Here is a 258,269-nt window from a genome sequence, read left to right on the forward strand (position 1 = left end):
AATAGTAGAGTATATTTCAGCTTTTATTTCTTTCATCACATTCCCAGTGGGTCAGAAGTTCACATACACTCAATTAGTATTCGGTAGCATTGCCTTTAAATTGTTTAACTTGAGTCAAACGTTTCGGGTAGCCTTCCACAAGCTTCCCACACACGCCTTTTCAGTTCTGCCCACAAATGTTCTATAGGATTGAGGTCAGGGCTTTGTGATGGCCACTCAAATACCTTGACTTTGTTGTCCTTAAGCCATTTTGCCACAACTTAGGAAGTATGCTTGGGGTCATTGTCCATTTGGAAGACCCATTTGCGACCAAGCTTTAACTTCCTGACTGATGTCTTGAGATGTTGCTTCAATATATCCACATCATTTTCCATCCCTCATGATGCCATCCATTTTGTGAAGTGCACCAGTCACTCCTGCAGCAAAGCACCCCCACAACATGATGCTGCCAGCCCCGTGCTTCACGGTTGGGATGGTGTTCTTCGGCTAGCAAGCTTCCCCCTTTTTCCTCCAAACATAACTATGGTCATTATGGCCAAACAGTTCTATTTTCGTTACATCAGACCAGAGGACATTTCTCCAAAAAGTACATTCTTTGTCCCCATGTGCAGTTGCAAACCGTAGTCTGGCTTTTTTATGGCGGTTTTGGAGCAGTGGCTTCTTCCTTGCTGAGCAGCCTTTCAGGTTATGTCGATATAGGACTCGTTTTACTGTGGATATAGATACTTTTGTACCCGTTTCCTCCAGCATCGTCACAAGGTCCTTTGCTGTTGTTCTGGGATTGATTTGCACTTTTCGCACCAAAGTACGTTCATCTCTAGGAGACAGAACACGTCTCCTGCCTGAGCGGTTTGACGGCTGCGTGGTCCCATGGTGTTTATACTTGCGTACTATTGTTTGTACAGATGAACGTGGTACCTTCAGGCGTTTGGAAATTGCTCCCAAGGATGAACCAGAAATGTGGAGGTCTACAATTTTTTTCTGAGGTCTTGGCTGATATCTTTTGATTTTCCCATGATGTCAAGCAAAGAGGCGCTGAGTTTGAAGTTAGGCCTTGAAATACATCCACAGGTACACCTCCAATTGACTCAAATGATGTCAATTAGCCTATCAGAAGCTTCTCAAGCCATGACATTATTTTCTGGAATTTTCCAAGCTGTTTAAAAAGGCACAGTCAACTTGGTGTATGTAAACTTCTGACCCACTGGAATTGTGATACAGTGAATTATAAGTGAAATAATCTGTCTGTAAACAATTGTTGGAAAAATGACTTGTGTCAAAGTAGATGTCCTAACCGACTTGCCAAAACTATAGTTGTTAACAATAAATTTGTGGAGTGGTTGAAAAACAAGTTTTAATGACTCCAACCTAAGTGTATGTAAACTTCCGACTTCAACAGTATTATTGTTGCATCATGGTTTCATGAGAAGTTATCAGGCTCCAACCTGTTCAAACGCCTACACAGTTCCTACCCTATTGAAGTTTTATTGCTCTTTTGTAAAAGAAAATATTTAACTAGGCAATCTAGTCAAGAACAAATTCTTATTTACAATGACGGCATAGGAACTGCCTTGTTCAGGGGCAGTAATATCTAACAAGTAATATCTAACAATTTCACATATACCCAATACACACAAATCAAGTAAAGGAATGGAATTAATCATATAGAGCGGCACAGACTAAGATATAGTAGAATAGTATAGAATACAGTATATACATATGAGATGAGTGCAAGATATGCAAGATATGTAACAGGAGGAACACTCTTACTGACAGTTGTGGCTGCTTTGTGTGATGTATTGTTGTTTCTACCTTCTTGCCCTTTGTGCTGTTGTCTGTGCCCAATAATGTTTGTACCCTGTTTTGTGCTACTACCATGTTGTGCTGCTGCCATGTTGTGTTGCTACCATGTTGTTGTCATGTTGTATTGCTACCATGCTGTGTTGTCATGTGTTGCTGCCATGATATGTTGTTGTCTTAGGTCTCTCTTTACGTGGTGTTGTCTCTCTTGTTGTGATGTGTGTTTTGTCCTATATGTTTATTTAATCCTGGCCTTTTGCCTTTTGGTAGGCCGTCATTGTAAATAAGAATATGTTCTTAACTGACTTGCCTAGTTAAATAAAGGTTAAATAAAATATAAATAGAACATTCCTGAGGGAAACTATGTGTCCTTAAGCAGACAAAGTGGCTAACACTCCCTAGTCCCTTGCCTATGACAAGCATACCCATAACATGATGCAGCCAACACCATGCTTGAAAATATGAGTGATGTGTTGTGTTGGATTTGCCCCAAACATAATGCTTTGTATTCAAGACAAAAAGTAAATTTCTTTGCAACATTTGTTGTAGTATTGCAAACTTATTGCAAACAGGATGCATGTTTTGGAATATTTTTATTCTGTACAGGCTTCCTTCATTTCACTCTGTCATTTAGGTTAGTATTGAAGAGTAACTACAATGTTGTTGATCCATTCTCAGTTTTCTCCTATCACAACCATTTAACTCTGTAACTGGTTTAAAAATCACCATTGGCCTCATGGTGAAATTCCCTTAGCGGTTTCCTTCCTCTCCGTCTACTGAGTTAGGAAGGACACCTGTATTTTGTAGTGACTGGGTGTATTGATACACCATCCAAAGTGTAATTAATAACTTCACCATGCTCAAAGGGATATTCAATGTCTGCTGTATTTTCTTTTACCCATCTACCAATAGGTGCCCTTCTTTGCAAGGCACTGGAAAACCTCCCTTGTCTTTGTCATTGAATCTGTGCTTGAAATTCAGTGCTCAACTGAGGGACCTTTTTAAATCATGTTAAACACCATTATTGCACACAGAGCTAGTGCATGCAACTCATTATATGACGTTTTAAGCAGATTTGTACTACTGAAGTTATTTAGGCTTAATAAAGGGGTTGAATACAAGTAAAAATATGACGTGGGGTATTGTGTGTAGATCAGTGACTCAAAATCTCAATTGAATCCATTTTAAATTCAGGCTGTAATAACAAAATGTGGAAAAGGTCAAGGGGTGCGAATACTTTTTGAAGGCAGACAATGTGGCTAACCTTCAGCCCTGAGGAAACTATGTCCTCAAGCAGATAAATTGGCTAACCTTCAGCCCAAATGCTAACGTTTTTGCAACTGACTGTTAGAAGTATGAGATTAACCTTCCCACAAGAAAAATAAAATAATCTCAGGAAAGGTCTACTAATGTTTACCACTTAGCCACTTCCTTTGAAATGCATTCAGGGTGAAATAAATGACCAGTGGGTTTTTGAAGGGGGATGAAACGCCATTCTCCGATAATTTTTCATGGAAAACATTAAAACATGTTCGCTGTAAGGCCTAAAGCATTTAAACAGTACATTTCATAAACTACTGTAAACTGTAAAAACACCAGCTGACTTGTTTTCATGAGTTTCTCTTAGGGTGAAAGGTCATAAAACATCAATACATTGATATTAATTTGGTGTCAAGAAACTAGGCTTAGATCCAAGGTTGGCAGAAGGTCTTGTTACACTACAGTATGTCATGTGTAACTAGCTTCAAAACATGAGACGAGAAGCATAGACAGGTGACAGAGTTTGAGACAGAACTTTATTGTGATAGCTCTACAAAGATTTCCTCTGTGATCTAGGAACAGATCATTTCTCTAACATTCAAACATTAGAAAACACAGCGAACTTGGGAAGTGCAAGGCTTTTATCATGTGATTTGCTGTTAGCCTGCCTGATATCATGAAATGTAATTAGAAAATGGATTGGATGCGCTGACGACCACACGCTCGTCAAATAAATAGGGAATTTCGGGGACGATTATTTTCTGCGTAATACTAAGGATCTAACCTCATCTCATCACAGTAGCAAATTCTTCATTATTCTGATCTTCTGAATCACTGAGAAACAAACACTCGATAATGTTAACATACAACAGACAGACCACGTGTTGGACACGACAACAAGGAAAGGCAACTCATGACATTAGAAACTGAAAAAAATAAAGTCATCATGCAGATTAGCGGTTCTGGTTATTAATCAGCTGTAAAGTTGTTCTCTCCCTAACTTCTATCTCTGTCCGGATACAGTACTTTTATGTGACCTCTCACGTCTCGGTTAGGACACCCCACTCCAGTTATAGTGCGGAGGGTACTGCCTATATTGCCGTCTTATGGGAATCTGACAGAAGCAGTGAAAGGAGGAGAACTGAAGGTAGCCATTTGCGATTGCTCTTGATTGGCCCAGGGTGAACGTTTACTCTCCCTTGAAGCGAGGAGGCCTCTTCTCCTTGAACGCAGCTAGTCCCTCCAGCCTGTCTTTTGTCGGAATCACCTTGGAAACCACAAAAGATGTGTCAACGAAAGACAACAACGTATATGTTCTATTTTCAGTGATCCTGCGAGCGATGATGGTGGTGGTTGTTTATGCGTCATACTGTGTGAGTTGTTTTATGGACAACTGAAGACTGTTCAAAGTGGTGTCCAAAGTGAGCGTAGCTATGCAGCAGGTGGAAGAGGTACACTATGTCAATAGACACTATCTAACCTTGACAAAATCGTGGCGTTATTGTATGTGAACTGCGTATAAAAAGAAGTGTACATTTTAAATAGTTCTAGCAAAAAAATAAGCGTCAGAAATCTACAGCATATGGGCTATTTAACAGAATATGGGCTATTTAACAGAAGGGTTGTGGAATTTAAGTTCTTGTTCATGACTAGACGTACCTGGGCATAGCATGCTTCTTCAATTGCTAATCCCGTATTTAAATCCACCTGAAAAATATCAAGATATTAGAGAAGAAAAAAAAACATATGCAGCAATATAAACCGTATAAAAGCTATTTTCTACCATCTTTATTCTTGATCAGCTATGTGGTTTCATTGTTCCCTGTCATTCCTACAGGATCGAAACTACAGATGTAGCATCTTAATTTGATCACCCTGTTGCAGAAGAACTTTCCTGCAATGGAAATGGAAAACTTGTAGTGTAGTATTTCAGGTTTAAAAAGGCTTCTCACGTTTGTAATTTCCACTGAAATTTCAGACTTGATTTTCCCTTATGAAAAATGTATCAACACCTACAATTTTTTTTATTAATTACACCGAACAAAAACATAAACGCAAATGGTAAAGCCTTGGTCATATGTTTCATGAGCTGAAATAAAAGATCCCTGAAATTTTCCATACGCATAAAAAGCTTATTTCTCTCAAATTTCTTTACATCCCTGTTAGTGAGCATTTCCCCTTTGCCAAAATAATCCATCCACCTGAGAGGTGTGGCATATCAAGAAGATGATTAAAAAGCATGATCACTACACAGGTGCACCTTGTGCTGGGGGACAATAAAAGGCCACTAAAATGTGCGGTTTTGTCAAACAACACAATGCCACAGACGTTTTGAGGGAGTGTGCAATTGGCATGCTGACTGCAGGAATATCCACCAGAGTTGTTGCCAGAGAATTTAATGTTAATTTCTCTACCATAAGCCACCTCCAACGTCGTATTAGATCATTTGGCAGTATGTCCAACCAGCCTCGCAAACGCAGACCACGTGTAACCATGCCAACCCAGGACCACATCTGGCTTCTTCACCTGCGGAATCGTCTCAGACCAGTCACCCGGACAGCTGATGAAACTGTGGGTTTGCACAACTGAATAATTACTGCACAAATTGTCAAGGAAACGTCGTCATCACCAAATGCTCATCTTTGATGGCCACTGGAACACTGGAGAAGTGTTCTCTACACGGATGAATGGAGGTTTCAATTGTACCGCACAGATGGTAGACCGCGTGTATGGTGTCGTGTCTGTGAGCGGTTTGCTGATGTCAATGTTGTGAAGAGAGTGCCCCATGGTGGCGGTGGGGTTATGGTATGGGCAGCATAAGCTATGGAAAACGAACACAATTGCATTTTATCGCTGGCAATTTGAACGCACAGAGATACCATGACGAGATCCTGAGTCCTATTGTTGTGCCATTCATCAGCCGCCATCACTTCATGTTTCAGCATGTTAATGCATGGCCCCATGTCGCAAGAATCTGTACACAATTCCTGGAAGCTGAAAATGTACCAGTTCTTCCATGGCCTGCATACTCACCAGACATGTCACCCATTGAGCATGTTTGGGATGCTCTGGATCGACATGTACGACAGCATGTACCAGTTCCCGCCAATATCCAGTAACTTTGCACAGCCATTGAAGAGCAGTGGGACAACATTCCACAGGCCACAATCAACAGCCTGATCAACTGTATGCGAAGGAGACATGTCGCGCTGCAGGAGGCAAATGGTGGTCACACCAGATGCTGACTGGTTTTCTGATCCACTCCCCTACTTTTTTTTTAAAGGTATCTGTGACCAACAGATGCATATCTGTATTCCCATTTATGTGAAATCCATAGATTAGGGCCTAATGAATTTAAATTGACTGATTTCCTTCCATGAACTGTAACTCAGTAAAATCTTTGAAGTTGTTGTGTTTATATTTTTGTTCAGTGTATAAGCCACATAATAATTAACATTTCCTGTTACTGTAGGATTCTTTTCCAGCTGTAGCAAACTGGCTCAAATTACGATCCTATATCTGTATTGAGCATATGTCTGTGCATTGGTGAAATGTTCACCAACTTTAACAAACCTACCTAGATCCAAGACCCATTCCAAATTCACACTTTAAAGGTTGAATTATACAGAATTAGGGGCCAGCATTTATTTTCCCTGACAGCACAGAGGGAGGAGAAACCTACTTTCATAGGTTACCTTGGCATTAAAACTGAACCAGAAATATCTCCTGTTCCATACTCTCCTTAAGAAAATAACCTACATTTAAAGAGATCGTTGTTGAGCAATTTTATAAAAAATGTCTCTCTGTTTAAAAATGTGCATCTTTCAAGTGGGCCAGCTGCTGTTCAAAGTAGGTAGGAACACGTTAAGCTTTAATGACCCGTATTCATATAGCCTGAGAAAACTACATGAAACCAGGCTGGTCTTGTTTGTGATTTGACCATGTCGTCAAATTTGGCCCCAATATGGATATTGGCAGTTAGTGTAGCCTATGATACATTAACTTGGTAGAACAGGCTGTCTACAAATGACACAACACCTGTCAGAAAGTGCGGTTTGGAGATATCTTCACTTGATTTGTCAGTTGTGACCGTTGGCCTCTGGGATAACGAAGTCACTCAACAGATTCTCTCAGGTTTCTCTGACGGCCTTCAGATGTGACATGGGTCCCTTTGGCAAGTGAGCTGACTCACTGACTACTGAATCAGATGCTTACTTCAATCCTCCACCATGCTTTGTGGCACCGATTCCTAAATGCAGCAAGACCCAAGAGGCCATACCCAAAAACTATTACTAGACCTGAGGTCATTCTCAAATACTATTACTAGACCTGAGGTCATTCCCAAATACTATTACTAGACCTGAGGTCATTCCCAAATACTATTACTAGACCTAGGAGATCATTCCCAAATACTATTACTAGACCTAGGAGATCATTCCCAAATACTATTACTAGACCTAGGAGATCATTCCCAAATACTATTGCTAGACCTAGGAGATCATTCCTAAATACTATTACTAGACCTAGGAGATCATTCCCAAATACTATTGCTAGACCTAGGAGATCATTCCCAAATATTTATTTTATTTATTTATTTAACCTTTATTTAACCAGGTAGGCAAATTGAGAACACGTTCTCATTTACAATTGCGACCTGGCCAAGATAAAGCAAAGCAGTTCGACACATACAACAACACATAGTTACACATGGAGTAAAACAAACATATAGTCAATAATACAGTGAAAAAAATAAAATAAAATAAAATAAAAATAAGTCTATATACAATGTGAGCAAGTGAGGTGAGATAAGGGAGGTGAAGGCAAACAAATATATGTATAAATAAATAAAAATATAAAAGGCCATGGAGGCGAAGTGAGTACAACACAGCAAGTAAAATAAAAACTAAAAAAATAAATAAATAAAAAAAAATAAAAAATAAAAATAAAACAATGGAATGGTTGGTTTGCAGTGGAAGAAAGTGCAAAGTAGAGACAGAAATAATGGGGTGCAAAGGAGCAAAATAAATTAATAAATAAATACAGTAGGTAAAGAGGTAATAAAAATACTATTACTAGACCTAGGAGATCATTCACAAATACTATTAGTAGACCTGAGGTCATTCCCAAATACTATTACTAGACCTAGGAGATCATTCCCAAATACTAATGCTAGACACAAGAGGTCATTCCCAAATACTATTACTAGACCTAGGAGATCATTCCCAAATACTATTACTAGACCTGAGGTCATTCCCAAATACTATTACTAGACCTAGGAGATGATTCCCAAATACTATTACTAGACCTAGGAGATCCTTCCCAAATACTATTACTAGACCTGAGGTCATTCCTAAATACTATTACTAGACCTAGGAGATCATTCCTAAATACTATTACTAGACCTAGGATATCATTCCCAAATACTATTGCTAGACCTAGGATATCATTCCCAAATACTATTACTAGACCGGGGGTCATTCCCAAATACTATTACTAGACCTAGGAGATCATTCCCAAATACTAATGCTAGACACAAGAGGTCATCCTTAAAAGGTCATCCCTAAGGGGCCAATCTCAAATATGATTTGAACCCAGGTCTGCTTAGAACATCAAAATGACGTAACCGGTGCCCTAACCATTCAATCATAAACATATGACCAGATTTGGTCAAATTATAAAATACTGTACTTGAGGCCAGTATGTCGACTGAAAACTGAATTTGGGGACATTTGATCACTTATTACAGAGATGGAAAAAGTACCGTTATGTATGAGTCTTACCTCTATGCCCTGGTTGATGGCCAACTTTGCCATCCTAATTGCAATGGGACCCTGAGGACATCAAAGCAAAACAATAGTTTGTTTAGGGTCAAAAGTACATTTAAATAACAATGGTTGTTGTGTCTACCCTGAGTCTATATAACAGACGGTTCTCCGGTATAATGTTGCAGGTCACTAGAAATCTAATCCGTACACAAAAGGCACAACACCTGCATTCGCTCAGGTGTTATTTCTAAGAAGTCGATACAACACGACTGTATGCTAAACTCCAAATCATTCAGTGTAGCAGGTTATTCTGAGGATCTGAGAATAGGTTTGATTTCAGGGCCGGGTCAACGGCCATGTCAGAACACCCGTACTTGCATCTAAAGAGTACGCTGATTGGGTATGCAAAAATAAAACGTTTTATATTATGTGAAATTTATAAACATGTAGTACATTTTATATGCCAGGATGTAAATGTAATTTCAGTTTTTTCATCTAGTATGAATTCGCTGCACGAATTGAGGAAGAAAATGACATCTATAGACCCAGCTGATAATCAAGTAAGGGGACATGATTTCGGACACAGCCAATGTGTAATTTCGTCCCTGCTTAAAGGTGGTATTACTCCGGTTTTGATACAATGTACAGTGCATTCGTCAACTATTCAGACCCCTTGACTTTTCCCATTTTGTTACGTTACAGCCTTATTCTAAAATGGATCAAATACTTTCCCCTCCTCATCAATCTACATACAGTACCCCATAATGACATAGTGAAAACAGGTTTACATTTTTTTTGTGTGCAAATTTATACAAAATAAAAAAACTCATGCCTTATTTACATAAGTATTCAGACCCTTTGCTATGAGACTCAAAATTGAGCTCAGGTGCATCCTATTTCCATTGATCATCCTTGAGATGTTTCTACAACTTGATTGGAGTCCACCTGTGTAAATTCAATTGATTGGACATGATTTGGAAAGCCACACACCTGTCTATATAAGGTCCCACAGTTGACAGTGCATGTCAGAGCAAAAACCAAGCCATTAGGTTTAAGGAATTGTCCGTAGAGCTCCGAGACAGGATTGTGTCGAGCCACAGATCTAGGGAAGGGTACCAAACATTTCTGCAGCATTGAAGGTCCCCAAGAGCACAGTTGCCTTCATCATTCTTATTAAATGGAAGAAGTTTGGAACCACCAAGACTCTTCCTAGAGCTGGCCACCCAGCCAAACTGAGCAAATGGGGGAGAAGGGCCTTGGTTAGGGAGGTGACCAAGAACCCGATGGTCACTCTGACAGAGCTCCAGAGTTCCTCTGTGGAGATGGGAGAACCTTCCAGACTGACAACCATCTCTGCAGCACTCCACCAATCAGGCCTTTATGGTAGAGTGGTCAGACGGAAGCCAGTCCTCAGTAAAAGGCACATGACAGCCCACTTCGAGTTTTCCAAAAGGCACCTAAAGGACTCTTAGAACATGAGAAACAAGATTCTCTGGTCTGATGAAACCAAGATTGAACTCTATGGCCTGAATGCAGAGCGTCACGTCTGGAGGAAACCCTACAGTGAAGCATGGTGGTGGCAGCATCATGCTGTGGGGATGTTTTCAGCGGCAGGGACTGGGAGACTAGTCAGGATCGACGGAAAGATGAACGGAGCAAAGTACAGAGAGATCCTTGATGAAAACCTAATCCGGAGCACTCAGGACCTTAGACTGGTGCGAAGGTTCACCTTCCAACAGGACAACAACCCTAAGTACACAGCCAAGACAACGCAGTAGTGGCTTCGGGACAAGTCTCTGAATGTCCTTGAGTGGCCCAGCCAGAGGCTGGACTTGAACCCGATCGAACATCTCTGGAGAGACCTGAAAATATCTGTGCAGCGACGCTCCCCATCCAACCTGACAGAGCTTGAGAGGATCTGCAGAAAAGAATGGGAGAAACTGCCCAAATACAGGTCTGCCAAGCTTGTAGCGTCATACCCAAGAAGACTTGAGGCTGTAATCACTGTCAAAGGTGCTTCAATAAAGTACTGAGTAAAGGGTCTGAATACTTATGTAAATGTGATATTTAAATGTATTTTTAATACATTTGCAAACATTTCTAAAAACCTGTTTTTGCTTTGTCATTATGGTGTATTGTGTGTAGATTGATGAGGACGAAAAAAGCGATTTAATCAATTTTAGAATAAGGCTGTAAGTTAACAAAATGTGGAAAATGTCAAGGGGTTTGAATACTTTCTGAATGCACTGTACGTACATGCTTTATCATATACTCACATTTGGGTTGAACTCGCGGGCCAGGTCCAGCGCTCTGAGGTAGGCAGCATCTCCGCTCTTGTTCTGCTCCACAGCATGGCTGACCAGGCCCAGTCTCTTCGCCTCTGTTCCGTCAATCGCCCGCGCCGCAAAGATCAGCTCCTTAGCCAGGGCTACCCCGATGGCCCTGGGTAGTCGCTGGGTACCACCTGGATGGAGGAGGAGGAGAAGGAAGAGGAGGGGTGGAGGAGAAGGAAGTGGAGGAGGAGGAAGAGGGGGTGGAGGAGAAGGAAGAGGAGGAGGTGGAGAAGGAAGTGGAGGAGAAGGAAGTGGAGGAGGAAGAGGGGGTGGAGGAGGAGGAGAAGGAAGAGGAGGGGGTGGAGGAGAAGAAAGTGGAGGAGAAAGAGGGGGTGGAGGAGGAGGAGAAGGAAGAGGAGGAGGAGAAGGAAGTGGAGGAGAAGGAAGTGGAGGAGGAAGAGGGGTGGAGGAGGAGAAAGTGGAGGAGGAAGAGGGGGTGGAGGAGGAGGAGAAGGAAGAGGAGGAGGTGGAGGAGAAGGAAGTGGAAGAGGAAGAGGGGGTGGAGGAGGAGGAGAAGGAAGAGGAGGAGGAAGAGGGGGTGGAGGAGGAGGAGAAGGAAGAGGAGGGGGTGGAGGAGAAGGAAGTGGAGGAGGAAGAGGGGGTGGAGGAGGAGGAAGTGGAGGAGGAGGAGAAGGAAGAGGAGGGGGTGGAGGAGAAGGAAGTGGAGGAGGAAGGGGGGTGGAGGAGAAGGAAGTGGAGGAGGAAGAGGGGGTGAGGGAGGAAGAGGGGGTGGAGGAGGAGAAGGAAGAGGAGGAGGTGGAGGAGAAGGAAGTGGAGGAGGAAGAGGGGGTGGAGGAGGAGAAAGTGGAGGAGGAAGAGGGGGTGGAGGAGGAGAAGGAAGAGGAGGTGGAGGAAGAAGGAAGTGGAGGAGGAAGAGAAGGAAGAGGAGGTGAAAGAAGAGAAGAGATTGGGCGCTACAGTGAGTAACGTTATGTTAATGAATAAATATGGCTAGCCTGCTGAAACAGAACAAAATATGAGCTATAATTCTATTTGTGAGAGCTGGCTGTTTTTATTCATACATGTTGGATTATTCATGGTTTATAACAACCAAAGACAGTCTACAACACTAACACACCTGATTTAAAACATTAAGCAATCATGGAATGAAAGCCTGCACACTCTGTGAAGCTGTCCAGGACCTTTGGTGCTGGAGAGGAGACCCCTGGTCTACAGTGCATCTTTGTTGAAGTTTTCAGTTGAGTTTATTGTGATGATTTGACAAGGAATATTCCCCACAAATGAGATAAGGATGAAAAGCCATGTTTGAACAAGGCTGTGGGTCATAGCACATATTCCTCCTGGGCTGTGACCTCCTGGGCTGTGGGTCATAGCACATATTCCTCCTGGGCTGTGACCTCCTGGGCTGTGGGTCATAGCACATATTCCTCCTGGGCTGTGGGTCATAGCACATTCCTCCTGGGCTGTGAACTCCTGGGCTGTGGGTCATAGCACACATTCCTCCTGGGCTGTGACCTCCTGGGCTGTGGGTCATAGCACATTCCTCCTGGGCTGTGACCTCCTGGGCTGTGGGTCATGGCACATTCTTCCTGGGCTGTGACCTCCTGGGCTGTGACCTCCTGGGCTGTGGGTCATGGCACATTCTTCCTGGGCTGTGACCTCCTGGGCTGTGATGTACTGGACTGTGGATCGTGGTTAAACATTCTATAATACTCCACTTCTCTGTATCTTTTGGGGTGGAAAACATGTACAGTAGTGAATCAATTTCTTCCTTGTTGAAAGGACACTGTAAATCCTGACCTTTCTCACCCAGTGCAAGCAATTGCCTCACTCTGTCTGTGGAAGTCACATAACTGGGAGGTGAAATACAAAGACAAACAAGGCCTTGGCTTCTCACCACCTGAATATACAGTAACCTCATCTTGCAGGAGCTGTGATGCACTTGGCAGCAGTTATGTCAAGCCTAGACAACTAAACGAGGGGTACAAAAAAAAGGGAGAAAAATGCTAAAGTAGATAGCTTTCCTGAAACCACGAGGAGAATGCTGAAGTTATTTATTTTATTTTTATTTATTTTATTTAACCTTTATTTAACCAGGTAGGCCAGTAGAGAACAAGTTATCATTTACAACTGCGACCTGGCCAAGATAAAGCAAAGCAGTGCAACAAAAACAACACAGAGTTACACAAACAAACGTACAGTCAATAACACAATAGAAAAATATATGTACAGTGTGTGCAAATGTAGAAGAGTAGGGAGGTAAGACAATAAATAGGCCATAGAGGCTAAATAATTACAATTTAGCATTAACACTGGAGTGATGGATGTGCAAGTAGAGATACTGGGGTGCAAAAGAGCAAGAAGATAAGTAACAATATGGGGATGAGGTAGTTGGGTGTACTATTTAAAGATTGGCTGTGTACGGCTGTGTACAGGTACAGTGATCGGTAAGTTTATCTGACAGCTGATGCTTAAAGTTAGTGAGGGAGATATAAGACTCCAACTTCAGTGATTTTTGCAATTCGTTTGAGTCATTGGCAGCAGAGAACTGGAAGGAAAGGCGGCCAAATTAAGTGTTGGCTTTGGGGTGACCAGTGAAATATACCTGCTGGAGCGCGTGCTACGGGTGGGAGTTGCTATGGTGACCAGTGAGCTGAGATAAGGCGGGGCTTTACCTAGCAAAGACTTATAGATGACCTGGAGCCAGTGGGTTTGGCGACGAATATGAAGCGAGGGCCAGCCAACGAGAGCATACAGGTCGCAGTGGTGGGTAGTATATGGGGCTTTGGTGACAAAACGGATGGCACTGTGATAGACTACATCCAGTTTTCTGAGTAGAGTGTTGGAGGCTATTTTGTAAATGACATCGCCAAAGTCAAGGATCGGTAGGATGGTCAGTTTTACAAGGGTATGTTTGGCAGCATGAGTGAAGGAGGTTTTGTTGCGAAATAGGAAGCCGATTCTAGATTTGACTTTGGATTGGAGATGCTTTTTTTATTTTATTTTATTTTATTTTTTTTAAATTTTATCCCCTTTTCTCCCCAATTTTTCGTGGTATCCAATCGCTAGTAATTACTATCTTGTCTCATCGCTACAACTCCCGTACGGGCTCGGGAGAGACGAAGGTCGAAAGTCATGCGTCCTCCGAAGCACAACCCAACCTAGCCGCACTGCTTCTTAACACAGCGCGCCTCCAACCCGGAAGCCAGCCGCACCAATGTGTCGGAGGAAACACCGTGCACCCGCCCCCTCGGTTAGCGCGCACTGCGCCCGGCCCGCCACAGGAGTCGCTGGAGCGCGACGAGACAAGGATATCCCTACCGGCCAAACCCTCCCTAACCCGGACGACGCTAAGCCAATTGTGCGTCGCCCCACGGACCTCCCGGTCGCGGCCGGCTGCGACAGAGCCTGGGCGCGAACCCAGACTCTGGTGGCGCAGCATAGCACTGCGATGCAGTGCTCTAGACCACTGCGCCACCCGGGAGGCCGGATTGGAGATGCTTAATGTGAGTCTGGAACGAGAGTTTACAGTCTAACCAGACACCTAGGTATTTGTAGTTGTCCACATATACTAAGTCAGAACCATCCAGAGTAGTGATGCTAGTCGGGCGGGCAGGTGCGGGCAACAATCGGTTGAAGAGCATGCATTTAGTTTTACTAGCATTTAAAAGCAGTTGGAGGCCATGGATGGAAGGAGTGTTGTATGGCGTTGAAGCTCGTCTGGAGGTTTGTTAACACGTATACTATGACTAACTTCCTTATCAGACTAGAATGGCGGTTATATTGCTCATGGCACTGCTCCCCAAGGTAATAACCTCAGTCCGGATGCATTTCTAAAGGAAATAAAACATTTACATACAAACAATGCAATGCACATAGTCCGGAGGAAAATAAAACAAGACATTTTAAACAAATGGCAGTGTAATTCCTTGGTAATAGGGCTTAGAGTGAAAATGGGTCAGTCACTTAATTATCAGTGTGTATTATCAGTATGTTTGCAGTGATCACAGACACATTCTCACCTCCCAGACAGGATGCTCACACATATTCAGTCATTCTGAGTTGATCAGATAGCACAGGACAGAGGAGTGGTGGTGACGACATTATTCTCTGTGAGTTGTGTTTTCATTCTGACAGCTGCTACAGCCCATGTTGTGTCGACTAAGACAAAATGATAACACGGGAAAAATAAGGGACATCACTAAAAAGTTACATATTATTATTATATATTTGTATAAAATTACAGGTAAACTATACACAAGGTGGAATGTAGCTGTTCGAAACTTTTGCATATAAATAAATGCCATCTGTTTTTGTTGTCATGAAAGTAGTTGGTTTGAAGTGGTCCTTGTTGCTCAACTCTTACACAAGAACTTGGATGGGAAAGTGTTTACCCGTGGAGGAGCCTGCATGAGTTATCACAGAACCCTGATGGCGCAATGACAAACACTCATTTGTTGCCAATTGCTGTTTTCTCTGTTTCTCTGTCTACCTCCCTTTGCTTTTGACTGTTTTCACTGTTTCTCTGCCTACCTCCCTTTGCTTTGGACTGTTTTCTCTGTGTCTCTGTCTACCTCCCTTTGCTTTGGACTGTTTTCTCTGTGTCTCTGTCAACCTCCCTTTGCTTTGGACTGTTTTCTCTGTGTCTCTGTCAACCTCCCTTTGCTTTGGACTGTTTTCACTGTGTCTCTGTCTACCTCCCTTTGCTTTGGACTGTTTTCTCTGTGTCTCTGTCTACCTCCCTTTGCTTTGGACTGTTTTCTCTGTGTCTCTGTCTACCTCCCTTTGCTTTGGACTGTTTTCTCTGTGTCTCTGTCTACCTCCCTTTGCTTTGGACTGTTTTCTCTGTGTCTCTGTCAACCTCCCTTTGCTTTGGACTGTTTTCTCTGTGTCTCTGTCTACCTCCCTTTGCTTTGGACTGTTTTCTCTGTGTCTCTGTCTACCTCCCTTTGCTTTGGACTGTTTTCTCTGTGTCTCTGTCTACCTCCCTTTGCTTTGGACTGTTTTCTCTGTGTCTCTGTCAACCTCCCTTTGCTTTGGACTGTTTTCACTGTGTGTCTGTCTACCTCCCTTTGCTTTGGATTGCCTCCTTTCTTACTTGCTTCATCAACTCATAACAGTTAGCTTAAAATAACGCAACATAACATAATAACAGAACTCTGAAGGCTAAAAACCTTTGATTAGCCAAAAAAAATTGGCTATTGTTTACCCATTCTACAGAGCGCAAGATAGTGCACTGCAAATCCTCAGACAACATATTCAAGACTTCCTCGACAAACACATAAGTGAAGAAAAAGGCAGATGAGAGATAAAATGTTACATAGAATCGTTGTGTCACTCGTCACTTACATTATTAACCACACAATTCTGGTAACTTCTGTGGCTCGACCTCATAGCCTTGCATAACATTGTGTAACTAAGTTTTAATACACCAGGGGGGGGGAAAAAATGGTGCAACGACTTCTGAGAAATCATTGTCACAATGCCATTTTCCTCATGGCGGTTGGTCAATTTTCTCATTGCTTAACCATTGCCTGAACCGTAAACATTGCACAATGGGGAAAAGCTACAGTTAGTGTCTTGACATGCCTTGACAAAGTATGATGTAGTGCAAATAGTGTTGCACAGTGCTATCATGTCAAGGAGCTGCCTTTGGGGGCGTGTGTTTGAAATCAGTGAGCCGGACAGCAAATGAAGTGAAGTGAAAATGCATTTTGGCTTCAAAGAAAAGTTCAAGGTCGGTCCTGAAGAGGACTCGTGACACATGGCAGCTTTGTGAGGAGTCAGACACTTTCTGCAGAAATGAGGCTCCTAGAATCGCAACATTAACCCTTCCCAATAGCCAGCACTATAGACTTATGTCTAGCACAATGTTGCTGTTTACCACAGACAGTTGGGGTCAATTCAGGATTGAAATGACCAGACAATTCGTCAAGTGTAACATGGTGAAATACCTGAATAACTGAAATCTTGCTGGAGCTCTGCTGAGTACCGCATTACAAAAAGTTTGTTGAATTCCCAACGTGTTTTCACTATGCTTTCAACCATCTAAAAGCAGAACCAAATTCCAAGAGGAAAACAATGTGACTTTTGGTTTAGTTGTCATCTTAATGTGTTATCACTGCACTTTCAGCCATTTAAAGCACAACAAAGTTAAAATGGTAAATACAATGTCTGACATTTTGTTTTTAAAAATACAACATAATGTGTTACCACTGTGCTTCAACTAACAGCAGAACCAAATTACCTGGATTATAGTTCAGATTACTTTAAATGTACATTGTGCAATTGAGATTCTGCACAGATCAACATTGTGAAGACTTTGTATGATTACATAATAAAACACTTGTAGTTACAGTAACCTCAAAATGTGGCCATGGATGAGTTACACATTTTGGAGTTGAACAAAAAAAAACTGCTAGGAAAGTTTCATCAGAGCTACTGGCTTAATCCTATTCCTTAAATTTCATTTTTGGTTTAGTTGGAGATATAATTTGTTAACTTTTTGCAAATCCAATGTATTTTCCACATAGATTCCACGTCACAATACGTGACAAATTACGTTGGAGCAACATTGACTTAACTAGTTTGTGCCCAGTGGGCATGAACTGATTTATCACATACTATTTTAACAGAAGACATTTTTCAATATCTATATCAAAAGTACTTTTTTAATTTTTTTTATGAAAATGATAAAAACAATCTCAACATATGGCTGCTTAATCTTGATAGGACAGGCCTGATTTTGTTAAATGCAAAATTAAATTTAGATGTATTATTTTATTTATTTAACCTTTATTTAACTAGGAAAGTCAGTTAAGAACAAATTCTTATATACAATGACGGCCTACCCCGGCCAAACCCAGACGCCCTATGGGACTCCCAATCACGACCGGTTGTGATAAAGCCTGGATTTGAACCAGGGTCTGTACTGACACCTCTAGCACTGAGATGCAGTGGCTTAGACCACTGTGCCACTCGAGGGTCTTATCTAAAAATACTGTATCTGTGATACAGCACGTTGTACTTCACAGATATAGTATGTTGCACTTCACAGACACAGTATGTTGTACTTCACAGATACAGTATGTTGTACTTCACAGATACAGTATGTAGTACTTCACAGATACAGTATGTACTACTTCACAGATACAGTATGTGGTACTTCACAGACACAGTATGTTGTACTTCACAGATACAGTATGTTGTACTTCACAGATACAGTATGTTGTACTTCACAGATACAGTATGTTGTACTTCACAGATACAGTATGTACTACTTCACAGATACAGTATGTACTACTTCACAGATACAGTATGTTGTACTTCACAGATACAGCATGTTGTACTTCACAGATACAGTATGTTGTACTTCACAGATACAGTATGTTGTATTTCACAGATACAGTATGTTGTATTTCACAGATACAGTATGTTGTACTTCACAGAAACATAATTTTGTATTTCACAGATACAGTATGTTGTACTTCACAGAAACAGAATTTTGTATTTCACAGATACAGTATGTTGCACTTCACAGATATAGCATGTTGTATTTCACAGATACAGCATGTTGTACTTCACAGATACAGTATGTTGTACTTCACAGATACAGTATGTTGCACTTCACAGATACAGCATGTTGCATTTCACAGATACAGTATGTTGCACTTCACAGATACAGTATGTTGCATTTCACAGATACAGTATGTTGTACTTCACAGATACAGTATGTTGTACTTCACAGATAGAGTATGTTGTACTTCACAGATACAGTATGTTGCACTTCACAGCATGTGGTACCTGTTGGCACACTTTATGATGGGGAGCGAAACATGTCATAACACCATGTTCTCAGTATTGGTGTCTGGTACTTATATATTAAACACGCGCCCCAAATGGCATTCTATTCCCGGGTCAAAAGCAGTGCACTTTATAGGGACCCATTTGGGATTCAGCCACAGTCTTCATAGAGGTACCAGATGACAAGGAATGAAAAAGGGGAAAAGTATTCTCAGGTTTGAACAATACTTCCAAGTGCACTTTTTAAAAATCTCTACAGAAAACTTTGAACCAGGTTACTAAGTATGCTTTCAAAAAGCGAAATTGGAACTGTGGGAAAGGCAAATTGAATAGACAACACTTTGAACAACTAGCTGTATTAAAATATTTAACTGCAGCAATTTCTCGCTGCTCGCTCTAACCTTTTGGTCACCCTTACTAAAATAAACTATATGGGGATGAGGTTGTCATTAGATCAGAGAAAATTCTGATTTCTCAGAAATGGCGAATGGCCTTTTTTTTTGAAAGAAAATAAAAGCTTCTTTGGCAATGTCAAGAAATTAATAACAAGGTAGAATGTTTTCTGTCCAATTTGCATCATGGCAACCATTACATCCTGAGAGGAGTAAGCACATCCTGCGTTCTTAGAATCAGAGCTGATGCAAGCACCATCATCACAGGAAATCACTGTTGATATAAAATTAAGAATGTAACATTCACAGTTGGATAATACTTCAAAATAAACATAAGGAATACGTAAGATTCATTACACCTTCATAACGCATCAAAGTCTTTCAGAATTAGGCCTAATTATTGTATGACACAACATACTTACCAAACAATAAGAATGTATTAATACTTTATATTATTATTTGTTATTAGATTTGTCAGGATCCCCATTAGTTGACGCCAATGGCGACAGGGGCCCGACACATAACGAAAATGTCAATTAGTTTACTATGCAGTAAACTAATTGAAATCATAAAATGATGGCATTGCAGTCCAGACTTTAGTCAAAGCACGGTATGCATTGATCCAAAAACAGCTCACTTGGAAAACAGCAGACGAGGCAAACAAATTTGGAAAATCCCTAGTCATGGCCGTGCCAAACAAATGAGCTTTCGTTTCTTTTCCGGTAAAACTTAACTGGTTTTCTCATTAAAGAACATGCCAAGATTCTGTGTAAGGATACTGTATTCTTTGAATTTAGGTGTGTCATAGTTGGTAAACGTTTGCCTGGGACTACGGCTGCATCCCAAAAGGCACCACAATTACAACATAATGCACTACTGTTGACCAGGGCTTTTACTCTACTAGGGCTCTGGTCAAAAGTAGTGCACTATATAGGGAAAAGGGTGCCAAATAGGGCACAGACTATATCTGGGAACACCACTTCCCTAAGTGTTTCGGAAATCCCCTCAGATGACAAGAGCACTTATTATCTTAATATCAATGTCTTTATTAATTCATTATAAATATTAACAACGTCTATATTAACAACGTCTATATTAACATTGTCTTATTATCAAAGTCTTTATTATCTCATTATCAATGTCTATATTATCAACATCTATATTATCAAGGTCTATATTATCAATGTCTTATTATCAATGTCTTTATTATCAACGTCTTATTAACAACATCTATATTATCAAGGTCTATATTATCAATGTCTTATTATCAATGTCTTATTATCAATGTCTTTATTATCAACGTCGGCAGGTGGCCTACTGGTTATGGCTTTGGGCCAATAACAGAAAGGTTGCCCAATTGAATCCTCAACCTAACAAGGTGAAAAATCGGTCATTCTGCCCTTGAGCAAGGCAGTTAACCCCCAACAACAACAGCTCCCAGTGTGGTAACAAGGCAGTTAACCCCCCACAACAACAGCTCCCAGTGTGGTAGCAAGGCAGTTAACCCCCACAACAACAGCTCCCAGTGCGGTAGCAAGGCAGTTAACCCCCCACAACAACAGCTCCCAGTGTGGTAGCAAGGCAGTTAACCCCCCACAACAACAGCTCCCAGGCTTATCGACATCATTAAAAATAAAGTACAAACCATTTCCAACAAAGAAAACAAGCAATATCTGAAATTCTTTCATTATACAGACAGACCCACAGAGTGCTCAGTTGCGCTTAATGTGTTAATTCCCCTTCCTTCCTTATAAATTCCCTCAAATACAAAAAAAATAAAAATGGGGAATATACTTTAGATAGGGGCATTATAACCTACAACAATACAAATGAAAGAATACAACTTCTATATTGTTCCCGGAGCGTTATTCAATCCAAACAGCTTGGACAGCCCCTCGACCTTTTAACCCCAGTGTAATCCACCTGAGCTCGGATAACACATCCCCTTTAACATCCCCCTGGGATGTCTGGAGCTCCCTGACCCCTTCCTGCCTGCATCTCACATGTCAAGGCATCCGTCAACCATCAACCTCTAAGACACGCTGTCACCTGATAGGTCAGGTCTGGGTGTGAAAACACGGTCTCTGTACAGACCGCTCTCTGGCCTTGGCGTTGAATGCTGAATCACTGAAAACGGCTCAGTCGGCTGCCAAAGGGTTTGCCAGGGAGCTAAGAGTTTCAACGTAGGGAACTTTGGAAGTGCAAAGGGAGAATGGCATGCACATGACCTTTTAAGGTTTTGTTTCGTGTTTATAGTTGGAGGGAAACATTATTTTGATTATATCCCATTCATAACAACTGAGTGAGCGGATTACCAAATGACTGAAAGTGACGTGCATTTAAGGCTTGGAATACTCTCTACAATAGCAATGGCCTACATAGTGAGGTTTGACATTCTAGCTGTTATTTCATTGTATACAACAGTAATTCAGTTCACGGGTTAACCACTTACTTTCCAAATACCAAACATCACAGGTTAGCGGGTGAAACAACCACTCTTTGTTCTATGTTCTGACAATACAGGCATTAGAACGCTTATATACAGGTACTGCCAAGATAAAGGAAACACTTGAGTAAATGCAGGATATAAAGTATATTGAAAGCAGGTGCTTCTACACAGGTGTTGTTCCTGATTTAATTAAGAAATTAACATCCCATCATGCTTAGGGTCATGTATAAAAAACGCTCACTTGCCCATTATTTTGGCTACCATGGCTAGAAGAGATCTGAGACTTTGAAAGAAGGGGTCTCAAAGGACCACAGGGGGGTTTAAAGGGTGTGTATGTGTCTGTGTGCACGTATGTCTCAGACACCAGCTCGCAATCCAATTGAACACTTATGTCAGATTCTGGAGCGGCGCCTGAGACAGTTGTCCACCAACATCACCAAAACACCAAATTATGGAATTTCTCGTGGAAGAATGATGTCACATCCCTCCGATAGAGTTCCAGACACTTGTAGAATCTATGTAAAGACACATAGAAGCAGTTCTGGCTCGTGGTGTAATAAGACACTTTATGTTGGTAGTTACCGGTAGCTGTTAGTAGTAAAATATCACATTTGTTATACTACAATGGGTGTCTCATCATATAGCGAACCACAGTCAGGCACTAAGTGAAACACTATTCCCATTAGGATCACATCGAGAGATAATGACAAGCCTTGGTTACTGTAAGCAACAACAGTTCAGAGGACTGGGGTTGTGTTCAGTAGGAACTAAATGGAAAGCAACAGGCCAAAACGTGGAGGGACCAGTGGTGTAGTGCCATTTCTTCAGGTGCCAAGCGATTAAAAAAAAAATACATCATCATTCTCAAAGTTGCAATGCAATGTCTGCCTATACATACACATATTGGCTCACAGAAATGTTTATATTTTTAATATCCTTTAAATTAGATAAAATTTCAAAATAGTCCATCATCACTGTCAATCGTGATTTATATTTCTTCATGTTTTACGTGAGCTGCATCTGCGTATACCAAACATCTGATCACAATCAGTTTTGTGGGAATACGCAGATCTACTGATGTGAAACTACTGTTTCATGAGCACATTTTTTGAGAAGATGGGGTTATAGCCTACCTGTATTTTCTTTCAATAGAAGCACATAGCCCAGTCACCAACCAATCGATCGCGATCAAACATTTCAGTAGAAAAGCCAACGGTTTCCACTGCTTTTTTTGTGTTCATGTTGGCGGTAGGTGCACTTGATTCAGACGTACTCCTCCTACCCGGTGGACCGGGAGATCTGTGGTGCGCCTACTGCTCTGGCCAATCAGATAGCTCAAGTCACTGTGTATACAGTTTCCACAACCACAGTCACAGCAAAGTTTGATACTAGGCTACGTGGGCGGCAGGTAGCCTAGTGGTTAGAGCGTTGGATTAGTAACCGAAAGGTTGCAAGATCGAATCCCCGAGCTAACAAGGTAAAAATCTGTCGTACTGCCCCTGAACAAAGCAGTTAACCCACTGTTCCTAGGCTATCATTGAAAATAAGAATTTGTTCTTAACTGACTTGCCTAGTTTAAAAAAAGATACAATTTAAAAAAACGTGAGATTCATAACTTAAAACCTTGACCAGAGAGAGAGACTGTCAAAGAATACAGCAAAGAGCTGCTGTTCTTACAAGTGAATTCATGTCTAAGTTTTGTATTCAGCACTGTCAAGACTGTTTTATTCAACACTTTTACAAAACTTCTCCGTACTTCCACTGGCGCTGCAACAAATGAGTAGCCAAGTGTATTGATAGCCCTGCTTTTTATTGTTATTAGCAGCTCATCGTGTCTATTTTAATATCGAGGAATAATTCACTTTCTCTGATCATAGGAACAGCATGAATTTGTGCACGAGGCAGATGCGGTACGATTCAAGTTTCGCCATCACGTGGAAGACGGTGTCCCCTCTCTCTGGTCAGTCTCACCGGAGGAGAGGAAGGAGAAAGCAGGGACCGTGCGATGCAGACCCTCTGCTGCTTTGCTTCCTCCCTCCGCTGAGACGAATGCCGTGTTAAAAACAACTGGGAAGTCGGAAATCTCTGACTTCCGACTTCAGTGCGTTCGAGACAACTGGGAACTCTGGAAGAAAAGAAAAATAGAGATCTGACTGGGAAAAATAGTTTTGAATGGTCATCCAAACTCTGAAACTTTTTTTCGATATTTCTAGAGCTCTGACTTTCTGACCAGAAGATCACTGACGTCATGATTTGATCTTGTTTTGTCCGAATTCCTAGTTGTCTTGAAAGCACCATAAATATCAGATGCAGGTACCATCAGTCCAGTAAAATAGAAAAGCTAATTATTTGCAAATTATTTGAACTTATGCTCAGCTGTACCTCACAAGCGTTACACCAACTGATGTATTTTGTTATCAAAGCTAGCGTTTTAAAATATAATATCGCCTGAGAAGGAAAAGAATGGCAGGCCAGGCATGTAGCCAATCTGCTGTGATAATGTACTAGGCCCACTGCATAAACCTCATTTTTATTAGGTTAATGTTACATGTTTAAAAAAAAATATGAGCTGTAGATCTCAGCTTGCTTTTTGACTGAGAAAGTGATCTTGGGTTAGTGACCACTGGCCTAGCCTGTTGATGTTTGGCTTCTGTCATTCGCTGAGGAGAGAGAGCTGCATCAGTCAAAGGTCCCTTTGTTTTTAAGACATACAAAGCCCTCAGAAGACGGCAGTGAATGTGCTTGCTGGGTGCCAACGGAGTCAAAAGTCTAATGGATTCAAAATCTAACCGGTGATTCTAACCGGTGGTTCTAACCAGTGATTCTAACCGGTGGTTCTAACCGGTAATTCTAACCGGTGGTTCTAACCGGTGATTCTAACCGGTGGTTCTAACCGGTGGTTCTAACTGGGGATTCTAACCGGTGATTCTAACCGGTGGTTCTAACCGGGGATTCTAACCGGTGGTTCTAACCGGTGGTTCTAACCGGTAATTCTAACCGGTGGTTCTAACCGGTGGTTCTAACCGGTAATTCTAACCGGTGGTTCTAACCGGTGGTTCTAACCGGTAATTCTAACCGGTGGTTCTAACCGGTGATTCTAACCGGTAATTCTAACCGGTGGTTCTAACCGGTGGTTCTAACCGGTGATTCTAACCGGTGGTTCTAACTGGGGATTCTAACCGGTGATTCTAACCGGTGGTTCTAACCGGGGATTCTAACCGGTGGTTCTAACCGGTGGTTCTAACCGGTAATTCTAACCGGTGGTTCTAACCGGTGGTTCTAACCGGTAATTCTAACCGGTGGTTCTAACCGGTGGTTCTAACCGGTAATTCTAACCGGTGGTTCTAACCGGTGATTCTAACCGGTAATTCTAACCGGTGGTTCTAACCGGTGGTTCTAACCGGTGGTTCTAACTGGTGGTGGCCTCTGGGCCGGTGTTTTCTCATGTCCTAAATCTAGATCTGTGTGTCAGTGTATATCTTATTCCGGAATTAAGCTTTACAGTCCGCTTGACTTGAGATCCGTCAGCTGATTATAAATAGAGACTACAACTCGTTATTTTTTATAATAAAACACAGAAAACTGACAGAGCAATGAAAATAGCTCTAACTCATCTCCCATTCAAGTGTGCTCCATTTCCTTAGTGAGGAAGTTACTGGGCTACACTCTGACTGGGGCTACACTCAGACTGGGGCTACACTCAGACTGGGGCTACACTCTGACTGGGGCTACACTCTGGCTGGGGCTACACTCTGGCTGGGGCTACACTCTGGCTGGGGCTACACTCTGGCTGGGGCTACACTCTGGCTGGGGCTACACTCTGGCTGGGGCTACACTCTGGCTGGGGCTACACTCTGGCTGGGGCTACACTCTGACTGGGGCTACACTCTGACTGGGGCTACACTCTGACTGGGGCTACACTCTGACTGGGGCTACACTCTGACTGGGGCTACACTCTGACTGGGGCTACACTCTGACTGGGGCTACACTCTGACTGGGGCTACACTCTGACTGGGGCTACACTCTGACTGGGGCTACACTCTGACTGGGGCTACACTCTGACTGGGGCTACACTCTGACTGGGGCTACACTCTGACTGGGGCTACACTCTGGCTGGGGCTACACTCTGGCTGGGGCTACACTCTGGCTGGGGCTACACTCTGACTGGGGCTACACTCTGACTGGGGCTACACTCTAACTGGGCTAAAAAGGAAGACACAAAATATGGTTACATCCTTAATGACTATTTACAGACAGCGCACCCACCCACCCACACCAGGGTTTCCGTTAGCCAGTAATCGCCGGCTTTTATCAACAACAAAAAATCTGACAAACTGACACATGCGCCGAATACAACCTTACAGTGAAATGCTTACTTACGAGCCCCTAACCAACAATGCAGTTTAAAAAATATGGATAAGAATATGAAATAAAAGTAACATGTAATTAAGAGCAGCAGTAAAATAACAATAGCAAGACTATATACAGGGGGGTACCAGTACAGAGTCAATGTGCGGGGGCACCGGTTAGTTGAGATAATATGTACATGTAGGTAGAGTTATTAAAGTGACTATGCATAGATGATAACAACAGAGAGTAGCAGCAGTGAAAAGGGGTGGGGGGGGCCATGCAAATAGTCTGGGTTGCCATTAGATGTTTAGGAGTCTTATGGCATGGGGATAGAAGCTGTTTAGAAGCCTCTTGGACCTAGACTTGGCAGTCCGGTACCACTTGCCGTGCGGTAGCAGAGAGAACAGTCTATGACTAGAGTGGCTGGAGTCTTTTACAATTTTTTGGGCCTTCCTCTAATACCGCCTGGTATAGAGGTCCTAGTACTGGGCCATTCGCACTACCCTCTGTAGTGCCTTGCGTTTGGAGGCCGAGCAGTTGCCATACCAGGCAGTGATGCAACCATTCAGGATGCTCTCGATGGTGCAGCTGTAGAACCTTTTGAAGATCTGAGGACCCATGCCAAATCTTTTCAGTCTCCTGAAGGGGAATAGGTTTTGCCGTGCCCTCTTCACGACTGGCTTGGTGTGCTCGGACCATGTTAGTTTGTTGGTAATGTGGACACCAAGGAACTTGAAGCTCTCAACCTGCTCCACTGCAGCCCCGTCGATGAGAATGGGGGCGTGCTTGGTCCTCTTTTTCCCGTAGTCCACAATCATCTTCTTTGTCTTGATCACGTTGAGGAAGAGGTTGTTGTCGTCTCTGACCTCCTCCCTATAGGCTGTCTCGTCGTTGTCGGTGGTTAGGCGGTGGTTAGGCCTACCACTATTGTGTCATCGGCAAATTTAATGATGGTGTTGGAGTCATGCCAAGCCGTGTAGTCATGAGGGAACAGGGAGTACACGAGGGGACTGAGCACGCACCCCTGAGGGGCCCCCGTGTTGAGGATCAGTGTGGCGAACGTGTTGTTACCTACCCTTACCACCTGGGGGCGGCCCGTCAGGAAGTCCAGGATCCAGTTGCAGAGGGAGGTGTTTAGTCCCAGGGTCCTTAGCTTATTGATGAGCTTTGAGGGCACTATGGTGTTGAACGCTGAGCTGTAGTTAATGAATAGCATTCTCACATAGGTGTTCCTTTTGTACAGGTGGGAAAGGGCAGTGTGGAGTGCAACAGAGATTGCATCATGTGTGGATCTGTTGGGGTGGTAAGCAAATTGGAGTGGGTCTAGGGTTTCTGGGATAATAGTGTTGATGTGAGCCATGACCAGCCTTTCAAAGCAATGCATGGCTACAGACGTGAGTGCTACGGGTCGGTAGTCATTTAGGCAGGTTACCTTAGTGTTCTTGGGTAGAGGGACTATGGTGGTCTGCTTAAAACATGTTGTTATTACAGACTCGGACAGGGAGAGGTTGAAAATGTCAGTGAAGACACTTGCCAGTTGGTTATGTTGGAGTCATTAAAACTCATTTTTCAACCACTCCACAAATTTCTTGTTAACAAACTATAGTTTTGGCAAGTCGGTTAGGACATCTACTTTGTGCATGACACAAGTAATTTTTCCAACAATTGTTTACAGACAGATTATTTCACTTATTATTCACCGTATCACAATTCCAGTGGGTCAGAAGTTTACATACACTAATGCCTTTAAACAGCTTGGAAAATCCAGAAAATTATGTCATGGCTTTAGAAGCTTCTGATAGGCTAATTGACATAATTTGAGTCAATTGGAGGTGTACCTGTGGATGAATTTAAAGGCCTACCTTCAAACTCAGTGCCTCTTTGCTTGACATCTTGGGAAAATCAAAAGAAATCAGCCAAGACATCAGAAACAAAATTGTAGACCTCCACATTTCTAGTTCATCCTTGGGAGCAATTTCCAACCGCCTGAAGGTATCACGTTCATCTGTACAAACAATAGTACGCAAGTATAGACACCTTGGGACCACGCATCCGTCATACCGCTCAGGAAGGAGACGCGTTCTGTCTCCTAGAGATGAACGTACTTTGGTGCGAAAAGTGCAAATCAATCTCAGAACAACAGCAAAGGACCTTGTGAAGATGCTGGAGGAAACAGATACAAAAGTATCTATATCCACAGTAAAATGAGTCCTATATCGACATAACCTGAAAGGCCGCTCAGCAAGGAAGAAGCCACTGCTCCAAAACCGCCATAAAAAAAACAAGACTACGGTTTGTAACTGCACATGGGGACAAAGAATGTACTTTTTGGAGAAATGCCCTCTGGTCTGACGAAACACAAATAGAACTGTTTGGCCATAAAGACCATCGTTATGTTTGGAGGAAAAAGTGGGAGACTTGCAAGCCAGAGAACACCATCCCAACCGTGAAGCACGGGGGTGGCAGCATCATGTTGTGGGGGTGCTTTGCTGCAGGAGGGACTGGTGCACTTCACAAAATAGATGGCATCATGAGGATGGAAAATTATGTGGATATATTGAAGCAACATCTTAAGACATCAGTCAGGAAGTTAAAGCTTGGTCGCAAATGGGTCTCCAAAAATGGACAATGACCCCAAACATACTTCCAAAGTTGTGGCAAAATGGCTTAAGGACAACAGTGTCAAGGTATTGGAGTGGCCATCACAAAGCCCTGACCTCAATCATATAGAAAATTGGTGGGCAGAACTGAAAAAGCGTGTGCGAGCAAGGAGGCCTACAAACCTGACTCAGTTACACCAGTTCTGTCAGGAGGAATGGGCCAAAATTCACGCAACTTATTGTGGGAAGCTTGTGGAAGGCTACCCAAAACGTTTGACCCATGTTAAACAATTTATAGGCAATTCTACCAAATACACTCAATTAGTATGTAAACTTCTGACACATTGGGAAAATTATGAAAGAAATAAAAGCTGAAATAAATAATTCTCTCTACTTTTATTCTGACATTTCACAATCTTAAAATAAGTGGTGATCCTAACTGACCAAAGACAGGGAATTTTTACTAGGATTAAATGTCAGGAATTGTGAAAAACTGAGTTTAAATGTATTTGGCTAAGGTGTATGTAAACTTATTGATGAAGCCAATGACTGATGTGGTGTACTCCTCAATGCCATCGGAGGAATCCTGGAACATATTCCAGTCTGTGCTAGCAAAACAGTCTTGTAGCTTAGCATCTGCTTCATCTGACCACTTTTTATTGATCTAGTCACTGGTGCTTCCTGCTTTAGTTTTTACTTGAAAGCAGGATTCAGGAGAATAGAATTATGGTCAGATTTGCCAAATGGAGGGTGAGGGAGAGCTTTGTATGCTTCTCTGTGTGTGGAGTAAATGTGGCCCAGAGTTTTTTTCCCTCTGGATACACATTTAACATGCAGATAGAAATTTGGTAAAACAGATTTAAGTTTCCCTGCATTAAAGTCCCCGGCTACTAGGAGCGATGCCTCTGGGTGGACATACCTGGACATACCTCTCCACATCTTGAATCTATATTTTTTAAAGATTTAATAGTTTATTTTTAATTTTACCTCCTTTTTCTCCCCAATTTCGTGATATACAATTGCAATCCAATAACAATCTTGTCTCATCGCAGCAACTCCCCAACGGGCTTGGGACAGGCGAAGGTCGAGTCATGCGTCATCCGAAACATGACCCGCCAAACCGCGTTACTTACCACCTGCCTTAACCCGGAAGCCAGCTGCACCAATGTGTCGGAGGAAACACGGTTCAACTGAAGACCCAAGTCAGCCTGCAGGCGCCCGGCCCGCCACAACGAGTCGCTAGAGTGTGATGAGCCACACCATTCATTACCAGATTCAGCTGAGGTCTGGAACTTCGGGAATGATTTGTACCAAATACAGTGCTCTTATTGCTAACATATGTAATGGGGAATTGATTTAAACTATCAAAGGGCAAATAATTCACACAATAAAACAACATGCTTTTCACTGACAGCTGCAACTCAATAATTAGCTAGGCCTTTTGCCAGGCAAGCGGCGTATGAAAGACTTCCTCATATGCCATTTCTCTCCTTTTCTACTGGTTTTCACTGTCCAGAAGCCAAATGTACAATCCTAGTCATATTAGCAACCCGTCCTAGTTGTTACATCTTTAGATTCACCCTCTTCCTACGTTTGTGAGGGAGACGTTCATCTCTGTTACACACCGTTCACATCAGGTGCAGTGTTTAGAATGTTGTTTTCTCGCAAAACTGCATTTTGGCAAACGTTTGAAAATGACGTTTTATTTGATGTTTCATTACAGGAGTTGCATGGTATGTTAAGATGAATGCTAACGGGTTACGCACCGGTAAATTTCTCAAACGGCCAGTTAAATTAAAATCTTCCCCCACATTTTTCTCATGGAAACCCTCACACAACACACAGACAGAAAGATGGACAGACAGCTCACACACAAAGAGAGAGACAGAAAGACAGACAGCGCACACACAGACGGACAGGTTGGAGTGGTCAGACATAGTGGGTAACTGCAACAGCCCTTCAGATAGATGTGGTCAGACATAGTGGTCAGACATAGTGGTCAGACATAGTGGTCAGACATAGTGGTCAGACATAGTGGCCAGACATTTCCGTGGGTAACTGCAACAGCCCTTCAGATAGATGCCGCTTAATAACAGTAAATGTGTTCCAGGGCACAGGACGGCACGCCAGCCAGACAAAACATGTATCCTGCTGACGTCTCCCCTGCCACCCCACCCCCAACCCACACATTACCAGGGAGTGCGGCGGCAGCGGTGAATAAATCTCCAAAGACTTGGACGGGTGCCAAGGATTTGGTGACCTATTTTCAACCAGGTGGAGAGCAATAGGCAGAGCAAAGACACTCTCTTTTGTGGATCTGTCTTTTTCCTCTCTCTCTCTCTCTCTCTCTGCAGAAAGCCACAGCTTCAAATTATAGAGTCCTAGATAAGAATGCTTTATCTCGCTCTCAAATTTCAATAGAGACCGAACAGATTTTTGAAAAGGCATTTGGGTGCATTAGTGAGACCTCATTAGAAGACAGGCAGTCTTCTCTGATCCGCTGCTTGGTCACAGGTTTATTCAGCTGTTGTAGTGAAGCTTTGGGCCCGTATAAAATCTATGTTGCGGAAAACGCGGAAGGAATCACAGAATCCAGACATTAAAACAGAATTCAACAATTTTCAAAAATGTGTTGAATTTATTAGTATGATATCAACTAAAGATATTGAACTGAGTAGGAACTAAACTAAATGTACTGAACTTCATAGACAATTATTTAATTTGCCCAAGTTAATCATAAGACATTAACAAAATTGCATCAGTGATTGGTATTTTCCTGCAACTTTCTTAAAGGGCACAGGAATTCCCGTCTGTGTGTGTTGTGTGGCGCAGGTATGTCTAGTCTACACTTTGTGTAGCCATTAGCGATAATGCTAACGATAACTGTCTGCTGGTAGATGGAAAGGCTTTCCCAAAAACCTTTTCAATTAAATGTCAACTACAAAGTAGCCTATGCAGAATTAAATTATGATTATTGGCATCATTCCAGTGGCCATTTGTTTTGCAAACTCTGCAATCCTATGAGCACTAAAGAAACACCACCAAAACAATGCTCTCTGGATGGTATGCCCTTGCATTAAAAAGGTAACTACACCCAAAATTCAGAGAAAATGTACTTGATACGATTGTGATGTGTTGTCTCACCTAGCAATCTTAAAATTAATGCACTAATTGTAAATCACTCTGGATGTATGCATAAGAGCCCCTGCTAAATTACTAAAATGTTTTAAAAAATCTACATTTCTTAGATTTTTTCCCAGAGATAAAAAGTGGTCCACTGATGTGGGTTAATCAATGCTGTGGACTTAAAACATAAATTTTTGTTGTTTTTCTGTTTCAAAAAGTGTGATTTTGAAAGCAAAAACCTGGACAAAAATTGAAAATTGAAACCTGGAAAAACAAAATGGAAAAAAATACATTTGTGAGAATTTTTGGAGTGAATAATAAAATGACTGTCGTCCTTTTACGGGGCTCTAGAAGCTCCTTCAGCCTGATGGAGTGGGAGGGGAGGATAGTGTTGAATAATGTCCCAGTTATCTCTCCTTCCTCCATAAGTGTGCACTTGTTCCGTTCCCTTCACTGAATTGAAAGGAAATGACAGGTGTAAGAAATATGGTGTAAACTCCCACTAGCCTATGGCTACACCAATCCAAATGCAAGTGCACACTTCAGGAGAAAGGACATATTATTGGGACACACCCTTGAACTGACTTCCTTCAGTTTCTCAGCTGTGGTCAGGGATCTGTGGATACTGGAGAACCTCAAGAGCTCTTTGTTGCTCTTAATTTAGAGGACCTTTTATACCCCCCCCCCCCCCCCCCTCCAAGAAATCCCCCAAAAACCATTAGAACATTATTTTTAAGGGGAAGTGATATGTAAAATTTTAAACGATGCCCAGCGAGAAGGCAGAGATAATTTACACGAGATTTAAGTAAATAGTGCAACAATGAGTTGCATGCAGTGCAATCACCAGCTGTCGTCCTAAAGTTAATTTGGGTTTGAATCCATCTACATCAAATCTGTTATTTTGGGAAACTTTTGGTGCTGCAAGAGCTTTTCCGTGGACACGATTGATACTGTAACGAACACAAATCACTACTAAAACTTCAATGATACATTTTAGGCCATTGACAGATCATTAGGTCAATCCTCAATAGTCAAATTTGACTTAAAAACTGTGTGACAACTGTGGCTGTCAAATATCCCACAAAAATAAAGTGTGAGGAGAGATCAGCAGAGAGAGAAATTGATTTCAGAGAGGCAGCCAGCGAAATGTCAAGAGCTAAATCCCTTAGGCCTTGCGAGAGACGAAGACAAAGGGCACCTGAATCCCTGGATGAGACTGAACAGAGACGGACAAAGCTCTGACATCAACCCTGATGAATCGTACAGCAACGGGCTGGTGGTGCCTCAGAAATGACTGGCATGCTCTATGTAATGTAGAACACCTGTCAAATCCAAACAGAATTCACACTGACATGCAGTCTACCACAGCGAACTACGTTTCATTATGGTCGACAGGTTTAGCAGTCTACACATCTTCAAAATTCTCTCCATTCCCTCTTTGGGTGGCTGTGCAGCTAATAGCTATAAACAGACACAAGACCTCTGTTGATGCCTCTCTACTCTTAGACTGGAGAGAAGTAAGCTGGTTTTCTTAAACAGTCCTTGAAGGGGGTTCAACACCAGTGTAGCTCAGTCAGACATGGATTGACCTAGTTCCCTACTGTGACCTCCCTTATAACTACTCATCAATTCATGTTGCACCTATAGCACAATTATATTGGTTAAGTGATGTCCAAAGAGTTTGGGTAGCATACTGTATGTGCAATAAAAACTGTTGAGGAATATGCGCTAGAATGAGTCAGTGTAAGTTTCTCCTAATAAAAGGCTGACCCACAGCAGTTCAGGGTTGTGTACATTTTGTAGGCGAACAAATGTGAAGTGTGTACCTTCCTGGTTACAATTGATGATAAAAGGCAGGAAACAAACAGGCATTTACCACATACATAGCTAGGACACAATGATACATATCTCTTCCTTGCTTACATATCGGAGCGGCTTTTCTTTTAGGTTAGACAGAGACACAGACACAGTCTTGAGAATTGTTTAATGTGGCATACATTAAACAATTCTGCAACCAAAATATATCTCTGTGTACATTTTCATGCGGTGCACCATTTTATCCAAATTGACCCAGTCAACCTCATATCTGGTCAACATTTGAAAGTTGGTACACCAGGGATACTAAATAAAGAACTCTCAGGGATTCCGAGAAAGAAAAAGCCATGTGGCCCATCGACGTAGGACGTGTTATAACAGCCAAGAGAGAGAACGTCGCCCATACGTCACACCTGGACAAATGCCGCAATTTATTTCAAACAACAACATTTACTTGAGATTGACATTTCTTAGAAATACAAAACTGTGTAATTTAGAAAGAGGTTGTATATTCACCATATCGCTTGTGGTCAAATTTGAAAGGCAAGCATTTTTTTGGTTTGATTGTCAATTTCACGAATTGTAGTCTTAGCACACAAAGGCACAACAGCACACTAGGAAATGAAACCTTACCTGCTCCTGGAATGATGGCGAGTTTGGTTTCAGTCAGGCCGAGCTTTGCATTGTTAGCTACAGAAAAAGGGAAATGTGACAGAGTCAGAATATCTGGAATCAATCAGTTCTAGACAAACATCTTTGATCTACAGTGGGGCAAAAAAGTATTTAGTCAGCCACCAATTGTGCAAGATTTTACCAAAAAAATACTTATTTTCCACCATAATTTGCAAATAAATTCATTAAAAATCCTACAATGTGATTTTCTGGATATTTTTTTTCTCATTTTGTCTGTCATAGTTGAAGTGTACCTATGATGAAAATTACAGGCCTCTCTCATCTTTTTAAGTGGGAGAACTTGCACAATTGGTGGCTGACTAAATACTTTTTTGCCCCACTGTATTTCGTTACAGTAGAAAGGGAATTCCGGCATCGGCTCAGAGCAAACTAACAAATCACACATGCCTTGGCTTGAATATGTATATTTAGAGTGACTAATACTTAAGCAATAAGGCCTGGGGGGGTGTGGTATATGGCCAATATACCACGGCTAAGGGCTGTTCTTCGGCGCTACGCAACGCGGAGTGCCTGGATACAGCCCGTGGTATATTGGACATATATCACAAACCCCCGAGGTGCCTTATTGCTATTATAAACTGGTTACCAACATAATTAGAGCAGTAAAAATAAATGTTTTGTCATACTCGTGGTATATGGTGATATACCATAGCTGTCGGCCAATCAGCCAATCAGCATTCAGGGCTCGAACCACCCAGTTTTGAAAAGTCAGTAACTTATACAGTGAATCCACTGCAGGAAGGTAAGCCTGTTCATGTCCTGCCAATAAATATTGGATGAATAATGCAGTGCTCTTTTTTCTTTATTTCACCAGTTGAAGTGTCCTGGGGTAAAGAATATTTTGGGGAGTCCCTGAGTCGAGCACCCGATTCCCCTTTTTGTTTCAAGCTGGGCTGAAGCGTGTTACGGTATGCTTTCTTACCATTGCAGGTGTCGTTTAAAAACAAGGGAAATATGGAAGACTAAGTCTAGTTATTTGTTGCCGAAAACAAGGGAAACAAGTAAGACGGTGTAAGTTGCTCTCCATCCCTACATAGGGTGTGAAATGTGGCATGAGTGACTTTTTCTGTAGAGATGCACAATATATTCATATCGGTAACAGATGGCAATGGCTAAAAACATATCTACCATACCGTTGTTGCACCCTTATTTTTGTGTTTACCTTTTGGCTTACAGGCCACAGAACTGCTGCAGGTATCTTTAATGTAAATAAAGGAGGGACTTATACATTCTAGGTTGTAAATGTCTTCTGCACCCACCCAGGCACCAAGAACCACATACCTACTGAGTCAGCCCTCACAAAATAGTTTAGTTTCATCCCTCACTAAAAACAATGACAACCACTATGGCTGTCGACAGTTGATTCATTCAGAGAGGACTCTTCAGTCACTCAAGTCTGGCATGCATGCTCACATCCATCTGTGGTGCTATGATGCCCTGAAACTTTAAAGCCACTTTCATCTGTGAACACCCCTCCCCACCCCCCCCATCCAATCCGATGCTTAAAATAGATGCTAATAAACTCATCAGAGAACATGTGTGAAAGCATATGGAATATCGCAGCTCTCTCGTACGGGGAAGGGGAGCTAGGAACGAGGAACAGATTTAATTCTGAGGCTGAGGAAAAACATTGCACACGCTGACATCTGTTCCTTGGTAATTTTAAAGATGGAGTGTTGATTCGCTCCAGCAAATGGAAGCCGTGTGGATCTCAATAGAAGGGACTTGTCATGCTTGACGAGGACAACATGTACATTCAACAACAATTTGATCAAATACAGTGATGTTTTTAGATAGGCATTCATCTTACAAATATCATAACGAATGAATCAAATTATACTAATTTCATCAGTAAATGAATCAACCAACTGCCATAGTCTAATCTCTCAATGTGGGTGAAACAAAATATAGGCTATGTAAATTCTACTAAATCTGTTCTGTACAGTCTATTCATTCATCAGGGCATGTGGGGGCATGTACACTCTTATATTTGCTCGTGATCATTTGTCAACTAGAGAAGTACAGTATTTGAAAAAACATGTACATTAACTCTGTTGAACAGGAATTTTATCATGTCTCATAATCGACCAAGCACAAAGACACTGTGTCAACACTTTGTTTTACTAGTATGAATCTTTGGAGGCTCTAGAGAAATTCTAGCTGTGTGTACTGTAATGTCTATGCTACACCGCTATATATTAGTCATTTAGCAGACTCTCTTATCCAGAGCGACTTGCAGGAACAATTAGGGGTTTAAGTGCCTTGCTCAAGGGCACATCGACAGATTTTTCACCTAGTCTGCTCTGGGATTCGACCCAGTGACCTTTCGGTTACTGGCCCAAAACTCTTAACCACTAGGCTACCTGCTACCTATATGTACCTGTTTTACATACAAGCACCGGCACACCCATTTTAGCACAATGGGTTACTTACAGGCAATTCTGATGTCACAGGACAGAGCCATCTCCAGACCACCACCAAGGGCAGCTCCATCGATAGCTGCGATCGTTGGCATGGGCAGATTACCTACACAGAAACGGGGGTATTTGTCAAAATGGAGTATGATGTAAAATGTTTTTCCTCCAGTAGACACAAAGAAAATAAGAAGACATGTCATCGATCATCTCTCTGAAGACAGTCATGTCTCACACACATCCACAACATAAAACAATAACAAAATGAAATATGTAAAAATGACTCTACGAATTAGCAATGAGTCCTTAGCCCTCAATCACAACAGTGTAAAATGTGCACAGGCAATATGAACACATCTCCCTGAAACACTGAACCTTGTGTAAACCAATGTGTAAATACATACAGCGCATTCGGGAAAGTATTCAGACCCTTTAACTTTTTCCACATATTGTTACGTTACAGCCTTATTCTAAAATTTATTAAAATTGTTTTTTCCCCCTCATCAAATGTACACACAATACCCCATAATGACATCACAATACCCCATAATGACAAAGAAAAAACTGGTATAAGAAATAAAAAAACAGAAATACCTTATTTACATAAGTATTCAGACCCTTTTGCTATGAGACTCGAAATTGAGTTCAGGTGCATCCTGTTTCCATTGATCACCCTTGAGATGTTTCTACAACTTGTCCACCCGTGGTAAGTCCACCCGTGGTAAATTCAATTTATTGGACATGATTTAGAAAGGCACACACCAGTCTATATAAAGTCCCACAGTTGGAAGAGCATGTCAGAGCAAAAACCAAGCCATGAGGTCGAAGGAATTGTCTGTAGAGCTCCGAGACAGGATTGTGTCACAACAAATTTCTGCACAATTGAAGGTCCCCAAGAACACAGTGTCCTCCATCATTCTTCAATGGAAGAAGTTTGGAAGCACCAAGACTCTTCCTAGAGCTGGCTGCCTGGCCAAACTGAGCAATTGGGGGTGAAGGGCCTTGGTCAGGGAGGTGACCATCGGGTTCTACAGAGAAGAATGGGAGAATCTCCCCAAATACAGGTGTGCCAAGCTTGTAGCATCATACCCAAGAAGACTCAAGGCTATAATTTCTTCCAAAGGTGCTTCAACAAAGTACTGAGTAAAGGCCCTGAATACTTATGTAAATGTAATATTTCTGTTTTGTTATTTAAAAGCCTGTTTCTGCTTTGTCATTAAAGGGTATAGTGTGTAGGTCGATGAGGGGGAAAAACGATTTAATCAATTTTAGAAGGGGAAAATGAGGGAAAAGTCAAGGGGTCTGAGTACTTTCCGAATGCACTGTAGATGCAGTGTGGCAGCTTAGTGTTTATCCCATATAGCCTAGGTGCCCTCAAACTAAACTCTAGACCTCCAAGCCAGTTCCACTGGGGGGGTTTTCTCCATTGTTCCCTTCTAATCAGGGACTGATTTAGACCTGGGACACCAGGTGGGTGCAATTAATTATCAGGTAGAGGAGAAAACCAGCAGGTTCCGGACCTCGTGGGGTAAGAGTTGAATACCCCTGACCTAGTGAATAACAAGACTCTAAAAATGGAATGGAATGAGTCATCTCATTCCAGTCCACCTGGCATGAATTTATAACCACAGGAAATGAGCAAGAAAAAATGATTATCAATGACTCGAATGGATTTGAAGATGATGAAATGATTCATGTGCTGCTTTGTGAACATGAAACAATTAGGGACATAATGTCCAGACTAATTTGTGTGAAATACTAGGGCCGTGACAATACCAGTATCGTGATGATAGTATCGTGGAAAGGAAACAAAACACGAAGCGGATGTAACTCCTTTAGGAAAACGTCCCTTGGAAGGAAAAAAACATCATTATATTGTCATCCAAAGTCACATGTATTTATTTAACAAGCTATAACACACAAGGTTTTACATACAGCAGGTTTTTAACCCCTTAGAGTCGATGTCCACGCCCCTGCGGAAATCTAATTTCTATGATACAAAAAATATGTCTGTTTAAAGTAGCAAAGAGTTTGGTCTGCTTCGTGTTTTAATTTGTTTGTAATTGGGGAAAAAATATTGCGATACTGGTACCGTCCCGGCCCTATGAAATAAGTCGTCAAACAATTCCCTCACCAAGTTCTGAGATTAGTGCCCTTGCCTTGGACACAAAGGGTCCAACTTCACTTTGGTGCATTTTGGCCCTCTCTTTAAGGTCCGCACCTGTACAGAAAAAACAACATGTCATTGTCATCCAATAAATCATGTAATAGAATGAAAATGTGTTCCCCCCAGCTTTTCCACCAGCATCTACGCTACAAAATAGGTTAAATAAATTGGTGAGGAGTTACAGACAGCATAAAAGCAACAAAAACGTACACAGATTATGGCTAGAGGTAACTGATTCCACACCCCCGCGAGTTATAAAAATACATGCAGGAAATATTAAATTGTACACTAATAAATATCAGCCTTCAAATTAACGACATACCCCATAGATTTAAAAAAAATAACAATAATTAAGACTATCACTTACACAGTAAATGCATCGTGGGCATAGTTCAAACTGTCTGACCCCATTGTCACCCAAAATATAAAGTTGTTGTGTACCTGCACAGAAAATCCCAGGCACCATGCTACAAATGATGACAGTCCGCACTTTGCTGTTCTTTTTTACACTCTCCACAGCCTCAGTCATCTAACAGAGAACACAATCAAAATGGGTGCTAATAACAGCCATAATTGATGTAGGCTAACTAACGGATGTCCATACATACCTGAATGACAAGGTTTTTGCTGATGGCATTTTTTTGCTTTGGTCGATTGATCCCAAAGACGACAATCCCTAAAAGATAGATAACATGTTAGAACTACGGAGAGGGGGCCATGAATAGCAGACGGAGTGGGGGCCATGAATAGCAGACAGAGTGGGGGCCAGGAATAGCAGACAGAGTGGGGGCCATGAATAGCAGACACAGTGGGGGCCATGAATAGCAGACACAGTGGGGACCATGAATAGCAGACACAGTGGGGACCATGAATAGCAGACACAGTGGGGACCATGAATAGCAGACACAGTGGGGACCATGAATAGCAGACAGAGCGGGGGCCATGAATAGCAGACGGAGTGGGGACCATGAATAGCAGACGGGGAGGGGGCCATGAATAGCAGACAGAGTGGGGGCCATGAATAGCAGACATGATATATTATATAGTACCATAGTACTATGATATAATATAGTACAGTACCATAGTACTATGATAAAATATAGTACAGTACCATAGTACTATGATAAAATATAGTACAGTAACATAGTACTATAATATAATATAGTACACCCATAGCACTATATAATATAGTACAGTAACATAGTACTGATATAATATAGTACAGTAACACAGTACGATGATAAAATATAGTACAGTACCATAATACTATATAGTACAGTACTATACTATAGTACAGTACCATAGTACTACGATATAATGTAGACACCCATAGTACTATATAATATAGTACAGCACCATAGTACTATGATATAGTATAGTACCATAGCACTATGATATAATATAGTACAGTACCATAGCACTATGATTTAATATAGTACACCCATAGTACTATGATATAACATGGAAATTATATAGATCAATATGATCCCTTATTGTGTAAATGTGTCCTATGGAATAACGAGACATCACCATTACTTACTACGTCTGTGATCATACTGAATAACATCAATAACACTATGGCACTGTGCCCAACAGAGGCTTGTGGGAATGTATTCTTGGTTCCATGTCTCTGACAGAGGCCAATGGCCATGGGTGAATCTCAAAAGTGTTTATCTAGATTCCTCCAGGATTTTCCTTGCCTCCTCAATCAAAACAAATCAAATGTTGTGTCACATGCGCAGAATACAACAGGTGAAATACATACTTACAAGCCCTTAACAATGTAGTTTTAAGAAAAATAAACAAAATAAACTCAAGTTTTTATTTTTAAAGTAACACAAAATAACAATAACGAGGCTATAGCCTAGTGGTTAGAGTGTTGGGCCAGTAACCGAAAGGTTGCTGGAATGAATCAACCCCGAGCTGACAAGGTAAAAATCTGTCGTTCTGCCCCTGAACAAGGCAGTTAATCCACTGTTCCCGGTAGGCCGTCATTGTTGATGAGAATTTGTTCTAAACTGACTTGCCTAGTTAAAGGTTAAATAAATAATGAAAATATATATACACAGGGGGTACCGGAACCGAGTCAATGTGCAGGGAACAGGATAGTTTAAGTAATTGAGGTAATATTTACATGTAGGTAGGGGGTAAAGTGACTATGCATAGATAATTAACAGAGACTAGAAGCAGCGGGAAAAAAGGCAAGGGGGGTTCATGAAAAACGTCAGAGGGAAGCAGTACTCTCTCTGACATTTTGAGAAGCAGGCGAGGAATTGAGCAAAATACTTCTGACATGAACTGGTAAGTCCTGGACTGGGGATTGAAGGGATAATACCAAACTCATCATCCTTTATATTGACATGGGACACCCTTAGGACAAGATCACAAGGTTGGGAAGTGGTGAGATTTTGCAAAGAGTCAAGTAATTGACACTGACAAATACCTTGCAGTCAGTTTGAACATGGATGTTGTACGCAGTTTCCATTGAAAAAGTTAAAGGTTTTTCTACATACTTGACTTCTGGATAGTGATCTCTGACATAGCTAGAGAAAATATGACAAATATTTTTGGAGATGATTTATCTAGTTTTACAATTGGATCAGTTGGGAACCGTTTTACCAACATAGTCCCCCCAAAAAATAAAGAAAATATTGGCAATTTAAGCTTTCTTTAGTGTTATGTGTCAGTCATTCAAATTCGCTATGTAGGCAACAGGTCATGTACAACAGGTGTAGGTAGACCTTACCGTGAAATGCTTACTTACAAGCCCTTAACCAACAATGCAGTTCAAGAAATAAACTAAAGTAAAATAATTAAATTAAATAAAAAAGTACCAATAAATTACATAACAAGGCTATATACAGGGGGTACCGTTACCGAGTCAATGTGCGGGGTACAAGTTAGTCGGGGTAATTTGTAAAGTGACTTTGCATAGATAACAAACAGCTTGTAACAGCAGTGTAAAAACAAAGGCGGGTGGCCATTAGATTAATTGTTCTGCAGTCTTATGGCTTGGGGGTAGAAGCTATTAAGGAGCCTTTTGGTACTAGACTTGGCTCTCCGGTACCGCTTGCCGTGCGTTAGCAGAGAGAACAGTCTAGGACTTGGGTAACTGGTCTTTGACAATTTTTTGGGGCCTTCATCTGACACCGCTTAGTATATAGATCCTAGATGTCAGGAAGCTTGGACCAAGTGATGTGATTAGTGGTTTCACCACAGCATTCATTTTACAGTCTACACTAGTGAAATAGGATTCGTTCTATACGTTTTCTTTCAACGTTTGGTAATTAGCATAGGACATTGTAACATATTTTTTTTAGAAACTATGTTTCTCTTTCAAGGATTAGTCACTGCAACATTGTTTTTGACAAGTTATGACGTTGAGCGACAGATAGCGTAGCAGCTAACAGAGCAGCTTTATCTGCAGGAGACTCAAGCGTGTCGCGTTGAGTTGTTAATAGTTTTTTGATTTGGCAACACTTCCTGAAACAAAGTCGTCTTACACCAACAACACGATTTGGGATTGTTTTATACACTAATGGCAATGGCTAGCTACCTGAATCTTCTCCGTCCAGATATCTAATGCTCAAGTCATCCTTAATATCGGAGCTGTAATGACGGGTCGCTCCATTGCTTGTCGGACGAATGTACTGTAGTTTGTTGTTGAGGACATTGTGCAAAGACTTCGTATGCTCCTGCAATCTGCGCACTCCCTCGATGGTACCCGTTTGGGGTCGAATAGCTTGCAGAAGAACTCGGCAACCCACAAGAACCGCCATACTGTAGTGCTGCAGTGTTGTTTTGACTTTCAACTTTGAACCGAGTGTGACGTGGGGTTGACCACGTGACCAGCCACACACGCGGCAGAATAGGATTCCCTCTGCTAGCTACAGCCGTACGATAATGCTCTCTCCATTATAGTTTAATAAACAAAACAAAAAAACTCGCCATCGAAATCCATCAATTTGACCTGTGTATCTTCGTCGAGACCGTAATAACACTACAGTGAAATTCTGAGCTATGGCACGAACGCATTTTCGCCCAAACATGCATTAGATGGGACAAAAATAAAGCAACTTGAATTGTTGCCTGCACTCAAGATGCATTGGTCTCAGGTTGTCCATCAAAGAGTGAAACCACCAACAAAATGTAAACACTGCAGTGTGCTGTATCTCTTTACATGGTAACTGCCCTTGATCCTGTATGCAGTGCTCAAGGAATGACATTCCATGAAATTAAGCAGTTTGGCTATTAGAAAACATGACTGCATGACACCATTGTTCTCCTATGGCTTAGTTTTATGGTTATAATGGATTAAGACAGACAGTTGTATTATTAATCTCATTAAGGTAGGCTATTCATGAAAATGATGTGGTATTTCAATAATTGAAATGACTGAGACTGGAGTCTTTAACCAAGTATTTCAGTAGTACCCCAGTCAGCCTGTGAAGGAATGTAGACATGCCGACTGTATAGTAGTTTTTGCTGTGAGGAGGCTGGATTACTTTCCCAGATTTAATGAGATAGTAATATTGTTATTATTAGGTGTCTGTAGATTTACATCCCAGGCATTATCTTATAATTGGCAATTGAGGAGACTGAAAAGATTTGGCATGGGTCCTCAGATGGGTCCTCAGATCCTCAAAAGGTTCTACAGCTGCACCATTGAGAGCATCTTGACTGGTTGCATCACTGCCTGGTATGGCAACTGCTCGGCCTCCGACCATAAGGCACTACAGGGAGTAGTGCGTACGGCCCAGTACATCACTGGGGCAAAGCTTCCTGCGATCCAGGACCTCTATACCAGGCGGTGTCAGTGGAAGGCCCAAAACATTTTCAAAGACTCCAGCCACCCTAGTCATAGACTGTTCTCTCTGCTACCGCACGGCAAGCGGTACCGGAGCACCAAGTCTAGGTCCAAGAGGCTTCTAAACAGCTTCTACCCCCAAGCCATAAGACTCCTGAACATCTAATCAAATGGCTACCCAGACTATTTGCATTGCCCCTCTCCCACTCTTTTACACCGCTGCTACTCTCTGTTGTTATCATCTATGCATAGTCACTTTAATAACTATACCTACATGTACATATTACCTCAATTACCTCGACTAACCGGTGCCCCCTGTATATAGTCTCACTAATGTTATTTTACGGCTGCTCTTTAATTACGTGTTACTTTTATTTCTTATTCTTATTTGTACTGCGTTGTTGGTTAGGGGCTCGTAAGTAAGCATTTCACTGTAAGGTTGTATTCGGCGCATGTGACTAATAAAATGTGATGATTTGATTTGACCAAGATACTGGGGACAGAGCCAACATGGTCTTCAATGCTTTACTTTGTTATAGTTGTGGCCATATGACCGAAATCTATCAACTCTTTCTGGCTAAATGCAAGTTAGGCTGGTTGCTGTGAGAAAACAAGTTCTCAACGGGATATATTTGTTGGCTTCAGATAGCAATAATTTATTAATAATGATTCATTTACTGTATATGTAATATTCTAATTTCAAGGTAAGGTTGTATAGTTAGTTGTATGTCAGGCAGCTGATTTTCAGGGTTAAAACGAGTATTGTTTTGCCTAGGGGTGCTCATGGGCCAAAAGGGGTCCCTTTAAATGGACAGAAATATTGTCCAGAAATGACCTCATTGGACAGAAAGAGGTGTAACGGATGTGAAATGGCTAGCTAGCTAGCGCTGCTAGCGTTTCAATCAGTTACGTCACTTGCTCTGAAACCTAGAAGTAGTGTTGCGCGGCTTTTGTGGAGCGATTAGCAATTAAACAATTAGCAATTTAACTCACATAGTGTTTCTTTAACTTGTCTGGGTTGGGGCAGGAACACAAAAGTGGGCATCCCTTCATGTACATGCCTCACCTGTAGTTTTTCCCCTGCTAAACTCTTCAGAGATTGTAACGGATATGAACAGTTTCTGATGAGTGTATTGCATTAATCCTACCAGTGTCAGAGACAATGATTTATTTGCATCCTTGTCGTGAACTGTTTGTTGAAATACTTAACAGATCAACTGAAAATAATACTGCTAAAAGACACAAATACGCACAAGGTTCAGTGCTTACACATATTTATTGTCAACAAAAAGTCACCATTTACAACAAAACTTTTCAAAAGTTGACGTAAAATGTGCATGTACAGTAGTAGCCTCAGCCTGACATTTGGCTTTGGGTTACAGGTGGAGTTATGAAGAAGATACGCCGAACTACAACAGCAAGTGCACAACACACCATTCATTTTAAATGTACTGCATTTATACACCATATCAACCGCACAGTGCAATAGTAAATACAGTGGAAAACAAGGCATTGTGCAAACAGAACTCATTTTGAGTAACATCCTTTCGATAATGACTCATGATCAGCAGTGCTTTTGGTTGATTCTATCACGGACCCTTGCCTCGATGTTATCAGTCTTTTCAGAGACAAAACTTCTGCAGACAGGTCAGCTATGCCTCGTTTTAAGTACAAGTTCTCAGAGTCTGAGTGGGCGTAGGAGCCGTCTTCAAGGTCCAGAGTGAGTTTTTTGCAGACAGGGACCGGGGTGAGCCTGTTCTGGTAGCCATTTTGTGGCTTCTCTGAGCTGTCTTTGTGCCAGTGCTCTGGCTGGTGGGTCCAATCCCGGATGTTGGTCACTTGGAGTGACAAGGGGCTGAGGGACGACTGCACGTAGTCTGCCACGGCACCCTGGCCCCTTTGGTAGCCTTCTCTGGCCGACATGTCGATGGGAGAGGAGGACTTTCCAGAAGAGTCGTAGTCAGGGTCGATGGCCTCCACTTTGATTGGAATGGCCCTGTTCTTGAGCCGCAGTTTGTGGGGCAGAGCCGACGAACAAGCATCTGGCACTTTGAGGCGGGATACGATGACGCTCTTCGGGTCGGCGGCATGTGGCATGGGGCCTTTGGGGACCTGCTGCTCATCCTCGCCGTCCGAGGACTTACTCACGGCCCCGTCGTCCGAGGTCCTCGGGGAGTTGCTGATCGACCTGGTGAGCGGCAGGAACGGGGAGGGTTGGGAGTAAACCCCGGGGAAAGGGCTGGCAATGTAGTTCCTGTACAGTTCGTATGGACTGCTCCTCTCACGCACGTAGCTTCCGTGCTCGGCTGGCTCTTGCTTGATGATCTCGGGGGTCCTGCACATGCTACCCTTGGTCGCTGCAGAGATTTCGGCCATGTCAGACTGCGTGCTGTGAGGGGAGTGCTTGATGACCGATATGCAGCTGCTGCCCAGGCGAGGGGACTCCAGGTCCCTGATGCAAGAGCCTCGGGCTTCGCCCGGCGAGACAAAGTCGTGGTAGAGGGCGGCCGTTGACACAGAGATCTTCTGCACCTCCTGCGTGTAGGCCGCAGAGCTGACCAGGCCGAATTTGAGTTTCAGGGCCAGCAGCTCTCCTTTGAGGGAAGCGTTCTCCTCGCCCAGGGCCAGCAGCTTGTTCTCCAGCACCATGTCGTTCAGGCGCCGCTTCTCCCGCGAACGCTTGGCCGCCTCGTTGTTCTTGCGCCGCCTCTCCCAGTAGAGATTGTCTTTCTTCTCGTCCGGAATGAACTCCCGTTTCCTGCGGCAGGAGGTGCCTTTGGCCTTGAAGGGCATGGCGGAGAGCTTGTGGTCCATCAGATCCCTGTCGGCCTCTTGAAGGGGCACAGCCAGAAACAGGGCATCCTCTCCGCTGTAGGAGCCATTTAACAGTGGCTCGCTTTTGATGGTCTGCATATTTCAACGATTGGGATATTTGTGTTCAAGAAACTCATAGGTCCTTAGTCCTTTTGACTGGACATCTCGTTATCTTAAACCAAAAGGTACCAATGACATTTGTGTCCAACAATGGTAGTTCCAACAGGGGAATAGTCCTTTAGAATTCACCAAAGCTGTTGAGAAAAGAAAAAAGGGGAAGTTTTAGATATCAAAGTTTAAGATCAGATGGTTTTTCACATTTGTCTTTGGCTTCCATTTCATGTGCTTAGTCACAGTGTACATCACTATCACATTAATCTTTCGGCTGAGTAAACATAGATGTTGCTTAGTACTCATAGAGTACTGTAAGAAACAAATTCTTGAAGATTATATTCACGCTCACCTTTTCTACATACTGCTTAATAAAGGGAAAGTATTGTGTTTGAAGTTTTTGATGGGTATTTTTTGTACAGAACATACCATATATACCCGAAAAGGAGTAGCCAGGCTAGTTAAGCAAGCCAGGCACCATAATATGGTTTTGTCTTCAAACGTATCAGTGGATGAACTTCAAAAACTGTATCTGGAGTTAGTGATGCCATAATAATCTCATAACGTTTAGTATAACTAACTCTCAAAGTAGCTGAAATTCTCAGCGGTTTTGAGATGTGAAATATCCTCCACATCATTATTAAAACTCTTTTTGTAATCTAGACTTTGGACATCTTGTATTATTACACCATAAAGTAAAGCCACTTTTACAGCAGAGGAAAAATGAATGTATTGAGCTCAGTTGAGCTTCGTAACAAATGACGGAATGTCTGCATAGTAAGCTTACGTAATGGCTTTAACATTCCCCTCCTGCTTAACAGTAGATTTACACCAGTTCATGTCCAATTAAATACACTGTTTACGTATAGGTATGTATTATTCTTTATTATAAACTGGGTGGTTCGAACCCTGAATGCTGATTGGCTGACAACTGTTGTATATCAGGTACCGTATACCATGGGTATGACAAAAACATGTATTTTTACTGCTCTAATTATGTTGGCAACCAGTTTATAATAGCAATAAGGCACCTCAGGGGCTTGTGGTATATGGCCAATATTGCTGTATCCAGGCACATGTGTAAGAAAAGCTTTTAGCTATGATATATTGGCCATATACCACACCCCCTCTGGCCTTATTGCTTAATTCTGTATTGTTTACTGACAGGGTGCCTGTGAGCAGATTACACCACTGAGGGTGGCCCTTGGCCACACATCTTACAACTCTGAGCCTGCTGGCCATCTATGAACGTTTGAACATCTTGAAGAACAATCTTGCCTTAATGGCCATCTACTCTTTTAATCTCCACCCGGCACAGCCAGAAGAGGACTGGCCATCCCTCAGAGCCTGATTCCTCTCTAGGTTTCTTCCTAGGTTCTTGCCTTTCTAGAGAGTTTTTCTTTAGCCACTGTACTTCTACATCTGCATTTCTTTGTGTTTGGGGTTTTAGGCTGGGTTTCTGTACAGCACTTTATGACATCTGCTGATGTAAAAAGGGCTTTATAAATACATTTGATTGATTGATGTTACTCATCCTGAGAGGGGACATAAACTGTTAAACTTTGCAACCTCTTCAGATCACAATATCAAGAGGGAGATGCTTGCTGAACCAGGTCTCCATTTCCCTATTATAATAGACCAATCAGATGCCCTATCTTCATTCTTCAGTAGAGAAAATGTATTACAGTCGATTCAAGGTTTTATTAACTACTACTCTCTCTCCCTCTCAAATTCTAATTCAAATTGGCCTATTGGCATGGGAAACATGTTTACATTGCCAAAGCAAGTCTTTCTTGATCTCTTTCTGTCCCTCTCTCTTTCTCCCTCTAAAAGTACAGTGTAGGAATTAGGTAAAAACATTGTCATAAATACATTAGACTGTCCATCTGTATCTACAGACAAAGTAGATGCTTGTAACAAGTACAACCTTTCCAGGACGAATGGAGGACAAGACTACTCTGACATTTTAGGGTGACACAACTGCGAAATCCATTGGTCGGAGAGTGGCGAAAATTATGCGATTTTTGAGCGCGCACGAACCCCATTCAGGCTCTACAAATGATGTCATCGCCAGAGGTCTTTAAGCACTAAGTCATGCACACTGAAACTATCCCCGTTTCAAAACAGTCTAGGAGGAAAAGCTATTTTGCTATTTTCTTGCGGCAAGTCAGTTGAACAGCAAGATCTATTAGTGCCGTAAACCCACCACCCTAAACATAGATGTTTAGCTCCAGTCGTAAAAGAGCTGCGAGACCGCCTGACAATGACCTTCAATGGTCAAGCTCGGTGGTGCGTTCAAATCGAATGAGATAAACAGCTCGGAGCCAAATGCGTGGGCTTTACAAAAGGCGTGGTCCTTTAGTAACCACCGCCTAGGTTTATAGTCAGATTAAGCAGCAATGGAAGAAGAAAAAAAAAACTACGCAGCTATACTGTAGTTACATTGTGTTCCTATATTAGAGCCTACACCGTGCTCCCATAACTCCCCAAAACAAGGAACAAAGGAATGCTTCCAGTCATAATCATCACACGTGGTCGGACAGAAACAACAAAATAAAAACAAAATCAGTGAACAATGACGTCAGACTCACACAATTGACACTATGCTAACTAAAGGGCCGAAACACGTGCGAATGAGTCTGCGATGTTTTTCTACACATTTATAATGGAGTTGTTTTTTTGGAATGAACTTGAGTCAATATCGCGGCAATAATGTAGGCAACAACGGTTTAATAACGTGTTATACTACGGTAGCATACAATGTCGCCAAACGCGCACCAAATGGAACAATACACTCTGCAAATATTGATTCCCCGCTCTTTTTTTGATACCATGCTCAGATTTGTGAGTCATTTTAGCATATGGGCAACAACTCCAGACAGTCTATAGGTGTAGCGTGCAGAGTTCCTCAATCGTTAAACAGCGACGGAATGTTCTGATTGTCAGTTGAACGGACCCGAAAGAATGAGGTGCTCGTTCACCGTCATGTCCCATTGCCCCTGATTACTTCATTGTGTCAGGATTATAAAATAAGCGCGATCAACTCCATCCCTCCCCAGCAAATTCTGTGGCTGAGGAGGTTATGCAATGTTAGCCTATACAGGACTGGTAATTGGTTTAAAGAAAAATGATCTAACACTAAGAACAAATACATGTCTACTTGAAATAGATTATCCAAGCCTATTTCCTCAGTGGAAAGCATATACACATATGTAGTACCATGCATGTTTTGCTTGCTGTATTGGTATGTAGGCTAATGCCCATTTTAAACTGCAACGGTGTGAGGTAAAGCAGTGCTTGGATAAGCCACCAACACAGGCATATTAGGCTATTATATATATAAATATATATTGTTTTACTTATTTCCATCCGCAGAGAGACAGCAGCAAATCCACCCACATCGAATTCCAGGTCACTGTGCCATGTTCCGTCTGCGCGTAATGTTTACTGGTAGTTATCGAGCCTATAATGATACTAAATATCAAACTAAACCGCACGCTCGCTACTGTAGCAACATGTGAAGTCTCCAGCCGTTACAGCTAACAAAGCAGGCGAACCTCATACGTAACATCATACGTGATACCACAGCTATCCAACTAGCTAATTGCACAGTAATACACTTGTTATGAGTTAATGTAATACGTTTAAAAAAAATAACAGGTAAACTTTTTAAATTAATGAATATGGTGCAATACAATAGCTAGAGATTTTGTCTATAGAGACAAAATAGTTAGGGCGGCCAACTAGACTGCGTAAACATAATTTCTACCAGTATGGCTGGCTTTACAACGCTTAACTAAAATAAAAATTACCTTTTCAAGCATCAGGTTGATAAAAAAAAGTATTGTTTTCCGGTGTATACCGTGTAAAAGAGTATAGACTGAGTTTCTGATATACAAAAACAAATAGTTTTGCCGGAGGTAAAATCCAGTATATTTGGAGTAGCGTTCCTTGTCTGCTTCGCTTTTCCTTTCGGAGTGACACTAGTATTCTGCCAGCAGCACAAACGGTGACGTATGCTAATGAAGAATTCTTCAAAATAAAAGCCCGCATTTCAAAACATTGCAATGTGGTTAACTAATTCATTTAAGATATTAGATTTTAATCAATGGACATTTTTTATTGTGATTAGAAGCGAATGAAATAAGGACTTTATGCAAACAATTACACATATGCTTCTAAAAACACGTTTTAAGACAACTATATCGAAAAAAAAAAATACAATGTTCAGATAATGTTCACAATATTGGGCTTTCCACTCCACCCATTCCGTTGGTCCCAATGCAATACACTGTAGGGCCTATACATTACATATTGGCTTATAGAGAAAAAACGATTCTATGTGCCTCTGGTTAAAGTGTGGTTGGGTATACTCAATAGGCTCTGTAGAATCTATAGATGGTGTTTTGGGAGTACTGAGGTCTATATACCCAGCAGCAGTTTATACTCCAACCATTCCATTCACTGTAATGCCTATAAATGACATATTGGCTTATAAAGAAAAAAGTGAGGTACTAAAAAAATATATATAACACTTTAGCCAAAGGCACATAACTATTTTATTTCTCTATAAGCCAATATGTAATTTATAGGCTCTACAGTGTATTGCATTGGGACCAATGGAATGGGTGAAGTAGAAAGTGAGGCTGGGTGTTTAGACCACAGTCCCCCAAGAAACAAAACCCATATATAGATTCTACAGACCCTACTGAGTATTCCCAACCCTACTTAGAAATACAAAAAAAAATCTGCAATCGTGCTTCCAGCATAATATCCTGTTGCCAGGAGAACAGTAATCGAAGTGACCGCTGCCTCGTGAATTTGTGTTAGTAGGTCAGTGGAGAAGTGTATTGGCGGCGTGCTGTGAGTGACAGCCCACGCAGCCAATTGAAACTCAGCATTTTCTGTTTTGAGCCAATGATTCTTTATTCCAGTAGACATATCAAGTCTGATGCTCGTGAAGTCGCAAATCTTTTTCGGGGAACACAGTAACATGAGATATTCATATCAATGGAAGAATCTAAAACATTGTGAATTTTGATTGATGGCAATTTTTTATATTTTAATTAGATGGAAACATTTCAAGTACAAATATGATTCTAGAAAAAAAAAACATTAATGTTAAAGATTTTTGCATTAAAGTAACCAAAGTCAACTCTTTAGTGAGCTAACATACACCACCGCATATAGTACATTTATAACAATGAAGTGACCCTGCAAAACAAGAGTGTCCTCTATTGACTAAAATAGATAAAAACTAGATATGATGCCATATTTGATGCCATATTTAGAATCCGTTTAAATAATTTTGGTTATAATATATATAAATATATTTTTTAATGACCATAACTTAGGCCAAGTTAATATGAATCGAATTGTGCAGTTTAGTTTCTAGGCTACTCAAGAAAAATGACTTGGAGTAATGGAACATGAGCATATAACCGTGCCTATTTATTTTACACCTGCCCTCAACAATGACTAGACTAACTGATTGACACAAGTAAGATAATTTATCCAAATTGCTAAATTATGGAATGAAGGATGAAAAACTAATTAGTATGAGCAGTACTAATGTGTAGGTAGGGCTTACAGACTCATGCTCTTTATAAACAAAGTGCGACATCAACTGGCGGTAAAGTCCATATTCATGATTTTGCAACCTTAACAATTTTGTTACTGTAATTTACTGTTCAACGTATGTTTGAATAATAAACGAACTAGGCATGCAATAGGACCATTGTCGTTTAGGGGATTTTAATCATAACATACCGTTAATTTACATTTTATAATAGGCTTCAATCGTTTTAAGCCAAAACCGATTTTGGAAGGGCAACACAACAGCATAATATCAACAACAACAACATTTTAAAAAGGTTCTAACAGTCAATGGGGATTCAATCCAAAAATCTGTGTGATTTTGACAAAATGATTTGCTTTAGGTTTTTCACCTCGGCACATAGTGACGCCAACTGATGCCTTAAATGTCCGTTCTCAATCATTTCACCTGAGACGATTGTAGCAGGTGAACTTGTCATTATTTCTGGCGTCGTTGCTTCTTTTGACACTAACTGTTTACTGCAAGAGCTGGCAAAATATTGCGGCAACTTATCTTTTTCAGGTTGAACGTTAGACCTACTTGAATTAGGCTTACTTTCTTTTGCGCAATCCCATTGTATCAATTCTTGCTCATCCATATGGCGCATAGGCCTAGTCCCATTGTAGATGCACAGTTGACCACTGTTCTTTATTTCATTGTCGTTATCTGTAGAAGCTCTGTTAAACAAATTCGTTTGTTGCTTTAGAGGTTTGTTAGCTTTGAACCTTAATTTGTGCGGTAAAAGGTACATTGTCCCACCGTCAGATGTTTCGGTGGTTGTTCTGTCATGGGCTTGTGCGCCCCTTTCATTTCTTTCCGAAGAGCACGGCTCTATACCGTGACTCTGACCGTCAGTTGAGATTCCTTTATTTGCGCGGTCGAGATCCACAGGTGTGATTCCATTTGCAAAATCTTCAATGTTGGCATCTCGCGCATGGTGCGCACGTGCATTGGAGTATTGAGCGCTTGTCCGAATCACTGAGTATGATACGTCGACATTTGGAGAGGTGCTATATCTGGATGGTGATTCAAATATATGAGAAGGATAAGGTCCAACATTGCATGCAACACCAACATTTCTGTAGCACTGATAGTCATTCAAAATTGGCACAGGTGGATAAGAATCGGGTACTCCAGCTCCGGAGAAACATTCCTTGTCCGGAGAATGGAATTGGTGAGAAACATCTGAACAGTTAAGATGGCTTCTTCGACAGGTGCCAACATTGGGGAAATCTGGGTTATGGATAAATCCAGGAACATCAGTAAATATATTGTCCGACACATCTTTTGCAACGTTAAACTTTGTGCCAAATGACACATCGGGTGGCAGCATCCAAGGAGCCGCACGAGGGACGCTAGTTGAGGACGGATGAAAACAATGTGTTGAGAAGTGTTGTTCATCAACGGGTTTATCGCGACCACCGTCCACTCCAATGGCGCGATATTGGACGGCTGAAAGGGTCGCTCTTAGTTTTTCGTTCTCTCTGAGAAGTTCATTTGCTCGCCCCTCTAACAGAATCCCTTCCATTCTCCGACGCTGCCTTGACATTTTCGCTGCCTCGTTGTTTCTTTTCCTTTTGAACCAATAATTGCCATCTTTTTGCTCCTCAGGTATGAACTCTCTCTTTCTGCGCACTCGTAGTCTCCCTTTCGGACTAAAGGTCGAATTTAATCCCAAAACAGAGTTTGCGTAAAGACGCACAGGGCTGCTGGTGTTGTCACCAGACTCCTGAGAAGGAGAGGACAACATGGTGGTCGTGGACATGACTTTTGGATAAAGCGATGTATCTTGGCTAGTCTGCATCCCACCTACACTTATCCATTGTTTTGCCATAAATGATGTGCGTAAATCCAACCTTTTTTCTGTGCACGGGCAACGTCCATTCTGTAGGCCACAACTTCGAGGTCCATCTATGTGCATGCCTTTTACGTGAATTCAGAGGGAAATTCGAGGATGCTGTCATTGTCAGTTGGATCAGTGAGGCACGCCTACACTTTGCAAAACCACAAGGATAAATCGAGTGAAGCTGTGTCTGTTGTGTTTTTACGCGCCAGCCCAGCATCGGGCAGCTCGTGCACTTTTGTTAATCACAATGCAGCATTTTACAGCGCTTTACGTTTTGATCTGAACCGAGGTCACCCCCCCCCCCCATTTCAAAAACTTAGAAATGGGATGCCTTACGGGAGAGATATCAAAAACACTCAACTTGTATGTTCACTGCAAAGATTAGGATTATTTCAAATATTCTTACTTTAATACTATTTTATGTTCATTGTAATGCATTTATATATTTTGGCTTTTGATGGTAAAGGTTATGTAAAAAGAACCTTCTCCCCTTTTTGCTGTTTTCTCTGAAAAAAGTATCAGCAGAGGATATTTTATCAACAAAATAATTTACATTACATCGCTCTTCTTCAGGGAATGAAGTGGATATATATAACAAATACAATATATATATAGATATACAGTACACTCCGTAATTATTAGCACAGTGTAGCATTTTTTCTTCTTTTGGCTCTATACTCTAGAAATTTGGATTTGAAATCAAACAATGACAACGAGGTTAAAGAGCAGAATGTCAACTTTAATTTGAGGGTATTTTCGTCCATATCGAGTGAACCGTTTGATGTAGTCATTTCGTACTATGCATATGGGACCAAATACTTAATATTTTACTACTTTAATACACATAAGTGAATTTGTCCCAATACTTTTGGTCCCCTAAAATGGGTGTACTGTGTACACAAAAGTGCTGTAATTTCTAAACGGTTCACCCGATATTGTAGTGAATACTCAGGGAGAAAAAGGTGTAGATTCTCGCGCAGAGCGCGGCAGGTGTTTATTTCGCCTCCGCAGAAGGCAGAAATCAAGGTCACAGGTAGGCAAACAAGCAGGTGAATCAAAAAACTAGGACTGAAGGCTATAACTGGTTCTCACAAACGAGCCAGCAACATGCTTAGTAGAGTCAAAACGAACAATACCTCACAAAGACACAAACAGAACGAACTGAACTAAATAAGGAGCTGATGAGACCAGGTGAGTAACTAACACAGGTGAAATCTATGAACAAAAATGAAAGACAGGGGCTACGTTCAAGAACACAAAGAAACAGAACACACGGTTGACTAAGAATATAAATACAGAACTTTACAGATATGGATGAAAATACCCTCAAATTAAAGTTGACAGTCTGCAATTTAACCTCGTAGTCATTGTTTGGTTTCAAATCCAAACTGTTGACGTATAAAGCCAATGGAAGAAACAATGCTTCTCTGTCCCAATAATTATGGAGGGGACTGTATTGATTGAATTATACATCTTCAGTTACACTCCCGTGGAATGATGAAAAATAAGAAATAGTTTTGTTTGACTTTTATTGTCAGGTTTACTCTGATCAGTTTAAACTTAAAGTGAACATATACAGTGCATTCGGGAACTATTCAGACCCCTTTACATTTTATGACATTACAGCGTTTTTCCCAAAAATTATTAAATTGTTTCTTTCCCCTGTCTACAAACAATACCCCATAATGACAAAGCAAAAACAGTTTTTTATACAGTATCAGTCAAAAGTTTGGACACACCTACTCATTCAATGGGTTTTCTTTATTTTTAATATTTTCTACATTGTAGAATAAAAAATTGTAGACATCAAAACTATGAAATAACACATGAAATCATATAGTAACCAAAAAATGTGTTAAACAAAATGATTCTTCAAAGTAGCCAGCCTTTGCCTTGATGACAGCTTTGCACACTTTTGTCATTCTCTCAACCAGCTTTATGAGGTAGTCACCTGGAATGCATTTCAATTAACAGGTGTGCCTTGTTAAAAGTTCATTTGTGGAATTTATTTCCTTCTTAATGCATTTGAGCCAATCAGTTGTGTTGTGACAAGGTAGGGTTTGGTATACAGAAGATAGCCCTATTTGGTAAAAGAACAAGTCCATATTATGGCAAGAACTGTGATGTGATGAGGTTGCACCCAGGAGCAGAGAAGAGACCAGAGGAGGAATCAGTGGTTTAGGATAAACGTAAATACTTTACTGAGAAACGGTAACAGGAGGATCACAGTAACACTGTGAAAACACTAGGTTTTGAAAACTCACTCAGGAGACAAACACACACAGCAAACTAATCAAGCTTCTGCAAAAGGAAACAGAAAACACACCTCTCTTAACAGGGAAATCATAATGAGTTATAGAACACACCTGAGTGTCATTAATGTCTCTAGGACGGTTTCTGCCGCCTCCTGGTGACAGGTGGAACCATGACAAGAACAGCTAAAATAAGCATAGAGAAACGACAGTCCATCATTACTTTAAGACATGAAGGTCAGTCAATCTGGAAAATTTCAAGAACCATCAAGCACTATGAAGAAACTGCCTCTCATGAGGACGCCACAGGAAAGGAAGACCCAGAGTTACGCTATGCGCTTCAGCACTTCACGGCCCCGTTCTGTGAGCTTGTGTGGCCTACCACTTAGCGGCCGAGCCGCTGTTGCTCCTAGACGTTTCCACTTCAAAACAACAGCACTTACAGTTGACCGGGGCAGCTCTAGCAGGGCAGAAATTTGTCAACTGACTTGTTGGAAAGGTGGCATCCTATGACGGTGCCAGGTTGAGCTCTTCAGTAAGGCCATTCTACTGCCAATGTGTCTCTACGGAGATTGCATGGCTGTGTGCTCGATTTTATACACCTGTCAGCAATGTGTGTGGCTGAAATAGCCGAATCCACTAATTTGAAGGGGTGTCCACATACTTTTGTATATATAGTGTACCTGCCTCCATGGTTATAATGCCATTTGTGCAAATATTGCAATGTATGCCACTGGTTTTCAGGACTCCAAACAATATGATTCTGAAGTCGTATAACTGGTGCTGTGAAGAAACATTGAAAACTTTGAAAAGACAGAACACACGAGTCCCCCCCCCCCCCCTCAAAATATAAAACTGCAGTGAAGGATACATTACAATTCACCATTTGTTGGGTTGTAGTGCTTGCCGATAATAGTGAGGATGTTTTTGTAGACCAGGGTATTATATTTGTTGAAGGATCCATAGTAACCACTAGTCCCCAAAGTAATCCATAGTAACCACTAGCCCCTAAAGTAATCCATAGTAACCACTAGCCCCCAAAGTAATCCATAGTAACCACTAGCCCCAAAGTAATTCATAGTAACCACTAGCCCCCAAAGTAATCCATAGTAACCACTAGCCCCCAAAGTAATCCATAGTAACCACTAGCCCTCAAAGTAATCCATAGTAACCACTAGCCCCCAAAGTAATCCATAGTAACCACTAGCCCTCAAAATAACAGAGAATGCCACCTTCCATTCTGTAAGAGGAAACACATACACACACACACACAAACAAACAAAATCAGACTCGAAATCAAACGATACCTACCAGAGGCCTGATCCACCCAAAAAAGTGATTTTGTTGTTGATTAATGTGGCAGTTCCAGTTATGTATGTGTATCTCAAGATAGTATTGTAAACTAAGACCAGTCTACCTGTGTCTCACCTGTGTTCTCTATCTTCAGCTCCTCCACCTCAGTCTCCTGGAGTTCCACCTGGTTCTCAGTGTGGTTGGAGCAGACATCAAGAGGTTCTCAGTGTGGTTGGAGCAGACATCAAGAGGTTCTCAGTGTGGTTGGAGCAGACATCAAGAGGTCCTCAGTGTGGTTAGAGCAGACATCAAGAGGTTCTCAGTGTGGTTGGAGCAGACATCAAGAGGTTCTCAGTGTGGTTGGAGCAGACATCAAGAGGTCCTCAGTGTGGTTAGAGCAGACATCAAGATGTTCTCAGTGTGGTTGGAGCAGACATCAAGAGGTTCTCAGTGTGTTTGGAGCAGACATCAAGAGGTTCTCAGTGTGGTTGGAGCAGACATCAAGAGGTTCTCAGTGTGGTTGGAGCAGACATCAAGAGTCCTCAGTGTGGTTGGAGCAGACATTAAGAGGTTCTCAGTGTGGTTGGAGCAGACATCAAGAGGTTCTCAGTGTGGTTGGAGCAGACATCAAGAGGTTCTCAGTGTGGTTGGAGCAGACATCAAGAGGTTCTCAGTGTGGTTGGAGCAGACATCAAGAGGTTCTCAGTGTGGTTGGAGCAGACATCAAGAGGTTCTCAGTGTGGTTGGAGCAGACATCAAGAGGTTCTCAGTGTGGTTGGAGCAGACATCAAGAGGTTCTCAGTGTGGTTGGAGCAGACATCAAGAGTCCTCAGTGTGGTTGGAGCAGACATCAAGAGGTTCTCAGTGTGGTTGGAGCAGACATCAAGAGGTTCTCAGTGTGGTTGGAGCAGACATCAAGAGGTTCTCAGTGTGTTTGGAGCAGACATCAAGAGGTTCTCAGTGTGGTTGGAGCAGACATCAAGAGGTTCTCAGTGTGGTTGGAGCAGACATCAAGAGGTTCTCAGTGTGTTTGGAGCAGACATCAAGAGTCCTCAGCTCCAGTGCTTGGGCTGGAACCAGTGAGTTTAACCATTGATTGATTGGAGTAACAAATTACAAAATATTGGTAGGTTATCCAATTCACCAAAAAATTGCCAAAATATCTTGTTTTCTTTGTCATCTCCCGCATTCTCTTCAGCTTTTCCACCTGCATTCTCTTCAGCTCTTCCACCTGCATTCCCTTCAGCTCTTCCACCTGCATTCCATTCAGCTCTTCCACCTGCATTCCATTCAGCTCTTCCACCTGCATTCCCTTCAGCTCTTCCACCTGCATTCCATTCAGCTCTTCCACCTGCATTCCATTCAGCTCTTCCACCTGCATTCCCTTCAGCTCTTCCACCTGCATTCCATTCAGCTCTTCCACCTGCATTCCCTTCAGCTCTTCCACCTGCATTCCCTTCAGCTCTTCCACCTGCATTCCATTCAGCTCTTCCACCTGCATTCCATTCAGCTCTTCCACCTGCATTCCATTCAGCTCTTCCACCTGCATTCCCTTCAGCACTTCCACCTGCATTCCATTCAGCTCTTCCACCTGCATTCCCTTCAGCTCTTCCACCTGCATTCCCTTCAGCTCTTCCACCTGCATTCCATTCAGCTCTTCCACCTGCATTCCATTCAGCTCTTCCACCTGCATTCCATTCAGCTCTTCCACCTGCATTCCCTTCAGCTCTTCCACCTGCATTCCCTTCAGCTCTTCCACCTGCATTCCATTCAGCTCTTCCACCTGCATTCCATTCAGCTCTTCCACCTGCATTCCCTTCAGCTCTTCCACCTGCATTCCCTTCAGCTCTTCCACCTGCATTCCCTTCAGCTCTTCCACCTGCATTCCCTTCAGCTCTTCCACCTGCATTCCATTCAGCTCTTCCACCTGCATTCCATTCAGCTCTTCCACCTGCATTCTCTTCAGCTCTTCCACCTGCATTCCCTTCAGCTCTTCCACCTGCATTATCTTCAGCTCTTCCACCTGCATTCCATTCAGCTCTTCCACCTGCATTCCATTCAGCTCTTCCACCTGCATTCCATTCAGCTCTTCCACCTGCATTCCATTCAGCTCTTCCACCTGCATTATCTTCAGCTCTTCCACCTGCATTCTCTTCAGCTCTTCCACCTGCATTCCATTCAGCTCTTCCACCTGCATTCCATTCAGCTCTTCCACCTGCATTATCTTCAGCTCTTCCACCTGCATTCCATTCAGCTCTTCCACCTGCATTCCATTCAGCTCTTCCACCTGGCTCACATTGGTTGTAAGTCTGGCCTGTGTTTCTGAAATGTAATGACAGTAAAGGGCTCTATTCAATCTGCACCCTTAAAGCGTTACAGATTGCCAGATATAAATGTAAAAATAATTTCAGATTGCGACATTTGCAGCGTTTACTGTGAATGCAGTCTCTGCTAAGGCGGGAACATCGCCTTTACATTTCAATATACTGTAACGCTGAACTTCAGCTTCACGTCGGGATGGGGGGAATGGAATGGGATGTTGGGGGTGATGTTTGGCTGGGGGTGAATGGGATGGGATGTTGGGGGTGATATTGGGCAAGTTGATGATGGGATGGGGAATTGGGAGTGTTATTGGGCTGGGGGGAATGGGATGTGGAGTTGGGGGTGATGTTCTGCTGGGGGGAATGGGATGGGGAGCTGGGGGTAATGGGATGGGGAGCTGGGGGTACCATGTCCCCAGCTCCACCACCATGGTCCCCAGTGCTCTCAGCCCAGATGTTCGGCTCGGCAGATGTCTGTCTGTTGACGATTTGACCTCATTTCTTGTCTCGAACTCTACACCTTTACCTTTAGTGAACTGTACACTTTGACCTCTCGTGACCTCTACCCCAGACAGAGTGAGCAGTAGCAGATGAACAACAAAGACCTGCATCTTCGTATCACAAACACACCTTTCTAATGGAACAGGAGGTGGTCTCTGAATATCTCTCACCCCTTTATATGCACACATACATATTCAGGCGCAAGTAACCCACACACACACCTAGCCTGTGCAGGTGTGTGATAGTCAATCATTACCCGTGTTTGTCAACAGCTCTGCAGTGTTACAGCTAGTTTGGTCTGGTTTAGTTAAGTGTCCTCAACTGCCCTGGGACCAGTTTAAAGGGCTCTGGTCCAAAAAAGTGCACTATACATAGAATAGGGTACCATCTTGGATGCACTCTAGGAGTTTGGAGGATCAAGTGTACATCTATATTGTAATACCACAAACTTGCTCCTAGTTTTATACAGATTTTCTTCATTTTAGGCTCAAAAGAAGATGCCACAGGCCGCTCAGTGTTTGGTATGTGTTTTCTTTGGGGTGTTTTTGGCACGTCTGTAACCCTAATGTCACAATGCATACTACCTAATTAGGCCAGTTAGGAAACGTAAGAATGACTACATTACCCACAATGCTCTGTATATCGGCTTCCATAGAACTATGTGACATCATGAAAATCCTCAAACCTCACAATGACCAAGGGAACTATGGCTCTGCAAAACAGGTGTTGGAGGTAATGACCAAGGAAGGGAACTATAATGAATCAAATAAGCACTAGGCCTAAAACCTAGGCAACAAACATGAGTGGGTAGGTTTGTCAGCCTACACTGGATAAATAACCTATATCATCACTCTGTCTGAATTCTGTCTCTCTTTGATTCTTTGTCTGTGTTTCTCTGAGAGCATGTCTCTCACTCTCTTTCTTAGATGTCCCTGTCTACAGAGCAGAAGAAGCCCATATGTAACGATGTTTACCTAATTCACTGTACCTACTACCTATGTAACTAATCATTCTCTGGGTGGACAGCATCTGACCAAATTACACAATGTTTTAGTTCTGGGTTAATTAACCAAGATTACTATGTAACTAAACATGTATTGGGTACTTATTGTAAAGTGTGGGCTTTAATAAAGAGAGGAACAAGGCTGATGTCTTTATAATGTATCACTTTATTGGGTACTCCATGTGGCTGGATGTATACAATATATGGTTAAAATTTGTTATTACACCTTTTCGAGAGAAAAAAAAGAAAGCAAATATCTGGTTGCAATGACATTTAAGTATTAACCTCAGACTAAACACTTTTTGCCAACAACGCATGATAAAAAAAGAAAATTGTGTTTAAAAAAAAAAAATATATAATTACATTAATTACAAATCTGTAAAACAGGGTATCAAAGTTGAAGTTGAGCAACGTGTAACATACAAGCCCATACGAAGGAGAATATGAGCATAAGGCTCATACGTAATAAGGCTAAACATCAACAATTCCCACGCTAATATACTTATCATGTACAGTTCTTTCTTGTCTTATCACATGAAGATGTATGTTGAGTAGTGACACATCCATGTTCAGTGACAGTGAGCAATATCAACCTACTGAGTATAACAATTATTTGCAAAAAAATTATTCCAAAATACTGTATCTAAGGAAGGTTTAATAAGGCAATTCTGCCACTTTTCAACCTCATATTCATTATATCCAGCACCATACCAGTATCTACATACTGTATGCATTTCTATGATCTGTGGTCCTAACAAATGCTTCTCTGGTATGGATTAAATGGTATGGTATGGATTAAAAGTACGATTGTTTGATTAAAAGTAAGACGGCGATTTTCAAAATCGGCAACGAGTTTCTAAAAACATTTGAACTTTTGATGATGTCATGTGCCATTTTCACATAGATAGACATATGAAGACATATGAAAAGGGAGGTTGAAAAGTGGTGGAATTGCCCTGTAAACTCCCAATAATTTTTTTCGTCCATTCATCATACATTCTGCCAAATTGACACACTCCTATCTCACGTAAAACCACAGTAAAATCGTCTCTGGAGTAGGCCTACTACTATACAATTGAACATTTTGAAAACATTAACACAAGGCAACTTCAGGAATCCTTTGTCGAAAAGAAAATACTTCATGTTGCACAGAAACAGTAAGAACCTAAATTCTTCTGAATGGCTTTGCCTCAAAGTGAGAACACTGTCCATGCCGGTCGCACCCGCAGCCCAAATGGTGAAAATGGTTCTCTTCATTGACGTTTTCTGTCGAGCGGCATTCAGGGTTCAGGGTTCAGGGTTCGTTTTATGACACTTCGCTCATGGGGTCCTGCAGGGAAGAACCTGAGACACTGATATCATTCGGATGCACCAGTGACAACTAAACAACCCATAAATAACATTCAGTCACTGTTTTTCCAATGCGTTCCCTTCACTTATTCATGGCGCTCAATCGAAACTCAAACAAACTAAGTTCACAGAGCGTTTCAGCTCTAGTTTGTTCCCCAGTCCTCCAGACTTTCGGTTCCCCTATGCCTCAGAGTGCATCTCCATGTCGTCAGTCTGTGGCAGGTCATTATCACCCAGTAATTCAGTTTCGGGGACTGTTGTGTCCTCCCCATGCCCCAGCCCATTCTGGGACGCACCGTCCGCCATGTCCTCCATGTTTGCCTTGGGGCTATCGCTGAGCAAGGTCGCCCGCTCCGTACCTGAGGCGTTGGAGGGCGCTGTGGTGACGTAACCCGTGGAGGTGGAGCCGCTGCCGCTGTGGTGCGATCCTGCCTTGGCCACCATCTGCGGCGGGTGGTGCGCCATCTGCTGGTGCGCCATTTGGTGCATGGACATCTGCATGGGGTAGAAGTTCTGCAGGTATGGGTACGCTGGCATGGGCTGGTAGCCGTTGACCGGGATGTAGAGCTGCTGCGGGTGCTGCTGCAGCATGGGCCGGTGCATCTGGCCCTTCATGGGCATGAACTGGGGCTGGGGGAAGGGTGAGTTCTTCTTGGGGTTGGCGTAGCGAGCGGCATTGGTTGCACTCATGCTGATGTTACTGATGGGGCTGGTGCTCAGGGAGCTGGTCTGGGTGGTGTTGCTGGTGCCCGAGGTCTGAGCCGAGCTGTTGTAGTTGGACAGGCTCTCCCAGGTGCGCAGGCGTGTGTGGATGTCCTTAAAGCGTGGGCGGCGTGCCGGGAACTCGCTCCAGCACTCTAGCATGAGTGTGTAGATCCAGGCGGGGCAGTCGTCGGGACAGGCCAGCACCTGTCGGTTGCGCACCATCTCGATCACGTCCTGGTTGGAGTAGCCGCAGTAGGGCTGCAGGCCGTAGCTGAAGATCTCCCACAGCACCACACCGTAGGACCAGATGTCCGAGTCGGTAGAAAACTTGCCGTACATGATTGCCTCCGGAGACATCCAGCGGATGGGGAAGGGGCTGGTGCCCATCAGCTTGTAGTAGTCGGCTGAGTAGACCTCCCGGAAGAGGCCCAGGTCCAGGATCTTGACGTTGAGCTTGTCGCAGACCAAGATGTTGCGGGCAGCCAGATCCTTGTGTACCACGTGGTGGCTGGACAGATACTCCATGCCGGCGGCCACCTGTGTCACCACGTGCAGGAAGTCGGCCTGCTCCAGCGTGGACTTCACCGTCTTGTCGTCGTCCGAGCTGCCCACGTCGGAGTGTGGCGAGCGCATGACCAGAAACTCGTGTAGATCGCCCAGGCCCGAGTAGCTGAAGATCATGCTGATGGGTTGCTCTTTGGTCACCACGCCCAGCAGGCACACGATGTTGGGGTGCTGGAGGCGCGAGCGCAACATGGCCTCGTGGCGGAACTCCTCGCGGAGAGTGCCCTCGTCCTTGTCCTTGACCGTCTTGATGGCCACCACCTGGGTCTGCTCGCCGGGCGCCGTGCCGTATAGGTGGCCCTTGTAGACCTTGCCGAAGCGGTCCTCGCCCAGCTCCTCCATGAAGCGCACTGCTGAGAGGTTGATCTCCCGCAGCTTCGCCTGGGTCACAAGCGGAAAACAGAGAGAGAATCAGAGTTAAAAATAAAAAAACTGACACTGATTCATGCTGATGTTAAAATAACACATGCAATAACAGTTAAAAGTTTGGACACATCTACTCATTCAAGGGTTTTTCTTTGTTTTTAGTATTTTCTACATTGTAGAATAATAGTGAAGACATCAAAAATTTGAAAAAAGACATGTTATCATGTAGTAACCAAAAGTGTTAAACAAATCAAAATATATTTAACATTTTTGATTCTTCAAAGTAACCACCATTTGCCTTGATGACAGCTTTTCACACTCTTGGCATTCTCTCAACCAGCTTCACGAGGTAGTCACCTGGAATGCATTTCAATTAATAGGTGTCACTTGTTAAAAGTTAATTTGTGGCATTTCTTTCCTTCTTAATGCGTTTGAGCCAATCAATTGTGTTGTTACAAGGAAGGGGTGGTATACAGAAGATAGCCCTATTTGGTAAAAGACCAAGTCCATATTATGGCAAGAACAGCTCAAATAAGCAAAGAGAAATGACAGTCTATCACTACTTTAAGACATGACAGTCAGTCAATCCGGAACAAGTGCAGTCGCAAAAACTGATATGATGATATGAGGACCGCCACAGGAAAGGAAGACCCAGAGTTAATTCTGCTGCAAAGGATAAGGTCATTAGAGTTCACTAGCTAACCCATATGAGAGTAGCTAGCCCATATGACGGCAGGTAGCCCATATGACACTAGTTACCTCCATATGACTGTAGTTACCCCCATATGACTGTAGTTAACCCCATATGACTGTAGTTAACCCCATATGACTGTAGTTAACCCCATATGACTGTAGTTAACCCCATATGACTGTAGTTAACCGCATATGACTGTAGTTAACCCCATATGACAGTAGTTAACCCCATATGACAGTAGCTAGCCCATATGACAGTAGCTAGCCCATATGACAGTAGCTAGCCCATATGACAGTAGCTAGCCCATATGACAGTAGCTAGCCCATATGACAGTAGTTAGCATACATTACAGTATTTAGCCCTTATGACTGTAGCTAGCCCACCTGGTGCTTGTGCTGGTTGAGCAGCGGCAGCTCCATGTCCTGGCTGGGCGAGGCAGTGAGCTGACGGCGAGGGGGCGTGTCAGTGGGCTCCTTCTGCTTGTTGCGGCACATGCAGACCAGGAAGAAAAGGCATGCGATGACCAGTGGGATGGCGATGCTGGGGATCAAGATGTACAGGATCTCCTTCTTCAGGTTCTCTGGCGGTGCTGGAGGTCAAAGGTCAAACAGGGTTTGACTGACACTGACAACTGACACTTGTTTGACTGACAACTGACACTCAGCAGTATAATGTCGCCACGAGCAGTACCACACACATTTAGGTGGTGAAAACGTTGAAAGACTTTGCTCTCACACAGTCAGTCACACAGTGTATCTGCACATGTACACAGGTACACTTCACGCTGCAATGTGGTAGCTATGGGACCAAAACAGAGGAGTTTAGTTGTTCGGAAATTGACCCGATATTGCGGTTTACTTTGTTTAACGCTGACTCTACCTTGAACTGGGCTGAGTTAACTACTTTTGTGTTTTTATTGATTAAATGCAGATTTTCCAGATTCAGATTCTTGGACTGAAAAGCACTTTCAATGGAGATTCTTCACTGAGCCTACATTTGAGTCCATTAAAGGTCTGGAAAAATCGGCCTATTATGTGTGTACATATAATGCAATGTAGAAAAGTCCAAGTGTACTCATGTAAGAGGAATGGAATGGTATGTAGTAAAAGTAACACTATCATTATGCACTGGCATCACAAACAAACACATGACTTTTTTTACTACTCATTCTAACATTTTCCACCAGACTGGGACTCTTAGATCTCACACCTTTTATGTGAAGTGGGGGAGGGGGGGGGGGGGGATGCCAAATCGGTGACAAAATGCTAAAAAGACATGCTCAGCTCTTACTAAGTTCAGTAAATAAGTATTTGGGTGCTATAGCCCAGGAGTATTTTCCATGGAAATCAACGGCTAGCCATAAAATAACTCTGGGGTTCAGTACTCACTGCAGGGGCGGACGTCGCACAGGTCCACTCTGACCTGCTGGTCAAGGGTGAAGCACCAGGGACCCTCCATCTGGCCCCCGGGGTTACGGCAGAAGTTGTGGCCCCCTCGCAGCTCAGGATACTCCACGGGGGACAGGTGGTGGCTGTGGGGGTACTGGGCACTCCACGGCTGGCAGGGGTAGCCCGACTTGGAGACGCTCACCGTGCCCTTGTAGTTGGCTCCGCTGCCATTGTAGCAGCTGTGATCTGTTGGCGAATCTTTCACGAAGATTAAAAGTTAGTTTTGGATGACTTCATCTATGTTTTTACAATGTTTGAATTATAACTGCCAGGAAATCAAATAAGGAAGAAGAAGCAAGTTTGAAGTTGTGTTAAGTTTCTTCAAATGTAGTTCCCTCTACCTAAATGTGCCAAAGTAACAATTTCCAGAAATGCCACAAGAGGGCTCCCTAGATACACAATACAAACAACCATAGTTCCTTAACCTGATGATGTAATGAAATGTTATTCAAAAATGTGTATATTACAAAATATAGGCGACAGCCTGTGTCTATATCTATCCGTCTGTCCACCTCTGCCTGCATGTTTGTGTTCAGGTGTCCACCTACATGTCCCTGTCTTGTGTGTTCATGTCTATGTGTCTATGTCTATTGTCCACTTACATGTGCCTAGCTTGTCCAGGGGCACCCCGATCCTCATGCAGTTGGCAGCGTCGGGCGAGCCCGGGTGGGGCAGCAGGTGGCAGCTGGGCAGCTCCAGTTGCATCAGGATGAGAGGGTTGGAGCGAGCGATGGTGTACTCGGTGTGACACAACTCGTTCTCTAATGCCTCGCACTCGTCACGGCACAGCTGGCGGCGCCGCGGGCCCCGAGCCCCCTCGTCGCACAGCGGGAACACGTAGTGACAGAAGGAGGGGATGGCGAACTTGGAACACTGGTCCGAGAGCTGCGTGGACGTGCCGATCATGGTGAACGCGGCTGTGGGGGGGGAAGAGCAGGAGTAGTGAGTCATTATATTATAGAGACTTGAGTTCAACAGACTTGAGTTCAATCAGGTGCCCACTGTCCATGTAAATCTTATTCATTATGACCTAAAAAGGCAGAACTGACTAGATCAGCACTGCTACTCTGAATGAATATGGGCCCTGGTCAAACTACCCCTTGAATTCACAAGAATATATGATGGGGATGAGTTTGGTCAAATTTAGAGATGCCATTCTAAGAGTATATTCTGATTCTAGTATTTAGCCTTTCATTAGGATCTCCACTGGCTGCAGCACATGCAGCAGCTACTCTTCCTGGGGTCCACTAGCTGCAGCACATGAAGCAGCTACTCTTCCTGGGGTCCACTAGCTACAGCACATGCAGCAGCTGCTCTTCCTGGGGTCCACTGGCTGCAGCACATGCAGCAGCTACTCTTCCTGGGGTCCACTAGCTGCAGCACATGCAGCAGCTGCTCTTCCTGGGGTCCACTAGCTGCAGCACATGAAGCAGCTACTCTTCCTGGGGTCCACTAGCTGCAGCACATGCAGCAGCTACTCTTCCTGGGGTCCACTGGCTGCAGCACATGCAGCAGCTACTCTTCCTGGGGTCCATTAGCTACTGCACATGCAGCAGCTACTCTTCCTGGGGTCCATTAACTACTGCACATGCAGCAGCTACTCTTCCTGGGGTCCACTGGCTGCAGCACATGCAGAAGCTACTCTTCCTGGGGTCCACTGGCTGCAGCACATGCAGCAGCTACTCTTCCTGGGGGCCATTAGCAACTGTACATGCAGCAGCTACTCTTCCTGGGGTCCATTAGCTACTGTACATGCAGCAGCTACTCTTCCTGGGGGCCATTAGCTACTGTACATGCAGCAGCTACTCTTCCTGGGGGCCATTAGCTACTACATGCAGCAGCTACTCTTCCTGGGGTCCACTAGCTACTGCACATGCAGCAGCTACTCTTCCTGGGGTCCACTAGCTACTGCACATGCAGCAGCTACTCTTCCTGGGGTCCATTAACTACTGCACATGCAGCAGCTACTCTTCCTGGGGTCCACTAGCTGCAGCACATGCAGCAGCTACTCTTCCTGGGGTCCATTAACTACTGCACATGCAGCAGCTACTCTTCCTGGGGTCCACTAGCTACTGCACATGCAGCAGCTACTCTTCCTGGGGTCCACTAGCTACTGCACATGCAGCAGCTACTCTTCCTGGGGTCCATTAACTACTGCACATGCAGCAGCTACTCTTCCTGGGGTCCACTAGCTGCAGCACATGCAGCAGCTACTCTTCCTGGGGTCCATTAACTACTGCACATGCAGCAGCTACTCTTCCTGGGGTCCACTAGCTACTGCACATGCAGCAGCTACTCTTCCTGGGGTCCATTAACTACTGCACATGCAGCAGCTACTCTTCCTGGGGTCCACTAGCTGCAGCACATGCAGCAGCTACTCTTCCTGGGGTCCATTAACTACTGCACATGCAGCAGCTACTCTTCCTGGGGTCCACTAGCTGCAGCACATGCAGCAGCTACTCTTCCTGGGGGCCATTAGCTACTGTACATGCAGCAGCTACTCTTCCTGGGGTCCACTAGCTACTGCACATGCAGCAGCTACTCTTCCTGGGGTCCATTCTGAAGCACATGCAGCAGCTACTCTTCCTGGGGTCCATTCTGAAGCACATGCAGCAGCTACTCTTCCTGGGGTCCACTAGCTACTGCACATGCAGCAGCTACTCTTCCTGGGGTCCATTCTGAAGCACATGCAGCAGCTACTCTTCCTGGGGTCCATTCTGAAGCACATGCAGCAGCTACTCTTCCTGGGGTCCACTAGCTACTGCACATGCAGCAGCTACTCTTCCTGGGGTCCATTCTGAAGCACATGCAGCAGCTACTCTTCCTGGGGTCCATTCTGAAGCACTACTGTCTTTATATCAACTTTTGTATGCCATCAATACAAAGTAAGCAAAGTGAACGGGAAACTCTTCCTATAAGCCTTTTCTGTTTTTGGGGGTTAGTCTTCTACTTGAGGTAGACGGACAACAAGATATTATTACATAGAGGAGTGAAAGTAATGAAAGAAAATACCCTCATTTCCTGAGAGAACCCATGCCAAACAGAACAGGGCTACGTCCCAAAACGGCACCCCCTATTCCTCATGTAGTGCACTACTTTTGACCAGAGCCCTATGGTCAAAAGTTGTGCACTATATAGGGAATAGGGTGCCATTTGTGATGCAGCCCGAGTTTGGGACAGAGGAATCATGGGGCAATATCTTCTCTGACGGAGTTATTGCTTCAAATGTATTTCATTTGAGGGGCTTAACGATAAGATTATACTTCTTAGTTATATTTTCTATGTCCTTATGGTATCTTAAACTCGAGTTAGGTAACTGTACTTGGCATCTGTTTTGTGTAAAGACCCGTGCATTCCGAAGGTTTAAACCCCCCCCCCCAGAACCCACAATTTTACAGATCTGATATGTACCACGATCTGCCAGGGCAATTTTCACTAGTCAGATTTGCTTGCCATACATACTTTAATAGCCTCCAGATCTATACACTACTCAAGTAAAAACAATCCTTTCCTTATGCATCCTACAAAACGACCCTTCATCTACACCACTTGGAAAACATGGAAACGTTCAAAACACACATCATGCCTGTGCGAAGGTGATTATGTGCTTGCATTTTTGTGTGCGGGTGTGAATAAGCAAGAGAGCGAGAGAAACAGACAGTGTTTTACTCCAGCAGAGCTTGTGACTGTATTTTGGCATACCTCCCCACGGGCAGCCCCGGGACGTGCCTCCCCACGGGCAGCCCCGGGACGTGTCTCCTCACGGGCAGCCCCGGGACGTGCCTCCCCACGGGCAGCCCCGGGACGTGCCTCCCCACGGGCAGCCACGGCACATAACTTCTTATGGGCAGCCCCGGGTCTAGGGTTGCAAAATTCCAGGAACTTTCAACAAATTTCCTGGTTTAAATCGAAATCTTGGTTGGAGGAATCCAGATTACCTTCTTATTCCCTCCTGATTCCGGGAATCCTCCAACTGGAATTTAGGAAAAACCAGGGAATTTATTGAAATTTCCTGGAATTTTGCAACCATACCCAGGACATATGAGTCACAGTGAAAATAAAGAAGTGCTGTACGGTGGGTCAGAACATTATAATATAAATGGGCAGCAAATTGGCGAACAATAAATGATTGAGAGATAAATCCAAGGCACATCACTACTAAACCGACCATGTAGACAAAGTCAAATCTTAATGAGTTGGGATAATTTTTATTCCAGTGTCCAATTTTCCAGTTCTAGGTGTTGAACTAAATATGGAACATTTACATTATGGCTAATAAATGCATGCATTATTGTCTAATAATGGACCAGCCTTGGAATGGAACTGAGCAACATTATGGATGTCGTCAGGTTATTCTTGATCAATGCAATGATTTAAATCAAAATAACACAACATTGTATCTCTCTTGTAGTAATGGAGACAAAACACAGTGTACTGAATTTGCCCCTAGATGGAACTGATCTTGGTTCAGTTTTGAAGTTTCCCCCGCCAATAGTGAAGGTTAGCATTTGGGGAGGGGAAGCTGATCCTAGATCTGTACCTAGTGGGAACTTCCCCCCCAGAGCGTAACGGTGGTCGAGGGGGTGTGATCTCACCTGTGATCCGGTTCTCACTCTCTCCCTGCATCTGCAGAGATTCCACGTAGATGCTGCGGTTGCCGATGAAGCGGGCACAAGCGATGCCCCGGTAGGGCTGGCAGAAGCCCTTCTCATGCGTCCTGTAGGAACACAGACAGACAATGAACCACAGGTTCACTCAATGTTTCCCCTACCGTTGTATAGGCGGGGTGGAGCGAGAGAGAGACACACACACAGGATACAGAGAGCCTGTTCAGCCAGATATCTCGGCTAGGCTACATGCTAACACTAGTATGCTACCGTATTACATGACAGCCTCTCCTGTGTACGCTGATGTACAGGTAGCCTGTGAGCTAACATAACAGCCTCTCCTGTTTACGCTGATGTACAGGTAGCCTGTGAGCTAATATAAGAGCCTCTCCTGTTTACGCTGATGTACAGGTAGCCTGTGAGCTAACATAACAGCCTCTCCTGTTTACGTTGATGTACAGGTAGCCTGTGAGCTAACATAACAGCCTCTCCTGTTTACGCTGATGTACAGGTAGCCTGTGAGCTAACATAACAGCCTCTCCTGTTTACGCTGATGTACAGGTAACCTGTGAGCTAACATACTAACTGTGAGCTAACATAACAGCCTCTTACACGGGCGGCTTTATATAATTAACATTTCATTATTTATTTATTTTTCCATATTTTTGTTTCTGTGATCAAAAAATACAATTAACATTGAAATGAAATTCTTTAAGAGTCCTGTTTAAGTTGTATTTTAGTATTTTGATACTTTATGGAACGCAATTGATAAGCATTAAAAACTTTGTGGATGGAGCCTCCCGAGTGACGCAGTGATCTAAGACACTGCATCGCAGTGCAAACTGTGTTGCTACAAGATGCTGGTTCGAGACCCGTTCCGGCCGCAACTGGGAGACCCATGAGGTGACACACAATTGGCCCAGCATCGTCCAAGTTAGAGGAGGGTTTGGCTGGCTGGGATGTCCTTGTCCCATCGCGTTGTGGCGACTCCTGTGGCTGGCCAGGCGCATGCATGCGGACATGGTCAGCAGGGGTACAGTCGTGGCCAAAAGTTTTGAGAATTATACAAAAAGGGCTTCACAGGCAAGGATATTGCTGCCAGTAAGATTGCACCTCAATCAACCATTTATCGGATCATCAAGAACTTCAAGGAGAGCGGTCCAATTGTTGTGAAGAAGGCTTCAGGGTGCCCAAGAAAGTCCAGCAAGCGCCAGGACCGTCTCCTAAAGTTGATTCAGCTGCGGGATCGGGGCACCACCACTACAGAGCTTGCTCAGGAATGGCAGCAGGCAGGTGTGAGTGCATCTGCACGCACATTGAAGCGAAGACTTTTGGAGGATGGCCTGGTGTCAAGAAGGGCAACAAAGAAGCCACTTCTCTCCAGGAAAAACATCAGGGACAGACTGATATTGTGCAAAAGGTACAGGGATTGGACTGCTGAGGACTGGGGTAAAGTCATTTTCTCTGATGAATCTCCTTTCCGATTGTTTGGGACATCCGGGAAAAAGCTTGTCCAGAGAAGACAAGGTGAGTGCTACCATCAGTCCTGTGTCATGCCAACAGTAAAGCATCCTGAGACCATTCATGTGTGGGGTTGCTTCTCAGCCAAGGTAGTGGGCTCACTCACAATTTTGCCTAAGAACACAGCCATGAATAAAGAATGGTACCAACACATCCTCCGAGAGCAACTTCTCCCAACCATCCTGAATGGGCTGCCATCAGTCAGGATGTGGCCCAGAAGTTAATTGACAGCATGCCAGGGTGGATTGCAGAGGTCTTGAAAAAGATGGGTCAACACTGCAAATATTGACTCTTTGCATGTAATTGTCAAGAAAAGCCTTTGACACTTATGAAATGCTTGTAATTATACTTCAGTATTCCATAGTAACATCTGACAAAAATATCTAAAGACACTGAAGCAGCAAACTTTGTGGAAATGAATACTTTGTCATTCTCAAAACTTTTGGCCACGACTGTATGGTGTTTCCTCGACACAAAACTATTTTTTGTGGATGGGTATAACTACTATTACTACTATTTATAATAGTAATATTTAAAATTACTAAAATTTGACAATTTGTATACGTTTATTTAAATTTGCATTGGGCCGCTTCTGGGGGGGGGGTTCTAGTAAGATGCCGGCAAAGTCGGCTGAATTCCGGTAGACGGAAACGGCCCGATGTACTTAGGCCGATTCTGGGCAGTCATTCATTTTGATTCCAGGCTGAGTCCGACACCCGATTCAATCAGTTCCAGGGGGCCGCTTCTGGGCCGATTTCTCATGGCTGTGTACGCTAATGTACAGGTAGCCTGTGAGCTAAACCAAAGGGGAAATGTCTAATGTAATCTTGCCTTGTTTTGAAACTTTTCTCTGAGAACATTAGCATTTTGTGTTTGCACTGGGCTTAAATCTGGTTCCAGATCAGTTAGCTAGCTGCTACAGACTTTAATCCCCAACACAAACAGGCAGTGGGTTCAGTGACAAAACCTGTATGTTACTGAAATGTGAGACTTACCTTAGGTTTGCACATGATCTAGAATGGGTAGGAAGGGTTGCATCCTTTTTCTGTATCCCTGAGAAGTTGTGTGTGTCTTTCTGTGCAAATGTCTCTTTTCAGTCACCGGTATATGAAAACACATTGAACTGAGTGTGTAAACTCATTATACAGACTGAAGGTAGGCATATGAGCACTTTGTATAATCGGGTAGGCTGTTTGATTCAGTATCCTCTGTCTCTGTACAACCCTGTGTGGAGGAACCAGTGAGAGCTGGTCAAACGTTTAGCTTTTTGCCATTCTCAGTGCAGGAGGTACATAAAGCCCTGAAATCCTTAGATCAGAGAAAGCCTGCAGGTCCTGATCTTCTGGATCCCTGCTTTTTAAAACTGGCAGCTGATTTTATAGCTGAACCACTTACACATCTGTTAAATCTAACCCTGGAATGTAATGAAATTCCAAGGATCTGGAAATCAGCATTTGTCCTACCACTTTTAAAAGAGGGAGATCCAACTCTTTAAAAAAATTACAGGTCAATCTCAAAGCTGTCACCCTTGGCGAAAATACTTGAAACCCTTGTTAGTGAACAGCTAAAATAGTTTTTTTTTTATATACTCACTCTATTTTATCAATGTACCAATCGGGCTTCAGGAAGAAGCATAGCACGATTCTAGCAGCCATGATGTAACTGAAGGCTTGACAAAAAACAGCACTGTGTCTCACTTTTATTGATCTCTCTAAGGCTTTTGATACAGTTGATCATGCTATACTGAGGCAGAGATTGTCGAGCGTAGGTCGCATGCAGTTGCATGGTTTGCTAACTATCTGTCTGATAGAACTCAGTGCACTCAATTTGATGGGCTCATGTCTGTTAAATTGTCTGTCTGTAATGGTGTACCCCAGGGCTCTGTACTTGGTCCCATCTTATTCACTATTTATATAAATAATTCAGATTTTTTTTTCTTCACTTTTATGCTGATGATACTTATTTATTGTTGTGCCTCGTCTCTCACAAAAGCTTTCCAGAACTTGCAAACTGCTTTTTATACTGTTCAACATACCTTGTGTCAATTGAAGCTTATCCTCAATACTGACAAAACTAAATGAATGGTGTTTTCTAAAGGAAGAAATAGACCTCTGAACCTTTCACCTATTACTACCTGTCAGGGCAAGGAGATTGATGCTGTTACCTCATATAGACATCTTGGAATTTTAATTGATGAAGGCCTCTCTTCTAAATTGCATGTTCCACAACTTACAAAAAAATGTAAGCTGAAGTTGGGATTTTATTTTAGGAATAAGGCCTGTTTTTCTATTGAAGCCAGGAGGCTAGTATCAGCTACATTTATGCCTTTACTAGACTATGGGGATATTTTATATATGAATGCTTCCGCTCAGTGTTTGAGATGAATTGACACCCTTTACCATGGGGCACTGAGATTTATTTTAAACTGCAAAACCCTTACGCACCACTGCACTTTATATACCAGGGTTGACTGGCCTTCTCTAGTCATGCGTAGGCTCAGTCACTGGTATACTTTTATTTATAAAGCCATTTTGGGTTTACTACCATTTTTTGGGGGCATTTTGATTCTTCAGAAATGTGGTGGGTACTCTCTTCGTTCGCAGGACTTCATCCTGCAATCTGTTCCAAATGTCCGAACTGAATTTGGTAAAAGGGCTTTTATGTACTCTGCGCCATCGACTTGGAATGCCTTAAAAAATTGTTTTAAAATGGAATAACAAATACATAATTTGAAGAACTAACATCAGTGTTAAACTGTAAATAAGACTTTAATCAAGAGAATACAGGTTAAATGTAAAAATAAAAATAAAGTTGAATGTTCTCTTACTTAGAAAATAGTCCTGATCATATAGGCCTAGACCTAGATCATTCCCAAAACAACTAACACATTGAACTCATACATTTTCAGTCATTTAAATTTTAAAGTCATGCCTTTCTACACAATACCACAACAACAACAAAAAACTATCTGGGAGGTAAACACGAATAAATATTCAATAATTTTGCTGTTAATTTCAAATGTAATCAAGGCATTAGAGCATAACCAGAGGCCACCAAAAGAGAGCTCCTTCGGCCCGGGTGTGCCTGGTTGGCTACTTTTTCTATTTGGCTGGCTACTCTATGTACTTGTAGAAAACACTGCTTTGGATGTGCTTGAATCATACTTCCTCACAACAGAGAGTGGGAGAGAGACGGGAAGAACATCGAATATTGCAAAGCTCCCAATCCTAAAACTCGGCTGCCGCTCACATACCTCTCAGCTGACAGGCAGCCCCCATATGTATAGGGCGACGTTGCCCTTAGACACTGATCTTGGGTCAGCTTTGCATCTTTCCCACTAATGGTTAAGGTTAGGATTGGGGAGGGGAAACTGATCCTAGATCTGTACCAGGGAAAACTTCACCCAGAGCCAGCCCATATGGAAGCAGCAGGAGGAGGGAAGGGAAAAGAAAGCCGCAGCACTGGGAAGCAAAGCCACAATGACGTACGTCGACTCTCCAAGGGAGACTTCAGCATTCTAGAGTGTCCCGTGATCTGCCCTTTCCCCAGATTAAAGAAAAGTGGGATCCAAGCAAAGGAAAAGACGTGGGCCAGTGGGGAGGTTTAAGGATTTCAACAACAGTACTGTGGGTTGGGAATCTTTGGATAAAATTCCCCTTATGTAAGACTCTTGTAGGTTACAAAGTATGCCTATCTTCCTTTAGTAAGAGTATTGTTGATACACAGTAGGCTTACCTTCCCTTTTGAGTGCAATGCGTTTGCTTTCCCTAAAGGATCTTGGTGCACTAGTCAAATAAGAAGTGAGGACATCCTCTTTTCCAAACCCAAGCAAGCAATCCAGAGAACCTGATACTGATCTCTTAACCCGTACCAACACAAACTGTCTGGAGAGCTAGCTCAATGCTGCGGTTACTGCCCTTAACAACTGAATTCGGATCAGTTCTCTCTAACCCCAGTTGTGAGCTTAAGCAAGATTAACTAGAACAACAACACTGGTCCAAAGCCAGTTGTTAAAAATGTACAATAACCACACACGGCTCTTGAATACCAGATTCATATTAGGGGAACATGCACACTTTCCAGCTAAGAGGCACATCTTTCCCTAGGCACAGATATAGGACCAGTTCAATCCTAAAGATGAATCATAACCACAATCCATAAAGGACATAAACTGATCTCAGATCAGTGTCAAGGGGGCAACTTCCTCCAACTCCGAATTAAAGGGATTTTGGCACTTAAAACCTTCTTTTACACAACCAGAGTCAGATGTCTCTGCGTGCAGTTTGAAGGAAGTTGAATGTAGCTTCTGGAACAATTGCTAACTAGCATTAGCCCAATGACTGGAAGTCTACAGGAACAGCTAGCATGCTACTGACACCTAGATATAGATTAGAGAGACTGGTGAGATCTAGTCTAAGGAGATCTGGGGTCTAAGGCTGTGTTTGGGCTTGCCCTGTAATCAGTAGCAGACAACCTGCCATCGTAAATCAATCTAGGTTATCTCAGGGAACACAAATCAGAGAGTGCTCATGCCTTGTGTGCATCGTGTACCTCAGTGTGTTTAGTCTTCCTCAGATTATCTATAATCCTTTTCACGACGGTTATCGTTGACACCTCTGACTGAATCCTTTCCCCTATGACCAAAAGTATTGTGGTGTCGTCATCCGTGGTTGGCTTCAATTGCTCACAAAAAAAGCATTGGATACACGTGAAGTTGTCGTGGATTTGAGAGGTTGAGAGCCAGATTTCAAAACGTCAAAACATAGAGCAAAAAGCAGCCACCAGTCAATTGCCGTTACGCCTCAGAGAAAGGAAACTTGCTTGATTCATAAATAAAAGGAGCACCTTTGTAGTTGTCCCTCAACAGAAGAGGGGAAATGCAGAAGTAGATGTGGTAGGTAATCTGGGGACATAATTGCATGTGGCGGGCCAACAAAGGCTACTTTGAAAACAGCCATGCCCCTGGGGACTTCGTCCAGACTTTGTTCAGCCGTATTGTAAACAAAAAAAAAGTTAGAGTTAGAACCAGACTACTTGAGAGCACAATGCTGCTGTAAAAGTTTAAAGGTCACGAGCAACAGTGTTATGACATATTTTCTCCAATTCATGGGTTAAGTTTACAACAGCTTAGATAAATGGATCCTATTTTTCAGGGCGTTTGTGCGATTTGTGCTTTCTCTCTGTTCAAACAAATGAGATGTGTGCATGGATACGGCGCAGAGGGTGGCACCTCTAGAAAAGGAATGTCTGCACCGTTCACTTCTCGTTTGCTTCAACGTCCTCTAGAGAGGCACGTTGCCAGGAGAGCTGTCAATGCTTTAAGCCCTGCAGTCCTTCCAGCTTCAATATCCCATATGGTTACAATTTAACTCCAGTTTGGATCAACTGCGGGGGATTTTTGCCCAAAACGCACGTTTGAAGACTGAAGTTTAACAAGAATTACTGTAGGTTCGACTTCCTACTTTCTTACTTCCTTTTGGCCGACGAATGCGTGGTGAAGGTGAAAAATAAATACTTGCGTGAATAAAAGGGAGGACGGAAAACGTTTCCAACTGGACACAGTCGAAACGCAGCTACGGGAGCTAGAGTGTGTTAAAATGCTTGTGGGCACTGAGGGTCAGATGAGTTCCAGAACGAGAGAGAGGTCACTATAGTTTATAGCTACAGACTCATAGACAAAGGCGTCAAAATCGACAGAAAGAACTCCCTAAGGCCACTCTGGCATTGACATTGTTTATAGACTTATGGCATTGATTTACCTCCATGTTTTTACAAATGCAGCTCAAGCATTATTAGCACACATGCCACAAAAAAAGTATTAAAACTACATGCGTGTAGTGTACAATTGTGTGGTGTGTGGAAACTGAATTGGATATTTATGCACCAAAAAAATAAAATAATCATTAACTTCACTTAGCCCTCATTCACATCAGCTGGACTGAAAAACACAGGAATTGTATTTATAGAAAATTTTAAAAACAGCCTTCATGTGGTGCGAGCAATTTCCAACAGCTTTTGATCTATGAGAGCATCTACTTCTGTAAAGCTGTGCCTTCCTTCTCGGCCTCACCTATTATCGCCCTCCAGGCGAGCTTCAATGCCATACAACTCTCCTTCCGTGGCCTCCAACTGCTCTTAAATACAAGTAAAACCAAATGCATGCTCTTCAACCGATCGCTGCCTGCTCCTGCCCGCCTGTCCAACATCACTACTTTGGACGGCTCTGACTTAGAATATGTGGACAACTACAAATACCTAGGTGTCTGGTTAGACTGTAAACTCTCCTTCCAGACCCACATCAAACATCTCCAATCCAAAGTCAAATCTAGAATTGGCTTCCTATTCCGCAACAAAGCATCCTTTACTCATGCTGCCAAACATACCCTTGTAAAACTGACCATCCTACCAATCCTCGACTTCGGTGATGTCATTTACAAAATAGCCTCCAAAACCCTACTCAATAAATTGGATGCAGTCTATCACAGTGCCATCCGTTTTGTCACCAAAGCCCCATATACTACCCACCACTGCGACCTGTACACTCTCGTTGGCTGGCCCTCGCTTCATACTCGTCGCCAAACCCACTGGTTCCAGGTCATCTACAAGACCCTGCTAGGTAAAGTCCCCCCTTATCTCAGCTCGCTGGTCACCATAGCAGCACCTACCTGTAGCACGCGCTCCAGCAGGTATATCTCTCTAGTCACCCCCAAAACCAATTCTTCCTTTGGACGCCTCTCCTTCCAGTTCTCTGCTGCCAATGACTGGAACGAACTACAAAAATCTCTGAAACTGGAAACACCTATCTCCCTCACTAGCTTTAAGCACCAGCTGTCAGAGCAGCTCATAGATTACTGCACCTGTACATAACCCATCTACAATTTAGCCCAAACAACTACCTCTTTACCTACTGTATTTATTTATTAATTTATTTTGCTCCTTTGCACCCCATTATTTCTGTCTCTACTTTGCACTTTCTTCCACTGCAAACCAACCATTCCAGTGTTTTTTAGTTTTTATTTTACTTGCTGTGTTGTACTCACTTCGCCTCCATGGCCTTTTTATATTTTTATTTATTTATACATATATTTGTTTGCCTTCACCTCCCTTATCTCACCTCACTTGCTCACATTGTATATAGACTTATTTTTTTCATCTGTATTATTGACTATAAGTTTGTTTTACTCCATGTGTAACTATGTGTTGTTGTATGTGTCGAACTGCTTTGCTTTATCTTGGCCAGGTCGCAATTGTAAATGAGAACGTGTTCTCAATTTGCCTACCTGGTTAAATAAAGGTTAAATAAAAAAAAAAATCCTTGTGACTGCACAAAATATATAGAGAGTCTGGAACCTTCCCTATATTTATTCAAGAAGGTTGTGGACAGTAAAATAACTCCATAGCAGCAAAGACGAGTTGCCGGATGGTTTTCGATGTGATTTCACAAAAAAGGGGGAGAGACTCAAGAAACAAATTTAAAATCGGCACGATCCGTTGTTTTGCTACGAAGGGAAACTTTTCCAACCCCCCCCCCAAAAAAACAATGTTGATTATCTGCAAAGACTGGCTTGATTATTTGGCTTTGTAGTTTGTCCTGCAAAGAAAACGAGACAATACCAAAAGCTGTATAATCTTTTCTCCAAGCCTGTAGAACTCTCCTAACACACAGAGAAAGAGTGAGAGAGGGGTATTGGTATCATAACATTCAAGCTCCAAATAAACTCTTTGTACTGATTATCACAGGAAAAACAACATCATCTCCACACCACAAAACACCATTCCAAACCTGCTCCGCTCCACACTGAGAGAAGTAGGTAACATAACAAGCACATAACATGCAAGCTCCAAATATGAAATTCCCTTTGCTGAAACCCAACGTTCAGAAATGCCGTTTGTTTGGGCATTTCACAGGGGGGAGCCAGCCTGAAGGTGTGTGGACAGGGGCGAAGGGGCGAGGGAGAGACAGAGGAGGGTTTGTGTGAGTCCAAGAGAGTGGAGAGAGGGGAAAGCAACCAGGTCAGGCCAGAGGGCCACAGAACACAGAGAACCTGTATAAGGGAAACATTCTACCTGATCAGCATTAAGCTCTGTACACACACACACACGTGTAGAAACACAAACTGCACACACACACACACACACAACCATTTTGCAAATTGCAACCTAACTAACACAAACCAGACCCCTTCACCAGAAATCGCAAACCTGGCTAAGAACGTTTTCAGAAACAGACAAGTTCTTTAGAAAGTACTTTTGGTTAGGTGAGACATTTGGTTTCTGTTTCAAGGTAAAATACATATTTTCCACTGTAAGTGAACTGTTCATTTATACATCCTATTCTAATTCACATCTATTGTAATAATCGACTCAATTCTATAATCGCTAGGTTAAAGGTCACGTTTTACGTTGGCAGCCAGATATTCTAAAAATAAATCAGTAGTAATTGTAAATCTGTGTATTGGACCAGAGACAGGCTCCTATTGGCCAGGCTGTCCAGCTCTGTAGCCAAATTAGTCTGACACTCTTCAGATGGTTCAACAACAATGCTGTTAGTTGTGAACACACCGAATGAGGGGGAGAAATGCCTCCAGAGTTCCATTCACTCTATAGGTGGGTGAGATTCTCTGAGTCAAACAACCTGTCAACAGAGCTAGTATGTGGAGTTGGACTGGGAGTAACAATAACTAAACATAATATGAAGCAAACGGTTGCTGCTAAAAATAATTGTAGGTTTGTTGTCTGTCTTTTGAGAGTGCCCCATACACCGGTCGACTCTTTGTCATAAAGAGCAAAGACTTAGCTATAGCTTAACTTGACTTAATTTTACTTAAAAACAACACAAGCTTTAGAGTGTGCACACCTGACAAACAACAGCCCCATATCTCCACACGAAGCCCGCTGAGCCAAGTAAGACAAGCCACACATGAATTACACTCACAGAGGGAGGCTGGCACCTCTTTTGAAGCCTGATGAGACGTTTCCTCAGTTCCTCAGCATTGATTGGGCGATGCCAAGTAGCAAGTGACCTATTACAACTCTCCACAAACAAGCATGCTAATTGCTAGGAAGCTCTATAAAGATCTGAGGCCCTCAGCAAGGTAGAGCACCATTGCGTCCTTGCAGGCTACGAAGAGAAAACTTCGCCTTTGGTGGCAGAGAAACATCAAATTTACCTCAGCGGATATGTGATTATTACTTTCTGAGGTAATATGTGATAGTTTACGACCGTTTCATTTACTTTGGCTGGATTCACCAAGCCATGTAAATGAGTTTTGTAAGCAGATTTCCTCCAGGGAGAAAATTGGGTTTAATGGCGTTACTAGAGGCCATTAGGTATTTACGCACAGGCAGTGTGGTTTGTTTTTCTAATAGGGGGGAAAGCTACAGAAATGTCACTTGTTTGGCCTCTGGATTAAATAAAAAATGGTTCATGCAGTGGCCTTTGTGTCAGTAAAGGACAGTGCAAGTAATAAATCAACTTTACCACTAGGTGGCGATAATGAATTAAATAATGGGAGAGATTGGTTTACATAGAAGCGCGGCCAGGCCGTTAATAACTGCTGTTCACCAAGTTGGAAAAACAAAATCTCACCAGTGACAAAACGGACAGGACCATCTTCTGTGCCACATGTGAGACTCGGTCTTGGTAATTACATATGAAACTATGAGTGGAAAACCCTGGGCCTTCTTCACTGCTCCACTGGGGTGTATTTTAACCCACACAACACTCCGTCTCTCATGACGACAAAAGGGTGAGAGTGGTTCTCTTCTTTCTCGTTTAACATCTCTGAACACACAGCATCTCTCCCTCGCTCTGTAAATAAGTATGTGTGGGTGCGGTAACAATCAGCATTACAGAGTCTTGACTGGGGGGAGGAGACAGAGGGGAGGAGAGTGAGAGAGTACACAGTGGCAGAATACCTGACCACTGTGACTGACCCAGAATTAAAGGAAATCTTTGACTATGTACAGACTCTGTGAGCATAGCCTTGCTATTGAGAAAGGCTGCTGAAGGCAGACCTGGCTCTCAAGAGAAGACAGGCTATGCGCACACTGCCCACAAAATGAAGTGGAAACTAACCTAACCTCCTGCCAAATGTATGACCATATTAAAGACACATATTTCCCTGAGATTACAAAGACCCACAAAGAATTAGAAAACAAATCCAATTCTGATAAACTCCCATATATATTGGGTTAAATACCACAGTGTGCCATCACAGCAGCAAGACTTGTGACCTGTTGCCACAAGAAAAGGGCAACCAGTGAAGAACAAACACCACTGTAAATACAACCTATATTTATGTTTATTTATTTCCCCTTTTGTACTTTAACTATTTACACATCATTACAACAATGGAATATTGACATAATATGACATTTGAAATGTCTTTATTCTTTTGGAACTTTTGTGAGTAAAGTTTACTGTAAATGTTTTATTGTTTATTTCACTTTTGTTTATTATCTATTCACTTGCTTTGGCAATGTAAAGTGTAGACATTGTTAATGTTGTAAATGACTATTGTAGCTGGAAATGGCAGATTTTTTATGGAATATCTACATAGGCGTACAGAGGCCCATTATCAGCAACCATCAGTCCTGTGTTCCAATGGCACGTTGTGTTACCTAATCCAAGTTTATCATTTTAAAAGGCTAATTGATCATTAGAAAACCCTTTTGCAATTGTAACAGTTTAACTTTCGTCCGTCCCCTCTGCACACAGACAACAGTCACCCTCGAAGCATCGTTACCCATCGCGCCACAAAAGCCACGGCCCTTGCAGGGCAAGGGGAACAACTACTTCAGGTCTCAGAGCGAGTGACGTCACCGATTGAAACACTATTAGCGCGCACCACCGCTAACTAGCTAGCCATTTCACATCGGTTACACAATTATGTTAGCACACCTGAAAACTGTTGTTCTGATTAAAGAAGGAATAAAACTGGCCTACGCTGTGTACTACTCCCTTCACAGAACAGTGCAAACTGGCTCTAACCAGAATAGAGAGAGGAGTGGGAGGCTCCGGTGCACAATTGAGCAAGAGGACAAGTACATTACAGTGTCCAGTTTGAGAAACAGATGCCTCACAAGTCCTCAACTGGCAGCTTCATTAAATAGTACCCGCAAAACACCCGTCTCAACATCAACAGTGAAGAGGCGACTCCGGGATGCTGGCCTTCTAGGCAGAATTGCAAAGAAATAGCCATAGCTCAGACTGGCCAATAAAAATAAAAGATTAAGATGTGCAAAAGAACACAGACACTGGACCCACAAATGCTGATGCTCCAGATACTCATCTAGTCTAAAGAAGGACAGTTTTATTGCATCTTTAAACAGAACAACAGTTTTCAGCTGTGCTAACATAATTGCAAAAGGATTTTCTAATGAATTAGCCTTTTAAAATGATACAACTTGGATTAGGTAACACAACGTGCCATTGGAACACAGGAGTGATGGTTGCTGATAATGGGCCTCTGTAGATATTCCATTAAAAATCTATAATTTCCAGCTACAATAGTCATTTACAACATTAACAATGTCTACACTGTATTTCTGATCAATTTGATGTTATTTTAATGGACAAAAATTTTGCTTTTCTTTCAAAAACAAGGAAATGTCTAAGTGACCCCAAACTTTTGAACGGCAGTGTATGTTCCCCATGCCAGTAAAGCCCCCTAAATTGAATTGAAATTGAGAGGAGAGTGAGGAGAAAGGGGTACTCAGAGATACAAAAGCATTGCTCCAGTCTGGTATTTACGACAGAGCACTAATCTACCACCAGTTCTCTGTTTGATTGGGCTAGGGAACCATCGTCACGGAAACAGCCCCCACTATCAGTACTAGCCTGATAGCCTCTTCTTCTCCCATGAGCCTCCAGAAAGGGACAATGCTCTGGGGGGGGGGGGGAGTTTCTCCTAGGTCCAGATCTAGGATATGCTTCCCCTCCCCCAATCGTAACCATTAGTGGAAAAAATACAAAACTCACCCAAGATCAGCATCTAGGTGCAACTTCAATCCTACTCCCTTTATTGTGAGACCCCTTTGTGATAATAATGACTGTCTGAATTTGCAGTTGATCAAAACATTCTTAGCACATAGCTTATTGTCTGCATTCCAAATCACATCCTAATTCCCTATATATAGTGCACTACTTTTGACCAGTATGGGCTCTGGTCAAAAGTAGTGCACTAGGATATAGGGTGCCACATTTGGGATGCAGACAAGACCACAGAAGAATGATTCACTACTCTTGCCTCTTCTTCCAAGTTCTACTTCAAAGGGAATTGTCTTGGTTGGTTATTGCTAAGTAAGGTGTTGTTAAAAAGATCTCTCTGAATCATTGCTTAGTCAGAATTCAAGTTTAGGTGAGGAGGGTTACAGTTGGAAGTTCTACTAAGGTAACCACACACAATGGAAGGGTGGTAGCTCACTTGGGGGTACATTAGAGGTGTGTGTGTGTGTGTGTGTGTGTGTGTGTGTGTGTGTATATATAAAATGGACCACATCCCATCAACAGTTCGCACTTCTGAAACAACCAATCCACAACAAGTCACTTGTTGTGACTTCGTCTGAGGAGGAGTAGCAAGGATCGGACCAATGTGCAGCGTGGTAAGTTTCCATAATGAGAATATTTAATAAATCCACAGAACAAAATAACAAAAGTACAAACAAACAACCGAAACAGTCCCGTATGGTGCAAACACTAACACAGGAAACAACCACCCACAAAACACAATAGAAAACAGGCTACCTAAATATGTCTCCCAATCAGAGACAACGACTGACACCTGCCTCTGATTGAGAACCATACTAGGCCAAACACATAGAAATATAACAGAACAAAACAAAACATAGAAAAACAACATAGAATGCCCACCCCAACTCACGCCCTGACCAACTAAAATAAAGACATAAAAAAGGAACTAAGGTCAGAACGTGACATCACTACCTAGTCTTGTATCATATTATTTTGAGTGTACCCCCCCCCCCCCCCCCCATCTCAATCCATCCTGTTCTCTTCAGTAGCCTACTTTGGTTAACATGCTCCATTCAGTGTGCGTGGCTTTCAGAATGGCCCCTCTGACGTAGCGCTATTTATTTGACCTTGGCTAGGAACAATTACGACCCCAAACCGAGGGTGACTGCCAGCTTTCTTAGGGCTCCCTGGGACATTAAACAGGGCCTGTCCGACATTAGAATGAGTCTTTTGTTTCTCAGCCGACGTAAAGGAGTGCCAAGCAGGGGTCCCACACTGTTGCACCTACGGAGGTCCACCACTCCTTTCAGACACCCCTCCCCCCTTGCTTATCGGCCTCAACTTCCAATCATCACCCGCTTTGTTAGGCTTTATTAGGACGCCACAGCAGCCAAAAGCAACAAGTGCTTTTTTTGTGTAACTGGGTGTGTTGGTGTGTGTGTGTGTTTTGGGGGGGGCTACTAGCAGTCATTTGTGGGGGGGGGGGGGGGGGGGGGGGGCACACTGCCATGGTCATTGAGCTGGTCTGGTTTTGAGGAAACAGAGTGAGGGGGAGTGTGATTTATATTGGCCAAGCGCTCTGTTGAGTTAGACACGGTCTGCGTAGAGAGTGTGTGTCTGAGTGGATAGGGGTGGGCGGTGTGAACAGAGCAGAATATAGAGTGCTATACCAGGTCTGACACATTGGTCCAGTGCTAAGCTACGCTAATGCTAACGGCTAGCGCGTGTCCAAAAAACACTGACTGGATTCTAGAACAAGTCTGCCCTTAATAATAGCAATAATAACACACGGGTTTTATATACAGTTGAAGTCGGAAGTTTACATACACCTTAGCCAAATACTTTTAAACTCAGATTTTCACAATTCCTGACATTTAATCCTAGTAAAAATGCCCTGTTTTAGGTCAGTTATGATCACCACTTTATTTTAAGAATGTGAAATGTCAGAATAATAGTAGAGAGAATTATTTATTTCAGATTTTATTTCTTTCATCACATTCCCAGTGGGTCAGAAGTTTACATACACTCAATTAGTATTTGGTAGCATTGCCTTTAGCATTGCCTTTAGCATTGCCTTTAGCATTGCCTTTAAATTGTTTAACTTGGGTCATACATTTTGGGTAGCCTTCCACAAGCTTCCCACAATAAGTTGGGTGAATTTTGGCCCATTTCTCCTGACAGAGCTGGTGTAGCAGTCAGGTTTGTAGGCCTCCTTGCTCGCACATGCTTTTTCAGTTCAACCCACACATTTTCTATTGAGGTCAGCGCTTTGTGATGGCCACTCCAATACCTTGACATTGTTTTCCTTAAGCCATTTTGCCACAACTTTGGAAGTATACTTGGGGTCAATGTCCATTTGGAAGACCTATTTGCGACCAAGCTTTAACTTCCTGACATGTCTTGAGATGTTGCTTCAATATATCCACATAATTTTCCTCCCTCATGATGCCATCTATTTTGTTAAGTGCACCAGTCCCTCCTGCAGCAAAACACCCCCACAACATGATGCTGCCACCCCCGTGCTTCATGGTTGGGATGGTGTTCTTCTGTTTGCAAGTCTCCCATTTTTCCTCCAAACATAACAATGGTCATTATTGCCAAACAGTTTTATTTTTGTTTCATCATTTCTCCAAAAAGTACGATCTTTGTCCCCATGTCCAGTTGCAAACCGTAGTCTGGCTTTTTTATGGAGGTTTTGGAGCAGTGGCTTCTTCCTTGCAGAGCGGCCTTTCAAGTTATGTTGATATAGGACTTGTTTTACTGTGGATATAGATACTTTTGTACAGATTTCCTCCAGCATCTTCACAAGGTCCTTTGCTGTTGTTCTGGGATTGATTTGCACTTTTCGCACCAAAGTACGTTCATCTCTAGGAGACAGAATGCATCTCCTTCCTGAGCGGTATGACGGCTGCGTGGTCCCATGGTGTTTATACTTGCGTACTATTGTTTGTACAGATGAACGTGGTACCTTCAGGTGTTTGAAAATTGCTCCCAAGGATGAACCAGAAATGTGGAGGTCTACTATAATTTTTCAGAGGTCTTGGCTGATTTCTTTTGATTTTCCCATGATGTTAAGCAAAGAGGCAGTGAGTTTCAAAGTAGGCCTTGAAATACATCCACAGGTAAACCTCCAATTGACTGAAATTATGTCAATTAGCCTATCAGAAGCTTCTAAAGCCATGACATCATTTTCTGGAATTTTCCAAGCTGTTTAAAAAGGCACAGTCAACTTAGTGTATGTAAACTTCTGACCCACTGGAATTGTGATACAGTGAATTATAAGTGAAATAATCTGTCTGTAAAAAATTGTTGGAAAAATGACTTGTGTCATGCACAAAGTAGATGTCCTAACCGACTTGCCAAAACTATTAGTTTGTTAACAAGAAATTTGGAGTGGTTGAAAAATTAGTTTTAATGACTCCAGCCTAAGTGCATGTAAACTTCCGACTTCAACTGTAAGCCTCGTGCTTTTCAATGACCCAAAGTCACTTAAAGCTAGGCTAGCAATGAAGCTAGGCTAGCAATAGACACAACGACTGGTTAGCATCCTGCATTTGACAAAACTGCTAATTACATTGTTAGCCTACTGATGATATAAGCAACTTGTTCTGACTGAGATTCCAAAAACAACTGGTCACAATATAGAGACTATGAATCAGCCGGTGTTGTTTTCGAGACCACCAAAAGCAAGACCGAGTCAACACTAAGACCGTAGCTAATCAAGTCAGAGTCAAGAATATGGAGACTATGAATCAGCATTCTTTCCAGTTTTGCACCAACCTCGATGAAAACCGCTAGTGTCTGACTCAGTGAAGGAATCTATTCCCTGCTCTGTCTTTAACTCATTCACGTCAGGAGAGCTTCAAAGGAAAGGAGAAGGGAAGCTGCAGGAGCCTCTGTTCTCAAATGAGTTAATATTCTGCTTCAATGCATCTTCTGTTCAATGACATGCTGTTAGACTATGTATTGATAATTGCGTAAACCAACACTGATGTGAAAATCATGAGATAGATAGTGAACATGTGCATGCCTGCATTTGAGTGTGTTTTTGGGTGCAAGTGAGGTCACATGTGCTCATATATATACACAGCGCCAGTCAAACGTTTGGGCACGCCTCCTCATTCAAGGGTTTTACTTTATTTTTTACTATTTTCTACATTGTAGAATAATAGTGAACAAAACAAAACTATGAAATAACACTTATGGAATCATGTAGCAACAAAAAAAGTGTTAAACAACCCCAAAAATATGTTATATTTGAGATTCTTCAAAATAACCACCGTTTGCCTCTTTGTATGACAGCTTTGCACTCTTGGGTTAGGGTTACCTGGAATGCATTTCAATGAACAGGTGTGCCTTGTTAAAAGTTAATTTGTGGAATTTCTTTCCTTCTTAATGCGTTCGAGCCAATCAGTTGTGTTGTGACAAGGTAGGGGTGGGTATACAGAAGATAGCCCTATTTGGTAAAAGACCAAGTCCATATTATGGCAAGAACAGCTCAAATAAGCAAAGAGAATTGACAGTCCATCATTACTTTAAGACATGAAGGTCAGTCAATACGGAACATTTCAAGAACTTTTAAAGCTTCTTCAAGTGCAGTCCCAAAAACCATCAAGCGCTATGATGAAACTGGCTCTTATGAGGACCGCCACAGGAAAGGAAGACCCAGAGTTACCTCTGCTGCAGAGGATAAGTTCATTAGAGTTAACTGCACCTCAGATTGCAGCCCAAATAAATGCTTCACAGAGTTCAAGTAACAGACATATCTCAACATCAACTGTTCAGAGGAGACTGCGTGAAATCAGACCTTCATGGTCAAATTGCTGCAAAGAAACCACTACTAAAGGACACCAATAATAAGAAGAGACTTGCTTGGGCCAAGAAACACAAGCAATGGACATTAGACCGGTGAAAATCTGTCTTTTGGTCTGATGAGTCCAAATTTGAGATTTTTGGTTACAACCGCCGTGTCTTTGTGAGACGCAGAGTATGTGAACGGATGATCTCCGCATGTGTGGTTCCCACTATGAAGCATGGAGGAGGAGGTGTGTTGGTGTGGGGGTGCTTTGCTTGTGACACTGTCTGTGATTTATTATTAATTCAAGGCACACTTAACCAGCATGGCTACCACAGCATTCTGCAGCGATACGCCATCTCATCTGGTTTGCGCTTAGTGGGACTATCATTTGTTTTTCATGGAGTGCTGCCTCAGATGACCCGACCTCCACAATCACCCAACCTCCACCCAATTGAGATGGTTTGGGATGAGTTGAACAGCAGAGTGAAGGGAAAGCAGCCAACAAGTGCTCAGCATATGTGGGAACTCCTTCAAGACTATTGGAAAAACATTCCAGGTGTAGCTGGTTGAGAGAATGCCAAGATTCTGTAATGCTGTCATCAAGGCAAAGGGTGGCTACTTTGAAGAATCTAAAATATATTTTGATTTGTTTAACACTTTTTTTGGTTACTACATGATTCCATGTGTTATTTCATAGTTTTAAATGTCTTCAGTAATGTTTTACAATGTAGAAAATAGTACAAATTAAGAAACACCCTTGACTGAGTAGTTGTGTCCAAACTTTTGACTGGTAGTGTACACACACACACACACACACACACACACACACACACACACACACACACACACACACACACACACACACACACACACACACACACACACACACACACACACACACACACACACACACACACACACACACACACACACACGTAGTAGAATTACTTACGCTTCATTGGGCTCGTGTGTTGGTGACTGCCCTGTGGAGAACAAGAAAACAGGAGAGTGTGAAAATGTAGCAATATGCGATTGCCTTTTATCAAGCCACATCAGACGCTATCCCATTTTACTTTTGGTATTACAATCATAGGTCAAGGCCAAAGGCTGAGGATTCAGAAAGGGCCTTGGTTTACCTCCATACATCATCCTTTTGTGTTTTTGGCCTTGGTTTACCTCCATAAATCATCCGTTTGTGTTTTTGGCCTTGGTTTACCTCCATACATCATCCGTTTGTGTTTTTGGCCTTGGTTTACCTCCATAAATCATCAGTTTGTGTTTTTGGCCTTGGTTTACCTCCATAAATCATCAGTTTGTGTTTTTGGCCTTGGTTTACCTCCATAAATCATCAGTTTGTGTTTTTGGCCTTGGTTTACCTCCATAAATCATCAGTTTGTGTTTTTGGCCTTGGTTTACCTCCATATATCATCAGTTTGTGTTTTTGGCCTTGGTTTAGCTCCATATATCATATCATCAGTTTGTGTTTTTGGCCTTGGTTTACCTCCATATATCATCAGTTTTTGTTTTTGGCCTTGGTTTACCTCCATATATCATCAGTTTGTGTTTTTGGCCTTGATATATGGAGGTAAACCATCAGTTTTTGTTTTTGGCCTTGGTTTACCTCCATACATCATCAGTTTGTGTTTTTGGCCTTGGTTTAGCTCCATATATCATATCATCAGTTTGTGTTTTTGGCCTTGGTTTACCTCCATATATCATCAGTTTTTGTTTTTGGCCTTGGTTTACCTCCATATATCATCAGTTTGTGTTTTTGGCCTTGATATATGGAGGTAAACCATCAGTTTTTGTTTTTGGCCTTGGTTTACCTCCATACATCATCAGTTTGTGTTTTTGGCCTTGGTTTAGCTCCATATATCATATCATCAGTTTGTGTTTTTGGCCTTGGTTTACCTCCATATATCATCAGTTTTTGTTTTTGGCCTTGGTTTACCTCCATATATCATCAGTTTGTGTTTTTGGCCTTGATATATGGAGGTAAACCATCAGTTTTTGTTTTTGGCCTTGGTTTACCTCCATATATCATCAGTTTGTGTTTTTGGCCTTGGTTTAGCTCCATATATCATATCATCAGTTTGTGTTTTTGGCCTTGGTTTACCTCCATATATCATCAGTTTTTGTTTTTGGCCTTGGTTTACCTCCATATATCATCAGTTTGTGTTTTTGGCCTTGATATATGGAGGTAAACCATCAGTTTTTGTTTTTGGCCTTGGTTTACCTCCATATATCATCAGTTTGTGACAGGGAGTGTAGCTAGTAGTGGATGTTCAACAATGCCGAGCATCTAAAAATCTGTGATTTCAATTATGACTCTTGTAATTACAAGTCTACAACATGACCCAGAGCATCCTGATATAGCATAATACAGACATATAGTGGTATATGTCCTGGGAGAAACGTGAATGATAAATTGCTAGTGGCATGAGTTTAGAAATAAAAATCCCACTGGTGACATAACAGACCTTCTCCCTCTGAGGAAATACCTACTTCTGTTTTCAATAGCAGCCTTGGTAAAACGTTCACTTACTAAAAGCACTAACATTATTGTACTGAGATGACTATGCGTGGGGGAAGCTAGCACTACAATTTTAGCCGGCTATTGCACTAAAACTGTCAGCGGCGTGGGTCTTTAAAAAACGAGTTTATCTAGTATCACATAAAAGCAGTTGAAAACATTTGGAGAGCAAAAACACTGGGGAAACCGTTTCTGTGCTCGGCTAGATTTAGGAATGGTCGTTTTTACGTTAGGGAGGTGGGAGAGTTATACTGGTGCTCTTCAATAAATCTTAGCGCGGTGTCAGGAGTATGAGGTTGTACATATGGCCCCTTGACTAGTGTCGCTCCAGTTCATTTAGATCAATGGCATTGCCACATAATAACCCTCAAAAATAACTGGCCAGAACGGGAATAGGGCTATAATCGCTACTTGGGTGAATTAATCGATTGTGACTTATGAGTAGTGAACAGAAAGTCCAATTACCAAAAATGTGCAGTTTGCCTTGTCCAGGAGTAGCTATGAATGCTGGGTTTATTTATTGAGTGAGTGGTTTCTGAAACCATGTATCCCACGGTAGGTTTAACAACCATCTCTCTATCGCTCTCCTTTTTCGCCCTGCCCTCTCGCTCTTTCTGTTAAAGTGTGAGAGGGAAAGAAAGACAGACACAGGGGCAAAATAAAAAGTAAAAGAGCAAGAGAAAGAAGGTGACACAAAGCCCACAAGCCCAACCACCAACCTCTCCTTACCCAGCTTCACGTAGAGCACGCCAGTGCCAGAGATCACCTTGACCGGGTTGGAGGCCACGCACTGGTAGTAGCCTGTGTCCGTGGTGTCCAGGTCCGTGATGCGCAGCTTGGAGCCCGCATCGGTTTTGCGGATGGAGATGCGCCCTTGCTCCTGGACCACGGGCGCGTCATTCTTCAGCCAGCGGATGGTGGGCCGCGGATTTCCCGTCACCTTGCAGTGCAGCGTGGCCGCCTGGCCCTGCACGATGGTGATGTTGTTCACCGGCTCCTGGAACTCCAGGAAGTAACCTAGGAGAGAGGTCACAGGTTAGGTTGAAGGTTAGGGGTTAGAGGGCTAGGATAAATATCAATGAAGGATGGAATGTTGGGGTGAAGACCTCTACGTTCTCTTGTCCTGGTTGGTCTTTGGTCAAAGTTTATCTGCATCTATCTTCTCACACTGTCGCAGTGCACTCTGCTGGCTCGGATGTTTTGTATTCACTTTGCCGTTTCTAATATAGTTCCAGTAACTATGGGGGATGTGTAACTAACCAGGCCAGTACAGTACAGCTCGGCATGGCTCGGCTCACTAGTGTGAAAAAGGTACAGAGGCCTATTATAGAGATGAGGCAACATACAGCACTATGTTGAATCAATGGGAAAGAAATCCAACATCATATTCTGAAGCTTCGAGGCTTGTCCTGTTCTTTACTGCAGTGTTGCAGAGAGAAACACCCATTCCCCTCTACTGATATCACTTATTAGGAGGACACATGATCTCAACGGCTACAATAAGGAACACGCTAGTGGAAGCCTTAATGAGTGAGGGGCTGCTCCTTTTCTTTTCATCCAAGTTTCTGTCCCAAATGGCAACCTATTTCCCTACATAGTGCACTACTTTTGATCAGAGATCTATGGGCCCGGGTCAAAAGTAGTGCACTATGTAGGGAATAGGGTGCCATTTGGGACACAACACCCGTTTCCTGTCTGGAAGAGAGGAGAGTTAGAGCCAAAAAATCGTGTTCCCCCACCTCCTCCCACTTCCTGTTCAATGGAGGTTGAGTACTTCCTGCATCCCTCTTTCTTTCTCTGTCATTCTCTCTTCATCCCCCCCAGATGCCTATTTTTAGAACACAATGCCTGCACTGAGAAAAATATATCTATATGCCAACAGTGCCTAATTTATCATAACCATTACAGATAACAAATCCTAATTGATAAATTGCCGCATATATATATATAGAGTCAATAAAAAAGCAAGCGTAATTTAAGATTGATTTATTGAAACCGTAATATGAACTGGTTATATCTTGGAACACAATCTTCAAAAAGGTAGTAACCTCAACACTAACCTCAGCAGTGGCGGCTTGTAGAAGCCTATGGTTGTGCAATGGTATAGCCTTGTTTGTTAATTTAGCAGACAAGACGCTTGTCACGCCCTGACCTTAGAGAGCCTTTTTATTTCTCTATTTGGTTAGGTCGGGGTGTGATTTGGGTGGGCATTCTAGTTTTTCTATTTCTTTGTTGGCCGGGTATGGTTCCCAATCAGAGGCAGCTGTCTATCGTTTTCTCTGATTGGGGATCATACTTAGCCAGCCTTTTTTCCACCTTTAGTTTGTGGGATCTTGTTTGTGTGTAGTTACTTTCTGCACTGCATATAGCTTTACGTTCGTTTTTGTATTTTGTTGTTTTTCGGTGTCATTTAAATAAAATAAAAATGTACGCCGACCACGCTGCACCTTGGTCCAATCCATCTTTCAACGGACGTGACAGAAGATCCCACCACAAACGGACCAAGCAGCGTGGCCAGGAGGAGCAGACATCCTGGACATGGGAGTAGATCCTGGACGGTAAGGGATCCTGGACGTGGGAGGAGATCCTGGCCGGAAGGGATCGCCTTCCATGGGAGCAGACGGAGGCAGCGAGGGAGGAACAACGACGAAACACCGGGGTTCGAGACCACAAAGGAAGCACGAGAGGCATGCCCAAATTTTTTTTGGGGGGGGGGGCAGACGGGGTGGTTGGCGGAGACAGGTTTCAGACCAGAGCCAACTCCCCGCACTCGCTTTAAGGAGCGTGTGACCGTTCAGGCACCATGTTTTGCGGAGATACGCAATGTGTCTCCAGTGCGTATCCACAGCCCGGTGCGTTCTGTGCCAGCTCCTCGCACTTACCGTGCGAAAGTGAACATACAGCCAGGACGGGTTGTGCCGGCTCAGCACGCCTGGTCTCCAGTACGCCTACTCGGTCCAGGATATCCTGCGCCGGCTCTACGCACTGTGTCGCCAGTGCGCATCCACAGCCCAGTGCGTCCTGTGCCAGCGCCCCGCACTTGCCGGGCTAAAGTGAGCATCCAGCCAGGACACGCTCCAGACCTCCAGTGCCCCTCCACGGTCCAGACCTCCAGTGCGTCTCCACGGTCCAGTATATCCTGTGCCAGCTCCATGCACCCGGCCTCCAGTGCGTGTCTCCAGCCTGGTACGTCCAGTGACTGCTCCACGCACGAAGCCTCCAGTGACGATCCATGGCCCGACGCCTTCGGCGACGGTCTGCGGTCCAGAGCCTTCAGCGTCAGTCTGCAAAGCATATTCTACCACAAAGTGGTACAGTATAAAATGGATCTCTGATTAAAGATTACATTTTATTTTAACCTTTATTTAACTAGGCAAGACAGTTGAGAACAAATTCTTATTTACAATGACGACCTACTCCGGACAACGCTGGGCCAATTGTGCGCCGCCCTATGGGACTCCCAATCACAGCCAGATGTGATTCAACCTGGATTCAAACCAGGGACCGTAGTGACTCCTCTTGCACTGAGATGCAGTGCCTTAGACCGCTACGCCAGTCAGGAGTTGACGTCCATTAGAGTACTCCATTACTTATACCCATCCCTACACGCAACCTTGTGGCGGTCGCCACATCTGGTTTACGCAACACTGACTCTTCAACAAAACAAACATGTCACTTCCTCGCGACAGAGATTGAAGGAGTAGGGTGAGAGAGAGAAGGAGGGAGGGAGACCTCTTCTCCCCTCTGCTGCTCACAAGGAGGTGAGAGGAGATGAGGTGAGGAATACCGCAGGCAATGAACTCTCTCTTGAAATAGAGGGCCCGGGAGGAAGGAATGGACAGAGTGAGCATGAGAGAAAGCAGGAGAAAGAGTGAGAGAAAGAGGGAGAAAGTGGGAGAATGACAGATAATAAAGAGAATAAAGAGAAAAAAGAGAAAAGAGAAAGAGAGAAAAAAGAGAAAGGGAGAGAGAGAAGAGAGAATAAAGAGAAAGGGAGAGAGAGAATAAAGAGAAAGGGAGAGAGAATAAAGAGAAAGGGAGAGAGAGAATAAAGAGAAAGGGAGAGAGAGAATAAAGAGAAAGGGAGAGAGAGAATAAAGAGAAAGGAGAGAGAGAAGAGAGAATAAAGAGAAAGAGAATAAAGAGAAGAGGAGAGAGAGAAAGAATAGAGAAAGGGAGAGAATAAAGAGAAAGGGAGAGAATAAAGAGAAAAAGAGAGAGAAAGGGAGAGAATAAAGAGAAAGAGAGAGAATAAAGAGAGAAAGAGAGATAAGAGAAAGGGAGAGAGAGAGAATAAAGAGAGAATAAAGAGAAAGGGAGAAAATAAAAAGAAAGAGAGAGAGAAAGAGAGAGAGAGGGAGAGAGAGAATAAAGAGAAAGGGAGATAATAAAGAGAGAATAAAGAGAAAGACCATTCAGCTTCTCTGCATTCCGACCAGCGCGACTCACTACAAATAACCGATGCCATTGGATAAGAGACCCAGACCGAGCCTACACTGCACAGTCATGTGATCCTGCCCTGTCGCCAGGTAACCAATGTTAACAAACATTGTCCAGGGTCAACACTCTGGTCAAGACCGGTAGACCACTGAACCATAGAAATAGCCAATAGAAACTCTAAGTACTGAACTCTGTGTACCAAGGTTACAGACGCCTAGCCCCAGACCTGCATGTGATTTAGCCAACTGCTTTCGCAGATTTGGGGTCCATTCCATTTCAACTCTGCAAGGTATATAACATCAATCATCACATTGGACATTTGAGTCAAAATAATTTCTGTTCACATACTGTATCCTATTCCCTATATAATTTATTCCTTGCCCATAGGCTTCTGGTCAAAGGCAATGCATTATGTAGGACAGTGTTTCCCAACTCCAGTCCTCCAGTAACCCCTACAGTACACATTATGTAGGGCAGTGTTTCCCAACTCCAGTCCTCCAGTAACCCCTACAGCACACATTATGTAGGGCAGTGTTTCCCAACTCCAGTCCTCCAGTAACCCCTACAGCACACATTATGTAGGGCAGTGTTTCCCAACTCCAGTCCTCCAGTAACCCCTACAGCACACATTATGTAGGGCAGTGTTTCCCAACTCCAGTCCTCCAGTAACCCCTACAGCACACATTATGTAGGGATGGAGAAAGGGGGGATTGGAGGGGGGGTGAGAGAAGAGGGGGAGAAGGCAGATGGAGAGGGAGAGATGAGAGAGGGAGAGACGGAGGGGAGATGAGAGAGAATGTTGGCCAGGTTCTGACAGGCAATCATGTCTCAATCTCTCATCACACTGTCTATCTCTATGGTCTGGTCATTCTCTGTTAACACCCTGCATTGGGAGACTTACAACACACACACACACGGCCCATAACTCTAAAGGTAATGACTTATTCTCTGATAATTACTGAACCATCTCTGATTTAACAGTTGATGACTTCCTGCTTTCTTATCCTTTAATCTGAGGATTTGCCTGTGTGCCATCTGTCCTATGATAAATCCTGTTGTCTTGGCCCAAACCTTGGTGAGGTGGCATGCCTGCTCATGTAGGTTTGGTAAATGCCTATGACCACATAAGCAATCAAGTACTTTGGTGGTTAACACAGTAGATCAGTTGTTACATACATGCTGTCACTGAATCCTACAGGACCTACCGTGAGTATGCACACTGTAACCACTAACCTAATCTACAGTAGTGAAATCCATGTACACACACACACACACTTAGAGAAAATAACATATGACCTTCATAGAGCCCACCACTTGGGTATGCCTTCAAGTTGTATATTTTGTAATGCCATAACATCAGGTTGCCAAGCCACAACTAGCCCCGCTAGCCTCCAACAGCCTTGATGGAAAGTAATGGACAATGTTAGCAGGCCAAGGAGAGTGCAAGGCAAAGCTCCACTCCAGCTATATTCCAATTGAAAAATAACCTCAAACAGCCTCAAATAACCTCAATCACTTTGGTGTTTTTCCTTTCCTCCAGGCCAAAAGGCTGTTGGCGCCTGTACAACTGTTGATTCGAACAAATACACTTAAACAGTTTTGGAGTCGGTAGATATCTTGGATACTTGTCCTCAAGGCATCGGTTCAAAAGGCCGGTGATAGGATTTATCCATTTAAACGGCAACAAAGGGTCAAGGGTGAAACCAATGGTGTGGGATGAGTCTCAAGTAGTTACAATATTCAGTGAAATTATGCCTATATGCCTATAGGCATTTGATGTGTAATGTCTTCACGCATGGCAAATAATGGGATTTAAATCAGGAAGTGATGACCATCATCATCTTCACTATCAACTTATATCATTAACCAATAAAATTGTACAAGCAATAACCCAAGTTCAAAAGTGGCCTGGAAAGTTTTCCAACCTATAAATTCGACTATTCTCTAGAAAACATTTTACGTTATATTTTCCCCAAATTGATCTCAATATGTTGTGTTTTGGACAATTATTCCCCCATAATGCCATTAGATAATATAGTAATACCATTACTTCTTTTTTATTTATTTATTTATTTATATATTTTTTAGATGTATTATTTTTTATTATGAATAATAATACCATTACTGTTAGACCCCCTTTTCCCATATGTCACCCATAACACAAAATGTTAGTCTATTATCAAAAATATCAGGATGACAACATAATGTCCTCTTCCCTCAACTCACCCCTTTAATATAGGGAGCACCCCCCTATCCACATCGACAAGACAGCAGTGGAGAAGGTGGAAAGTTTTAAGTTCCTCGGCGTACACATCACAGACCAACTGAAATGGTCCACCTACAGAGACAGTGTGCTGAAGAAGGGGCAACAGCGCCTCTTCAACCTCAGGATTCTAAAGAAATTTGGCTTGTCACCTAAAACCCTCACAAACTTTTACAGATGCACAATTGAGAGCATCCTGTTGGGCTGTATCACCGGCTGGTAAGGCAACTGCACCGCACACAACCGCAAGGCTCTCCAGAGCAACGCGTCACCGGGGGAAAACTACCTGCCCTCCAGGACACTTACAGCACCTGATGTCACAGGAAGGCCAAAAAGATCAAGGACAACAACCATCAGACTGTTAAACAGCCATCACTAAACACAGAGAGGCTGCTGCCAATATACTGAATTGAAATCATTGGCCACTTTAATAACTGGATCACTAGTCACTTGAATAATGCCACTATGATTATGTTCACATATCTTGCATTACTCGTCTCATATGTATATACTGTATTTTATACCATCTATTGCATCTTGCCTATGCTGCTCTGTCATTGCTCATCCATATATTTATATGTATATATTCTTATTCCATTTCATTAATTTACTTAGATTTGTTTGTATTAGGTAGTTGTTGTGGAATTGTTAGATTACATGTTAGATATTGCTGCACTGTCAGAACTAGAAGCACAAGCATTTCGCTACACTCGCAATAACATCTGCTAACCATGTGTATGTGACCAATACATTTTGATTTGATTTGCTAATTGTAGTTCATTAGAGGAGCAACATAATGTCCTCTTCCCTCAACTTACCCCTTTACTGATTACAGTTCACTAGGAAGAGCCAGAGAATGCATGGTTGAATAGTGACACACATACACCATTTCAATACAACTTGTACATCCCATCCCCTGGCTCCACTCACTACAACATCTGCCTGGAGTACTTGTGGTCCGCCTCAGAGAGAGAGCTTATGCAATGGAAAAATGGCGCTGAGGCGTGTGCCTATCCCCACCGCATGCAGCAGAGTACTCAGCATAGCGCAGAGCAATGATGTCACCATTTAGGGTTTAATTAAAGCTTCCTAGTCCAAATGGCATCCTATTCTCTACGTAGTGCACTTATTTTCACTATGTAAGGAATAGGGTGTCATTTGGAACACATCCCTCCATTTGGGACACACCCCTCCATTTGGAATGCAACCCTCCATTTGGGACACACCCCTCCATTTGGAATGCAACCCTCCATTTGGGACACATCCCTCCATTTGGAATGCAACCCTCCATTTGGAACACGGCCCCCCTGTTTTCTTCTGACAGCCCAGAGGAAGTGGAGGCTGCAGCTCTGCAGCTGGCAGACAGAGCCAAATGGGTTTGACTGTTTGTGTGCAGTGGTGATTGGAGGACAGTAAACAACGTGTTGAGTGCTGACAGGGCGTTGCACACTTCAACGACGCAGCGCCACTGGACGAGCCAAAGTACGCCGGAAACCAACGGAGGAGCTCATTAAGAGGTGAAAATGACAGGAGGGTTTTAGTTTGGGATAAACACGTAACATGCTGTCTTTAGGCAAGAACAGGCGAATACGTTTATTTTCAGGAAACACGGCCAAAGAACTGTTAAAGTACATTTGTATCGATAACTCGATGCTTTCTTTCCAATCCTCGGGGTAATGAAATACATCTCCAGCTGCAACAGCCCCCATGCGCTTGTAACTGGGCCTGGTCCACTAAAATCCTCTGAGTATTCCATCATCAGTCCTGGTCAAAAGCCAAACTACTTTGTGTCCAGTGCCGGGGTTCTTGTGGCAAACACGGTTGTGTATCAAATATCAAGGCTTGAGTGATTTACTTCTCCCCGAGAGATAGACGTAATGAGAAGCAGCTTCCTCCTAAAGCCCAGTGCTGCCACCCTGTCGCACCAGGCCAACGAAACCTCAGTCTTAGAAATGGCTGGGTATGTGTGTTGGATCATGCCACAGCGGTGGTGTTGATGCTTCCAAAACACACAAAACACACAAATTCAAACAACCACTGTTTGAGGACTTAACCTGGTCATAACAACCCATGTACCTTACTAATACAAACCAAAACGTTCCTTTGCATCTGTCAAAGGAGAGGGAAACACTGAGATTAGGGAGCTTTGATTTCTCTCCAAAGTTCAATTTGTTTTTAATTGAATGAATTGTTCCGAATGTGAAGAGTAGACCCGCTCCTCTGAAAACTACTACCGTGTCCCAAGACCCTGGACCGATGGCCAACACAAAGCCTCCATGGTGCAGCATTCCATTTCCCCTCCGCTGGTATTAAACAGAACCCCCCCCCCCCCCAGAACCAAGTGGTAGCTTTTCTTGAAATGACATCCTGAGTTATGCACGCAGTTGACTCGGGGGCGCCCTCAACGCACGTCAAACCCCCACCGCTCTCCACGACATAATTAGGCTGCACATGGAAGATGGAGATCTCTGCGTTTGGGAGGGCTATTTAGTGTTTGATGTTCGTGCCAATATGGCTGTCGGTGGCTTCAAAGCCTCACATTTGCCAATACATAGCATCAGCAATCCAGGGTTTACACACATCATGGCTATGTTGCGTTTGACGTTTGTACAGCCATTCGGGGGGGGGGGGGGGGCGCTATTACAAAGTTCGTCTGGTCGTCATTAATTATCCTAATAACATAGGGCTGTGGGCTGATTTTCATTATGAATTCTGGAGTATGGTTTTGGGTGGAGGGCTGTAGAATGGCTGTGCTCCAGTTACTTCCCGTCCTTCATAACAGATCTAGGATCAGTTCTTGCAGCCCTAGTCTAACACATTCTGAACATCTCAGCCAATCTGGCCAGGAATCAGTTCTTATGTGGAACAAATGTACTGTATCAACATGACAGAATAGAGGGGGCCTCCGCTACACGCCTCCACTCCAGGATCCAGATAAGAATGGGGATGGGGGGGGGGGGGGGACAAAGGGCTAAAGGAACTATCAGAACAAATGCTTTATTCCGACATAACATCTTCCCTCGTCTGCAATCACCCAGAGTCATTGAGGCAGAGGAGGCTGGTTGGAGGAGCTATAGTAGGATGTCTTCATGGAATGGAAGAAATGGAATGGAGTCCAACATGTGGTTGCCATGTGCTTGATGTGCTTGACTCCATTCCAGCCATTACAATGAGCCCGTCCTCCTGTAGCTCCTCCCCAGCAGCCTCTTCTGAACTTAAGCATGGGATGAGATGAGCTGTGAGGGCCCTGCTGCAAAGGGATGGGAGCTCTGATCAACTCCAAAAGGCTTTCATTTTGCAGGTTGCCGTGCCGCCACGCTGACCTTCAACACGGGGGTCCCCCAGGGGTGTGTGTTTAGTTCTCTCCTGTAGTCCCTGTTCGCCCATGACTGCGTGGCCGCGCACGACTCCAACACCATCATCAGGTTTGCTGACGACACGACGGTGGTAGGCCTGATCACCTGCAACGATGAGACAGCCTACAGGGAGGAGGCCAGTGACCTGGCAGTGTGGTGTCGGGTAATGTCAGTAAGACCAAGGACCTGACCGTGGTCTACAGGACACGGGGAGGCGAGCACGCCTCCATCCACATTGACGGGGGTGCAGTGGAACGGGTCGAGAGCTTCAAGTTCCTCGATGTCCAAATCACTGAGGACTTAAAATGGTCCACTAACACGTGCACAGTCGGGAAGAAGGCGCGACAGCACCTCTTCCCCCTCAGGAGGTTGAAAAGATTTGGCATGAGCCCTCAAATCTTCAAAAAGTTATACAGCTGCACCATTGAGAGCATCTTTACTGGCTGCGTCACAGCTTGGTATAGAAATAACACTGTTCTCGATTGCATGGTGCTACAGAGGGTGGTGCGGACAGCCCAGTAGATCACTTGAGCCGAGCTCCCTACCATCCTGGACCACTATAACAGGCAGTGTGAAAGGAAGGCCCGGAAAATCATTAAGGACTCCAACCCCCCAAGCCATAGACTGCTCTCTCTGCTTCCACACGGCATGTGGTACACCAACAGGCTCCTGAACAGCTTCTATCACCAAGCCATAAGACTGCTAAATAGCTAACACACACACACACACACACACACACACACACACACACACACACACACACACACACACACACACACACACACACACACACACACACACACACACACACACACACACACACACACACACACACACACACACACACACACACACACACACACAAAATCATAATTTACTCTGCTGCTAATCTGTTTATCATATATCCTGATGCCTAGTCACCTTACCCCTATACATATCTACCTCTATCACCGCAGTATCCCTGCACATTGTTACATTTACATTTGTTAATCATTGTTAATACATTGTCATTGTTAATACAGTACTGGAACTGACCCTGTATATAGTCACCTTACCCCTATACATATCTACCTCTATCACTGCAGTATCCCTGCACATTGTTAATACTGTACAGTACTGGAACTGACCCTGTATATAGTCACCTTACCCCTATACATATCTACCTCCATCACTCCAGTATCCCAGCACATTGTTAATACGGAACTGACCCTGTATATAGTATGGTACTGACCCTGTATATAGTATGGAACTGACCCTGTATATAGTCACCTTACCCCTATACATATCTACCTCTATCACTCCAGTATCCCAGCACATTGTTAATACGGAATTGACCCTGTATATCGCTTCTTAGGTTCTCCTGTTCTTCTTATTTCTATTTCTCTGGTGTTTTTGTTCTACCTTGTTATTTTTAGTACTACATTTATTTTGAATACTGCATTGTTGGGTTTATAGCTCGCAAGAAATACATTTCACTGTACTGTGCACGTGACATTAAAACTTTAAAAACTTAATCTCGACCCGGGACCTTCCATTGAACTGAGTAGTTTATCAAACGAGAGCTTTTCTTACAGCTGCAATATGTAACTTTTTGGGAGACCCAACCAAATTCACATAGAAATGTGTGTCATAGATCTGTCATTGAAAGCAAGTCTAAGAAGCGGTAGATATGTTCTATATGCGTATTTATGTATGCTTCCCGTTTTTTTTTTTTTTTTACGTATTTGACTTTTGGTTATGTACACAAGTTTCAAAGAGCAGAAAATACAATAGTATTGGTTATGGAAAAGATATTTCACAGCGGTTTAGATGGTACAATGACTCTCTCTACACTACGACTCTCTCTACACAACGACTCTCTCTACACAACGACTCTCTCTACACAACGACTCTCTCTACACTTGTTTGTTTTGTCACAAACTGACATTTGATTTGATTTTAGGAACCAGGAAATAGCGGAGCGATTTCTGCATAGTGCATCTTTAACCGAGAACCCGAGGCTGTGTCCCAAAAGGCACCCTATTCCCTATATAGTGCATTAAATGAGGAAGTCATTTGGGACGCATACAGAGACACTCAAGAAACAGGAGAGTCGAGGACATCGTTGCGCTTGAGAAGAAGCAGGTCTCTGCAGAGCCTTTTGGGGAGAGGTTTTAGGCCAGGGCGGGTCTGGAAGCCTGGAATGTTCTTTCCAGAGATCCTGTGCTCTGTCACACCACACCGGGTTCAGAGTAACGTGAACAACTACTCTTCAGATCGAGATAAGGGGAGTCCGTCTGTCAGTCAATTTGTCCGTCTGACAGTAAACAGCTGTACGAACTGATAACAAGTAAATATGTGTGTGTGTGTGTGTTTACAGCTCATGTACACTCCTATAGTAAATCATGATTAGGGAAAGGAGAAAAAGAGGGGGTGGAGCCATAAACAGAGAGAGAAGGAGAAGGAGAGAGGGGGGGGTTACCTTCAGCTGTGGGTGCTGCTCCACTTTAATAAAGAGAGAGTGAGAGAGAGAAGGAGAAGGAGAGGGGGGGGGTTACCTTCAGCTGTGGGTGCTGCTCCACTTTAATAAAGAGAGAGAGAGAGAGAAGGAGAAGGAGAGAGGGGGGGTTACCTTCAGCTGTGGGTGCTGCTCCACTTTAATAAAGAGAGAGAGAGAGAGAAGGAGAAGGAGAGGGGGGGGGGTTACCTTCAGCTGTGGGTGCTGCTCCACTTTAATAAAGAGAGAGAGAGAGAGAAGGAGAAGGAGAGGGGGGGGGGGGGTTACCTTCAGCTGTGGGTGCTGCTCCACTTTAATACAGAGAGCGAGAGAGAGAAGGAGAAGGAGAGAGGGGGGGGTTACCTTCAGCTGTGGGTGCTGCTCCACTTTAATGAAGAGAGTGAGAGAGAGAAGGAGAAGGAGAGGGGGGGGGGGGTTACCTTCAGCTGTGGGTGCTGCTCCACTTTAATACAGAGAGCGAGAGAGAGAAGGAGAAGGAGAGAGGGGGGGGTTACCTTCAGCTGTGGGTGCTGCTCCACATTAATGAAGAGAGTGAGAGAGAGGGAGAAGGAGAGAGGGGGGTTACCTTCAGCTGTGGGTGCTGCTCCACTTTAATAAAGAGAGAGAGAGAGAGGGAGAAGGAGAGAGGGGGGGTTACCTTCAGCTGTGGGTGCTGCTCCACTTTAATAAAGAGAGAGAGAGAGAAGGAGAAGGAGAGAGGGGGGTTACCTTCAGCTGTGGGTGCTGCTCCACTTTAATAAAGAGAGAGTGAGAGAGAGAAGGGAAGGAGAAGGAGAGAGGGGGGGGTTACCTTCAGCTGTGGGTGCTGCTCCACTTTAATGAAGAGAGCGAGAGAGTGAGGGAGAAGGAGAGAGGGGGGGGTTACCTTCAGCTGTGGGTGCTGCTCCACTTTAATACAGAGAGCGAGAGAGTGAGGGAGAAGGAGAGAGGGGGGGTTACCTTCAGCTGTGGGTGCTGCTCCACTTTAATACAGAGAGCGAGAGAGTGAGGGAGAAGGAGAGAGGGGGGGTTACCTTCAGCTGTGGGTGCTGCTCCACTTTAATAAAGAGAGAGTGAGAGAGAGAAGGAGAAGGAGAGAGGGGGGGTTACCTTCAGCTGTGGGTGCTGCTCCACTTTAATGAAGAGAGTGAGAGAGAGAAGGAGAAGGAGAGAGGGGGGGGGGTTACCTTCAGCTGTGGGTGCTGCTCCACTTTGAGCTTCTGCCAGCCCCTCAGACTCCACTGGCTGGGATAAGCTAGGATCTGCTTCTGCTGCAGAGACAGGAAGGAGACCAGAGTTAGGAGGGAACAGAACTCACATAACCCCTGCCTTGGTTTGCCTTAGATCCAGGTGTCTGAACAGAAACCTGGTGATACTGACTACAGTGCTGCTGACACATCAAACAATATACCACCTGAAATATTAAACACATGAATATGTTTCTGTTAGTAAATTATCCTATCATCTTGCTAAATGTGCAGCAAAGAATGATCCAACAACTGTCATGTCTCAATGCTTGAAGTCACATACATTTTTAGATTCATGTAACTACACAAGTCAGTTAAGAACAAATGTTTATTTACAATGAAGGCCTACACCAGCCAAACCCTAACAACGCTGTGCCAACTGTGCACCACCATATGGGACTCCCAATCACGGCCGGTTGTGATTTGCAGCCTGGATTTGAACCAGGGTGTCTGTAGTGATGCTTCAAGCACTGAGATGCAGTGCCTTAGACCACTGCGCCACTCGGGATCCCAGAACAGAATGAGAAAGGAGTCTTCATAAACTCTGCCAAACACAACAAGTGGATCCAAAACCTCAATTTAATACAGCCGTTTTGGGAACAAGGCTTTAGAGTGACTAGAAGGATATACCATCTGATGAAAATTGCCATGGCCAAAGCAAAAAAAACAACAGAGTTTTGATGAAACTATGATATTGTTGTATTCCACCCAACATCTGCCACCAAGAGTGCTGGTCTTGCTACAAGATGAACAAAGATCGATTTACAGTGAGCCTGGCTAGAAATGACTCCATCACAACAAAGGATAAACGTTGCCTATTGATTTGTCATTAGACCAATGTGCTACAGATGTTAGTTACGTGCTCTACTGATGTTTACGATCACACAATGGATAATTACTGCCGAATTGGTCTCAGGGCACTATTGAAAATTAGATGTATTTATTTATCCCAGAGGAATTAGAAAAAAAATACAAATACATATGTGCACAGAAAAATCATGATTTATATTCATGGTCAAAATTCACAACAGGTTATTTCTCAAAACAATCTGGACATTATTTTGGGACAAACACTCATTCATATGTTCAGTTTTTGATCCAAGAAAAATCTAAAAGATCAACAGATTTATGGTAGTGATTTTCCCCCCCAAAAAAACTTTACGATCGTTAAGAATTGCTTTCCAAAAGTACCGGAAAGAGAGAGAGAGTTCATCTTATAGGAAACCACACTTTGGCACATAGAAGCCCAAACATAGCTGCTGGACAAGTTGAGGTCACTCACATGGTCGGTGTCTCAAAACGCCACCCTATTCCCTATATAGTGCACTAGTTTTGACCAGGGCTCATAGGTCTCTGGTCAAAAGTAGTGCACTATATAGGGGATAAGCTGCCATATGGTATGCTACTATGATTACTCTGCAGTAGCGTTTCCCCACAACTGGGTTAGGAATGTGCTGCGGGGCTGGCAATTAGCGATTAGCACATTAATGAGCGAGTGGCAATGGAGGAGCGTTTTAGCCCTGTCCAGTCCAATCCCCAGCTCCCATGGCCTGACATACACAGGGCTACGTTCAGTAGCCAAACGTTGTCGAACATTGCAGATTGAAATGGCTTGAATAGAGCTGAAGCGATTCTCCTTATTCTACAGGTCAGAGGCATGTTTGTTTTTACATAGCATATTTCTATCTGAACGTTCCACAAGTGTGTCCTACTGAAGGCCCCAGTCACCAGACAGCACATCAGCTGTGTCCTACTGAAGGCCTCGGTCACCAGACAGCACATCAGCTGTGTCCTACTGAAGGCCCCAGTCACCAGACAGCACATCAGCTGTGTCCTACTGAAGGCCTCGGTCACCAGACAGCACATCAGCTGTGTCCTACTGAAGGCCCCAGTCACCAGACAACACATCAGCTGTGTCCTACTGAAGGCCTCGGTCACCAGACAACACATCAGCTGTGTCCTACTGAAGGCCCCGGTCACCAGACAGCACATCAGCTGTGTCCTACTGAAGGACCCAGTCACCAGACAACACATCAGCTGTGTCCTACTGAAGGCCCCGGTCACCAGACAGCACATCAGCTGTGTCCTACTGAAGGCTTGTGTTCAGTAGGGCACACCATAGCAAATGTATTTAGGAAAATTTGCATTTCTTATTGCACAAATTGTGGTAGTACCTCCCCCGTTTCTTTCACTTTTAAAACATTTTCTCCCTACTGGGCATGACCCTGGAAGCCTCAAGAACATGTCCATCTGGTAGACATATCTCACTAGTCTTCACTTCAAATCGATCCAACTCCTAGGATTTATCACCTTTAGTAGTGTTCAGTGTAATGAAAATATGTCAAGCACACAAACTATTATTACAACTTCCTGCAAGTCTTCACTTGGAAAAACATCACACTAACATTTTTCTAGTTATATTGCATGACGATGAGAGGAGTTTAACCGTTGATATGTACATGAGCTCCTTCAAAGATACATCGTAAATGACACCCTGTTCCCTATGTAGTGCACTACTTTGACCAGGGCATATAGGGTTCTGGTGTAGTCCACTACGAAGTAGTGCACTTGTAAGGTGAATAGGGTGCCACTTGGGACGCAAACCAAAGGTTTAGCTCAGTTCCCACGGTCTGGTTAAGTCATGCTGAAAAGCACAGCTAGGATCTGAGAGCGCAACACCTCATGCAAATTCCATACATTGCAAGACCCATTAATTTGACTGAAGTTTTACCACGGCAATGGGCCTTTAATCAAATCAATTCTCAACCCAATTATGTCAAATCTAAATATTTTTTTTGCAATTCCATTTTTTTTTAAATTCTATCCAGAGAAGACTCAATTGAGGTGTTCATAAAAAACAGCTTTATCCTTGACTGGGCAACATTCTTAAAATAATATTTAAAAATGGGATGATGGACTTTCAATTGCATTGAAATGCAAACTATTTCCTTCCTCTACAATGACTGCAAAACTACTCAAAAACCAGTCCGTCAGCTAATATAATTCATTGAACTGCTTGCATTTTGACTGGTACTGTATAATATATATATATATATATATATACACACACACTACCATTCAAAAGTCTGGGGTCACTTAGACAATTCCTTGTTTTTGAAAGAAAAGCAATTTTTTTGTCCATTAAAATAACATCAAATTGATCAGAAATATAGTGTAGACATTGTTAAATGTTGTAAATTAGTATTGTAGCTGGAAACAGCTGATTTTTTATAGAATAGAATATCTACATAGGTGTACAGAGGCCAATTATCAGCAACCATCACTCCTGTGTTCCAATGGCACGTTGTGTTAGCTAATCCAAGTTAATCATTTTAAAAGGCTAATTGGTCATGAGAAAATCATTTTGCAATTATGTTAGCACAGCTGAAAACTGTTGTTCTGATTAAAGAAGTAATAAAACTGGCCTTCTTTAGACTAGTTGAGTATCTGGAGCATCAGCATTTGTGGGTTTGATTACAGGCTCAAAATGGCTAGAAACAAAGAACTTTCTTCTGAAACTCGCCAGTCTATTCTTGTTCTGAGAAATGATGGCTATTACATGCGAGACATTGCCAATAAACTGAAGATCTCGTGTCCCGTGTGGCTCAGTTGGTAGAGCATGGCGCTTGCAACGCCAGGGTTGTGGGTTCATTCCCCACGGGGGGACCAGGATGAATATGTATGAACTTTCCAATTTGTAAGTCGCTCTGGATAAGAGCGTCTGCTAAATGACTTAAATGTTAATGTAAATCTCGTACCTCTGTACACCTATGTAGATATTCCATTATAAATCAGCCGTTTCCAGCTACAATACTCATTTACAACATTAACAATGTCTACACTGTATTTCTGATCAATTTGATGTTATCTTAATGGACAAAACAAAAATCTTTCAAAAACAAGGACATTCCAAGTGACCCCAAAAGTTTGGTTCACCTACTCATTCAAGGGTTTTTATAAATGTTTACTCATTTATACATTGTAGAATAATAGTGAAGACATCAAAACTATGAAATAACAAATATGGAATCATGTAGTAACCAAAAAAAAGTGTTAAACAAATGAAAATATATTTTATATTTGAGATTCTTCAAATAGCCACCCTTTGCCTTGATGACAGCTTTGCACACTCTTGGCATTCTCTCAACCAGCTTCATGAGGTAGTCACCTGGAATGCATTTCAATTAACATGTGTGCCTTGTTAAAAGTTAATTTGTGGCATTTCTTTCCTTCTTAATGCGTTTGAGCCAATCAGTTGTGTTGTGACAAGTTAGGGGTGGTATACAGAAGATAGCCCTATTTGGTAAAATACCAAGTCCATATTATGGCAAGAACAGCTCAAATAAGCAAAGAGAATTGACAGTCCATCATTACTTTAAGACATGAAGGTCAGTCAATGCGGAAAATTTCAAGAACTTTGAAAGTTTCTTCAAGTACAGTTGCAAAAACCATCAAGCTACATGATGAAACTGGCTCTCATGAGGACCGCCACAGGAAAGGAAGACCCAGAGTTGCCTCTGCTGCAGAGGATAAGTTCATTAGAGTTACCAGCCTCAGAAATTGCAGCTTAAATAAATGCTTCAGAGTTCAAGTAACAGACACATCTCAACATCAACTGTTCAGAGGAGACTGCGTGAATCAGGCCTTCATGGTCGAATTGCTGCAAAGAAACCACTACTAAAGGACACCAATAAGAAGAGACTTACTTGGGCCAAGAAACACGAGAAATGGACATTAGACTGGTGGAAATCTGTCCTTTGGTCTGATGAGTACAAATTTAAGATGTTTGATTTCAACCGCCGTGAACGGATGATCATCTCAGCATGATGGTGTGCTTTGCTTAAGGTCACATCGACAGATTTTTCCCCTTGTTGGCACGGGCATTCGAACCAACAGCCTTTTGGTTACTGGCCCAACACTCTAACCAAAACTGACTCAGTGAGGAATGTTATGTCTGTAAGGAAGAGACTGCTTGGCTGCCTGTGTGTGTGTGTGTTACCAGTATCAAAGCATTACTCCACAGGGATCTCCGCAGCTAGGACGTTCCTTGTCCTAGTCCCAAATGGCACCCTATTCCCTATATAGTGCGCTACATTTGACTATAGCCATACGTTCTGAAGAGGGAGGATGAGTTATGGCTAGTAATGGAGCCAAAACCAACACGGATGGAGAGTTCCCATGTCAAATGATCGCCCCATTGTTGTGGAAATACGCCTGGGATTACTTTTACAATGTACATAATACACATACTCTTTCATGGAGAAGCTTACCTCAGAAAAGGCACAAAACCATTTCCTAAAATAAAAACAGGTAAGAGAAGAAAAAAAGTTTGCTTGTTTAAATCAGCCATCTTTAAACTACGCTTAATATTCAATGGCCAGAAGCATGAGAGAGAGAGAGAGAATCTGACAGCTGACCTTGGTGAGAAAAAAAAAAGGGGGGGGGGGGGGGGGGGAGATGAATGAATGCCTGTCGTAGCGCAGGAAGTCATAGTAATTTATGGTCGCCGAGTAACAAATGAATAGAAAGAGTAGATAATTGTTTCAGTGTTAACAACGGCTCCGCGAGATACTTCAATTTCACCGGCAGTAAGTAATGAGTCTAGAGGCTCACAACTTACAACAAAGCCAATGCTGCTCAGTGCTCAGTGATCTTTATTTTACTTCAAGTACTATCTGTAATATTCAGTTTGAAGGCCCAATTTATTTATTATTATTGTTTTATTTAACTAGGCAGGTCAGTTAAGAACAAATTATAATTTTACAATGACGGCCTACACGGGCCAAACTCTAACCCGGACGATGCTGGGCCAATTGTGCGCCGCCCTATGGTACTCCCAATCACGGCCGGTTGTGATACAGCCTGGAATCGAACCAGGGTCTGGCGTGACACATCTTAGACCGCTGCGCCACTCGGGAGCCCCAATGCAGATGTTTTATATCAATATCAAATAATTTATGTGTAACAATTAAGTACCTTACTATAATAGTTCTCCATAAAAAAATTAAAAAATAAATAAAAATAGCTTTTTAACAAAAAAAATATTTCTCAAGCAAGAATTTTTCTTGGACTGTTTGGAACTGGTCTGTGGGGAGGGGGAAAACTGAAAACTAGCTGCTATTGGCAGAGAGGTTTGGAACTCTTTGTTATTGGTCTATTATTGGTATATTAACTAATTGAACACCTGGTGATGTTACCAGGCAGTCTGAAACTCCCCTCATGCAAATCCTGCTGACTAGAACGTCCTGTGTAGACTGTATTTTCAACCAGCAACTATCAGGAAATAACACTGATCAAATTGTTCACAATTTTACAGTGTTAGTTTCATCAGCTGTTGTACGATATGATACAAAATGCAGGGGAAAAATGAATTTTGACTGCACTGGGCCTTTAAATTTAGACTAGTGTATATTCCTGGTCAATATCCAGGAAGAAGAACTCTTAACAGAAACAGAAACACAGAGAGCGAGAGAGAGGGAGAGAGAAGAGAAGGGCAGTAAGAAACCAAAAGAAAGAGAAAAAGAAACAGAGGTAGAGAGAATGACAGAAAGAGAAAGAAAGGAGTAAGAGAGAGAGGGGAGAGAGAGGGGAGAGTGGAGAGAGAGAGAGAGTGGAGAGAGAGAGAGGGGAGAGAGAGGGGAGAGAGAGGGGAGAGAGACAGCGCGACATTGGACTGAGGAGCTAGCTGATTATTTTGTCTCTGCGACAGTGGAGCCCTCGAGGAGCCCACAGTGCCCCCCGAATCACAGCCACCTTTCACAGAGGATTCTCCTTTTTCAACATCCGCTTCTCCTGGCAACGGCCAGCCCAGCCACTCCAAACGCTCATAAAGACGAGAGAGGAGGCAGTGGAGGGAGGAGAGGGGGGGGGCAAATGGCCTCCAGCCTTCACTGGGGCTTAGTTGGGCTCCAACGAGGGGAGCAGCAGACCCCATTGGCCCAGCCCAAAATGTAGGAGCTTGTTAACACTCCTCGTGCCCCTCAGGAGAGCCATTTTGACCAGGCCTGTTTTGCCAAAGTAATAAAATAAAAAAGCTGAATAAAATAATGAAATTGAGCAGCTGGAAGCCTTGTTGGGACCAACACAGTATTAAAACGCAACTTCAAAATTCATAAGTCTTCAGCGTCTACAAATGTCATTTCTCAGTGTGGATGGCTGATGTAAGTATGTTCGCATCATTACCCCTCTTCATACCACTTGTTGACAGCGAGTTAACAGATGCTTGAGCTTTCAGGATTTCTCCAGTAAGACTCCAACTGGAGCACATCTCTGTCTGCAAAAGCCCTTAGAGCAGAAGAGGCTGCTCGGAGACAAACAGCTCCTGGAGGTGCCTGACATCCGTTAACTTGCAAATGCAGTGACCTGGAGTTCCACGAGTGTGTAGAAATGTTGGCAACGTTGTGCACACGGAGTCCATATCTCTCCATTTAAGATGAAGAATGAATTGAATGGATGGATGAATGACAAAACATGTTGGGTTCTCTCCTTCCTGTGGATCGTTTATTTGCTGAAAAGTTAACTTCTTTTGACCAGAGCAATATGGGTCCTGGTCAAAAGTAGTGCACTAACTAGGGAATAGGGTGCCATTGGACCCTGGTAAAAAGTAGTGCACTAAATAGGGAATAAGGTGCCATTGGACCATGGTAAAAAGTAGTGCACTAAATAAGGAATAGGGTGCAATTTGGGACACATCCGGGGAGACATCCAGGGTCTCTCATGCTAAATGTTCAGGACTAAACACAGAGTCACTCTGGACTCTCTCTGTGACCCGGTGAGAGCCTGCTAGCTAAGTGCATTGTACACCACATTCTAATTTGGGAACTAACGCCTTCAGTGCAAAACAATGTTAGAAATGAGGTGATCTATGGCTCTGGACCAAGTGGTGCGTAAGTTAGGCCTTGCTCTGTAGTTTAACCTCTGGTTCAAGTTTGAATCCCACATACTGTTTCCAAACCAAGGCCTTTTCAAGAAATTACATCATGGCCTAGCAGTTAAGAGCGTTGGGCCAGTAACCGAAAGGTCTCTGGTTTGACTAGGTGAAACATCTGTTGATGTGCCCTTGAGCAAGGCCCTTAAACCTAATTGCTCTGCATAAGTGTTTGCTAAATTACTAAAATGTAAAAAATGTCAACCTTGAGAATTTCAGTGGGATGCTGCTATCATATTACAATAGCCATTACACACATCCTATCCTTTCATGAAAACTAGACTGAGGAGGCCAAACCTTGCATGCATGCATATGTTTTGCTAGCCTGAAATGTACCTTGCAGGTGGATTGTGGTTGGACAAGGTTTGGCCTCTCTCCAGTGGACTGCCAATAGCTCTTGTTATCACGCTACACAGGTGCACATGCCCAAATCTGTGTCGTCCCAGGGAGGTAAAGGTGGGGCCTTATAAGGACTGTGAGGATTATAGAATTTTGGGTAATGATGAATTGACAAATGTTTTGATCTTGTAATTCATCTTTAAAAATGAGCTATGACATACCTAACGAATATAACACAGTTTTAGAGACATCCCTGTCTCAAGAACTAATGGTTGGAACTTTTGGAAATCAAGCTTCTCCTCCTGACCATGCCGTTCTGTTCGTAAAATGGTTACCAACTTTACTCATTTTATTTCTAATTGAAAAACTGCTATTGGATAAACTCTAACTACTTGAATATGAAGTTGAACCCCCCTCCCCCCCCCTTCTCCTAAAATAAATGTATTAAGATGATTGACGATTACATTTTTGGGGGTTCACAGATATTGTCCATTATTGTCAGTCACCCTGGGGTCTATTGCAGCTTTCATTATGTCATTGAATCTACCGCCCTCTGCCTTCAGTATTACCCAATCTGAGATACAGTAGATTTATATGAATTATTCACCCCATAAGTACATTCCTCAGTATTACCCAATCTGAGATATCTTTATATTAATTTACAGCTATATTCACCCCATAAGTACATTTCTCAGTATTACCCAATCTGAGATATCTTTATATTAATTTACAGCTATATTCACCCCATAAGTACATTTCTCAGTATTACCCAATCTGAGATATATTTATATTAATTTACAGCTATATTCACCCCATAAGTACATTTCTCAGTATTACACAATCGGAGATATCTTTATATTAATTTACAGCTATATTCACCCAATAAGTACATTTCTCAGTATTACCCAATCGGAGATATCTTTATATTAATTTACAGCTATATTCACCCCATAAGTACATTTCTCAGTATTACCCAATCTGAGATATCTTTATATTAATTTACAGCTATATTCACCCCATAAGTACATTTCTCAATAAGTAACAAAAACATCACAGTGGACGGCACCTCGAGTATTCTGGCAAGAGGCAGAACATTAGAAACAATTGTGTTTATTAGCTAATAACAAAATCACCAAATGTAACAGCGCATGAGACAAAGTTGGAATCAAACTCGTCATATGGCAATTACCGTAAATTGTTCTTTACATAGAACGGCAATTTACAACAGCTTGAGTAAATCCCCTTACAGTGTGGGAAAATCATTGGTATAAAAGTAAGCAACTTCAGGTTCCCGGGAAAGAAATAAAAATAATGGATGGTCTGATCCTAATAAGACCCTTATGAAAATATCAAACTAATGATATTTTTCTAAAAAAAAAACGACTCAAATACTCCGGCAGCGTGCAAACACAACAGTACAGTGTTGTAGTGTTGGAAATAATTCAAGGTGTTTCCACCCATGCATAGCTGTAGAAGCCAGGGTTGTGGAAAAGTGCTAACAGCAATCAATCAATAGGGTGTTTTAAGAACAGAACCCTCAGACCGCCCTTACACAAAGCAGGCACATTCAGGTCTCCGTGTGCCCGAGGCCATCCGCCTGGTTAACAGCAACATTAAGGAAGACCTAGGGACCATTCTAGAGATAGTTTAGCCCTGACATTAATTAAGAACTGTGGCTAGCATTGGACTTTTAGTTTCTTAAAATTGCACCATGCACTTTTACCTGATGCCTTCATGTTTTTTTATTTTATTATACTGTGTGTTTGTCCTGTCTGAAGCCCTCTGTCAGCACTGAACGAATTGCCCCTAGAGGATTAATAAAGTTGTATTGTATTCAACCTTGGCCTGAGCTACGTCCCAAATTACACCCTATTCCCTATTTAGTGCACTACTTTTGACCAAGGCCCATCTGGCTCTGATCAGAAGTAGTGCACTACAGAGCCTGGGAACAGATGTGTGTGTGTGTGTGTGTGGACGTGTTTGTTTCAATTCAGGACGGTATTTTCCTACCCTACCAATATTTCTGCAAGTCTCTAGCTGTTGATGCTTGTCATTCCAAATGTCTAATGAACATGGTAGCCGGTAGCCTAGTGGTTAGAGTGTTAGACTTGTAACCGAAAGGTTGCAAGATCGAATCCCCGAGCTGACAAGGTAAACATTTGTTGTTCTGCCTCTGAACAAGGCAGTTAACCCACTGTTCCTAGTCCGTCATTGAAAATAAGAATTTGTTCTTAACTGACTTGCCTAGTTAAATGAAGGTAAAATAAATAAAAAATCTTTAACCCACTGTTCCTAGTCCGTCATTGAAAATAAGAATTTGTTCTTAACTGACTTGCCTAGTTAAATGAAGGTAAAATAAATAAAAAATCTTTCTAGCAGCTTCTGAGGCTTTTCTTTACCAGCCATCCTCTGAACACAACAAACAGAATACTTTATTATTCACTGTGTGCATTCGATATGTGAAGTCATTCAATCTATTTTGATCTGAGCAGTACACTGAGGGTAGTTATGAACACCAAAACACTACAACCCTCTGTTCATTGATGCTTAAAATGAGAAATAGCCTCAGATATGACACTGTCAGGTTAGGGGTGGCATACTGTATTAGCTTTAGTCACTACGATCACCAATTAACTGATTGAACAAAGCCCTTAAAGTGCTCAGCATGTAACATGTTATGCCCGCTGCGCTAAAAATACAACACAAAGCCTTTGATTCCAGTGGAGCGGTGCATTTTTATGCCAAACGCAATTACATAGCGGAACAGCCGACTCCTCAGATCTTCCACAATTACGGGATAACGACAGCTCTCTCCGCAGACATAAACTACACTCCACGGAACTCGCAAGGTTCTGTGTTTATTGTCAGGAATTCTGGTCGTCATAACAACACCTCTAAATATAAAATTGCAACAGGTCATTAGACAAATAGAGTACATGGAACAGAAATGTTCAACACCCAACCCCCCCCCCCCCTCCTCCTCCTCCAGTTGGTATGTGCCATGCCACCATGTGTCCCAATAGTTGTAATTAGGGTGGCAACATGTTGTGACATTCTGAAAGGTTGGTTCGGGTTGGGGAGGAGAGGTTGATGCGAAATGTAAGGTCATGCCTTGAACTTCGAGCTGAAACAGATGTAATGAATCATATCGAGGATCAGCCGTGGTGACAAGAAAAACATGGGGAAATAATGTCGTCTCCAACATTTTGGGGTTTCGAGGGTCTGAACATTGCACTTGAACAGTTACACAGTTCAGTGAATCTGATGTGACTGCCGTTCATGCAGGTACAGTAAATCATGGTACAGAAGCTCAGCTGAACAGGACCACCCCATATCGTGTGCCTGACTGAAAGTGCAGTAATGCAAAGATATATGGACCCTCTCGGCCAATGGGGTAATTAAATAAATCAACTGGTTGCACAGTGAGCAATAACATCGTACAATGTTCGACTGTGGAGGTCCGTAAGTGAGATTACTTGGCCTTTGCCCAAGATATAACACAGCTTACTGTCCCATAACAGTATTTTGCAGGAGCGACAATCAAATGTAAGAAATGTGATTATGTTAGTTGTTTGAACTTCAGGGAGCCCAAGTTCCTGGGGTCTGAACAGGCATGTTTGGTCCACTGCCTCATCAAACCTCTGGTCCAATGCAGATGCTGGGGGAGACGAAGGAGATGGTGGCCTGGTGGGAGACGTCTCCCCCAGCATCTCTGCACGAAGGAGATGGTGGCCTGGTGGGAGACGTCTCCCCCAGCATCTCTGCACGAAGGAGATGGTGGCCTGGGGGAGACGAAGGAGGGAGTGGCCGAGTGGGAGACTTGCAGAGATGCTGGGGGAGACGAAGGAGGGAGTGGCCGAGTGGGAGACTTGCAGAGATGCTGGGGGAGACGAAGGAGGGAGTGGCCGAGTGGGAGACTTGCAGAGATGCTGGGGGAGACGAAGGAGGGAGTGGCCGAGTGGGAGACTTGCAGAGATGCTGGGGGAGACAAAGGAGGGAGTGGCCGAGTGGGAGACTTGCAGAGATGCTGGGGGAGACGAAGGAGGGAGTGGCCTGGTGGGAGACTTGCAGAGATGCTGGGGGAGACGAAGGAGGGAGTGTCCGAGTGGGAGACTTGCAGAGATGCTGGGGGAGACGAAGGAGGGAGTGGCCTGGTGGGAGACTTGCAGAGATGCTGGGGGAGACGAAGGAGGGAGTGGCCGGCTGGGAGACTTGCAGAGATGCTGGGGGAGACGAAGGAGGGAGTGGCCGAGTGGGAGACTTGCAGAGATGCTGGGGGAGACGAAGGAGGGAGTGGCCGGCTGGGAGACTTGGCACGACTAAAGGCTCTTGAGCGTGCTTCTTAACCAGACTAATTTATTTTCTGCATGCTCATCAGTGTGAGGGAGTAGCAGTGGTGAGGGGTTGGAAATGGTTCCCTGAAGCCTGGAAGACTTCCCAACCATTTCCTCCCTCCCTTCCCCTCGCCAGAGCAGAGCAGGGAGCTGCTGCTGGAACCCGGCTCAGGTTCACAGAGTTAAGATCAGAGTCTTTCATCAGCCAAACAACACGACAGCTGGAACCGTTGGAATATATTGAAATTATCCACGAAAAAAAAAGCTACATCAGCAATAAACTTTCACAGACAAATTCAAAATGTCTTTGTCACTTATGGTAAAATAGGATTGTCAATAAATAAAAGGGGTAAATGTTAAATGTGGAGCACTAAACCAGTACTGCACTTCTGAGTAAGTCTGTAATGATGTAGTGGTTACAAGGTTTGTTGCAGAAACACTCAAATGTAGGCTATCGAACTCCATGCCATTTATGAATGACAGTGAAACTGTTCTCTGAATGACTGCAAGCAGGTCCACAGGAAGGCCTCTGTGCATTACGGACGTCAATAAAGCTCTACAGCGATAAGCTGTAATGAAAGTCGCTATCGCTAGCCATAGATTCATTATTTCTGCATCCCATAGCCTGTCAGGGTTCAAGGTCAACAAACATGATTAATACGGTGGGTAAACAGTTTAAGTCCCGATTTCAGTCAAATTACAGACTGTGTTCTTTTATGGACTGGCAGCTCAGACATTTTTCTTCACAAACAATTTAGTCAAACGCAATTCATAAGTCAACATAATTTAATCTCTTTAAGTTTCCTATGGGCTGGGGGATACCCAGCCAGCTCTTGCCAGTGAAAACATTAAGAACATGAGTTATCTCTCTGGGTACGCTCAGATCAAAGCCATAGCGCTGCCTTGAGAATTTCTAAAGGAACTCTCCTCCCTGTGGGTAACAAGGGCCTCCCTGTGGGTAACAAGGGCCCTTATAGATGCCTCCAGTCCAGTACCACTTCAAATGATTAATCACCACCTAACTACCCTGGGTCATGACACAGTACACAACATGATGTCTGCATGCATGTACAGTGGGCCTCTACTGTCAATGGAATTAATGGATATGTGGCTTCCATTTAAGTAAGTGGAGAAACGTATTAGTTTGACTCGACAATCTCTGGTTCTGCATGAGAAAGCTTTTTTTTTTTTTAATAACTAAGCATTTAATATCTATTCATGTCTAAATATGAATAATAGTGTCCCACAAGGTGGCTAAGCCCAGTATTACTTCCAGGGCAACAATTAGTCCTTTGATATCCATGTACGGGTCACAACCAGAACCATGAAATAAGACCATAAACAACTTTATAGTTTTGTCCAAGATGCCAAAGCGTGGAGTTACCGGAGGTCTTCCAGGCTGGTAGGACCTACATCCGTTAATGTTGTTCTGCCATGCCTCTTTATTTGCAGTTACCTAAGCAACAAAGCTTCTGGTTCGAGGTGTTAAACCTTATTTAATGTAAACAAGCTTTATGACTTTTCCTGAAAGACTACAACCACTCACAGCCAACAGAAGTCTGATTGGCTATGTGAGGCATTCACCTTGTTTGTTCTACCCCCAGTGAATGGAAAATGTAAGTTCATGAGAGGAAACAGGTTTAGTATTTTAGGGGCAGTTGGAGAGATGGCTGCTAAGCTAGTCTTCCTAGTGTGAACGTAACGTCATCAGGAGAGCAGAGGGGGGGAAAGTGCTTCGTTCCAAGCTCACATTTTTCCTTCCATATGAAATGTAAGAAAAATAAACAGTGAGGGAAGACGACCCTTAACAAAACCCGGGTCAATACCCTCAGGTCTGCCCTTTTATATCTACACAACAATAAGACAAAGGCCAATTCCTTTTCCTGACTTACTGAGGATTCTTGAGGAAAAGTGTTGTTTAAATGTGTTGGCAACGGGGCGCTATTCAAAACAATGGCACATGAAGATGCAATGAGCACTTATGGGGTAATCAGGTTACCAGACAGACTGCTGCATAGATTGCCAAGGCAACTAGTGTCAGCCCCCGACAGTTTGTGGCTTTATGGGACTAAATTATTTTACGTCCCCTTGCTTCCTTCGATTTGACCGTACTGCCCATTTGGTAACCTCAGTGAGGGTTAGGGTTAGGAGGAATGAGTGAGGAATTTGTCTTTCAGAGACTGTCCCCTCCCATCAGTGGCACGTTAAATGATTAATAATGGACTTCAACCATAGTGAAAACGAACAAACTATGTTCGGCACCATCACAACTTGCAACTGGGAGTTTGGGTTGAAATTTCTCCCTTCCCGTTTCAGCGCTTATACGCCGCGAAGACTGTTACAAATAGGCATCTCTTTTGTCTCACTTACGACCCCCTTCTTACTGACAGCAGAGTGAAACAGCAATGGCGCTAGACAAACTAGAAAGCAGTATGTGGAAAACTGAATGTCTGAGCTAGACCAAAAAACAGAGAACATGAGAAGACTCCAAGTCAACTGTGACAAAGGGCCACGTTTACCTTCTTAAAATTACCCACAGTCACCTTCAATTAAAGGCCAAAGTGAGCTGGGCAATGTGGCCCATCAGAGGCTTTTGCGGTCAGTTCATTATCCCTAAAAATGTCTGAAGGTTAGCCTATTTTCACTGATTCACAGTATGGCTCTTCATGAATCTTCATTGTTACGCAGTAGGAATAACAAATACATGTATGCACAATGTCGTACACATCTCATGCCACAGTCAGCCCGACTACGCGAGAGTAGTCTCCCCACGCACACTGTAAATTATGGGTTGGTGTTTTATCACGATCCGGCTCCATTTCATTTTCCATGGGGTTTGAAGCCTTGGCAGCATCCTTAAAACCAACAGCCATTTCCTTCCTCTGACTGGTTAGAGAGTGAAAGACATTGCGTGGCATTCACACCAGTTATGACATGAGCGTTTCTTCCAAAAGTTGAGATCCTTCCCCAGACCCTCAACACCACAATGAATGACTACAATATTAGGCTCATCAACACTAGTTTATAAGGGAAGGAAATGTGAGAACGTGATGAGAAACATTGAAGAGGGAAGGTGAGAACGTGATGAGAAACATTGAAGAGGGAAGGTGAGAACGTGATGAGAAACATTGAAGAGGGAAGGTGAGAACGTGATGAGAAACATTGAAGAGGGAAGGTGAAAACGTGATGAGAAACATTGAAGAGGGAAGGTGAGAACGTGATGAGAAACATTGAAGAGGGAAGGTGAGAACGTGATGAGAAACATTGAAGAGGGAAGGTGAGAACGTGATGAGAAACATTGGAGAGGGGAGGTGAGAACGTGATGAGAAACATTGAAGAGGGAAGGTGAGAACGTGATGAGAAACATTGAAGAGGGAAGGTGAAAACGTGATGAGAAACATTGGAGAGGGAAGGTGAGAACGTGATGAGAAACATTGGAGAGGCTAGGGAAGGTGAGAACGTGTTTTAACCAACAGCAGCTTATGGTGTGAAAACTGGGCCAAGGTGTCAGAGAGCCAGCCATAACACCCCGGTTTGTTTGTGTTTTCAGCCACCTAAGGGACTCTTTGTTTGGTAACGTGTTGTCTACACAGACAGACACTGACCCTTTGCTCCAGTTGTGGTTCAATTAGACCCTCAACAACCCGACAACTCGAAATCGACGCCTCAGATGATCTGACCTTGTACGACCCAAAGCAAAGTCCTCCCACCACATTAAAACAACAGAGTGGCTGCGGTTCTGGATTTTCTGGAAAGCCGTGGCTAAACATAGGGAGATTTCTGCACAGGTGCTGGATTTTCTTTTACCTAGCTGCTGCTGAGTGCTCCGCTGCCTCTTACCCCATCCTTGATCAGCGATGAACACCTTTATCTGGTGTAGCATAGAAACGTAATGTTGTACACAAAGGACATGGTCGACATATTCCAACTATTGCACTATTAAGCATAAGCGCGATTTCATGTTCTTTTCTTTGAGGAAGTTAAAAGGCTACATGTAGCTATTAACATGTTGTACACAAAAAGACATGATCAAAATGTTCGTACAAACTCGCAGATAGTTTTTTTTGCCCCAATGCAAAACTCAAGTAGGGAGTTACATGCAGCACATCAAAACACAAGCAAGACACAGACACGCAGTATAATTAGCGGTTTAATGATCTTTTTTTTTATCATCATTGCAAAAAAATGGCTAAGCAGGAGGCAGGCATAGAGTCAAAGTAGTAGTGTTATTCTTTGAGCAACTCTAGCAGCAAATACAAAAATATAAGCTTGCATCGTGACACAAAACGCTGTTTTTTTATGCCCAATGCAATGTGTACTGCAATATCCGTTACAGACAGAGAAGGTTGTAGCAAAGATGGTTTAGTTTGGTTTGGAAACGGCACTGAATGTTCCTTCAAATCACTACAGGGTTTTTATTTCAGCTGTTCAGAGACATAGATTAGGATTAGGCTACATTATCATGGTTCAGAAGAGGGTGAGTAAAGAGAGAAACGTGAAGGGAGGTGGAGTATGAGTAGCAACTATGTAGAAACTAATGTGTGCATAAAATAAATCCTGTATTTGAAGCCACGGCCTTAAAAAAAAAAAGAAATTAAAAAGGGAAAAAAAGGCCCCTGGTTTCAGCGGTTTGAGGACACTGACGTGTGGTGAGCCGGACTGAAATGAATCGGCCACTTGTCTTCTGAGGAGGCAGCATGTTTCACAGCTGGGGGAAGAAGAGGACCCTCACTAAGGTACATTCAACCACCTCACATGACTGCTAGGGAGGGTGCCTGAAAATGTGAGTCTCTCATCATTAGCAAGCAGTAAAACCAATGTATTTTTTGTCAGGGGATTTCAATCATTCCTTCAAAACCAGGGAAGGAACAACAAGCCCAAGGGGGACTTAGTCCCCTTCCCCTCACCCTCTCAATTTTTTTTATAATGGCTGAAATGTCAAACTAGTACTGTATTTGTAATTTTCCCAGTTATTTAGTCCCAGTCCCAGTTATTTAAAAAGTACTCATCATCCTAGGTGATTAGGAGCAATTTATGTTAAACTAAATGTTTAACACAGTTCGAAACTGAAAACTCATGTTCTTGCTTCACCATTTTTTCCATTGAGGACATCGCTTGAGTGCTAGGATTCTAACATTGCCACGATGAAGGGGTTGAAAAGTGAAATTACAGACTTCAGACTCTTATTCCTAGACAAATATGGGAACATTTAATGTGATATTCTTAAAACGCCACTAACTGTCCTTTTGAACTCTCTCCTTAACACAAAGTACCGATTCACTGTGTGTCTGACATTGACGGCAAAAAGAAAGTCTTAGATGCTCAGCCAAGGGACGAAGGTCCAAATAAACCGTTATCCTCTTCTCTCTTCCATAGATGGAGGGAAACCAAACAACACATGTGATCAATGGTGTAGCAGAGCTGTAGAAATGTTCCCTTGTTGAAGCTCAACATCACCAGCTGGGCACACACAGACTTTTTGGACCCGAGGAACAATCTCCGGCGTATAATTCTCAAGATGGAAGGTTGACAGAGCACAGATTTATCAAATTGCACCTTGATGCAGCACATCTCGCCAGCGCACGTCGAGCTGCGTTGGGCTACAAATTACAACCGTTGACACTTGCATAACCTAAACTTTCCACCCAGGAGTTGCTCCAGTCTACAGGTACAGTACACTGAGCTTATATGTGTAATAGTGCCCGGAGCAGGGACCACTATTCCAAGTCCCAGACCACTACTCCAAGTCCCAGACCACTACTCCAAGTCCCAGACCACTACTCCAAGTCCCAGACCACTACTCCAAGTCCCAGACCACTACTCCAAGTCCCAGACCACTACTCCAAGCGTCTGACAGACCACTACTCCAAGTCCCAGACCACTACTCCAAGTCCCAGACCACTACTCCAAGCATCTGACAGACCACTACTCCAAGTCCCAGACCACTACTCCAAGCATCTGACAGACCACTACTCCAAGTCCCAGACCACTACTCCAAGCGTCTGACAGACCACTACTCCAAGTCCCAGACCACTACTCCAAGCGTCTGACAGACCACTACTCCAAGTCCCAGACAGACCACTACTCCAAGTCCCAGACCACTACTCCAAGCGTCTGACAGACATTTGTCAACTGTGGATTTCCCTCCTACCCCCCCACCCCCCCCATGACTGTTTACCTTGAGAAATATGTCCGTCGATTACGTCGTCCACTAGAGTTGGGTGGTATCCAGATGTTCATACCGTCATACCGTTTCTGTACCATACCAGGGTATACGGTATTACCGAATGTGCACACAAGGGGCGGTATTAAACAAATATTATTTTTGACGCACAAAACAATTTTGGCACCAGGGATCTTGATCAAGGAGGGGAGAGGAGGGTTCTGCAGTAACCAAGTAGTTTGAGCTGGACAACTAGCATATTAGCTAGAAAGTTAGCAAACCAAATGCATAGCCGGAGCCCTGAGCTGAATCTAATTTATTTCACACATCTTAAGATTTCTTATAGTTATGCTTAAAAAGGTCATGAACAGTCAAAATCATGTTTTTCACGAAATTGGATGATATTTGAAGGAAACCTGATCAAAGTATGATGACCAAAGTTTGAAAAAAAAGACTTGTTTCTACATTGATAAAGGTAAATCATACTGGAACCTTCCCCATGTCAAACACTTGGATTTGTTATTAAAGGGGACATCACTTGAACTCTCATTTTAATACAGATTTACATTTACATTTAAGTCATTTAGCAGACGCTCTTATCCAGAGCGACTTACAAGTTGGGTAACACCAATGGTAACGTGATATTCTGTTATCTAATTTAAATAAGTACCTAGCCTTGTAATCAACTTTGGAAAAGGCATGTTTGCAGAGGGGCGTGGATTATATAGCTAGATAGCTACTCTACTGGTGACAAAATTTTACTGTAGGGTGTCAGTCAACATAAATAAAAGTTTATCTACTCATCTACGGCAAAGACACTTATTTTTATTCATATTTTTAATTTCACCTTTATTTAACCAGGTAGGCAAGTTGAGAACAAGTTCTCATTTACAACTGCGACCTGGCCAAGATAAAGCAAAGCAGTGCGACACAAACAACAACACAGAGTTACACATGGAATAAACAAACATAAGGTCAATAACACAATAGAAATAGTCTATATACAATGTGTGCAAATGAGGTAAGATAAGGGAGGTAAGGCAATAAATAGGCCATTGTGGCTAAATAATTACAATTTAGCAATTAAACACTGGAGTGATAGATGTGCAGAAGATGAATGTGCAAGTAGAGATACTGGGGTGCAAAGGAGCAAAAAATAAATAACAGTATGGGGATGAGGTAGTTGGATGGGCAATTTACAGATGGGCTATGTACAGGTGCAGTGATCTGTGAGTTGCTTCTGACAGCTGGGGCTTAAAGTTAGTGAGGGAGATATGAGTCTCCAGCTTCAGTGATTTTTGCAATTCGTTCCAGTCATTTGTAGCAAAGAACTGGAAAAAAAGGCGTCCAAACGAGGAATTGGCTTTGGGGGTGACCAGTGAAATATACCTGCTGGAGCGCGTGCTACGGGTGGGTGCTGCTATGGTGACCAGTGAGCTGAGTAGGTGGGGCTTTACCTAGCAAAGACTTATAGATGACCTGGAGCCAGTGGGTTTGGCGACGAATATGTAGTGAGGGCCAGCCAACGAGAGCATACAGGTCGCAGTGGTGGGTAGTATATGGGGCTTTGGTGACAAAACGGATGGCACTGTGATAGACTGCATCCGACTGCATCCAATCTGCTGAGTGTTGGATTCTATTTTGTAAATGACCTCGACGAAGTCAAGGATCGGTAGGATAGTTCATTTTGGATTGGAGATGCTTAACGTGCTTAACGAGTCTGGAGCGTTTCAATCGGTGACGTCACTCGCTCTGAGACCTTGAAGTAGTTGTTCCCCTTGCTCTGCAAGGGCCGCGGCTTTTGAGGAGCGATGGGTAACGATGCTTCGAGGGTGGCTGTTGTCGATGTGTGCAGAGGGTCCCTGGTTCGGGGCGAGGGGGGGGACGGAAACTATACTGGGACATTGATGCTGTTGACCCGGATCATTGGTTGCTACGGAAAAAGGAGGAGATCAAAAGGGAGGTGAGTGTAACTGATGTGAAATGGCTAGCTAGTTAGCGGGGTGTGCGCTAATAGCGTTTCAATCGGTGACCTCACTCGCTCTGAGACCTTGAAGTAGTTGTTCCCCTTGCTCTGCAAGGGCCGCGGCTTTTGTGGAGTGATGGGTAACGATGCTTCGTGGGAGGCAGTTGTAGGTGTGTGCAGAGGGTCCCTGGTTCGAGCCCAGGTAGGGGCGAGGAGAGGGACGGAAGCTAAACTGTTACACAGACACCTAGGTATTTGTAGTTGTCCACATATTCTGAGTCAGAACCATCCAGAGTAGTGATGCTGGACGGGCCGGCAGGTGTGGGCAGTGATCGGTTGAAGAGCATGCATTTCGTTTTACTTACATTTAAGAGCAGTTGGAGGCCATGGAAGGAGAGTTGTATGGCATTGAAGCTCGTCTGGAGGTTTGTTAACACAGTGTCCAAAGAAGGGCCAGAAGTATACAGAATGGTGTCGTCTGCGTAGAGGTGGATCAGAGAATGACCAGCAGCAAGAGCGACATCATTGATGTATACAGAGAAAAGAGTCGGCCAGAGAAATGAACTCTGTGGCACCCCCATAGAAACTGCCAAAGGTCCGGACAACAGGCTCTCCGATTTGATACACTGAACTCTGTCTGAGAAGTAGTTGGTGAACCAGGCAAGGCAGTCATTTGAGAAACCAAAGCTGTTGAGTCTGCCGATAAGAATGTGGTGATTGACAGTCGAAAGCCTTGGCCAGGTCGATGAATACAGCTGCACAGTATTGTCTCTTATCGATGGCGGTTATGATAACGTTTAGGACCTTGAGCGTGGCTGAGGTGCACCCATGACCAGCTTGGAAACCAGATTGCATAGCGGAGAAGGTACGGTGGGATTCAAAACTTGGCTTTCGAAGACCTTAGAAAGGTAGGGTAGGATAGATATAGGTCTGTAGCAGTTTGGGTCTACAGTGTCTCCGTGGCAGCTTTCCAATCTTTGGGGATCTCAGACGATATACGATAGAGAGGTTGAACAGGCTAGTAATAGGGGTTGCAACAATTTCGGAGGATAATTTTAGAAAGAGAGGGTCCAGATTTTCTAGCCCGGCTGATTTGTAGGGGTCCTGATTTTGCAGCTCTTTCAGAACATCAGCTATCTGGATTTGGGTGAAGGAGAAATGGGGGAGGCTTGGGCAAATTGCTGTGGGGGGTGCAGGGCTGTTGACCGGGGTAGGGGTAGCCAGGTGGAAACCATGGTCAGACGTAGAAAAATGCTTATTGAAATTCTCAATTATCATAAATTTATCGGTGGTGACAGTGTTTCCTAACCTCAGTGCAGTGGGCAGCTGGGAGGAGGTGCTCTTATTCTCCATGGACTTTACAGTGTCCCAGAACTTTGGGCTGTTTGTGCTACAGGATGCAAATTTCTGTTTGAAAAAGCTAGCCTTTGCTTTCCTAACTGTCTGTGTATATTGGTTCCTAACTTCCCTGAAAAGTTGCATATCGCGGGGGCTGTTCGATGTTAATGCAGTACGCCACAGGATGTTTTTGTGCTGGTCAAGGGCAGTCAGGTCTGGAGTGAACCAAGGGCTATATCTGTTCCTGGTTCTACATTTTTTGAATGGGGCATGCTTATTTAAGAAGGTAAGGAAAGCACTTTTAAAGAATAACCAGGCATCCTCTACTGATGGGATGAGGTCAGTATCCTTCCAGGATACCCGGGCCAGGTCGATTAGAAAGGCATGCTCGCTGAAGTGTTTAAGGGAGCGTTTGACAGTGATGAAGGGTGGTCGTTTGACCGCAGACCCATTACGGACGCAGACAATGAGGCAGTGATCGCTGAGATCCTGGTTGAAGAGAGCAAAGGTGTATTTGGAGGGCAGGTTGGTTAGGATGATATCTATGAGTGTGCCCGTGTTTACAGAATTGGGGTTGTACCTGGTAGGTTCATTGATCATTTGTGTGAGATTGAGGGCATCAAGCTTAGATTGTAGGATGGCCGGGATATTAAGCATGTCCCAGTTTAGGTCACCTAACAACACGAGCTCTGAAGATAGATGGGGGGCAATCAATTCACATATGGTGTCCAGGGCACATTTTATACGTTTCCCTTTTCATCTGTGCCTGGTGTTAGCTAGTTGCTGGTTAGCTAGGTCTTCATCTGTGCCTGGTGTAAGCTAGTTGCTGGTTAGCTAGGTCTTCATCTGTGCTTGGTGTTAGCTAGTTACTGGTTAGCTAGGACTTCATCTGTACCTGGTGTAAGCTAGTTGCTGGTTAGCTAGGTCTTCAGCCAGCATGGAACAAACAAGGGGGGGGTTCGTTCAAAACAGTTGTCAAGTCAACACATCAGTCAGTGCTGCTGTGAACCACTTCACAAGAGATATGCCAAATGGGAGACGTATATAAAAAAAAAATATATAAAAAAAAAAATATATATATATATATATTATCATTGATGAAATTTAAAGGTCGTTTGCTTTGTGTATAGCCAAATTTTCTTGAGATGACATAGGCATTTCAACGAGCTGTCAGTCAAGGCGAGCACATGAACATAAGCTCCCCACCCCCACAGCCTGTAGGTAGCCAAATATATATTTTTTGGAATTGAAAATCATACCGTTGGTACTTCGAAATATCCCTGTATACTGTATAAACGGTATATCGCCCAAGGCTATCTTCCACCTCTGAGCTCCTTACTCACGAAGTACTTTGTTGTTACTCAAAGAACAAACTGAGTCAACAGATGAACACTGTCAAAAGATGTAGACCGACGTAGACTCATGTAGACATTCAGATGTAGACATTCAGATGTAGACATTCAGATGCAGACATTCAGATGTAGACAGTCAGACGTAGACAGTCAGACGTAGACAGTCAGACGTAGACAGTCAACAGATGTAGACAGTCAGACGTAGACAGTCAACAGATGTAGACAGTCAACAGATGTAGACAATCAATTGTTGACAGTCAACAGACGTAAACAGACATATACAGTCAACAGATGTAGACAGTCAGACGTAGACAGTCAGACGTAGACAGTCAGACGTAGACAGTCAGACGTAGACAGTCAGACGTAGACAGTCAGACGTAGACAGTCAACAGATGTAGACAATCAATTGTTGACAGTCAACAGACGTAAACAGACATATACAGTCAACAGATGTAGACAGTCAACAGACATAGACAGAAGTAGACAGTTAACGGATGAAGATAGATGTAGACAGTCAGCAGATGTAGACAGATGTAGACAGTCAGATGTAGACAGTCAACAGATGTAGACAATCAATTGTAGACAGATGTAGACATTCAACAAATGCAGACAGATGTAGACTGTGAACAGATGTAGACAGTCAACAAATGCAGACAGATATAGACAGTCAGATGTAGACAGTCAACAGATGTCGACAGTCAGTCAGATGTCGACAGTAAGATGTCGACAGTCAACAAATGTAGTCAGATGTAGTCAGTCAACAGATGTCGACAGTCAGATGTCGACAGTCAGATGTCGACAGTCAGATGTCGACAGTCAGATGTCAACAGGAATTTGTAGACAGTCAACAAATGTAGTCAGATGTCGACAGTCATTTGTAGACAGTCAACAAATGTAGACAGATGTAGACAGTCAACAGATGTAGACAATCAATTGTAGACAGTCAACAAATGTAGTCAGATGTAGACAGCCCTTTGTAGACAGTCAACAAATGTAGACAGGTGTAGTCAACAGATGAAGACAGTCAACAAATGTAGACAGTCAACAGATGTAGACAATCAATTGTAGACAGTCAACAAATGTAGACAGATGTAGACAGTCAACAGATGTAGACAGTCAACTGATGTAGACAATCAATTGTAGACAGTCAACAAATGTAGACAGATGTAGACAGCCAGACGTCGACAGTCATTTGTAGACAGACGTAGACAGTCAGATGTAGCCAGTCAACAGATGTAGACAGATGTAGACAGCCCTTTGTAGACAGTCAACAAATGTAGACAGATGTAGTCAACAGATGAAGACAGTCAACAAATGTAGACAGATGTAGACAGTTAATTGTAGACAGTCAACAGATGTAGCCAGATGTAGACACTCAACAGATGTAGACAGATGTAGAGTCAACAGATGTAGACAGTCAGATGTAGACAGTCAACAGATGTAGACAGTCAGATGTACAGTCAACAGATGTAGACAGATATAGACAGTCAGATGTAGACAGTCAACAGATGTAGACAGATAGACAGTCAGATGTACAGTCAACAGATGTAGACAATCAATTGTAGACAGTCAGATGTCGACAGTCAGATGTCGACAGTCATTTGTAGACAGTCATTTGTAGACAGTCATTTGTAGACAGTCAACAGATGTAGCCAAATGTAGACAGTCAACAGATGTAGTGAGATGTAGACGGTCAACAGGTGTACAGTCAACAACTGTCGACAGATGTAGCCAGTCAACAGATGTAGACATATGTAGCCAGATGTAGACAGTCAACAGATGTAGACAGGTGTAGACAGTCAACAGATTCAGCCAGTCAACAGATGTAAACATATGTAGCCAGATGTAGACAGTCAACAGATGTAGACAGGTGTAGACAGGTGTAGCCAGTCAACAGGTGTAGACAGGTGTAGACAGGTGTAGCCAGTCAACAGGTGTAGACAGGTGTAGACAGGTGTAGCCAGTCAACAGGTGTAGACAGGTGTAGCCAGTCAACAGGTGTAGACAGGTGTAGCCAGTCAACAGGTGTAGACAGGTGTAGCCAGTCAACAGGTGTAGACAGGTGTAGCCAGTCAACAGGTGTAGACAGGTGTAGCCAGTCAACAGGTGTAGACAGGTGTAGCCAGATGTAGACAGTCAACAGATGTAGACAGTCAGATGTAGACAGTCAACAGATGTAGACAGTCAGATGTAGACAGTCAACAGATGTAGACAGTCATTTGTAGACAGTCATTTGTAGACAGTCAGATGTAGCCAAATGTAGACAGTCAGATGTAGTGAGATGTAGACGGTCAACAGATGTAGCCAGTCAACAGATGTAGACATATGTAGCCAGATGTAGACATATGTAGCCAGATGTAGACAGTCAACAGGTGTAGACAGGTGTAGACAGTCAACAGGTGTAGACAGTCAACAGGTGTAGACAGTCAACAGATGTAGACAGATGTAGAGAGTCAACAGATGTACAGTCATATGTCGACAGTCATTTGTAGACAGTCAACAGATGTAGCCAAATGTACAGTCAACAGATGTAGTGAGATGTAGACGGTCAACAGATGTAGCCAGTCAACAGGTGTAGACAGGTGTAGCCAGATGTAGACAGTCAACAGATGTAGACAGTCAGATGTAGACAGTCAACAGATGTAGACAGTCAGATGTAGACAGTCAGATGTAGACAGTCAACAGATGTAGACAATCAGATGTCGACAGTCATTTGTAGACAGTCATTTGTAGACAGTCAGATGTAGCCAAATGTAGACAGTCAGATGTAGTGAGATGTAGACGGTCAACAGATGTAGCCAGTCAACAGATGTAGACAGGTGTAGACAGGTGTAGCCAGTCAACAGGTGTAGACAGGTGTAGACAGGTGTAGCCAGTCAACAGGTGTAGACAGGTGTAGACAGGTGTAGCCAGTCAACAGGTGTAGACAGGTGTAGCCAGTCAACAGGTGTAGACAGGTGTAGCCAGTCAACAGGTGTAGACAGGTGTAGCCAGTCAACAGGTGTAGACAGGTGTAGCCAGTCAACAGGTGTAGACAGGTGTAGCCAGTCAACAGGTGTAGACAGGTGTAGCCAGTCAACAGGTGTAGACAGGTGTAGCCAGATGTAGACAGTCAACAGATGTAGACAGTCAGATGTAGACAGTCAACAGATGTAGACAGTCAGATGTAGACAGTCAACAGATGTAGACAGTCATTTGTAGACAGTCATTTGTAGACAGTCAGATGTAGCCAAATGTAGACAGTCAGATGTAGTGAGATGTAGACGGTCAACAGATGTAGCCAGTCAACAGATGTAGACATATGTAGCCAGATGTAGACATATGTAGCCAGATGTAGACATATGTAGCCAGATGTAGACAGTCAACAGGTGTAGACAGGTGTAGACAGTCAACAGGTGTAGACAGTCAACAGGTGTAGACAGTCAACAGATGTAGACAGATGTAGAGAGTCAACAGATGTACAGTCATATGTCGACAGTCATTTGTAGACAGTCAACAGATGTAGCCAAATGTACAGTCAACAGATGTAGTGAAATGTAGACGGTCAACAGATGTAGCCAGTCAACAGGTGTAGACAGGTGTAGCCAGATGTAGACAGTCAACAGATGTAGACAGTCAGATGTAGACAGTCAACAGATGTAGACAGTCAGATGTAGACAGTCAGATGTAGACAGTCAACAGATGTAGACAATCAGATGTCGACAGTCATTTGTAGACAGTCATTTGTAGACAGTCAGATGTAGCCAAATGTAGACAGTCAGATGTAGTGAGATGTAGACGGTCAACAGATGTAGCCAGTCAACAGATGTAGACAGGTGTAGACAGGTGTAGCCAGTCAACAGGTGTAGACAGGTGTAGACAGGTGTAGCCAGTCAACAGGTGTAGACAGGTGTAGACAGGTGTAGCCAGTCAACAGGTGTAGACAGGTGTAGCCAGTCAACAGGTGTAGACAGGTGTAGCCAGTCAACAGGTGTAGACAGGTGTAGCCAGTCAACAGGTGTAGACAGGTGTAGCCAGTCAACAGGTGTAGACAGGTGTAGCCAGTCAACAGGTGTAGACAGGTGTAGCCAGTCAACAGGTGTAGACAGGTGTAGCCAGATGTAGACAGTCAACAGATGTAGACAGTCAGATGTAGACAGTCAACAGATGTAGACAGTCAGATGTAGACAGTCAACAGATGTAGACAGTCATTTGTAGACAGTCATTTGTAGACAGTCAGATGTAGCCAAATGTAGACAGTCAGATGTAGTGAGATGTAGACGGTCAACAGATGTAGCCAGTCAACAGATGTAGACATATGTAGCCAGATGTAGACATATGTAGCCAGATGTAGACATATGTAGCCAGATGTAGACAGTCAACAGGTGTAGACAGGTGTAGACAGTCAACAGGTGTAGACAGTCAACAGGTGTAGACAGTCAACAGATGTAGACAGATGTAGAGAGTCAACAGATGTACAGTCATATGTCGACAGTCATTTGTAGACAGTCAACAGATGTAGCCAAATGTACAGTCAACAGATGTAGTGAGATGTAGACGGTCAACAGATGTAGCCAGTCAACAGGTGTAGACAGGTGTAGCCAGATGTAGACAGTCAACAGATGTAGACAGTCAGATGTAGACAGTCAACAGATGTAGACAGTCAGATGTAGACAGTCAGATGTAGACAGTCAACAGATGTAGACAATCAGATGTCGACAGTCATTTGTAGACAGTCATTTGTAGACAGTCAGATGTAGCCAAATGTAGACAGTCAGATGTAGTGAGATGTAGACGGTCAACAGATGTAGCCAGTCAACAGATGTAGACATATGTAGCCAGATGTAGACATATGTAGCCAGATGTAGACAGTCAACAGGTGTAGACAGGTGTAGACAGTCAACAGGTGTAGACAGTCAACAGGTGTAGACAGTCAACAGATGTAGACAGATGTAGAGAGTCAACAGATGTACAGTCATATGTCGACAGTCATTTGTAGACAGTCAACAGATGTAGCCAAATGTAGACAGTCAACAGATGTAGTGAGATGTAGACGGTCAACAGATGTAGCCAGTCAACAGGTGTAGACAGTCAACAACTGTCGAACAGATGTAGCCAGTCAACAGATGTAGCCAGTCAACAGATGTAGACATATGTAGCCAGATATAGACAGTCAACAGATGTAGTGAGATGTAGACGGTCGACAGATGTAGCCAGTCAACAGATGTAGACATATGTAGCCAGATGTAGACAGTCAACAGATGTAGACAGGTGTAGACAGTCAACAGATGTAGTGAGATGTAGACGGTCGACAGATGTAGCCAGTCAACAGATGTAGACATATGTAGCCAGTCAACAGATGTAGACATATGTAGCCAGTCAACAGATGTAGACATATGTAGCCAGTCAACAGATGTAGACAGATGTAGCCAGTCAACAGATGTAGACAGTCAACAGATGTAGACAGATGTAGACAGTCAACAGTTGTAGACAGATGTAGACAGTCAACAGTTGTAGACAGATGTAGCCAGTCAACAGATGTACTATTCACAGATGTAGACAGATGTAGACAGTCAACAGATGTAGACAGAACCCATGACTGGGTTTTTTACTCTAATGGTAAATAAAACACCAACTGTAAAGTGATTACCCCGTGTACCTGTTGACAAGGAAGCCAGCTTGAGACAAACGTGCAGCAGTTTCTCCAGTCGGGACATAACTTGCTGTGGCAGGTTTTCACTCCCAGGTGAGCGCTACAGAGCAGCCTCCCCAGTCTTTATCACTTCCAGAGTGTTGATGGGAAACTATTGCCCTGTAGGGATGGGCCAAGTGAACTAGCACGCTTCCTCCCGAGCACAACTTACACAACACAGGAAGTAAGGCTGGCGTGTTGTGGGGCAACTTCCACAACACAGCTGGAAGTAAGATGTTGGGCGGCATGCGTGCACGCACACACACACACACACGGCAAAGCGGGTTGTGTGTATGTGTGTGTGTGACTGTTATGGTTGCACAGACAGCTGCCACCTAGCCTGGCGCCATCCCACCACAACTAACCTTCTAAAATCTTCCACTACAGAAAAAACACAAGAGGAACTTGAAATGAAATTCACTCTTCTTTCTCACAGTGTAATATAAGCCTTGAACAACCAGTTCTACTTTTAAAATAGTACTTCTCTCCCTAGCGTCTAGTCAACTAAAATAAACTGATAGTGAGTCATGTGGGTCGGGCTGGGTCCTACATTAGTGGCCCAGGCAAAGGAACGATGAGGGCCTCCAGGTCTTGTGTATGTCATGTACATGGTCTGAAATCTTTGGGGAATAAAACACTAGTACATCTAATCTCAGGGGAAGCGGGCTGCCAAACACGCCTGTGGCTGCAAGATCACAGCAGTCCCTTGCTGTAAACAGAAGAGGATGGCCACATGGCCCTACTAATGCCAAACAGATCCCCCTGTATTAAGCCCGATGGAAAATATATCTGCTAGCTAGAGGGACCCACATTAAGCCATTTTGATGTATCTTATTCCAAAACAGTTTGAGTCGTGCGTGCCCTCCCTCTACCAAAATATAGTGTAGGTATGTAGGTAGAATAAGTCCTGCTGCTGGCTCCAAAGTTGCATTGCCAGTAATAATTATTTCATGTTTCCTTTATGGACTGTGCTTAGGCCCCTGAGGGAATCTCTCCCCATCTGTTCTGGGCCAAATGGGCCAAGCCGTAAATCACATGCAGTCAGTCCCGAGCCTGTCAGAGTTGAGAAACGGAGACCAGAGACGAATGCATGACTATGAACTGCAGGTTCCCCAATAGGTTGATCACTTGCGTCAATACCAATACAAGGTAAAGTCATTTCATCGTAAACTCACTTTTCTAATTTAAGGAGATAATTGAGCCCTGTGAGGCCAAGCTTAGCCTCGACCAACACAAAAATAGCATCTAGTTCTTCCTACATGTACATATTACCTCAATTACCTCAACTAACCGGTGCCCCCGCACATTAACTCTGTACCGGTACCCCCTGTATATAGCCTCGCTATTGTTATTTTACTGCTGCTGTTAGATTATTTGTTATTTTACATTTTTCTACTTATCTATTTTTTACTTAAGATAAAATAAAAATGCGTTAAAGCATTGTTGGTCTTAAGTAAGCATTTCCCTGTAAGGTCTACACCTGTTGTTTTCGGGCGCATGTGACAAATACAATTTGATTTGATTAGTTAGTGACACAAGACTGCTCATGGATATCCTTGTCCACTAGTGGATTTCTTGAAACTAAACAGATAAAAAGTATTCACAAGAAAATAAGGCTAGACTATGTGGCCAAAATATCACATTACGATATTAGTCATATTTTTTTGACTGTATTTTATGTTTCTGAATAGTAAAAGTTCTAAATAATGTTTAATGAGTAGTGCATAACCCTAAGATGGCAACACATGATGTCTAAGTGGTTTTAATTGCTTTCTCCATTCTGATGGTTTTATACTCAACCAAACTAGGACAAAACCGACAGTGAAGTAGTCCAATTTGTAGAACTAAATTTGTTTTGTTGCACTGTATCAACATAGACTGTATTCTAAAAATCCATACCGGTATGTGGTTGGTTGCCGTGTTAAAATTGCTTTTTTTTCTGAGCTGTGAGAGACAACTAGTGTCGAACAACATAGTTTTTCCCTTTTTTCTTTTTTAGGGCACTTTCTTCTTTTAACATTCTTGGAAGGGGCAGCAGGGGGTTTGCACAAGCACTAAACGCTAATAGGAGTGTTGTGTCATAGGCAGGAAGCTGAGGAGTAATTTGCCTCAGACAGTGTCGACGAAGCCCTGAGGGGGGCTCTTACTTTTTAGGGCCCTGGAATGACAACAGCTTCACTGTACAGCTGTGGTAGCTAGCTGCTATTGGAGGGGGCTTGAAACAAGAGTTTAGACCAAGCGCTCAGATGCACAACACTGCTTTTCTTTTACCATTTCCTCCAGTCCTTTTCACAACATACTCAGCCCCAACCCCCTGTTCTTCGTGAAAGACAATGACAAGACAGCTTTTCTTGTTATTAGCCTTTAGGGTATAATGAAAAGTCCTATTCTCTGTGTATTGGGTAACCAAAACAAATGGTATTTATAGCCTATATAGAAGGATAATTGAGGTGAAACAGGAATTGTTTGAGTCATTCTAAAAATGCTTAATCCTGTCATCAATGCTTTCTTATCAAGTGTACAATTGAGAGATCTGAGATAGGAAAATCAGGCACATTTAGTAGTCTTTTTAAGAACATACGGTATCAGTCATGCCCATTGTCTGCATAGCACAAAGAATGAGTTGGTATAGCTTGAAGAGAAGCAGTCTCTGAGCAGTGCTGTTGACTTTAGGACTTCACACTGTCATAAATAACATGGGAACCCCCCTAACACCACGCAGGTTGACGTTTATTATCATGAGTCTTGTCCTGGAGGCAGAACTGAGCAATTTCCCCTTTGATAGGCCAGCTGCAAAGTCAACATTGTCTATAATAATTCATGATTTTTTGTTGTTGTTGATTTTTGGTCTTAATATAAGGTTAGGGTTATGCATTAGGATAAGCAAAGTGGTTAAGGTTAAAATCAAATTTTATGACCTTGTGGCTGTGCCAGCTAGTGACCACACTGCAGTGCTGCTTCCAGAACAAGATTCATGACTAAAACCTCTAACCTGCTAACACCGCAGGACACTGGGAAAGTAAATGAGTCTAAACAAACGTGCTCCCAACAGACTCACCCCTGCACTTCATAGATGTCAAGGGGAAACGTCTCAACTGGCACCCTATACCCTATATAGTGCACTACTTTTGACTAGGGGACATAGGGCTCAAGATTTATAAAAGAAAAAAAAAGAGTGCCCTATGTAGGGACTAGGGCGCCATTTGGGACACAAACAAGGATACCGGGGGAGAATGGAGGGGGGGGGGGGGGGGGGGGCTTGACTCCCTCTAGTGCATAGGGAATGAAGGGTAGATCCGATTATATACATTTCCATAAAGGCATAGCTTCCATAAACCACCAACCGGGTGAAACTGCAAGGCTTCCAGAAACTAAAAGTGTGCGTCGTCAAGTTTCTCCCGAAAGGGGAGGGACGGAGCCAGGGGACTTGACCATGAACAGCCACGGGTCACAGTCCCATTCTGCTGCTAATGTTCCCCGTCTGGGGAGATTTTTTTTATGGCTTACTTTACACACTCAGGCCCTTGGCAGATCCATATGGAAATTACTAAATTACCTTCCAGTTTTTTATAAGTGTGGTCGCTTTTGATTTTGTTCGACTTGCATTTCCTTCCAAAGTTCCACAAAACCCCATCAAAAAGGGAGGGGCCAGGCAAGGCTTGTACTTGGAATATGCTTCATTGTGGAGTGGGTGCTGGGGGTTCAAAACAACAGCTTTTTTATGTCTAAACAAAGTCATCCATGTCAAAACTCTGCTTCTCGTGCACCGCCGGTACCATCATTCTTATACTGTAACTAAAAGGGTAGAGCGCATGAGACACATTTACAAAGAAGTAGGGCTGGGCGATATGGCCAAAAAATCATAGCACAGTTTTTTTTGTTTTTTTATTTGACGGTATGTAACGTATTTTATGTTTTTTAATAATAAAAGTTATACATTTGCTTTATGAGTAGTGCGTGACCCTAAGTGATTTCAAATGGGTCTTCCTCCATTCTGATTGTTTTTATACTTTTCAATTCAACCCAAAATATATTTTTTGGCATTTTCATCAATTTCTGCACTCACTTGGTATTATTTTCACACTGCCACGTAGGGCTGCAGAATATGGGCAAACAATCTAGGCTTTATTTTTAACCAAATGTTGCAACTGCGATTTCACTTGCGATTTACAGCAAAACACTTGGGTGAACTGTTGAAATCATGGCAATATAATTAAATTATAGTTAGAATATATTAGTGGGCACTAATAATATGGTGTTGTTTGAGATGACAATGAATGAAAATGCCAGGGAGGAGTTATTGTGACAGGGTAGGAAACAAAGTGTTGACAAGTGTTTCCTAGGGGACCCTATAATTTTTGACTACATTGAATGTTTTCCCTTTGTTACTTCATAGCTAACATATTCTTGCTTCACGTATTCCTCTTTGATTTAGAAGATACTGTGGCACAAAAAACATGCTGATTTAGGTCTACACCATCACTTATATTATCAGGATGTATTGCTAATTACGTTTGCTCTTTACTCAGTACATTTATTAGCTAGCGATTAGCATTAGTGGCTAACAATACAGCAGCCAACAAGATTTAGGCCCAACTTGCTAAGAAAAGACAAGCTAGCTGTTTGCAGATGTAAGAAACACAAGCTGATAGTGTAATTATAGAACGCTAGTTGATTTATATTAAGAAGCAAAGTGAAAACAGCATCGTTGTTATCAACATTGTTGCATGTGCTGCATTGACCGTGCAGACTGAACGCAAGTGTCTCGTAGTCGAGGAACAACTAATGCGCTCCTTGAGTGTCAGGGGGCGGGGCTAGTTCTGTGTTGAAGGCAGCATAGAGAGAGCTGAGAGAGATGACTCAAGTAGGGAAGTAAACTATAAAAATGGTCATTACACACGGCGTAACACATTTAATAAACCAAAACATTCAAATAGCATTAAAGGGTGAAGTAAAAGCCCAAACTGGTCTGTGCATCAATACCGGTATATCGGAATATACGGTATACCGCCCAGACCTACAAAGAAGCTTGTAATAAACAATTCTGCAACTCATCCAAAAAACGTAAATGCTCTGGAATCATCATGTGTCTTGGGCTGTGATGTCTAGAGGAGTAAATAGCTATGGGGGTTATAGGAATCCAGTTTATCACATCATGTAATTCTTTTACAATGAAGTTAAGGACAAAAGGTTCAGTGCTAGCTGTCAGTAACCCAAATTAAATGATATGAAATGAAATTCTGAAAACCCTCAATTTCTACACATCTGAAAGTCATACATGGCAAAATGAAATTACTCTGCAAACAGCCAGTTGCAACACATTGTGCAATTTATGACTCGACTGAAACGCTAAAATATTAGTGTGCGGATGGTGTAAACCATAATCAACATGGCTAAACCATCTGCAAACAGACCTCAAGTACCACAACATCCGGGGAAACTTGGAAAACAGCAAAACACAATGCCGCTGACCGCCAGAACAGCCAGAAAAACACAATAACCCCATAAATGCAAGTTGACAGTAACTAGAGACCGGTGGTGTTTCTTAGGCCTACTTACAGTATGCCTTTTCCTGTAATAGATAGATCTAACATTTGCATTGTGGGATTATTTTGCCCTTAGAAACTGGTCCAAGGCCAGTTTTGTTGTAAAGCTCAAAAGACTGGCATTAGAGGAGCTGACCCCAGATCTGTTTGTCAGGACAGAGGGTTATTGGAACTGGGATAGCACTGTCTGAACTACTCTGTGGAGGTTGCCTAGGGGCTTATGGGGCTGCTGGTAGACAGAATGAAACACACACACACACTTCTGGTATGCCCTCTGGCTGAGACCCACATCTCTGCCACTTCAAACCCTTGAGCCCGCTCCAAATGTGGGTCTGATTAGGACTCAGCGCCCCTATGCTAAAAGACAAGCAGCTTCATTTCTCACACCAGTGACTACACGTTTACAGATTCTGTTTCACAACCATTGTGCTACCAAAGTGTCATATGGGTACAGAGCTTTTAGATTTCCATCAGACCTATTTGACCATGTTTCCAGTTAATCACTGCATAAAAACCTCAGATCGTACTTTGACAGATAGCGAAAACCGAAAGTCGGTCTCATAAGGGAGGTGAAAAGGTGAAACCGAGACTGTCAGACTTCCTGTTTTGAATCCAAGTCCTAAAATACAGGTCTATGGATCGGAATTTGGTGAAGACTTGGCAGAAGCGAAAAACAGATGCTAAGCTGCCAACCAGGCTGATAATGTAGATTCCACACATGAAACCAGTAAGACCTGAGGACTGACTACACTTGGCTAGTCTCTCTCACCTCTGGCCAGGTATGATGCTCTGTCTGTACATTGTGTCTGTCCACTGGTACCATATTTGGTTATGGATGGATGACCACCAAATGAAAGGTGATCCACAAGTGAAAGAGTTCCACTCTTGTGCTGCGTGTTTGGATTCATGTGATACCTATGTAAATTAATTCAGTGTAAATTCAGTGTAATTCTTTATGTAAAACACAAAGGAGCCAGTCTTGTTATTAATTCAGACACACTCTCTCAAAGCACAGGGAACAAGTTGTTTGGCCTCCCTCTGTAAATGTCCACACACAGGTTGTGATTGAATGGGGCACTTAGATGTTAAGAGTTTGAAGGAAGGCACAGTTAGGAAATTAGCTGGACAGCTTCGCACCATTCCAGATCCATGCAGAATGATGATGAAATGATGAAAAAAAAACATGCAGAATGATGATCTGCCGTTCTTTCGGCACTGTGTTTTAGGGACCACCTTGCCTACATTTTCACCCGTTGTTACAAGTACAATCGGTTTGCAGATTACGGCCTGCACTCTGTTCAGAGGTGCTAAGTACTCTCGGCCAGCGTGTACATGCCTTTACACTTATCAAATCCTACTGCCCTTTCAATACCCTCATATTAACAACGTATTGAGTAAATCCCAACCAGATATTGCCATACAATGGGATTAATGTGAGCTGTTAAGAAAACACAATCATTACGGGGGACTGTGAGTAGCCAAAACGGGATTAGTAGTAGTAGTAGTAGTAGTGATATTAGTAGCAGTAGTAATAGTAGTAGTAGTAGTAGTAGTAGTAGTAGTAGTAGTAGTAGTAGTAGTAGTAATAGTAGCAGTGATAATAGTAGTAGCAGCAGTAATAGTTGCAGTAGTGATAACAGTAGTAGTAGTAGTGATAGTAGCAGTGATAGTAGTAGCAGTAGCAGTGGTGATAGTGGCAGTAGTAGTAGTGATAGTAGTAGTAGTAGTAATAGTAGTGATAGTAGTAGTAATAGTAGCAGCAGCGGTGATAGTCGCAGTAGTAGCAGTGGTGATAGTAGCAGTAGTAGTAGTAGAGTAGTAGTAGTGGTAGTAGTAGTGATAGTAGTAGTGAAAGAAGCAGTGATAGTAGTGATAGCAGTAGTAGCAGCAGTAATAGTAGTGATAGTAGCTGTAGTAGTAGTAGTGATAGTAGCTGTAGTAGTAGTGATAGTAGTAGTAGTTCTAGTAATAGTGGCAGTAGTAATAGTAGTGGTAATAATAGTAGTATCGCAGTAGTAATAATGTTAGTAATAATAGTGGTAGTAGTAATAGGCATAATAGAGGTCGGAGTGGTAGTACTAATAGTAGTAGTAATAGTGGTAGTAGTAATAGCAGTAGCAGTAGTAATAGTAGTAGTAGCAGTAACAGTAGTAGTAGTGGTGGTAGTAGTAATATCAGTAGTAGTAGCAATATTCGTAGTAATAGTAGTAGTAGTAATAATAGCAGTAGTGGTAATATTAGTAGTAGTAGTGGTGTAGTAGTTCCTATCCTAGGAATACCTAGGATAGGATAAAGTAATCCTTCTAACCCCCCCCCCCCCCCCCTTAAATGAGTTAGATGCACTATTGTAAAGTGGTTGTTCCACTGGATATCATAAGGTGAATGCACCAATTTGTAAGTCGCTCTGGATAAGAGCGTCTGCTAAATGACTTAAATGTAAAATGTAAATGTGATAGTAGCAGTAGTAGTAGTGATAGTACTAGTAGTAGTAGTGATAGTAGTAGTAGTAGTTTTAGTAATAGTGGTAGTTAAAATAGTAGTAATAGTGGTAATAGTAGTAATAATAGTAGTAGTAGTAACAGTAGTCGTAGTGGTGGTAGTAGTAGTAGCAGTAACAGTAGCAGTAGTGGTGGTAGTAGTAATATCAGTAGTAGTAGCAATATTCGTAGTAATAGTAGTAGTAATAGGGGTAGTAGTAATAGTAGCGGTAGTAGTAATAGTGGTAATAGTGGTAGGAGTAATAGTAGTAGTAGCGGTGGTAGTGGTAATAGCAGTATTAACAGTAGTATTAATAGTAATACTGGTAGTAGTAATAGTAAATAGTAGTAGTAAGTAGCAGTAGTATCAGTAGCAGTAGTAGTAGTAATAGTAGTAGTATTGGTAGTAGTGGAAGTAGTAATAGTTGTAGCAATAGTGGTAGTAGTAATGGTAATAATAGTAGTAGTAGTAGTATTGGTAGTAGTGGAAGTAGTAATAGTAATAGTAGTATTAGTAGTAGTAGTAGTGGTAGTAGTAATAGTGGTAGTAGTAGTATTGGTGGTAGTAATAGTAATAGTAGTAGTAATAGTAGTAGTAGTAGTAATAATAGTCGTGGTAGGAGTAGTAGTAGTAGTCGTAGTAATAGTAGTAGTAATAGGGATAGTAGTAATAGTAGTGGTAGCAGTAATAGTGGTAGTAGTAATAGTTGTATTAATAGTGGCAGTAAAAAATTGTATTAGCAGTAATAGTAGTAGTAGTGGTGGTAGTAGTAACAGTAGTGGTAATAGTAATATCAGTAGTAATAGCAATATTCGTAGTAATAGTAGTAGTAATAGGGGTAGTAGTAATAGTAGCGGTAGTAGTAATAGTGGTAATAGTGGTAGGAGTAATAGTAGTAGTAGCGGTGGTAGTGGTAATAGCAATATTAACAGTAGTATTAATAGTAATACTGGTAGTAGTAATAGTAAATAGTAGTAGTAAGTAGCAGTAGTATCAGTAGCAGTAGTAGTAGTAGTAGAGTAGAGGTGATAGTAGTAGTAATAGTAATAGTTGTAGCAATAGTGGTAGTAGTAATGGTAATAATAGTAGTAATAGTAATAGTAGTATTAGTAGTATTGGTAGTAGTAGTGGTAGTAGTAATAGTAATAGTGGTAGTAGTAGTATTGGTGGTAGTAATAGTAGTAGTAGTAATAATAGTCGTGGTAGTAGTAGCAGTAGTCGTAGTAATAGTAGTAGCAATAGGGATAGTAGTAATAGTAGTGGTAGCAGTAATAGTGGTAGTAGTAATAGTTGTATTAATAGTGGCAGTAAAAAAATAGTATTAGCAGTAATAGTAGTAGTAGTGGTGGTAGTAGTAATAGCAGTAGTAACAGTAGTAGTAATAGTGGTAAGTAGCATTAATAATAGTAGCAGTGGTAGTAGTAATGGTAATAGTAGTAGTAGTAGTAATAGTATTGGTAGTAGTGGAAGTAGTAATAGTAGTAATAGTAGTAGTAGTAGTAGTAATAGCAGTAGTAGTTGTGGTAGTTGTAATAGCAGTAGTAGTAGTAGTAGTGGTGGTAGTAGTAATAGCAGTAGTAGTTGCAGTAATAGTAATATTGGTGGTAGTAATAGTGGTAGTAGTAATAGCAGTAGTACTAGCAGTGGTGGTTGTGGTTGTAGTAATAGTGGCAGTAGTAATATTGGTAATAGCAATAGTGGTAGTCGTGGTAGTGGTAGTAGTAATAGTGGTAGTAGTGGTAGTAGTAGTAGTGGTAGTAATAGCAGTAGTAGTGGTAGTAGTAATAGTAGCGGTAGTAGTAATAGTAGTGGCAGTAGTAATAGTAGTGGTAGTAGTAGTGGTAGTAGTACCAGTGGTAGTAATAATAGTGGTGGTAGTAATAGTAGTAGTAATAGTGGTGATAGTAATAGTAGTAGTAATAGTGGTGGTAGTAATATTAGTAGTAATAGTGGTGATAGTAATAGTAGTAGTCATAGTGGTGGTAGTAATAGCGGTATAGTGGTAGTAATAGTCATATCGTTATAGTGGTAGTAGTAGTATTAGTAATAGTGGTAATAGTAATTGCGGTATAGTGGTGGTAGTAATAATAGTGGTAGTAGTAGTATTAGTAATAGTGGTAGTAGTAATAGTGGTAGTAGTAGTATTAGTAATAGTGGTAGTAGTAGTAGTGCTAGTAGTGGAAGTAGTAGTAGTGCTGTCTTCTCTGGTTTAGATAAAGCCGTCGTTGTGGAGTAGCACTGAAGTGAGACAGACAAGGCTTTGTGGGTAATCAAAGCCAGAGATGTGCATAGGCCCTCTGGAGACACAGGGTCAATGGAAGAGATAGGAGAGGTAAGCGTGAGCGCCATGACGTCATCAACCATGGTGGCATTTCACAACTGCTAGTACGAGTAGAGACTTCTTGGAAGTACCTGAGGTCATTGAAGAGAATGGAACATATACTAGGATGCCTTATGGTGATGGAACCCTCTAATTGAAGTAGGCTTGGATAAGTGTACGCAAGGATACCATCCAATGACTTTAACCAATTCAACCAATTCAGGTGTGTGATTTCTTCAAGGAAGGTAGGAAAGTAAGGAAGGATTTCTACCAGGGATGGTTATTTGTCTTTTTCCCGCTGAAACTGAGAGGTTACCATCTTTCAAGACCAACGTAGCCAACAAAAAGGAGGCCAAATCTGATCGTTTAGACATTCATCTAGGCCCACAGTTGGCGATGTGTAATGGTTATGCCATCCGTATAACTGATTTCATCTAGGTCTCCCTGGGAGCTAATCAGTACAAGAGACACACAGCGGGCGGCTAAGTCCCAAAATGAAACCCTTTCCCCTATATAGTGCACTACTTTTATCCAGAGCCCTATGCTATATAGGGTATAATTTGGGACACAGGTGGCGACTGTGGTAGCTTGAGGTGTGAGACTCCCATCACCCCCCTCACTCTCATTTTAGTCATTTAGCAGACGCTCTTATCCAGAGCGACTTAGGGAGTGAACGTTATTTATAATAACATGGAAAAATATATAAAAAAATTTAAAGTGACCCTCCCATATACCCAAAATAATAATTAAAACAAAGTGGATAGCAGAGAAAAAAATGTACCATTTACCCTCACTTCTTAGACCGACCAGAGCCTTAGACATGCAGTCTTAGAAAGGGTTCTTCGTCCTGCCAGCATTACATGGCAACACAGGAATGTTGATAGCACACAGGGCTGCGGGCCAGAAGGTTGTGGGTGCGCAGAAACACCGTGGACAAGAGTAGGGGTGGAATGATCTCCTTCATAGTAAAAGCATTGTATGAATTTATCATCGTATTTGCAGTCCTGAGTTTAAAAAAAAAAGCATTTTATAAAAAAGTACATTTTTTTTATTAAACCTTTATTTAACAAAAAAAGCCTTTTATAAAAAAAGTACATATTTTTTTTATTAAACCTTTATTTAGCAAAAAAAGCCTTTTATAAAAAAAGTACATATTTTTTTTATTAAACCTTTATTTAACTCGGTAAGTCAGTTAAGACCAAATTCTTATTTACAATGACGGCCTACCCCGGCCAAACCTGGACCAATTGTGCGCTGCCCTATGGGACTCCCAATCACGTCCGGATGTGATACAGCCTGGATTCAAACCAGGGTGTCTGTAGTGACGCCTCTAGCACTGAGATGCAGTGCCTTATACCGCTGCGCCACTCGGGAGACCAAGCCCAATTTTAGCATAATCTTTTTTTGAATACCACACAAATTACCGAAATTAGAGGATAAGAACAGAGAGAGATATAGGTCTATGTGTTCATCTTATATTTAGCAGCCTATAGCCTAATTTATTCTCTCAAATTGCTAGGCCGACCTCTTATTTCTTAAACAGGCTACAACACAAAGCTTTCTTGTTGTTAGTAAAGTCTAATTATAACGAAGACTGTTTGAATGAATTATGTCTACTCAAATTTGCCTACTTTCAGCACCATGAGCTATGCATTTCTGATTGATTGTGCTGCTGCTTCAAGTTTCAGCACCACAATGTTAATGACTTGAATCTGGCTTATTGTGAGGTCAATAACTCTGATAAATACATCGTGGGCAAGAAACAATGTTTTTAAATCAAATCAATTATAGTAGCAGCAAGTCATCAAAGTTGACCTCCGTTCCTCCTCGTCTTCGCGCTCTCCTTCTCAAACTGAAACAGAACATAGGCTAGTCTGTGCGCAAGATAGTGCATTTTTGTTGGACTATAGAGGCCTAATCAAAAATGATTTTCAGAAGAAACCTTTGACTCTCCTCCTGAACAGCCACCGTAGGCCTACGCAGCACAGCCATTGGTTAGACAGCATACAAAAATGTTTTGGATCAGCAAGAGCAGAGCAGGCCGGGGCTCAGTGTTGGAGTATCCATTGCAGCTTAGTTTAATTTACACCATTCCAGCAGCTATCTTAGAAATATAATTTTGCTCTTTGCTTTTCCAAGCATGCACTTTATAGCCTATAGGCTATGAATCATTTGATTGAGCCCACACTAAAATAGCCTATATGCTATGAATCATTTAAATGAGGCCACACTAAATAGCCTATAGGCTATGAATCATTTGATTCCCACAGTAAGTAGGCTATGAATCATTTGACTGAGCCCACACTAAATAGCCTATTAGGCGCAATTGATATTATGCACACAGTGGAGAATCAGATATGAGTGGCATTGGGCACACATCAATATATAGCCTAAGTCAACTAATTCTAAAATATAGAAATTTCATCAATTACAATTTAAATGACCCTCCCCTGGACTAGATTTCAAAAAGACTGAACCCTCCCCTTGACTGATATTGAAAAAGCATGACCCTCTCCCATTTTCCTCCAGGTAACCATTTTGTAAATTCTGATCCATCTCTTACAGTAGTGAGTGCATACATTTTTGAAGTTTTTCATTATAGTCCCCTGTGGGAATCGAACCCACAACCCTGGCATTGCAAGTGCCATGCTCCACCAATTGAGCCACACAGGACCTCCCCCATGTGCTCGGCAGATGTGGAGGGAGGAGGACAAAAGCCTGAGCATTTCCCTCTGTACCCATGCACCCTTGATTCTGTTTTGTGGTTTAGCCCGACAATCCAGACTGTGGCCTCAAAAAAGCTCATTAATACGAAAACACTGATTTCTCTCTGCTGAGCTACAAAGTTATTTTCAGGGCCAAAAATATCTGACTTCCAATAATCAAAAAGCCCTTGAAGGGAAGAAAATCATTGTTTGAATCAAGGAATTAAAGTTTAAGAAAGTAAATATGTGGTATTTCACACCACGGATGCCCTGGCAGAACTTTAAAACGAGACTGTCACATTTAACGAACGTGTCCAAAGCGATGTTGACTTAATGTAAACATTCGACCGAGTGGTTTTGGAGGAGTAGCTCAACGCTAAACAAACATGTTCTCACAAACACAGCTAACGTTCATACAACGAGACAAACACACACATAGCTACCGGATACGAGACAAACACAGACAGACACAAAAGGGCTTTTTCTCCATCTTTCTTACAGAGTCTGTACCCTTTCACTTCTCCTTCTCACAGTGAACAGTGACTAGCTCATTGTGGGCAATGGGATCATTCATGTTCCTTCGAGATGCCATTGGGGACTCCTCCAGGGTCTAGGCTTGCTCTCGCAAACACCATTGAGCCAATTCGTCAAATCTGGTGATCGAGGGCTTCCTCAACACAACAGATTGGTTGTACATTCATCCTGGTGTTTTCTTTCCATACACAGTTGACTTTTCACCGGACTAAAAATCTACTCCGATATGTAACATAAACCTAATGAAAATACAAACCGCCTGTATTAAGCCTTCTTATACCACCATACATCATTTGTGATTATTGTGATTATTTCATGAACAGCCAAGGCTTTGTACCATTGGATGTCTAGGCTCAGGTCAACTCCATTGGACTATTACAGAGCATTCGGAAAGTGTTTCACACCCCTTTACTTTTTACACATTTTGTTGTGTTACAGTCTGAATTTAAAATGGATTAAATGGAACGTTTGTGTCACTGGCCTACACACAATACCCCATAATGTCAAAGTGGAATTATGTTTTTAGACATTTGTACAAATGTATAAAGAAATGTCAAACTGAAATGTCTTGAGTCAATAAGTATTCAACCCCTTTGTTATGGCAAGCCTAAATATGTTTAAGGAGTAAACATTTGCTTAACAAATCACATAATAAGTTGCATGGACTCACTCTGTGCAATAAGTGTTTACCATGATTTTTGAATGACAACCTCATCTCTGTATCCCACACACAGATAATTGTAAGGTCCCACAGTTGAGCAGTGAATTCCAAGCACAGATTCAACCACAAAGACCAGGGAGGTTTTCCAATGCCTCGCAAAGAAGGGCACCTATTGGTAAATGAAAAAAACAAACAGACATTGAATATCCCTTTGAGCATGGTGAAGTTACGAATTACCCTTTGGATGGTGTATCAATACATCCAGTCACTACAAAGATACAGGTGTCCTTCCTAAATCAGTTGACTGAGAGGAAGGAAACCACTCAGGGATTTCACCGTGAGGCCAATTGTGACTTTAAAACGGTTACGGAGTTTAATGGCTGTGATATGAGAAAACTGAGTATGGATCAACAACATTGTAGTTACTCCACAATAGTAAATGACAGAGTGAAAAGAAGGAAGCCTGTACAGAATAACAGAATTTTCAAACCATGCATCCTGTTTGCAATAAGGCACTAAAGTATAACTGCAAAGAAATGTGACAAAGGAATTAACTTTATGTCTTGAATACAAAGTGTTATGTTTGGGGCAAATCCTACACAACGAGTACCACTCTGCATATGTTCAAGCATGGTGGTGGCTGCATCATGTTATGGGTATGCTTGTCATCGGTATGCTTGTCATCGGCAAGGACTAGAGAGTTTAAAAAAATAACGCAATACAGCTATAAGCACAGGCAAAATCCTAGGTGAAAACCTTGTTCAGTCTGCTTTCCCACAGTCACTGGGAGACAAATTGACCTTTCAGCAGGACAATAACCTAAAACAGAAGGCCAAATATACACTGGAGTTTCTTACCAAGACAACATTGAATGTTCCTGAGTGGCCTAGTTACAGTTTTGACTTCAATCGGCTTGGAAATCTATGGAAAGACCTGAAAATGTCTGTCTAGCAGTGATCAACAACCAGCTTGACAGAGCTTGAAGATTTTTAAAGAATAATGAGCAAATATTGTACAATCCAGGTGTGCAAAGCTCTTAGACTTACCCAGAAACTCACAGCTGTATTGAGTCAGGGGTTTGAATTCTTATGTAAATTAGATATTTCTGTATTTAATTTTCAATAAATTTGCAAAAGCTTCAAAATACATGTTTTCACTTTGTCATTATGGGGTATTTGGTATTTTATTAGGATCCCCATTAGCTGTTGCAAAAGCAGCAGCTATTCTTCCTGGGGTCCACACAAAACATGAACCATGACACAACACAGAACATTAAATAGACAAGAACAGCTCAAGGACAGAACTACATATAGAAAAAAATATATGTAAAAAAGGCACACTACATATCAATACCAATACATACACACAAACTATCTAGGTCTCCCGCTTTCCCCTCCTCCCGCGTCCCCCATCCTACGGTCTCCCGCGTCCCCCATCCTACGGTCTCCCGCGTTCCCCTCCTCCCTCGTTTCCCCTCCTACGGTCTCCCTCGTTTCCCCTCCTACGGTCTCCCTCGTTTCCCCTCCTACGGTCTCCCTCGTTTCCCCTCCTACGGTCTCCCTCGTTTCCCCTCCTACGGTCTCCCTCGTTTCCCCTCCTACGGTCTCCCTCGTTTCCCCTCCTACGGTCTCCCTCGTTCCCCTCCTCCCTTTTACGGTGTGGTCTCTCTCTTTCCCCTCCTACGGTCTCCCTCGTTCCCATCCTCCCTCATTCCCATCCTCCCTCGTTCCCCTCGTTCCCATCCTCCCTCGTTCCCCTCGTTCCCCTCCTCCCTTTTACGGTGTGGTCTCTCTCTTTCCCATCCTACGGTCTCCCGCGTTCCCCTCCTCCCTCGTTTCCCCTCCTACGGTCTCCCTCGTTTCCCCTCCTACGGTCTCCCTCGTTTCCCCTCCTACGGTCTCCCTCGTTTCCCCTCCTACGGTCTCCCTCGTTTCCCCTCCTACGGTCTCCCTCGTTCCCCTCCTCCCTTTTACGGTGTGGTCTCTCTCTTTCCCCTCCTACGGTCTCCCTCTTCCCCTTCCTCTCTGTAAGGCCATTTCATAGAGCTGGATTTCAGATGAGATAGGCCCTGATTTGATCCAGACTAAAATGGAACCCATTTGACTTGGGGATTTCATCCTAGTAAGTAGGGAAAAAAACAAAATGAATGACAAATCATGGAGCGAGAGAGAAAGGCAGACAGAGAAAGAGAGAAGGAGCAACCGAGAGAGAGAGGGAGAGATTAGGAGGGTTTAGAAGTGACCAGAGGAAGTATTTACTGTCGGAACCACAGCACTGCATTAAAAACTTAAGGGCCAAGATCGCTTAAAAAAAAGAATTGTCTGTTCTTCCAACAACTGACCAAATAAGGTCTTTAAACGTATCTGTTGTTAGTACAGACAAGAACAAAACAAAATAAAAATATTTTTTACCACATTTTCTTTTAAATTAAAAGTATTGTGGTTCCACTCTTGCAATGCACTGTAATGAAATTACTATTTATTGTCCATTCTGAAAGAATTCACAGCTCCGGTGCACAAAATTGATAGCTAGGGCATGCTTCCATCCACAGCTGAATATCAGTGCTGGCTGCATTGCATTCCTGTAGCCTGCTTCCCTGGCCATGAAAGGGCCCTTTGAGAGTGGGGAGAGGAGGGCCAGACTGCTGGGGTATCAGCACAGCCTGGCGAACCTCAAGCCCCTCCTGCCAGGCTGTTCAAACTGCCTTTTGGAGAGAGGTAGGTGTGTGAGCTCTCTCTCCCTCCCTCCCTCTCTGTCTTCCTCCCTCCCTCCCCCTCCTTTGTAGTTTCTCATCCGTCAGCCCCAGGTTTCTACCCATAAGGAGGCTCCTATTAACTTCTAGATTTCTGCCCACCATTTCACTTTCAGCCCTGTGGTAAATACCTTTTGGCCTCTTATGGAAAGGACAGCAGTCCACCGGGGCTGAGGCCTGTGGAACTGCTCAGGGTGTCAAAGTGTGGATCATGAATCCTGAACCAGATGTCTCAGGAATGGTTCAAAATAGCAGTATATATTATATTACATATATATATTTTTTTTTAAGTTGTAAAATGTATTGAAATAAAAAATATTTGACCATTACATTCTAATCTACATGACAGACGAAAATTGTCAAGCAAACAGAATATTGGCCCTGAATGCTGAGATGGCAATGAGATGGCAATCTTCTCAACATATACTGCATAGCTGATGTCGGAGCCTTCAGTTAAATCATCAACTGCCCTCTAGTAGTCCAGACAGGCTAGTCACAGCGTAAGTCACAATCTACAGACCACACACACCATGGCAGTGAATTAATCGCCACTACAGCTGGTCATATCCTGCCTGCTTGACCCCTTCGTGACAATACCCAGTCCTATAAACAGTCCAGGGACTGTGGTGCTTTTTATGGAGAATATCATCATCATTTTCAGTTTCCATATACACAGAGCCCTGTGGTCGGCTCAGTTTGGATTTACGCCGCTTGGTTGTTTTCATAGCGCATGCCTCTCCCAGCTTAGAGGGGGCTTCACGTGTGTATCTTTCAGCACCTCACACAAAGTTTACAGTCTCCACCAATCTAAACCTCCCAGAGAGCCAGCTTTGCGGTAAACACGGCCAGGATCGCGACAGCATGGAGGGGGATTAGGCTGGCAATCCCCACCGCCTGCGACCCAAATGCAAGGTTGACCTGCCACTATCGCATGCTAACAACACCTCTGTGAAAGCCTTGAATGTCAGCACAGTATCCACAATAAAGCTAATCAAAGAGTGTGGCAAATTGAGGGCTTTGAAACCGACACAGAGTGTGGTGTGCGAAGGGGGTAAGGTTTCTCGCGTCAACTGTACAAGGGAAGGGGGGGGGGGGGGGGGGTGAGGGAAGGTAATATTGGCTTTGATCATGCCCATGCTTAACCCGCAGAGTCAAACCGCACCGTAAGAGATACACAATAAAACGTGACCCAACCCGCAGAGTCAATCTAATTGGAGCCCTCTGAGGAACTGCTTTACAATGGAGGTCTGGTACACATTGTGTTTCCCCCTCCAAAATGTACTTATTCTTAACTGGGGCTTGTAAAACATAACATGCTTTCAGTGCCCAGAATCAGTGGGGACAACATATCATAGCAGTAAAATGTTGGAAAAATATTATTTCAGAGAAAAACCTCCTATAGGTACTAGGTAGCGAGGACTGATGAGTAGAGGGGACTTGGAAGCATCTGGGCCAAGCTTGGGGGTTCATATGGAATTTAAAAACTTCTGACAAGTCAGTAAGAAGTTACAAATGTAATAACGGCTTCACAATAATCATCTGAACATAATTCAACAAAGTTTTACAACAGCCCCAATAACTTTTTAAATTCAAAATTTATAGAGGAATTTGCAGTCAATTTGTACCAGATGATTAAACTACACAAAATGATTGAAAAAGACAAGAGAATGAATGAAACTGCAACCCATTCCTCATACCGAGCGGAGAGAGACATATTTCAGAGTCACTTTTCAGTCCCACCTTCAAAAACCACAATCCATTCCTGCTTCTCCTCAGATGACCATCTGGTTGCCATTTCTACCTCCGCAAACTGCTTTTTAATTGCAACATTAATCAGACGTCCAATCCGACCATCGCTAAGGTCGTCCCGTAAACTGAGTGTTTATTTGATGAACACTTGTCATAACAGCACCGATGGAGAGGACCCAGTTGAACAAACCCACTAATTCTGCATCAGTGCTTATTAAGCCATTAGAAGTGCTCAAGAGGGGAGCAAGGTTAAAACAGCCTTAGTGTTACCACCTCATATTAGATACCAAACTACGTGCTAATTGCACTCTGTGCTTAGAGGGTTTATTTTCTCCCAAATGCTAATCCCAAACTCTGGGATTTGAACTTCGCAGGGTCAATTGTCTGCATTTCCCCCCCCCCGCCCCTAAAGACAAGACATTCTGAAATATAATATGGCTTCTTTGTAGACACACCACCCATTAGTCTCTGAAGTACTGGGATATCAGCAGCAGAGTAAGTCATCTGGAGAAGTGATATCTCAGCTTGAGGTCAAAGCCTCAACCCCCTGAGGGGCCTTAAGTCACCTAACGCCGTCCTCTACTCGTTATCTCTCCGAACAGAGGACTCTGAGACACTCCAGAGATCTCCAGTGGGAGAAACCCGGCGTTTCCCTCAGACCTGCCTTCGGGATGGGGGGGGGGGGGGGGGTACGATGAGTGGCTCCGGGAGGATACCAAGAAACTTCACAGGAAGAAACGGGGCTTGGTTCCACAAAGAGGCTGAATCCTGGGTGTAAATCACCGTGGTGACCTGAAAGCAGGTGTGCCTTGAGCGGCAGGCAGTCAGCTGGATCCTGATTTAGTATGGTTGAGTTTAATGGCCGCGTGGTGCGGAGGAGTTCCGTCAGGGCCTTTACAGCTGGGAGGTTTCCCCCCCACTTGGCCCATTGGCCGATCAGTTTTAAATACCTGTCAATTAAATAGACCGAGGTAGAAATTACCCAGAGTGCTTTAGCAGATACTGTAAAGAGAAGAACATGCCAGGATATTGATCCCCTCTAGGCACAATGACTTTAGGGGCTGGGAGGTGTGATCTGTATGTGTATGTATTATGGATCCTCATTAGCTGTTGCCAAGGCAGCAGCTACTCTTCCTGGGGTCCAGCAAAATTAAGGCAGTTTATACAAAAAAAAAATATATAACATTACAGTCACAACAGATTTCAAAACATATTAAGTGTGTGCCCTCAGGCCCTTACTCTACTACCACATATCCACAACACATAATCCATGTGTACGTGTGTGTATAATGCCTACGTTATCATGTGTGTGTATGCATGTGTCTGTGACTTCGTTTCTGCTGCTTCACAGTCCCCGCTGTTCCATAAGGAGTATGTTTTACCTGCTTTTTAAATCTGATTCTACTGCTTGCATCAGTTACCTGATGTGGAATAGAGTTCCATGTAGTCATGGCTCTATGTAGCACTGTGCACCTCCCATAGTCTGTTCTGGACTTGGGGACAGTGAAGACACCTCTGGTGGCATGTCTTGTGGGGTATGCAAGCTGTGTACTAGTTGTTTAAAAACAGACAGCTCAGTGATTTCAACATGTGTGATGTTCGAGGTACTGACAGGTGTGGCCCATCTCTAACCTTTGGACATCTCACGTCCAGCCTTGGTTTAAGTGACAGAAAAATGTATGAAATTGAAACACTTGGCCTGTTTTCACACTGACCACAGCAGTGTGAGTGTGCCCAGGCCTGGCCTGGTTCTCATAGATCCCAGGGTGCGTGCGTTCTCCCTCTCGGAAGCATCGCTCTTTAATTACGATGAAAGGCGGTAACCCTGGTAACCCTAGAGCGTGCAAATCCGGGTGTATCACGGCAGTAATGAAAAGGCAAGTGGTCTTCATTGAGAAAGCGGCGCCGCACATGGACTCTCTCGCGCCCCTGTCCTGAGCCCTCACTTCCTGTCTGGGGTTTAACCTAAAGCTTTAAGGGGAGACTGTGGTTGTGTTTGTAGAGCCTTGCAGTGATTTAGCCCCTACACGCTCTGACCTCGGTAAACCTCACGGTCCTGTTTGCCTAGCCGTCTACACAGAGCAGGGGGTGGGGTCGAACCTCTTATCACAGCTGCTTTGTGTTACCTCACCAGCGAGGCAGCCAATTGGGGGTCCCCGACACAAAGAGGGGCGAGATCTCGTGCTGGCGTTATCCAAACAGATTAGCACAGAGAATTTGGGAGTGGAGCATAAATTGGCACCGATTCTGAAATACCTTTAAACTGAGCTTACATGGCCTGGAGGCTTTCTGAGGCCTGATTTACCGTCCATGGCCTGGAGGCTTTCTGAGGCCTGACTTATAGTCCATGGCCTGGAGGCTTTCTGAGGCCTGATTTATTGTCCATGGCCTGGAGGCTTCCTGAGGCCTGATTTATTGTCCATGGCCTGGAGGCTTCCTGAGGCCTGATTTATTGTCCATGGCCTGGAGGCTTCCTGAGGCCTGGTTTATTGTCCATGGCCTGGAGGCTTCCTGAGGCCTGGTTTATTGTCCATGGCCTGGAGGCTTTCTGAGGCCTGATTTATTGCCCATGGCCTGGAGGCTTTCTGAGGCATGATTTATTGCCCATGGCCTGGAGGCTTCCTGAGGCCTGATTTATCATCCATGGCCTGGAGGCTTCCTGAGGCCTGATTTATCATCCATGGCCTGGAGGCTTCCTGAGGCCTGGTTTATCATCGCTTTCTTATCTGTCCATCTGTTTGCAGGATGATTTGGAGAGCAGTAGGGCCTCCAGGGGTATTTGCATGTGAAACGTCTGCTACACTGGACAAATCCTCTTTCACTACCCTTCTCAGCTGCAGCACAACGCTTCACTTCAACCGAGACGGGAAATCACCAAAAACTTGACTAATTAATTCATGCCCAAAGCGTCATATGAAAGTGACTTGTATCAAAAGGAATTTGTAATGACTTTCTACCAAAGAAGATCACAGAACTCAAAGGTTTGGCCAGAAAATATATCACATAGCCCAGAAGATCAGACGGACATCGAAGAAAAAAAATATCCCCTAAACTTCAAACACTGATATTATCCAGACTTCCTCCAATCCAAGTCTTAATGACTGTCACAGCCGACTGCATCACTGAAAACCATTTTGATGATTTAACTATGATCTTAACAATCAATCATATTGTAAATGATAAATAGGATTAGTCTTCTAATCACATAGAGGAATGTCTTTGTTGTAGTGGACGCCTGACTGGACATGGAGGAACTCATTACTTGACTGTGATGACTTGTCGTCAAATGCACTTTGTAGAGCGATCCATGCATCGTGCAGCGTCTATCCGCTATCTTAGAAGTAAATTGGCAGCTCGCCACTGCTGCTGTTCATGTAAAGCCTAAACACATCGGGTTAGGAGTCATACATACTGGGTTTAGATGCCACAAGGCAACCACAGCTGCCTGAGCATCTTTTCTCCAGTTCCTCTGCTATTTGCCAGCAGAGCGAGTCCCTAAGTCTAAGATTTGAGGAGTACCTGTAGCTACAGTATGTCTTGGAGGGGTGGGTTTTGGACAGAGCTGTGGGAGTCCAGAATAGTTCCAATCGTTGCCTTGGACAGAATTGTACAGGTTTTCTGGACTACCCTTCGAACTGTCCAATTTCCCTGGGTTTATCCTTCCCCAGTTTCCTGCGGGTCCGTGAACGGGCAGCAAAACCACAGGCGCACTAATACTGTACACTACTACAACACTAATACTGTACACTACTACAACACTAATACTGTACACTACTACACTAATACACCACTCTGCGGTGGTTACAACAAAAGGGTAAATTTACAAAATCGTACAAAAAATAAAACATGATCCCCGATTCTCGCTTCAACATGTGGGAAGCCAAGGGAGAGGAAACAAGAGGGACTTGGACGGCCATGCAAAGGAATGGATGGATTTGTAATCATAGCCTATTTCTCAAGTCCCCATCGTGTCCATAAATCACTGGAGTGGGCCCCAGACAGGATTGCGGGCACAGCACAGCCTCGTGTTGAGCTATTTGTTAATTGCTGGGTTTGATGGGCTGAGGCCTGTGATTGAACATGTCTAAAAGGCAACTTCTTGTCAAAGAAGGAGAGAGAGAGGGAAAAAAAGCACTTCCCACTCTCAGGTAATAAAGAATAGAAGTCTAGAAAACAACACTTGCTTGTAGGTCTAGAATACTCATGAATACATCACTTGCCTGGTAAGTATAGACCAATCAGAAAATGATGAACATTGGTCTGATGTCAAGGACATACTTTTAAATATTGAACAATTAGAGACTTCAACTATTAAGAACAATGATTAGTTCTGGCTGTAAACAGAGTATTAGGTCTGGCTGTAAACAGAGTATTAGGTCTGGCTATAACAGAGTATTAGGTCTGGCTATAACAGAGTATTAGGTCTGGCTATAACAGAGTATTGGGTCTGGCTGTAAAGGCTGTAAACGGAATATTGGTTCTGGCTGTAAAGGCTGTAAACTGAGTATTAGTTCTGGCTGTAAACAGAGTATTAGGTCTGGCTGTAACAGAGTATTAGGTCTGGCTGTAACAGAGTATTAGTTCTGGCTGTAAAGGCTGTAAACAGAGTATTAGTTCTGGCTGTAAAGGCTGTAAACAGAGTATTAGGTCTGGCTGTAAACAGAGTATTAGGTCTGGCTGTAAACAGAGTATTAGGTCTGGCTGTAAACAGAGTATTAGGTCTGGCTGTAAACAGAGTATTAGGTCTGGCTGTAAACAGAGTATTAGGTCTGGCTGTAAACAGAGTATTAGGTCTGGCTGTAAACATAGTATTAGTTCTGGCTGTAACAGAGTATTAGGTCTGGCTGTAACAGAGTATTAGGTCTGGCTGTAAACAGAGTATTAGGTCTGGCTGTAAACAGAGTATTAGGTCTGGCTGTAAACAGAGTATTAGGTCTGGCTGTAAACAGAGTATTATGTCTGGCTGTAAACAGAGTATTAGGTCTGGCTGTAAACAGAGTATTAGGTCTGGCTGTAAACAGAGTATTAGGTCTGGCTGTAAACAGAGTATTAGGTCTGGCTGTAAACAGAGTAATAGTTCTGGCTGTAAAGGCTGTAAACAGAGTATTAGGTCTGGCTGTAACAGAGTATTAGGTCTGGCTGTAAAGGCTGTAAACAGCGTATTAGTTCTGGCTGTAAAGGCTGTAAACAGAGTATTAGGTCTGGCTGTAAACAGAGTATTAGGTCTGGCTGTAAACAGAGTATTAGGTCTGGCTGTAAACAGAGTACTAGGTCTGGCTGTAAACAGAGTATTAGTTCTGGCTGTAAAGGCTGTAAACAGAGTATTAGGTCTGGCTGTAAACAGAGTATTAGGTCTGGCTGTAAACAGAGTATTAGGTCTGGCTGTAAACAGAGTATTAGGTCTGGCTGTAAACAGAGTATTAGGTCTGGCTGTAAACAGAGTATTAGGTCTGGCTGTAAACAGAGTATTAGGTCTGGCTGTAAACAGAGTATTAGGTCTGGCTGTAAACAGAGTATTAGGTCTGGCTGTAAACAGAGTATTAGGTCTGGCTGTAAACAGAGTATTAGGTCTGGCTGTAAACAGAGTATTAGGTCTGGCTGTAAACAGAGTATTAGGTCTGGCTGTAAACAGAGTATTAGGTCTGGCTGTAACAGAGTATTAGGTCTGGCTGTAAACAGAGTATTAGTTCTGGCTGTAAAGGCTGTAAACAGAGTATTAGTTCTGGCTGTAAAGGCTGTAAACAGAGTATTAGTTCTGGCTGTAAACAGAGTATTAGGTCTGGCTATAACAGAGATGTAATTTAATACACCAAGATGTGGCTAACATGTTGAAATATGTAGCCTACTGTAATATTGGCTGAAAATTGCATCTAGGCTGGGGATTCATACATTTCTATGTCTGGACTTCTTCTGTAGAAAGAAAACCATTCAAATACAGCATGGAGCGTTGAGTGTCAAACTAAACATTGGGAATCCATCCGCAGTGTTTCTTCTCCCCAAGAATGTGATGGGTTTTTGGAGTGTTTTAATCATTTCTTTCAATTTATGAGAAGTTATGATGTAGATTCAGTGTGCTGATACCCCTCCAACATTACCACCTCAGAGAATATTAAACTTGGACGAACAACAGAAATGACCGACAGGGTCCGCTCTGGTATTGTTCAAGAGTTTAAAAACGGGGAAACCATGTTGGCTCAAAAGGTAGAACATAAAATGTTACATTCGCCACTAAGGTTTGATTGTATACCTATAGACTTTAATAAAGGGCTTAAACATATTCATCAATATATTTATGTGGCTCAGATACACATGTACAGTGGGGAGAACAAGTATTTGATACACTGCCGATTTTGCAGGTTTTCCTACTTACAAAGCATGTAGAGGTCTGTAATTTTTATCATAGGTACACTTCAACTGTGAGAGACGGAATCTAAAACAAAAATCCAGAAAATCACATTGTATGATTTTTAAGTAATTCATTTGCATTTTATTGCATGACATAAGTATTTGATCACCTACCAACCAGTAAGAATTCCGGCTCTCACAGACCTGTTAGTTTTTCTTTAAGAAGCCCTCCTGTTCTCCACTCATTACCTGTATTAACTGCACCTGTTTGAACTCGTTACCTGTATAAAAGACACCTGTCCACACACTCAATCAAACAGACTCCAACCTCTCCACAATGGCCAAGACCAGAGAGCTGTGTAAGGACATCAGGGATAAAATTGTAGACCTGCACAAGGCTGGGATGGGCTACAGGACAATAGGCAAGCAGCTTGGTGAGAAGGCAACAACTGTTGGCGCAATTATTAGAAAATAGAAGAAAATAGAAGAAGTTCAAGATGATGGTCAATCACCCTCGGTCTGGGGCTCCATGCAAGATCTCACCTCGTGGGGCATCAATGATCATGAGGAAGGTGAGGGATCAGCCCAGAACTACACGGCAGGACCTGGTCAATGACCTGAAGAGAGCTGGGACCACAGTCTCAAAGAAAACCATTAGTAACACACTACGCCGTCATGGATTAAAATCCTGCAGCGCACACAAGGTCCCCCTGCTCAAGCAGGCGCATGTCCAGGCCCGTCTGAAGTTTGCCAATGACCATCTGGATGATCCAGAGGAGGAATGGGAGAAGGTCATGTGGTCTGATGATTCAAAAATAGAGCTTTTTGGTCTAAACTCCACTCGCCTTGTTTGGAGGAAGAAGAAGGATGAGTACAACCCCAAGAACACCATCCCAACCGTGAAGCATGGAGGTGGAAACATCATTCTTTGGGGATGCTTTTCTGCAAAGGGGACAGGACGACTGCACCGTATTGAGGGGAGGGTGGATGGGGCCATGTATTGCGAGATCTTAGCCAACAACCTCCTTCCCTCAGTAAGAGCATTGATGATGGGTCGTGGCTGGGTCTTCCAGCATGACAACGACCCGAAACACACAGCCAGGGCAACTAAGGAGTGGCTCCGTAAGAAGTATCTCAAGGTCCTGGAGTGGCCTAGCCAGTCTCCAGACCTGAACCCAATAGAAAATCTTTGGAGGGAGCTGAAAGTCCGTATTGCCCAGCGACAGCCCCGAAACCTGAAGGATCTGGAGAGGGTCTGTATGGAGGAGTGGGCCAAAATCCCTGCTGCAGTGTGTGCAAACCTGGTCAAGAACTACAGGAAACGTATGATCTCTGTAATTGCAAACAAAGGATTCTGTACCAAATATTAAGTTCTGCTTTTCTGATGTATCAAATACTTATGTCATGCAATAAAATGCAAATTAATTACTTAAAAATCATACAATGTGATTTTCGGGATTTTTGTTTTAGATTCCTTCTCTCACAGTTGAAGTGTACCTATGATAAAAATTACAGACCTCTACATGCTTTGTAAGTAGGAAAACCTTCAAAATCGGCAGTGTATCAAATACTTGTTCTCCCCACTGTATGCAATGATATGTCAAATCAAATGTGTTTATAAAGCACTTTTTACATCAGCAGATGTCACAAAGTGCTTGTACAAAAACCCAGCCTAAAATCCCAAACAGCAAGCAATGCAGGTGTAGAAGCACGGTGGCTAGGAAAAACTCCCTAGAAAGGCAAGAACCTAGGAAGAAACCTAGAGAGGAACCAGGCTCTGAGGGATGGCCCAGTCTTCTTCTGGCTGTGCCGGGTGGAGATTAAAAGAGTAGATGACCATTAAGGCCAGATCATTCTTCAAGACGTTCAAACGTTCATAGATGACCAGCAGGGTCAAATAATAATCACAGTGATTATAGAGGGAGCAACAGGTCAGCACCTCAGGACTAAATGTAATTTTGCATTTCATAGCCAGGCATTCAGAGGTCAAGACAGCAGGTGCGGTAGAGAGGGAGAAAGAGAGGGAGAGCATTGAAAACAGCAGGTCCAGGACAAGGTAGCACGTCCAGTGAACAGTTCAGGATTCCCTAGCCGCAGGCAGAACAGTTTAAACTGGAGCAGCAGCACAACAAGGTAAGACATATGTGTCATGTAGAAATTGAAATTAAATGTATTAAGATGGCAGAGTCTGATATTAGGTCTGTAACTTCAGGACATTTCACATTCTCTATGACAAACATAGGTCTACTTACGCAACATGCAACTTGTTTTTGAACCAAGTTCATTTTGAGAGGAGTTCTGTCCACAGTTCACCTGACATGAGTTCAGATCATTTAAATTGTGTTCCGCTAGGTTTTATGTAGTGCATCTGGGCAGGCTAACCATCACCTCTCACCTGAGGAACTCTCCCAGAGGGCCTTGCAATGGGGCACTGCACACTATCCGCCCCACCAAATCAATGTCAGCACCAGAGCCAAAAATAGCCCAAGCAAAACACAGAACCTTCAACATGAATTAGCCTAGAGCTATTTTCCTGAATAAAAGTCAGTCAGTTTATGGCAACCCAATACACACCCGCCTTACTTCCAGGAGAGCCGACTGGGCCGAGACAGGGGCCTCGCTTTGGTAAGACGTTCTAGAGAGAAGACAGTGAGTCAGTGTTAGTAGTAGTTATTGGGGATTAATGACGTATGGTGACGGTGGCAGCCATTTCTGGGTGGTGGTCATCCATTACCCTGGCAGCAGATGGAGCCACATTGGCATCCACCCACCCAGCCAGACAGGCTCTCAAGAGTCTGGCCTAGAGTGCCAACAGCAACAACCCAGGGTGGGGTTTCATTTCTCCATTTCCACTTTAATTAATCACCCCTTTTTACCTCGGTCCTCAGAAACCAAAGCATAATACACTAGATTTAAATGGCTTCGTCACCCAAGGTGTTGCTTATAGAGTTCCTATTGTGAAGAACTACTCTGGACATTCTGACTAATCCTTTATTTTGGACAGCCTGAGTTCACCGAAGAACATGAGGTGTGTAGACAGGGAGAACTGTTTTTGGGTAAATACTCTGGGTGTCCGGCTAAAATAGAGGTCAAGTTCACTTTTGCTGAAACGGAAATGTAAAATGGGTCAGGCACATGAGAAACAAATGTATACTTGGAGGACACCATAATGAGTAAATTTACCAGACGCTGCACTGGCATCTTTCTGTTAACAGAAGTAAATTCTCCTGCAGTCTCCATTTCAGCTCATTTATCACCTGATTTACTTAACAAAAGGCACATCTCAATAGGTGGTCCAGGTGTCCTCTGACATGGCACAAGTGGGAGGGGGGGGCTTTCCTCTTTTGTTGTCTGTTGCTCCTCTATTGTTCCTCAAGCAGGGGGAGGGGGCTGATGACATCAGAAGGCACCATTAAACCAACTCCTTGAAGGGCCTACTCTGTGAAGTTTGCACTTGCGTCAACAACAAACAACTAAATTTTTGCTAAAAACTTTTTTTTTTTTTTTACCCTTAAGTGTTTGTAAATTACTGCATACGTGGGATATTGTTTTTCAACAGGAAACGTAAAATTATTTTTGCTGGAGTGTGTATTTCAAGTTTCAGTTTTAAACATTGTAGAACTACTTCCTCTTTCTTATCAATACAAAAGTTAAGACAAAGCACCGAGAGAATTTCTACACGCAGGGCATTGAACAACACTTCAATTTGGTCAATATTATCTCTACACGCAGGGCATTAAACGACACTTTAATCTGACCACCATTATCTTTAAAAAGGCAAACACAAAAGCAGCCATTTTATAAAAGCTTAAAAGAGGTAGCCGCCACGCACACTTAGCAAACCTATGACAAGAGCCCATTTATCAGAGTAACAGAAGAAGTCCAACCCGAATCCCATGGTAGCGAACCGTGAGCTAACCAAGGCACACCACACAGAGCAGGCCACTTTGGGTAGGCACAATGGAGCTGTATTGGGTAACAACGGGAGAAGAGAGAGGGTTTGACGAGGGGACTTATTTAGACGTTAAAAAAAAGGGGCCCTCGGTCACATGGCCCATCACACAGATTGCAGTACAAAGGGATGACCCTGGCAATGGCTATGTACTCTGATCCAGAAAAGGTCAAGTGTCCGCTTAGCGGTGTGAATGTGGTCACTTGCGCTAATGCTTTTAGAGAGCGGGCACTTGCAGGCTGATAATATTCCACAGTAAACAGAATGACGGTGAGACTCTGAGATATATCCCTATACAGTGTGTGTGTGTGTGTATATATATATATATATATATATCTATACAGTATATATATATCCCTATACAGTGTGTGTAAATATCTATAGACATCTATCTCTATACAGTATATATATATACTGTATAGAGATATATATATATTGTATAGAGATATTTATATAAATATCTCTATACAGTGTATATATATATATAAAAATCTCTATACAGTATATATATATATATATATACAGTGGGGAGAACAAGTATTTGATACACTGCCGATTTTGAAGGTTTTCCTACTTACAAAGCATGTAGAGGTCTGTAATTTTTATCATAGGTACACTTCAACTGTGAGAGACGGAATCTAAAACAAAAATCCAGAAAATCACATTGTATGATTTTTAAGTAATTAAATTGCATTTTATTGCGTGACATAAGTATTTGATCACCTACCAACCAGTAAGAATTCCGGCTCTCACAGACCTGTTAGTTTTTCTTTTAGAAGCCCTCCTGTTCTCCACTCATTACCTGTATTAACTGCACCTGTTTGAACTTGTTACCTGTATAAAAGACACCTGTACACACACTCAATCAAACAGACTCCAATCTCTCCACAATGGCCAAGACCAGAGAGCTGTGTAAGGACATCAGGGATAAAATTGTAGACCTGCACAAGGCTGGGATGGGCTACAGGACAATAGGCAAGCAGCTTGGTGAGAAGGCAACAACTGTTGGCGCAATTATTAGAAAATGGAAGATGTTCAAGATGACGGTCAATCACCCTCGGTCTGGGGCTCCATGCAAGATCTCACCTCGTGGGGCATCAATGATCATGAGGAATGTGAGGGATCAGCCCAGAACTACACGGCAGGACCTGGTCAATGACCTGAAGAGAGCTGGGACCACAGTCTCAAAGAAAACCATTAGTAACACACTACGCCGTCATGGATTAAAATCCTGCAGCGCACGCAAGGTCCCCCTGCTCAAGCCAGCGCATGTCCAGGCCCGTCTGAAGTTTGCCAATGACCATCTGGATGATCCAGAGGAGGAATGGGAGAAGGTCATGTGGTCTGATGAGACAAAAATAGAGCTTTTTGCTCTAAACTCCACTCGCCGTGTTTGGAGGAATAGAAGGATGAGTACAACCCCAAGAACACCATCCCAACCGTGAAGCATGGAGGTGGAAACATCATTCTTTGGGGATGCTTTTCTGCAAAGGGGACAGGACGACTGCACCGTATTGAGGGGAGGATGGATGGGGCCATGTATCGCGAGATCTTGACCAACAACCTCCTTCCCTCAGTAAGAGCATTGAAGATGGGTCGTGGCTGGGTCTTCCAGCATGACAACGACCCGAAACACACAGCCAGGGCAACTAAGGAGTGGCTCCGTAAGAAGCATCTCAAGGTCCTGGAGTGGCCTAGCCAGTCTCCAGACCTGAACCCAATAGAAAATCTTTGGAGGGAGCCGAAAGTCCGTATTGCCCAGCGACAGCCCCGAAACCTGAAGGATCTGGAGAAGGTCTGTATGGAGGAGTGGGCCAAAATCCCTGCTGCAGTGTGTGCAAACCTGGTCAAGAACTACAGGAAACGTATGATCTCTGTAATTGCAAACTAAGGTTTCTGTACCAAATATTCAGTTCTGCTTTTCTGATGTATCAAATACTTATGTCAGGCAATAAAATGCAAATTAATTACTTAAAAATCATACAATGTGATTTTCTGGATTTTTGTTTTAGATTCCTTCTCTCACAGTTGAAGTGTACCTATGATAAAAATTACAGACCTCTACATGCTTTGTAAGTAGGAAAACCTTCAAAATCGGCAGTGTATCAAATACTTGTTCTCCCCACTGTATATCTCTATACAGATATATATATTTACTGTATAGAGATATTTATATATACACACACACACACACACACACAGTGAGGCAAAAAAGTATTTAGTCAGCCACCAATTGTGCAAGTTCTCCCACTTAAAAATGAGAGAGGCCTGTAATTTTCATCATAGGTATACTTCAACTATGACAGACAAAATGAGAAGAAAAAAAATCCAGAAAATCACATTGTAGGATTTTTTATGAATTTATTTGCAAATTATGGTGGAAAATAAGTATTTGGTCACCTACAAACAAGCAAGATTTCTGGCTCTCACAGACCTGTAACTTCATAAATAATTATGAATGTCATGACAGTAGAAGACACTATGAGCTGAACATAACAGTATGTCAGTGGAAGAGAGGACAGTAACAGGAGACACTATGAGCTGAACATAACAGTCAGTGGAAGAGAGGACAGTAACAGGAGACACTATGAGCTGAACATAACAGTCAGTGGAAGGGAGGACAGTAACAGGAGACACTAGGAGCTGAACATAACAGTCAGTGGAAGGGAGGACAGTAACAGGAGACACTATGAGCTGAACATAACAGTCAGTGGAAGGGAGGACAGTAACAGGAGACACTATGAGCTGAACATAACAGTATGTCAGTGGAAGGGAGGACAGTAACAGGAGACACTATGAGCTGAACATAAAAGTCAGTGGAAGGGAGGACAGTAACAGGAGACACTATGAGCTGAACATAACAGTACGTCAGTGGAAGAGAGGACAGTAACAGGAGACACTATGAGCTGAACATAACAGTCAGTGGAAGAGAGGACAGTAGCAGGAGACACTATGAGCTGAACATAACAGTCAGTGGAAGAGAGGACAGTAGCAGGAGACACTATGAGCTGAACATAACAGTCAGTGGAAGGGAGGACAGTAACAGGAGACACTATGAGCTGAACATAACAGTCAGTGGAATGGAGGACAGTAACAGGAGACACTATGAGCTGAACATAACAGTCAGTGGAAGAGAGGACAGTAACAGGAGACACTATGAGCTGAACATAACAGTCAGTGGAAGAGAGGACAGTAACAGGAGACACTATGAGCTGAACATAACAGTCAGTGGAAGAGAGGACAGTAACAGGAGACACTATGAGCTGAACATAAAAGTCAGTGGAAGGGAGGACAGTAACAGGAGACACTATGAGCTGAACATAACAGTCAGTGGAAGGGAGGACAGTAACAGGAGACACTATGAGCTGAACATAACAGTACGTCAGTGGAAGAGAGGACAGTAACAGGAGACACTATGAGCTGAACATAACAGTCAGTGGAAGAGAGGACAGTAACAGGAGACACTATGAGCTGAACATAACAGTCAGTGGAAGGGAGGACAGTAACAGGAGACACTATGAGCTGAACATAAGTCAGTGGAAGAGAGGACAGTAACAGGAGACACTATGAGCTGAACATAACAGTACGTCAGTGGAAGAGAGGACAGTAACAGGAGACACTATGAGCTGAACATAACAGTCAGTGGAAGAGAGGACAGTAACAGGAGACACTATGAGCTGAACATAACAGTCAGTGGAAGAGAGGACAGTAACAGGAGACACTATGAGCTGAACATAAAAGTCAGTGGAAGGGAGGACAGAAACAGGAGACACTATGAGCTGAACATAACAGTCAGTGGAAGGGAGGACAGTAACAGGAGACACTATGAGCTGAACATAACAGTACGTCAGTGGAAGAGAGGACAGTAACAGGAGACACTATGAGCTGAACATAACAGTCAGTGGAAGAGAGGACAGTAACAGGAGACACTATGAGCTGAACATAACAGTCAGTGGAAGGGAGGACAGTAACAGGAGACACTATGAGCTGAACATAACAGTCAGTGGAAGAGAGGACAGTAACAGGAGACACTATGAGCTGAACATAACAGTCAGTGGAAGGGAGAACAGTAGCAGGAGACACTATGAGCTGAACATAAGTCAGTGGAAGAGAGGACAGTAACAGGAGACACTATGAGCTGAACATAACAGTACGTCAGTGGAAGAGAGGACAGTAACAGGAGACACTATGAGCTGAACATAACAGTCAGTGGAAGAGAGGACAGTAACAGGAGACACTATGAGCTGAACATAACAGTCAGTGGAAGAGAGGACAGTAACAGGAGACACTATGAGCTGAACATAACAGTCAGTGGAAGAGAGGACAGTAGCAGGAGACACTATGAGCTGAACATAAGTCAGTGGAAGAGAGGACAGTAACAGGAGACACTATGAGCTGAACATAACAGTACGTCAGTGGAAGAGAGGACAGTAACAGGAGACACTATGAGCTGAACATAACAGTCAGTGGAAGAGAGGACAGTAACAGGAGACACTATGAGCTGAACATAACAGTCAGTGGAAGGGAGGACAGTAACAGGAGACACTATGAGCTGAACATAACAGTACGTCAGTGGAAGAGAGGACAGTAACAGGAGACACTATGAGCTGAACATAACAGTCAGTGGAAGAGAGGACAGTAACAGGAGACACTATGAGCTGAACATAACAGTCAGTAGAAGAGAGGACAGTAACAGGAGACACTATGAGCTGAACATAACAGTCAGTAGAAGAGAGGACAGTAACAGGAGACACTATGAGCTGAACATAACAGAATGTCAGTGGAAGAGAGGACAGTAACAGGAGACACTATGAGCTGAAAATAACAGTATGTCAGTGGAAGAGAGGACAGTAACAGGAGACACTATGAGCTGAACATAACAGTATGTCAGTGGAAGAGAGGACAGTAACAGGAGACACTATGAGCTGAACATAACAGTGAGTGGAAGAGAGGACAGTAACAGGAGACACTATGAGCAGTCAGTGGAAGAGAGGACAGTAACAGGAGACACTATGAGCTGAACATAACAGTCAGTGGAAGGGAGGACAGTAACAGGAGACACTATGAGCTGAACATAACAGTCAGTGGAAGGGAGGACAGTAACAGGAGACACTATGAGCTGAACATAACAGTACGTCAGTGGAAGAGAGGACAGTAACAGGAGACACTATGAGCAGTCAGTGGAAGAGAGGACAGTAACAGGAGACACTATGAGCTGAACATAACAGTCAGTGGAAGGGAGGACAGTAACAGGAGACACTATGAGCTGAACATAACAGTCAGTGGAAGGGAGGACAGTAACAGGAGACACTATGAGCTGAACATAACAGAATGTCAGTGGAAGAGAGGACAGTAACAGGAGACACTATGAGCTGAACATAACAGTCAGTGGAAGAGAAGACAGTAGCAGGAGACACTATGAGCTGAACATAACAGTCAGTGGAAGAGAGGACAGTAGCAGGAGACACTATGAGCTGAACATAACAGTCAGTGGAAGGGAGGACAGTAACAGGAGACACTATGAGCTGAACATAACAGTCAGTGGAATGGAGGACAGTAACAGGAGACACTATGAGCTGAACATAACAGTCAGTGGAAGAGAGGACAGTAACAGGAGACACTATGAGCTGAACATAACAGTCAGTGGAAGAGAGGACAGTAACAGGAGACACTATGAGCTGAACATAACAGTCAGTGGAAGAGAGGACAGTAACAGGAGACACTATGAGCTGAACATAAAAGTCAGTGGAAGGGAGGACAGTAACAGGAGACACTATGAGCTGAACATAACAGTCAGTGGAAGGGAGGACAGTAACAGGAGACACTATGAGCTGAACATAACAGTACGTCAGTGGAAGAGAGGACAGTAACAGGAGACACTATGAGCTGAACATAACAGTCAGTGGAAGAGAGGACAGTAACAGGAGACACTATGAGCTGAACATAACAGTCAGTGGAAGAGAGGACAGTAACAGGAGACACTATGAGCTGAACATAACAGTACGTCAGTGGAAGAGAGGACAGTAACAGGAGACACTATGAGCTGAACATAACAGTCAGTGGAAGAGAGGACAGTAACAGGAGACACTATGAGCTGAACATAACAGTCAGTGGAAGAGAGGACAGTAACAGGAGACACTATGAGCTGAACATAAAAGTCAGTGGAAGGGAGGACAGTAACAGGAGACACTATGAGCTGAACATAACAGTCAGTGGAAGGGAGGACAGTAACAGGAGACACTATGAGCTGAACATAACAGTACGTCAGTGGAAGAGAGGACAGTAACAGGAGACACTATGAGCTGAACATAACAGTCAGTGGAAGAGAGGACAGTAACAGGAGACACTATGAGCTGAACATAACAGTCAGTGGAAGGGAGGACAGTAACAGGAGACACTATGAGCTGAACATAACAGTCAGTGGAAGAGAGGACAGTAACAGGAGACACTATGAGCTGAACATAACAGTCAGTGGAAGGGAGAACAGTAGCAGGAGACACTATGAGCTGAACATAAGTCAGTGGAAGAGAGGACAGTAACAGGAGACACTATGAGCTGAACATAACAGTACGTCAGTGGAAGAGAGGACAGTAACAGGAGACACTATGAGCTGAACATAACAGTCAGTGGAAGAGAGGACAGTAACAGGAGACACTATGAGCTGAACATAACAGTCAGTGGAAGAGAGGACAGTAGCAGGAGACACTATGAGCTGAACATAAGTCAGTGGAAGAGAGGACAGTAACAGGAGACACTATGAGCTGAACATAACAGTACGTCAGTGGAAGAGAGGACAGTAACAGGAGACACTATGAGCTGAACATAACAGTCAGTGGAAGAGAGGACAGTAACAGGAGACACTATGAGCTGAACATAACAGTCAGTGGAAGGGAGGACAGTAACAGGAGACACTATGAGCTGAACATAACAGTACGTCAGTGGAAGAGAGGACAGTAACAGGAGACACTATGAGCTGAACATAACAGTCAGTGGAAGAGAGGACAGTAACAGGAGACACTATGAGCTGAACATAACAGTCAGTAGAAGAGAGGACAGTAACAGGAGACACTATGAGCTGAACATAACAGAATGTCAGTGGAAGAGAGGACAGTAACAGGAGACACTATGAGCTGAAAATAACAGTATGTCAGTGGAAGAGAGGACAGTAACAGGAGACACTATGAGCTGAACATAACAGTATGTCAGTGGAAGAGAGGACAGTAACAGGAGACACTATGAGCTGAACATAACAGTGAGTGGAAGAGAGGACAGTAACAGGAGACACTATGAGCTGAACATAACAGTACGTCAGTGGAAGAGAGGACAGTAACAGGAGACACTATGAGCAGTCAGTGGAAGAGAGGACAGTAACAGGAGACACTATGAGCTGAACATAACAGTCAGTGGAAGGGAGGACAGTAACAGGAGACACTATGAGCTGAACATAACAGTCAGTGGAAGGGAGGACAGTAACAGGAGACACTATGAGCTGAACATAACAGAATGTCAGTGGAAGAGAGGACAGTAACAGGAGACACTATGAGCTGAACATAACAGTCAGTGGAAGAGAGGACAGTAACAGGAGACACTATGAGCTGAACATAACAGAATGTCAGTGGAAGAGAGGACAGTAACAGGAGACACTATGAGCTGAACATAACAGTCAGTGGAAGAGAGGACAGTAACAGGAGACACTATGAGCTGAACATAACAGTATGTCAGTGGAAGAGAGGACAGTAACAGGAGACACTATGAGCTGAACATAACAGTGAGTGGAAGAGAGGACAGTAACAGGAGACACTATGAGCAGTCAGTGGAAGAGAGGACAGTAACAGGAGACACTATGAGCTGAACATAACAGTCAGTGGAAGGGAGGACAGTAACAGGAGACACTATGAGCTGAACATAAGTCAGTCGAAGGGAGGACAGTAACAGGAGACACTATGAGCTGAACATAACAGTCAGTGGAAGAGAGGACAGTAACAGGAGACACTATGAGCTGAACATAACAGAATGTCAGTGGAAGGGAGGACAGTAACAGGAGACACTATGAGCTGAACATAACAGTCAGTGGAAGGGAGGACAGTAACAGGAGACACTATGAGCTGAACATAACAGTCAGTGGAAGGGAGGACAGTAACAGGAGACACTAGGAGCTGAACATAACAGTCAGTGGAAGGGAGGACAGTAATAGGAGACACTATGAGCTGAACATAACAGTCAGTGGAAGAGAGGACAGTAACAGGAGACACTATGAGCTGAACATAACAGAATGTCAGTGGAAGGGAGGACAGTAACAGGAGACACTATGAGCTGAAAATAACAGTATGTCAGTGGAAGAGAGGACAGTAACAGGAGACACTATGAGCTGAACATAACAGTATGTCAGTGGAAGAGAGGACAGTAACAGGAGACACTATGAGCTGAACATAACAGTACGTCAGTGGAAGAGAGGACAGTAACAGGAGACACTATGAGCAGCCAGTGGAAGAGAGGACAGTAACAGGAGACACTATGAGCTGAACATAACAGTACGTCAGTGGAAGAGAGGACAGTAACAGGAGACATTATGAGCTGAACATAACAGTACATCAGTGGAAGGGAGGACAGTAACAGGAGACACTATGAGCTGAACATAACAGTCAGTGGAAGGGAGGACAGTAACAGGAGACACTATGAGCTGAACATAACAGTGAGTGGAAGAGAGGACAGTAACAGGAGACACTATGAGCTGAACATAACAGTACGTCAGTGGAAGAGAGGACAGTAACAGGAGACACTATGAGCAGTCAGTGGAAGAGAGGACAGTAACAGGAGACACTAGGAGCTGAACATAACAGTCAGTGGAAGAGAGGACAGTAACAGGAGACACTATGAGCTGAACATAACAGTCAGTGGAAGGGAGGACAGTAACAGGAGACACTATGAGCTGAACATAACAGTCAGTGGAAGGGAGGACAGTAACAGGAGACACTATGAGCTGAACATAACAGTCAGTGGAAGGGAGGACAGTAACAGGAGACACTATGAGCTGAACATAACAGTCAGTGGAAGGGAGGACAGTAACAGGAGACACTATGAGCTGAACATAACAGTCAGTGGAAGGGAGGACAGTAACAGGAGACACTATGAGCTGAACATAACAGTCAGTGGAAGAGAGGACAGTAACAGGAGACACTATGAGCTGAACATAACAGTCAGTGGAAGGGAGGACAGTAACAGGAGACACTATGAGCTGAACATAACAGTACGTCAGTGGAAGAGAGGACAGTAACAGGAGACACTATGAGCTGAACATAACAGTCAGTGGAAGAGAGGACAGTAACAGGAGACACTATGAGCTGAACATAACAGTCAGTGGAAGGGAGGACAGTAACAGGAGACACTATGAGCTGAACATAACAGTCAGTGGAAGAGAGGACAGTAACAGGAGACACTATGAGCTGAACATAACAGTCAGTGGAAGGGAGAACAGTAGCAGGAGACACTATGAGCTGAACATAAGTCAGTGGAAGAGAGGACAGTAACAGGAGACACTATGAGCTGAACATAACAGTACGTCAGTGGAAGAGAGGACAGTAACAGGAGACACTATGAGCTGAACATAACAGTCAGTGGAAGAGAGGACAGTAACAGGAGACACTATGAGCTGAACATAACAGTCAGTGGAAGAGAGGACAGTAGCAGGAGACACTATGAGCTGAACATAAGTCAGTGGAAGAGAGGACAGTAACAGGAGACACTATGAGCTGAACATAACAGTACGTCAGTGGAAGAGAGGACAGTAACAGGAGACACTATGAGCTGAACATAACAGTCAGTGGAAGAGAGGACAGTAACAGGAGACACTATGAGCTGAACATAACAGTCAGTGGAAGGGAGGACAGTAACAGGAGACACTATGAGCTGAACATAACAGTACGTCAGTGGAAGAGAGGACAGTAACAGGAGACACTATGAGCTGAACATAACAGTCAGTGGAAGAGAGGACAGTAACAGGAGACACTATGAGCTGAACATAACAGTCAGTAGAAGAGAGGACAGTAACAGGAGACACTATGAGCTGAACATAACAGAATGTCAGTGGAAGAGAGGACAGTAACAGGAGACACTATGAGCTGAAAATAACAGTATGTCAGTGGAAGAGAGGACAGTAACAGGAGACACTATGAGCTGAACATAACAGTATGTCAGTGGAAGAGAGGACAGTAACAGGAGACACTATGAGCTGAACATAACAGTGAGTGGAAGAGAGGACAGTAACAGGAGACACTATGAGCTGAACATAACAGTACGTCAGTGGAAGAGAGGACAGTAACAGGAGACACTATGAGCAGTCAGTGGAAGAGAGGACAGTAACAGGAGACACTATGAGCTGAACATAACAGTCAGTGGAAGGGAGGACAGTAACAGGAGACACTATGAGCTGAACATAACAGTCAGTGGAAGGGAGGACAGTAACAGGAGACACTATGAGCTGAACATAACAGAATGTCAGTGGAAGAGAGGACAGTAACAGGAGACACTATGAGCTGAACATAACAGTCAGTGGAAGAGAGGACAGTAACAGGAGACACTATGAGCTGAACATAACAGAATGTCAGTGGAAGAGAGGACAGTAACAGGAGACACTATGAGCTGAACATAACAGTCAGTGGAAGAGAGGACAGTAACAGGAGACACTATGAGCTGAACATAACAGTATGTCAGTGGAAGAGAGGACAGTAACAGGAGACACTATGAGCTGAACATAACAGTGAGTGGAAGAGAGGACAGTAACAGGAGACACTATGAGCAGTCAGTGGAAGAGAGGACAGTAACAGGAGACACTATGAGCTGAACATAACAGTCAGTGGAAGGGAGGACAGTAACAGGAGACACTATGAGCTGAACATAAGTCAGTCGAAGGGAGGACAGTAACAGGAGACACTATGAGCTGAACATAACAGTCAGTGGAAGAGAGGACAGTAACAGGAGACACTATGAGCTGAACATAACAGAATGTCAGTGGAAGGGAGGACAGTAACAGGAGACACTATGAGCTGAACATAACAGTCAGTGGAAGGGAGGACAGTAACAGGAGACACTATGAGCTGAACATAACAGTCAGTGGAAGGGAGGACAGTAACAGGAGACACTAGGAGCTGAACATAACAGTCAGTGGAAGGGAGGACAGTAATAGGAGACACTATGAGCTGAACATAACAGTCAGTGGAAGAGAGGACAGTAACAGGAGACACTATGAGCTGAACATAACAGAATGTCAGTGGAAGGGAGGACAGTAACAGGAGACACTATGAGCTGAAAATAACAGTATGTCAGTGGAAGAGAGGACAGTAACAGGAGACACTATGAGCTGAACATAACAGTATGTCAGTGGAAGAGAGGACAGTAACAGGAGACACTATGAGCTGAACATAACAGTACGTCAGTGGAAGAGAGGACAGTAACAGGAGACACTATGAGCAGCCAGTGGAAGAGAGGACAGTAACAGGAGACACTATGAGCTGAACATAACAGTACGTCAGTGGAAGAGAGGACAGTAACAGGAGACATTATGAGCTGAACATAACAGTACATCAGTGGAAGGGAGGACAGTAACAGGAGACACTATGAGCTGAACATAACAGTCAGTGGAAGGGAGGACAGTAACAGGAGACACTATGAGCTGAACATAACAGTGAGTGGAAGAGAGGACAGTAACAGGAGACACTATGAGCTGAACATAACAGTACGTCAGTGGAAGAGAGGACAGTAACAGGAGACACTATGAGCAGTCAGTGGAAGAGAGGACAGTAACAGGAGACACTAGGAGCTGAACATAACAGTCAGTGGAAGAGAGGACAGTAACAGGAGACACTATGAGCTGAACATAACAGTCAGTGGAAGGGAGGACAGTAACAGGAGAAACTATGAGCTGAACATAACAGTCAGTGGAAGGGAGGACAGTAACAGGAGACACTATGAGCTGAACATAACAGTCAGTGGAAGGGAGGACAGTAACAGGAGACACTATGAGCTGAACATAACAGTCAGTGGAAGGGAGGACAGTAACAGGAGACACTATGAGCTGAACATAACAGTCAGTGGAAGAGAGGACAGTAACAGGAGACACTATGAGCTGAACATAACAGTATGTCAGTGGAAGGGAGGACAGTAACAGGAGACACTATGAGCTGAACATAAGTCAGTGGAAGGGAGGACAGTAACAGGAGACACTATGAGCTGAACATAACAGTATGTCAGTGGAAGGGAGGACAGTAACAGGAGACACTATGAGCTGAACATAAGTCAGTGGAAGGGAGGACAGTAACAGGAGACACTATGAGCTGAACATAACAGTATGTCAGTGGAAGGGAGGACAGTAACAGGAGACACTATGAGCTGAACATAAGTCAGTGGAAGGGAGGACAGTAACAGGAGACACTATGAGCTGAACATAAGTCAGTGGAAGGGAGGACAGTAACAGGAGACACTATGAGCTGAACATAAGTCAGTGGAAGGGAGGACAGTAACAGGAGACACTATGAGCTGAACATAACAGTATGTCAGTGGAAGAGAGGACAGTAACAGGAGACACTATGAGCTGAACATAACAGTCAGTCGAAGGGAGGACAGTAACAGGAGACACTATGAGCTGAACATAACAGTCAGTGGAAGAGAGGACAGTAACAGGAGACACTATGAGCTGAACATAACAGTCAGTGGAAGAGAGGACAGTAACAGGAGACACTATGAGCTGAACATAACAGTCAGTGGAAGAGAGGACAGTAACAGGAGACACTATGAGCTGAACATAACAGTCAGTGGAAGGGAGGACAGTAACAGGAGACACTATGAGCTGAACATAACAGTCAGTGGAAGGGAGGACAGTAACAGGAGACACTAGGAGCTGAACATAACAGTCAGTGGAAGGGAGGACAGTAACAGGAGACACTAGGAGCTGAACATAACAGTCAGTGGAAGGGAGGACAGTAATAGGAGACACTATGAGCTGAACATAACAGTCAGTGGAAGGGAGGACAGTAACAGGAGACACTATGAGCTGAACATAACAGTCAGTGGAAGAGAGGACAGTAACAGGAGACACTATGAGCTGAACATAACAGTCAGTGGAAGAGAGGACAGTAACAGGAGACACTATGAGCTGAACATAACAGTCAGTGGAAGAGAGGACAGTAACAGGAGACACTATGAGCTGAACATAACAGTCAGTGGAAGGGAGGACAGTAACAGGAGACACTATGAGCTGAACATAACAGAATGTCAGTGGAAGGGAGGACAGTAACAGGAGACACTATGAGCTGAACATAACAGTCAGTGGAAGAGAGGACAGTAACAGGAGACACTAGGAGCTGAACATAACAGTCAGTGGAAGAGAGGACAGTAACAGGAGACACTATGAGCTGAACATAACAGTCAGTGGAAGAGAGGACAGTAACAGGAGACACTATGAGCTGAACATAACAGAATGTCAGTGGAAGAGAGGACAGTAACAGGAGACACTATGAGCTGAACATAACAGAATGTCAGTGGAAGGGAGGACAGTAACAGGAGACACTATGAGCTGAACATAACAGTCAGTGGAAGGGAGGACAGTAACAGGAGACACTATGAGCTGAACATAACAGTCAGTGGAAGGGAGGACAGTAACAGGAGACATTATGAGCTGAACATAACAGTCAGTGGAAGAGAGGACAGTAACAGGAGACACTATGAGCTGAACATAACAGTCAGTGGAAGGGAGGACAGTAACAGGAGACACTATGAGCAGTCAGTGGAAGAGAGGACAGTAACAGGAGACACTATGAGCTGAACATAACAGTCAGTGGAAGGGAGGACAGTAACAGGAGACACTATGAGCTGAACATAACAGTCAGTGGAAGGGAGGACAGTAACAGGAGACACTATGAGCTGAACATAAGTCAGTGGAAGGGAGGACAGTAACAGGAGACACTATGAGCTGAACATAACAGTCAGTGGAAGGGAGGACAGTAACAGGAGACACTATGAGCTGAACATAACAGTCAGTGGAAGGGAGGACAGTAACAGGAGACACTACGAGCTGAACATAACAGTATGTCCGTGGAAGGGAGGACAGTAACAGGAGACACTATGAGCTGAACATAACAGTCAGTGGAAGAGAGGACAGTAACAGGAGACACTATGAGCTGAACATAACAGTCAGTGGAAGAGAGGACAGTAACAGGAGACACTATGAGCTGAACATAACAGTATGTCAGTGGAAGAGAGGACAGTAACAGGAGACACTATGAGCTGAACATAACAGTCAGTGGAAGAGAGGACAGTAACAGGAGACACTATGAGCTGAACATAACAGTCAGTGGAAGAGAGGACAGTAACAGGAGACACTATGAGCTGAACATAACAGAATGTCAGTGGAAGAGAGGACAGTAACAGGAGACACTATGAGCTGAACATAACAGTCAGTGGAAGGGAGGACAGTAACAGGAGACACTATGAGCTGAACATAACAGAATGTCAGTGGAAGGGAGGACAGTAACAGGAGACACTATGAGCTGAACATAACAGTCAGTGGAAGAGAGGACAGTAACAGGAGACACTAGGAGCTGAACATAACAGTCAGTGGAAGAGAGGACAGTAACAGGAGACACTATGAGCTGAACATAACAGTATGTCAGTGGAAGAGAGGACAGTAACAGGAGACACTATGAGCTGAACATAACAGTCAGTGGAAGAGAGGACAGTAACAGGAGACACTATGAGCTGAACATAACAGTCAGTGGAAGAGAGGACAGTAACAGGAGACACTATGAGCTGAACATAACAGAATGTCAGTGGAAGGGAGGACAGTAACAGGAGACACTATGAGCTGAACATAACAGTCAGTGGAAGGGAGGACAGTAACAGGAGACACTATGAGCTGAACATAACAGTCAGTGGAAGGGAGGACAGTAACAGGAGACATTATGAGCTGAACATAACAGTCAGTGGAAGAGAGGACAGTAACAGGAGACACTATGAGCTGAACATAACAGTCAGTGGAAGGGAGGACAGTAACAGGAGACACTATGAGCTGAACATAACAGTCAGTGGAAGGGAGGACAGTAACAGGAGACACTATGAGCTGAACATAACAGTCAGTGGAATGGAGGACAGTAACAGGAGACACTATGAGCAGTCAGTGGAAGAGAGGACAGTAACAGGAGACACTATGAGCTGAACATAACAGTCAGTGGAAGGGAGGACAGTAACAGGAGACACTATGAGCTGAACATAACAGTCAGTGGAAGGGAGGACAGTAACAGGAGACACTATGAGCTGAACATAACAGTCAGTGGAAGAGAGGACAGTAACAGGAGACACTATGAGCTGAACATAACAGTCAGTGGAAGGGAGGACAGTAACAGGAGACACTATGAGCAGTCAGTGGAAGAGAGGACAGTAACAGGAGACACTATGAGCTGAACATAACAGTCAGTGGAAGGGAGGACAGTAACAGGAGACACTATGAGCTGAACATAACAGTCAGTGGAAGGGAGGACAGTAACAGGAGACACTATGAGCTGAACATAAGTCAGTGGAAGGGAGGACAGTAACAGGAGACACTATGAGCTGAACATAACAGTCAGTGGAAGGGAGGACAGTAACAGGAGACACTATGAGCTGAACATAACAGTCAGTGGAAGGGAGGACAGTAACAGGAGACACTACGAGCTGAACATAACAGTATGTCCGTGGAAGGGAGGACAGTAACAGGAGACACTATGAGCTGAACATAACAGTCAGTGGAAGAGAGGACAGTAACAGGAGACACTATGAGCTGAACATAACAGTATGTCAGTGGAAGGGAGGACAGTAACAGGAGACACTATGAGCTGAACATAACAGTCAGTGGAAGGGAGGACAGTAACAGGAGACACTATGAGCTGAACATAACAGTCAGTGGAAGAGAGGACAGTAGCAGGAGACACTATGAGCTGAACATAACAGTATGTCAGTGGAAGGGAGGACAGTAACAGGGGATCCAACTGTGGTTTGTGACTACTATGAATACCCACTGTGAACTTTCATTATCCTCCCTCATCAGGAGGGAGAGAAATGAGAAAATATCTTGAAGATATATTTCTGTCATTAAGATAATACATAATCAACTTTATTTTTCAATCATATGTTTTCCTGAGATTCCTCTTGGTTTTCAGGGATGATAACATGTATACTTTCTCATTTTCCATTAAGACTCCACACACACACACACACACACACACACACACACACACACACACACACACACACACACACACACACACACACACACACACACACACACACACACACACAGTGTCCTGACAGCCTAGCCAAAATACCAGAGAGAAAGAGTGACATAAAGAGATTGAGTGTATGTTAAGGAGAAAATTAGAAACTTCTAAGAAAACGAAAATCCTGTGTTATGCCTCAAAAACAGCCAGACGGGAGTGGCTTTCAACAGTCTATGGAGGATGAATACGAAAGAACCTCATCCAAGTTTAGAGCTCCTTTTGGGGGTTCCTCCTAAAAGAGAAGCTAGATTTACCATGTGTGAAGTGTAGCTCCTAGTTAACACCCAACAGTATGAAAAGAGGGATTTATGAAAACGTACTGTCTGGAAAAACAGTCAGTCATCTCAGCCTGTGGTTCCCATCCCCTTTCAAAATGCGACCCTGCCAGGGGTGTCTTACCCACTGACGTTGTTCCAGGAGATGGAGACACATTACTGTTCACAATTAGTTCATTGTTACGTTTATGGCTCGTCACCACCAAGGTGAGTCGAGGTATTCCTTTTCATTTAATATGCGTTGCTTTTCATTCTAACAGGTAGGCTTAGAGACCATCTGCTCAAAACTCAGGCTTCAACCTTCTCTCGATGCATCAGAGACAACTTACAATTCAAATACGAAAATAACACTGACTGGGCTGTTGAAATAGTTTGATCAAATTGCTTTTGGAGGGTTTATATTTTTCCTTCATGAGAAACGGAATATCGTCTGACACATTGGAGGTATTTGGCGTATAAGCGATTTGGACAGGTGGATAAAGAATACAAGCGCTTGTGGCTTTCAGTGCCAAAATCAAGCTGGAATGTAGCCTATATGTTGTGGAAAGAGGAATTAATGAAGTGACATTTTTAAAATCTTAGTCATGTTTAAAATCCTACAATATAAGTGTACATGGGAAGGTCTAAAAAGGAGGGAAGTGTTCCTGCACATGGTGGATATTTATGCAGCTAGTTCAACATGTGGCATCTTGAAATATAGTAACATTACCATATTTAACCATTTCATATGAAGCAGATTATACCAAGTATGGTTTCATCTAGTTTCTGCCATCATGAAACTGATAGGAGAAGCACAATGAAGAGGCTCTTCAACTGGATCAGACAGCTCAATGACCAGGCTCTTTAACAGCACATAAATATAACTACATTATCTATGTTAATCACAGACACACTACTCACATCCCCATCTTGGGTTTTACAGTCTGTTGAGTGTTCGCCTACATCTGTGTGTGTATGTCACATACCATTAGCATGACCACTCAAACTCAAATCTTCCACTGCTCTGTCATTCGCTACATACTTTAGTCTGAGACCATCATTGAAGTCAATTGTGGTGACGAGGAGCGCGTTTTACAAAACAAAGTAAATCAGCAATTGGACCGTCTCTAACCAATCAAAAGTCAATGATGAATTTTCTAACCACTGCTTTACCCACGTGTGTTCTGGCTCCGCCCCAACCAATTGTTTTTTGCACCAATCAGACGGCCCCGAATGTGTTCGGTGAAGGGTCGGGGAGGTAATCAGATCCAGACTCATTGAGGAGAAGAAACTAACGTCCGTGGACGTGGTGTAGTGTTTGGCCGGAGCAAGGAGTCTGGATAACCAGGCAAACATGCCATTGTTCTGTCATTTGTAGTGTGTCTCTGTTGACTGGTCATATGGCTTATGGGCCCTGGGCTGAGGACAGAAGTGTACTGGTCCATTAAACTCCAGCCTCAATGCTGGGATACAGACGTGTAGTACTGCATAACTATGTCCCACTGCTTTTGCCTCCTTAATAGTTCAACCCTCTCATCTCTCTCCGCTCCACCTCTTAGTTCAAGCCTCTCATCGGTCTCCGCTACACCTCTTCTTCTGTGGACAATAATACAAGACATTGTGATCTTAATCTAATCTGTAAACAAATGTGTCCTATAATGATACAACTTCCTATAAAATAGTTTACAATGTCAGGATAAGGAGCTGTCTGGTTCAGGGGGGACTCGGGGCTATAGGACTAGTTATAGCTATGCTCTAGTTTCACAAGCGTGGTTGTTAATGGAAAGGAGAACTCTCATCCTACAAAACGTGTTTATCCTACCAAGAGATAACCATAATTAGGGGTGCTTGCTGAAGGCAAAGCATGACTAGGTTTCCATCATCTTGCTAGGTTTCCATCATCTTGCTAGGTTTCCATCATCTAGCTAGGTTTCCATCATCTAGCTAGGTTTCCATCATCTTGCTAGGTTTCCATCATCTTGCTAGGTTTCCATCATCTTGCTAGGTTTAAGCGGTCTAAGGCACTGCATCACTACAAGCGTGACTACAGACCCAGGTTCGATCCTGGGCTGTATCACAACCGGCTGTGATCGGGGGTCCCATAGGGCAGCGCACAATTGGCCCAGCATCGTCCGGGTTAGGGGAGGGTTTGGCCGGGGGAGCTTTACTGGGGAGCTTGGCTCATCGCAATCTAGAGACTCCAGGTGGCGTGGCGAGTCGGACACCTGCTGGCTGTCCTCGGTCGTCAGTTGAACGGTGTTTCCTCCGACACATTGATGCGCTGGCTTCTGGGTTAAGCGGGCTGGTGTTAAGAAGCGCGGTTTGGCGGGTCAAGTTTCGGAGGATGCATTACTGAACCTTCGCCTCCCGAGCCCGTTGGAGAGTTGCAGCGATGAGACAAGATCGTAATTGGGGAGAAAAAGGGTGTAAAATAAGAACAAATTTTATATGCTACCGCTCTTTATCAATTTCAGCTACAAACATGAACGTTTTCAAAACTTAAAACCATAAATGCTTTAAAAACAAGCACACCACATTTTCTTCAGGAAATATATTCTTCTAGTTCTTTTTTTAGGCTGTGCACTATGGGCCAAAAATTTATTTTTTACCAACGTGATGAAACTGTTGCTCTCCTTGCTGAAACAAGCAAAAGAGTCTTCGGTTTCCTAGGCAACACCACCCACAATGCAGCAGCAGCACACTCGGAATGAGCAGAACAGGCTTGGAACCTCTAACCCTGGCATTTTGACTGGCGAACTCTCAATGGCTGCCTGATATTGTGATGCAATAATTTCCATGGTAATGTAGAATGTTTGTTCACATTATGTTAACTGGCTCATGCAACAGAATGTATTTTTTTGTAATGTCAGTAGAGTTGAATCAACAAATCACAGCACAGATTTTACATCTTGCTTCGCTACGATGGGTACACTCGCAATGGCCACCAGTCCACCCATTATGCCATCATTGACTTGGAACGGGGATGCCTGTTCTATTCGTTCTATTTCTCTGGCAGCACATGCAGTCAGGAGCGTAGCGAACAGTTATTACGGTGACCGTGTTCATTTGGCTGGCCAATTACCGTCATCTAAAATCCCCAAGACCGTCACAGCCCTACAAATCATTGACATTGATGCATGATTTATGAACAAGTTTGAATTCCTTTCTAACTTTTTATTAAATGTTAAGTAAATCTGAGCCTTTCAAGGACCAAAATGCCATCCCATACAGGCTTTTACTGTCTACTGTCTACTAACCTAATGTAGCAGGTGGAAAAACACACCAGAGTGGAGTTCCCTTGATAGGTTGAAAATACTGTATCCCTGGAAACCGGATGTTATTGTTTTCTGGCGACTCTGCGTAGGCTGACTTGCTACTGGATGCTTTAAATCCTTTGAAAACCTCTTAACAACCAGACGATGTGATTAAAATAAAACACAAAGTCAGAAAAGTAAAATCAACAGTTGAGACGCTGCTTCTCGCCCAGAGCGGCCGTTGTGTTTGTATCACAAAGACGTTAATACTGAAACAAACACTTTTGTTTCAGCTCCTGCCGGGCTAAGAGTAACTTAAACAGAGCAAGAGGAAAGCGAGCCGCACTCCAAACATCAAAATGATATAAAAACATGTCGTTTTTTAATGATGTCACAAACATCTGCAACCCCATTGGATGGCAACCAAGCTCTCAGAAAACATGATCCTTGTCATCTGTATCTGATTAATTAGGGACGGGAGAGAGGAACTCTGGGTAATTGTACGCTGGTAAGTTTTCTAATGTAATCTAAAATCGGAGACCACCAGTGGAAACTTAGCTTTCAGGCAGCAGGGGCAATACAAACACCCAATGACGATCGATTTATCAAACCACTTACTGGTGAGCACAGGTTGAAAGTTGAAATGTCACTGTGGGAATTTGGCAGGAATTTGTGGAGAAAAAAACAACAACGTTTTCCTGGCTGGTGACTTCTCTCGAAGCGTTGGCAGAAACGCTGATTCTAATCAGCAAATGGGTGAGGGAGGGGGGGGGGGGGGGACTGTGAACATGACATCAGAACCCCACAGGCCCCTCCTCCCAGCTCATAACGTCAGGAACGAGTGATGGTGGAGGTCTGTAATTAGAAGCATATGCACCAAACATAAAAGCATCAACAGGCATTATTGGTTGTTGCAGAAAAAGCATTATAAAAGTCCAAGATGGTTTCTTGAACATGGCTTTGTTATACAGTATGGGCTCCTCTAATTGGCTCCTGTTCTGGTGTATGAAGCCATGCTGGGTTTTAATTACATCTCCTTCCTGTATTTCCCCATCATCATTTCTGAGTAAGGAAAACCAAATCAATCATCAGTCAAGCTAGTTAAATCCTTCACTGTGCTGACCTTGGCTAGTAGCTCTATTTCACTTCAGTTCAGACAGACATAAGAGAAAGCTCGTCCACATTGTGATAAACATCCCGTCAATGGGAATAGAGCAGCACTTTTACAGTGTTGCTAACACACTGGCTGTGTGTCTCTGTACTTTTTCCATATGCAGCGAGATTGTATCGCTTGTCTGCGTACAAATGGAATTCTCCCCCCATATTACCGATTCAGATGCTATCTCCCCCACCAGCGACAGAGCTCGCCCTCATCGTCAAGGTAACTTACGCACGGTAACTTCATCCCAGTGGCTGGGTTAAAACAACAATGGCCGTCTCGTAAAATGGAGGCACTGCCCTTTGAAGCCTTGGCCATTTGGAGGCCTAAAAAGACAAAGATAATAAACGAGGTGAGGAATGAAAGCTGTGAAGGGGGACCATCTCCTCGTGGCATGTTGCATTTACATTTTACTGGCTCTGAGATAAAGTTAGCGCAGTGCTAAACAGATTATTGTCACCTGTGTTCTGTTACCGATGAAGGACATTGGATTTGGACACAAACCCTTAATATTAGTGAACATGGCATGCAGAGTGTCATCTACTGTCATCTGTCTGTCTCGTTTTCTTTGACAGCTAGAGTATGCAGACATTACCTCGAGTACATCTTTCCGGTTGTGAATAACGCTCTCACATTGCAAAAGGGCATATATCATTAAGCACAAAGCTTTGTAAGTGAAGGCATTTGGGCTAGCGGGGAAAATGTCTCCCCCATTCCTTCCCAGGCTCCCTCCTTTGGCCTCCATCACCAAGCTATGATTAACAAAGCATCTGTGTGAGGAGGGACAGACTTTATCTAAGGGGCTTGTTAAACCCCCCACTACGCACATGTCATTTCCTCACGTTCGCGGGAGACTGTTTTTAACTCTTCTGTAAAAGGAAAACAAAAACACTTGGAACAAAATTGGACAGGGTCGATCCACTTGGAAGGAGAATGATGTGTTCTCATTTGGGGTTGTTTAAAACATTCGAGCTATCATGCTTTTTCACTGGTTGTGTGTATGCTAGTGCTTAGGCTACACATGGTTTGAAACATCGCTGCCAATTGTTGACAAATGTTGAAGGTTCATCCTGGTTGGGATGTTGTGCCGTTCAATCATTATATTTGCATTTTTTGGTCACTAGACTTTATTCACTTCACTGCGGAGAATGTCAGGATCAAAAGGAGGCAGTGGAGAAGTACACGTGTTTGGAACCAGGCCCATTTGTTTTAATTAAGTTAGGGGAGGAAGCCAAGACAAGAGCCCCGGGCTGGAGAGAGAAATATACAGAAACACACACACACAAAAAAAAAAAACTGGCGGTCGACTTTAAACAAGGTTACACAGTTGGGGAAGTATGTGCTATCAAACATGAGACAACGTCCTGTGACTGTTTACGAGGTAGATTAGGAACAGATCGGAGAAAACGGTCTAATGGTTTATTACGGGCCCAAACAGCTTGTAATCTAAACAGACATTTGCCAGGCAGGCACATGTGAAAATTATTTAGAAAAAATAAATAGGCTGTAACACTCATTCATATCACATGAGAAGTGAAAATACTTGTGCCATATGGAAACTGATTAGGACATATTAAAGAAACTTACTATAAAATATTCAGGGTTCACTGAAATCAGTGTCAGAGCAAATGCAATTACCCGAAGAGTTTTATCAAATACATTTTTTATGTTCTATATGATATCATTTGGAGAAGAAACTAATGCAAAAATTACTATGACATTTGAGCTAATGTCCTAAATAAAAATAGTAATTTGTATCTGTGGCAAATCAAATCAACACTAAACAACAAAAGCCATGTGTAATAAAATGCTCCTTTACCTCTTGAACTTAACTTAGGTATTTAGGCTGATTCACAATCTCCCTTTGTCTCACTGACGGTCACAACCACTAATATGGCATGACACCACAGTTCAGGGAAATACTCAACACACTCCATGCAGGAATGTGGTCAAATAAATAGTTTTAAAAAAGTCAACAGGAGAGAGCGGATCCATTTTTCAAACACTGTCAAAAAACATTAGGGCAGGACAACGAGGGTCTACTTGCCAAAATTAACCACAAGCTCAAAACTCCTTCCTTGCCCCGTGTTAACTCTCAAAATATCTCAGATGCAACACCCCAGAAAGCCAGCCTGTCTAAATTCAAAGAAAAACATTACTGAAAACTACGAGTGGGGGGGCGACATCTTCCAAACTTCTCAACCGGATTCTGAACCAAACACTGCTGGTTGAGTCAGGGAAATTCCTCACGCCAAGTGAGGACCTCAAATAATCCATCCCCATCTCTCACGCCACCGTTATCACCTCACATTCTTTTATTACATTCCTGCATTTTAAGTGTCCTTCCCCTTGTCCCGGCTTTCATGTTTATTACAGAGCTGGAGTATCAGTGGATGAAATACTGGGCTCTTGGGAACACCTGGTGCTGGGGTGGGTGGATAGTAAAACCCCTTTGGATTCAGCTGGTCAGGTATGTGACGGACAATAATGGAAGCCACACCTCACCACACCTCCATTACCCAACTAGCTACAGCACATGTCAAAGTCATTCCACGGAGGGCCGAGTGGCTGCGGGTTTTCGTTCCTCCCTTGTACTTGATTGATGAATTAAGGTCACTAATTAGTAAGGAACTCTCCTCACCTGGTTGTCTAGGTCTTAATAGAAAGGAATAACCCAAAACCTGCAGACACTAGGCCCTCCATGGTAAGAGTTCAACGCCCCTGAACTACAGGGTCGTTCCACCTCAAAATGCACCAGAAAGAGGTTTGACACCCACCATCTCAGATTGTTTCTGTAGTAGTTACTAACAGGTACGATTATCATTCCGGAAAACATTATTTTGTTGACATATAATTTTATCTGAGAAATTAAGCTAATTGATTGCACTCAAATTGGCCATTTAAATGTATAGGATTCAGATAATATTCAATAAATATAGTACCCAACAAACGATTTGGACCAAACTTCCTCCTACCAATGAGTAAGACATGAGGAACCCCCTCCTCCTCCCCTTTTTTTGTCAAGAGCCACCCATGGACCCCCACGCCAATCTCACCCCAACAAACAGTATACAGAATTAGTTCTCTCTGTTTGACAAGTAGTATGAGGCAGTGGCTTGGAGAATTGCTTCTCCATAATATGTCATGTATTCCCTGTGAATCTGGTTGTTTTTCACCTGCTCTGTGAAATTAGTAATTGAAGTTGGTTGAATTATTTCCCATAAAGTAGTCTGATAATATGATGTAACTAGGTTTTGGCCGTTGTTCCTACTATACCGCCACACTTTTATCCATTTTGCTGGTCTCTTGTGTTTATTAAATAGATCACAACATTTCCTCTGCAACTTTGGGTAGAAACTCAATAGATTTGGCTCATGATGAAAATAAATTGCGTAATCATCCTCACAATTCAAGCCAGTCCTCCATGAAAGCCATTCAGTTTGAATTGTTTCACTTCTCTTATAAACCTAAAGCTTCAACCAAACTCTCCTTGAACAGTCCAACAAGTGGCCTCTCTCTGAGAGGGTTATCCCGATGCAATTCTCATATGAAGACTTTTCCTACAAGCCCAAAACTGATGGAGAAATGGGCTAGGGACTAAAAAATTGGGAAAACCCTAATAAAATAATGAATTGATGGCAGTCTTCTGTTTTTCAATAAAGTTGTCAGGAAACAGCTCTATATGTAGTGTGATTAGTGACATTTTCCATTAAACCCAACGCAACCCAATTACAAAACAATGTGTGTTTGGGACTTTTACCATTGAAGACCATAATATTGAAACCATTACAACTGCTGTAGCCTAATGGTTTGCTTGTACACCAGGAATGGTCGAACAGTAACTGGAAGGGAATAAACCACACACACACAAAGGGTCCGTTTCCTGGGCACAGATTAAGCCTAAGAGAAGGACAAACTGAATCACTTTCATGGACGACTGTCGTGAATTGTGAGGATGATCACACTGTATTTTCATCATGAGCAAAATCTATTGAGTTTCTACCCAAAGTTGCAGAGACAATGTTGTGATCTATTTAATACAGGGAAAGAATAGATTTCCAAATTCACAGGGAATACGTTACATAGTATGGAGAGGCAATAATCCAAGCGGCAGGTTCATACTACTTGTTAAACATAGAGAACTGATACTGTGTACAGGTTGTTGGGGTGGGATTGGCGTGGTTGTTGGGGTGGGATTGGCGTGGTTGTTGGGGTGGGATTGGCGTGGTTGTTGGGGTGGGATTGGCGTGGGTGGGATTGGCGTGGGATTGGGGTGGGTGGGATTGGCGTGGGTGGGATTGGCGTGGGATTGGGGTGGGTGGGATTGGCGTGGGATTGGCGTGGGATTGGCGTGGTTGTTGGGGTGGGATTGGCGTGGTTGTTGGGGTGGGATTGGCGTGGTTGTTGGGGTGGGAGGGATTGGGGTGGGTGGGATTGGCGTGGGATTGGGGTGGGTGGGATTGGCGTGGTTGTTGGGGTGGGATTGGCGTGGTTGTTGGGGTGGGATTGGCGTGGTTGTTGGGGTGGGATTGGCGTGGTTGTTGGGGTGGGATTGGCGTGGTTGTTGGGGTGGGATTGGCGTGGTTGTTGGGGTGGGATTGGCGTGGTTGTTGGGGTGGGATTGGGGTGGGTGGGATTGGCGTGGTTGTTGGGGTGGGATTGGCGTGGTTGTTGGGGTGGGATTGGCGTGGTTGTTGGGGTGGGATTGGCGTGGTTGTTGGGGTGGGATTGGGGTGGGATTGGCGTGGTTGTTGGGGTGGTTGTGGTATGGTTGGCTTTTGACCATTTGGTCCAGATGGGATGGTGGGTACTACAGTTATTGATATTAACTGAATCCTATACATTACAATGGCTAATTTGTGTGAAAATCTAATTATCTGAGATATCCATTATTTTGTTGAAAATAAAATGTTTCAGGAATGCCAAGATTACCTGTTCCTAACTAAAGAAACAATTTCAGACAATTCCAACGGCACATTTTCTAAATCGCTAGGATTTCATCCAGGAGAATATTTCCCTCCCTTGTTAAATATCATTTGAAGTCATTTTCCTTGCCGACATCCGTTCTTATCTTTATTTTCAAGTTACGCCTATCCTCTTATGTACACATCCCTGGCTTTGACCATCTTTCACTCCCTGTAACTATCATCTGACAGAGTCCTATGATCCCTTTTACAATCAAAACGGACAGAGAGACAGAGAGGCAGAGAGGCAGAGAGGCAGAGGAGAAAGAACCAAACCTAGAGGTTATGACAATCTTCTAGACTTTCTGATTAGCCATCTTGAATACAGTGTATTGTAGTAAATACAGTCACTTCTAACATCATTAAAAGTATACTAGCTATGGAATGAGCAATTTCCTCCACAAAACACCCTGAGCTGTACTAAAGGGGAGGTACTGCTGGTTTTCTTATGGTCCTTCTCAGCAGGAGTGGTTCTCCTTCACTGTAGCACCGAAGGCAATTAGTTGGATGTGTTCACATTATGGGTAAATAGGCACGGCTCTGTGTTACATGCAATCAGGATAATTTTGCCCAATCAACGACGTCAAATGAATGTTCCAGCCAAAAAAATAAAGACCACTGCAGGTCACGGACAAAAGTCATTATCTTTAAGAGTGCAAGCTTTTTCAATCATTGGCTAGCCTGGCTTTCTGTTGAATAGGAGCTAGGTCCAAGAAGGTATAGTTTCATTTGGAGGAGTAACTCAAGGTAATTTTCACTGACTACAATGTACTAAAGTAGTCATAATAAATTAGTTGCGATTTAGGTTTCAGTGCTGTTTTTTTGCAATCATAAATCTGACTGAAAGATACAAGAAAAACACGGCACTTAAAACGGTAGGAGAGAAATTCCACAAAAATACTCATATTGATGTTGAAATTACGACCAAGAGTTCTAGACCCCTGCGGAGACACACATAGAGGCAGCAAGGCTGAGCTGTTGGTGCTAAAGCAACCGCATTAATGACACGTCCTTGGTTTATGGTTTTCTACCGATGAAATATGATCCATTCTTGGAGGAGACTGGTACAGCAAAGCAGATTTTTAGCGATTTAAGAACATTCAATTTGCCTGTGTTTACCTTTCTATGCCTCATGCACAATTCCAGATTGAGGATGGGGGGGGGGGGGGGGAATTATAAATCGCTCTCAAAACATTTTGAATTACCTTCACATTAGTGTTGCACCAGGGACAGAGGAGAGATCCAATTTTCCAACAGAAGGCAACCGCATTAATATTCCTTTCCACTGAAAAGTCAATGTTCATCTTTGAGTTTGGTTAGACTCTGACCTTTTCCCTCACCATAAATCACTGGATCTCCCAGTGTGGTGTTCAACCATCTTGAACCAAGTTACTCCTAAGAGCTGATCTGAGGTCAGATTTTTATTTTAATATATGAATTCCTTTTAAGATATGAAGAGTAAACTGACCCTAGAACAGTACGGTTTACATTACCGCCGCCTCATCTCACCGAAACCAGTGCAACAGAATCTGTAACAATTTAGATGTTCCTTTACAGATGATTGAGGCCTGGTGTTCACTATTCAACTAACTAAACACATGCCGTCCGTTTCATGTATTGAGAGCCATCTGTAGCACGCAACAACTAGGCCAACTTTTACAGCTAGGGCGGACGACGATAATAAACAGTTACGGATGTCAGCGGAGTAGCAGTTGACTTTCAATAAATCTATGCATATAGTTTGTTGAACGTCTGTGAAGCTGTGAGGGACTATCCAAATAGAGCTGTCCAGATTACATGAAAGTACACAGATTCTGGTGTTCTTTTATGCCCTACTATTTTACTTCTCTGGTATACTGATGCCCTAACCTAACTTAGAAATTGATTCAGCTTAAATCAGAGTGTAAGCCTGAAGGTTCCAAACAAAATGGGGACCAAATCAAATCAAATTTATTTATATAGCTCTCCTTACATCAGCTGATATCTCAAAGTGCTGTACAGAAACCCAGCCTAAAACCCCAAACAGCAAGCAATGCAGGTGTAGAAGCATGACTAGGAAAAACTCCCTAGAAAGGCCAAAACCTAGGAAGAAACCTAGAGAGGAACCAGGCTGAGGGGTGGCCAGTCCTCTTCTGGCTGTGCCGGGTGGAGATTATAACAGAACATGGCCAAGATGTTCAAATGTTCATAAATGACCAGCATGGTCAAATAATAATACCAAGAGATCCAAGTTCATAGAACTACAACCAAGCTGAGAATAAAAACATGGAATGGTCTTGTTACACGTTTCAGTTTGTTCACGTTACTCTATGAAATAAGGGGGAAATTAATGATACAATAGGACTGCTGTTGGTTTGTGTCAAGCCTTTCTTAGGCTTACTCTCTACTCCGTGACCGCAGCTCTGAGCGACTATTCCGGAGCTGTGCTTTGGGTGGCCCAAAGAAAATGTTACTATGTGGCTTTAATGCGGTGTGTGGATGAATTAGGGCCCTCCAACTGCCAGAAGAAAATCATAAGTTACAGAGTCAGCACAAATTCCACGGACGTTAGTCATCCAACAGAATGGCTTGGAAAACTCTCAAATGTCAAGAACAAGCTTGGCACAGAGGGTAATGGCTGTCAATCACACCAAGTAAAATGAGCGCCTTGTGTAAAATTTTAGGTGTGAGAAGACAAATGACTGACACAAATAAATACATATTTTAGAGAGAGAGAGAGAGTTCTATTTTTTTTTTATTGATTAGAATGCAAGAATTACACAGAGGGCATGGAATATTTTGTCTGATAAAAAAAAATGTCAGTTACACCAGGGGAAAACTTGACAAAAAAATATGACAGACTAGTGGGGATGTGACAATACCAGTAACACAATATTTTTCCCACTGTAAAATCAAAACACAACTCAGAATAAACTATTTGATCCTTTAAAAACCTGCTGTATGTAAAACCTTGTGTGTTATAGCTTGTTAAATAAATACATGTGACTCTGGATGACAACACAATGATGTTTGTTTCCAACATTAGGGATGTTTTCCTAAAGAAGTTACATCCGCTTCGTGTTTTGTTCCTTGGCACGATACTAAACGGTATCGCGATACTGGTATCATCCTGGACCTACTAGACTAGTATGCCTTTAAATCCATTTGATATCAAACTTATTAAAATTAAAATATCATGGACAACACGTAACTGTGTTTCAGGGGTTAGACAACAGACAGGGTTAGACTTCCTATATTTTCCTAGTCACTAGCATGACTAGAAGCCTAGCAAGAAAGGCTGGTTGGGACCCTACAGATGTGCCTTCTAATAGCAGAACTTAAAGCTCCACCTGCTCTTGCAGGAGGCAGATCCGATCAGCCCTCTTGTTTTCCGTGTCTCTCTTCTCCCTCCATCCTGGCATCTTTCAGCACTCCCCACATGTGTCTGATTATCTAATGACGTGATGCTGAGATCTCATTTCCAGCCAAGGCCCCCTTGATTACAAATGGAGCTCTTCTCCCACAACTTCAGGTATGCCCAAGAAGAGTCGCGTTTCCACAACCCAGCATGGCTTTCTCGGGGTAATTAATCCACCTGGGATGCTTCGTCTGGGCCCGTATTCATAAGGAGTCTCAGACTAGGAGTGCTGATCTAGGATCAGGTCTTCCTGTCCATGTAAATGTTATTCATTATGATATAAAAAGACAAAAAAATAAGCACTCAATTCTCTAAGACTCTTTAAGAATATGGACCATGGTCAGTTAAAGCTCCGTGCTTAATCAGCATTAAGGTTTCTGTGTTTGGATTTTTATTCTTTGGGATAAGCTTATAGGGAACCACTGGGAGAGGGTTGAGTTGATAGCGGAGGAGGAGAGGGTTGGGGGGTGGGAGAGTGTTGATAGCGGAGGAGGAAAGGGTTGGGGGGGTGGGAGTGTTGATAGCGGAGGAGGAAAGGGAGAGGGTCGGGGGAGAGTTGATAGCGGAGGAGGAAAGGGAGAGGGTCGGGGGAGAGTGTTGATAGCGGAGGAGGAAAGGGAGACGGTCGGGGGAAGAGTTGATAGCGGAGGAGGACGGGAGAGGATTGGGGGACGAGCATATAGGGAACCACTGACCACAACCTGAGAACGCACAATGAGGCCTTTATGCTGACACTGTGTTCTCTATGCTGACATTGCATGTCATCGTTGGTGCACATCTGCATGGGTTTCGTGTGATAGCTGCTCAGTCGTATTGACACACCATATCTTAGCCTCTCCTCCTCGCTCCTGTTCTGCTGGAGGGGAGTGCTGTGTACATCAACACGTCAACTACCATGTCAGTTTCTCTCCTCACAGTTGTCACCAGCTGGTAATTACAGGACAAAGGAGACAATTACTGTTCTCTGACCACTGGCAACGAACTACTCCTTATAGGCATGAGGGCACATTGATATGAACCCCCTTCATGTGTTGAGTTAGTGAGTGAGATGAACATTTATATAAATATCCAAATCTAGACTATGCCAATTAGGAAAGCTGCCAAGCCTACAAAAGGTACGCCTCACTATGCCAAATTGTAATGCATTAGAGGACACACAAATGTAAGCTTGCCAAAATTGCATTTGCAAGCTATGCTATTGGCATGGCTCAAATATTATGAAAAATTAAGAGGGGGGGATCAAAACTGTTGTTGAGATGCGGGAGAACCCGGAGCAGGGAGCAGCTTTGAAGATTTCCATCCGCGGCCTGAGTTAACACTAGATTAGCTGGCTGAACTCTGGCTAACTTCTCTACCACGTCCAGTCCCATTACCTCTCGCCTTACTTCACAGCTCAACTGTGGGAGAGGAATGGGAGAGGGTTGGGGGTGGGAGAGTTGATAGCGGAGGAGGGAAAGGAGAGGGTTGGGGGTTGGGAGAGTTGATAGCGAAGGGGGGAAAGGAGAGGGTTGGGGGGTGGGAGAGTTGATAGCGAAGGAGGAAAGGGAGAGGGTTGGGAGAGTTGATAGCGGAGGAGGAAAGGGAGAGGGTTGGGGGGTGGGAGAGTTGATAGCGGAGGAGGAAAGGGAGAGTTGATAGCGAAGGAGGAAAGGGAGAGGGTTGGGGGAGAGTTGATAGCGAAGGAGGAAAGGGAGAGGGTTGGGAGAGTTGATAGCGGAGGAGGAAAGGGAGAGGGTTGGGGGGTGGGAGAGTTGATAGCGAAGGGGGAAAGGGAGAGGGTTGGGAGAGTTGATAGCGGAGGAGGAAAGGGAGAGGGTTGGGGGGTGGGAGAGTTGATAGCGAAGGGGGAAAAGGAGAGGGTTGGGGGTGTGAGAGTTGATAGCGAAGCAGGAAAGGGAGTGGGTTGGGAGAGTTGATAGCGGAGGAGGAAAGGGAGAGGAGAGTTGATAGCGAAGGAGGAAAGGGAGAGTATTGGGGGGTGGGAGAGTTGATAGCGGAGGAGGAAAGGGGGAGGGTTGGGGGAGAGTTGATAGCGAAGGAGCAAAGGGAGAGGGTTGGGGTGGGAGAGTTGATAGCGAAGGAGGAAAGGGAGAGGGTTGGGGGGTGGGAGAGTTGATAGCGAAGGAGGAAAAGGAGAGGGTTGGGGGGTGGGAGAGTTGATAGCGAAGGAGGAAAGGGAGAGGGTTGGGGTGGGAGAGTTGATAGCGAAGGAGGAAAGGGAGAGGGTTGGGGGTGGGAGAGTTGATAGCGAAGGAGGAAAGGGAGAGGGTTGGGGCGTGGGAGAGTTGATAGCGGAGGAGGAAAGGGAGAGGAGAGTTGATAGCAAAGGAGGAAAGGGAGAGGGTTGGGGGAGAGTTGATAGCGAAGGAGCAAAGGGAGAGGGTTGGGGTGGGAGAGTTGATAGCGAAGGAGGAAAGGGAGAGGGTTGGGGGGTGGGAGAGTTGATAGCGAAGGAGGAAAAGGAGAGGGTTGGGGGGTGGGAGAGTTGATAGCGAAGGAGGAAAGGGAGAGGGTTGGGGGTGGGAGAGTTGATAGCGAAGGAGGAAAGGGAGAGGGTTGGGGGTGGGAGAGTTGATAGCGAAGGAGGAAAGGGAGAGGGTTGGGGCGTGGGAGAGTTGATAGCGGAGGAGGAAAGGGAGAGGAGAGTTGATAGCAAAGGAGGAAAGGGAGAGGGTTGGGGGGTGGGAGAGTTGATAGCAAAGGAGGAAAGGGAGAGGGTTGGGGGTGGGAGAGTTGATGGCGAAGGAGGAAAGGGAGGGTTGGGGCGAGTTGATAGTGGAGGCAGTAAAAAAAAAGCAAAAAGAGAAACCTGCCCTGTTTGTAACTCTTCTTCTGCAAGTCCCCTGCCCTGCGACTATTATCAATAGTTCCCCTCAATAAAATTGTGTGAGGCAGTTCTGTTAATAGCATCACCGGTTGTGTGTTGTGATTGTAGCAAAGCTATTGGTTAGTATTACAAACCACATATAAGTGATCCACTACCATGAGATATGTGTTTATTATGCTCTTAAACTAATTCAAATCACTAAATTAGAGGGCACCTTGTTGCAACACCAAGCATGGTCTGTTTACTCTACACCGAAAAAGGGGCCAGACATCAATCGTTTTGACCTGCTGTTACTATTGCAAGTTTCAAACTGCATTAGGGTTGGGCACTGCAGGGAGAAACACTGGAAAAGGTATGTTATGGTTTTGCTTGTGATGAAGAAAAAAAATGAGTTGTATGAACACAAAGTTGTTTTAGAAGTAAATGAAGAGGACCAGTTATCACCACGTTGACATACCTGGATATTGCCATGGCTTGAACATACAAGGAGGACCAGCGGTCTAAGGCACTGCATCTCAGTGCTAGAGGCGTCACTACAGACACCCTGGTTCGAATCCAGGCTGTATCACAACAGGCCGTGATTGGGAGTCCCATAGGACGGCGCACAATTGGCCCAGCATCGCCCAGGTTTGGCTGGTGTAGGCCGTCATTGTAAATATGAATTTGTTCTTTAACTGACTTGCCTAGTTAAATAAATGTTAAATACATAAATAAAACCCATATAGCCTTTAATGTAAATAATGTTTTCTCAAGAAAAGTCATTCAAAAGGTGCATTTAAAACACCATGTATGCATAATAATTACAGTTAAAGAGGATAGACATCAACTCAAGACTAAAAGACAGCCTCAACACTTTCACATTCTAAAAATCAACTACTCTTTAGAGGAGAAACGCTCCTTTGTTCGATGGTAAAGACTATAGGCCTGTAAGTTCAAGGGCCGGTTATTAGCAAGTGAAACTATTAGCATGTCAATGGCCAGTTTGAATATCCCCCAACACCTTTTGATGGGATGTGAGTAAGGAGCAGAAGAGGTGAGCCTTCTGTGGATACCCCCTGCCCCCTCTCACCCCCTTCACATACCTCCCCAGGCCAAGCTGTGCCTGGCCCCATCAACAGACACTTCTATTCTATTTATACCCAAACCCCTGGATGAGAGACTGTTGCGCCAGCCAGTAAAAAAAAAAAAGAAGCCTGCATGACCAGTAGCCAATAAGTTACAGAATTTGTAAAAACAAACTAACCACCCCAGGTGAAAAGAGCAAACCCTTTAGCTTGATTTGTTGTTTAAAAAAAATCCACTGCAATTGAAAGCAATTCCATAGGAGTTCCATAACTTATACCATTTTTTCCTTTCAATCAAATGGGCCTATAGTCTTTCCCCCCAATCATGAACCAATTTAATTCTACTAAGGTAGTCAATTACGTTATTTTATATGTTATTGGAAGGTCCTTTGAGGGGACCTGGAGATACAAGTTAGGCCTACATGGTCCTAAATCTCTGTCCTACCCCCCTTTGACCTGATACCAAATGGCAGGACCTGGGGACCCAAGCTGAAAACAGGAAATCCCAACATCTGTCACCCCCCACCAGGGTCTAAATGAATTAGCAAGACTGACAAAGACAAGAGATCACTTTCAAATAGGCAACTGATTAACACCTTCACCAACCGTGGCCTCTGCCTAGTATTCCTTGGTTTTATAGGAGATGGATACTGAATATCATACGATGGACACATTTAGTGTCATGGCACCAAAACAGCCTCTTCAGTTCAGTCTGTAGGCCGACAACATTTCAGATCATACACATCAAAAACAGGACAAAGATAGCTACATTTTGAACTTGTCCAATACAGTGCACCACTCTATTCTATTCCTTGAATAAGCGGGCCTAATAGGATGAGGAAAACACACTCTCCTGCTCCACTAGCACCTTGATTTAAAATGACCGAGGTCTGATCATCACAACCTGAATGTATCCCGCCCCAACAACAATGGACGTGCTTGTTGAACCAAATCCAAACGTCCCACAGACAAGAAAAGAACTGGAAAAGGTCCGACAGGAATCATAGGAAAAGAAACCACTTCAAGTTTTCCAATCAACTCTTTCAGAACCTATCCCTGCGATGCAACACAGAATAAGATTTACATATTTATGCGTGTGAAAATGATTGCTCAAACTTCAGAAACGGATGGCATTTCTTATTTAAGGTTTATTTAACTACGCAAGTTAAAAGTACTTGAGAGTACTCACTGACATTAAATGTGACAGAGTAGCGTATAACACGAAGTTATAAATAACTGCGAATTCCAAAGGAGCACTTACCTGCGGATCTCAAACTTGGAGCCAATAAAACCGCAATAAGGAAGCTTTTGAAGAGCTTGATCAAAACACCACTCTTTATCCATGCCATGGTTCCACAAAGTGCTCATGCAGTTTTATGAAACTTGACCTAGGAAAGTCTCATCCGATATGCACTACAGGTATTTCAATTATTATCTTGGGAGATTGAATTCGTCTGGGGAAAAATTGAAGTAGTAAGTAGCACTCAATGGGATAAAAACTACGGTGTGCAATAAACGAAACTCCTGTTTATAGTAGCTAGTTTTTTCTGAAAAATAACGGCGAATTTCATCCAGTGCATTCAGAGGGAGACCGTCGAGAGTCGCTATTCCTTCCTTAACTGTTGCCCGAAGTATCCTAGTTAAAAACGTCAGCTTTCTTCACACATGACGTAGCATGGAGCTCTCCCCCAAGGAGTGAAGCAACTTTGGGGCGCTTTGTGTTGTGGGAGAAGCGCCATCTACGGGCGAAATATGTGATACGTTAAAAACCTTGAAGCGCAACATTGTTTCTGAGAGGTCTACTTTGTGGATCATTTGCGCGTCACGTGCGCATTGGTCGATACCTACAATAAGGAACTTTTTTTTTTTTTTTTACAATAATTTTACTAACCATTAAAGCCGAAATATGCGATTTCTACATACATTTTGGGACTTTTAAATTAATTATATACCCATTGATTCTTGAAGAATATAGAGTATAAATCCTCATGAACTTATTAGTTCAACAGTTGTCTTCCATCAGAACCCAAAGTATTAACTTGTTTTACTCCAATGTTTGTAAACGTAAACAAACACTGTATAGCCTCAACATGGTTAAAACTATCATTTAGATATCATGGATGTCCTGTCCTTGGATGATCCATAAATATGAGTGGTTACATTGCTCCAGCCCCATCCCGGTTTGATGACGACCCCCCCCCCCAAAAAATGATACTAAGTTACCATTTACCCATTTATTTGATTAATAGTCAATCAAATTGATAGCACAGTTAGCAACACAAAGGCACATAATATACTGCATATTGGATGTTGTATAAATGAACCAGTGAGTATGTCTTTGTGTTACAAAATAAGTGACACTAGTGTGTCTTGCAGTAGTGTCATTATGTCACTCAACAATAGGCTTCAACATGAAAACGAGATTGATGTGCATCACAGTGCAAATACAGTGCAAATATATTTATATTCAAGTTGGCATGTGTTAAAACTCTCAAATTACATTCGGTGAAATTTGTATGCAATTCATTCTGTGTAACAATCATTTATGTGATCTAATGAAGAAAATTAACTGTTCAAATCAAACAATTTAAAACACGTAAAAACACTGAGGCAAGTTACTTAATGATCAGTAACAGAACAAAATTGTAATACGTTCACAAAGAGCCTAACATAAAAAGAAATCCCCAATGATAAATACCGTCAGGGTGTAAATGCAGGCTGAACTAACCATGATGCCAAGTGGGGCGATTGGTAAGATGTGAAAGAGAAACAATCTCACAAGGCTTAAAATCAGTGACCGCTTGGAATCAAATATGAATTAGTATACAAGACAAAAAAAACGAAATAGGTGCATTTCATACAACGCAGTGCGATAATATTAAACTCTTTTTGGAATACAATCTAACATTTAGTCAAAAGAAGGAAAATCATAGTATACACAACTTGGTTTTTGTCAGTATATCAAATCAAATTTATTTATATAGCCCTTCGTACATCAGCTGATATCTCAAAGTGCTGTACAGAAACCCAGCCTAAAACCCCAAACACAAAGAAATGCAGGTGTAGAAGTATATAAAAAACAAAAACGGTTTCACAATAAAGTATGTATAAAAAAAAAAAAAGTTTTTTAAAGTAATTTGACTTACAAAATGAACCAGCTCTTGGTTACAAATATTTATTGTTTATTAGTTAAGACTTTCAACCTTCATTCAAACAGATAGTGAACTGAATGACGGTTGGGGGACGAGGCCCAGATTTTACATTCATTTATACGTGAGAAGGTGAATGAGGACCGTCAGCAAATGGGAGGTCAAACATAAATAAGTAGCTGTGAGAAGGATAATCTGATTTAAAAATCGACAACGCTCCTCACAGAAAGTGTTGTCCACCCTTGAGTCTTCTCCTCCTCGAGTTTGTGGATGAACGCACCTGGCTATGCCTTGATGGACCTTTCCAACTTCCCTGTCAATTGATGCTCTGCGAAGCCTGGAGGTGAATCCTGGGAATGTCGGCAAACTGAGAACGGAGAACTCCAGGTCTGGTTGTTCAGGAGCCAGGAATCATTTGAGGATAGCCAGAGCTGCCTCTTTGATGCAGGACGCAGCTTTCTCAATCTCCTCTTCTGTCTGCTCGATGGTGACCACTACCCGGATCCTGCAGACAGTGGGGCCGTCATGGCAAATGTCATCTTTCAATGCTATGATAACTTCCAATAGATATTCTACTAATTTACAACAAAAAAACTGCATACATAACCTTTATGTTAATATATATATTTGATAAACTTACGAAGGCGGAGGGAGAAACCGCTCCTCTTTATCCAAGTACCGAGCTAGGGTGAGTGCGATCTCTCTCTCCAAACACTGGTCAATGAAGAACAGTAGAACCATCAAACAAAACCTAACCTAAAGAAACTCATGGTATCCATATCTCTACAGTACTTCCTTCATATGTAACGTAAGGTAAAAACACTCACCTATGAGCAACACTCAAGAATCAAGGCAAACCATTTTTAAATTGAAAAACTCAACATAGTAAAGCCAATGTTTATCATTAAGACACTAGTGTTCTAAATATGTCATACAAATGTAGATGTCTTACGTAATCTACGATGCTGCGAAGCATCCTCACGTCCGTGTCTCTGGATCCAGAGCTTCTCTCTAGCTGTAGGTGAAGCGCAGGGGCATAAGCTTCCCCTACTACCTTCATCCCAGGACTTCTGCAATACAGAGACGACATCCACATGAGAATAGTGTAAAATACAGATTTCACAGCAGATTAAAAGAGTCTATTTGAAAATATTTATTCACCAAATCATACATTAAAATAAAAATCTAAACCAGATAAATATTACAACTTTGAAAGGACTATTTCTTCTTCAAACCCTTGAGAAACCAACACCGAATTTCCCAATGTCTAACGCATATTGAATATGAAGCGCTCTCTCCCTACAGACTTCTGGGAACAGAAGAATTCTTAGCAACCCTGTGGTCATAACTCTGAACATGCTTCCCTTTTAGCGTCGCTGCAGTTTTCAGCTTTGGGAAGCTATTTACAAGGAAAGGAGGTTCTCTAGCACTGCTTTTCCACAGTAACACCAGTGTTCCACCCTGATGCTATACTAGGGACATGGGGTTTCCATATCTAGGGCTGACAAAGAGGACTTGTGAAGAGCAGAATCAACAACCTCTGCATAATCAAAACAGTTGCTTTGTGAGAAGGTGTTAAAGTCCACAGTTAACCCTTGTTATGTAAATGACAGCTGAAATATACCAGTGGCCTGGCTTTGTCTCTAAGTGAGAGCAGGTCCGCCGGAGCCATGGCCCAGTGAGACATGCGTGCCAGCCCAAGTAGATGGAAACCGAGGAGTCTGACCCTTTTGGGTAAAACACTGGGGTAAATCGTGAGCCCTTTTGGGTAAAACACTGGGGTAAAACACTGGGGTAAATCCTGAGCCTTTTTGGGGTAAAACACTGGGGTAAATCGTGAGCCCTTTTGGGGTAAAACACTGGGGTAATTCGTGAGCCCTTTTGGGGTAAAACACTGGGGTAAATCGTGAGCCTTTTTGGGGTAAAACACTGGGGTAAATCGTGAGCTTTTTTGGGTAAAACACTGGGGTAAATCGTGAGCCCTTTTGGGTAAAACACTGGGGTAAATCCTGAGCCCTTTTGGGTAAATCACTGGGGTAAATCCTGAGCCTTTTTGGGTAAAACACTGGGGTAAATCCTGAGCCTTTTTGGGTAAAACACTGGGGTAGATCCTGAATGGAAATGTTTCGATGTTCCAATCATATGACCCCTTTGTTAACTTCCCAGTACATTGTGTCAGATATGAAATACTTACTACATCCCTATGGAACAAGACTGATTTTATGCTCTGATGTATAGCCTAGCTATAGTATAGAGACAGCCAATATAAGCAGTGGGGGGGGGGGGGGGGATCTGGATAAAGAGAGACATGTGAGCCTCAAAACTAGGAGGAGGTCTCCTAAGAGATATCCTATTGCCAGACGAGAGGAAGAGACACTAAGCAGACACCAGGGAGAATCCATGGGAAACAGAGAGCCTTGTGAGAGACTGCTGTTATAGTTTGGTGTATAGGATTTCAAAATGTGTAAAAAACACATATGGATAACCCCAGGATCCCGCACAGAGGTTGAGCGAAGAAGGTAAAAGGGGAAGGTTTCGTGAGAGCAGCGCGATTGCGTGTGGGGAGATCTCATTGTTAAAAGGTGTAATAAATAACTGAAAATGTCTGCGTCTCGCTTTAACTACTCCCACGCCCTGCCTATATTCACTGTTTTCTTGAGTTTGGTTTCATTTCAATCAAATGTATTTATATTGCCTTTTTATTTTTTTCACATCACCCGATGTCACAAAGTGCTATACAGAAACCCAGCCTAAAACCCCAAACAGCAAGCAATTCAGAAGCATGGTGCCTAGGAAAAACTCCCTAGACAGGCAGGAACCTAGAAAGAAACCTAGAGAGGAACCAGGCTCTGAAGGGTGGCCAGTCCTCTTCTGGCTGTGCCGGGTGGAGCTTATAACAGAACATGATTGGTTTTCACTCTTTTTTCCCCCGCAAGGACCAGTGTTAATATAATGGGAACAACCTGACTGCTAGGACATACAGTTGAAGTCGGAAGCTTACATACACTTAGGTTGGAGTCATTAAAACTCGTTTTTCAACCACTCCACAAATTTCTTGTTAACAAACTATAGTTTTGGCAAGTCGGTTAGGACATCTATACTTTGTGCATGACAAGTAATTTTTCCAACAATTGTTTACAGACAGATTATTTCACTGTATCACAATTCCAGTGGGTCAGAAGTTTACATACACTAAGTTGACTGTGCCTTTAAACAGCTTGGAAAATTCCAGAAAATTGTCATGGCTTTAGAAGCTTCTGATAGGCTAATTGACATAATTTCAGTCAATTGGAGGTGTACCTGTGGATGTATTTCAAGGCCTACTTTCAAACTCAGTGCCTCTTTGCTTGACATCTTGGGAAAATCAAAAGAAATCAGCCAAGACCTCAGAAAAACAATAGTAGTCCTCCACAAGTCTGGTTCATCCTTGGGAGCAATTTTCAAACACCTGAAGGTACCACGTTCATCTGTACAAACAATAGTACGCAAGTATAAACACCATGGGACCACGCAGCCTTCATACCGCTCAGAAAAGAGACGCGTTCCGTCTCCTAGAGATGAACGTACTTTGGTGCGAAAAGTGCAAATCAATCCCAGAACAACAGCAAAGGACCTTGTGAAGATGCTGGAGGAAACAGGCACAAAAGTATCTATATTCACAGTAAAATGAGTCCTATATCGACATAACCTGAAAGGCCGCTCAGCAAGGAAGAAGCCGCTGCCTGAAAACTGACATAAAAAATCCAGACTACGGTTTGCAACCGCACATGGGGACAAAGATCGTACTTTTTGGAAAAATGTCCTCTGGTCTGATGAAATCAAAAATAGAACACTTTGGCCATAATGACCATCGTTATGTTTAGAGGGAATAGGGGGATGCTTGCAAGCCGAAGAACACCATCCCAACCATGAAGCACGGGGGTGGCAGCATCATGTTGTGGGGGTGCTTTGATGCAGGAGGGACTGGTGCACTTCACAAAATAGATGGTATCATGGGGCAAAATGATGTGGATATATTGAAGCAACATCTCAAGACATCAGTCAGGAAGTTAAAGCTTGGTCGCAAATGGGTCTTCCAAATGGACAATGACCCCAAGCATAATTCCAAAGTTGTGGCAAAATGGCTTAAGGAAAACAAAGTCAAGGTATTGGAGTGGCCATCACAAAGCCCGACCTCAATCCTATAGAAAATTTGTGGGCAGAACTGAAAAAGCACATGTGCGAGCAAGGAGGTCTACGTACCTGACTCAGTTACACCAGCTCTGTCAGGAGGAATGGGCCAAAATTCAACCAACTTATTGTGGGAAGCTTGTGGAAGGCTACCCAAAATGTTTGACAATTTAAAGGCAATGCTACCAAATACTAATTGAGTATGTACACTTCTGACTCACTGGGAATGTGATGAAAGAAATTTCACATTCTTAAAATAAAGTGGTGATCCTAACTGACCTAAGACAGGGCATTTTTACTAGGATTAAATGTCAGGAATTGTGACAAACTGAGTTTAAATGTATTTGGCTACGGTGTATGTAAACTTCTGACTTTGAGGTCTTGGCTGATTTCTTTTGATTTTTCCCATGATGTCAAGCAAAGAGGCACTGAGTTTGAAGGTAGGCCTTGAAATACATCCACAGATACACCTCCTATTTAGTCAAATTATTTCATTTTGCCTATCAGAAGCTTCTAAAGCCATGACATAATTTTCTGGAATTTTCCAAGCTGTTTAAAGGCACAGTCAACTTATTGTATGTAAACTTCTGACCCACTGGAATTGTGATACAGTGAAATAATCTGTCAGTAAACAATTGTTGGAAAAATTACTTGTCATACACAACGTAGATGTCACTGACTTGCCAAAACTATAGTTTGTTAACAAGAAATGTGTTGAGTGGTTGAAAAACAAGTTTTAATGACTCCAACCTAAGTGTATGTAAACTTCTTACTCCAATTGTGCGTCGCCCTATGGGACTCCCAATCATGGCCGGTTGTGCTACAGCCTAGAAATGAACCAGGGTCTGTAGTGACGCCTCTAGCACTGAGATGAAGTGCCTTAAACCGCTGCGCCACTCGGGAGCCCCAATGATATCAATCACAAAATACGCATTAAGAAGGCCTGGATCTTATCGTTCAATGGAAAGTTCACAAGACCATGCAAAATCACAATTCCTTTCCCAGGACAAAATCAACTTAACTTACTCTTGCAACGCTTTGTGAACGTGTTTGCACTTCTCCCTCAGGATGGTAAAAATTTCTACAACACAAGAGAAGGGAAAGGTTCAGTATTTTTCATTCTCAGATTGAAGCACCAGGCGAGCCAAGTTCCAGCTGGCGTACAGTAATTAGTTTACCTTGGCCAGTGTGTGGCTGGCGCCTTTTCAACAGGGAGTGAGACTGGGGTCTGCTCGGCAGTGCTAAGTGCACTCGACCTCAGCTCATCTCACGCTGTGAGACACGCGTGAGTGCACCCATGCACGTAGGCATACTTAGCATTCACAAGTGTACTGTTCAAGCACCAATCACACCTAATAACACAAACACTGAAAATAACTTGCACTGGACATATGCACATACACACTTAGACATTGGACTGCCATTCCTAGAAACGTCCTTATTGGAAGAGAGGAAAAGCTGTCCAGGTTGTGAACAGTGCATGTGGTTTGGATCAGAAACTCAAATTGATCACATGGTGTGGTGTTTCACTGAAGCGCTGCCAATTAAGAAGGCCTGGATTCAAATCAGGAATAGTCAAAGAAAGTCTGGAGTCATTTGATAGGAATTTAATAAACTAATTAGTTGATAGACATGAATATCAGGGGGCAATTAAAAGTGTAAGATATGGTGTGTGTGTTTGGAAGAATCATTGTTGCGAGTGAATGGGTGTGTGTGTGTGGTGTGTGGTGTGTGGTGTGTGTGGTGTGTAGTGTGTGTAGTGTGTGGTGTGTGTGTGTGTCTCGCTCATCTACCTGGGTCTTCCTCCATGATGTTAAGGGCCTCTATGGCTGCAGCAGCCAGCATGGGGGGCAGGGAGGCAGAGAAACAGTACCCCTGGCCGGAGAGACGCTGAGAAACACAACACATCAGACCTGAGAAACAGTACCCCTGGCCTGAGAGACGCTGAGAAACAGTACCCCTGGCTTGACAGACGGAGACAAACACAGAGAAACAGTACCCCTGGCTTGACAGACGGAGACAAACACAGAGAAACAGTACCCCTGGCTTGACAGACGGAGACAAACACAGAGAAACAGTACCCCTGGCTTGACAGACGGAGACAAACACAGAGAAACAGTACCCCTGGCTTGACAGACGGAGACAAACACAGAGAAACAGTACCCCTGGCTTGACAGACGGAGACAAACACAGAGAAACAGTACCCCTGGCTTGACAGACGGAGACAAACACAGAGAAACAGTACCCCTGGCTTGACAGACGGAGACAAACACAGAGAAACAGTACCCCTGGCTTGACAGACGGAGACAAACACAGAGAAACAGTACCCCTGGCTTGACAGACGGAGACAAACACAGAGAAACAGTACCCCTGGCTTGACAGACGGAGACAAACACAGAGAAACAGTACCCCTGGCTTGACAGACGGAGACAAACACAGAGAAACAGTACCCCTGGCTTGACAGACGGAGACAAACACAGAGAAACAGTACCCCTGGCTTGACAGACGGAGACAAACACAGAGAAACAGTACCCCTGGCTTGACAGACGGAGACAAACACAGAGAAACAGTACCCCTGGCTTGACAGACGGAGACAAACACAGAGAAACAGTACCCCTGGCTTGAGAGACGGAGACAAACAGAGAAACAGTACCCCTGGCTTGACAGACGGAGACAAACAGAGAAACAGTACCCCTGGCCTGACAGACACAAATGATCTTGTTTGCTCAGAACCAATAGTTACAAAAGTGCAAACTCTAAATGGAATCAAGTGGCTGAAATACCTATCCTATACTATGACTTGTCAGTTACATAAACAACCATATCAAAGCAGTCAGCATTCAAAAGTCAGTATTCACACTTGGATAGCCAAAGCCACCATGAGGACACGAACAGGCAGACCTGTACAGCTGACACCAGACCTGTACAGCTGACACCAGACCTGTACAGCTGACACCAGACCTGTACAGCTGACACCAGACCTGTACAGCTGACACCAGACCTGTACAGCTGACACCAGACCTGTACAGCTGACACCAGACCTGTACAGCTGACACCAGACCTGTACAGCTGACACCAGACCTGTACAGTTGAAGTATTGTATACAAACATAGACATGTTTTCCTCTTTCAAAGCAGAGCTTTACATGTTACAGCTGTTTTTAGAAAAACAACTGATCATTGAAAGCATGTCCGGTTTGCGTGTGTGTATGTTTGCGTGTGTGTGTGTGTGTGTATATGTTTGCGTGTGTGTGTAAACTGCTTATGGGAATTGCTCCAAGTGTGTGTCCTTTGTAAATAACAAGAGACAGTTTAGGGACCAAAACCAGTTTACACAGTGGGCCTCCAAGACTATGACTGGGAAATACTGCACTCCAATCTGTAAAAAGCCCATTATTAATACCTGATGGTCTATGACGAACGACCTTCCACAGCAGAAGCCGCCTATGGAAGCCACAGCGTTCTCCATGTTGGCACTAATGAGATCAATATCGTCAATCTGAAAATGACAAATAGGAGCCAATGAGAGGGTAGTGAGATCCACAACACAGAACCCAGGGTCATGTTCACTAGGGCACACAATCAAAGATGTTTTAAAACGTTTTTGCAACAGAAAATGGACGCAAGCGTTTCTAATTGTCCAGGTAGTCCCTCCCTGTTTCAGTCAGTTGTCTTCCGTTTGGTGTCTAAATGAACATGACCCAGATTAATCCATCATATAGGGTTGGCTGTGTGGCGTACTACTCACGTTGACCCCAAAGTGTTCCGTAACCCCTCTGCCATGTTCTCCCAGCACCCCGAACGACATACTCTCCTCCAGGAAGATGCGGACCTTGTACTTGTACTTCAGCTTCACCTGGTGGCCAATAGAAAAATGAGATGGAAGGTGGAACATACCAAACACTATATTCTGTTGTAACGCGCTAGAAACTTGTCCCATAGACTGAAAGTGTAAAAAGGGGCGAGCGCTCATTTATATAGCTGCAGTTGATACTTTGATCAAAATACTGTATAATATGAACCAAGTACCATCATTACAAAGTACCACATGACACACATAGCTCTATGGGAATCAACAATTGGTGTGCTCAACTCAACAGTAAAAAGGTCAACCATCTTAGGATGTAATGGAACCGTATTGGGTCTCTCACCAGGTCTGGAAGGGGACAAACATCTGCAGTGTTTATATACAGCCCCTCCACTATGATGAACCTCCTGGTCACTCTGGCCTTCCGAGGATTCTACAGCGATAGAACAAGATAGGTTTGATAAGTGTGACTTTCAAAATGGCCTCCACACACTTACAGGTCAACTGGATGGTGTTGAAACAAAATGGTGGCAGCCCTCACACACAGATTGCGTCCCAATAATCTCACCCCCCCCCCCCCCCAGAGTGCACTTGTTCGGTTTCCTTCATCGATTTGAGAGGAAATGACTGGTATATGCCTACACCAATCAAATGCTTTTAAATGTGGGGACTAGTGAACAAGCGCAAGCTTCAGTAAAGGTGATATTGAGACTCAACAAGAGTCTACATCCCAAGTCTTCACCCTTCTTCTGAAGTGTGCACTTCCCGTCATGAATTTAACTATGTTGGAAACTCCCATCAGCCAAAACGTACCACACCATTCCTATACTTTTAAATCCATGCCAGGGGGAAAATATCAATTGCATTTCCTTGATTCCTTGCGTCCCCTCTCCAAGCTTCCTTCTCAAAACACAATGGATGAGGTCAGAGATCCCTCCCCTGGGTTTTGAGAAGGAGGTGGGGGGAGAGGATGCAAGTAAATGCAATTGAGATACTCCCACTGAGTATTTAAGTGCATACTTAAGGGGAGAAAAAAAAATGTGGAGAATGGGGATGTAGTGATTGGTCAAGTGGATGGTGTTGACAAAATGGTGGCAGGCCTGCTTTGACTAACCCTGTGATCCTCGATCTCCTGCTCTTTGAGCAGTCTCTCCAGATCTTCCATGTCGTTGTGTTTGAAGTACTTGATGAAACTGCGGGAGGCTTGGAGACCCTTTTGTATGGAGAAACATGCTGCCTCATCCCTGGAAAGATTTAAAATAAATATGATTAGAAATGCTCGTTGGAGACTAAATTCAAGTAGGACTAGTTGGCTTGTTGAACCAATGGGGAGGGTGTGAGAGAGAGAAACTTACACAAACACTATGTCTCCTCTCTTGGAGTAGGCAGGTATTGCACTAGCTATCGTTGCAAAGCCATAGGAATAGATGATGGCCTCCTCTGTTTTCATGAACTTGGCCAAACGATCCTCTAACTCCAAGTGGACATCTGGAATGATCCCAAAAAATGTTGGAGTTATGGTGTCTCCATATGGAACAAATTTTTTTTTTTTAAGAGACCGACATGGATGTACATGTACAGACTGACAACCAACTTCAGTCTACATTTGTACATGTTGACACATAGGGACATCTTGTAAGATCTGTAATACACAAGAGGATAACTGAACTGCACATGCGTTGTATACAACAGGTGTAGACCTTACAATGAAATGCTTAGCCCTTAACCAACAATGCAGTTAAGAAAAATATTTAGTAAATATACAGGGGGTACTGGTACCGAGTCAATGTGCAGGGGTACAGGTTAGATAGTAATATGTACAGTACCAGTCAAAAGTGTGGACACACCTACTCATTTCATGTTTTTGTAAAAATGTTTCACTATTTTCTACATTGTAGAATAATAGTGAAGACATCCAAACTACATGAAATCATGTAGTACCCCCCCCCCCCCCACACACACAAAAAAAAAAGAGTTATATTTAATCAATTTTCACCATCCTGAGGGAGAAGTGCAAACACGTCCACAAAGCGTTGCAAGAGTAAGTTAAGTTGATTTTGTCCTGGGAAAGGAACTGTGATTTTGCATGGTCTTGTGAACTTTCCATTGAACGATAAGATTCAAGCCTTCTTAATGCATATTTTGTGATTGATATCTTTGGGCTCCCGAGTGGCACAGCGGTCGAAGGCACTGCATCTCAGTGCTAGAGGCTTCACTACAGACCCTGGTTCAAAATATATTTTACATTTGAGATTCTTTAAAGTAGCCACCCTTTGCCTTGGTGAGAGCTTTGCACACTCTCGGCATTTTCTCAACCAGCTTCATGGAGGTAGTCACCTGGAATGCATTTCAATTAACAGGTGTAATTTGTTAAAAGTTTATTTGTGGAATTTCTTTCCTTCTTAATGCGTTTGAGACAATCAGTTGTGTTGTGACAAGGTAGGGTGTGTATACAGAAGATATCCCTATTTGGTAAAAGACCAAGTCCATATTATGGCAAGAACTGCTCAAATAAGCAAAGAGAAATGACAGTCCATCAACATTTCAAGAATTTTGAAAGTTTCTTCAAGAGCAGTCGCAAAAACCATCAGGCGCTATGATGAAACTGACTCTCATGAGGACCGCCACAGGAAAGGAAGACCCAGAGTTACCTCTACTGCAGAGTATGAGTTCATTAGAGTTACCAGCCTCAGAAATTGCAGCAAAAAATAAATATTTCAGAGTTCAATTAAGACACATTAACATTAACTGTTCAGAGGAGACTGCATGAATCAGCCCTTCATGGTCAAATTGCTGCAAATAAACCACTACTAAAGGACACCAATAAGAAGAAGACTTGCATGGGTCAAAAAATTTGCAATGGACATTAGACCGGTGGAAATCTGTCCTTTGGTCTGATGAGTCCAAATTTGAGATTTTTGATTCTAACCACTGTCTTTGAGACGCAGAGTAGGTGAACGGATGATCTCCGCATGTGAGGTTACCACAGTGAAGCATGGAGGAGGTGTGATGGTGCTTTGCTGGTGACACTGATTTATTTAGAATTCAAGGCACACTTAACCAGCATGGCTACCACAGCATTCAGCAGCGATACACCATTCCATATGGTTTGCGCGTAGTGGGACTATCAATTGTTTTTCAACAGCACAATTACCCAACACACCTCCAGGCTGTGTAAGGGCTATTTGACCAAGAAGGAGAGGGATGGCGTGCTGCATCAGATGACCTGAGGACCCATGCCAAATCTTTTCAGTCTCCTGGGGGGGGGGGGGGGGGGGAAACAGGCATCGTCGTGCCCTCTTCACTACTGTCTTGGTGTGTTTGGACCATGATAGTTTGTTGGTGATGTGGACACCAAGGAACTTAAAGCTCTCAACCTGCTCCACTACAACCCCGTCGATGAGAATGGGGTGTGCTGGGCCCTCCTTTTCCAGTAGTCCCCGATCATCTCCTTCGTCTAGATCACATTGAGGGAGAGGTTGTTGTCCTGGCACCACACTGCCAGGTCTCTGACCTCCTGCCTATAGACTGTCTCATCGCTGTCGGTGATCAGGCCTACCACCGTTGTGTCTTCGACAAACTTAATGGTGTTGGAGTCGTGCTAGGCTACGCAGTCATGGGTGAACAGGGAGTACAGGAAGGGACTAAGCAAGCACCCCTGAGGGGGCCTGTGTTGAGGATCAGTGTGGCAGAGGTGTTGTTCCCTACCCTTACCACCTGGTGGCTGCCCATCAGGAAGTCCAGGATCCAGTTGCACAGGGAGGTGTTCAGTCCCAGGGTCCTTAGCTTAGTGATGAGCTGTAGTCAATGAACAGCATTCTCACGTAGGTGTTCCTTTTGTCCAGGTGGCAAAGGGAAGTGTCATCTGTGGATCTGTTGGGGCGGTATGCAAATTGAGGTGGGTCTAGGGTTTCCGGGATTATGGTGTTTATGTGAGAAATGACCAGCCTTTCAAAGCACTTCATGGCTACCGACGTGAGTGCTACCGGTCGGTAATCACTTAGGCAGGATAGCTTGGTGTTGTTGGGCTCAGGGACTATGGTGGTCTGCTTGAAACATGTTGGTATTACAGACTCAGGTCAGGGATAGTTTGAAAATGTCTGTGAAGACACTTGCCAGTTGGTCAGCGCATGCTGGGATTACACATCCTGGTAATCCGTCTGGCCCTGCGGCCTTGTGAATGTTGACCTGTTTAAAGGTCTTACTCAGTCATCCGGAACAGCTGGTGCTCTGATGCATGCTTCAGTGTTACTTTCCTCGAAGCGTGCATAAAAGTCGTTTAGCTCATCTGGTAGGCTTGTGTCACTGGGCAGCTCACGGCTGGGCTTCTCTTTGAAGTACGTAATAGTTTGCCAGCCCTGCCACATTCGACGAGCGTCGGAGACGGTGTAATAGTGTCAATATAGGACTAAGATTGAATCCTGTCTGTTTGATGGTTCGTCTGAGGGCATAGCGGGATTTCTATTAAGCGTCCAGGTTAGAGTCCCACTTCTTGAAAGTGGCAGCTCTAGCCTTTAGCTCAGTAGTTTAAGTTTTTGCTTGTAAGCAGCAATCAGTAGGATAGAATTATGGTCAGATTTGCCAAATGGAGAGAGAGAGCTTTTTATGCATCTCTGTGTGTGCAGTAAAGGTGGTCTAGAGTTTGCACATGTAACATGCGGGTAGAAATGAGGTGAAACGGATTCAAGTTTCCCTGCATTAAAGTCCCTGGCCACTAGGGGCGCCACCTCTGGATGAGCATTTTCTTGTTTGCTTATGGCTTTATACAGCTCGTTGAGTGCGGTCTTAGTGCCAGCATTGGTTTGTGGTGGTAAATAAACAGCTACGAAAAATATAGATGAAAACTCTATTGGTAAATAGTGTGGCCTGGTCCTTCATCTGGAGTAAATCCTTTCCGTACGACTTAAAGAACAAATCTTTGTCCAGTTGGAGGTCAGTAATCGCTGTTCTGATATCCAGAAGCTCTTTTCGGTCATAAGAGATGGTGGCAGGAACATTATGTACAAAATAAGTTACTAATAAGGCGAAAAACCTCCCACAAAATAGCACAATTGGTTAGAAGCCCGTAAAAACAGCAGTCATCTCCTCCGGTGCCATTCTCAGAGCATGATTTTTCTTTAGAGCAACTCACCAAAGGTTCCATAGAAACCTCTTGGACCACAGGTACCAACACCATACCTCCTGAGAGAAGTCAAGGCCTTTTGCTGTCAGAGAAAGAGGGGAAATAGAGCAGTTGAAATTCATTGAAATGCTTTTGTCCTTCTACAAATATGCATTGCCGCTACTATAGGCATGTGTGGTGATGGTATGTTCAGAAAGACTAAAAACAAAACAAATAGATGGGTTAGCTGACAACGTCACGAAAACGATGCGCACCCTTCAAATGGGGCAGAAGTCTGAGTTGTTGGTCGCCATCTGGCAACTCAACAATGACAAGAAACAGCCATGTGGGGAATCATTAGTGACTCGTTTCAGCTAGTTTCTTGTTCTTGATACTATGTCTTGTTTTGACTGATTTCATGTCAATGCTAATATGGCAAAACATTTGCTAGCTAGCTAACCAACAACGTTAACGACGCAAATGTATCTATGTTTTCAATAAACATTGGGATGGAGAATAAATATAGTTTACATGTTGTCAACATTCTAAACCAACTGTCTGTTTTGCCGCATAGCTGTGCATGTGTCAGTTGTGTTGCTAAACAACCAACATGTCTATAGGGTTAAGCCCAAGAGATACACCATTGGTTGTCAACATAGGGTACTAGTGCCCATAGGGGTACTTGCCATATGGATAATTAATATGGGAGCTATTTCATCATTTGTCGTGTAAAAACATAGACTTAATGGTCAAATGAATAATAGTCCCGACCGGTTGAACCGAGACAGGCAGAGTAAAATGTAATTTGGAGTACAGTAACCTAAATAGGTTGAGAACCAGTGCAATAAGCCATGATTACTGAATGATTGTTTTTGTTTTAGTGTTTGTCTTAGTGTTTGTCTAATCTAAAGTATTTTGCTCATGTCTTTAGCATTGTACCAACATTTAATGAAAATGGAATCAAAAATGGATAATATCTTAGAAAATAAACAAAAAAGGTATGCTTCTACTTAAAATAGTACAGACCTTCACTCGCTCGTTGTCAAGGAAACCCAAGAAGTTAAATGAAGCAAAGTTAATGCACTCTTTTCCATTTACAATGATTTTGTGGCTTGGTGGGCTGTAAAATAAAACACCTGCTATTAGCTAAACACAACACAAGGTTCACTTGATGTTAGAATGAAGAGAAGTGAGGTAGACAGCTAGACCGGTCAGGGTACTGTTTAGTAGGCAGAAAATGTTGTACATGGTTTCAAAACAGTTAACTTGTTCAACAAGACCACATATTGTAGTTCTTGCTACGGTGTGCCCTACTGAACATGACCCAGGTATTTGACTGTACTGTGTAAAGCAAAAAAATTGGCTAGATTTGCCAACTTGGAAAGATTTTACAGTATAGGCTGTGAGATCATTCACTGCACTTCAAAAACAGTCAACAAAGCATCATTAGCTTACCCAGTGACTATGTCATAATTGAGGGAAGGATGGTCTTTGGACATAGGAGGGACAAGGGGTTCTGGTTGCCATTCTTCAATTAAGTCCTCCTTTTCCTGTTATAGACAAACACTACGGAGTTAACACATTGTGCCAGAAACAGTTACATGCAGAATTTCCATCCCAGAGTGTCCTATGCACTCACAGGTGGGTGAAACCATTTTTCTCTACCTTCTCTGTGAGGTCTGAACGCTCCTGTAGTTTGTACGTCTTTGAAAACAGCAGTCTGATGATCCACAATATGAGGATCCCTTCCAAGACCAGATGGTAGGCAGGTGCCTGGGGAGAGAGAAAAGGGTCAAATCTTATTCGTCACATGCGTAGAATACAACAGGTAGACCTTACCTTGAAATGCTTACTTACAAGCCCTTAAACAACAATTCAGTTCAAGAAAGAGTTAAAAACACATTTACTAAATAAACAATAAAATAAGGACGTTATATACATACGGGGGTACCGGTACCGAGTAAATGTGCAGGGTTATAGGTTAGTCGAGGTAATTTGTACATGTAGGTAGGGATAAAGTGACTATGCATAGATAATAAATAGTGATTAGCAGCCGTGTCAATGTCAATAGTCAGGGTGGCCAGCTGATTTGATCAGCAGTCTCGTGGCTTGGGGGGGGGGGGGGGGGGTAGAAGCTGTTAAGGAGCCTTTTGGACCTAGACTTGGTGCTCCGGTACCGCTTGCCGTGCGGTAGCAGAGAGAACAGTCTATGACTAGGGTGGAGTCCTTGACAATTTTTAGGGCCTTCCTCTGACACAGCCCCGTCGATGAGAATGGAGGCGTGTTCGGCACTCCTTTTCCTGTAGTCCACGATCAGCTCCTTTGTCTTGCTCACATTGAGGGAGAGGTTGTTGTCCTAGCACCACACTGCCAGGTCTCTGACCTCCTCCCTATAGGCCGTCTCATCGTTGTCGTTGATCAGGCTTATCAATGTTGTGTCGTCAGCAAACTTAATGATGGTGTTAGAGCCGTGACTGGCAAAGCAGTCGTGGGTGAACAAGGAGTACAGGAGGGTACTAAGCACGCACCCCTAAGTGGCCCTGTGTTGAGGATCAGCGTGGCAGATGTGTTGTTGCCTACCCTTACCACCTGGTGGCTGCCCATCAGGAAGTCCAGGATCCAGTTGCAGAAGGAGGTGTTCAGTCCCAGGGTCCTTAGCTTAGTGATGAGCTTTGTGGGAATTATGGTGTTGAACACTGAGCTGTAGTCAATGAACAGCATTCTCACGTAGGTGTTCCTTTTGTCCAGGTGGGAAAGGGCAGTGTGGAGTGGAATTGAAATTGCATCATCTGTGGATCTGTTGAGGCGGTATGCAAATTGGAGTGGGTGTAGGGTTTCCGGGATGGTGTTGCTGATGTGAGCCATGACCAGCCTTTCAAAACACTTCATGTCTAACGACGTGAGTGTTACGGGGCGGTAGTCATTTAGGCAGGTTCCCTTCTCTTTCTTGGGCACATGGACTATGGTGGTCTGCTTGAAATATGTAGGTATTACAGACTCGGTCAGGGAGAGGTTGAAAATGTCAGTGAAGACACTTGCCAGTGGGTCCGCGCATGCTCTGAGTATACATCCTAGTAATCCGTCTGGCACCACAGCCTTGTGAATGTTGACCTGTTTAAAGGTCTTGCCAACATCGGCTACGGCGAGCGTGATCACACAGTCATCCGGAACAGCTGGCGCGCTCCTTGAAAGCGGCAGCTCTGGCCTTTAGCTCAGGGCAGGTGTTGCCTGTAATCCATGGCTTCTGGTTGAGATATGTACGTACAGTCACTGTGGGGACGACGTCATCGATGCACTTACTGATGAAGCCGGTAACTGAGGTGGTGTACTCCTCAATGCCATTGGATGAATCCCGGAACATATTCCAGTCTGTGCTAGCAAAACAGTCCTGTAGCGTAGCATCCACATCATCTGACCACTTCCACGTTGAGTGCGTCTCTGTTACTTTTTGATTTAGTTTTTGCTTGTAAGCAGGAATCAGGAGGATAGAATTATGGTCAGATTTGAAAAATGGAGGGCGAGCTTTGTATCTCCATGCTTAATCACTGATTTGTGAAAACTGGTTCAGCAGGAAGAGAGATTACTAGTTGAATATGCTGTGCAAACATTGTGTGGAGTAAAGGTGGTCTAGTTTTTTCCCCCTCTGGTTGCACATGTGACATGCTGGTAGAAATTAGGTAAAACGGATTTATGTTTGTATCTTAGATACTTCCCCTCTCCCAAACCATGTAAAGCAGTTGTTGACAAGTGTACTCTCAAGTAAAAGTGGTCCAACTAATTTTACTTGCAAAGTTGAACTCAACACGCAATAGGTCTACTGTCTTACCATTTTAACTAAGAGCAATGCTGACATGTCCCAAAAAATGACAAGCACAGATGCCTATACCTGTTAGGTTAGCCCATGATCATGACTGAGTTCCATTACATTACACAAGTTTTGTTAAGAGCACCGACGCTCGGTTTGAACATTAACACCCTTCGGTTTTGGAAGCATAAGGATCTTCTCTTTCAAATCAGCGTTGAAATAATGTTTTCATTGATACACACCTTTTTTAGGGTTAGGGTTCCCACACTGCCAATATTTTCATGTTACAGCACTTGTTTATAGAAAACAGATGGAAGACAGAGTGGACTACCTGTTCTAATTAGCCATCTGCATCTTCGAACACCTGTGTGTAAACGGAAGACAGACGCCACAAACTGAAAAATACTGTCCGCTGCAACTGTTAAAACAGTACACAGTGTTAGGATTTATGTTTATGCACTATAGCCTGCTACCATATTGTATGAAGATGAATATTGTTTTGTTACATCTGCATTGTTTGTGTGTATGTGTGTAAAGACTGAGCAACATAGAGTGACATGCTATAAAAGCTGTGGTCAATCTGGAGGGGAGGGGTGCATATCTCTAGGCCAACCAGGGAGGGTAGGACACTGGACAATACCATAAAAGGAACTGTTTGAGTGTAGCATCTGGGGAGCGGAACAAGACAGATCTAATCTACCCAAAGACCAGATGCGGACACCTGAGAGCACCAAGAGACTGGGACCAGTCTGAGTGCCAGCGATAGGCTGAGCAAAGTTTAAACCACGCTCAGCCTCTACTGTGATAGGCCAAAGGACGGGTTGGAACTATGCCTGTCATAGTATAATCACTGTTGTTTGCGCACATTCCAGAGTTCCCTGTTCAACCCTGCGTGGTGATACAGCGAACCCGTATATACGAAAATTGCATTTGCCATTTATTGCTTGCGCTAATTAAACATAATTAAAGAAAGTTAGCAGACCTTGCTTTTTATTTATCCTGATACCGGATTCGATTAACGCAGCGCTTACAACAGTAAGAGTGTATTTTGCATTTGTGAAATTATTTTTGATGTGACATGGAAGTAGAGGGATTTATGTTTCTAAAACCGTACCGCAACTGAGAATCGATTCACGTTTACATTAAATATTTGGCTGTTTTGACTTCGAAACAATTCACCTTTAAAACAGAACATGTACGGTCCTTGGACTATAAAAGGCTCCTTTTGTCCATAAATTGGGCTACTGTTAGAAAATAACATCACTTACTCAACACACAATATATCTACTAACAAAATGTGGCTCCATTTCACGGGGTATTGATCAGCAATGCTAAAGTTAACTGTCAAGATAATAGCTCTTAAATCATAAGTTATCTGGTGATCAATGAAGTTGGAACAAACTCAAACCAAAAACTATCAAAATATGCCCTCAGCATTGAACAGGTGAAAAAAAGAAATACGTGTGTTTCGAAATTAAGATAAAGGAAAATGTATGTAGTGTAAAGTTATGTTATAAAATCATCACAGCTCCCTTCATATTTATCTCACCACGATTGGCTCATACTACAAACTCGAACGACGCACCTCTGACACGAAAGACTATTGGCTACAATATTCTGTCAATCATATCTGGTAACAATATGAAGTACACTTCCTGAAAAACCGGAGTTATCTATCGTTTCTCTCTTTTTACATAGTTTAATACACAAACGACATATGAGACAGTGTGTTGTAACTGAACAGAATACATCTACAACTTTAAATAAAAACTATTTAAATAAAGACAAATTACCTCGTAGAGTGCTTGTACCATCTCCACTAACACCCACTGCTGCCCCGACGCCATCTTGGTTACCTGATCACATGGTCAACGTCATCGTCCATAAAATGAAGGGTGCGTTCGTAAATTCACTCTGGTTATCTACTCCGATTTCACCGATTAATTAACGAAAACGCAACACCGGTTGAATATGACCGATGTCAGTAAACGTCGCAATATTGTTGCCAGCAGCACAGTTAGTCACCAACCCTATAGATAACATGAAAACAGCCTAACCAGCTCTGCGAATACGAGTAAAATGTTGCGGTTCTCTCATTTGTGTCTGGAAGTAGCTAGCCAACTTTAGCCAGTATGTTTGGGTGTTTGACTGCCGTTGTAAGGTCAGAACACTCGCATCAACCCTACTCCTTGGCCATAGCATCCGGTGTGCGCTCTGGACGGTCCGAGAGCGAAACGCTCTGAATTTGCGAACGGACAATCTGACAACGCTCTGAATTTAAGAACGACCAGACCATCCTCTAGCACTCCAGAGTGAATTTACGAACACACCCGAAGATGCGCAAGCCCTCTAGGGAATGCGCATTTAGGGTTGCGCCCCATTTCCGGGCAATGGCTTGAAGGGTTCCCGCTTTTCTCAAATGATCGTCAAAAGTTGAAATCTCCGGGGCGAACTATTATAATTCAAAAGATTAGAAATCACTTTTAAAAAACGGCGACTTATGTTTATTTTATTTAAAGGAAAAGGTACAAGACTGTGTACATACCAGAATTAGGGGGCAAACAAACTGCTCATCTCATACAATGGCGCGGTCTGTATCGCCCAATCAGAGAGCAGATACAAGTGACGTGACCTGTTAGCGACACGTGAAGGCATGTTTGCAAACAGAGCCCCCCCGTGTTTCAATAAATACCTTGATTACTTCAAAAAATAAAACAGATTTGTTTAAACAGATCACGTGACTTGTATCTTATATGTGATTGGACGATACAGACAGTGAGGCTCATGGTTAGTATAGGTTTTTGGTGCTATTTGAAACAGAATCTGACGCTAAAAACACCACTTCTCAACACAAACGTGGCCTGGGGCCTGTTGCACAAAAGTAGAATTAAGACATCCGGGATAAATGACTCAGCTGAGCTCAATGAAGCCAAAACATGTGCGTCCAGGCTTAATTGGTTGCACAAAGACCAAGCCAGGATGAGCAGACACGGATTCATTAGGCCAGGTGAAACCAATCCTGGATAGGTGCGCGCTCACGGCTCACTCAAATAGACCCCGCCACAGATCACAGATTAACTGATTTACCATGGCAACTAGAGCCGCGTACTTTTCCCCGTCGGAAGCACAAATCCTCATGGAGGCATACGAGGAGGTAAAAGATATAATTAAGAAGAAAGGCAACACCGCCACAGTGATAAAGCAAAGAGAAAAAGCGTGGCAAAGTATTGCAGACCGCCTGAATGCGTAAGTAGTGCACAATTACACACTCACCGCTCCGCTGAAACATCACAATTACAATTCAAATATTTAATTCACATCTCCAAAAATGCAGTTGTACTGTAATTATGAAACGGTTACATTTTTAATTGAAATGCACTGCAGATATGAGTGAAATTGTGTAAAGTAACACCATCACACTGTATAAAGCTATGATAAATTTTTTGATATTTTTACTGAAAACAAGACAAAAATACCAAGTAATTTTTTGCAGTGTGACTCCATTAAATGTGTGTGTGTGTGTGTGTGTGTGTGTGTGTGTGTGTGTGTGTGTGTGTGTGTGTGTGTGTGTGTGTGTGTGTGTGTGTGTGTGTGTGTGTGTGTGTGTGTGTGTGTGTGTGTGTGTGTGTGTAGATTAAACATGAACGGGCCAAAACGGACATGGCAGCAGGTCAAAATCAAATACAAGAACATTCTGCAGAATGGTATGGTCCCTGACTAATATTTAACAAAGCACAAGCATATATTGTACCCAGAAGGTGCCTGCTCACACATTGTCTGTACTGTTTTAGCAGTGAAAAAGAATACCCACAGACAAGGCACGGGTGGTGGGTCACCAAAGGCTGACCTTACCCCAGCAGAGGACATGGCCTTGGAGCTAAATAAAGGCAGGCCCGTCTTAGAGGGGATCCCTGGGGGGAAAGAGACGAGCATAGGTTCCTCCCAAGATGCCACCCGCTTCATTCAAGGTATGTCCTTCCATCTCTACATGGGATACAACCACATTCATATTGAATCAATTTGGACTGTCTGACTTTGGTTTACCTATTGCCTTGCAGTGTCTGGCAGCACTGTGTTCCTGTTAGAGCCACCAGCACAAGCACCAGACGATGCTGATCCAGTGAGTACTCCATCAAAGGCATACTGTAGGCCTGGCATGTCTTGTCTACTAGCTTCAATATGAATCCGATTAAATGTGATAGGGTGAAGGCCCCAGTGCAGCAGCAACAGCACATGATGGAGACGATGATGAGGAGGAGACCATCTCTCTGGATTCCAGAAGGCATGAGGTATCATGTTAAGACTGTGAAAGTACTATTTACTCTACAATGGTGAGGAGTCCTCATCAAAATCAAAAAATCTAATTTCTTTTACAGGACCCAGATGCTATACAGTGGGAAAACCAGCCTGGCAACATAGTGCGTATTAATAAAAGGATACCACATCCTGCCAAATTCCAGCTGCGCTAATTGTATTGTGTTCACAGAGCTCACAAGCTATCAGAAAGTTGTATGGCAACCACCTCCGGCGCCAAATAGAACTGGCAGACATAGACATTCAGTACAAGAAGAAAAAGATGGAAAATCTTGCACTGGAGTCCGAAATAAAAAAGAGGACAATTAGGAAACTGGACCTTGAAGTAAAAAAACTTGAGAGGGAGGTGAGATATGCCTTCAATGTACACTGTATGCTAACTGTAACACAAATGTATTATTCATTATTTTTCTTTCCTCCCCCAGCTCCAAGAAGATGACACAGCTCAAAATAAAAATTAGGTATATTCTCGTAAAGTCAAGTGAGCCATGACATATGAGCTCTTATTGTGAGCACACAGGACGGTGGCATCTTTCTAAGGTTTTTTTTATTTTCCCAGCAATCAGTACAACCAAGTCATCGTTATAAGGCATCGCCCTCTTTTGCCCACCCCCCCAGCACCAGGTGTGGCCACTAGCCTATATGAAGGCCCAAAATTGTGTGTTCCTTTCTGCTCTGACAATGGCATGCCCATTCGTGCGAGATGTGGTGGATGAAGAAGCACTTGTGCTGAGAGCCTTCAGGCGAGAAAGGGTCTTCAGGGACCGGTTGGACCCACTGGCCTTCCCTGATGACCATCTATATGAAAGATACAGGTTTTCTGCAGATGGCATCAGGTATCTATGCAGACTACTGGGTCCCAGGATTAAGCACCGCACTGCACGGAGCCATGCACTGAGTGTGGAGCAAATGGTTTGTGTGGCCTTGCGCTTTTTTGCTAGTGGAGCCTTCCTGTACTCAGTGGGGGATGCAGAACAGCTGAACAAGGCCACAATTTGCCGCACAATAAGGAGTGTGTGTCTGGCTATCAAAGCATTAGCAGATGTCTTCATCTCCTTCCCTGGCCACAGAAGACTCTGTGACATCAAAGAGGAGTTCTATAGGATTGCAGGTAAGAGGATCTACAAATTACAGGACAACTGTTAACACATAGTAGGATACTCATTACTTTGTGACAGGTTTCCCCAATGTCATTGGTGCAGTGGACTGCACACACATAAGGATAAAAGCCCCCTCAGGTGCCCATGAGGCCGATTTTGTGAATAGGAAATCCTTTCACAGCATTAATGTTCAGGTGAACATAACTTTTTGATATTGTCCATTGACGAACACTCTGCATTGCCAGTGATGTGCATTGATTGGTGTAATATTCCTCATCTTATGATTTCAGATGGTCTGCAATGCTGACTGTGTGATCAGCAATGTTGTGGCAAAATGGCCTGGCTCAGTCCATGACTCCAGAATCTTTCGGGCCTCTGAAATCTATCAGTGCCTATCACAAGGTAAGCCACACAACCCCTATTTATAACCATCATGGCTGTGTCAAGAATATCACTGTGTTTATGAGGTAGTAATGATGAGATTTTGTGTTGACAGGTGAATTCTCTGGTGTGTTGCTGGGAGACAGGGGGTATGGCTGCCAGCCTTTTCTCCTGACACCTTTCACAGACCCCCAGGAAGCACAGCAGGCCTACAACCATGCCCATGCCAGGACCAGGGCCAGAGTTGAAATGACCTTTGGCCTCCTGAAGGCACGCTTTCACTGCCTTCACAAATTAAGGGTCAGCCCTGTTAGGGCATGTGATATTACTGTGGCTTGTGCTGTCCTCCACAATGTGGCCTGCCTGAGGAAGGAGAGGGCCCCCAGAGTGCCACCAGCCATGGACTGGGACAATCCGGCAATCTTCCCTGATGACGACAGTGGTCGGCTGCTGAGGGACCAATATGTGTTGAATTATTTTAGTTAGTATGTGTGCTTTCAATTTTGGTTAAATATGTCCTGTGGTGGCAGAGGAATTTGGTTTTTTTTGGGTTCGTTTTTTGACGAATTTGGCCTCTTATGATGTTTGTGCGGTATACTGTGTGTAATACAAGGCTGCAGGGAGGCTACTGCATCCATTCATTTGTCTGTTCAGTTGATGTGTATGGATTTGTCCTGCATTTATTTTAGTGTGCAGACATGCAGGGTGTGTTATATACAGACCTTTGAATGTGTATGTATCATTTTGTATAATATGCTTGGATTCTGTGCTTTCCATCTTGTAGAGTCACTGTGACTTCAGTTTCGAAAGGAGCTGATGGTTTACCTGCTTTGTTTTGTCCTTATTCAATAAAGGAACATAATGTTACACATTGTGTTTTTATATTCATATGGAATGTGTATTTGTTTATATGACAGAGTACTAGGGCCACACTGAAGAAAAAGGATAAAGTCATACATTTATGAGGCTGGTTCTTTCTGCAGAAAAGCTACATATTGTTTTTACAGTTTTGATACTTATGACAATGTGATACTTAATATTCTGGCACATCAGCATGTCTTTGTTTATGAAACCATACTGAAGTACAATTTCACGAAATGCCCCACATCTGTCATTTTAACAACTGTCCTCCTTTAAAACAACTGGTTACAATATTATGACTTGTGTTTTTTTTCCCCTCTGTGGCCCTAATATTCTATCATTTTATATATAGCCTTATAGTCTATGGGAAACTGTAAATTATCTAATGATAGCAACATCATCTAAAAATCATTTTTTATCCAAAATCATTGAAATTAATGATCACAAACGTTTAAATAACAGTGGGTCTAGTTATATGTGATAACAATGTATAGTGAGCAGTGAAATAACTATTGGTTTCCATTTGTGGTGACTGCTGACTGACATTAGGGATGAGATTAAATAGATCCTGGAATTTAGCCTGGTCTGGAGCAGGCTAGCTCCACAGAATAAATCTCCATGGTAATTTATACCATAACATATCCTCCTGCCCCCTATCCATCTTTAGTGCAACCGGATTACGGATCAATTGAGCCAGGATCACCAAGATATCCTGGCTTAATCCCTTATCCTAGTTTTGTGCAACAGGCCCCAGGTATCAAACATTAGAATTTCGATTCATAACAGATTTCCCCCATGTGATCAAAACACTCGAGGCAGGATGTATTTACGAGTTTCCCCGTTTGCCTTGAATGATAATCAAACGGTCATAGCGGTGGGGTTTTGTAGTTTGGCGCCAAGAGTTGTAAACTGCATCACAGTAGGTTTCTTACCCTGTGAGCAATAATAATGATGGCCTCAAAAATACATTGGTTGTGCTACTGGTTTATGTTTCATTGTTAGTTACTGTTATTGTTAAAAGATGCACATTATCAAAAGCTTGAAAGCAATCTCATTGACCCCACTTTTACGTTTACAATCAAGTCCAGGGTCAGCACTTTTGATTGGAAAGGTAAGTTACTAATTGCACTGCACCTCTACATGTTTTCATTATGAGATCGTTTTTATTTTTTTTATTAGGTCATTCCAATAAATTGCCATCTAAAATCGAATAAAATTTCATTTTTCACATGCTTCGTAAACAACAGGTGTAGACTAACAGTGAAATGCCTACTTACGGGCCCTTCACCATATTGCAGAGAGAAAAATATAGAAAAATAATAACACAAGGAATAAATACACAATGAGTAACGATAATTTAGCTATATATACACAGGGTACCCGTGCCTAGTCGACGTGCAGGGGTATCTAACATTGTGCATACCTGTAACAATGCAGCAATCTTTGATTCAATATTTATTTATATATTCTTAATTCCTTTACTTTAGATGTGTTTGTATTGTTGTGAAATTGTTAGATGTTACTGTTATTAAGATATTACTGCACTGTTAGAGCTAGAAACACACGCATTTCGCGAAACACGCAATAACATCTGCGAAACACGTATGTGGCAAATAAAATTGGATTTGATTTCAAATTTTTTTTTTAAATACACAACGGTATCAAAACTACGAAATATAATCTATTCATACTGATTCAGATCAAAATGTAAAATTATGACAAATAATTGAATAAATATGGTTTAGTAGCCTGGAAACTGGATTACCTTCATAGGTCTCAGGCTGACTGTCACCCGGTCCAGTTCAATAACATACACCAACCACCAGAGACCAGTGTTGTACCTTTGCTTGGGTCCCAAAGTACATCATGTACTCTGTTCGGAAACTGCAATACTGCAATTGAATGTCACATTGTCATGTTTAGACAGTGTGCTATGGTAAAAATACAACTTCCCTTCCACCCCAACAGTTGCTACTGAGAGGCAAAGGATTCTAAATGATTTGTTAGAATTATTTATTTTGGGAGAGACAATTCAAATTGCTGCAGGATTTCCTTTTTCAAATTAAACGCATCAAATAATGTGACAACAATATTCAGTTTTTCATCAAAATAATAATTTTTGCGAGCTAACATGACGTATTAAATAGATTTGCATATGTCGCAAGAGAAAATATATAGTTCGCCTTTATTAAACTCGACAGATAATATTCCATCAATGGCTGTCGATTTGACTCGTTTGACTGCTAGGATTTAAAAGAAATCCCCTTTGCGCATGTGCAAAACAATAGATAAATCCATCAGTTGAGTTTGAGTGATGAAAGTTGGACAGAGGATTTACGAAATCTTACTTTTACGAATTTAAAAGAACGAATGTTATTTCTGGCAATTGTGTCTCATTCTGTGCCAGATGTTATACAAACCGTTACTTAGGAATAATGCAAATAGTTAGGCCTATTTGCGTGATTGACTTGTCATTTCAATAGGCCTAGGCTACTGAATAAAACCTCAGTTTATGATTGTAATTCAACTTTGCCATGGTTTGCTGAGCTAGATGCAGGGAGCCTATAGCCTATAGCCCAAGGCAGCCTCCAGTAGCCTAGGCAAGATGTAATTAACATGAACGATTTAGCAGTTTGCATAGTTCAAATTGACAGACTCATTTATTCAATCTAAATAGCGAGGCGTTTTCGAGGTAAGAAGGGCTTGTGTTGAATTAACTAAACTTTCAATTGAATTAACTAAACATGGCTATTAATAATTGCACAATAACACAAGGCTACAACAGCAATAAACTGAAGTTGTAGGCTATTTATTAAATCCGTTTGCCAGCTCCATGCAAATGTATCATTCTACACATTTAATGTCCGTTTCATTGTGTGAAACAGAAGCATGTGACGGAGTTCCATAAACTCCATTTCAAATTTTAACTGGCTTGATACGGTTTTACATAAGCAAAGTCGAGATTAGGGTGGAGTTAAAAACACTTCTTCCATCTAATTTATCTAATGCGCTCTAGTGCGTCCAAAGTAGGTTTAAACGTTTTTCAGTGCATTTTTGTCACCTTTAGTTCTTGATGGGCATCAGTTCTAGCATGTTTGTTTTTAAAGGAAAAAGGGTTATAGCAATGGTTCCCAAACTAGGGGTCACGTACCCATTTGCGGTCGCTTGATATGAAAATGGGATCGCGGGAGAATTTCCGAAATCCTGAGACTTTTTCCACATTTTGTTACATTACAGTCTTATTCTAAAATAGTTTTTCATTCTAAAATAGTTTTTCAATCTACACACAATACTCCGTAATGACAACGTGAAAACAGGTTTTTAGACATTTTTGCTATGTTTCCTCCAGACGTGACGCTTGGCATTCAGGCTAAAGAGTTCAATCTTGGTTTCATCAGACCAGAGAATCTTGTTTCTCAAGGTCTGAGAGTCCTTTAGGTGCCTTTTAGCAAACTCCAAGTGGGCTGTCATGAACCTCCTGCACCTCAGACTCCTGGAGCGGGCCAGCCACCACCGGCCTGAGGAGAGACACATGGAAAGAGGATCCGTGGGGCGACGCACAATTGGCATAGCGTCGTCCGGGTTAGGGAGGGTTTGGCCGGTAGGGAGGGTTTGGCCGGTAGGGATATCCTTGTCTCAGTATGTAAATTTAAAAAAAATAAAAAATAAAAGAATAATAATTATAATAAAATGTATGCACTCTACTGTAAGTCGCTCTGGATAAGAGCGTCTGCTCTTGGCCGGTAGGGATATCCTTGTCTCAGTATGTAAAAAACAAAAATAAATTTAAAAAAATGTAATAAAATGTATGCACTCTACTGTAAGTCGCTCTGGATAAGAGCGTCTGCTAAATGACTAAAATGTAAATGTAAATGTAATGAAAGAGGGGTTAATGCGGTAATCGGGGGGAAGCTGTAACCTGTAACAAACCTTGTTTACTCTCCTCAGGACTTTAAATGGCACCACAAACCGCGGACCCAGCTTCCGACAGGGCAGGCGAAGGGGCAGGTTTCGGGTCGAGAGCCAGACCCGGTGCCTCACTGCGGTGACGGTCTGCGCCAACTTTCTGGCGCAGCACGGCGCACTGAAGGTGGACATGGGCGGCGTCCCATGTTTCCTCCGCGCACCGGAACCAGTCGTCCACTGCAGGAGCCTCGGTCTGACTCTGATGCCAAGGAGCCAGAACCTGCTGATACCCTAATACACACTAGAAGGGAGAGAGATTAGTGGAGGAGTGGCGGAGCGAGTTCTGAGCCATCTCTGCCCAGGGCACGAACGCTGCCCACTCCCCCGGCCGGTCCTGGCAATAAGACCTCAGAAACCTACCCACATCCTGGTTAACTCTCTCCACCTGCCCGTTACTCTCGGGATGAAAACCTGAGGTAAGTCTGACCGAGACCCCCAGATGTTCCAAGAACGCCCTCCAGACCCTCGACGTGAACTGGTGACCCCGATCAGACACTATATCCTCAGGCACCCCGTAGTGCTGGAAGACGTGTGTAAACAGGGCCTCCGCAGTCTGTAGGGCCGTAGGGACACCGGGGAAAGGGAGGAGACGACAGGACTTAGAAAAACGATCCACAACGACCAGGATCGTGGTGTTACCCTGTGAAGGAGGAAGATTGGTCAGGCAATCTACCGACAAGTGCGACCACGGCCGTTGTGGAACGGGTAAGGGTTGTAACTTACCTCTCGGCAGGTGCCTAGGAGCCTTACACTGGGCGCACACCGAGCAGGAGGAAACATAAACCCTTACATCCTTAGCCAAAGTGGGCCACCAGTACTTCCCACTAAGACAGCGCACCGTCCGACCGATCCCAGGATGACCAGAGGAGGGTGACGTGTGGGCCCAATAGATCAGCCGGTCGCGGACTGCAGACGGAATGTACAGACGCCCAGCTGGACACTGGAGGGGAGCGGGCTCTGCACGTAACGCCTGCTCAATGTCCGCGTCCAGCTCCCACACTACCGGCGCCACCAGGCAAGAGGCGGGGAGTATGGGAGTAGGATCCATGGGCCGCTCCTCTGTGTCATACAGCCGGGACAATGCGTCTGCCTTAACGTTCTGGGAGCATGGTCTGTAGGAAAGGGTAAACACAAAACGGGTGAAAAACATGGCCCACCTTGCCTGGCGAGGGTTCAGTCTCCTCGCCGCCCGGATGTACTCCAGATTGCAGTGGTCAGTCCAGATGAGAAAAGGGTGTCTAGCCCCCTCAAGCCAATGTCTCCATGCCTTCAAGGCCTTGATGACAGCCAACAGCTCCCGGTCATCCATATCATAGTTTCGCTCCGTCGGGCTGAGCTTCTTCGAGAAGAAGGCACAGGGGCGGGCGGAGCTTCGGTGGCGTACCCGAGCGCTGAGAGAGCATAGCTCCTATCCCAGCCTCGGACGTGTCCACCTCCACTATGAACGCCAAAGAGGGATCCGGATGGGCCAGCACGGGAGCCGAGGTAAACAGAGCCCTCAGGTGACTAAAAGCCCTGTCCGCCTCAGCAGATCCCTAAACTATAGGCTAAAGCGCTATCAATAAAATTCCCAGCCGCGCCTGAATCGACGAGCGCCTTATGTTTGGAATGCAGGGAAAACTCAGGGAACGTGACAGACACAAACATATGTGCAACAGAGGGCTCTGGGAGAGAATGGTGCCGGCTCACCTGGGGTGACGCCAGAGTGCCCTGCCTGCTACCTCGATTCCCAGAGGAACCAACCCGGCACCGAACGGCAGTGTGACCTCTGCGGCCACAGATGGTGCACGAGCGGGAACCCCCTCCGGTCTCCCTGCGCACCGCCCCTCCCAGCTCCATGGGTATCGGAGAGGGGATGCGGGAGGATGGAACCACCAGACCCCGATTTGAACGTCCACGAGTAGCCAGCAGGTTGTCCAGCCGGATGGACAGGTCCACCAGCTGGTCAAACGTGAGGCTGGTGTCTCTGCAGGCCAGCTCCCGACGGACATCCTCGCGCAGACTGCAGCGGTAATGGTCGATCAGGGCCCTGTTGTTCCATCCCGCGCCGGCAGCCAGGGTCCTAAACTCCAGGGTGAACTCCTCAAACTGGTCCAATGCCACATTTGCCTCTGACCTCGCCATGATGGATAATCCTCCATTTTGAAAATGGTGTGCAACTTTTGAGAAGTCCAGATAATACATTTATTACAACGTTATTAGAAAGATGTCATATTTTGGTTTTCTGGTCAGAGAAAGCATTTAGCTAAACTTTGCTACTTTTAAAAAAAAATCCTCAGAGACCGAAACCTTTCCCGAAACTTGGTGTGCAGCATCTATAGACCAAGATCATTGTAAGTTGATACCTTGAACGTCATAGCTGCTGTGAATCAATGAAGTTGAGTGAGTGTGTGGTCTTTTCAAATGCTCTTGGAGGGTTGGAGCCTCCTGCTGGCTCTGAAGATTGACCTGGAATTTTAATTTAATTGATGGAATTTACAAGGAAAGTGAATTGAATTTGTGGAATTGACCCCAACTCTGACAACTATACAACGTAGATTTGAGATATGTAATCGCTGTCTATCTGAGTCACTTGAAACTTTATTTCTACATAACTTCCTGTTTCAGTGTTTCCTCATTGTGGATCCGTTCAGTATGATCTAGCCGATCAGCGCTTCTGTGTGACAGAAGAGACCAGTCAATTGCTTCAACAACTAAGGTAGGATGGAAGTGAAACTGTAAGTCTCTATGTTTTTTAAATGTTCATTATACACTGACTGTACAACACATTAAGGACACCTGCTCTTTCCATGGCATAAAATCCAAGATGGTGTAGCAGTTAGACGTCTTTGTCCTTCGTCTTGTCTCGTCCCATGTACAGTGGGGAGAACAAGTATTTGATACACTGCCGATTTCGCAGGTTTTCCTACTTACAAAGCATGTAGAGGTCTGTTATTTTTATCATAGGTACACTTCAACTGTGAGAGACGGAATCTAAAACGGAATCTAAAATCCAGAAAATCACATTGTATGATTTTTAAGTAATTAATTTGCATTTTATTGCATGACATAAGTATTTGATACATCAGAAAAGCAGAACTTAATATTTGGTACAGAAACCTTTGTTTGCAATTACAGAGATCATACGTTTCCTGTAGTTCTTGACCAGGTTTGCACACACTACAGCAGGGATTTTGGCCCACTCCTCCATACAGACCTTCTCCAGATCCTTCAGGTTTCGGGGCTGTCGCTGGGCAATACGGACTTTCAGCTCCCTCCAAAGATTTTCTATTGGGTTCAGGTCTGGAGACTGGCTATGCCACTCCAGGACCTTGAGATGCTTCTTACGGAGCCACTCCTTAGTTGCCCTGGCTGTGTATTTTGGGTCGTTGTCATGCTGGAAGACCCAGCCACAACCCATCTTCAATGCTCTTACTGAGGGAAGGAGGTTGTTGGCCAAGATCTCGCAATACAAGGCCCCATCCATCCTCCCCTCAATACGGTGCAGTCGTCCTGTCCCCTTTGCAGAAAAGCATCCCCAAAGAATGATGTTTCCACCTCCATGCTTCACGGTTGGGATGGTGTTCTTGGGGTTGTACTCATCCTTCTTCTTCCTCCAAACACGGCGAGTGGAGTTTAGACCAAAAAGCTCTATTTTTGTCTCATCAGACCACATGACCTTCTCCCATTCCTCCTCTGGATCATCCAGATGGTCATTGGCAAACTTCAGACGGGCCTGGACATGCGTTGGCTTGAGCAGGGGGACCTTGCGTGCGCTGCAGGATTTTAATCCATGACGTCGTAGTGTGTTACTAATGGTTTTCTTTGAGACTGTGGGCCCAGCTCTCTTCAGGTCATTGACCAGGTCCTGTAGTTCTGGGCTGATCCCTCACCTTCCTCATGATCATTGATGCCCCACGAGGTGAGATCTTGCATGGAGCCCCAGACCGAGGGTGATTGACCATCATCTTGAACTTCTTCCATTTTCTAATAATTGCGCCAACAGTTGTTGCCTTCTCACCAAGCTGCTTGCCTATTGTCCTGTAGCCCATCCCAGCCTTGTGCAGGTCTACAATTTTATCCCTGATGTTCTTACACAGCTCTCTGGTCTTGGCCATTGTGGAGAGGTTGGAGTCTGTTTGATTGAGTGTGTGGACAGGTGTCTTTTATACAGGTAACGAGTTCAAAAGGTGCAGTTAATACAGGTAATGAGTGGAGAACAGGAGGGCTTCTTAAAGAAAAACTAACAGGTCTGTGAGAGCCGGAATTCTTACTGGTTGGTAGGTTATCAAATACTTATGTCATGCAATAAAATGCAAATTAATTACTTAAAAATCATACAATGTGATTTTCTGGATTTTTGTTTTAGATTCCGTCTCTCACAGTTGAAGTGTACCTATGATAAAAATTACAGACCTCTACATGCTTTGTAAGTAGGAAAACCTGCAAAATCGGCAGTGTCTCAAATACTTATTCTCCCCACTGTATATATCTTTTTCTTCGCATTCTTTTTAATATTTTTCCTAAACCTCAACTTCAAAATACTCTCCTGCAACCCGCCTCACCCAATGTGGTGTGGAACTGTTTTTTTTCTAAAGTATTTCTATTTACCTCCGAACTGGAATACCTCAACTGTAGCTAGCTAGCTAACTAGCTACCAGCTATCAGTCAGCTAACCTTTAGCTCAGAAAGCTCTTGCCAGTTCGTACAACGCGTTTCAAACCAGAGCATACTGGACCTATTTATCTCTCCATATCCCAGGATTCCTACCGCAAACTCTGAACCCTTTTAACTGGATCATGGCAGCTAGCTAACCGCAACCCGGGTTGACTACTCCTGGCTAACGTTTCCATCACGGAGAAAGCACCAACTAGCCTGGGGCTAGCCCATGCTAGACCCATCTCCCGGCTAGGGCTCCTGGGCTATTCCTGAAGACCACTCCTTGGCTACAATATCCGGACCCCTTCTACTGCCGGTATGGGGCACGGAACCCCGCCGATCCTTCACGACTGGAATACCGACATAATCTGCCCGAGGATTCCAACAGGCCCCTCAGGTGCGACGTCCCCTGAAGGCCCATTCTGCTAACCGCGGCCTGCTAGCTATCTATAGCAAATTGGACTGTTAGCTGATCCATTGGCCAGTTTCTTGGACCACTATTCCCATTTTGCCAATTTGACTTGGACCCCTCTGCTACTTGGAACCCTACTAATTACACGACATGTCTATCGACCTCACCGCACGAGGAGGCAAAAACAGACTTTTCCCCCATCGAGACGTCCCTCTAAGGCCCTTATGCTAGCTTGCAAGCCCCGGCCTGCTAACTGTCTGAATCGCTGTGTCCCCATATCCACTGCACTGAGGCTAGGAAACACTGTCACTACTGATAAATCCACAATAATTGAGAATTTAAATAAGCATTATTCTACGGCTGGCCATGCTTTCCACCTGGCTACCCGTACCCCGGTCAACAGCACTGCGCTCCCCACAGCAACTCGCCCAAACCTCCCCCACTTCTCCTTCACCCAAATCCAGATAGCTGATGTTCTGAAAGAGCTGCAAAATCTGGACCCCTACAAATCAGCCGGGCTAGACAATCTGGACCCTCTCTTTCTAAAATTATCTGCCGAAATTATTGCAACCCCTATTACTAGCCTGTTCAACCTCTCTTTCGTATCGTCTGAGATTCCCAGAGATTGGAAAGCTGCGGCGGTCATACCCCTCTTCAAAGGGGGACACACTCTAGACCCAAACTGCTACAGACCTATATCTATTCTACCCTGCCTTTCTAAGGTCTTTGAAAGCCAAGCTAACAAAAAGATTACCAACCATTTTGAATCTCACCGTACCTTCTCCACTATGCAATCTGGTCATGGGTGCACCTCAGCCACGCTCAAGGTCCTAAACGATTTCATAACCGCCATCGATAAGAGACATTACTGTGCAGCCATATTCATCGACCTGGCTAAGGCTTTCGACTCTGTCAATCACACCATTCTTATTGGCAGACTCAACAGCCTTGGTTTCTCAAATGAGTGCCTCGCTTGGTTCACCAACGACTCCGATAGAGTTCAGTATGTCAAATCGGAGGGCCCGGACCTCTGGCAGTCTCTATGGGGGTGCCACAGGGTTCAATTCTCGGGCCGACTCTCTTCTCTGTATACATCAATGATGTCGCTCTCGGTGCTGGTGATTCTTTGATTCACCTCTACGCAGACGACACCATTCTGTATACCTCTGGCCCTTCGTTGGACACTGTGTTAACTAACCTCCAGATGAGCTTCAATGCCATACAACTCTCCTTCCGCGGCCTCCAACTGCTCTTAAATGAAAGTAAAACTAAATGCATGCTCTTCAACCGATCGCTGCCCACACTTGCCCGCCCGTCCAGCATCACTACTCTGGACGGTTCTGACTTAGAATATGTGGGCAACTACAAATCCCTAGGTGTCTGGTTAGACTGTAAACTCTCCTTCCAGACTCACATTAAACATCTCCAATCCAAAATTAAATCTAGAATCGGCTTCCTATTTCGCAACAAAGCATCCTTCACTCATGCTGCCTAACATACCCTCATAAAACTGAAAATCCTACCGATCCTCGACTTCGGCGATGTAATTTACAAAATAGCCTCCAACACTCTACTCAACAAATTGGATGCAGTCTATCGCAGTGCCATCCGTTTTGTCACCAAAGCCCCATATACTACCCACCACTGTGACCTGTATGATCTCGTTGGCTGGCCCTCGCTTCATACTCGTCGCCAAACCCACTGGCTCCAGGTCATCTACAAGTCTCTGCTAGGTAAAGCCCCACCTTATCTCAGCTCACTGGTCACCATAGCAGCACTCATCCGTAGCACGCGCTCCAGCAGGTATACCTCACTGGTCACCCCCGAAGCCAATTCTTCCTTTGGCCGCCTCTCCTTCCAGTTCTCTGCTGCCAATGGCTGGAACGAACTGCAAAAATCTCTGAAGCTGGAGACTCTTACCTCCCTCACTAGCTTTAAGCACCAGCTGTCAGAGCAGCTCACAGATCACTGCACCTGTACATAGCTCATCTGTAAATAGCCCATCCAATCTTCCTCATCCCCATACTGTATTTATTTATCTTGCTCCTTTGCACCCCAGTATCTGAACTTGCACATTCATCTTCTGCACATCCTACCATTCCAGTGTTTAATTGCTATATTGTAATTACTTCGCCACCATGACCTATTTATTGCCTTACCTCTCTTATCCTACCTCATTTGCACATGCTGTATATAGATTTTTCTACTGTATTATTGATTGTATGTTTGTTTTTTCCATGTGTAACTCTGTGTTGTTGTATGTGTTGAACTGCTTTGCTTTATCTTGGCCAGGTCGCAGTTGCAAATGAGAACTTGTTCTCAACTAGCCTACCTGGTTAAATAAAGGTGAAATAAAAAAATAAAAAAATAAACATAGACTGACCAGGTGAATCCTGGTGAAAGCTTTGATCCCTCATTGATTTCTCTTGTTAAATCCACTTCAATCAGTGTAGATGAAGAGGAGGAGACAGATTAAAGAAGGATTTTTAAGCCTTGAGAAAATTGAAACATGTGCCATTTAGAGGGTGAATGGGTAAGACAAAATATTTAAGAAGTGTCTAGAACTGCAACGCTGCTGGGTTTTTCACACTCAACCGTTTCCCGTGTGTATCAGAATGGTCCACCACCCAAAGGACATCCAGCCAACTTGACACAACCATGGGAAGCATTGGAGTCAACCCGGGCCAGGGAATCTGTCCCATAGTGTGTTTGATTCTGTTGATTGGGTCTGTTCGAATGGGTGGTATTTTTTAAATTATTATCATGACTATTGTTTATGATTGGGTTATCTTCTGTTTACAACCCAGAAGTGAGATTTACAGTCTCTTCCCAGTCACAGCAACACAGTGTCCTAGCCCTCCATTAACAGTCTCTTCCCAGTCACAGCAACACAGTGTCCTAGCCCTCCATTAACAGTCTCTTCCCAGTCACAGCAACACAGTGTCCTAGCCCTCCATTAACAGTCTCTTCCCAGTCACAGCAACACAGTGTCCTAGCCCTCCATTAACAGTCTCTTCCCAGTCACAGCAACACAGTGTCCTAGCCCTCCATTAACAGTCTCTTCCCAGTCACAGCAACACAGTGTCCTAGCCCTCCATTAACAGTCTCTTCACAGTCACAGCAACACAGTGTCCTAGCCCTCCATTAACAGTCTCTTCCCAGTCACAGCAACACAGTGTCCTAGCCCTCCATTAACAGTCTCTTCCCAGTCACAGCAACACAGTGTCCTAGCCCTCCATTAACAGTCTCTTCCCAGTCACAGCAACACAGTGTCCTAGCCCTCCATGAACAGTCTCTTCCCAGTCACAGCAACACAGTGTCCTAGCCCTCCATGAACAGTCTCTTCCCAGTCACAGCAACACAGTGTTCTAGCCCTCCATTAACAGTCTCTTCCCAGTCACAGCAACACAGTGTCCTAGCCCTCCATTAACAGTCTCTTCCCAGTCACAGCAACACAGTGTCCTAGCCCTCCATTAACAGTCTCTTCCCAGTCACAGCAACACAGTGTCCTAGCCCTCCATTAACAGTCTCTTCCCAGTCACAGCAACACAGTGTTCTAGCCCTCCATTAACAGTCTCTTCCCAGTCACAGCAACACAGTGTCCTAGCCCTCCATTAACAGTCTCTTCCCACTCACAGCAACACAGTGTCCTAGCCCTCCATTAACAGTCTCTTCCCAGTCACAGCAACACAGTGTTCTAGCCCTCCATTAACAGTCTCTTCCCAGTCACAGCAACACAGTGTCCTAGCCCTCCATTAACAGTCTCTTCCCAGTCACAGCAACACAGTGTTCTAGCCCTCCATTAACAGTCTCTTCCCAGTCACAGCAACACAGTGTCCTAGCCCTCCATTAACAGTCTCTTCCCAGTCACAGCAACACAGTGTCCTAGCCCTCCATTAACAGTCTCTTCCCAGTCACAGCAACACAGTGTTCTAGCCTTCCACCATTTCCAGCCAGACCCTGTCGTATATTCAGACAAAATGTCATCAGACTTTGTGCTGATGGGAATTTAGAGCTTCCTTCTGATTAATTTGTTGTGCCAAAATAGTTACGATCACAACTAACTTCCTTTTCTCAGTGATTGGCAATGGCTCCTGTTCCTGTGCTGCTGCTGGCCACTCTGGAGGAGTTGGTTGAAGCAGAATTGAAGACATTTAAATGGCACCTGACCCAGGACCTGGTGAAAGGCTTTCCTCACATCCCAGTGAGCCAGCTGGAGAACACTGACAGACTGGACACTATAAAGAAGATGGTGGAGACCTACGGTCCTGAGGGAACTGTGAAGATCTCACTGGAGATCCTGAGGAAAATGATCCAGAACCAACTGGCTGAAACGCTAAAGAACGAGTATGATGAGGGTGAGACAACAGAACAAGCAGGTTAGTGGACTGTAAAACAATACAAAGCAGATAAGAGATCACTGATTTTGCATAGCAGGTAACATAAAGGAGGAACTAGCAAGAGGACAATAAAACAAAACAGTATTTTTCTTTGTTTCCCAGAGTGCTCCTTTGGTTCTAGAGGTAAGCTTAATGAATCAAGAAAACACCCGTTGGACCAAAGTGATGTTGTAAACAGTTTTTTGGGGGGCTGAGAAGTCCAGGTAATACATTTATTAAAACGTTATGAGAAAGACGTCATATTTTGGTTATCTGTTCAGAAAAACTGATAATTGACTGGTTTCTAGAAAGCATTTAGCTAAACCTTTTACAACCTAACCAAAAGACATCATGACGACGTCATATTGCAGCCAGTTTTATCCGCTGGACAGGCTCTAGTTATTGCACTCTGACTGATCCAATCCAGACACAAACACAAAGTTATCATGACCGTAATAAACCTAAGATTAGTTTTTTCCTTGCAGTCGAAGACAAACTGAAATGCTATCTCAAGAAGAAGTACGGCTGTATATATGAGGGGACGTCAAAGGAAGGGGATTTTATCTATCTAAATCAGATCTTCACTGAGCTCCGTGTGTTCGAGGGGGCCTGGGGAGGGGTCAGAGATGAGCATGAGGTCATACATCTGAACATCAGAACACCAGCCACAGGAGAGACCACTGTTGAAGTCAAAAACATTTTCAAACAACAGTCCGATCAAAAGAAGCCAATCAGAACAGTTCTAACGCAGGGCATTGCCGGTGTAGGAAAGACTGTCTCTATTCAGAAGTTTATTCTAGACTGGGCAGAAGAAAAGGAGAACCAGGACATTGGTTTCATCTTTCCACTTCCTTTTCGCCAAATCAACTCTAATATAGGGGAAGACGACTGCAGTCTAAATGAACTGCTTCATCAATTCTTCCCTGACATGGAACCAATCAAGAGTCTAAGGAACAAGTCTAAAGTTCTGTTCATATTTGACGGTCTGGACGAGTGTCGACTCCGTCTAGACTTCAACAATAAGGTCCTGACAGATGAAACAAAGCCAGCCTCTCTGGACGAATTGATCACAAACCTGATCACAGGTGAGCTTCTGCCTTATGCTCTCATCTGGATAACCTCCCGGCCTGCAGCAACCAGTAAGATCCCTCGAAAATACATCCAGCAGTGGACAGAGGTACGAGGGTTCAATGACCCACAGAAGGACGAGTACTTCAGGAAAAAAATCAGTGATGACAACCTGGCCAGCAGAATTATCACACACATGAAGTCATCGAGGAGCCTACACATCATTTGTCACATACCAGTGTTCTGTTGGATATCAGCCACTGTTCTAGAGAAACTGTTGGGTGAAGCAGAGAAAAGAAAGATACCTAAGACTCTGACTGAGATGAACATACATTTCCTGATCTTTCAGATAGACAGAATGAGAGAAGCAGAAAATTCCACAGGAAGTGACAGCATAGTCCTTAAACTTGGAGAGCTGGCATTCCGTCAGCTGGAGAAGGGACATCTTATCTTCTACAAGGAAGACCTGAGAGAGTGTGGCATTGATGTCACAGAAGCATCAGTGTACTCAGGTTTATGCACTGAGATCTTTAAGATGGAGGGAAGGACGTGTCAGAAAACTATGTTCAGCTTTGTGCATCTGAGCATCCAGGAGTTTCTTGCTGCTGTATACGTGTTTTTCACATTCATAAACTGCAATGAGAACCCACTGGTGAAACAGAACACCCTTGTCAAACTTTTGAAATGGCGGAAACACCAACAACCTATGATTGACTTATACAAGAGTGCAGTAGATCAGGCCTTACAGAGTGAGAATGGACACCTGGACCTTTTCCTCCGCTTCCTTCTGGGCCTCTCACTGGAGTCAAATCAGACTCTCCTACAAGGCCTACTGAACCAGACAGGAAGAAGCTCACAGACCAATGAGAACATAATTGAATACATCAAGAAGAAGATCAGGAAGAATCCCTCTCCAGAGAGATGCATCAATCTGTTTCACTGTCTGAATGAACTCAATGACCATTCTCTGGTGGAGGAGATCCAAACCTACCTGAGCTCAGGAAGTCTTTCAGAGGCCGAACTTTCACCTGCACAGTGGTCAGCTCTGGTGTTTGTGTTGCTGACTTCAGAAGAGGACCTGGATGTGTTTGACCTAAAGAAATACTCCAGATCAGAGGAGGGTCTTCTGAGGTTGTTGCCAGTGGTCACAGCGTCCAGAATAGCTCTGTGAGTTCCTGTATTAACTTCATGCTCAATATTAATTGGAAATCTATTCAAAAATTCAACAACTAATAAGTCATTGTAATTAATAAGGCATTTTAATGATAATGGATGAATAATTTAAGAACCCTAAAGGAGATCCTTTAAAGGGGCAATCCAGGATTGGTACATTTATTTTTGGAATTTTGTATTAATCATATATAGGCATTGATTCTTGAAGAATATAACTTATAAATGGCTCATGAGCTTAGTTCTTATCCCATCAGAACCCAACATATAAACTTGTTTTACTCCATTGTTTGTAAACAATGTAATTGTAAACTGTATCACTTAAAAAATATGGTTAAAATTATGATTTTGATCTCATGGATCTATGAATTTGAGAGTGGCAAAAAAAATCCGGCCCCATCCATAACTGGATTTCTGTTAGAATCAAGTAGATTTCAGTTCAATACTCATTCCAGGGTTTTTCTTTATTTGTACTATTTTCTACATTGTAGAATATTAGTGACGACATCAAAACTATGAAATAACACATATGGAATCATGTAGTAACCAAAAAAGTGTTAAACAAATTTATATTTAAGATTCTTCATAGTAGCCACCCTTTGCCTTGATGACAGCTTTGCACTCTCTTGGCATTCTCTCAACCAGCTTCACCTGGAATGCTTTTCCAAAAGTCTTGAAGGAGTTCCCACATATGCTGAGCACTTGTTGGCTGCTTTTCCTTCACTCTGTAGTCCAACTCATCCCAAACCATCTCAATTGGGTTGAGGTCGGGTAATTGTGGGGGTCAGGTCATCTGTTGCAGCACTCCATCACTCTCCTTCTTGGTCAAACAGCCCTTACACAGCCTGGAGGTGTGTTGGGTCATCGTCCTTTTGTCCTGGTTAAGTGTGCCTTGAATTCTGTAAATAAATCACAGACAGTGTCACCATCAAGACACCCCCACACCATCACACCTCCTCCTCCATGCTTCACGGTGGGAACTACACATGCAGAGATCATCCATTCACCTACTCTGCGTCTCACAAAAGACACGGTGGCTTGAACCAAAAATCTCAAATTTGGACAGATTTCCACTGGTCTAATGTTCGTTGCCCGTGTTTCTTGGCCCAAACAAGTGTCTTCTTCTTATTGGTGTCCTTTAGTAGTGGTTTCTTTGCAGCAATTCGACCATGAAGGCCTGATTCATGCAGTCTCCTCTGAACAGTTAATGTTGAGATGTGTCTGTTACTTGAAATCTGTGAAGCATTTATTTAAGCTGCAATTTCTGAGGCTGGAAACTCTAATGAACTTATCCTCTGCAGCAGAGGTAACTGGGTCTTCCTTTCCTGTGGCGGTCCTCATGAGAGCCAGTTTCATCATAGCGCTCAATGTTTTTTTGCGACTGCACTTGAAGAAACTTTTAAAGTTCTTGAAATTTTCCAGATTGACTGACCTTCATATCTTAAAGTAATGATGGAATATCGTTTCTCTTTGCTTATTTGAGCTGTTCTTGCATAATATGGACTTGGTCTTTTACCAAATAGGGCTATCTTCTGTAACTCACCCCTACCTTGTCACAACACAACTGATTGGCTCAAACACATTAAGAAGGAAAGAAATTCCACAAATTGTGACTACCTCATGAAGCTGGTTGAGAGAATGCCAAGAGTGTGCAAAGCTGTCATCAAGGCAAATGGTGGCTACTATGAAGAATCTCAAATATAAAATATATTTAGATTTGTTTAACACTTTTTTGGTTACTACATGATTCCATATGTGTTATTTCATAGTTTTGATGTCTTCACTATTATTCTACAATGTAGAAAATAGTAAAAATAAAGTAAAACCCTTGTCTAAACTTTTGTTTGTTTGTATGTTGGATTGTTTTCTTCATTAGGCTGAATGGATGTAACCTCACAGAGAAATGCTGTGAAGCATTGGCCTCAGTTCTCAGCTCAAACACTTGTCACATGAGCGAGCTGGACCTGAGTAAAAACAAGCTGCAGGATTCAGGAGTGATGCTACTCTCTGCTGGACTGGAGAGTTCACATTGTAAACTTGAGACACTGAGGTCAGTTTGGGCTAAAGGAGATATTTAAGCATGATGATGTTGTGTGAGGAATGTGCTTCACATTGTAGCTAGATATTGAGACGAGACGTTAGAATCAGTGGTGTGATGGAAGTAAAAGTACATAAATGCTGTTTACACACTTTTTTCCCCCATAAGCATTTACCCACCTATCACAGAAAAATGTAGGGAGCATTGCTTTATTCCCCTAGAACAGAGATCAGCATTTACCCACCAATTGTTTTTTATACCACTGACTGCATTGAATCTGGGAGATTGTATATCAGAAAACAGACTAATATGATCATAATCATTCTAAATAATTGTACTTCCATTCAAGACTTGTTCCACAGGTCGTCTCCAGCCTTTCTACAGGTTTGCTGTTCTTCATTAGCATCACCGTTTCCGGAGTATTTATTTGTATTTCCTCTTGTTTCGTATCTAGTCTGAATGGATGTCACCTCACAGAGATAAGCTGTAAAATGTTGTCTTCAGCCCTCACGTCTTCACACCTGAGAGTGCTGGACCTGAGTGATAACAAGCTGCAGGATTCAGGAATGAAGCTGCTCTCTGCTGGACTTGCGACTCCACACTGTAAACTGGAGACACTGAGGTCAGTTTGGGCTAATGGAGATATTTAAGCATGATGATCAATGTTTAAGGAATGTGCTTAAACGTTTGGGCTCGATAACTGAGCATCTAGTTTTAGGAAGCCATCATAATGGGCTGTTGCCTTCCACTCACTGAAGATGGATAGAAGCTTCAGTAACAGTAAGGGGCGGCAGGTAGCCTGGGGGTTAGAGAGTTGGGCCAAAAGGTTGCTAGATGGAATCCCCAAGCTAACAAGGTACAAATCTGCCGTTCTGTCCCTGAACAAGGCAGTTAACCCAACTGTTCCTGGGCCGTCATTGTAAATAAGAATTTGTTCTTAACTGACTTGCCTAGTTAAATAAAGGTCAAATAAAAAATAAACGGCCAACATGTGTAGTAACACCGTACATGTGTAATAACACCGTACATGTGTAGTAACACCGCACATGTGTAGTAACACCGCACATGTGTAATAACACCGTACATGTGTAGTAACACCGTACATGTGTAGTAACACCGTACATGTGTAGTAACACCGTACATGTGTAGTAACACCGTACATGTGTAGTAACACCGTACATGTGTAGTAACACCGTAACTACTGATGTGACCCGTAAGAAAAGGAGGCTAATCATCGAAGCGCAGCATTTAGGAATTGTTTGACAATTTTATAGCAATGGAGTTGAGTGTTTTAACTACACACGTGGACTAAGAACAGTCTCTTAATTCATCGTTATTTGAATACAAAAATCTTCCATTCCAGTGCATTTTTATAATGTACAATGTAACAACATTAATATGTTACATAGTAGTTCTATACAAAGTGATATCGAATCCCCGAGCTGACAACTGTTACCAAACCTTTATATAGTACCATTCAGAGACTTGATATCAGATAGAATTCAACTATTTCCACAGGTTGTCATTCTGTGGAGTCACGAAGGAAGGCTGTGCTTCTCTGGCTTCAGCTCTGAGGTCAAACCCTTTCCATCTGAGAGGGCTGGACCTGAGCTACAATCACCCAGGAGACTCAGGAGTGAGTCTGTTCTCCGCTGGACTGGAGGATACCATGTACAAACTCCAACATGTCAGGTGAGAACTGAATCTGTAAATCTGTCAAATAAAAGGATAAATATAAATATTACTTGTGATAGAGGAACTTCGTCATGGCGTCTCAACTTACTGTTGAGAGTTAGAATAGTAGGTATAATTTTCGAAAATTGGTTACAGCAATATATATATATATTTTTGTTGCTTACTTGTTGTTTTTTGCTTACAGTGTTCACCCTGGGGGAGAGGGCTGGTTGTTTAGAAGACGTGAGTTATTATCCTGTTTTTTGTCTGCACATATCATCCAGAAACACCATTGTCTTACGTCAGATGGTGTCACTCCTACGGTAAAAAAATACCTCAACCTGTAACGGCTTCCTTCTGTGGACGAAGGAGAGGACCAAAGCGCAGCGCGGTTAGTGTTCATCATGTTTAATAAAGACAATAAACGTGAACACTACAAAATACAAAACAACAAATGTGAAAAACCGAAACAGTTCTGTCTGGTGTAGACACACGAAGACAGACGACAACCACCCACAAAATCCAACACAAAACAGGCTACCTAAATATGGTTCCCAATCAGAGACAATGACTAACACCTGCCTCTGATTGAGAACCATATCAGGCCAAACACAGAAATAGAAAAACATAGATAAACAAACATAGACTGCCCACCCCAACTCACGCCCTGACCATACTAAATAAAGACAAAAACAAAGGAAATAAAGGTCAGAACGTGACACAACCAAGATACGAGACTGTAAGTGTAGTAGGCAAGTGTTGCTCTGATGTAAGATAATGGATTTATTTTTATTGCAATACACCAATTACATCACCAATACATAACTGTATCATGATGTTCTTGTCCTTATCTCCCTCAGTGTACGGCTGTGATCTCACACTGAATCCAAACACAGCACACATATACCTCTGTCTGTCTGAGGAGAACAGGAAGGTGACACGGGTGAAAGAGAAGCAGCCGTATCCTGACCAACCAGGGAGATATGACTACTGGCCCCAGGTGCTGTGTAGAAAGGGTCTGACTGGACGCTGTTACTGGGAGGTAGAGTGGAGTGGGGATTGGGCTCTTATAGCGGTGACATATAAAAGATTATACAAGACGGGAAGGAGTCGGCTTGGAGCCAGGGACACGTCCTGGAGTCTGGACTGCTGCGGTAACAGTTACACTGCCTGGCACAATAATGAAAACACCGACATATCTGTTTCCTCCGCCTCCCACTCCAAAAGAGTAGGAGTGTATCTGGACTGGCAGGCTGGCATTCTGTCCTTCTATAATGTCTCCTCTGACACACTGACCCACCTGCACTCATTCAATACCACATTCACTGAGCCCCTCTACCCAGGGTTTGGGGTTAAGTTTGACTCTTCACTGACCCTGTGTGATGTAGATACCAAAGACTTCAAAGCAACTCAACCATAACAATGTTGTGTTTTCCCACTGTAACCAATCCTACAGGCAATTAGATGAGTAGTGTTGTTTGAATTAATTTGTGCTGTTGCTCCTACAGTATAATATACATCATATTCAAGGTTTTTGCAACTGTACTTGAAGAAACTTTAAAAGTTCTTGAAATGTTCCAGATTGACTGACCTTCATGTCTTAAAGTAATGATGGACTGTCGTTTCTCTTTGCTTATTTGAGCTGTTCTTGCCATAGTATGGACTTGGTCTTTTCCCAAATAGAGCTATCTTCTGTACACCACCCCTACCTTGTCACAACACAACTGATTGGCTCAAACGCATTAAGAAGGATATAAATTCCCAAAATGTACTTTAACAAGGCACACCTGTTAATTGAAACGCATTCCAGGTGACTACCTCATGAAGCTGGTTGAGAGAATGCCAAGCATCTGCAAAGCTGTCATCAAGGCAAAGGGTGGCTACTTTGAAGAATATAAAATATTGTTTTGCTTACTACATGATTCCATATGTGTTATTTCATAGTTTTAATGTTTTCCTTATTATTCTGCAATGTAGAAAATATTACAAATAAAGAAAAACCCTTGAATGAGTAGATGTGTCCAAACTTTGGACTGGTACTGTATATCATTTTTAAAAATGGGGGTGGGGGGGATTCAGTCGGGGTCTCAACTTACTGTTGAGAGTTTGAATAGTAGAATACAAAAGATTTGGTAAACTGGTAGCAGCACTTTTCCTCTTGTTGTATGTCACTCACAGACATTCACTTAATTAGCCCATGCCATGTCTAAACATTTTAGATTGGTAAATTAGTCTAGTTAGTATAGCCAGCTATCTAAACTTGTAGTAATCATGGCTGAATTACCGACCGGGCACAGAGGGCATGTGCACAGGGGCCCTGATCTCCAGGTGCCACCATTGATTTTGTTAGTCCCTCTCACTCAGATATCATATTACCTGGCATAAGTAATGGCAAAATGTGTATAATTGCAGGACATTTTCTGTAAAGCAAACTTATTTGTTTACCTTTTGTTCATAAAATACCTTTTTAATCCCGATGCTGCGTTAATGTGTAATCGTATAGCTAATAGGCTGTGTTTGTAGATCGACTGTGAGTGAAACTACAGCAACCAATGTGATAATGGCTGGGGTCATTTTTGCTAGTTTTTGCTGTTCTCCAAATAGCATTTCTTTTTTTTTTATTGTATACAAATGCAGTAAATGAGCTTCAACTTTTTAAAAATGTGGGTGGGCGGGGCAGGGGGGGGGGGGCTCACTAAAACGTCCTCTGTTGTTAATATGTATATATATACACAGTTGGAGTCGGAAGTTTACAGACACTTAGGTTGGAGTCATTAAAACTCGTTTTTCAACCACTCCTCAAATTTCTTGTTAACAAACTATAGTTTTGGCAAGTCAGTGACATCTACTTTGGGCATGACACAAGTAATGTTTCCAACAATTGTTTACAGACAGATTATTTCACTTAATCACAATTCCAGTGGGTCAGAAGTTTGCATACACTAAGTTGACTGTGCCTTTAAACAGCTTGGAAAATTCCAGAAAATTATGACATGGTTTAGAAGCTTCTGATAGGCTAATTGACATAATTGGAGTCCATTGGAGGTGTACCTGTGGATGTATTTCAAGGCATACCTTCAAACTCTGTGCCTCTTTGCTTGACATCATGGGAAAATCTAAAGAAATCAGCCAAGACCTCAGAAAAAATATTGTAGACCTCCACAAGTCTGGTTCATCCTTGGGAGCAATTTCCAAACGTCTAGGTTAGCCAAAGAAGGTAAACAAAAGGTTAACATAAGTTACCACATTCATCTGTACAAACAATAGTACGCAACTATAAACATGGGACCACGAAGCCGCCATACCGCTCAGGAAGGAGACCCGTTCTGTCTCCTAGAGATGAACGTACTTTGGTGCGAAAAGTGCAAATCAATCCCAGAACAACAGCAAAGGACCTTGTGAAGATGCTGGAGGAAACAGCTACAAAAGTATCTATATCCACAGTAAAACTAGTCCTATATGGACATAACCTGAAAGGCCGCTCAGCAAGGAAGAAGCCAATGCTCCAGCACCGCCATAAAAAAGCCAGACTATGGTTTGCAACTGCACATGCGGACAAAGATCGTACTTTTTGGAAAAATGTCCTCTGGTCTGATGAAACAAAAATAGAACTGTTTGGCCATAATGACCATCGTTATTTTTGGAGGAGAAAGGGGGAGGCTTACAAGCCAAAGAACACCATCCCAACCGTGAAGCACAGGGGTGGCAGCATCATGTTGTGGGGGTGCTTTGCTGCAGGAGGGACTGGTGCACTTCACAAAATAGATGGCATCATGAGGCAAAATTATGTGGATATATTGAAGCAACATCTCAAGACATCAGTCAGGAAGTTAAAGCTTGGTCGCAAATGGGTCTTCCAAATGGACAATGACCCCAAGCATACTTACAAAGTTGTGGCAAAATGGCTTAAAGACAACAAAGTCAAGGTATTGGAGTGGCCATCACAAAGCCCGACCTCAATCCTATAGAAAATGTATGGGCAGAACTGAAAAGGCGTGTGCGAGCAAGGAGGCCTACAAACCTGACTCAGTTAAACCAGCTCTGTCCGGAGGAATGGGCCAAAATTCACCCAACTTCTTGTTGGAAGCTTGTGGAAGGCTACCTGAAACGTTTGACCCAAGTTAAACAATTTATAGGCAATGCTTGTCAGGACCCGGTGCGAGAAACAGTCACTAATAAATCGGCAGAACCCAGAAGATGAGGCAGACACAGCAGTACTAGAGATGGTGGTTTAATAAAAGAACAAGATCTTCAGGCAAATAATATAAATCCACAACGTCCAAAATAAAGCCAAGAGGCAAAAAATGGATATCTTCCAAAATACAAAGAAAATCCACAAAGTGGTAAGAACAGCAAGGGAAAAAACAAACCTCAAAAGACTAATCCAAAAATACACAAGAACAAAACCAGAGAACCTCTGGAAAATCCAACAAGAGAAAATATATGTTCACAACAAGGCTTGGGCTGGGGCTGGGTGCTAACATACAAACACTGAGCAAAGAACTGAGGAACACACAGGATTTAAATACCAACAAGGGAACGACACACAGGTGCAAACAATAATAGAGCAAGGAAAAAACAAAAGGTTCAAAAAAGGTGCAATGGGGACATCTAGTGACAAAAACCAGAACAGTCCTGGCCAAAACCTGACAATGCTACCAAATACTAATTGAGTGTATGTAAACTTCTGACCCACTGGGAATGTGATGAAAGAAATAAAATCTGAAATAAATCACTCTACTATTATTCTGACATTTCACATTCTTAAAATAAAGTGGTGATACTAACTGACCTAAGACAGGGAATTTTTACTAGGATTAAATGTCAGGAATTGTGGAAAAACTGAGTTTAAATGTATTTGGCTAAGGTGTATGTAAACTTCCGATTTCAACTGTATCTTTTTTTTTTTTTTTTTTTACAGTACCCCAAACTGTGAGTACTGTAATGCGGCTTTGATTGAATTGAGCGTTGCTTTTTTCATCTGTTCCAATCGGACTCACTGGTGTGTTTCTATGGGGTAGCCTAATTCGCATTGATAAGACAACTTGGGATGAGAAGTGCTTCAGAAGGGTTCAATAGCAACTTCATGGAATGGCATTGGTTGGTTAACAAAGACATTCTTAGAATAGAACTAAGTCCTGAAAAACAATAACAAATCTGGAGAAAAATGTAAATGATTAGGTCACCACAAGCTGGTAGAGAACTTTGAGTTCTTAGAAGAGGATTTGTTTTTTTACCAGGTAAGTTGACTGAGAACACATTCTCATTTACAGCAACGACCTGGGGAATAGTTACAGGGGAGAGGACCTTTCGATAGGAATTCGAAAAGATACATAATTCAAAACATTGTATGAAGGCTGTATCTCTTTCATGCATAGCCTCAGGAAGTTTTACATGTGAAGTCTGCAAGTGCCCCTACAAGGTGCTTAACTTGTAGCACATGGTTACGAGAACAAGGTTAATACCTAGCTCTGTGTGTTTACTGGGCAGCTGAAAGTGAAGAGCTATTCCTAGTTTTGCCATTGCAGTAGGTTTGTTATATACGCGGCTGTCTTGGGCCGACCTCTTTTAGAATCAATATTTGCCAAGGTTTCAAAGAATTTATGTCATAGCGAACTATCCGCCGTAGTAAACTCCCGGCCTAGGGAAGGACATATTCCCTACATATCAAGCAACTAAAACCTTTCTGTGCTTACACCTTATCTGGGCATGATGTTGTGGTATAATATGATCTAATGTAATAATCCAATGCTGCACTAGACTCTGTACTGTACCATACTATGCTCCTGCTGCATAAAATAAGTGATATTGCTTTATAGGCTGATGTTGTGGAACTGAAATCCAGAAGTGTGTCAGGGGCTCCAGATGGGCCACAGTAATTGATCAAAGCTCGCTACGTACGTTTCACTTAAAAAACTTGAAGGCTCTTTGAAAAATGAGTCTAAGTGATGGCTAACCTAGCAGATGTCAGATTCATTGCTGCAGAAGTGAAGAAAATAAAATAAGGGTTCTGCTTGGCAGTTGAACACCAGTGGTAGCTGACATAACTGTCTGAATATGACATATGAGGCATAGGGCAGTAACCAGCTCAGTGAAATCTCATTAAAAGGAGAACAGAGGGAAATATTGGTTTCAGTAAAGTACAGTTTCTTCGCCCCAGTGCCATCTTTTATGGGGTTTGAACCATTATCTCTGACTGAAACAATAGAACTTTGGCCAACTTTTTTTGATTGGCGTGAGCTCGACTACTTCCCTCTCTACATGCGAGACAACCCGTTCAGGAAGCTTTGTCTATGGTTCTGACCACAGAAGAACTGGCTTCTGGCAGTAGTGCTCAATGACGAAAGCCACATGGCAAGGGTGTCGAAACAAATACATAAGTGAAGGGAACACCAGTCAGATTTCCTATTTCATGGTACATTGACTTCATTACGATCCCGACAAGATTTGAAGGTGAATACTGTTTGTAGGTGAATACTACAAATTCCCCTATGCTTATCAATGACCACAGTCACGACAATACTGTGGTTTTCCAATTCCATTCATTCAAGTGGAATGAAAGCATGGGGAAGGCAAGTCTCAGTCATTTAGGAAAGCGTCAATGGTGAAAAAACCTGCATCATTGGCCACCATGTTGCCTAGCAACAGCAGGCAGCCGCAGTGATAGTTTGACACTTCCTTCTCACCGGAGCCACCAATGCTCCCACAAGCCTACCAGAAGACACTGATACACCATTGGATTTCCCTTTGGATATGCAATTTAAAGGGATGCTCCACACAAAATACAACCTAATGTTTTTTTTTTTCTTCTCCTGCGTGATTTAACCACAGATAGGCTCTCTAATCATAGATATTTATTTTACCCAGTAAGTTGACTGAGAACACATTCTCATTTACAGCAACAACCTGTGGAATAGTTACAGGGGAGAGGAGGGGGGATGAATGAGCCAATTAGAAGCTGGGGATGATTAGGTGGCCATGATGATATGAGGGCCAGATTGGGAATTTATCCAGGACACCGGGGTTAACACCCCTACAATAAGTGCCATGGGATCTTTAGTGACCACAGAGAGTCAAGACACCCGTTTTAGCGACCCATCCGAAAGACAGCACCATACACAGGACAATGTCCCCTATCAGTGCCATGTTTTTTAGACCAGAGGAAAGAGTGTCGCTTACTGGCCCTCCAACACCACTTCCAGCAGCATCTGGTCTCCCACCCAGGGACTGACCAGGTGTCACGTTCTGACCTTAGTTCCTTTGTTTTCAGTCTTTGTGTGTCTGCACCAGATAGAACTGTTTTGGTTTTCACTTTGTTGTTTTGTATTTGAAGTGTTCAGTTTCAGTTATTATTAAATAAGATGAACACTAACCACGCTGCGCTTTGGTCCTCTCCTTCCACCGACGACAACCGTTACAGAACCACCCACCAAAAAAGGACCAAGCAGCGTGGTATCGAGCAGCAGCGATCGCAGGACTATTTTACAACATGGGACGAAATAGAGAAGTGGTCGGTCGACCCAGGGAGAGTGCCGGAGCCCGCCTGGGATTCTATGGAACAATGTGAGGAGGGTTACCGGAGAATGGAGTTGGCACAGCGATCAAGAAAGCGCGGATGGAAGCCAGAGAGGCAGCCCCAAAAATGTATTGGGGGGGCACACGGGGAGTGTGGCTAAGCCAGGTTGGAGACCTGAGCCAACTCCCCGTGCTTACCTTGGAGAGAAAGGGACCGGGCAGGCACCATGTTATGCCGTGAGGTGCACGGTGTCCCCGGTGAGCAGGCATAGCCCGGTGCGGTACATAGCAGCGCCTAGTATCGGCCGGGCTAGAGTGGGCATCGAGCCAGGTGCCATGAAGCCGGCTCAACGCATCTGGTCTCCAGTGCGTCTCCTCGGGCCGGGGTACATGGCACCGGCCCTACGCATGGTGTCCCCGGTTCGCCAGCACAGCCCAGTGCTCGCCGCACTGGCTTGGCTACGGGGAGCATTCAGCCAGGTAGGGTTGGGCAGGTTCGGTGCTCAAGACCTGCAGTGCGCCTCCATGGTCCGGTGTATCCGGTGCCACCTCCACGCACCAGCCCTCCGGTGGCAGCCCCCCGCACCAGGCTGTCTCTCTGTCTCCTCACTACAGGTGCTCCCGTCTGTCCAGCGCCACCTGAGTCTTCCATCTGTCCAGCGCCGCCAGGGTCTCCCGTCTGTCCAGCGCCATCTGAGCTGCCCGTCTGTCCAGCGCCGCCTGAGCTGCCCGTCTGTCCAGCGCCGCCTGAGCTGCCCGTCTGTCCAGCGCCGCCTGAGCTGCCCGTCTGTCCAGCGCCGTCAGAGCCGCCCGCCAGTCAGGAGCTGCCAGAGCCGCCCGCCAGTCAGGAGCTGCCAGAGCCGTCCGCCAGTCAGGAGCTGCCAGAGCTGCCCCTCAGTCCTGAGCTGCCCCTCAGTCCGCAGCTGCCCCTCAGTCCGGAGCTGCCCCTCAGTCCGGAGCTGCCCCTCAGTCCAGAGGCGTCCTTCAGTCCCGTGGGCCCATTTAATAGGGTTGCCAGTCCTAGGTCGGCGGCGAGGGTCGCCGTTTCTAGGAGGCCACAGAAGCGGACTAAGACTATGGTGGAGTGGGGTCCACGTCCAGTGCCAGAGCCACCACCGCAGACAGATGCCCACCCAGACCCTCCCCTATAGGTTCAGGTTTTGCGGCCGGAGTCCGCACCTTGGGGGGGGGGGGGGGGGTACTGTCACGTTCTGACCTTAGTTCCTTTGTTTTCAGTCTTTGTGTGTCTGCACCAGATAGAACTGTTTCGGTTTTCACTTTGTTGTTTTGTATTTGAAGTGTTCAGTTGGATTATTATTAAATAAGATTAACACTAACCACGCTGCGCTTTGGTCCTCTCCTTCCACCGACGACAACCGTTACACCAGGACCAACTCTACTTAGCTTCAGAGGCAAGCCAGCAGTGGAATGCAGGGTAGTATGCTGCTGGCAATAAATACAATGAACAAAAATATAAACGCAACATGTAAAGTGTTGGTCCCATGTTTCATGAGCTGAAATAAAAGATCCCAGAAATGTTCCATTCCATACACACAAAAAGCCTCTTTCTCGAAACTTTCATGCACACATTTGTTTACATCCTTGTTAGGGAGTATTTCTCATTTGCCAAAATAATCCTTCCACCTGACAGATGTGGCATATCAAGAAGCTGATTAAACAGCATGATAATTACACAGGTGCACCTTATGCTGGGGACAATAAAAGGCCACTCTAAAATTAGCAGTTTTGTCTCACAACACAATGCCACAGATGTCTCAAGTTTTGAGGGAGCATGCAATTCGCATGCTGACTGCAGGAATGTCCACCAGAGCTGTTGCCAGAGAAATTAATGTTCATTTCTCTACCATAAGCCCCCTCCAATGTCATTTTAGAGATTATGTCAGTACGTCCAACTCGCCTCACAACCACAGACCATGTGTAGCCACGCGAGCCTCCACATCCGGCTTCTTCACCTGCGGGATTGTCTGAGACCAGCCACCTGGACAGCTGATGAAACTGTGGGTTTTGCACAACCAAATCATTTCTGCACAAAGTGTAAGAAACTGTCTCAGGGAAGCTCATCTGCATGCTCGTCGTCCACACCAGGGTCTAGACATGACTGCAATTCGCCCTCGTCGTAACCGACTTCTGTGGGCAATTGCTCTCCTTTGCACAACCATTGAAGAGAAGTGGGACAACATTCCACAGGCCACCCTTACAAAAAAATATTGCAGTTTTGAAACTGCAGTAAAAGTGCAGTCGACTGTAGTATTTTGGATGCAGTAATTGCACAACAACTACAGTGTGCTGCAGTTGAACTGCAGGTATACTGCACTCTAACTGGTCTAAGGCACTGCATCTCAGTGCAAGAAGCGACACTACAGTCCCTGGTACGAATCTAGGTTGTATCAAATCCGGCCGTGACTGTGAGTCCCATAGGGCCAATTGGCCCAGCGTCGTCCGGGTTTGACCGGGGTAGGCCGTCATTGTAAATAAGAATGTGTTCTTAACTGACTTGCCTAGTTAAATAAAAGTTAAATAAAAAAATAAAATAAGAACTGCAGTTACACTGCAAAATTACTGCAGTAAAAAAAAGAAAAAGAAAAAAGAAAAAGTGTTATTTTGGATGCAGTATTTTGCAGGCGGGGCGTCCCGAACACATTTTGAAATTGCATTTTTGTCCCTGCCAGTTTTATCATTGAAATGTGATGCAAAACAAGGCCACAACGGTGCGCTTTCGAACCATGCGGACGCCTACGAGTGGTCGCGTAGGCTGTTTGGAGTGTTCATCAGACTTACATTATTTTATTTTTTTATCATCTAAAACCAAAGTTCCGCACTTGAATTGCAGCATGCTGTAATCATACTGCACTCTGACTGCAATGTGTTTTCTTACAGGCACAATCAACAGCCTGATCAACTCTATGCGAAGGAGATGTGAGATGTGTTGCTCTGCATGAGTCAAATGGTAGCAGGGCATAAAATTAACACCCGCCACCTGCGGGTAGATGTAGGTATTGGCGGAAAAAATATATATTTCACCGGCGGGTGGTCAATTTGCAGGGCTCTACGGTGAGAGCATTACATTAGCGAATAAAAAGTCAAAAGTCAAGTATGAGCACATGTTCGAGTTAGGGTTTAGAATCATGCTGCAGAAGCTGTTTCAAAGTCATTCTGCTGATTTGTTTCATAGCTGCTAATAGGCATCTTAAATCCCACCTCTCGCAGAAACACTGCATGGCAGCGGTGTGCGCAAGGAGTGAATTGCTGATAGATTCATTTTTGGAGGCGCTGTACACAGGCATAAACATTGGTCTAATTTACTAAAAATTCAACAAAGTGAGACCTTGTCCTCGTGTTTCTTGCCTATTTACAGTGTTTTGTTCACAAACTCGGTTGTTTTTCAACATTAGTTTGAGTCTGCTGCTTCAACTGATTGTGAAGCGAAGATCCCAACTCTCACACACACAGACACGTGACAGGACTCGAGTGGCCCGTTACCACGGAAACGTGAGAAAATGTCTGATATTTTGATTAAAAGACTCAGGTCACAAAAAAATGAAATAAAATTGAACAATATACATTACTTCTTACAAATACATTTGTTTTAGAAACACTGACTGGTTTTCTGATCCACACCCTACATTTTTTATATTTAAAAAAACGGTATCTGTGACCAACAGATGCATATCTGTATTCCCAGTCATGTGAAATCCATAGATTAGGGCCTAATTAATTAATTTAAATTGACTGATTTCCTTATATGAACTGTAACTCATAAAAATATCTTAGAAATTGTTGCATGTTGTGTTTATGTTTTTGTTGCTTTTTCACATTAACTTAACCATCTTTTCAAATTCCAAACAATGATCGGCCATCTTGTTTCTGCAATTCTGAGCAACGTCACTTGCTTCAAATGAGTTTCCTGAAACATTTGTATTATCTAACTAACCTTAGGCTTGGAGCTCCTAATCTTCTCAACAGAGGGGGAATTCACAGGGATTATGCCCACTCAGTCACCACATGGTAGGCTCCATGGATGGATTATGATGGAATCTGGAGTACACAATGTCCTTTTTCACATTCAAGTCAGTACACATGACCACACCACACTGACATCTACATTGTATATTAATAAGTAAGCATCCCAAAGGGCACCCTATCCCTTTATAGTGCACTACTTTTGAGCAGAGCACTATGGCTCCTGGTAAAAGGTAGTACACTATATATAGGGAATAGGATACCATTTTGGACAAACACCAATTCCTCTTTAAAGCTGTGATGGCATTTACTTAAAATGTACTGTACCCACTAGTCATATGTATTAAAATGCATACTGGTAACCATCATGGTTAATAGATTATAGTTCAAATCAACTATGTTGTCTATGGCATTTTCCTAAAAAGTGTTAACTATGTGTAACAACAGTTTCAGGTGGGAATGGATACATTCCAATTGGCACCCTAATCACTATATAGTGCACTACTTTTGACCACCGCCAATAGTGCTCTGGCTCTATTCAAATGATTCCACAAAGACAGTCACATAACATGGAAAAAAAAATATTTATTTCAACCGAAGACATTTGGTAATCTACAAGCCAACACTGGATGTCAATTCATGAGGGATGGAAGTGTACAAAAAAAAAAAAAAAACATCAGATATGTAAAACAAACAAAAATGAACATTACTGAGCAGAGTGAATTCCCTGATGTTGAAATTCATTTGTGGTGAGCATTGGCTGAGAGTAGATTCATGCTGACGTACCCTGGTCAATACCACTTTGGCCGACACATTGTATTGCAAACGTCATATCGTTCACACACACACACACACACTCTTGTGCTTTTCAGTTGTCACAAAACATTGTATGACATTCTCATTTAGACTTAGTATTTGGGAAACCCTTTCTCCCCCGCCCCCCAAGTCCAGTACATTTCTAATAATGGTGAATAAATATTACCACAATTATTTATCATATGGGGAATTTTTTGGGGGGGTTGAACATCCCAATCAATCTGAAAGAAACTAGAGTACAAAATAAGTAACAAAAGACAAACAATAAATTAGAATACCTCAGGTTGTGGCACACAAGGAATACGTTATATACAAACAAAGCACTTGAGGGAAGGACCAACAACAATCAGTGTGATACTTTTATCAGATGGGTTCGAGGCCAGTGACTCTTCTTTCCTCATCAATACTGGTATTCGTTTTAATCCAAATAAGTGAACCAAACCCCTATTTCATTATTTACATTTTCAACCATGACAGAGGCATCAAGATGTATCAATTGAAAACAAATTATTAATTTGATAAATTAAAGGACATTTTGAAGACTTCATTTTCGATTTTTCAAATATTTTCTACAACTTATTAAAATTCTTAAAATATCCTACCCTAATCCATAAACTACCCCCTACCCTACCCTAACCCATAGAGACTACACCCTAGACTACCCATAGAGACTACACCCTAGACTACCCTAACCCATAGAGACTACACCCTAGACTACCCTAACCCATACGGACTACACCCTATCCTACCCATAGAGACTACACCCTAGACTACCCTAACCCATAGAGACTACACCCTAGACTACCCTAACCCCTAGAGACTACACCCTATCCTACCCAAAACCATAGAGACTACACCCTAGACTACCCTAACCCATACGGACTACACCCTATCCTACCCATAGAGACTACACCCTAGACTACCCTAACCCATAGAGACTACACCCTAGACAACCCAAAACCATAGAGACTACACCCTAGCCTACTCTAACCCATAGAGACTACACCCTAACCCATAGAGACTACACCCTAGCCTACCCTAACCCATAGAGACTACACCCTATCCTATGCTAAACCACAGAGACTTCATCCTATTATACTCTAACCCATACAAACTACACCCTATCCTACCCAAAACCATAGAGACTACACCCTATCCTACCCAAAACCATAGAGACTACACCCTATTCTACCCCAACCCATAGACTACACCATATATCCTACCCCAACCCATAGACTACACCATATATCCTACCCCAACCCATAGACTACACCATATATCCTACCCCAACCCATAGACTACGCCATACATCCTACCCCAACCCATAGACTACGCCATATATCCTACCCCGACGCATAGACTACACCATATATCCCACCTAAAACCATAGAGACTACACCCTAACCTAACCCATAGACTACACCCTATATTAGACTACACCATATCCTACCCTAGACCATAGAGACTACACCAGTGCAATATCATACACACGTCATGTTTAAAATAATGGAAAATATGCCTCTGAACCTGAACAAAATGTCTTGGAGCTAAACAGTAGGATGTCAACCTGTGTGTCAATGGTAATCATACTGCCCTTTGTTTTGCACAAACATTGGAGTTGTCTAGGCATCTTCAATGACCCCAAGTCATTTCATAGACAAATAATAACATTCGCTTTGATAACTTATTCTTTACTCTTAGAATGTGTATGAAGTCCATGAACTTAGCCACATGGTCAAGCTTTTACAGACAACTTCGAGTTTGGGTTCGCCTCGCTGCCAGATCGCAACATTGTATGCTTTATAGATTATGTTACCCACACCAGAACCTAGTCCTTAACCACCAGTAGCTAGTCCTTAACCACCAGTAGCTAGTCCTTAACCACCAATAGTCTTACCACCAGTACCTAGTCCTTAACCACCAGTACCTAGTCCTTAACCACCAGTACCTAGTCCTTAACCACCAGTACCTAGTCCTTAACCACCAGTAGCTAGTCCTTAACCACCAGTAGTCTTACCACCAGTACCTAGTCCTTAACCACCAGTAGCTAGTCCTTAACCACCAGTAGCTAGTCCTTAACCACCAGTAGTCTTACCACCAGTACCTAGTCCTTACCCACCAGTACCTAGTCCTTAACCACCAGTACCTAGTCCTTAACCACCAGTACCTAGTCCTTAACCACCAGTAGCTAGTCCTTAACCACCAGTAGCTAGTCCTTAACCACCAGTAGCTAGTCCTTAACCACCAGTAGCTAGTCCTTAACCACCAGTAGCTAGTCCTTAACCACCAGTAGCTAGTCCTTAACCACCAGTAGCTAGTCCTTAACCACCAGTAGCTAGTCCTTAACCACCAGTAGCTAGTCCTTAACCACCAGAACCTAGTCCTTAACCACCAGAACCTAGTCCTTAACCACCAGAACCTAGTCCTTAACCACCAGAACCTAGTCCTTAACCACCAGTACCTAGTCCTTAACCACCAGAACCTAGTCCTTAACCACCAGAACCTAGTCCTTAACCACCAGTACCTAGTCCTTAACCACCAGTACCTAGTCCTTAACCACCAGTACCTAGTCCTTAACCACCAGTACCTAGTCCTTAACCACCAGTACCTAGTCCTTAACCACCAGTACCTAGTCCTTAACCACCAGTACCTAGTCCTTAACCACCAGAACCTAGTCCTTAACCACCAGTACCTAGTCCTTAACCACCAGTACCTAGTCCTTAACCACCAGTACCTAGTCCTTAACCACCAGTAGCCA

The 258,269-nt window shown here is 43.3% G+C and overlaps 7 protein-coding genes across 12 annotated transcripts; 3 read left to right on the plus strand and 4 right to left on the minus strand.

Annotated features, from left to right (window-relative positions):
- Positions 1 to 3,574: 3,574 nt before the first annotated feature.
- Positions 3,575 to 42,751, minus strand: auh (AU RNA binding protein/enoyl-CoA hydratase). Its single transcript, XM_071351396.1, has 10 exons — positions 42,485 to 42,751; positions 39,537 to 39,604; positions 39,370 to 39,457; positions 38,896 to 38,982; positions 36,781 to 36,873; positions 34,288 to 34,344; positions 11,102 to 11,289; positions 8,841 to 8,891; positions 4,720 to 4,767; positions 3,575 to 4,327 (listed from the first exon to the last, which is right to left on the minus strand). Exons 1-10 carry the CDS (start codon positions 42,705 to 42,707, stop codon positions 4,250 to 4,252), a joined length of 981 nt encoding a protein of 326 aa, XP_071207497.1. The 5' UTR covers positions 42,708 to 42,751; the 3' UTR covers positions 3,575 to 4,249.
- A 2,241-nt stretch (positions 42,752 to 44,992) lies between these two features.
- On the minus strand, positions 44,993 to 50,645 carry nfil3 (nuclear factor, interleukin 3 regulated). Of its 2 annotated transcripts, none has more exons than XM_071351394.1 (2): positions 50,473 to 50,645; positions 44,993 to 46,803 (listed from the first exon to the last, which is right to left on the minus strand). In XM_071351394.1, the coding sequence occupies exon 2, from the start codon at positions 46,646 to 46,648 to the stop codon at positions 45,263 to 45,265; it is 1,386 nt and encodes a 461-aa protein (XP_071207495.1). In that variant the 5' UTR covers positions 46,649 to 46,803; positions 50,473 to 50,645; the 3' UTR covers positions 44,993 to 45,262. The 2 variants fall into 2 exon arrangements, with proteins under 2 accessions (XP_071207495.1, XP_071207496.1); XM_071351395.1 differs by lacking the exon at positions 50,473 to 50,645 and adding an exon at positions 50,020 to 50,156.
- Positions 50,646 to 58,056: 7,411 nt separating this feature from the next.
- Positions 58,057 to 61,618, plus strand: LOC139543463 (uncharacterized). The gene is made up of 4 exons (XM_071349562.1): positions 58,057 to 58,726; positions 60,955 to 60,990; positions 61,125 to 61,201; positions 61,396 to 61,618. The coding sequence occupies exons 1-4, from the start codon at positions 58,057 to 58,059 to the stop codon at positions 61,474 to 61,476; spliced, it is 864 nt and encodes a 287-aa protein (XP_071205663.1). The 3' UTR covers positions 61,477 to 61,618.
- Positions 61,619 to 198,833, minus strand: ror2 (receptor tyrosine kinase-like orphan receptor 2). Of its 3 annotated transcripts, none has more exons than XM_071351404.1 (9): positions 198,428 to 198,833; positions 105,755 to 105,838; positions 92,762 to 93,049; positions 90,452 to 90,482; positions 71,195 to 71,316; positions 67,202 to 67,516; positions 66,540 to 66,797; positions 65,535 to 65,740; positions 61,619 to 64,472 (listed from the first exon to the last, which is right to left on the minus strand). In XM_071351404.1, exons 1-9 carry the CDS (start codon positions 198,513 to 198,515, stop codon positions 63,003 to 63,005), a joined length of 2,862 nt encoding a protein of 953 aa, XP_071207505.1. In that variant the 5' UTR covers positions 198,516 to 198,833; the 3' UTR covers positions 61,619 to 63,002. The 3 variants fall into 3 exon arrangements, with proteins under 3 accessions (XP_071207505.1, XP_071207507.1, XP_071207508.1); XM_071351406.1 differs by having other exon boundaries at positions 66,540 to 66,785; positions 198,428 to 198,832; XM_071351407.1 differs by lacking the exon at positions 198,428 to 198,833 and adding an exon at positions 134,872 to 134,995.
- A 552-nt stretch (positions 198,834 to 199,385) lies between these two features.
- On the minus strand, positions 199,386 to 219,494 carry sptlc1 (serine palmitoyltransferase, long chain base subunit 1). The gene is made up of 15 exons (XM_071351408.1): positions 218,992 to 219,494; positions 215,059 to 215,166; positions 214,849 to 214,943; positions 214,420 to 214,513; positions 213,424 to 213,496; positions 209,648 to 209,780; positions 209,407 to 209,536; positions 208,636 to 208,725; positions 208,233 to 208,340; positions 207,888 to 207,983; positions 206,279 to 206,375; positions 205,512 to 205,566; positions 201,268 to 201,385; positions 200,956 to 201,029; positions 199,386 to 200,820 (listed from the first exon to the last, which is right to left on the minus strand). The coding sequence occupies exons 1-15, from the start codon at positions 219,043 to 219,045 to the stop codon at positions 200,727 to 200,729; spliced, it is 1,419 nt and encodes a 472-aa protein (XP_071207509.1). The 5' UTR covers positions 219,046 to 219,494; the 3' UTR covers positions 199,386 to 200,726.
- Positions 219,495 to 220,061: 567 nt separating this feature from the next.
- On the plus strand, positions 220,062 to 223,881 carry LOC139544381 (putative nuclease HARBI1). 3 transcript variants are annotated; one of them, XM_071351410.1, is made up of 10 exons: positions 220,062 to 220,444; positions 220,832 to 220,902; positions 220,990 to 221,166; positions 221,257 to 221,318; positions 221,401 to 221,487; positions 221,575 to 221,616; positions 221,685 to 222,623; positions 222,691 to 222,806; positions 222,903 to 223,014; positions 223,109 to 223,881. In XM_071351410.1, exons 7-10 carry the CDS (start codon positions 222,155 to 222,157, stop codon positions 223,477 to 223,479), a joined length of 1,068 nt encoding a protein of 355 aa, XP_071207511.1. In that variant the 5' UTR covers positions 220,062 to 220,444; positions 220,832 to 220,902; positions 220,990 to 221,166; positions 221,257 to 221,318; positions 221,401 to 221,487; positions 221,575 to 221,616; positions 221,685 to 222,154; the 3' UTR covers positions 223,480 to 223,881. The 3 variants fall into 3 exon arrangements, 2 of the variants coding, with proteins under 2 accessions (XP_071207511.1, XP_071207510.1); XR_011668859.1 differs by lacking the exon at positions 222,691 to 222,806; XM_071351409.1 differs by having other exon boundaries at positions 220,062 to 220,902.
- A 13,072-nt stretch (positions 223,882 to 236,953) lies between these two features.
- Positions 236,954 to 245,225, plus strand: LOC139544382 (NLR family CARD domain-containing protein 3-like). The gene is made up of 7 exons (XM_071351411.1): positions 236,954 to 237,249; positions 237,735 to 239,484; positions 241,364 to 241,537; positions 241,980 to 242,147; positions 243,044 to 243,217; positions 243,405 to 243,442; positions 244,060 to 245,225. Exons 1-7 carry the CDS (start codon positions 236,958 to 236,960, stop codon positions 244,617 to 244,619), a joined length of 3,156 nt encoding a protein of 1,051 aa, XP_071207512.1. The 5' UTR covers positions 236,954 to 236,957; the 3' UTR covers positions 244,620 to 245,225.
- Positions 245,226 to 258,269: the final 13,044 nt, after the last annotated feature.

The sequence above is a fragment of the Salvelinus alpinus genome, chromosome 18, assembly GCF_045679555.1.
Source record: "Salvelinus alpinus chromosome 18, SLU_Salpinus.1, whole genome shotgun sequence".
NCBI classification, from domain to species: Eukaryota; Metazoa; Chordata; class Actinopteri; order Salmoniformes; family Salmonidae; genus Salvelinus; species Salvelinus alpinus.

Excerpts from the sequence above, each read along its gene's own strand:
- LOC139543463 (XM_071349562.1), top strand. The coding sequence starts at position 58,057 with ATGTTCTCAGTGTGGTTGGAGCAGACATCAAGAGGTTCTCAGTGTGTT. Across the intron at positions 60,991-61,124 it reads CACAGGCCGCTCAGTGTTTG|AACTATGTGACATCATGAAA; the intron begins GTATGTGTTTTC and ends CGGCTTCCATAG. Across the intron at positions 61,202-61,395 it reads CTGCAAAACAGGTGTTGGAG|ATGTCCCTGTCTACAGAGCA; the intron begins GTAATGACCAAG and ends TCTCTTTCTTAG.
- nfil3 (XM_071351394.1), bottom strand. The coding sequence starts at position 46,648 with ATGCAGACCATCAAAAGCGAGCCACTGTTAAATGGCTCCTACAGCGGA.
- auh (XM_071351396.1), bottom strand. The coding sequence starts at position 42,707 with ATGGCGGTTCTTGTGGGTTGCCGAGTTCTTCTGCAAGCTATTCGACCC. Across the intron at positions 38,983-39,369 it reads GCCTGGGATTTTCTGTGCAG|GTGCGGACCTTAAAGAGAGG; the intron begins GTACACAACAAC and ends TTTTCTGTACAG. Across the intron at positions 34,345-36,780 it reads CTGTGACATCAGAATTGCCT|CTAACAATGCAAAGCTCGGC; the intron begins GTAAGTAACCCA and ends CTTTTTCTGTAG.
- LOC139544382 (XM_071351411.1), top strand. The coding sequence starts at position 236,958 with ATGGCTCCTGTTCCTGTGCTGCTGCTGGCCACTCTGGAGGAGTTGGTT. Across the intron at positions 237,250-237,734 it reads TGAGACAACAGAACAAGCAG|TCGAAGACAAACTGAAATGC; the intron begins GTTAGTGGACTG and ends TTTTCCTTGCAG. Across the intron at positions 241,538-241,979 it reads TGTAAACTTGAGACACTGAG|TCTGAATGGATGTCACCTCA; the intron begins GTCAGTTTGGGC and ends TTTCGTATCTAG.
- ror2 (XM_071351404.1), bottom strand. The coding sequence starts at position 198,515 with ATGGCATGGATAAAGAGTGGTGTTTTGATCAAGCTCTTCAAAAGCTTC. Across the intron at positions 71,317-90,451 it reads ACACACGAGCCCAATGAAGC|GACGCATGAGAAGGGCTTCT; the intron begins GTAAGTAATTCT and ends GTGTTCCTACAG. Across the intron at positions 67,517-71,194 it reads GAGTGAGAACCGGATCACAG|CCGCGTTCACCATGATCGGC; the intron begins GTGAGATCACAC and ends CCCCCCCCACAG.
- sptlc1 (XM_071351408.1), bottom strand. The coding sequence starts at position 219,045 with ATGGCGTCGGGGCAGCAGTGGGTGTTAGTGGAGATGGTACAAGCACTC. Across the intron at positions 213,497-214,419 it reads TTGACAACGAGCGAGTGAAG|CAAAAGGCCTTGACTTCTCT; the intron begins GTCTGTACTATT and ends TTTCTCTGACAG. Across the intron at positions 206,376-207,887 it reads CGTTCGTCATAGACCATCAG|CGTCTCTCCGGCCAGGGGTA; the intron begins GTATTAATAATG and ends TGTGTTTCTCAG.
- LOC139544381 (XM_071351409.1), top strand. The coding sequence starts at position 222,155 with ATGAAGGCCCAAAATTGTGTGTTCCTTTCTGCTCTGACAATGGCATGC. Across the intron at positions 222,624-222,690 it reads GGAGTTCTATAGGATTGCAG|GTTTCCCCAATGTCATTGGT; the intron begins GTAAGAGGATCT and ends ACTTTGTGACAG. Across the intron at positions 222,807-222,902 it reads TTCACAGCATTAATGTTCAG|ATGGTCTGCAATGCTGACTG; the intron begins GTGAACATAACT and ends TTATGATTTCAG.